Here is a 288,358-nt window from a genome sequence, read left to right as displayed (position 1 = left end):
TGTCACTCATAATGAAGAATATTTTACGTGATAAAAAATAAATGTACTGCATCACAGGGAACTAGTGGTGAATTAAAAACTACACATCTCTGGCACTCTGGCCACACACACACACACATACATCCCAGTGGACCGTCTGCTGAAGTCCTGCAGGATTGTGTGTAGGATGTGTAAACTGGGGGATGTCTTGCCAAACCAGCTCTCATTTTCAAGGTAAAATCTTCAAGGTTCTGCCTCATTTTCAGCTTGTCAGTGAGGTTTAAATCAGATATGAAGCTGATCAGATGCAACAAATCACTCACACACACAAACTCACAAGTGCAGAATTTAGACACAATATTCCCCTAAGTATGCTTGTTGATTGGTAACAAAAATAATTGGCCACTTTATGTCACACAATCAAGCAAGCCTTCGATAAAAAAAATGTTTTTTTGTGTGAGTGCACGTGTGCAGTGAGAACAACTTGTTGAATTACCAAACTGTCCTAAACAGGTAGTATAATTTTGATCTATTTTTTTATTCTTGGATGCTCAATACATCTCAATCAGCTCTTTGTTTCTGTTTAAATACTCAGCCAAGAACATTCATGTTGTACAACATTAGTTTTATTGTTATTGGAAGTCTCTGTATAATTGTTGACGTCCATATTCTTGGTTTCTTATCTTATATTGAACAGCCCACAGGGGCTTAGTTTCAACATAAGAAATTATTATATTGATTTAAGCTATGTTTAGTTAAGTTTACAATATTCCAAACACAAAACCATGTGAAACCCCCAACAGGGACTAATATCATAAAGATAATGATCGTTTTATTGAAACAAAAAAAAGGTTATTTGGGTTCAGAGATATTCTTTATTTTAGAAACGTTGTACTTCCCTACTCCAGCAGAGGGAGAAGGTTTTTTGTTTGGAAAAATCTGCGAGATGTTTTTTTTTCAAAGAAAGAGTTAAAACCAAAGTGATCTTTAGAAAAGACAAAAGATTTAGTTTCAGACTAAAATGACGTTCATTGTAGGGTTGCACTAATTGATTGATCCACAAATAAAGTAAGCTGTGGAAGTAAAATACCAAAACATGAAAATCATTCAATGTGAAACTTAGCCTTATGTAAGTCACCTGAAGGTGTGAAAAAAACATACTGTTAATAAACACGTTTCAAGTTAGAATTCTGACTTAACACTTATAGTTTAACAAAGATTAGGAATCAGATCTGGTTTAAAGTCAGTTGTACTTGCAAGTGAGAAAGAAGATCACAGAGTTTACTATATGTCTGTCCGAATTCTTTCTGAAGCGTAGACCTGTTAGGGTTGCAGTTAAATTTTTGTCGCAGTTTCACCGGCTGTTAATGATATTATTCCAAGGGTTTTCACCAATCACAAACTTGAATGAGTTATTAGCGCTCAAGGTCAGCGTTGAATCCTTCGAAGGTCGTATCTGGCACGAACTAATCCGGCTCCCAACGTTCCTCTCCCTCACAAGAAGAGATGGAAACATCAGCAGTGATAGAATTATAATAATAAAAGTGGTTGGAAAACATGATAACATCATATTAGTACAAATAATAGTATATATTACTCAGCCACTAATTGTTTTACTTTTCGAATTGTTATTTTTTTATTTCAAAGCTTTTGTATAATTTTCTTTTATTCTACTAGGATTGTTCAATTTGACTTTTATATTTAATGTTTTTGTGATAAATATCTTTAAAAATGATGACTTTTGTGTGTGGAACACAGTACGATTGACGTCACCAGGACTGCAATCTCATCTTGGGTTCAGCTCTTTTTAAAAACTGAATTACAACAAGCATTGTTCAAGAACAATCCAATATATGATGAGATGATTGGCTTACAAACATGTTCAAGCACAATAGTTACAACATGGAATTAAACCATGTTTTTTTTCTGTTTAACAGTGACTATAAACACAAAGACATCATAAAACGGCGACAATATTCTACAAGTCAAAACAGAGCAAGGACAACAGCAGAGTCAGAGAGGAAGAGAGAAGCAAAGTGAAGGCTGTAGGCTGAGAGGAAGAGGTGGAGGATGGAAGGATGGCAAGCTAATTAGAAGGAAGGATGCTAAAGAAGTCTTTCATGGTTCCACTGGGTCTCATTAATTCATCTGATAAGATATTGCGGAAGAATCGCTTGTATGGTATCACGCACACATCTACGTGAGGGTGAACTTCCCATGAGCCTCTCAGAAAACCCCAGTAAAAGGACGGTGGCTTGTTTACTTTCATTCAGGTGGAAGATGAAGTTGTGAGTTCACTTATTATCAGGAGCTTTTGCTGCTGTGAGACCAAACAAGTTGCTCTGTTCGTGTGTGGCCTGTGGAGAGAACAAACTGAATGACCCGCTAAAGAACATAGACCTTTCTGAGGAGTGATACCCTCAAGGGGGGGTTTCTGGTCCCAGTTTGTGCCCCCTTACAATTTGCGAAGGGGGTAAAAATTCTGGAAATCTTCTTTACTTAGTATTAGTGATGGTCTGATGAGGCTTCATGAAGCAGTCATTCATTTTAGAGCCCACTAGATGGCGGTCTCTGCACTATTATCATTTGTTTTTGTACTACTGCTCTAATGAAGTATCACGTAATTTCCAAGAAGATAGCGCCACCTACTGACCTCTGAACAACATGACACTGTTTCATGAAGCTTCAGCACATCACTACAAACATGCACTCTCACACAAACACACCAACAGACACACACGCACACTCCAACATACAGACTCACACAAACACACTCACACAGACTATCTCACACAGACACACACAAACACACACACACAAAGACACACCTAGACACAGACACTTACACACAAACACACGCACACATTCACACACATACAGACTCACACACAAAGAGACACAAATTCACAGAAAGACAGTCACAGACAAAAAACACAAACACACTCAGACAAACAAACATATAGTGACACAAAAATACACACATAAGTATATATAGGGGAATTTATTTATTCATTTTGCAGGGAAAAATGTATACGATTTAAGTTTACATTTCATTTAGACTTGAAAGAATCAATACCAAGAGTAAAATACAACTTCAGAGGGTTGATAATGATGGTACAAGTCGAACAATGGTTTTGTTGAACACACTTCCTGGGCTGCTGTCAAACAACCCCACTGAGATGAAGGCAAGAACGTAGATAAATGTGTGCAAACCCTCCGATCAAAAGTTGCTGACACACACACACACACACACACACACACACACACACACACACACACACACACACACACACACACACACACACACACACACAGATACACTTTGTTCTTCCCAGGCTTCACCCTTTCATGTCAGGATAGTTGGCCTTATTTGCGGGAGTCGCCCCCCCGCTGAGTCTGACTTGGACTGAGCGAGTCAAGTCCAGTTAAAGGGGGACGGAGGAAAGCATTTATGATGACAGAGCAAAGACACATGCTGCTCATAGTGTGTGCAGCGAGGGGTTGCTGGTTGATGGCGAGACCAGGGGTTAATGAGCAGGAGCAAGCGAGATTGTAGGGAGGCCTGGGGAGGGGGTGCAGATTCAGCTTGTAGTTATCCTGCGCCAGACTGGTTCAATGAACCCTCCAGGGATCTAGCCTTTAATGCTAAGCCAACATTTAGCCCGGTGCACACAGAGCCAGGAGACACACATGTGAGAGGCATGATTGTGATTCTGCACGTGTCTGCAAAAGGGTTCTTAGGACGCGGAGAAGGAGATGCAACATGTAATTGCTAAAATAAATCAAAAGCAGATTTAGTTCAACTTAATTTTATGCCTCAAATCACATTCCAACACATTTCCTTGAAGGCTTTATTGATACAAGCGCAGATATGCAAAAATCAAACAAGTGCTGCAGATTCATGTAAAAAATAGAATTAATCAATTTATATCTTTTTTCTAACATGATTGCATTTGCATTGAAATAAGGATTAGCTGTGTTCAGCTTCTCCGACAATGAGAAAAAAGCTTTCAGTTGGGCGAAAGTTGAAATATCAAGTCCAGGAGTCCAGTGGAGATGTTAGAATAGAGCGATAGAAAAAGGTTATCATCAGGTAAAGCCAGAATTCTGAGGTGGCGTGTGTTCCTCCTGGTGAGCCATTTTGGGTCCAAAAAGAAAAAAAAATCGAAAAATTGGATCAGACTAAGGCGGCTTTATTGCAAAAAAAGAATTTCCCACAAGTGAGATCCTGTAGAGATAGTCTGGGCCTCACCACCTAAAAATATTTTGTCCTTGGGATAACTGGAATGAATGGACCAGATGAATAGATTAAGTCTGTCATTTTCAGTTCGGACAAAAAAACTTTACACGAGGGGCAACATCTTGCTTTAGAAATTTGCCAAAAAACTGCAGATCATCGCCTGTCCACTTGAGGCTGGGTGGAGAATGACAAGGAGTCACGTACACAGCCAGCCAAAAAAGACCATTACGGCTTTAAAACATTTTAACAGCCTGGCACATAAACTACCAGGGTCTTAAACATTGATTTCCCTATCGGCACATATAATACATGATTAAATTATATTAATCAGTTTTGGGAATTTGCATAATACTGGTTTTGGCAGCCTCCATGAAATGGGCAAACTTTCATCGGCCAATCATAACACAACCCGCCCAAACTCCTAATCTTGATCTGGTATCTTGCTGGCCGCGACCTCAGATTGGCTTTAAAACCTTGGTTCAGTAACACATGATTGACATCACAGAAATGACGTACACATTTCATACAGTCTATGGACATTAATAAGAGCCTGATCCAGATTGTGCAGTAGAGATCAGCGTCATCTTCAGTTAGCCACGATATATCCCACCTGAACAAAGCTACTACAAGTCACCCATTTGTCGACCAATCCCACTTACTAGTTCAAACCTCTTCACACCTCATAGTGACTTGTATGATATAAGGTAAGTTAGTACTGGTGGCCAAGAGAAGTCCTTCTGTTTCTCCTGGATAGTGTATAAAACAAGCTTGACAATAGTAACATTAACATTAAAAGTGCGAAGAGATTTTGAACAGCGTGAATTATGTTGGATTATGAGAATACCACAATTAAAGATGCTCACATCACCCTTAAATTTAGGTGACAGACAAGAAATGGACAATATGTCAGCAGAATTAGAAAATGATGACAGTCCAACTGGGCACTATGTTCATTATGCCAAGACACATAACATTTAACTAATATTCACTTAAAGGGGGCGGCATATCCCAGACAGTACAATCTCACTTTATGATTTTGTTGTTGTTTCTCTGACACCAAATTGCTCCTCATGGCTCCTCGGGTCTCAGCCTACTCCCATCAGTGTGCATCAAAAGTGCAATTTGAGGAACAACCATTTACCATTAAAGGTTGGACACCAATCACACTTAAACATAAGGGACTTTAGAGTTTTAAATGAGCAATAACAGGCAATTTTCTGTGATAGAGAATCATGGCAATATATTTAATAGATCTATAAATATATTGGGGTTTGTTTTTTGGCTATTTAAAATAAAACTCAATCAGTTTGTACAATACTATATTTTGCCAAGAAAATACATTTATTTGATTCTTGTGAACCCAATTACGTATGTTTTCTATTAAGCAAGGTCACACCGCTAACAGCTAATTGGTTAAAAAAAAATGGATGTCAAGGTGGGTAGTAGCTGCACGTTTGCTAACAGCAACCACATGTTCAAAGGGAATTTTTTTTTTCCAACATAGACGAGAATATTCGTGGACATCGTCAAGCTTTGATTGATTTATCGGAGCAATACGTCAGCATGTATGTCAACAGATTTCAACTTCATGGTCCACAAACCCACATTCACCGTGACCATGTTTCCAGGGAATTAAATGGTTGAAAGATGACCCAATTAATAATGACACACACACACACACACACACACACACACACACACACACACACACACACACACACAGACTCATGCATACACCCGCACATGCAAGCAATTTCAGCAGGCATGTAAGAGCAGAAGACCTTATTAATTCAGCTCATTTCGCCTCAGTCCAGCCATTAAATATAAGCCTGCCCCACAGCTCAAAACGTGGCACCCTGGATCAACCCACACATCTTTGTCTCCCCCACTCTCGTGTTAAAGCACTTCCTGCACCTTCAGTTGTTGATGGTTTAGATTAAATCTCTGGATCAGAGGAGATGGCTGCGATTTTAGGATCTACACGCACAGAAATCTATCAAAACAAACCCTCTGGCTATAAAACAAAGAAACTCTCCCTTGAAAAAAAACCTTCACCCACAGCAGCAGGACACACGAACATTAGTCTCTTACCAGAAAATATGAGTCAGAAAAAGACCATTAATATTCCCCAAATCCCTGGTCTATTTTTTTTAAGTAAACATTAGCATTTCCACATAAATATGACTCAAAGCTGACCAACCGGCAGGAAATGAAGTGAGGAGTGGGGTGCAGTGGTGACGGACACAAATTAGGATTAGAGGAGTTATCAAGCCTCTTCTTTCATTAACGCACCTCTGAGGTGTTTTTTTTTAAAAGGCTGCTGGAAATAAGCCGATTTCTCCGGAAAAAGGAAATCTGCACACATTAGCAGGAACTCTCAGTGCCGCACACATAAATACACAAATGACTTCCTCTGTCAATCATGAAGCAATAAGAAGTGTCGGAGTAACATATGATTAAAAAAGAAACGTTACTACACAAATGTCACATCGTGCTCCGGCTGATTCTGATGATGCGGAGCAACTGATGTCAATTCAATTAGCGAGCGGTGGGGGGGGGGGCACGAGCGTGTCATTGTTATCTACGGCCTTTAGACTATCTGTGAGCTGGAGTCAGGGGGGTGTGGGGGGTTGAACAGGGACAGATTAATATGTGGGGGTGAGATAGAGGGATTCAGCCCAGAAATGAGGCCCAGATAGTCACGGAGATAAACTAATAACTTAGATAAGAATGGCACATGTGACGGGGCAGAATGTGACGAGATAGATCTTCAACTGCCACGATTACCTTCCAAAAATGTTAAAAAACGACGTTTTCATCAGCGAATATAGGGCTTAAAAATGATACAATAGATCAAAGGGTTTGTAAGGCACCGTGGAACATCAATTATAGACAAGTAGAGTCAATTACAAACCATTAAAGCTTTTTAAAAAGGAGCCTTAACTGTAGTTGGGGGTCACACAAGAGGAGCTACTTTTGACAGAAGAATTAGATAGAATGTCACTGAAATTCTGTCTCTACTGTATATGTCTTACTCCTTCTGCACACTGCAGGACCTCCAACCTATAACATTGAAGGCAATTTGTTGTTTTGAATTCAAACTCACAGAAAAATGTAATTCACAAATGTACTCTTTCAGGCTTCCACACAAAATTCTCCATAAACTTCAGCAGGACTAGAAGTCAGACTCGTCCAACCACCATCTCCCAATAATTCACACAAACAGTTGATGTTAATGCAAGATTGATACTGTCTGAAGTTCACAACCCCGGCTCTGCTCCCAGATTTGGGATCCAAAAAACAATAATTTTAGGTAAACGTGTTGTCAGAAAAAGAGTAGGGAGTTGATCAACAAAGATGAGAGTCGTCAGATAAACAGGATGTTGGCATGAAATAGGTTAAAGAATATTTTTACAGATACTTTATAGAGTTACATCTTGAGGTTCTATTTTCATGTGACGAACTAAAGTTTCTCTTGTATGGAGGGATATGTCTGTATCAGATGAATGTACATTAGCAGGAGGCACTGACGGTTTAAACTCCAGATTGTCTACAATTTTCTCTGAATTCTTAAGGTTTTGGTGGAGTTCTATAATTATATATAAACAGGTGGTTATACAATAGGTTTAAAAATCCTTTTGTTTGAGTCAAAGTTTCTTGCTCTTATTCTTTACGAAGGTTTGCTGCTACTGTACATATTTACTTAATTTCAATTGGTCATCTCATTTTCGTGAAAATTCTTTAATCACTCAGATTGTGTTACAGTACTAGAGGTATGTTCTAGGATATTATTGAAGAGAATATATTCCAGCTCCATTCATGACGCTTTTTTTTTATAATATCTATTGAACTATTCTGAAAATCATTCACCTTGAAATCATTCACTTGATAACTTCTTCATGCACCAACACTGACACATAAACACAGACAGTACAAGTGTTAAAAAAGTGTTTTACAGTTTACGCCTGGTTGTCTTTCAGTAGAATCAGATGGAGACATTTACCATTAAATGATGATTCATTTAAGCATCTAGGGTTGCACTAGTTTATTAATACTTAAATATTCTTCCTCAGCATGACCCAACCTCTAATTATAATCAACACTTTATGGTCACAACATCAACATGCATAAGAAACATTTTATGGTTGTTTAGCGTTAAATGAATGAACGTAAAACTCAAAAGGGCAACTCATGTGTTGATATTAAAGTATCTAAAATAGATATTGGACCTCTATTGTACTCATAAGTGTGTGTCTGTTTGTACAAAACAGTTTTCATTGAAATAGAAAATGTATTGACGTTCTGATGAAACTTGCCAAACTGATGAACGAGTCATTATTTTCAGTCCACTAGATGGCAGTCTCTGCTCTATTTTCCTTAGTTTTGAACAACTGTTCTAATCGTTTTTGAGCTAATGGAGCCACGTACTGTCCTTCACACAAAAGGGCACTGCTTCATGAAGCTTCATCAGACCATCACTACGGAAAACATTTTGTTCTTCTGGAAATTAAATTTTGTTTACCATATCCACACCCACTCTACTGTGATTGGTCAGGCAATAATGTGTGTCACCGGGCGTCATCAATCTCCTCCTCCAATTGGGGCGTATTTACAGCTGGCTGGATGAGGAATAAAGACCATTATTACATCATTATAGACTCCGCTGTCTTAACCTCGTAACAGGGGACAACTTTATAAAGTAATAACTTCAAAACATCGTCATGATGAGGGACCAACCAATCTTGGCGAAGAAGATATTTGAAAGCTGTTAGTGAGTCAAGAAAGTTGGGTTTTCACATGAGTTGCTCTTTAAAAAACTAAAACCATGAAATTACTTGTTGGACCCTATTTGGCCCTCGGGCCTTTACACTCTATGATGTGTGCCAAAAAAACGTCTTAACACATCACACTTAACACATATTAAAGTAAATATTTGATGCTATTCATGCTTCTGTTCTGGTATTTTATGACCATTGGTTTACTTTTAATTTCATCCAAACTTGATTAACGCTTGCAAGAAATATGTAGTCCACCTTTGCTTTAGTAAAAAGTGGTTGAATAGATGAAAAGATTAAAATAATGAAGACACTTCAGAAGCGACGCAGGATGTGCAGACCTCAGACAGCGTCAGGACAGCATCATGATGAAGTGGCCCCGCAGGATTAAACTGCTGCGCATCGTAAAAAAAATCCAAAGATGTCCCAATCTGAACCGAACAGCTGGACTGACCTGAGATCTGCCGGTGAGAGGACGCGGCAGGAGGAAGCGGTTCAAAGTCATATATTCTCAACGGGGAGACAGAAGTGAGGAACTTCAGAAAGGCGGAGATAAAAACACAAACATGAGGTGGAGGCTCAGACCACATTGAAGTGTTCATTCATCAAGCCCAAATAAGCTGCAGTATTAGTCTCCTGCGCTCCATGCAGCTGCACCAAGTATGATAAAAAGCCTGGAAGATTCAGCACCACGGAGAGCTCAGAGCCTGTGGCGCCATCACAGCACACTATTCATGGAGTAACTGACGCAGGTTTACAAGACTCTGGCTTATTAGCAGCAGAGCAAATCAATGAAATAACAAAGAAGAACAATTGTTTAGAGCTTACGAAAGTAAACAACAGAACCACAGAATAGTTCCATAGACATTATTTTTAAGAGTTATAAATAGAGCTGGAAAAAATACTTTTCAATCATATCAAGCGAGAGATATGCTATTCTTCACAGATAAGTTATTCATTAAAATAATGTATTTTAATATGGCTAATACCAAAATATATAAAAAAAAGTGTCATTACAATATATTTATTTTTTTAATCACATAAAAAATGACAATACCAAGTTGAGACTCGAACCAGGGGATTGTGGGTTAGTTTTCTCTCGTCACTGTCGCTTATTGTGATTGGCCGGGCAACTGTCATTTAGTGTTATTAAGACTGTATTTTTGAGACTTTTGAGGCCATCGAGTTCACGATTTGGATCAGCAGGAAGTCTGAAACTCACCAATGCATTAAAATTAAAAACTAATTTTTGCTTCTCTGCTGATGAAAATATCATATTGCATTTTCATCGTGCTTTGATTTTGTTAATTGTCTTATTCACAACCTTGACTGATAGATGAAGAGGCACGAATGAATCAATACACTAAACACACTTTATCAACCACAGAGACAAACCCAGAAGAAAGATAAATAGAATACATTTGTGTTATCGTCCTGGAGTTTCTATAAATGTCAACACACGCTAAGATCATGTCATTAATGTCATAACGGACAGAGACCAACCCAAAAGCACAATAAGGGCTTGAATCAACACACTGAGCTAACAACAGATCAACGGCCAGAGACAATTGATAGTTGAAGCTTGTCTGTCTGAACTGCTCAGCAAGCACTGGGCGTCTCCTGGTAGATTTGGACCACATGGTTCTGGCTCCGCTTCTGATGCTGTTGCACATTAAACAGCAATCAAAGTATAAACCTGCAGACATGCTGCCAAAAATGGAGCCACATGTTAGACAAATGTAATCATTTACTGGGCTGGGAATGATTTTGAAAAACATATATTTGTTTCCAAAACCTTTTGATTAGCATCAGAATCATAATCTCAATCAGCTCTTTTTGCCAGTGATGTAAGAACAAAAGAGGAATTTGGAAAAGCGAGACAATCAGGTTTGATTTTATATGCAGCGCCAAACTTGTCTTGCAATAAATCCCATGAGGTGGAGAAAAACAGGCATCCCTGCTCTGCTCCTGAAGGGGGCGCAGTGCTGGGATACCAAAAAAAACACACCTCTGAACACAGAAGCACAGACTCAGACAGGTACGACATGTGAGACAAATAGGAGGGGTGGGAGTACCACGGACCTCGGACGCAGCTATGGTCAGCGCGCTCAACAAGCCCTACTAGCCGGGGGGGCAAGAGGAGGAGAAGCGAAACGACGTAGGCGTGAGTCGTAGGAGCACGAGCCATGAACTTTCTCCAAATAAATGTCCCAGTCTCTGCCTCCAGCTTGTATGCAGCCTTGGTCGAGAGAGGAATTCAGAGTCCGTAGGGGGAAGGAGAGTGGGGACGGTAGCCGTGCATCAGTCGACATGAGGTCCCAGGAGAATTTTAGATCGCTGGCCTACCAAGGCCAGACTGGGGGAGTTGAGATAAAAAAAACTTCGTTTGGAGACAGGCTGGAATTTTTTTTTTCCACCTTTAGTTTCTCAGCAGCCTTTTACAATTCCAAATGGACAAATTATGCTTCAAGCCAAACAGACTTTTTTTCATAAAACACATTATCAGTTCACTCGAACGCATTGTTCTTATAAAATAAAGCATTTCTGTCCATTGCCCCTTGACTTTGGTATCTTCATTCATTCATTTTCACATTGTCACACTGTATCCCATTTTTCTGGGCGAGAGGCTGGGGACATCCTGAACAGGAGGCCAGTCTGTCGCAGGACACACAAAGACGACAACCCTTCACACACACACTCATACCTACGGAAAATTTCCCCAAGTTCCCAATAAACCTCTGGACTGTGGGAGGAAACCGGGGGAAAATATAAAAATAACACGAGATTTCCCATCAGATCCCATTAGAAGTACGTTTGGAATGGCCCAAAAAACTTAATGAGTACTGTTACAGAGACTCTTTTGACCTTTCCTACATTCTTTACTCCAAAGGAAACTTATGAAACCATCTATAAATATAAGTGGCTGCACTAGCATACGACAGTAGAACTGAGGGATGGGACACCTCAAGAGTCTGTTTGTGATTCATTGCCTTCCAGAGAAAAAGAACTAGCTGAGAAGTTTTGAAGTCTGAATTCTCTCTTCACCATGTTCCAGGATCACAGATATGTTCACTCCAGATAACAGCAGGATGACTTGAAGAGTGAAGGACTTCTTGTGGCTCCTCACAGGTTTATATCTATCTGAAAAGAAGTCAGTCCAGCACCAGTATAATCGTGACAGCAGAACTGTCCGATCAGCCATCATTAGAGCAAGACATGACAGCGAGAAGAGGCGGAAGAGATTGTGAGATTGTGTGTAAGAGTTCATCCTTATGATGTGATTCCACTGAGAAAACTATAATGACTTAACTTGACTTTACTTGACAGTTCTGAAATCAACGTAACTCCTCACTCCTACATAATTTATCTTATGTAGAATGTGTGTTGGGGTTAACGATTAAGTGTCTTCATTTAGAAAGACCACTAGATGTCACACTCTTGAAAATGATGTCAGTTTTTTAAAACAAAGACACTGTATCATGATACCTCATCAACTGTTTCATGAAGCCTCATCAACACATCACTACTAGAAACACCAGCTGTAACCAAAACAGCTTAAAAATGTTTTGCAGAGAGAAAAAAAAAAGGGTTTTCCAACGATAATGGTCAGATCTGAGATCAGAGTGTCATGTTGTTTAGAGGTCAGTAGGTGGTGCTTTCAGCTTCAAAATGATGTTTCATCACAACAGTTGTTCAATACAGAGAAGATAGGGCAGAGACCGCCATCTAGTGGACTCTGGAAATACTCATAATTCAAAAACTCATACTTAATGACACTGCTTCATGAAGCTTCATCAGACCATCACTACTTTAAAGCTGATGTTTGGACATCATTTAAAGTACTTTGACAACACTATGAATATATTCTTGTTCCTACAGTATCACAATATATCTTATCGTCGCCATTGTCATTATTTGTGTGACATAGTGGATAGTAAAGTTAAATACAGGATAATTCTGTTGATTTTCCCTTATAAAAAAGTAAATTAAGAAAGTGTTGATAATAAACAAACCTTTTACTATCAATTTTGTGAGAATATACAAGAAGCGCAAGCTCACTGTCCCTCGTTCAGGACTCGCTGAGTGGGACGAGTCAGTCGATGGAAGCAAAAAAATAATCTTTATCAAATGTCATCAGCGTCAATTCGGAATCTCAATCATCTCTAACAGGATAGGATCTTGTTCCGGGCGGGGTGTTGGGTTGAAGCTCCGAGAGGAAGCTGACAGCACACTTCATTGAAGAGGGAGGTTGGGGTGAATTAGATTTCATTTTCTCCATGTCATTTCATTTTGCGCCCCCTCCACTCCTCCTCCTCCTCCCACAATGCAATCGCAGATATTAACTAAAAAGAGCCTGGGTGTCTCGCCTGAAGCGCGGCCCCAGTTCAGGTGACATTTTGACAGAGTGGGCCTCAGGCTTGTTGTGCTATGGTTCCACGTTGCTCTGTGAATACACTGATGGGATCTATAATTGTGGTGAGCTAGCCAGTTAGCTCCCGCTTAAACTGTCAGCCGGCACGGAAGACACTCCTGAAGACGAGTGTCTGCTCAAAGAGTCATTGTCTGGTATTATAGCTGGAGGTGACAGGGCTATTAAAATGCACAGTCTGAGCTCTGTGTGTGTGTGTGTGTGTGTGTGTGTGTGTGTGTGTGTGTGTGTGTGTGTGTGTGTGTGTGTGTGTGTGTGTGTTTGATGGGCGGAGAGAAGTGTCTTTGCTATAATCCACTCTCTGACACAAAGCTAAGTGCTCTCCCCTCCTGTATCCCACTCCCCCCCCCTACCTCCCATCTTCCCTTTTACGTTCTCTCAGCCTCAGTGTCTCCAAAATAAATCTTTAATGGAGGTTTTATTGCCCCTGATCAGCATTCCGAGGCATGCGTGTTTATGCAGGCTCATCACACATGCGTCTCACTTGTCCCCATTCCTGACTCCATTGTCCCAATTTTACATTCCTGCTTCCCGTATATTTCTCATTTACACCTTTTTTTTTGGTCACAAATCAACTTTATCTCATCACGTAATTCCCATATTTCTTCCTGCTAAACAAAAATGTAGATGCAGAAGGATGTTGAATCACATGTTATACCCAGAGCATCAAAGACAAGTTTTTCGTATAGTACTTAACTACATTAGCAGCTGTCTTTTTTTTTTTTTTTTACTTATTTTCACGCATAATTTGGAAGTAAATCTTGGATAGTCTCATACAACACACTCAAGTTTTGCCTTCGAATGATCATCATACAATATATTTTAAATATGGATTGCTTCAAACAAAATGAAAGACAATTGTTGTTGATAACATCTGTTTTGAGGCTCATTGCAGTGAAGTTTATGGTCTTATATAGGCTTGTTTTTTTATCTGTGATTGCATTTTCTAGAAGAAAAATAAAGACTTCAACGTTAACCAATAGTATTGATTCTCCCGTGCACTATTGTGCTCACTATAAAGCAGCCTCTCGCCTTTACAAAGTCTATATGGAGAGTTGAGATTGGTAAGCCTCATACAAGTATTGTCAAGAATCTGGACAAACGATACCTAACACAATAAATGGGCAGCGACACAAAATATTTATTTATTGGAATACTGAAAGAACAATATTCATAGTATTGTCGTTTCAGAATATTGAAACTAAAACTGCTTTTATTTGCATTGAAACCACAATATGTCCATATATCAGCTTTAAAAGCTGCTGGAGTCGACTGTATCCTGTCGTCCTCAGTCATCGCCAGGATCTCGTGGGATTTTATTCATTCTTTAACTTCGGAGGATGTGAAAACTGCCGCCATCTAGAGGCTGGAATTTTAATGCCACACAAAAATGATCAAACGCTGTGAATAGTTACATGTTATTTGAAAATAAAAACATTGAAATATTTTATATAACAGCCACAATATTACGATATAAATAAAATTAATTAGAATTTAAATAAATATGATTTAATAGCCAAAATGACACAAATTTGACACAGTATCATGAAAATAAATCGAGAAGCAAAATATTGAGTTTCAATATTTTCTCACACCCCAAAAGCCGAGCCTATTTTGGATGCACTTTGTTTGATTACATCTTTAGTACAGTTTTTATTACATTTCGAAATTGAAATTTCAATAAAAAATTAGTCAAACAGTCCCTAATATTAGTTATTGTATATAGCTTGGCTTATTCACTACTTTACTACACACACAATTGAGAATTTCAATCACTAACACCAATATTGTGTTAGTTGTTTTATTTTTTTCTTGTATTATATTATGTATGTAATGTGTATTCAATGTGTTTTGGAACCTGGCAACAGAATAGAAACAATAGGAACAAAGAAGAAGTCAAAAAATATCATTATGTTTTTGAGTTATTTTGCTAACAGACATAAACACGGACTATCACTAAACGTCCTTAAGGAGGTGATGAGCCTTCAAATATTTACAAACCCACTTTTGCTTCACTGTTTAAATAAATAATTTCAACACGACAAAAAACTTAAGTATCTTCAGATTAACTCTTATTATCTTGTAATGTAATATTTATTCACATTTAAGCAATGCTTCAGAAATGGCTTCAAAATTGTTGAGAACAGCATTAAATAGGAAATTGATGTTTCAAGTATTGTGGATTATTGATGACCAAATCAGAGTTCATAAATAGTAATGATAGTGCAGGTGGGGGTCTAAATACATGCTGTATATCACACAACAATAATGATTTCCCGTCACCCCTAATATACTTCCACAGAAACGAAAAGCTGTTTTCCTTCGGGAAAGAGAGAGTGTAAAAATGTGTAGGAAAGCAAAAAGGTGCTGCGCTGCACATGTAAACCCTGATTGGGGTCATTCCTCGCTGGGCCTGGAAGAGGATGTTTGTGTGAGTGACATCCAAGAAAATGACAGGTGAAGCTGGAGCCCGTGATTGATGTGGATGCGACTGAGAAAGGTGCTGCGTGGAAGTCTGACAGTTTCTTTTGTGACTATAAGTGTGCATACACATTTAGGTCTGAAAGGTAAAAGTGAGGGAAATGTAGATACTTTGCTCACTGTGGGGAGGGGGAGACTTTTGGTATCACTGTTTTGCAGCAGGTATGAATGCATCGAAGTAAAGTAAGAATAACATTCCCCATTAAAGGTTTGATGATAACGTTATAAATGTTCCTCATATGGAATTCTCAAAAAAGCATGACATAATGTGAATTAATTTGCTGTGAAAGTGACTAAAAATTGGTGTATTCACTTAATAACTGATTTATGTGTTGTGTCTTCCCTTTTATTTTGGTTTCATTTTGTTATCTCACTTCCTGTCTTCTTTCCAAGTCAGATAAGGGCAAACAGCTGGACCTGAGTAATCAAGACGCCTACTTCAACCCCCTGAGTCCAGACCCGTGTGAGGGAGCGAAGATTTTCCTGCACTGGTTTGTAGTTGGGTTTCGCATTCTCATTGTAATCACTTTATTTTTGTAAAATATAGCTTCTTTCCCATTTTGCTTTAAATTTGGTATTTTATTGTGTTAATTTTAGTATTTTTTCAAACTGTATTCATGTGGTCATAGAAAATGTGTATGAAGGACCAGGTGATTCGACTATGATTTAAAGAAATACAATGAAAAGTAAACTTGCATGAATAATTTCAAATGTCACTATTTCTGTTTCATCATTTTCACCTACAATCCAGTGATTTCAGAATAATGCACTCAGATTGACTGCAGAGTGATCTGCCCATGATAACATGGACAAAAACAAATGCTGCACAAGGACAACTGGCACAGAGGACAGAAATTAAGAATGCAGAGAGGAGGAAGGCACAACCTTGCTGCAGGGTAGACTTTTACACAAAGGCTCTCAGAGGTCTGTGTTCGCTACCCTCGAAATATGAACTCACAAATGCAACAAAAACACCCACACTCAACTTATTTGTCCGATTGTTGGGAGCAAGAAAATCCTCATAACCTTTGTGTTAAAACAGGGCCAAGGTGACCCAAATGCCTGAAAACAAATGTGTTTGTGGTATCCCTTGTGTTCTCTCTGGGTCAAGGTGAACAACCTCCACCACTGCAAATGTATTTATGGGAACCAGGGAGGTCATTCACCTTGACCCAGAGATAACACAAGGGATACCACTCCTGTGTTGTTCTCAGTATTATCTTGACCTTTAAAGTAAATATTTTATTGAGTATTGTTTTAATTGTTTAAGCGCTTTGTGACCCTGGTCTGGAAAAGCACTATATAAATACAAATTACTTACTTACTTACAAACACATTGTGTACAGAGAAAGTCACCTTGTGCAGAGAGAAAATAATGCATTCTATGGGTTTCCCTTCATACTCATGGACGCTTCAGCTCTTCAGTTATTAAGGAAATAAAGGTTATCACCGTCTCTAATCTACGGCTCTAAAGGACACTTGCTGAGGCTAAATGGCAGAGAAGAGTTCAACAAACAGCGACTCAACCGAAACTTGATCAATATTTACTGTTTATTGCTGCTTTAATGCTAACAGCAGTTAGCTCCGAAGCCTCTCAACAAACTGTTTTTTGAACAAAAATCATGATTGTGATTGAACCTGGCTCAATTTTGGTAACTTTGATTTTACTAATTGTTGCCCAAATATTCTTCGCCCCCCACCCTGTGACATGCTGGGAATCATGAATAGATGAATGTTTGCTAACAGCAGATCACAAATAAAAGTACAAATAATTGTTTGTCTGAAACTTTTCATTTCTGCCTCAGAGGAACTGGCATTCACAGACCATCCCAGTGACTTGTTGGCCTAAAATACTGGGAGGGAGCCACAAGTCCGTTTCCAGGCTCAGTCGATAGTTTCTGGGCAGTCTCTGAGTCTCAGTGAGGATATTTCTAGCAATGACATTCTTTTCATTTCCTTTGCTTCTGTTGTTCTTTCTAGCAATCTGGCTTCTAAGTGAGTGGAGTTCAAGAGAAGAGAGACGGCCTCTGAGGAGAGACGGAGAGAGAGTGTGTACACACAGGAGGAGGCGAAGGTCACGTGTAAATAAACAACAGGTTTGTGGGTAAATCCTTCAACTATCTATGATGTATGAAGTCACTCTTTCAAAATTAACATTAATCTACTTTGATTTTGAGACGACTGTTCAAAAAAGGTTCCTGGGGATTTGCTTAAAAACTTTACTTATACAGGACCATGGGTACTTTTTGGGCTTATTAGACCAGCGTCAGTGTCTCATTGATGTGTAAATATAGACCCCAGTCTAAATTTAAAACCACTAATGAGGATCGGTCATGGTTTCTCTTTGTTACCGTTTATTACCATCGAACTCTTCTCTCTATGCCGGGTAATGTTAATATCAAGACAAGAAGAAGATGACGACATCCTAGTGGAGTTCCATTTAGATTGAGGAAGATTTTGAAGGTTTGGCCATCGACACACCCTCCTCCGTTTAGAGCAAACCCAAATCTGGCCAGCCAGGTCATTTTATGTTGCGTTGTGCGAAATCAATGTTGATTATTTTACATGTTGATATGGTGACACATAGATATTCAAGAGTTTTACGAGCAAAACTAATTCACGTAAGGGAGTTTTATGGAGGATAAACACTGCGATAACAAAGAGTCCAAGAAACGAAAATATAATTTAGCGTCATACTCATATTTCCTGTTGAGGACAGTTTGCTAAATAAACATTTTAACCGCCTCGTGGCCTCAGGTGCTAAAAGATTTAAGACCCCTGCGTGTAATTTAGTTAGACACGCCTGGTTTAGAACTATTAAACAGGAATTAATAAAAGACAAATAAATCACTTGAATAAATCCACTCGAAATAACTATAGTGAACAAATGTGCTCTTATGTTTACTCCAGAGAAATAGAGAAATTCTAGAACAGAAGAACTAACATTACTGGTAGAATGACGACCCAGCTTTTTTTATATATACATTGGAAAGGATGCTGTGCTTTGTTTAGAATGTGACATGAGCTTCTTGTCTAAATGCTTTTCTTGATGCCCCTTCAAAGATCAGTTCTGATTAGACCAGCTAGTGAAGTGTGGATGTCCTGAGCAGGTAGGAGATGGGTAACCCAGTACATTGTGATCTTGTTCTGGAGTGAAGGTTGATCTGCGATATATTTTTGAAGACAGAGGTACGACAGACTCGCGGCCTCAGTATTCTCTCAGGCTCCTCCTGAGTGAGGTGTTACAGACATGTCTATATTGGGAGGAGGCCAAGAGGCAAATCCAGGACATGCTGGAGAGATTATGTCTGTCAGTTGACCTGCCACCACCTTGGTATTCTTTCAGACCAGCTGAAGGAGATTCTTGGAGGAATAAATCTTCTCTGCTCTTACTTTGATGGAAACTTGAATATGCAGGACAAAATGTTTGGGTGTTTATTCAAAACAAAAGTCTCTACAGTTTGCCTTTGTTGTTTTTTATTCCAAACAACCCAGAAAGCAGGCAAACGAATCAAAACATGTGGATCTAAACAACACAATTCTCGAGATGTTGCCACTAATGTAGGCCAGTGTGCAGACGTTTAAACTGGATTGCAGGCGTGCAGAGATACGTGCACCTTGGCACATGCTGTCTTCCCTCCAGTACAACACACATTCTTACACAAACTGGGTCACTTCACCGTCTACTCTGCGGTGGGAGGAGACACGGGTTGCGCTGGAATGAAGGATGGAAGCACTAGAATGGGAAGCCTCACTGGGAATGACCCTCCCACTGGTGAATCTAGGGCATCTGAGGGGAAAAACGCAGAGCAAAAAATATGACTCTGGAACAAGTGTAAAGAAGTACGAGGGCGGTAAAGTAAAAGCATAAGTACAAGGAAAGTAAATGATGAGAGGCTAAAGGGCATGCAAGGAGAAGAGAGGGAAGAATGGGGCTGTGAAGAGGACATTGGTTTCATTAGTGAGATTGATTAGATGAATGGTGAAGCTAACAGCCTCTCTGCTCTTTAGCTAAATGCCATCTCTGGTCCTATCAGCACCAGGTCCAATAACAACACATAAATTACAGCAAAGGACTGGAAGGTTGTAGGAGACTGTAAGAAATCAAGGGAAACAAACAGGAGAAAGGCAAACGCCCCAAAAACCAAATATCCGATGACCTCATTTGCTAACAGAAATGGAAGTAAACGGTCCCTGGCGGGATATTCCTGTGCGTTTCCTATGATCTGACATCACCCTCTGATTTTTATTCCTGCCTTTCTAACCGCACACTGTACTGACAGTCAACTGTCCTGCCGACTCCATTTACATGGAGATTTAACAAGTGTGAAATTAGAGCGTGTAGCAAGGAACGGAGCTCATACTGGGGGGAGGTGGCCTAATTGAAAATAACAGCCTTCCAGGATTCTGCTGCCGAGGAATTTATTTTAGCATGTGCCGTCCCCTTTAGGATGAAAGCGGGTACCATTCCTTTGAATGACTTGGTGATATTGCTCTTCTTTCTAAACTTTGATGATTTTCCTAGTGTAGTTTGTGAAGAGAAGCTTATTCATTTGGCTTCTTTGTTGACAAAAAAATTATTCACAAAAAGAAAGACCTAATTTAGTTGAAAAAAATAATATGAGTTACTTGTATTATTATTAATGTTATCCAGGTGTCCATTTTCATAGAGTTGTTCGACCTTTACCACCTCATAACGGACAAGATAAACTCCATTTAGGACAAAATAAAAACATTTATATCAATCATTAAATCTTTTTCAGTTAAATCAATATCCAAATTGGTAAATTGAGTTATTTCAAATTAAATTTACACCCTAAACAAGAAGAGGTAAAAACATATCCTAGCGAATCACAATGAGCAGCAGTAGCATGGTAAAACTTTAACAGGCAGAAACCTTGTGCAGAACCAGACTCATTGTGTATAACTGGGAGGGAAAAGAGAGAAAAGGGGATGGACAAAGCAACTATTTAATTCATATTAATTTCACGTCAAACTCATTTTCACAAACAATTCAAGTGATGCTGGAAAATCTTGCAACATTTTAAAGTTAACGTCAAATCAATAGAAATGTTGAAAATACACTCCAACTCTCAGTAAGAACATCAAATAATTGATATTCATTTTTTTGGTCCTGCATATTAAACATTAAAAATAAGAATGAAAAATGGTAATACGAAAGAATAATAAAAATGATGATCTGTCTTTAGAGTGTATCTCTTAGGTAATGGCTATCAAGAGGCTTGTTTCAAACCTGAAGAAGCAAAGAGTTATTCAGCTGAGATGTAGTGAAACTACTCTTGCAGACTGAGAGAAAAGGCAATTGTTGCTTCTCTGAAGCGGCGAGGTAAAAAGTAGATAACTTGGATTCATGACAATAAATGTATCTAACTTGTCACATTGTTAAAGTCAGCAACTGTATCCAAATTGTTTAAGGTAAATTCAATATTGAAAGTGTCAGAGCGGTTGTGTGAAGTATTCCCCTGAGGCAGATGGTTCAGACCTATAGAGTAAGTGTCTCTGGGCAAACTAAACATCCATATAAGCTATATTGTGATGCGCATGACTAACAGTTTGCCTCCCCCTCTAGACAAATATGTGCAAATCTGAACCCAGGAGGCCAAACGCTCGGCTGTAATTCAAATATATATGATTAATTGCGAGTACACAAGTGATGTCGTGAGAGGAAGCAGATGTTCGGAGGAAGACCCCGGTCACTGGTGGACACACGATCCCAAGATTCACCTTTCACATCCCACTCTGTCCATTTCACTCTGAATGCAACCAAGTTTGCTCCCCTAAATCTGTTAAGACGTGTAAATGAAATGCAAATCCATCCCAGAGGAGTGGACTGCTAGAAGGAGGAGGGTGAGGGGGGGCAGGGGGGGTATCTGATGTCAGCCTTCAAGAGAGAAGCATTGCCCAGGGAGGAAAGTGTAGCCATACTGTCTGAGTTCCTGCACATCTGCCCGTGTTTAAGAGGAAGAAAAAGCCGAGAGATATTGAAAAAAGGGCTCCGGCATTGATTGTGGCTGTAGAAAAATGTTTCTGATTTATCTTGGAGCGCGGAGCAGAATAGGACGTTCAGTATCACCGCGTGGCAGAAAAACTCAGTCGAAGAAAAAATAATAGCCTCAATCTGTCCTGTGTTCGGCTCCAGATAGAAGGCAAGGAGAGGGGAATGGAAGCACAGATAGAAAAGTGTTGGAGAAATGTACGGGGGGGAGCAGAGGGAGAAAGGGGGGGTGAGTGGAGGTTCAAGGAGAGGCTGATGCAGCCATGCTTTATGACAAGAGAAAAATACACCTTTCACTGAGAAATAAAGCCTCGCCTCCCTCACCGCTGCATTCCCACTGACATGGAAACTCATCTCAGACTGCTCACGTCGCAGAGCAGGACACACAAATAGGAAAAACACAATAATCCACCTTTCTTATGTGACCTCTGGATCCACTGAAAATAGGGTTTTGCAACTTTTTTAAAAAAAAGGGCCCACTTCAGCGCCCTTCACCCTAATATAGAAGTATTCATGTATTTCATTATTCTACAGCAGCAACGCTTCCATTTCATGTCAGGGTAGTGATTGAAGAAGAGAAGACTGAAAATACAAAAATAATGACTTTTCTATTGGTCCATTTAATAATATTCTTTCATCTCCCAGACAGATGGACAAAATGTGATTATATTTCAAAAGTCTGTTGTGATCTATATGCAAATAGTACTACCTGAAATACCTGCTGGGAATAAAATAAAATAAAAACTAAATCCAAAATATATGATGAGTATATTTTGGAGTATATGTAACTGAACCCTCTGATGTGCAGGGAAAATAATGTAATTGCTCTCATTTGCAGGAATTTGTTGTCTTATCTCCCACTTCTCACATTATAGAATATTTAAGTTGGTGGTCTGATCAATCAAAAGTAACATACATTTAAACTCCTCCTGGAATATCCACTGGATTGGTTGTGGTTTGTTTTTTACTAATTCTAATATATAATCATATTCTCGGATCATGCTTTTTTTCTCAGTTGATCCCATTCACAGCAATTTTTTAATTGAAGCAATTTGGATACTACTGTATACAATATTACTTTAAGTTATGTATTTGTCTACATTGTGTTTTAAATCATATGCTGCTGTCACTAAGCATGGGATGAGACATTGGCAATCTTGCTGTTCATGGAAGTTGAATGGTCTGCTAACCAAACTACATCGTATGTCTTCCTTTAGATTGAGATTTTGAATCCTTGAAACGCTGAGGAATGTGTTTATTTAGAATGGAATTCTGCCCCTTCTGAACTGCTGAAATGAAAAGTAACCAGGTGCAATCCTGCATTTTTCTCAAGTAAATTGGTTTTAGCCTCAAACTTAACCAGGGGCTGAATCAAGCTCTGCATGTTTCATGTGGTCCTGGAGATCTTTGTTTACTCTGCCAAGAAGGTTATGAAAGGTGGATGGATTTATGGCTTTATGGATGGATGTATGAAGGAGTGTATTAATGGTTGGATGGATGAATGGTCAATTGTATGGATGGTTGAATTGATGGATGAAAGGTTGGATGGGTGGATGTAGACGGATGGAATTTATGGACTGAAGGATGTACGGTTGGGTGGATGGAAGGATGGATGGAAGGATGGATGAATGTACGGAACGATAGCTAGGTAGAAAAAGATAAAATAGAAAGAAAGGTTGATGTAGCGACAGATGGATGGACCGACAGATAGATAGATAAATAGATGGGAGGGTGTAAAGACCTGGAGTTGATAGAAGGAGCAAAATTTCAACTGACAATTCACCCCCCCATGCAAACCAAATAAGAATTTAAAAGACCTTAAAAAGACTAGTTTTACTATAGAAAATGTTGCTAAGAGAGAAATAGAGAATCAAATATATATTTTAATAAGATGCAGCCATGTCCAGGTGTCCAATTTAAACCTTCTTTGTTCCATCTAAAAGTCACCCGTGGCTCGGAGATAAAAGTTGGCAGCGGACGTATGATGCAGTGCCTGTTCCTCTCTTTGTCGACAGGCCAACACCCCGGGGAGCCTCTGACGGTAATAAATCCACACTATTTTTAGCCTTTTAAGGTAAAAGAGTCCAAGCTGTGAAATTCCACTGTAACTGTTAACAACGTCGGCTTCTGCGACCCCGCAGTACATAACTGTACCTGTTTGTCTCTGAGATCCATTATCAGCTCTGATCATTTGTTTGCACTTGACAACACACTCTCTCCAGTCCATCAATCACACGTGCAAAGAGCAAAGTTGCTTCAGTTGCTTAGCTCGTATTCATTCCTCAGTAAAAATACACATTTCATTTACCACCCCTTTCTTTCCCCTCCTCTCTGCAGCGTACGTCTCATGTAGTGCTACACAGAGCGAGCCCTGGCGAGGCCGGTGTGTACCGCAGCCCTCCGCTGCTCACTGGAGCGTGGCGGAGGTTAAATGACTTTCTCAAGGGTACATCATTGGGTTTTGAGGGTGAGGAAACTGATAACTTGTTCCATAACCTATTCACCTTTTCTCTTGGCGCACAAACACGGACAAGGAGAAAAGCTAATACGCCGAAAATTAGTTTCATGGCGAGATAAGGCGATTAAGAAAAACGGGTTGACCCAACACTCGTCTGGACGAGGCAGGAGAGAAACATATTTGAGTGCAAACATTTGACTGAGAAATTTTTCAGACTGATGCTCTTTATTTGAACATGTGTAACTAGTTCAACTCTAAATACAAGATGATTTACTTTGTTCTAGGGCTTTTCTTTAGAAAAAAAAAGATCTTTGTCTCTATCATATAAATATTTACATGTGTTTTACTAAAATGTGTAAAAATAAATAAACATGCAATTATAAAAATAGTCCCTTTTTTCCGTCCCTTTTTCGTTTTTCACACATCTCAATAGCAGAGTTATAAAAATTCCCATAAGGAATGAATGGGACTAGGTCAAAAAAGTCACAAATCTGCGCGTTTTTCAAACATCTGGCATACGGCAGACGTTAACGTAGAAACACCATTCAAACTTTAAAATGTAGATAAAAGTCAATTTTATCAACTTCAGATTTTTCTCTTTTGCAGCTTTTAAAGTTTTTTTGTCACAGGGCAAAGCGCACTCTCACGATCTCCCGGCAGATAATTGTCTAGTCGGTTGTTTGTTCTCCAGAGGATTTATATGACCTGCCACGGCTAATTTTTATTACTTTTGTCATTTGTGTTTTTGAAAGAAATTATCTTTGGTTAGCAGGACGATGGTAGTTTTTAAGTGTGAGTCTTATTCATACCCATGCATGAAGCAATATTAGTTTCAGTTAACAACACAATCTTAAAAACACCAATAAAGTGTCAAACTGTTTTTTTAACCTGAATTTGGTTGACATTTTTTCCTATCGTGACTAAGGCAAACACTAACAATAATGTTTTATAACATCCCGGTATAGAAAATGCAATATATCTTGGAAAAAGCACTAAAAAGCCAATAAGCTTTAATAATAAGCTAATAAGCCAAGGAGAAACATTACTACACTACTAAAAGAAATGTGCATCTGGACGTTTGTTGGACTTGATTGTATCATGGATGCACTGAGTAGAACAGAGAATGATTCGTTATACGTACTTAATCTCCCGCTTCATTTCATCTCCTTTCTGTCATTTGGATTTTTTAAACTTTTGCACTTTGTCTTTTTAACTCAGTTGGGCCAAACTTACTCTTCAGCTTTTGCCTCTTCATAGGTTTCCACATCCCATTAACTTCCCCACCATCCCTTTTTCATCCTCCCTCTGCCTGAACCATTAAAGAGAAGAAAAAAAGGGTTGAGAAGAAGCCTGCTGTCTTTGATTAGACTTCTGTGTTTCTATATACTTAGTCTTGAACCGATATATCTGTCTCTACAGAGCTGCTTATTCTTTTTGGGGACCGTCAAGGAGCACATTTCTCTTAAGAAGTAAGTTTTCTAAAACATTAGAAAAGTCACTGGACCATCCTTCTTGTTCTTTTCTTTATATCCAGTTTACTATAGAAATGAACTTGTGGTTAATGTAGCTGGAGACTGGAAACAGATTTTGATAGATTTTATTTTGGCAACAATTATTCTTTCTAATTATGTATTAGCTCGTAATAATGTCATTTTAGTTTTTCTTAGAAAACCATTTCAGGCAATAATCTGCCCTCACCCTTCCAACTAAAATTCTGGCTCTTCGAAACCAACCAATTAAAAAAAAAAGTGGAGGAGTGAAGACCATTATTACATCATAATGGACGCTATCGTAACCTCTGGTTCGCTGAGATTTCAGAGGGGGAAGAACTTTATAAAGTAATAAGTTCAAAACATTGTCAAGATGAGGGACTTATTGCATCTTAGTGAGCAAGACTTCAACATGTGAGTTAAGTAAGGGTAAGTTAAGACATTAGTTCCTTTAAGACGTCTTAAAAAGTAAGTGGGAAATGTGCCCAGGCTGTCGATTATCTTGTTTGTTTTTCACATTAATTCCAGGACAAAAATAATTCATAGCAAGGTGATATTATAGAACAGCCTTGTAAATACCGTTAACGTCATATGTTGTTATTTACACCTTGACTTACTTCATTAGTCAGCAACTATTTTCCAAATATTTTCCAGCCTCGGTTTTTAACACCTTATAATAACCGATGCAATGATCCATGAGCCCCTTCAGTTGTGCAGACCTTTCATGAGCAAAAGCATTGAGTCGTTCCAGCAGACTGGACTGCAGTTGGGTCCGCAGGAGTGAGGGGGTCACTGGGGCCCGGCATGGATGACTGAGCGGCACTCAGACACCTGCTGCTCATTAACCACATCAGGAAAGGGTGACCATTTCAATCAGGACATTAGGAAGGAAAATGAAATGGACAGCGAGCGTCGCTAGAGGTTGAACGCAGGGAAGCCATTCAAGGTTAGAGGAGGAGTGTCGGAGGAAAAGGAAGGGAGGAGATTGAAGGTGATAATTTGGCTTTACGCCCAGATGTGATGTTATGTCCGTCACTTTGGCTCAGCAGCACTCGAGCGTGTGAACACCTGACATCTTTTAACACTGATAATGAATTCACTCCCATTAATATGTTATGGATCAAAGATTATATCGTTAATCCACTGCCACATACTTACACTGCCACATCTCAGCTTAGCGTCTCAGATCAATACCTGGCTCGCTCTGTCCTCACTGCAGCAGTAAATGAGAATTTCTAGCCATTAGCTTACCGTATTTTTCGGACTATAGGTTCTCTTTTCTGTTTTAAATCGATCGTGTGCCTTAATGATTTAATTCTGGTTGTACTTACTGACCTCGATGTGGTATACAGCGCCCAATTCTGTCAAAAATGTTGGTTAACTACTAAGTAAAGGTTCTGAAGTTGGGTACCTCGCAGAGTAATACTATGAAGCAGAACCATGCTAAATGCTCATTATAATCCAGTGCACCTTATTGTCCAGAAATACATGGTAAATAGTATTATTTAAGATGTTTTAAATGTAATTTAAACAGGAATAACCTTACTGTTGCTGAGACATATATGCTGTCATCGCAGAAACAAGCTAGAATTCTATTTAGCTCACCGTGCTAAAGAAGAAGCAGCTCTCCTCCTGGTGTCTGACGGATGACTGACCCTCTCACCCTATGAGAGAGGGGAGTCAGTTATCAAGTTCCTAGATTTGTTTTATTGATACAAGTCATACGTTTAGTTGTGATGTGTTGATGAGGCTTCATGAAATAGTTGATGAGGTATCATGATACAAACTAGATGTCACTCTCTGTTTAAAAATAACACCAGGCTTTATTGAATCTGTAGATCATTTCAATATGAAGACACTGTATCATGATATTTCATCAGCTGTTTCATGAAGCCTCACCAACACATTACTACAGGTCAGGTAGATATATTTTTATAGTAAGGGCGAGGGATGATGACGGAAATGTCAGCTATCAGCTTTTTCTAATTAAGGTTCAACAGTGACATGACCTTGAGCAGGACAACAGTATTGGAGCTGCTAACTTTTGTGATGGTTTCATAAACTGCTGAATATATTCAGAAACAAACACTATACTGTGAAAACAGACGTTGATCTTGGCTACTCTGAAATAAAGGTATTATAGTTGAAATCACAGTAAAAAATGAAATAAATCAGTGAACCATGAAGAGAAAAAAAATTGCAAAGTACATTGTTTGTTAAAGGGAAACTCTTTGTTTCATATGCGACAAGAACGTTTAAGGTAAGAATTAATCAAAAGAATTGAATCCTTAAAACATAAACAACATTAATGAAGTGTACGTTTTTTAATAATCAGGGTCATTCTATGAAAAAGGGAAATTTATGTCTAGTCCATTTAATTTGCTCTTTAAAAGTTAAAATAAAACAAAGAGTGAAATTAAAGGATAGAAAATTAAGTGAATCGATTTATTTAACGTAATGCAACGTAATTGGGGTTAGGGATGGAGTTAGGCTTATCACTTACAAGTTATGGCTATTACATTGCCTTTAGTCATGGACAGCAGGAAGCACAACTCAAACCCTTGCATGATCTCTATATTAAAAAACTTAATATGATTTATTATATTGTTGAGCTCAACCATACCACCCGAAATGAATAGCAATTAAGGTTGAAACTAAACATACAATAAAACAATAAACTTGCTAGCCAAGCTGGTCAACAAAAGTACTAGCTTCAATTATCTTTCTATATTTTTAAGATAAGATTTCAAATGATGTAAATCTCTGAGTAAAATACAATTTTAATTTAATTTTTAGTTTTGTAATAACTTAATCAGGACAGCTCTGGTAATCTGGATTTGATAAAAAAAAAACGGTAAAAAAAAAAAAAAAGTTTAATTACTTGATCATGGTTGGGAAAAATAGTGGATTTCCAAATCAGGATCATTTTGATTCAGTTATATTTTGTAAACTGGTGCTGTATGTTTTGCCTCAAGGTTTTTAATAAAATGAACAACATGTGTCTTTTTTGTCCGACTGTTCGCCAACTAAAGAAGGCAATGTAAGTCGATGAAGTTGACGATGATATGAGTGTAATAACTGGACTGTGTTTGCCTCCAGAGACTCCAGAGTAATCACATTGACTCAATCAGTCGCTGCATTTCTTTTCATTTCCTTATGAGACAGTCCGGACACCTGTGATGAGCAGAGCTGTGTTTGTGTACAAGTCTGTCTGGCATTGTTCTTATCAGTGCAGGTGGCTGCTGTTTGTTCTTCTTGTTCATTGTTGTTGGACAAACATTTGATATTAGTCACTAAAACCCAAGATATACTGCAGGATTCAATCATCTTATGAAGCTGAAGGTGCCACACTTACTTCTTCTTTTTATCTTGTTTCGGCTGCTTTACACACATATATCGTTAATATTAGTTACATATACTGTATGTCATACTTCAAAACCGATACCCTTCGCACTTTGTGGTTGGGAAAGGTAAAAATTGAATAAATACAATTGAAATGTCCATGATTTTTAATCTGGTTAGGGAAGTTTTTATTTGATTACTTTGTTAGTTGATTATTTTGTTGTTGTTCTTTTAATAATATACAATGATCAAGGAAAGAAATATTGAATATACCATTTTTATTTGTTAGTCTGGGGACAAGATTATTTGTATATTATTTGTACTTGACTATATTTAAAGGCTTATTTGGAAGACAATGTGTACTTCATCAATGCAACAGTTAAACAAATCAATTGTAAATCATAAAAGTAAAAAGAAAATCCTGCCCTATGTTGGAATCATGATTATCTTGTTTTCTATCAAAGTTTTTCTGATCCTACTGAAAAGTTACGAACAACACAAATTGAAGATTTAATCCAAATAGGATTAGATTACATGATCAAATCCGATTTCAGAACTTTTATTTCCCTTCTGAACAACCCATTTTCAAGATCTAATCCAATCAGAATAACCAAAATACGATCAGATTACTTTAGAATAGCATAGAGATGGACTCATATTTGTCTTTTCGTTGGTGAACCGGTAGCAAGTGAGTCTGAACAGACGGTTCACTCACAGAGGAATCTAAGATATTAGAAGAGTGCACACAAACACTTCCTCCGAGGGTACCAGGGTGAGAAGAATCACCCTCTTCATCTGAAGTGAAGAGGAAGCCCATTGGCCAAATTAGATTTCGCAGGGTCCTGACGGATTTAAGCATCAATCTGCGGCGCTGTGTCGTGATTTGCCGTGACCTTGGCCTATCACAGTGCATCGCCGGGGAGTGCTCTGAGAGGCTCTTAATCAGACTGAAGGACAAGAGCCCTATGATGACATTACTCAGCTTTTATCTGTCCACACACCTCTCTTTGTTTCACTCTCTTCTTGCCCTTTTCTTCGCTTCCCCTGGTTCCCTCGCACTGAAACGCTTGTTGACTTAACCCGACCTCCGATGGTAATCCATGTTCATTGATTCAATCCTGTGTGCTGATACCGTGTTTGTTTAGGTTTATGTGTTTGACTCTTATCCACGGTCGTGCTGCACGTGAAGCTAGAGACGCTCCTGTCTTCACCGACACATGGAACCATCGTCTTTGTGCACATGTTTGCTCACAGTGTGACGTCTGACCCGCTAACCTTGACAGAACCTGGCTCAGGTCTGGTGCCGTTCATTAACCAGTCAGAAAGATTGAGTAAAGCTTCATTTAAGCCCTTCAGGCGACCCCCTGATGATAAGAGGGTGTGTCATTTTGGAAAACCTAATTTCATGGCCTCTCAAAAAAAAAAGAAAAATATGGGTAAAAATAAACTTAAATACAAATCACACAAGGATACAACCAATTTCCTCTCATATATTCACTGCTTGTAAATAAATTAAAACATTATTAAAAGTATAACCTATTCAAAAAATTAAGTATATACATAAATAACACAACGGCTCAAAACTAAAGTAGATAAATGTACATAACCCGACCTATAAAGATGCCAGTTAAGATAAGATAAGAAAGAGAGATTATCGATGTCTACAATTATACAGAGAATGAAATTAAACCTGTGTTTTTATGCCAGTGAAAGAAATGTTGGTAATTATAAAATCTGATCGGCACATTACCAAGAGAGCTGAAATACTTCGGTCCATTGTGTGATTGACTTTGAAAAAAACATTCTTTACATTTTTACAACCTTTCTGAAGTTCTGCATATCAGAGATGAATTTGCTCAAACCCTTCCTTTGTTGTCATTTTTTTGGTCTTTTCTTCTTTTGTATAAAGGGGCAATTAAGCTTGAACAAGACATGAGTCTAAACTCTCTCTTATTAGTGGTTATAATCTATATAATTTAACCACAAAAAGTTAAATACATATTTAATTGTAAAAATAAAACGTTTTAAACGTCACATAACCTTTTTACAACAAGATCCCAACAATCAAATGGAAACAACACAAGGTGAAGCTGCTTAGTGTTGTTGCTAAATCTGAATTACTAACGTTTTTCCTGGTTACCGTAAAAAAACAGTTTGTGCTGAACTAGTTGACGATATAATATTTTTTTATTTTGCCTCTTCAAAGAAAGTTTGGACACGTCTGGCTTGGACCTAACACCACGTAATGCCACACAGAGAATTAAACTCTCAAAGTTTAGATGTTCAACTAAAAAAGTGAAGGAAATGTAATGGTATTATCATCTTAACTGGTCAGTGACAGTGAAAATGACACTTGAGTCAAAAGCCAGACTTAAATGAAATACTAAAGCCAATCATTCTGAGAGCGACAGGAGTGCAGGGGTTAAACTTGAACTTGCACAAAAATAAGTTATCAATGGTGAGGGCGGACTAACAATCCGGTGAAAAGGGGCCGGAGGTGATCCGTTCATGCTGGTTTTAATCATCATCTCCAACAGATGCGTCCACAGGTGTATGATTAGAGCCCGTGATTGTGTTCAAATATCCATTCTAATCCCGGACACACAATCCCGTCCGTGCTCTCCGGCGCGCACTCTCCCTCATTCCGGGCCCATTGCGAATGATGAGATTGGTTTTGGATGGAGATAAATGAGCCTTCATTACTGCCATGATGGCACCAAACAGCACCAGAGAGAGGGATGAGAGAGGAGAAGAGAAGCTCTCCTCATTCACTTCATCACTCATTTAACTGTTTCCGCAGGTGCTTTAAGCTAAAAGGACGCACAAGGACGTACAGCAAAAATAAATATGTGCATTTATATGAGTGGCGTTTATACATACGTGTAACATACGTGTGCACAAAGATATATGTGCATTTATATTGCTCATTCTCACAAACACATACAGAGCAAACACCTATTCAGATAATGGAATTCTCCCGGGATTTCACTTCCACGTTGATAACACATTGGTCTACACCTGGAAACACACACATTTATCCACGGGCTACTTGTGTGAATCTCATTGCTTCAGCGGGAAAACCAAATGAACAAAGTAAACCCGGACATTTTAGGTGCGTTTGCTCACTTTTGATGATTGAAAGAGATTTGTTAAATCAAAGCCATAAAGAGGCTCGTTGAGACTCGTGCTACACGCACGTAATTGGATTCTTCCCTCTCTTGATTTAACATGTTTTGCTCTGTGAGCGATGGAGAGCCACAAATGTTGCACCTGGATACATGAGGAAAAAGTCTCCCACAAATTGACAGATGACTCGGAAATAAAGTAGCTTTACTGCTAGCACACACCCGGAAGACGACAATATTCACAGGTGATATTCCGCACTGTAGCTACCGCTGAAGCATGACCTGAATTATAATCACCCACCTATAGCCAGCAAGATATATAAGAGTGTGTTAGTGTGTGTGTGTGTGTGTGTGTGTGTGTGTGTGTGTGTGTGTGTGTGTGTGTGTGTGTGTGTGTGTGTGTGTGTGTGTGTGTGTGTGTGTGTGTGTGTGTGTGTGTGTGTGTGTGTGTGTGTGTGTGTGTGTGTGTGTGTGTGTGTGTGTGTGTGTGTGTGTGTGTGTGTGTGTGTTTCTCTGTTGCTGAGTCACGCAGCATTTGGAATGAATGAGCTTCACTCTCAAAGGGTCTACGTCTGATTTACCTTGGAAAGATGGGACAGAGAAACAAGGAGTCTCACAAAGACACTATAATGTCGTTCGGATCTTGAAAAAGGCTGTAATTAATCGACACCGGGATAAATATATTTAAATAAATTAATGTTTGAATATACAAAAAAAGACTTGGGTGGCCAATATCTTTGAGACAATATTTAGAACAGATAATATATATATATATATATATATATATATATATATATATATATATATATATATATATATATATATGTATATATGCTGTTAAGGCAGTGGTGGGCATTTTAACTTCCTTGGGTGGGAAAATTTTATACAGTAGCTGTTTAAAATAAAGGAGCAAAAAGTATCAATTCCAGTAATAAAATGTAAAATATATTTCTTTCTCCAAATATTTGTTAAAATGTACTTTATTCTTGATGAGGGGCAATACATACTCGCAAAAATTAGAAACCGAAAAACCTATAGTTATGTCTATAGAGACAAGTAATGAGAAATAGAAATTAACACAATTAGTCAATCAAATGTTTAGTTCCTACATGATCTTGGAACTTATTAGAGCCACAAAAATACAGTCAAGGTTTAAAACCTGTTAAGCGTTTTCATCTGGCACATACGACTTCAACCATTCAGTTGATTTGAAATGTTGCATCACTAACTGAAAAAACAAATGTATATCTAACCTATCTAAATATATCTAAACCTTATGGCCTGGAAAAGCCAGTGAGATGCAGAATAAGCTTCAAATAAAGCAACAAGAAAACAATAATATGACAGGAATTTAATGGAGTTTGTTGTTCTAAAATTATATTATAATAGGTTGTTAATAAAATGTTGTGATGATAAGAGTCGTAATTTCGAACCGTAAATTTGAGTATACAGATGTATTTTATTAAAGCAAGAAAACGTCAAAACCTTTTAATCGTCCATATTCCACAGAATTTTATATCGAATATTTTTTTAACTGATCACAAATGTGTTTATAGCATTAAGAGTTCTACCGTCTAGCCCAGCGGTCCACAAACCTTTTTTGCAAGGTTTCACACCGGATTCATATCAGCATTTTACTCACAAACTGACCTTCAAATGAAAATAGTAAAATCAAATCATAAAAAGGTTGTATTTCACGCATATTCGATAGTTTACAGAGCTTCTTGACGTGTCAAAAGTCACAGGAAAATAACATTTCAATTTCAAAAGAAAACGTCTTTAATCGTAATCAGCAGAACAGAAATCATCTGAATTATTTTCTGTGCAGTAACCAATTGCTCCTGTACCAGAACCAGTCTCTGGGCTCAATATAATAATAATTATTTTATTTATACCACTCATGGTCCCCATAGAATCAGATTAAAAAGTAACAGTGAAATGATAAAAGTGAGACAGAAATTTTAAAATGAGCAGAAGTATAATAAGTTTGAAAAAAAAGTTTATAACGTTGTTTTTTTAGGTGAGTTTGGTCAGTTTTGTTTGGTTCCACTCGTGTAGCGGTTGAACTTTTAAGTCTCAAATGGACGTTACTATCCTTCATGATACTATTTCACTGTGACCTGGATTAATTACATTTAGCTTCTGTACCTGCAGGTACATTGAAACATTACACCGACTTCAGTGAAAACAAGATGGCAGTAATATCAGAGAAAGACTTTACGGCAAATAATAAAATATAGGTAAGTAAGTAAGAAAGTAATATTTATATAGCGCTTTTCCAGACCAGGGTCACAAAGCGCTTAAACAATCAAAAAAATATTCAATAAATTATATACTTTAAAGATCAAGATAAAACTGATAACACAACAGGAGTTCCAGAAAATCAAGAAAAAGCCTGAAAATATAAATCAATATTTCGGAATATTTACGACGACATTAGTTATTCTATGTACAATTAAGTTTTGTATGGTATCAATATTTCATTAAAAAAGAGGAAAATAACTATGAAAACTAAAGAGGTCTGTCAAAAATGAAGCTGCTTAACTCAATAAATATTCACATTCTCCAGATATGAGAACTCCTAGAATCTGTTGGTTTGTCTGATGTCCAATGAGGAGAGATAAATCGTGGGTTTGAAAAGCAGAAGACGAATGAAGAGGAAGACAGTCCTTTCACTTCCCTCTCATCCCACTTGAAAGTCACACATTAATTTCTAAGCAGGCGTTTGTAAGAAAGTGCTTCTGGGAAAAGTGCAAAAGCTGAAAAGCGGATACATTTTTAATTATCCCAGAAACAATACAGTCAGGTGGGAATGTTTAAGCTTGAAAAATTAATTCTAGTGTGATGGAGTAAGTTGTTTTATGAGACTAAAATAATGTCTTTAAACTGAATTACTTTTATACAATTAAGAGCTGTAGATCACTTTGTTTAGATCCTCATTTGCACAGTCTACAGAGATCGCACAGTTTAGACTTTTTATGCAGGAATAAGTGAAGGAAACAAGACAAGGAACAAGGAAATGGAAAAAATAACTTTTAAATAACACAGAAACTAGGAAACAAGGAAATTATGCCTTAAATGAGGCAGTAAAAACATATTTTAAACTATGATTAAAAGTAGAAAGAAACTAAGAAAGAAGGAAACACAATGTGAAATTGGGAAATTGGGCAGGAAATTAAAAAATGTGATAGGAAACAAGATAGAAAACTCAGACATAAGCAGAGAAACTAGGAATTGACCAGGAAATGCACAAGTTTTTTACTAGTGTTTAAATCGAAACTATATTGTAGACACACCTATTATTCATCAGTGCTTGAGTGTTGGAAAAAAATGTTACTTTCCCAAAAAGAAAACTTAATTAAATTAGGGATTCAAAATAAATAAAAATCATAGCATAAGCTCCTCATTTGTGCTCATATGTGGTCAGATTTGTTTATTTTTTTTAAATCAAACGTATTAACAAATGTTTATTGTATTTAGATATTGAGACAGCAGGTGGAAGTCGCTCAACACCCACAGGAGGAGTAGGCAAGACATTCTTTCAAAGAGCAAGTGAAGTAACTTTAGTGTCAACAAAAAACACGTAGTATGGGTTAAATATATTGTGTATTGGACTCATAAAGATATTGATAAGACTTTTGTAATATGGATGAGAGGTTTTTGCAACAGTACTTGTTAAGAAAGAAAACAAAAAGGAAAAGTAATCTCCATGAGAAAACACAACTTGTATTTTTAATTAATAACGATAGGATAAATCCTTTATAAACTCATCATCAACATCTGCGCTGGAACAAAAAGTTGCCTGTAGCTCAAAATGCTGGCATTCATATTCAATGAGACTTAAACTTGTGTTTTTTATGAATGTGTATTAGTTCGACAAATGAAGAATAACCTCACACATTGACACATGAACAGTGGGAGGCTGAGAAAGTGTCAGCTCTGAGGCAGCGCCCAGCTCACAGTGATTGATACTGGAGTTTCGTGCCAGCCTATGACAAGGAAGGGGAATAAAACCCCACAAACACGGCTGTCATCCTCTCTGGGCTGTGGCTGGTGCAACATATATCTCCTTTTCTCGCCTGCGTCATCCATCTCCGGTGTTCGCCTCTGTTCATATCAGCATCTCTTTTCCTGGCCTGTGTGCAAAACGATCCATTCCAAAGATGTCACAGAAGAACATCTTTCTAACACTTGTCTCTCCCGACACTTCTCTCAACTTCTTCAACAACTTCCCAGGATCACTTAGTCAGAACCCGCAGCAATGCAGTGGAAGTTCTCCACTTCAATGAAAAGATCATTTACCACTAATAAAAAGTGCTGACACACACCTGAAGGATCCTCCTCTTCTTCAGCAAGGTCACTCTCGGCCCACTGATGATCGTCTTCCGCCTCTTTCTTTTGCAATTACTCTCTGTTTTCCTCTGACCAGGAAGAGAGAGAATCCTAACAGAAGCAGGAAATCCTCAGCAGCAGACCGAGATGGTTGCACTGAAAGGGAAGAGCTGCCACTTTGAAAAGAAAAGAGACGCCGGGCTGTGGAGTGGAGGTGGGAGAATGAGGCTAATGTGGCTACGGTCTGCACCGCAGACAGACACACAGCCAGGGGAGCTCAGAGAGTTGCTAGCTTCAAGCTCACCGCTGCAGATCTCGGAGTCAGCATCCACACTCCCCTCCCTGCCTCGCTCTTCTCCTGCTCACGTCGCCTCCACCTCCTCCCGTCGCACTTCCTCTCACCAGTTACAGCAGAATCTCCTCTTCCTGCGCTCACCTATGTTTCACTCCTATCCCACAGATGAAGAAGTGATACACACCTGAGTCAGGCACAAAGTCTACCAAAATGAAAACCTTTTCCTGTCTAAGAAGTCGCAGGAGTTTTACGATTGAGAACTTCTGTCCTGCATTCATGTGTCATTTTAAAATCATGCTGGGACAGTCTGAAACTTCCTAGAAATGTGATTCTTCTCATGTTATGTTACTTTTAAATATTAAAGGAACTGATATTTTAGAAGTCATTGTTTTATTGTGGACTACTTGTCAATTGCAAATTGTACTGTAGGTTTGTATGCACCTGATCTATATAAATCATCTTCAATTCTCTACACATTGGATTTTGTTTTTCACACCATCACAGAATGATCTCACTTAAATAACCCAGAGTGTTTCCTGTCTGTGTACCGTGTTAAATGTTAGTCTTGTCACTTCTGCTACAACTAGCTGGGGATGGGCCGAGGGGGGGGTTAAGTGCTTCTTTTTGGACCAAGAAAAGTGAGCCCCATTCGTGACTGTCAAATAGACGTAGGTTTTTGCCTATAAAGCCAAAAAGAGTTGAAAAAGATTACTCTTAAAATAATCCAAACATTTAGTCGACATTAGGTGTGAGTAGACAAACTTGTAAAGTTAGATTTTTGGACAAACTATCACTAAGCATTTAAGCAACAATATGTAACTTCTTTTTTTTAATATTCCATTTATGAACAATAATGAATAGTAGAACTATGGAGACATTAATTTAAAGTTGTTCTCCACTAACTTTATCTCTGTGACCTGCCTGGAGAGTCTGCCAGTGTCACATGACCACGAAAATGCTCTACAGCAGTGGGTTGGGAGACAAAATACTTTATCTTGTTTTGTATAAAATATTGCGCTGTCAAATTGCAACAGCTAAAACAATTATTTATCACAATATAGTCGCACTATTTTGACACTAGAGGATTTTAAAACAACAACACAGAGGGCCTTGAACTTACAAGAAGCTTTTGCTTTAATATTCAATTGTATGAGATTGTTGCTTGTATACGGTTACATTGCTTTACAATTCCAATGCAATTTCTTATTCCTAATTCCTATCAGTCTTGGTTACATTTGACTTGAATCCAGTATTTTCTGATCACATAATCACAAGGTGAATATAAACGGCAAAGATGTACTGTCCTTATAAAGACAAGCTGATGAAGGACTAGCATTCATTTTGTTGTCTGTTTTTTTCAATTAATTATTTTTTGATTCGTAATGTAGGTATTAAGCCACAAAAGTGTACAACAATTGTTATTTCATTATGTTTAATTAAAGAAGAAATTGGTATAGAGGCCCATGACTAATATAAACATAGCTCTATACAAACATTTTCTTGTCCTTTATACATATAAACCTGAAGGGTTTATTCTCGAAGAAATGCAATAGTTTTAAAAACTAGAAGTGATGCATTTGAATCCTTGATAGTTGCTTAATAGACAAAAAATAAAATAATTTTACAATCTCGTTGTGCATAAACGAAACATAAACCCAAAGCAAATACAAATAAATAGAGTAAAAAATAAATAAATATATAGTTAAATAAATAACAGCCAACTAATATAACATAAACATTATCAGTTAGTCAGCTTTACATTTTAATCGTGATGAAATTTTATGAAAATATCTATTTTTCTAATTCTTCAAACTGTGTTATATTTCCACCAGAACTAAACTAAATTGATGCATTAGTTGCAGCTGAGAGAAATCGAAGCATTGACTTAACCACTAAGCAAGTCTGTTGATTCACTGAGATCACCTTAGATGCGAATATTAACTTCATCATCAGTGAAAATACTATCAGTATAAAGAACAGACTTTATCTAGTCACAGGCAGTAAATAGAGTGTTACGTCAGAAGTTATGATGTTAAGCCAAGCGTAGGATGGGGAGCATGAATTTTACCTTCTCAAATTTGCCTTTGAAATGAAATTAAATGAGCGAAAAACCTATATATGGGATGTTTCGTTTTACTTTAAAGAGCTAGTACAGTAGCGTTGTTGATATTCCTACGTTTCTCCTCCTATTTAATTAATTTTTAAAGGAACTTTCAAACTTTTAACCTTATTGCTCCGCTTTAACTTCACTCCGGCACTGAATATGGACACATTTTTAATCTCGTTATCAACTTGTTAAACAATGACAATAAAGTGTTCTGGTTCTGAAGATAATATTTTTTTCAATCATTCAAAAAATATATATTTTTAAATGATTCCATTACAAACGTTTTCTGTTTTACACATATTCTTCAACAAAACTTGAAGACAGAGTAAAAGAAATGCAAGTCAATCATTACAAGAGTACAGTTAAGATTATTTAAAGATCATAGAGCAGGTTCTTTTGAGATACTTTTAAAATAAAGGTTTTGTAACGTAAATCGTGTTGAACTTTGTTTTATTAAACTACTTTCTGCAATTCTGCACTCATCTTTAACAGTCCGGAAACAATGCAAAGAAAGCAATAAACATCCAATTAGGTTGCCAAATATATATATATATATTTTCACACTACAAAGAAATGAATGCAGTCTATCTAATGTGTTGTCCACCAATCCCTGGAAGATTCTAGGAGGAGAAACACTTTGCCATAAAACATTTAGACATTGATGTAAATAGCAACATATTTAATTACAGGAGGAAATGTCTTGCTCGCAGTATACCTGTAGTATTATCTAGACGAACGAGCCGAGAGTTATGTCTCAAGTTGTTTGTGCATTCCATGATTAGGAATCACACAATTGAACCTAGAAGACGAGAACAAAACTATTAAAAAGGAATGACAAATCAGTAAGTAAAACCACAATATAACTATTCTTCTCAACACAGTGGGAACATCATAAATGGCAGGAGGGAGTGTGGAATTGGGTGAATCCCAAATTCACATAACACCACCCTCACCATTTATCATTTAATGGATTCCTCCACTTCAGACCTAATACTGTGACAAAGACGGGCTTATTCAGCACTCGCTAACACACGGATTAGCCACATACAGGCGACACACGGACACCTGCACACTGGAGAGCAGAGCTGATAGTATGTAAACAGTGGGAGGGGAAGTTAAAGCACTTGGAAAGAAAACCAGTACACAGGATAGAAAAGAGAGATGTGATTTATGACTGCTCATGCCTATTTATTGGATTATTTTGATGCTTAGAAGAAGAGATGAAGAAAATAACCGGTGTTCTTAACTGGTCGTTGAAAATGACGTTGATCTGATACCGAAACAATTCCCGTCTGCGTTTGCTTCACGCCTTGAATTGCCGAAAATAGTTTTCTGTCTGGAAGTGATGAGGCAATTTATCAAATTCTTTTGTCAATTATAGCATTTTTGTCTGATCCGCTTTTAATTTTGCATTCAATATGAAAACATTTACAAATTTATTGACACTACATGGTCCCGGAAACTCTTTCTTTTACATACAGTCCAGTCACTGAGTCTTCGTTTTATTGCCAGCTGTCAATTAAAACTGCTGAATATTGTAATGAGAACAGCTGGAGTAAGTAAATACAATTTTCAAACAAAATCAACAACAGCCAATTGCACGGTAATTACTAATTTACTAACTTATTCCAGATTAACCAGACAAGTCCTGGTGACGGACATAATAGGCAACTCCTAAAGTAAAAAATGAAGTAGTTAGTTTGAGTTAACAAATTTTCACTGGAATTGCTTTGTTTTCTTCCGCTTTGAAGAAGGGAGACAGGGATACAGACTTTCCTCTAGCCAGCTCTAGCTTGAGGTGTAGCCAGGCCAGCTGAGAGAAGTAGTATATCCAGCTAATGCTGGATTTTCCTTGTGGTCTCTTTCCAGTGGGACATGCCCTGACCTGCTCACCAGCGAGGCATTCACATGCACTCGATCTAGATGCCCAAGCCACCTCAACGGACTCCTTCAATAATGGATGAGCAGCAACTCTACTCCAAAACTCTCCCGCATGACCAAGCTTCTCACCTTAAGTCTTCCCTTAGAACCGACCCACCCTAAGGAGAAAAGTCATTTTAATCACTTGAACCCACAATCTTGTACTTCCGGTCACCAGCCACCGTCCATGATCATAGGTGACGAGAGGTTACCCCCTTGGCTTAGCTCTTTTTTTTTTTACCACCAGTTATGCAGCAGATGCCGCCCCAATCCACCAGTCGACCTCACGCTCCATTCTTTTCTCTCTCAAACCTTTTACAATGACAACAGGATGAGTTAAACAGTCATGGATGTCTCACTCACTGGGAGAGAACAAGCAGCTTGCGTCCAATGAGTAAAGGCAGTGACTAACAGATCTAGAGTGCTGGCAGCCTACCGATAAAACAAAAAGGAATGATTTGATGGAAACTCATCAATGCATCTTCTGCTGCCACCTACCTGTCTCGAGCTCAGCACTCGCCAGCATCACTCTTGTACGAACAAGTCTGTGAATCACTACTTTAAAATGTCATTTCACTATCCCCGCATGCTTGTTGCTATGGTCACAGGAGTAAACCAGAGAGTGCTGCTTCACTAAATGATTCACAATATATGAGGACACACTCACCAGCTAAGTCAACCGTTACATCAGCCACGTTGGAGCCTCCAAAGGATCTATCATGTGGCGCTTCAACATCATTAGAATCCCTGAAATATGTTTTTTTATGAATGCTTCCCTGTGATGAAGCTGTTTGAGGAAGCCTCTCGAGAAGTCTATTGACAGATGTCGAGTGTACCCACAGGGCCGGATTGATAAGTGAGTGTGTTAACTGTCATTTGCTGGAGAGGAGATTATGTATTAGTGAAGAGAGGCCCAGTAGTATTTAGATGTGGGATTGTGCCGCATATTTCTACGGTTGTCACACACTCATTAGAAGCATCGGAGCATGTCATTAACATACACACGTACACTCGCTAAAGCGAAACATTAAATAGATTTAATTATCCAAGTTTTTCAGTCCCTGAATAATGACAACAACCGAAACAGTTCATTCAACTTCAAAACAAATGACGCTCGACTGTTTATTTCCAATTAGTGCAGAGAGGAGGAAAAAGATTGGTATTAACCTGGGCTTATTCTGTTTGTGTGTATGTGTGTGTGTTTGCTTGAGTGTGTATTTCATCTCGGGTAATTGTATTTCCAGGCAGTGATGAGCAGAGAAGGGCGGGTTCGTGTGCATGTTTCATTCGGCTTATCAGATCGGCCCAATCCTCCAATAGATCTGATGGAAATGTAAAGGACCACTAATTAGAAAGTGTTGCTATGGAACAAAAGAGTGAGCTAGAGGTGAGATGTAGGGACTGGTGAATGAACAGGATTGAGGGGGGGGGGCGTTTAATCATTTGCAGTGCACTATAGGTATAAAAGCACTGAGATGGCACGTCCCTCTGCCAAAGATGATTTTGTAAGATGGGTGTCCGTTGAACCTCTTCAGCTCAGGTCCTATAACAGAGGCTTTGGGGTACTGATCGGTATCTTGCCTGGTCCTAGGACTGCACTCTTCTGGGGAGAGATCTGTTGAAGCCACTTCTCCAGTGTCAGAGTTACTACTCCAATCAGGGCCGGGTCTAGACAGGCATGTATGAGGGGGCAGCCACAAATCTTGAGGGGGCATTGTGCTGTTACTTACTTACTTACATGTAAGTTTGAGGGGGCACAACATTTATTTGAGGGGGCCAGGCCCCCTCTTGCCCCTGCCTAGACCCGGCCCTGACTCCAATGAACACAAGCACTAATGTTGCCTTTACCTATAGCTCTTTTTTTCAGTTTTCTGTTTCATCTTTATTATTTTACTATCGCTCTGGATGGTAATGGCCAACCAAACCGTTTCATTGGTTTGTATCTGGAAGTCCCACATATTCTTGGCTTGGTCATTCTCCAGCATCTTGTGATGACCTCTCCAATTCAAACTCTGTCAGAACAGATGTTCCAGTAGACTTTACCAGCTACTTGGTTATAGCGGTACATGTATCCTTTAACTGCCTGCAACTTACAAGCTGCCAATGATGGAGAGCATATCAAATATGTCCAATTACATTGAGATTAACACCATAAGACTATGGTTATAAAATATACAGTACAGGCCAAAAGTTTGGACACACCCAATTTTGCGGACTGGCTGACCTTTGTTTTTCAAAGTAATAGTCACTTTTTTTCTGTTCATTTATCTGAATGGTTCTTGTCATAATATTAATTCAGTTGTACAATAAAGCTGTCGACATTGTTTCAACCTGACTTCTGCACAACACATAATAGCCTGAAATACATTAAAAAGTCTACAAAAAATCCACAAATAACCCAGACAAGACACGCCTGTGAAGTGAAAACCATGTCAGGGGATTATTCTTGAAAAAGATAAAAGTCTGCGAAGCAGTAATTAGAACATTTGAACTTTGAAGAAACTATACTAGACTATAAGATATGCTTTAGATTATTTCAAATGTGTTTGTTGAGTACATACTTCCACATATATTCATTCATAGTTTTGATGCAGTGATCATCTACAAAATATAAGGGTGTGTCCAAACTTTTGTCCTGTACTGTATAAATATATGTTTTCATTTTATTTCCTTTTAGCAATTTTATTGCCCTTGATCCACCTGAATGTATTGTCTTCTCTCCTCCCCTCTCTGTCTCCAGAGTTTATGTGGTAGGGGTATTGAATGTATGTAGATCATCTTGTGTCATTTCTATTTAGCCAATTTAAATGTTTTATCTTTTCTTCAGAGCCTTACCGACGCAAACCTGCGCAGACTTGCCCTGGCAATCTATACAAACGCAAGTTTTCTAATGAGGTCTAATGGTGAGAAATATCAACACAATGCAAGTGTACAGTGGTGCCTTGTTGTGAGGATTACGCTCTTGTAACCCACTCAATACACATAATAATTAGCCTTTTTACTATACATGTTAAAATCTTATAATCCCTCCTTGCACTCTATAAATCAAACGCTACAATATATTGCAATCCGCTGTACTCTATGCAAAAAATAAGAAATCCAAAAATCTGAGAAAGACAAGTGAATATACTTAATATATATTTAATTTCAGAATTATTATTCAGTTATTTATAAATAATTACTTAAGCATGCATAAAATGCATGCATAACAATTAAGCAACATAAAATACTTTAGTTTTATTCTTTAAAACAGTGGTTTTAGGAAGAAAAAAAACATTTTTCTAACAACAAACTTTATCCATTTACAACCTAAACAGCTGCCGTTCGTCTTCTGAGCGCCATTTGTTTGCCAATACCCGATGAGGCAGCAGTGGTACACAGCAGTGTCCGCCTTGCAGCTGTTTTGATCAACCAGATGTTAGCACCAACATCCAGAATTTGCTTTTACTAGGCAAAGTAGGTGATGTTTTGTTTATTAAATGCACAACACAAAGTAACCATTTTAAATGTATAATAACTCAAAACAAAAGAGCAACTATAATTTTGAATTTTGCTGACTTATAAATGATGAGACAGGTGGCAAAGAGTTATCTAGTCTTGTTTATCACACAAATCCAATATCTTGTTTACTATCCTATTAAGCTCTCATTTGAGAATATAAATAATAGTGATAATGTCAAAATGTTACATATTGATGCTTGAAACGCAAACGTACCGTAGACCAGGGAGGAGTCTTTGACTAAGGGTTTGAATATTCCTTCATCTGTTCTAATAGATATTAAGGTCTAAATCCCTCATGAGGTGTTCAGGGCATGTCCAACTTAAGGTTCGCCCTGAGGCGGACACAAGGTGTGTGACATTGAATATGGCTGTTCCCCATTAAATAACATCACACAAGGCCTTCCTCTACATACATTCTACAAAGTAGAATCCTTTATTAAAAATTCTTCCATAACGGAATAACACATTTGTCAATGAGATATTGATGTTTCGAGAAATGCTTTGTGCTGCACATTTAGCTCCGTCTACAAAAAGACTGTTTCCGGCTATTAAATCTTCCCCTTCCTCTTCTTCATCCGCAGTCTGCCGGTGCCTTCAACAAAGTCTCAGTGTCATTAATCTGATGGCGGTGGAGTGGTACCCATTACACTCGCACACCCTAAATCAATGACGGATCCGAGAGGGTGTGTGAGTGTGTGAGTGTGTGTGTGTGTCTGCTCGGCCATATATCGCTGGGAAAAGGGATATTGTAATTTTCCTTCTCCTCTTTACACTGTATTCGTCTTCTCACACTGATGATCTCACTCTACAGGAGGCCCTAATGAGCCAGCGTTCCTTCATGAATAAAGAGAGAGGAGTGAAACACACATGTGCGCACACACAAGTTGACATGCACACAGATGACTTACACAGTTTGTTGAACAGAATGATAAATCACAAATGCTGGTTAGAAGTAAATATTTGCACGTGCTAATTGGAGTCATTAATGGAAGAAGATATGACTAAGGGTTGGAAGGAGGATAAGAAGGCGACACAACTCACACAGTCGCCACGGATCAGCTGTCTAATTGGAGCTTTATAGCCCACCACACACATGTGTCCACCAGCCATTGTGTGTTGGTGTTTTCGTCTTTGGCAAAGAAATGATCAATACCTTCGTCCGCTTGCACCCTAGCTTACGCGCAACACAAACACACACACACACGTCCGTATGTACAATCAGGCAAAGGCTCTACATCGAGCTCCCATCTGCAAAGAGGCTTTCAAGTAAATTGAGTTTGGGTTTAGGGTCCTGTTTATATTAATGAGTCCACTGGCAGCTGAGTTAGGCCCACTGCTCCGTCTTATTATGTGCGTGATAATGAATGCCAGCTTGACTAGCAGCAGTCAATGGATGATGCCACACACAGTTGATGATGCGGCAACCTTCCACTGATGGGATGGAGAAGGAGAGTTGCATAATTCATTCACTGAAAAACAATATGAAATAGAAGAAGGCGGGTGAAGTGTGATCTTAAAGGTGAGAGGTTTAGATGACATTTTGACGTGGCCTCCATGAATCATCCATAAACTTTAAAGCTGCAGGAGATTTTAAGTTTATTTTTGTCAATACACCATCATCTCTAAAAACATGGAGCTTTAGGTCAACTGAGAGATAAAACAGATCACAAGCTTTGAAAAAATAGAAACCAGCTCTGATGTTTGTCACCAATCAAACTTTGGAGATGTTGTTATGATCCCTGCCTGTTAGACTTTATTTTTAACATGGACTTTTATTTTTATTTTTTAATTACGCTGCAATGCAACAGACCAGCGTCAGCTCGTTTCATAGTTCTGCCTAATAAGATATTGACTCTCCCTAGTTCGTGAATAAAATATTTGGAATTGGGACTTTGTTGTTGGTGAGTTTTAATTTTGATACCGACTCTTCTTTTAATGGTTGTGCGTCTTGACCCCACCCTGCTCTTGATGATTGCTCTTTTGTTTTCGGCCGTCTTGTGGACCTTTTTAGCATAGTGTTTTGTTTGGATTCTTTTACCTGTTTCTTTGAATGCCTGTTAAGTTTTTCAGATAACTTGAAAATTGTCTCACGACTATATGTGTCAACACTGTCTAAGCTGTCTACCCACTTCTTTATAACAGTTTGGTTTATGGACACTTACAAAATATATGGACAGGTTCTCCAAGCAAAGTCGTGTAATGTATCCCAACATTGAAATAATAATTAGAGTTGTAGTTGAGTCGTGCCTGTTCAAAGTTTAAAAAGAATTACGGAATTGAAGAAATAAACAAGAAATATAAAAAACAAATAAAAATGTATTGCTGCTGTCAATAATAGCTGTAGGTCAATATTATTTGGCCATGCATTGGGTCTCCTTCACTATTCAACTTTTGAAGAAAAAACTAAATAATATTTTTCGTAATCACTAGTGATGTGTTGATGATGCTTCATGAAACAGTTGATGAGGTATCATGAAACAGTGTCTTCATTTTGGAAGACCACTAGATGTCACTCTCTGTTTGAAAATGATGCCAGGTTTCATTGAATTAGAAGATCAGAGACAAAGATTATAAAGTATCAACACATCACTAATAAACACTCCAATACATTTTGAATGAAAGTGTTTTAAACCTACAGTGCACTTTAGATTGATTCTAAAAAAGGGGTTTTATCATTGGAATAGGTCTGTAGTTGTAACTTAATCATCAGTTCATCTACTCGGATAAATAGCTTCATGCTACTGCTTGGTCCTGAGCCACGAGTTCCATTTGAGCAGTTTAATTAAACCACTGGCACAGTAAAAGACAGCTTAATTCTCCTCACACTTTCTCACAACAGATAAACTGCACTGAAAAACTGCTATAATTACTCCGTCCCGCGAGCAGCACAGGAAACCAATTATATTTTATTTACAATCATTTTAGGCAAAACGTGAAAGATTTCCTTATGTAAACCAAACAATCTTATCCTTAGATGAAATATGTAGCTGCGGATAATTTGGAGTCCCAGACCTACTTTAAGGGTTAACAAACACACACACGTAAATACATAAAAAATATATTGTTGCTTTGGAAATGAGGACGTTGGCAGAAGAGGCACAACTTGCTTCTTCCCAAAAGCGTGGGTAGGCTCAGGGAACAGGTTGGTAAAAAGTATCAATAGCAAAAGCCTCTTGAGATTTCTTTGGTGACTTGAAAAATACCAGTATTGGGAAAATCGTAAGAAACTAAGAAAATAATTAATTATTTAATATGTGTTTTTTGTGACACAAAATCTTAAAGAATCTTCACAGTTGATGGAGTAAGAGTCCGCTGTATGAGCAGCTGGAATTAAGCCCTGCTTTGTTTACACAACAAGTCCCTTGGAGATGGAATTCCGGGATTGAAGACATGCGGTGACAAACCTTGAGGCTTGATGGGTAAACAAATTTAATCTTTTGAGATTTCATCATGTTTTTCAGTGGGTGGGGCTTAAGCACATTTTCTAATGTAAATATTCAATTAAAGGACAGTTTTGTACAAACAGAAACATACTGAAGATACAAAAGAGGTCACTTATAACCACACATGAGTTGCCTTTAAACATTTTTAAAAAAAGACGTTCAAAATTAGACTAATAAGATTTTTAATGCAAAGTCTATAATGCACTTTACGGACAATATTTAAAAAAATTCTAACGATAAGGAAATATACCCTGAAGCGGTTAAACAGTCTAAGTGGGTCATTCTACGAAACCCTTGCTTTACTGGTCCAACAGTGTTAACTGTTCGACAGTGAATCTGTATCTCTGACTTCCTGCTGAGCTTTACTCTGGTTTTATTTGTGTGTTCTCAACCATTGTTCTTCTTCATTGTTCACTGCGCTGGTTGCTATGTTACATTCATGTCTTTTATTATTCAATTTGCTTTTCATTGCATCAGATTGACGCAGAAACCAAATCAATCTTTAAAGGAGTTCAAGCATGAGGCGGCAGCAACTCTTCATAAATCTCGACTTCAGAGTTGCAAACAGCAAATATTGTGTTGAGGTGAGATGATGTATCTCCTGCTGTTGCGAGCCTCAGTAATAGTTGCCGGTAGCTCCATGTTGAAAAGCAGCAGTTCTTCATTTTCTGCTGCGAATAACGGAAGAAAAACCTCTCAGACAAGCAATACTCCTAAGCAATAGACAGTTAGGTAACATGTCGGTAATACACCGGGCCGGAAACTCCAGCTGTGGTAATTTATCCACGTCTATAACATTTTCATATAACTTTGCAGTTTGATAATCTGTAACTTTCATGTGTCTTTCAGAAGTCAAACCAGGTGAGGTGCAAAATGTTCTCATAAGAGGAGCTTTACTATGAATTATAAATAAGTAAATACATTTATAAATATCTTACTAAATGTATAAACAGATGTTCTGATTATTATCAAATAATTTTGAAAATATACGCAAATAAATAACTTCATATTTTATTTTTGTCTAAGAATGATACTATTTTTTAGATGTTTACATTTATTTATTTGCACGTTGATATTTTATGTATTTCGTTATTTCAACATTTATTAATTGATCCATTTTGTTGGCAGTATTCAAATGTAGTCGGCATATGTCATATATCGTCCTTCATACTTTACCACGGCTTTATTTTCGAAATAACTCAAAAATAGTAAGTGCTTGCAAACTGATGAACAATAGTTGTGATGAGGTTTCATGAAACAGCTGATTTAAGGTTTGAGTGTCTTCTTTTTGATCTTTGATTTGATCTATAAATTCAACAAAACCTGGCATCTTTTTTTGAACAAATACTGACATCTAGTGGTCTTTTAAAATGAAGACACTGTATCATGATACCTCATCAACTGTTTCATGAAGCCTCATCACTCATCACTAGACAATACTATAAAAATGAGCACTGATTATTTTATTTATTTATATGATGTATTTGCTTATTTAATCAATGTTAAAAATACAGAAATTGTATGTGATTAATAGTAACTTATTTTTGGAAAGGATGGAACCTTTTTTGGTGCCCGTGATAAGTCTACACAAAAAGGTTCCAAGTTTAATACACAAACAGCTACAAAGAGTCATTAAATCCTATAAAAACATATAATCGAAGTGACTCTCCAATGCCGGTTCAGATGAAGTATTAGCTAATCTGCTTTCAGTCATCATAGCACCGTGGTTATAACTGCATATGCGACTCTGGTTCAATCGGCTCGGTTCGTTTAGAGGGCACAGACACACTTTAATTGGATTATTTATCACAGCAGTTGGATGTGTGAGGCCTTGTAGTCCATGTACACTCTTTTTATTTTTTGAGTCGGCCGCTGATGTTCGGTGGAAGTAGAAAGCTGTCAGATCAGACACAACACTGCCATGTTGTGCATTTAGATTTAGTTTGGAGATGCTTGTGTATGGACAGCAGGGGAGACGGAAGGCAATAATACAAACTTTGACAGAATATGAATTTCTAACAGTGAGTTTTTACAGCATCAAAATCAGACTTTGAATTTCAAAAAACATCAAATGTCAAGCACTGTTGTGTTTTGCATCTATTTGTTCTTCAATCCATAAATACATTCATTGTATTCAACTTTAATGTATTCATTCAAAAAATCAAAATTGAATGTAAAATATTTCAATGTAAATAAATTCACTTTAAGAAATTTGGTGAAAAACATCCAGACAACCAAGGAGAGGTAATCAATCACAGTTACAGTGAAGTTCTGACACTGAATTTATTTACATTTACATTTTTCATATTGCATTTTTACATTGAATATTTCTTTCCATTTTATTTTTTAACACATTGAAGTTTACACTTGATTTTTCCATGCATTGGAAAAAAACATTCTAATTCATATTCAAAGTCTCATGGCACAGATGTACTTCTATTAAAGTCAAAGGAGTTAGACATTCTAAAACACAAGAAATAGTTTCTATTAGACAATTGGTTTGAAAGTGAGTCAACTGGATTGTGTAGAGTTCTAGGAGTTACTTAGTTACTAGTTGCTTATTCAAGTAAATGTTTACCCTCTTTTAATCCACTTTTTGAGAATGTCTAACCTCAACATCTCTTCCCCACAAGCATCACAGGCTCCTAGAAACCTCTTGTCAGTACGATCTGACCGAACAATTCAAAGACACGCCAGTGTGCTGATGTTATCTCCTAATCCAGCTCCTGGTCCTCCTTGTTGTTTCTGTCTGCAGTGATGAACACTGATGTGGGTTTTGTTTGACTCACCTCTGCCTGTTTGGAGGCTGAAATACTTGGATCTTAGTTGATACAAAGTTGTTCATTTACTACAAATTACTTTGTGACTTCGAAAATAAAGACATGATACACAGAATAAATATTCTCAGTATATGGTTTAATTTCCAGTTTTTAAACCCCCTCCCCCTAAAAAAAACGTTTGATCACCAGTGGGTTTCTTTTCTAAGTGAGTATTTGTTGTAATCTTACATTTTATTTTGTATTTTAAACTTATCAACCAATCTTACCAACACTTTAATTTTTACCAATTTATTTTTAAACTTCAAGTGATTCAGTTTTATTTTCATTTTTTAAGGTCAGAAATAAAGACATATATGAAATTGTTAACCTGATAAATGTAATTCTCAAGTTAATCAAAAGTAATATAAGGTAGAAGGGGAACAACAACTAATTCATGGACTTAAACAAAGAACTTTAAAACAGATTTTAAAAACTTGAAAACTTTAATTACATTTTTGTGTAATGAATAAATCTAACGTCAAATTCACAACAGCTTTTAGTGGGTCAAACCAACTATACTTCTATTGTTCCTTCCCTTTGGATCTGGAAGATTCTGCCGGCACATGTGAATCCCTATAGACTCTGAGGAGTCTTTATTTATTTCATTCTCATGCTGTCCTTTATTTAAGTTTACAGTACATCTTGACATTTTATGCAACCATGCACTTTAGACAATGCACCGATTTTGTTTTGTAAACATCTTACATGTATAATCAAACACATTTTCAGCTGTAACTGAAGTACTTTATTTTTTGCATTATTCTTTTGTCAACCCTAAAGATTTTAGACTTTTACTTTACCCACTGTCTTCTGGCCCCGTGAGGTCAGAACCTGAAACTACAATAGTATTTCTGATTCTGAAAATTGATCAAGTTGTTTTTTTTATTGAAGAGGAGAAGAGAAAGAAAAGTTATTATTTCTGTATTTAATTACTACCTAATGTAGGTTTTGTTTTAATGTTTTGACCATTGAGTGTGCCATGTGGTCAAATCCTTTTAAATTATACATATTTATGTCACGTAATATTTGATAGTGTCCTCATTATTTGATGAGTATTATTTGAAACCGTCCATGTTGTGCATTATGGTGTGATGTTATCTAGTTATTTTATACCTTTTTTTTATAGTATTATTTACATTACTTATGATTATGTTATTAATAATACAACATTTGAGGTGAATGAAGCCTCCATTTGGAAAAATAGTAATACAACGTTAAGGTTAATGGAAATGGTAAATTAGTATGGAGTGCCAGGAGTGCCAAAATTAGGAATTTAAAAAAGCGATTGTGAATAGAGACATGAAAAAAAGTATAAATATTGGTTAAAATATATGACCATGAATAGTTGTAATAATAGAATGTAAGAACCAGAATTTAAAGTTGATCCTGAAAGAAATTGGCAGCCAGTGAAGAGATTTAAGGATCGGAGAAATGTGAGTTCTTCTACCAGAGCAGGTCAGAAATCTCGCTGCAGAGTTCTGTATCAACGGCAGGCGGGACAGTGGCTAAGGGAAGATAAATATTCACTGGAACATCAATATAAATTAGGAAATACATACATTATATATATATATATCTATATATATTAATTATTAGGAGAATGAAAATGGCGAGGGGGAAACACATGAGCAGGTAAAAAGAGAACCCTTAGTATAAGTACGGAGAATAAATTGGATACACATGTTTCTTTATTCATTTACCAATTTCTGTGTGTATTGATTTCCCTTTAGTGATATCATGAGCGTATTTATATCCATTGTAATGTACAGTATTTATGATAAATATTTTGACTTTTTCTTGTCGATTTCTCTAGTTTTATTCACTTATTTTTTACCCAATTGTGGCACTCCATGCATTTAATATCCACAAACAACTGTGTATGAACTTTGAGAATTAAATGTATAAGTCCGCGACGCAGACTTGTATGACAGTGATCAGAACTGAAAAGGCTACAATGCAAACCCGTGTCTAATTTCACAGAAGCTGAACAAATTGTCCTCAAATCTAAGGAAGAGTGTGTTTGTGTCGAGTGGTGTAATTTTCGCCACCGCTGTGCGCGTTTGCTTGGGTGTGTGTTCATCCAGGATTCAGACAATGAGTGAAAGTCAGGGAGGCGTGACGAGAGCACAACATGCAGAGAGAATATATATGCGATTGTGTCCGTGCTGAGTTCTCGAGTCTGCCGAGAGATATGGGGGTCGTTGCCGGCCTGACGAAAATCTGAAAGACATACAATACTTCAGTGTAGAGATAAAAGCGTCAACTGTATATAGATTGGACTCAATAACAGTTACTAATGTGGAAATAAAACTACTTTGAATTCCATTGTATCTCTATTATAAATGCAAGTCTCTGAATTTTTTTATTGTCATCGATTGACAATCACATCAAATAACTAAGTCCATTAATCTCCCACTATATCCCTGGTACACTTTTCAAAACAACAGAGACGTCCACTGATTTCCCAGTTAATATTCATGGGAATTTAAATATCGACCGAACAGACTGCAGGGTAGCATGATGGGTTTTCCAGAGGCCATTTGGGCAGCATCTCCGCTGCCATCAAAGTTTAATGCCTCAGTCCAAGCGCTGGGTTTTATCCGGATAAATCCATAACATCTATTTAGCTGAGACAAGACAGTATGACAGCTCAGAGGCTTTCCTCAGTGACCAGAGAGTAACCTTATTACAAACAACAGCTCCCTGATGGATATCTACCTGGATGTGAGATGGAATGCCGTGTTTTTCCATCCAACCTGTTGTAATGTGTTTCTTAGGAAACACAACTGCACATCACAGTCATCAATCTCCTCCCTAACGAAATGTCAGGGGATAAAAAAATGTGGACGGGAGGCTCGATCGAACGGGAGCCACGGTCGTGGAAAAGAGAGTTTAAAAAATAAATACAAAAAGATGAAAGTTTGTGTAGTCAAAGAAAACACAATTCAATTCACTTCTCCGTGACGAATTTCAAGGCCACGGAGTTCCCACATATTCCTTTAGATCATACACGACCATGAAATGCGTTCGATTCAAAGAAATTATGGCTCTTACACAATCAGTGTGTTACGGCTCACAGCGAGAAGAAGCATCACAAGAACAGACGGAATAAAAATAGTGTAGGAATGAAAAGGCAAAAGGGGAAGTAAAAATTGATCAGTAAAATACCTTTTTTAGATTACTGTAGATCAGAGGTGTCAATCAGACAAGGGGATAAATCTGTTCAGTTCAAAATGCAATTCAAATCAGGGGCCAAACAAAATGTTGATTCGCCTAACAGGAAGTAGGAGTCTGATTTTGATTTTGTCTCTTCATTCTTTGAGAATCCATTTGTTTCAATGATCTATGTATTTGTTCTCCTCCACATAAATACCAGTTTAACTGCTAGTGTTGCTTTGCAACCTATCTTATCTTAAACTCTGACATCTTTATGGGTCATCTATGGGTCATTAATTCAACATGGACATGATAGTGTTGCTCTTTTGCCTTCACGTGTCAGACCTGCCAGTACAAGACACAGGAATGAATGTTGATAGTTTATATTGGTAAGTTTTAGTTTGTGTTTGTGTTATTGTTGTTGTGATTATTTCCATTATCATCTTTGCTTCAGGATTTTTTAAATGTTGTGTTGTATACTAATTTCATTTCATCTTTAGGTCTTTACTCACATTTTTTATTTTGAGAATAAAATAAATCAGTTCCTGTTTTGAGAAAAGGATTAATTTTCAACTTGTGATGAGAAGATAACAACCCTGTTTAAATGTATCTTTCTGTAACATCATTGATAAGAAATGAAGTTAGATTCGATTTCTCAAATTACATATTCACATTTCATCACTATAAAAATGAAGATTATTAATCTGGTCGAATCAGGAGATTAATGTTATGAACGCTTGTTTAAACGTTACTGCTTTCACTTGAAATGCTAATGAATTGTCACCATGAAATAAAGTTCAACAAGGGTTTACATGGGTTACGCCACTAATTAATTCTGTCAAGAGGGTATTGGCAAATGTTGAATTGGAATTGAGAGCGGTGTCTGTTTTTCATCAGGACAAAGACCTTACAAGGGCCCTTACGTGATAAGTTCTCTGCTCTCTACGTCTCAGAGATGACAATACATCCTGACAGGCTGATCTTTCGTGGCCCGTCGCCATCTCGCCCCCTCCATCCGCCTGGAAAGAGCACAGAGGCGGACCCCAAACATTACATTCAAATGGCATTTGTGGCATGACGGGACGTGACACTCCAACGTATGCACGTGGGCATGATGGTGTGTATTTGCATTCTAATGTGTGCGTCCGTGGGTGTGCGTAGGTGTGTGGGCCCCTGATGTGAAGTTGTTTGTCGAACGTGACATTTCCGTGTTGAGGGCTCGTGAGGCCACGGTCTGATTAAAGGTTAACTGTTAATTACAAGGACATCTTGGTTAACATGGACATTATAACGATTATTCTCTCGTCGTCTATCACTGCAGACACCATCACAAGTGTGTGTAGAAGGATCATTTATACTTGGTAGAAATAATAACTGTTTTATTTTAACTTTTAAAGTAGGATTCACTGTAGAACAATGGAATTCCCTTAGCAAAGGTTGAAAAGGTAAAATGAATGGTGGAAAATAAATGGTGTATTTCTATCTTGGGTGCTTCAGTGTGTATGTAAAATATCAATAGAACTCATTCATCCAATTTTAAGTTTGTTGAGGATTCCTAAAAGCTCCTTGCCGAAAAGTTTCCAGGTTAGTCGTTCTGATTTTATCGGCGTCTTGCATCATTTGCCAAACTATTTGAATGTCCCCGCCTAACTACCTTCAACCCTCAATTCCACTTGAGTAGTGAGAATCTTTTGGAATTGTATTTGGCAAAAAAATATTATAATTATTACTCTTTAATTGAATTTTGAAGCATTCCATCATTGCAGCCAATTTATTTTGATTTATTTTCGTAATTTCTGTCCATTCCAGGTGTGTTATGATATGCTGTGTTATTCAAGGTTTTATTTTTACATATCAAAAGTTAAAGAAATATATTTTATTCTAATGAGTGTGTTTCATTCATCCAACTTTGAAAATTTGCAGGCTATTATATAAAATGTTGTTTTAGTTGTACTATAAATTTTGTTAAATAGTTTTATCTTAAAGAAATTTCATACTGAATCGCAGTATTGCTATATCATATGTATATGTATATATATTATACAGTACTGTATAATTCCATTTGCAAATCATTCAGTCCAACTTTGAGGATGCATTCATTTCTAATACACATTATTCACATTTCATGAACATTTTTAATAAAAAATAAACAGACTAGAGCTCCATTAAACAAGCATTAGGTTCTTGAATATGATTTTATTACTTTGAGCAATTTGCTTGTCAATAATTCCACCCTTTTCAAAAGAATGTGGTAGGTTTACTAAACTTGCATTGCAAATTCAAATTCAATTTAAATTTAATTTGAACTTGTCTAATCCAAAATTGTAATATCACTCATTTTCTACTCAGTCGCTACCTAAAAATGAACATACATTTTAACTCGGATTACTTTGAAAATCATCCCAACTCTCAGTCTCATGAGGGTGAATAGAAAATGAGTGACATTCGAATTCTGGGAACAGTAACACTTAAAGGAGAAAAGACCCGTTGGTCATCCATGAATACGCTACATTCTGTCCAATTTAGCCAGAATGAGTATATTTTTGTTCAAGGATTACTAAAAGGTATAAACAACCTGAAAACAAATAATAAAATAAGCAAGACCAACAAAAGAACAGGGTTAAAAAAAAGCATGTACGCACTAAGAAAAAGCGGGCAAACGCAATATAAAGGGTTCGGTGGAGGTTTTTCACTGTAACTGTAATCGTATTACCCTTCAAGGAGCTATTGTCATGTATTTCTACAGAAGAGAAGAGATAAGGCTCGCAGGCTTTTTATATAAATAAGTTAGAGAGTAAAAGGTCCAAAAGCAAGACCTAATTTCACGCAATCAACAAAGCTACTTTGTGTCAATCCTTTGCCATTTTTTAAATCCTCCTTTAAAGAAGCTGTGGGCTTCTAAATCAAGACTTGGACAAGCCTCACAGAAGCTCAACATTTCATTTCACACTGAATGGAATTAGCCAGCGGACCGACCGCACAAAGTGAGTGTGAAAGATTTTTGTTCCGCATGAAACCCCCCCAAGCCTGTCGCCACTCTAAGCATGTATGGTCGTCTTTGACTGCGTGTGTCACAGAAGAACGTACATTCATTAAAAGGTCACGACTAAAATGTCCTTATACCTTCGGAAATTGCCCTGAAACGCTCCACTGAGGATCTGCCTCAACTTGAATGTACATTTAATTTAAAGTGTATTACCGTCAGCCGAGGAGGAGATTTCCCCCTCGCCCCATCCCCCACCCCCACCCCCGGATGGTCAGCTTGTACATCATATACAAATTACTAAGATCCACTCATGTGTTTAATAACTGGTTACCAGTCATGACTAAATATTGGTCTAACCTTCGCTCCTGCAATCTGTAGATTGTTGAATTATCCTTCAGTGATGCATTAAAAAAAAAAATCGAACCTATGGGTTAATAATAGAAAATCTTGTGGTTTTTAATTAGATGGATAACGCTCGTAAATCCATCTGCTCTAGTAGATACTTGTTCATCAGGCTGATGAATCATCCATATCATAGGATATTTGCAATGTCGGGGTATTTTCCTGGTCAGATCTTTACCCTCTTGTGCAAGAGTGAGGGAAGAATGGTTCACAAGATTAATCCACCATTTTTTGGTTTTAAAAGGGATTTTAGCCTAAAGAAAAAAAATCTTGTTATACCGGCCAAACTATATTCCTACCCTTACCTACGGTCACAAGCTGTATGTAGTGACCAAAAGAACAAGATTGCAGGTAAAGGTACTTGAAATGAGTTTTCTCAGGAGGGACATTGGGCTCTACCTGAGGCCCGACTCCCTGGGTGGACTTTGTGAAAGCAGTCAATGTGTTCTTGCTGTCACTCGTAGACTGAGGTCCAATCCATTGGATCTTCAACTATCACCGGGGGGAGCGTCAGAGCATCCAGAAGCAGAAACCGTCAAAAAAAAAGAGGGAATATCCAAAAGTCTCCGTCTCTGATAAATACTATCCACAAATGTAAATCCAAAAAGGGCTTCAACTTGGCCAAAAACATCATCTTAAAAACCAGAACACAAGAGACAGGGGAAAAAATACTATAACATAAAACGCCGACAACATATGCAGCGATGAGAGTAGAGCAACAACCGGTCAGGAGACGCGATCTACTGGCAATGTCTTCCTGCTTTGGAGCTCCTTTGGAAAGAGGGGAGATAGAAAAAAAACAACAGAATGGATAAGGAAATAAGACATTGTTTTCTCGAACCATTTAGTTCTGATAAAGTTTTAAATGTACTCACTGTATAGGAACTGAATAAAACACCAAAGTTAAAACTGTCTGCAAACTGCGTCTGTTTTAGGTGTGAGTCCATGGTATGTGTTTCGAGGTCCTAGAGGAAGAGCGGGACGGGTTATCCAGGGAGAGGAGAGTCTGGTATGTCTTGGTGTTGCTTGCCTGATTTTACACTTAGAAACATAAACATGGGTTGATTATGGTCAGTAGGATCAACTGTGGTACAAAGCCTTGGGTGTGACAGACAAAGGTAAAAGACTATATTTAGAATAAGTTCAGGAAGAGAGTAAATCACTGTGGTTTGCCTTATGAATGAACCTTGGACTATCACAAACACATGAGCTCTATCTAGACAGGGTTAAAGGACGGTTTTGTACCATGGTCCTTGATGCTGGTTCTTCTCTAGGTTACCCAAAGTACCTGCATATATATGTTGCACCTTTGACCTTGGCCCACCCTTTGTATTTGTTCTCGACAACAACCACTAGACCTAATATGGCTTAAATAAGGATGCGGTCAAAGTAGTAATAACAGCTTATTTTCACAAGTTAAAACTACTTTGCAAATTGGTCACCAGGACGGATGTGTTTAGGCAAAGGTCACAGGGAATGGGGAGAGGCACAGGGGGGCAAGATAGAGGGCGTGGATCCTAAGTATTTAATGCTGTGTGGCTCTGGCTCTGATCCAGGAGAGCCTAAGGACTGAAAGGTGCAGAACTGATGGAAAAAGCAGTGCAACTCTGCCTCTTTTCAACCATACTTTCACCGTTGCCTGGTCTTAGTTGGCCTCCCTTATCATTCCCCCGATAGATGTCTTGTTTTCCCTGCGCCGGCTCGCGCTCCGTCCTTGCCGGGTACCCTGCCAATGTGATCCATGTGTTGTGCTCCGGCTGGAACTTGCTGAGGCAGCAGAAAGGGGTGAATATTTACAGATCAGTCAGATGAGGTTGAGCCGGGCTCCTGCTGCACACTCACACTTCCTCGTCAATCACTGAAACAACTGCAACGGAGCCGCTCCGGCTATGAGGAATTGCTGCGCACATACGAGCAAGCATCCAGCCACTCTAAATAACAGCAGAGGACCATTCTGAACCCCGTCTGACACACGGGCAAACGAAAATAAATAAGGGAAAACATTGTGTTTCTATAAACAAGAGTGCAAAATAATACTTAAAGCGTTACATTATTAAAATGTGTAAACACCTCTACCAAAAATATATAAAACATATTTTTCTATTTTCCACACTGAAAGAAATGATATATCGCTCCCTCGAAAATACAGGAGAAAACCCAAACATCCTCTAAATAAAGAGGCAGATTATGGGCCTCAAAATTGAAGAAAGTAGCTGAAATTATTATTATGATTCTTATCCAATATGTATTAAATATGGTATGAATTTCCTGTTTTTTTACCTTTGTGTGGTCTCTGGGTCAAAGTGACCCGTAGGCTTGAAAACTAATGCATTTGTTGTATCCTCTGTGTTGTCTCTGGGTTAGTAACAGTCAGTCTTGTCTTAATGATATTTAATTCAAATGTTTTTGCTTTATTAATAGTAAATCTTTACTCTGAAAAAGGGTTAATTTTATTTTGTTCTGGAATGTTTGTGTTCACTTAAAGAGCGTGACAGTTGGAGGGTTGTTTGCACAATTTTTTTATCACAAGATTAACACTTTGTTTATGGTATGTTGTTATACTAACAGGTTATATTAGAAACACATTTTATAATTTCGCTTTGTATTCTGGTACAGCTGGTAAACATTTCAAAATATAATTCACATGATTTAAATAAATGCCTTCTTTGTAGACATTTTTCCTTTAATTCAAAGTGTTAGCTAACAGTAGGGCAAGCATGTTTGTAGCTTAACTCTGGTATCAGATCAGTACTGGTCGATAGTCAAAGCACATGTATCAGTATCGGCACCTTAAATATAGTATTACTCCATCCCTAAGTAAGATCAGTAAGACACACACAAACACACACGCTCACACACACACACACACACACACACACTTTGATATAAAGCCTCATGATTGGTTAACTGAGGTATAGCACCTCCTGATGGTGACCTCAGTCAAGCTCAAAATAAATGGCTATAACCACAAATTTCAATAAAACAACCTTTGTCATATAATGAAACAGGTGTTCAATAATGATGTGTCCATGATAAAAAAAAAAACTTGTGTCTTCAGATGATGATCATGCACACACAACACACACAACACACACACACATCTTTGTATATTTAGTATTTAACCATATTATTATTGCACACATTTTCTTCTCCCTCTGTTATCACGCAAATGTTTGTTGTGCTTCTGGTGCTGCATCACACACAGTTGCCATGACACTGCAGCGCTCCGAACAAACAAGGGATGTTGCCAAAGTGAGGTGTCACTTCTGCTAACTCCGTCAGCACAACAAGGTTAACGGTCGGACCACAGGCAGGAGGTGGGAGTTTGTTGATGTACAATAATTATAAAGGAATATGTCAACATGTCGGTATCTGATGAATCACAGCTGCTCATTCACATTCGTGTGTCTGACCTTAGACCAAACTTTAGAGTCACAATAAGTATTATAATACGATATTCTTTGATGATATCATTTATATCAAGCCTTCATATGATGTGTGAAAAATCATATAAATTCCATCTAAAGGAAACATAACCAAAATGTGAAGTTAATAAGGGTAGTTACTGCCGCAACTTGGAGGACAAAAATGTAATTTCAACATATAAATGAACAATCATTGTGAATATTTGCATGTAAAGACTCCTGAACGCACTTGTAAAAACACATTACATCTCTTAATCTGCGCTGTGTAAATAGTTTAACAATAAAATAGTTTGACAGTAAAAATAAATGATAAAAGAACTATGATAAAAATGTGAAATGATATGAAAGAAAAAAAAAATTAAAATGAAAAAATCTACCTAGTGCTGTAAAAAATAGATATAGTATTGTGAAAAAAGAATATATATCGCTGTATCTATTTTTTTTCATACCCCTACAAGTGACAGGAAACATCAAGATCTATGTTTGTAGTTCCTGAGGTATCATGACACAAGGTCTTCATTTTGAAAGACCACTAGATGGCACTTTCTGCTTTATAATCTTTGGCTCTGATCTACTAATTCGATTAAACCTGACATCACTTTCAAACTGAGAGTAACATCTGGTACCATTAAAAATGAAGACTGTATCATGATACCTCTCTAGCTGTTTCATGAAACACTAGTATTCCATATTTACTGGTGTTCGCCCTGTTAGCTTGTCCTCGAGCCCTCCAGTTGTTTTGCTTGTTCATCATCGTATGTTTCACTTGTGTTTAAGGGTTAGTGGAGAGGAAGGTCTCGAATCAAAGTTGAGCCAACACTGAGCCTGACGTAAATATTTAAAGAGGTCAGGAAAGAGAGAATGGCTGCTGCAATATTCATATGTCATTCTGCCTTGACTGCCAGCCACTCGCTCGTGCATATTGTACTATGAACTCTCACAGATGAATGAAGATCTCACTGCCGTATCCTCCTACAATCCAGCCTTTCCTCTTTTACACTTGTCTTCCATCCGTATGCCACCTCCTCTTATCCTCCACTCACTCCTCTCTTCCCTTCGCCATCCATCCCCCTGTTCTCATCACGCTTCCCTCGGCTACTTCTCTTCATATCCCTCTCATCTTTTGCCCTCTCTCGGGAGGGAATGCCATGCCCATGGGCTAAATTCAATTATAGACTATATTAGAAAGATGCTTCTCCACTCCCTCAGCAGGCAAAAAAAAGCACACGACTGTGAGTGCATTCGGGCGGCTCACATGACAGAAACATGACGAATCATAATTTGAAAAAGACTCCTTGTGTTGTGTTCAGCTCACATCACTTCCATCGTTTTCCCATTAGTAAGTGCTGGAAACTTCCTGGCGCCTCATCTCTCCAGGCCCCAGGTGTAATTAGCCGTGGTAATTGTAATAGAACTGTGTGTCCAAATAACTGAGCGGCCCAAATCTGGAAGAAAAATTGGATCAATTAAACAGGAGAAAAGAAAGATCCATAGAAGCAACCATCTCGATTTTAACCACCAGAGCAATAATTGTATTTGTTTAGAGGCTTTAAATGATAGGGTCTGTTACTTGATACTATAATGTAGTGATGGGCTGATGAAGCTTAATGAAGCAGTGTCATGTTGTTGAGAGGTCAGTAGGTGGCGCTATTAACTTGAAAATGATGTGATGTTTCATTAGAACGGTTGGTCAAAACAGGGCAGAGACTTTCATTTAGTGGACTCTAAAAATAATGACACTGCTTCATGAAGCTTCATCAGACCATCACTACTATAATGGCATCGGTACTTTCTGAAATAAAATAATTCAAATGACCGAAAACTGTGCATATTTTGGTGATGAAATTTGGTTTCGGTGTCATTGTTTTTTGTTTTTTCTAAAATACAAACATTTGACATTGAATCATAATCAGTGTGTTATAGGTGTGATTCGCAGAACTCCAACCTCGCCTCGCAAAGCACCTCATGCATGCGGATCCTGTGCAAACAAAATACAACCCAGAAATTATACTAGCGTACCGCAAAACTTTGCAATAAAAAATTACTTCAGAAAAAACAATGACAGATCAAAACTTGGACGGATAAAATTGTTTAAATTTAACATCAAAATGATACCTGCGAAACATAATTCAAAATGTATTAATTTTCATTTATGGCACTGTTTAAGCAACAGCACTGTTTCAGTGGTACAAAGTACTGGTTTGGCACCAGTGTCAGATTCAACAATACCCTACTTTTAACATGCATAGTATAGTCATTTGTCTGCAGCACTCAGTATAGAAAAAAAGTTAGATCAAATAAAATGTATAACTCACTCTCTGTATATTTGGTCATCTATGATCTCTGTTCCTTATGTTATCTTATCTTGAGCAGATCTTTGTCTAAGTCACCATTTCATCATGATCATTAAATCAACTTTGATTTATAGATTTTGAACTATCCGGCGGATAGAACCCTGTTTATAAGGGCTGGTCCTACATATACAAAGAATTTGGGGGGGGGGGGGTCGCATCTGAAAGTAAATGCTGACATAAGCTCTTTATGTATGCGAGTGAGAGGTGCAAGGCTGTCTTAAATCAATCCAAACTGAAGCTCAGAATTTACTGCCGGTAATCCAGCCGAGAGCACACAACATAAAACACCAGCTGCCCAAACTGTCCCTCACTGAACCGGGCTTGTAACGTTCCTCTTCGCAAACACAAAGTTAATCACACAAACACGCACAATATCAATTTGTGGAGCACAGCATGGCAATAAATATGTAAATAGCACTGCATTTTGTGCTTATTTGTGTGTGCTGGTGTGCGCCGGAAGAATGAAAGAGTACCCACAAGCAGGGGGGGTTACGCTTTTATATCATATTGTGTTGCGATGACACGCCCAGCAGTGCCTCACACCAAGGACATAAACACACACAAATGGCCAAACTATAAACAGTTAGTGTGTACAGATGGATCCACAAACACAAATGTGTCCATCTGAAAGCACTATTACCCTTTTGAACAAGAGGTGACACACACGTGTTCACACAATCTTTACATTGTCCTAGAAGTGTGTGTGTGTGTGTGTGTGTGTGTGTGTGTGTGTGTGTGTGTGTGTGTGTGTGTGTGTGTGTGTGTGTGTGTGTGTGTGTGTGTGTGTGTGTGTGTACTGTATAAAGTATGTGTTTCAGCTGCAAAAGTGTTTCCAAACAGGCCTGGTGCCGTCGATAAGAGCTGAGGGCTTAGTCTTCAGTCGCAGAGACCCACTCGGGGCATTAATGAGCCCAGTGGAAACTCTCTGCCAAAAAGGTTGTTATCAGTGTCTTTGTGTGTTTGTGTGTCTGCATGTGTACGTCTTTGTCGAGAGATTTCAACCACCAACCCTTATAACTACAATCACAACTTAAAAGACATCGCGAGGACGGTTGGTTTTTAGATGTGAAAGTGCACTTTATCATATTATTTCTTGTTGAATCAGATTGTTCGTCGCATTTTTGACCTTGTTATTTTATTTTAAGAACATAAGTACGTTTACAACTTTAATGATACTACATGCGTCACGAGCTAGAACGGCGGGAAGCAAAGTGCAGTTAATTTCAGAAAAACTACAAAATGAAATAAAACACATTTAATAAATGACACAACATCATCTAAAGGACAACGCAAATCTCCAAACAAACAAAACGGGTCCAATATCTCTATGATTCAAGAAACCAAAATGCCCAGAATCCAGGAACTTCACATGAAGTGGAAGGAAAACCTTGGGTCTGAAAATAAAACAGGGAGGTCAAAACACTTGAATAAACCAGAACAAACTAAGACGCTCAGATACAGAGGCAAAAGTACAAATGGTCCAACATGAATATCAAACAGGGTAAATGGGAATGGAGAGAACAGGTGAAAAGATATAACCGATATAAAAATATAACCAATATAAAGATATAACCAAAATAAAAGTGGAACATGACGATACGCTCCAGGAAGCGATGTTTGTAAAGGTCCAGCTAATTGGACTAATGAACCTAAAGATTGTATTGGCTCAACCAGCTGTCAAACTTGTTATAGCTTGAATCCGTAACAGCAATTATGAGTCTGATTACGATGTTATTTATTTATTCTTGGACTTTTTATTCTTAATTTATCTTAATTATCTGCATTTTTCCTCCTCTATGTAACACTCACGAAGCGATTTCCTTTCATTTAACACTGATTTTAGTCTCTGTATAATTTATAACATCGATAAGCCATGTTACTTATGTTATTGGAAACACTGACATCTTTATAGATCGCACAATATCAACACAAACATTAGTACTTTGATCCAAGCCACCTATCCGACGGGCCACAAAAAAGGACTTGGCGGGCCTGTATTTGCCCACAGGCCATCAGTTGGACTGGTTTGTTCTCATTTTTACAGGGAAAGGGTAAAATACTAGTTAAAAAGAGGTCCCTAACAACATCGACATTATTGTTGTGACTTGGAAATCTTTTGTTTCATGTCCATCAGAGTCTTGCTAAGATGGCAGAGAAAGAGAGTGGCTCTCAGAAAGAGAGAGTCTCTGCAAAAGAGGTTTCATCTGTGGCCGCTGCATTGTGATGCTCCGCGTACGTGTCCTGTGTGTGTAAAGAGTTCGGCGGCGATAAACAAGACAAGACACAAGACAAGGTGACTCAGTTTGCGGAGAGGAAATGCTCTGTTGCCACCAGACTGCAGAATGTAACACAGGGGAGACGGCGCGTCTCATGGACACTCCTCACACACACTCGTACAAGCGCGACTCAAAAGCACCGGGGGAGAGCAGAACACACTCGTGCGACATTGCAGGAAACACCGTTGTCACCTCCAACTTTTTGATGAATGGCCCGACTTCCTCTTTTCGACTTGTTATGTTTCACCGGACCGGCCTCAAGACTTTTTATCTGCGAGAAGCACGAAGCAGAGCCAATGCTAGTGTCGTGGAAATCATGATGACATTGACAAGAAGTCCTCAATCATTCACTTTGAAACGTCCAAACAGACCCACTGGAGTCTGTGACCGGTGGTGGGGAGAAGCTGAGGAGAGCGTTCAGGAGCCGGCATTAAGAATTGACAAGATCTAAGTGATGCAGGTTTGAGATTGCAGCAGGGGAGAGGTTGACGCAGCAGTGGACCACCGGTGGTATTTGGTTCGGAGGCAAGTGCACAGTTGTGTGTTTGTGTTTGACGGTGGGGGGGACTCTCAGATATGAATCACGGGAGAACGGAGAGCAAAAATAAACTCGGTAGCGGTGAGTGATCTTTGTGGATTGCAGCAGCAGAGAGGTCACATCAGGTCAGACCGTTTTGAAAGTAAAAATGTTCTATATCGAACCACTTGAATCAGTGTGTGTGCATTCTCGCTTGAATAGAAGTTGATACACAATAAAGTGAATGTTACTTCTTTACTTTACTTTAAAACAGCTTTGAACATACTTTAAATTTGATTTAAACCTAGACCAGATGAAGAGCATATTATATATACATATATACATATAACATATTTTAAAACTACTATATTCTCTAAAATAAAATAAACCGTTTATTCTTGTTCAATACAAAATCATTTGAATGTTTTTTCTGATTATAAATATATGTATAAAGTACTAGTATGGAGGTACATGAGAATATGGAAATATTGAATTTAAAATGTTGAACTTTGTTATCATAATGTTTCATTGAATGACATAAATGAAATGTTGCATTTTTAAAGTTAATACTTTAATTAAATATGTTTCATATTTAAAGGTTGATTTAATTTTTTTGGGAATAATTACATTTTAGAAAATCGAATATTTTCAAATTGAACAGTTATTTTAAAAATGGATTCTTATTCCAAATTTTTTTTTTTTTTTTATTGGTAGCCCTTTGGTAATGTTTTATTGTTGGTATAATAGTGCCAACAGACAGAACTAAAAGAGTTCCGAGCTACTTAATTGAGCTTTCAGCCAATCATGCAGGCACTAATTAACCAACATTTTTTATTGAATTCAAAGGACTACGATTTAAAAAATATTGTACTTGTTTTTTTTATTATTGGAATTAGGATGTCAAACTCTATGCGTAAAAAAATAATTATTCATTTTTCAAATCGTTTTTTTATTATTATTAAGATAAAATAATACTTCAACCTTTCAATATACAAATTATTTAATTCAATTATTAAATACAAGCAAACCTTTTAATAGAGTAAGTATTTATTTCAATTATTTAAAAGAAAATCTATGCCTTTCACTGATATCCATCCATATCTATTAAGACATTTAATTCCGTGTAAACTGATTGCTTCAACTACATAGTCGACTCTCCTGTTGTTATTAGGATGCTAGCACATGTAGCATCTTCTTAAAATGGTTTTCCATGCATGGCATTCTTAATCTGGACTCTAACGTTGGTGTTTTAAATCTAAATTAAGCCAATTTCATTCAAATTAGGATCGCTAAAGGCTAAAGCTGAAACATGGTTTACATTTGGTGATGATGATGATGATGTGATGATGATGATGATGATGATGATGATGATGATGATGATGATGATGATGATAATGCTGATGATGATGATGATGATGATGATGATGATGATGATGATGATGATGCAACAATTTAAGAGTCAGATTAAAAATGATTTTTTGTTCACAAACTCCAGTCATGACGCGTAACTGAAACCATCACATGATACCTGTTTTCCTTAAGCATCATGTGCCACTTCACCCTGGTCTGGAGTAAAAGCAGCCATTACGCTGGCCAGGACACACACACACACACACACACACACACACACACACACACACGTCTGTCCGGTGCTTTATTAAAGCAGCAGTGCAGCTTATTACAGCCTCGGCACCGCTCAATTATTCAGCCGGGGTCCACGGGGGAAAGGAGCAGCCGCTCAGCGTGCTACTTACAACATGCCTAAGTAGGCCAAAGAGACCCAAAGTAACGCATGACACAGATGCACCGCATCATCGGCGTGAAGTTGTCAGAACTTTGAAGTTCGGAGCAGAGACGACACTCAACAGACGGCGAGTTAGTTTCGTAACGGCAAGAAATCGATGTTGAATAAAGCGGTTGATGAACCTCAGAGGGCAACAACAAGTATGTCATCTAGCTATTTTTGCTCTTTAATCATTCTCATAGCCAATAACTGTACAAAGTGTATTGGGTTTGTTGTTGATCCGGGAGCCGGTACCGGTCTCAGAGGTATAGATAGAGAAAAGAAGTGACTCAATTTCTCTAACGTTGTCTGAAAGGTGTTTTTATGTTAAACAAGGATGTGAATATTGACAATTTATTTTAACCATATTTAGCTGAAGGTCGGTCCATGAAAATAATGGACACATAAAAGCAACTCTGGGTAGTTTGGGTAACTTAATATTTTTGAAAAGCCGTCATATCAAATTTCATTATCCACAATCTGATTCATTACCTCATCAGTATCATTCCTCATTCAGACAATGGAAGTCTGGAAACAGAAAATTCGTCAAACTGCTGCAAACCGGGTCATGGCAACTTGCCACGTTTAGCGAGTGCTCATGGGAAATGTGGTCTCCCGTGGGGTTAAACACTACCATTTTAGTCCACTGGTGTCGCTCGACTTCAAATCACATAGAATCGCTTTAAAGCGGTCACGGTTCAAAAAAAGAATCCTGATGTAGTGGACTAGGATTCATCTGAAAGTTCAGTTGTTCATACAGAAAAAAGGAATATTTTATATATTTATTTATATATATAAATGATTAAACTGTTAATCGAAGTGATTTAAATTAGTGTGTAAAATCCGTCAATATAAATCGACATTTATTTATTTATTATAAAGAGGGAAAGCACAATATCTTTTAATTATTTTAAACCAATTTCGTCTTTTAATGCCCTGCGAATAGGCTCCAGCCTCCCCCCCCACACACACACAGCGCCCAAGAGAGAACAAGCAGTAGATAATAATGAATGAAAAATCGAATTAAAATAAAGGTAGTGTAAATATTAAATGTGTTGGAAAAAATATCTCCAATATGTCACAAATGGAATCTATACGGTCTGTTACTGGTTGGTTTACAATACTTGTGAAGTGAAACACGTATATAGGGCTTGAGCCTGGACAGTAAACATACAATATATGTGACGTCTTTCTTGTTAAACATGTCATACAAACTGTGCATAAATGTTCCTAGATCATAGGTGGTCAATTACGTTTCCTCAGGGCCCACATATTATACGGTGACTGTTTCAAGCTCAAAGAAAGAAGTGACAAAAACTAAAACAGAATTTAAAAAAACGACATTCTTAAATAACAATAACAATCAAATGTTATATCATTTCATGTTTTAATGTATTTTATTTAAAGATTCTAAAGGGAAAAAAGCATATTTAATATATTTTGAAAAGTTAAAATAAAGTACATCAAATTAAAAAAAACAACTTTAGAATTTAAATAAAATATATTTAAGTTGAAGGAACAAAAATACACAAAAAAAAAGCTGTAAACAAAAATCTGTAACCAGTTACATGTAGTCGAACCTGTAATCAAATTGTTAGATACCCATCAAAAAAATTCTAGATAGTCAATTTTAAAGTATTACTAGCTGCTTTAAATGAAAATAGTTTATTGTCCCTTTAACATGTTTGCGTGGTCTTAACAGGATCCTGGCGTCATCTATCGCAAATCGCAACACATCCCGAAAAAACATGGATGACTTGAGGCTGTAACTTGTTTAATATTTGAGCTTCAGAGTTCAGCTATGGTTATATTACCGGGGTAGTAAGTGCACCTTTGTGTACAGATCGAGCCAAAAACAAAACATCTGTCTTAATCCAAACACAAAGCAGTTCTTAGGGGTCATTTTGAGTACAAGAAGATCTCTGGGAGGGTAACCAAGCTGACTCAGGTGTCCTTTATAGATATAGATCTTGACCTCATGTATAGATGGTTTCAGAGGGCCACATGTGGCCCCCGGGCTGCACTTTGCAAAGGTCTGTCCGCGATGATTTGAATAAATTCAAAATGAAAATGAATCCAGTTTCCAACAGAGACTGAACTTGTGGATATGTTTCTCACATTATGAGGATTTAAGCGTAGGCATAGAAAAAAATAAAGAAAGTGATGCTTTCAGAGTTTTTCTAAAGTGTATGAATAAATCTTCTGCATCCAAGGTCTTATACATCTATGATGGAGCAACAACCAATAGAGGATGCTCTAACCTGGCCTGATCCTCCAGTAGTTTATTAAGTACTTTTACAATCCGCTGGAGTAATACAGAGCGGAGGAGGGAGGGGGCGCAAACCTATTTTAGACCGAGATTAAGCAGAGCTCAGTTGAAATAGAAACTCCGGCCAACCAAGTTAAGATCTGGGGGATTATGAAATACTTTTATTAAGCTGAGGGAGAATCCTCACAACCTCACAATGAGAGCGAGTGAACGGTCGACGCCGCAGAGAAAAGCTTTAACACAGACTCATCCTTCTCGGCCAATCAGGTCAGCTAAATAAAGTCCATGGTTTCAGCACCATATCTGGGAGGATAGACACAACACGTTGCTCTGATTCCTGAAGCCTCCACAGCACAGTTGCTGGGTCGAAACCAGGCTAGTTAGGTTCCTGCACAGCAGCCTGCTGGGAGCAGGCGGAGCGATCAACTACCTGCTTATTGATCAGTTAAAAGATAAGGCTTGCTGCAGATAAGCATCTGTTGCTAGGTTAGTGTGTGTGTCTGTGTGTTTCTTCTTAGTCCCAGAGGATTGCACATCAAAGACCACAGTGGTGTGTGTTTGAGATGCGAGGTGACATTACAGTTAATGATCAGGGACAAAAAGAAAGAATATATCATCGTCGCTTTCTACTCCTGGCTCGGTTTCTCTCTCGACGCCACACATCAGTAATTTGTCCTTCAAAACTGCTGGAGGTGGAAAGCATGTTTGAAACCGTGCCTGCTGGTGTTCTCACCCACCAACACATATCCACAATGAATATTCCACAGAACCATCTTTTTTGCATTCAGAGTCAGGCTTTAGCTGACCAGCATTTCCAACTTCAAATCGACAGTAGAACATGAGGGAGGCCAATAATTATCCAACCTGACGTATTAATGGTGCACACAGAACTGCAACTTCCCATGATGCATCCCTGCACAATTTTTTTTAACTAAAAATCATGTCATCATGTGATGGTGGATTGATATCATTTGTGTTATTCGAGGAGATAGCTGAGATCACGTGATCACTTGAGGTAAACCTCGCTCGCTGCAGCTTCAGGTTGACTGATGTTGTTTCACAAGAACGTCTGTTCTCTTGTAAACTACATTTCAAGCTATCAAACATTTGTTCCTTGTATTATATAAACAGATTTGAGTCCTTATATACGTGTGTTAATATTTGATTAATATTGTAGTGAGCAATCAGCTTTCGCTATTGGGCAGAGATGCATCATGGGAGGTTGCAGTTCCAAGACCTGTTGACATTAACAAGCTGTTAGTAATGACATATTAAGCCCCCTGTCTTATACAATCTGACAAAGGACCACAAGCCTTTCGGGTTTACCTGGACCAGTACCAATCTGCAACCTGGGGATGAGGGACCCCTGTTATACTTTGTTTACACATAGTATTTAGGCCTTTAAATCCTTTTTTGCTTGAAGACCCCTCACAGCATCCTCTGTTTAGAATGTGGCCACTAAAGCAAATGTAATGTTTACCCCTGATCCAGACAGTCTTTGTTGGGACTTTCGTGTTAAAAAAACCCTTTTGGTTGTAGTGCTCCCTGTAAAAGAAAAACAGTCCCATAAAATCTATTATCCATTAAAAAGTAAGTAAAGTAAAAAAATATATATCTAAACACCACATTGAAAAAATAACATATATTAGCAATTAAAAATGTATATCAACCTAAAATATATTATAAGTCTGTTCTCTGGAGGTTTTACTTAACTCTTTAACTCTCCAAAAAGAAAATTATATATTTTTTAATCAGGTACATTTAAATGTCAGCGTCGGAAATAAATATACTCATAATCAATCAACTACTCATTCAAAAAGTCAAATAGATAAACTGTAAACGAAATGTCTATAATTTGTCCTCTTCATACATTTTATTTCTACAAATTCGTTCACTCTAAACTTCCACATCACAGTTGTGTGTCTATGGCACAAACATTTGTACGACTCCTTGTATTGACCAAAAACCAAAAAAACACCTCAACTGAATGAAACTGAAGTAAGCAAAAATAATTAACGATAGAAAAACGTTTTTAGACATTACATTAAAATTAAGAAATTGTTCTCAACACTGGTCTTGGTTGTATCTTGGACTCGGCCGAGTTGGTCTTTGTGTAAAGTGTAGGAGTCTCTGTCTACAGTACAAGGATTGTGTGGTAATACAAGGACTGTCCTAAAAGTACCTCATGTTCCAGCTGCATTCAAATATGGTCAGTTATAAAGTTATAAGGTTTAAGAGTGAAGTCATGGACGATGTAGAACTTGGCTAAGAGCGTGTTAGTCGCTGGCATTAGTGTCTCCTCTGATGTGATGCTCTTTTCTAGCCAGCAGTAAGCCGGAATTATACTGTCAAATTTAAAACAAACCTCACAAAACCAACAAGGATAAATGTGATTCCTGTTCTAATTTAATCCAGACTTACGGTGGTGAGAAGACAGGCTCCAAGACGCAGTAATACACACTCACAGATGTTCACAGGAACATGGATTTCTTACTGTGAGACATGTCTTTGCTGATAAAGTCCTTTAACAAATGACTTTAAAACAGTTTAAAACGTTGAGCCTGAATCGCAAACAAGCTTTTTATAGTTGTTGAAAGTATATAATGTAATAAGCATAACATATTTGACAAAAGTTGATTATAAAGCGCAAGATAATGTGTATTTAACCCTTGTGTTGTATCAGAGGTGGAGGTCCTTCACCTTTACCCAGAAGAACACAAGGGATACCACAAACACATTAGCTTTCAGGCCTTCGGGTCACCTTGACCCTGAGATAACTCAAGGGATTAATCAAATACAAAAATTAAATTATGGGTTGGCGTATAAATGCAAAGGTGACATAAACTAGCTAGCTGTTAGAAACTAATATTCTTTTGCTATATATAATTAAAGAAAGCCAACATTTCTTAAATTAATTTCATTTTTCTTTATTACCACAGATGTACCTCAAACGTCTTTCATCCACTAGACAACAAATTCAGTTACATCTACTTCTCCAGGTCAACCAAACATGATTATTTAGTTATTCAATTCATTCACGTTCTCCTGAACTCATAATAAAGTTGTTTCATCCCTAATTGTCTTATGTTAACACGTGTGAGATGATAACACATCAGTGTGAAATTTGCCACAAACTATTTCTAGTAGTAAGAAAAGTTGGATTGCGCTACGTTTGTATACAGAAGTTTATTTAATTGAATTGTTTATGTATGTTATTAAGGTTGTTTTTATATATATTATTTGAATCATGTATTAGTGACTGACTCCATGTCTATCTCCCTGTTGATTTTATTCTCCCACTCTTTCATGCAATTGTAACCTTTATCCATCGCTGCTGTTACTTAACTATTTAATTTGTTTTAAATGTGTCTGTACGGTGGCCTTGAGTGTCCAGAAAGGTGTCTTTAAATAAAATTGTTATCAACATTTAAACAGTATATGCTGACATTTCTGGGGAAAAAAACTCACCTACTTTTTTCTCCGTCTGTTGTGAAACAATGTCCTTATTTCTGGTCAAGGCGCTCGCAAAATTACCTTATTTGCGTGCTGGCAGGACGCCAAGGGGCTTGAGCGAGGAGGCAGCCGTCTGCAGCATAGGTGCCTGAGAGAGGAGGTGGAGAAGACAGAACTGGAGCCAGAAACCTTTCTATAAACCACCATCATATTCATCTCTCTGGCTGTTTTTGTCGCAGGTGAAGCGAGGTTATGTCGGAGAAAATATGCCACTTTTAAGAAACACTGGATTATTATCTTCTTAATTAGCTTGAGAAAGTCACACCGTTTACATTCCTCTCTTATTATATGATACTATGATTAATATTTCTCTATTTTAAGATCATATTCAACATTTTCTTTTTATTTCCCCTGATACCAAACCGACCGATTTAAACAATTTCACCTCATTTCCCATCTTCTCGCCTCCCTCTCCTCGTGCAATCTCCCTTGTTCCCTTCATCAGAGCGTGGGCTTGTCGAGAGAAGGCCTGGTGAGGAATCTGGTTACTCAAATTCAAATCAACACTGACAGAGAAGCAGATGTAAAGAGGGGAAGAGAGCTACAAAGCTTGTACCTGACGTTGGTATTAATGTGATTCCACAGCGAGGGACGGCGATCGATGCAGTCAGATGAGGAACTGTGTTAACATCCTAATCTCTAATAGCATCAGAGCAGACAGACTATAAAAACCTCTGGTAGTTCAACCATGAACACACGCTCGCGCTCAGCCAGCGATGGAGATGATAAGAGCGACGGACAGGGAGCCATTAGAGGAAGACTTGTGTTGAAGGAGAATACTGTGATAGCCTCGGTGACCCCATTGCTTCTCCTACATTGACGCCGGGAAACAAACACGCTCACCTGGGAAAAACATTCATTTTCCGTGTATAAATAACAGCCTTTGGTTTATTCAAACACGGTTCGTGTCACCGTTTCCCTAATGAACACGTTATTCTGAACGTTAGGTTCAACTTCAGCGTCGCCAGGGTTGTTTATGTAAAGCATGTTCATCTCGACTTGGTGTTGTCAAGCAAGGAATATTTTACCCTTCAGGTGCACAGATTTTTTATTCCCAACATATGCAAAACAAAAGTTGTTTTAGATAGCGGCGCAAAAATTGCTACATCAAGAGAAAGCTGCGTGCTCAACATCTCGTCTCCCTCAGGCGGAGCATTGTGTTCCGTAACTGAGCCCTTATTTACATACAACTCAGACCGGCGAGCTTGACGGCAGAAAAAACAAGCGTCGAGTAGAAGAAAAGACTAACAACTTGACAATGTCTTCCCATTTGACAGCATCGTTTTTAAACTGGCAGTTGTTTTCAATTACGGATCCATCATCATAATGAGGTTCACATGTGAATGGTCTAATGAGAGCAGAGATAGATGCCTTTGTGTTTCAAGCAGGCCTAGATTCAACAGCAACAACGAGTATTTGTAGCTTAAACACCTTTTTATCATGTAGTTTTCAAATATGCCAGGATCTGTTGGTTCAATGACATAAAGTCTCCCAGGGACTCTACTGAAGGGGTCCCACCCTCAATGACACATGGGGCCCAAACGGTTGGGGGCCAAACAAAATGTTTATTTACCGACAGGAAGTATGATTGTGATATTGTCTTTTCATTTTTGGTTCTCGATCTATTCTATTTTCTTTCTGTTTGTCCCGCATTAAACACACGTTTTTCAACATCAGCTCTAATCGAAAGTCAATGTTCCGTATCTTATCTTAACCACTCGCACCTTCATATGTCACCATATCGACTTAAACATTAGTAAGTGAGTAAGTACTTTGGGTTTTTAGCCAACCATCCGACAGGCCACAGAAAATGACTTGGCACGCCAGGTTTGGCCCCCGAGCCTTGAGTCTGACTAGTATGATTGTACAGTAGTGAGTGATCATGTTGGAGGCTCCATTTGTACTTTGGTTTTCCTCCAGCTGACAGAGTCACACTGACCTATTGTCAGGCTCAATGTGTATAGTGAGGGTGGGAATATTTTGCTTCCTCACTGTTTGATTCAATACAGATTTTTGGGGCTAAGATTCAGTTTAAAACTTTTCATTGTGAAGGACTTGATATGTGACTGTGAGTAAATGTCTGTGATTTACAACCCAGTCCTCTGCTTCTGTAGCTGGGATAAGACTCAAGACTGTCAACACAAACATGCAAAGGGTTGAAATTCATTGCTGGAACAAAATACACTGTCTTGAAAAAATGTTGACAATTTGTTGAAATAAACTAAATTTATCAAAGAATGTAGCAGATCAATATTTTATATTGTAACTAACGGCTGCAGCTTAGTCTGATTTTAAAAGCGTATGATAAGCAAAGAACGTTAAGGATTCTGTGTTGAAATGCTATAGAAGATTTGTTTGTTCTAAATTTTCAACTTTTCATCTTGCTAGATGCAAAATGATTTTGGGAGTAAACAGCATACAACATTAAAAATAAAATCTGTTTCTATGCATTCTGTGAAGAAATGATTGGCCTGCAAATTCATGTTTATAGTGTTGAAGATTAGAGATTAGAGAATCTATACTTTATCATTGGATGAATGCACTGTCCAAAACTCGAAACACAAAAGTAAGTTATAAAATGTATCTTTTCACCACAAGATACCTTCTTCAAGTACAAACATCCCTTTACTTTAGACTCATTTCCAATTTCCAATCTGTATTTTTAAAATTCATTGTTTTTCAAGTCCATAACCTACACAACCTACATCACATGTACCTGTTGAAAAGCACATTATCATAATATTGAACACTAAGTACAGAAGAGGTGGTTTGAAATTCTTGCGGGCCACATAAAGTAACCTTGTCATGTCGGATTTGGACCCAGGACCTGAGTTTGACACATATGCTCTAGTCCCTTACAACCTTAGGGAGTGTTGATATACTATTTTCTTCCAAATTCATTCATTCAATCATTAGGTCTGGCAACCTGTCACAGTGCACACAGAGACAAACAAACATACACACAATTACAATTCAATTTTCAATTCAATTTTATTTAAAGTGTCTTATCATAACAAAGTTATCTCAAGACACTATACAGTTGAAATAAGACTACAGTTGATTAAGGAAAAATAGATCCCAGCAATTCAACAAAGAGCAAGAAACAAAACACTGTACAGTGAGCTGTACAGTGAGCAATGGCGAGGAAAAACTTCCTTTTAGAAGGCAGAAACCTAGAGCGGAACCAGACTCATTGTTGACGGCCTGCCGCTTTGACCGGCTGGGAGGAAGGATGGGGGGGTAGACAGATGGATAAGGAGAGGAGTGAGGGAGGATATAGTGAGAGAAAAGAGGAGAGTGTAGGAGGGTCCATGGGGGTGCTGGAGAGAACTCAGGATCTGATGACGTGGTGAAGATCCTGGATCAGCAGCAGCTCTGGAGGTGGATCCCTGGATCAGCAACAGCTCTGGAGGTGGATCCCTGGATCAGCAGCAGCTCTGGAGGTGGATCCCTGGGGCTCCGGGAGAGAAATAAAAAGGTGTGGGTTTGGGACAAATGTAGACAATACACAAGTATACAGACTCCGGTGACGGGTGAAGATATATAGAGGGGGGGGGGGGGGGGGGTTGAAATAGCCAGGCCAGAGGGCACATACCTAGCACAGCAGATCCAGACACAGGGGCCCAAGCCGCGGCAGGAACCTGCGGGAGACCAGGACCCGGCAGGCGAGATAACCACCAGAGCCGACCCCAAACACCAGCGAGAAGGCGGACCACCACCGGGGGCGCGAGAGGGCGAGCACAGGCGAGGACGACTGAGGAAGCAGAGAGGGGGAGGCACCAGGCGCAGGCACCGAGGCAGAGGGGCAGCCAGAAGAACCAGTCAGGGGATAGGGCCCCGGGGCCAGGCCGGGCGACGGAGGACCCCCAGACCGTCAGGCCGCCAACAAGTCCATAGCAGGGGACCGAGTCAAGGAGATGGGGACCCACCACAGCAGCGGCCGGAAGGTCATCCAGAACACCCGGCCAGCCCCAGTCCCACCCCCGACGCAACCCCCCATCCACCACCCCAGCCACCCCCGCCAGCACCCGCCCCCACGCACCATCAAAAACCCCCCGGGAGCGGGCCACCCCCCCGCCGGTGCACGGGGCCATCGCGGCACCAGCGGTGACCACCACCAGGCCCAAGGCACCCACAGGCCCCACCCGCCGGACCCCCACACCCGAACCGGCCAAGCCAGAACGGCCCCGGCGAGAAAAGAAGGATATACAGAGCTCGGTGTCTAAAACTAAAACTAAAACTCCTCCAGCATTCTCAGCCTATAGCAGCTAAGATAAACAGTTTTGTTAGTTATGACAGCTAGAGATAAACAGTCAAGTTAATTATAGGCTTTATCGAAAAGTAAGGTTTTAAGATTATTTTTAAACATAGAGAGGGTGTCTGCCCTCCGGACTGAAGCCGGTAGTTTGTTCCACAGCAGAGGGGCTTGAAAACTGAAGGCCCTGGCTCCGAATCTACATTTAGAGATTTGTGGTATAACTAGTAGATCAGAGTTTAGGGATCGTAAGGTCCTTGAGGGTTGGTAAGTTTGTATTAAATCTTTAATGTATGTTGGTGCTAGACCATGTAAGGCTTTAGGTTAAGAGAAGGATTTTAAATTGTATTCTAAATTCTACAGGAAGCCAATGTAGGGAAGACAGTACAGGGGAAATGTGTTCGCGCCTCTTAGTCTTCTTTAAGTAGCCATGTGGGAATAGGATCGAGAAGACATGTTGTGGACTTTGAGTGGATGTGTAGATGTGATTACACATCTACAGACAATTTAAGCCATCGTTTACTTTGTGTGCTAAGGTCCACTGGATTACCAGGCTTCATACTACTACTCTACAAGGCTTCCGACTATGGTAATATACTGTGAAACCTTGCAGTCTGGCTTCGCAGCTTGCGTGACTTTTTTTTTTTCAACACAGTGTACCACATAGGTTCGAGGTCAGCAATACAACCATAATTTAAAACTAAGGTGCACCACATTATAAGGCAAACTGTCAATTTTTTTAGAAAATGAATGAGGATATGAAGTGCACTTTATTAAAAGTAAAAGTATGGTACTCAAGCAACCTCTCTATGGGTTTGTACTTTTGGGGAAAACTGGAATACCCGGAGGAAACCCATGCATGGTAAAACAAACAAAGTCCACAAGAAAAGGACATAGGGTTGTTGTGAGGCGCTGCACTACTGTGTGTAATTTATGCTAAGAAAAGGTCAAATCATTTCACTCTTTGTTTCCTTCTTGTTTCTGTACAAAAGCTGTTTTGAAATACAATTTCTGTTCAATTATTTGTGTCGTTAAGTAATGTTTGGTTCTCTTGCACCATTAGGAAATTGATACTCACGTCCGGTGCAAGTTTCCTATATTTTTCAAGCCAAATCAAAACCCACAAGAAGAGATGAGGGGGGGGCGTGTCAATCACTTCTTCTGATCATCTGACATGAGACTGTGGAGTCGGTCCATGCTCCAGATTGAAGTGAGAGTGTTCAGAAGACACACACATATTGAGGGGATATTTCTGAACTAAATAAAGCTTCAATTTCCTGCATCTCATCCAGCCGCTCAATTTGACGAATCATGTTCCATAGCAGACTTCCTGTTGACTCGTTGAAAAGTGATCACAGTCGAAACACGGTGAATGAAAGAAGAGGTTCCTTTAAAAGATTCCAGCTCCAAATTGATCTCATTAGTAAACCTTCGGGACAACTTCCGTCTCTTTCTGCAGACACACCCTGAGAGACTGGTGTGCGAGAGTGAGACAGCATCTTTAATTACCCAGGTAACCGCAGCCAGATGCTCCATCACTCCAGCTATGGCAGTGATTAAAAGCACTGAAATATTCATTTCAATCAGACACCCACATGCCACATGTATAATTAATGCACAGGAGAAGGACACGGCAACATTTCCATCAGCGTATTCCCTCCATGCTGCATGTGTTGAAGTTTGTCTCGGAGAAAAGAGATAAACAGAGTGGTGCAACAACCCGAAGGGAGGTCAGGGGGCCACCAGACTGCATTATGGGACCTCATTCAGCCACCTACGCAGCAGATGTGTTGGGCTGCTCTCTCGCCGCCCCGGATCTCTGTGGGAGTGTATTTGCCGGGGAAACAACGACTTGCTTCTGCCATCGATCAAGTATACTGCGTTGTCTGTGGTGGGTGTTTCTTCCTCTTCACGGCGTCTTCTCCTCCATACCTGTGAGCGCTTGTTGGAGTTCTTGGAAGCAGCCGGAGACACCGGTGGGAGGCAGGAAACACAAACACAGAAGAAGCCGAGACTTTGGGTGAAGTTATAGACACAAAGTAGACTCGCTTGATGAGCTGGTACGCCTCAGGCCATGTAGAGAGACGCAGAGGAAGGCTCACAAGTTAGAGGATAACATAATACAGCCGGAATGTTTGATTTCATTGAGTCCTCTTTTCCATCGACTACATGTTTCTCTCCACCTCGCACCATTTGACTAGTTAGCATCTTGGTTGGTAGGTAAAAGTCATCTGTGCAAATGTTCTATACACAGGTGGAAACTGAATCGTGTTAATGAAAAACCTTTTCCATTTATTTCAAATATACTAGGACCTCGGGAGGGTCAAAGACAAACAATTCTTAAAAACTAGAAACACTGAAAGAGTACAGACCTCGTGCACACCGATATTTCATTCATTCATTTTCTATTCTGCTTCTGCAGGGGGCTTGAGCTTATCCCAGTTTCTTTGGACGAGAGGCCCGGGACACCCTGGACAGTTTGTTGCAAGGCCACACAAAGACACACCTACGAGCAATTTCTCCAAGTTTCCAATAAACCTCTGTATGTTTTTGGACTGTGGGAAGAAACCCGAGTGCCCGTAGTAAACCCATGCAACACGGGGAAAACATACAAACTCCACACAGAAAGGTCACCATTTGGCTCCCTCCCGACCTGGATGTAAACCTGTTAAGTTATTTTTCTAAAATAACAAACTTGTAAGACAGGAAGTGACACATTAATCCTTAAGCAGTTAATCAATGTTTACTATGTTCTGACTCAAATTCCATAATGGGTAAAAGAAGACAAGGTCAAAGACCTTCAGAGTATGTGACGTTTCTAACATATCAGTTCATAATAATGTCAGTAAAAGAGTTTCATTTCAAGCCAATAAAAGCTCCCGCTTCATTTTTCACTTTATTTAAAACAGCTCAAGCATCAGTGGCCTTGATAAAAAATGTTGTTAAGAAGTAGTTACACATCAGAGCGTCTGTTTTCAATGCTTTTGTGAGCACACATGAGATTGTTGGGATTCGTGGAAACAGTCTTCCCCCGTGTCACTGAGTCAGGGATTAAACCATAAATATACTTCAACGGTAAAATAACATTCGTCAGTACTTTTGTTTTGGACATTAAATCCTCCTGGTTCAGAGGGAAAGTTTAAAAGTGCAACCATACCTTGGAGTGTACGTGGACCGGGATTGGAACAAGAGATATTATCATTTCATGGGTGGATATGCGAACAACGCACATATAAAGTGCTTACTGTTGGCATGTGCTGATGAATAATGCACATATTAATCACATGCTCGATGCTTTGTAATTTATTCCGTGCCACCCATTCAAGGTTACTGAATCATTATCAAAGCAGAGAAGTAGTCGCTCTGGAAATCATGTAACGCCGCGAGTGTTAAAAACTTTCTGCTCATCTACGATACATTTAAGGATCGAAGTTGGCTAGCATTGCAATTTCAATTCTATGGATAAACGTGGCTCTACTTGATGGGTGCTCTGCCCTCTACCGGCTGTCGCAGTAGTACAGAGCTATTCAACTACAATTTCCAAATGATTTTACGAAAGGAAGTCCAGCCTGTGGGCCAGTCAACACGGAAAAGTGTCAGCGAAAGACAAAAGTGAGTTTTGATACAAATACAATTGTTGTATTTGTTTTTATTCATGTATATACTTGTTGAATTTGTTGATTATGCTATGATTTAAACATTAAAACCTTTTAAAACCTGCCATTTTCAATTATTTAAAACCTATTTATTGGGTGACAATCTTAATTAGTTTTAAACAATCAATAGATAGGGCAAAATGAATGAACTAATCATTTAAAAACATTACAGAGAGACTTCTATCTTGACAGCAGCATGATGTCATTAAGTTACAATGAGTCGACCACTGGCAGTTGTTTCCATCTGTGTGAGTAGAGATGCTGAACCGCCTCATGTTGCTTCTGATTGGTTACTATTTCGTGGTCGCAGGCACAGTGTGACACGTGGCAGCCCTGTGTACTTAGAGAGCAATGTTGCATTATCTAAACTAGAGCTCCTCAGCTTACCTTGAAAGCTTATTCTAGGATTGGCGAAACTACTACATCTTTTTGATCACGTATCCAGTATTTATTGATGAATGGGCTGCAGGCAAGTCCGAATTGCTTGAAGAGTCAGATAGGTTGAATTGCATTCACAAGCTTTCATAGAACCATGGTTATCTCTGGTTTAATTCCCAAGGTTTAATTCAGGAAGCTACAGAACACCATGTTGCCATTACATAAACAAATTGTTTCTGGGTGTCTCGTCCCAGACCAAAGACAGTGATCTCAATTTTGCACTTCAGGTTTGCCAGCAGTGCCAAAAGGCTGCCCCACTTACCAAAACGATCCTTGTCTGCAGAGATTTGGCTTCAACTCCAGTGAAATTTCAGGGAAATGTAGAGTGTAACCTCGGCCAGCTTGAAATCCCAAAACACTCTCCAGAAAGCAATTTGGAGCAAAGCGAGATTGAGGAGGTGAGGAACACGGCTAGAGATACTCCTTATCCGTTTGCAATCACCTCCGTCCTGACTCTACCCAACTATCAATGTATATGCCATTGAATAGTAGTTTTCACTGTAAGCTGAAGACTATTGTAATATTCCAGAAATCATCAATGATTCTCACTAGTTGCTATCCAACTACAACTTTTTTCATTTAAGAAGCGTCTACTTTCAATGACTGTTCATTATCAGCTACAAGCATATTTGGGTTATTAAGACCTGAAGACAGTCCAGCTGGTTTCTTTTGAAGGGACACAAGTGTCCCCTTTTGTCCCAACTCCTCCTTAGAGGTCTTGGCGGTCTCTAGCAGCACACGGACACTCTTTGAGAAGACAGCACGAGGATCTTTGTCGGGAAGTGCGGGACAGATGCAGCTTTCCCTCAACTCCAGAGCCTGGAGAGAAGCGAGACAATGAGTGGAATTTAGACCTGAGCAAAAACATGTGAAAAGGTGGTTTGAATTTCAAAACTGTGAGCTCAAGGATCAGTATTTAGGAGCCTGAAGAGGGAAGGAAAATCAAATAAGATGTTAAAAGGTCTCAGGAAGATTAGAAAAACAGTTGGTGAGCGGTAACTCAGACGTACGTTATGAACTTCAGCTTGTATTCTGTGACCCCTGAGGGTGAGCTCAGCTGCACTCAAGTGTTCCACTCAGGGTTTTTATAGCTTCAATGGTGCAATTTCTTTGCCCTGTACACCACTTCATGTCGTTTTCATTCATTAATTACCACATAAGAATCATGAAAGAGAGACGTAAAAAGGGCGAAGAAAAAACCCACGCAATTCTTATAAACCAGTATCATTTCAAATCCAATGTTGATGTCATGAGACTCAAATTCTCCTGATGTGGTTCAGATTCACTCAGCAGGAGGACACCGTGAGCCGGTGGAGGACCTGCAGAGTGCAACTTGATATTGTGGACCATTTCACTGACTCACTTTAACACAGTCCCTCTGTCCACATATCGTACAAGTGCATGTTTGACAGCCCTGGAGACACTCATGTCAGATATCGAATAACACTTCTGTCCTCTTCCTGAGCGCTAGCATGTACAAAGATGGCCAAGAAGGAATTCAACATGTCAACCTTCTGTTGTGTTCGTCACAAAAATGTAACACTTTCCTTGCGGTTCATTCACAAGACCTTATAATGCCAGAATGTCACCAAAAGTCCAAAAAGATGTACCGTTTAGTCAAAACCTGTTCCTCCTTTAAACAAGAAATCAAACTTAAAAAAAAAGAAAGTTTCAGGTTAAAATGATCAAAATTCCATTGATAATTTTAGCATCTACAGTATAAGGTTCACACCGCTACTTTATTTAAATCATATTTTCAGTTTATGGAAGTTTCCTGGTTTATATATTGTATACACAATGCTAGCAAACAGCACATTTGTCTCGTCTAAATATATTTATTTTCACACTCACGCAGGTTACATGGGATGAGTTGGCGGTCCATATTTTGCCCCTGTGCCTTGAGTTTTACACATAATAATTTTGTCTAATTAAACGCCAAAGTGACAACATTTCTTTAGAAAAATTAAAACCCTCAAAACTGCTCTAATTAGAACTTAACCTATTGTATAAGCATAAGACATGTGATGATTTTTTTTTCTTAATGATAATTCAATTGAACAACAACAATTTAATTATTACTTTAAATAAACTTGATGTAATTCAAATCTTAGAAATTGAGGTTGAAACTTACACTTAGAACTTGTTTCATATACTGTACATTCTGAAGTTGAAGCAGAGATGTTCCATTAAAGTTTTTGCGAGACGACTCAAGATTGTGCCAAATGTATAATGATCCCGTTAATATCCCTTATGTCAAATTGAAATACGCTACTTTGACTATTTCAGTCGGTAAAACATCTCTGTTTGCTTCAATGCACTTCTGTGAGAGTTCCTTTCAAATATCAACACTTTCAGACGTGAAAAAATCGTGAATAAATACTGTCCTTGTGACCACACTCGTGTTTTTCAAACTAGAGGTCATTTATAAGATACTGTTGCAATGGCTATTGTGAAAGACAATGGAAGAATATCAAAGGCAGTAAAACCTTGAAGCTATTCTAAAGAAGTTACACATGAAGCTAGTAGTGACCTCTGTTTTTTCATCAATGAATGGTTAATTAACACAGTTATTTGAAGATATACTTCAATATTTAAAGGCTAAACTCAAGTTTACTTTTTTGGTTCAACCATTAAAGCTTAAAGCCTCAATTCAAAATTGACTCCCCATTATTAGAAAGTTACACTTTAACTGTGTTACTGCACATATTATTATTCACTTATCTAAAAGCACATTTATTTTTTAATAGCTTAAACATGAATAACAGTTGCAGGATTGCCACACATCCTTTTATAGCAGTAGGTCCCCAGACCTGACCCACTGTTTATTTGAAGGTCGGTCCATTACTATAATGCCGACATTCAACTGGTCAAAAAGGTTGAGAAAGCCTGCTTTATAAGGTGCTGTAAAGCATCAACAGCACATGGAAGGTAGAAAACAAATAGTTACCTTGTATCTTTCCCTTTCCAATCTTACCTTAAAACTTTTTTTTTAATACTATACATGTCTGAATAGTTACTAAATCACCCACCATGTTTGTGATTAACTTCAACGTCAAAGTCAAGTACTTCTCAAACTAACATAAAAGCCTTTTAAACTAAAATTGCCTCTTATTACAAAACCATTAGACTCTACATATTATAAAACCCACTTGACTTCACTGCGAAATGCCTTTTTCTATTGTCAGCTCCTATCAAGGTGACACATGGCAATGCTCTACTTAGGCATTAAACTTTCCCTCAGAGAAACTCCACCACTCCATTCAACAGGCTTCTCGTCTGCTGTTAGCAGCCGACTTTAATGTGCTTGAGGATGATGAGTGCACTACTGGAGGAGAAGAGCCCTCAGAGGATGTGGGTTAAGGAGAGGGATTCTGCAACCTTTTTACAGCATTTAAAATGTCAGATCCAGCAGAGGGTTGACCAGAGCGAGAGCACCTTTGTACGAGAGCCAAAAGATCTATGACGGCATTTAAATCCATGTCACTAACGCACAGACGTGTGTGTTGGCAAGAATATGGTGATATTGCTCAAGATGCAGTGGCAAGGTTACGATGTATTGCTTTATACATTACTTTCTACAGTATCGCAATACAAGTAGTATTCCAAGTCAGAATCTACAGACCGCATGACCTCATCTTGCCGGAGTCAAGAGCATCCTCTCGTCCTCAGTCATCATCGGGATATCACAAGATGTTATTGTTACTTCATAGCTGGACTTCATGTTGCATCAAGCTTCATAGGACGTAATTAGGCCAGAAGTTTAATTGCAACACAAAAACAAATGTTAATTGTAAATTGAAAATTTGAATCATTTTATTTCATACTCACTTAATTAAAATATAAATGATAATGAATATATATATATATTTTTAATTTAATGACAACAATACCAGTAAAACTGGAATGTAAAGGAGTAAAAACAGGTAAAAATTAAGATAAACTGAGCCTCAAAGAACGAAAAGACCACATAAAAACCTGCTACGTCCTGTTAGGTAAATATACATTTCGTTTGACCCATGAATTGGATTACTAAAAGATGTCGGCTGTGTGATTGAGTGTGACACCCCTACACTAATGGCTACTTTGATTATGAAAGGATGTGTTATTCAGGATTTCATAAGGTTTTAAATCAACCATTTTTAGACTAAGTACAAACATTTAAGCTACACAACTGTAAACACACATGCACCAAAACAGCAGGCCTTTTATCACTTCCCGGCCTTTTGATTTAGTTGCCACAACAACTCGTCAAGTGTTTCTAGAGGTTTCTAAAGGTCAATCTACCACCTGGGGGTTCATGCCACACACTCGCAGGAATGAAGGCAGCACACATGCGCGCGCGGGTGCAATGGACAATTAGTTTCCTTGCCATCTGCTCGTCTTTAGGGCTGGAAGCGTGTGACAACGCACCTGAAATCCAGCTCAAGGTTAGAGTCGCTGATAATGACACAGGGAGACGCGAGCGCACGCAGCAGATGTAACAACTGTGATGCAGCCACAAGAGTTTGAGCTCAAACTGCTTCTTGATTTTCGTCTAGCCCGAAGACAACATTGATCGCTGCGGTGCAGCAACACCGAGAGAGCCGCTGGGATCGAGCTGCTTCCTTTCAGGTCCTCGGCTCGACGCCTCCCAAAGTTACTCAGCAGATATCGGAGCTTCTGCATGACAATTACTGTGGCTCTCACTTCTGTTTTCGCTCATCCCTCTGCTACTCCGCGCTGGGAAAGCTTTCTCTCCAGACGATTCATTAGACATCTCTTCAGAATCTCTCTGAGCAAGAAACACAACATTTTAGCGTCGGTTCACGCCAGGATCAAAGTTTGCACTCTACAGTAGCCGTGGGCTCGCGAGGCTTTGACGTCATGTCCACAACTGCATAACAGTTCTCTTGAATTCTAAGCACAGTTTGTTCCCAGGTGCACTTCATCTTCAAAGCATCGTGCAGTTTTTTAAGTCAACTTCATTGGGTCCAAATCCTTTAACTGTCACACCTAACACTCCCATCAAATTCCTTTCAGTTCAGTTCAGTTTTACTTTTAGTCAACGTGTGACCGTTAACATCCAAATAATCTCTGTCCCCTTTCTTAAACACTGCCATCTATATAGCTCACCATAGCAACATGAACATTAATCTACTTTGATACTGAGCCAACAATTCGACTGGCCACATAAAATGACTTGGCAGACCGGATTTGGCCCCTGGGTCTTGAATTTGACCTATGTTTATTATGAAAGAACCCATTTTGACCTTACATGTGCCATCCTGCTTAATCCCCCCAAAAACGCCATCTTAAAATATTTAAAAGGCTGGTAAAAAAAAAGTGAATTGTAAGTGTTTTTTTTCAATTGAAACTTTTGAATAAAACTTAATCAGACAAAGAAATATATATGTTTCAGTTGCAACTATAATAGAATATATATTACCATGCATTAAAGAACAACTGAGATTTGAACCCCATTTTATATTTTCAAGGCCACTCTTTTTCCAGACTTATTTTCCATTTTCCTGGCATCCCTATGTTCATTTTATCTATACATTTAGATACATTTGTTTCAGCATTTGTGCATCACAATTGGTTCAAAGGGACAGGAGGTGGCAGTAGATGTTACAAAGCTCTTAAAACACATTCCTCTCTGCGGTCCTCTCTGAACCCTGCTGCCCCCCCATCCTTCTTCTTCCATCCCAGCCAGCCAGGCTGTTGACAGAGAGTCTGGTTCTGCTCAAGGTTTCTGCCTGTTTTTAAGTCACTATCACTTTATTGCGAATGGCTGGGACCTGTTTTTCTCTTCTATTATAGAGTAATATTTACTTTGTCTCGTGATAACTCTGATATGATTTGACACATTTACATAAAATGTATCAATAATAAGAGTGAAAAAGAGTTCTATAAAGGTAGGCAGCAAATCACTAACTCAAAATGATTGGGTACTACGGGACAAAAAGCAGACAGAGCAGATGTCTCGGGGGAATATGAAAACTGAAATAATAACCTAGGCATGGTTATCAATGTTAAGAATAGTGCACAAGCCAAGTTAGGACGCTTGTGTTTGTCGTGGGGGGGTTACAGATGCCAACTTGTTACACCTTTGAGCGTAGTATACTATTGTATAAGAGTGACAATATAGTCCACGTCACTGAGGAGAACAAAACAATCAATCTTAGTTTGATGAGCAACTCTGCTCTTGGACTCTCTTGGATACATCAAATTCAATGAGAGAACAAATAAAAAGAACAGAGAGGTGAAAATGAAAAGACGATTGAAGAGTAACTCTCGGAATGATGAATACAAACATTCCTAAAATGAGTGAAGCCCAAGTTAACTTTGTCTGATCACATGCATATGTTGTGTGGTCTCATTCAAATTATCTGTCTACAGATGCTGAGGGAACCAACATCCTTGTGCAAACGTATCTATGTTGTGGGTTTTCACCTGCGGTATGAGGCGTTCCAGCTGATCGACTCTGTTTCTGTGCGATGGATGAGTGGACAGCCACTCTGGGAAGGTGGGATCTCCTCTCAGCTGGTCTCGGAGTTCCATTTGCTGCCAGAACACGGGGCCCGAACGAACATCTGCACAGGCCTGGCAGAGGAACACACAACCAGCAGAATTAACAACACACGTGTGCAATGTGGCATCGCTCCGTCTTCAGGACTAACGAACTCTGGGATGGGAGTAGTTTACTTTGACAATGTTGCCCCCTGGTGGCGCACTGAGGACTAGCGACGATTAAGTTGGATTTGGGGTTTTTATACAGAGCAAAAAAAACAATTTGAATATAAAACAGTATTATTAAACATCGAATTAAAAAAGTTAAACAGTGAAAAAGCCTAATATACTTTAAACACAAACAATATAGCTACCACAAAAACACTAATACCATCGTCATTGAACTACATTTTCATGTATTTAAAAAATAACATTAAATCCTATATATAAAACAATGTCCATGCTCTAAGAATAGCATTTCTCACACAAAGAAAAGGTCAACGGCCTCAACAGGTGTCTTAAAGCAATGTTGAATAGTCAAAAACTAGTTTGGTCTACATACTATGAGAGCATTAAGCTACACAAGTTGAAAACAGTTCAAAACATTCAGAAATCCAAATAAAACACTGTGTGTTACCATCTACTTAATATACATTCGTATTCACTTGAGCTATTTTGCTAACAAAAATACAGAATTGTTCTTGGCAGAGGTTATAACAACTATATAGTAAGTGGCTTAAAGTAAGAAATGTGTTTTAAAAAAAAAGTTTTTAAATTTGCTACAACTCGGCTAACCATACCTTGGCAGCCAATTGCAGTCCTACTTTATCCGCTTCTGCCTCCAGTTTCCTGCTGAAGGGCCGGTTGAATATCAACTGAATAGAGAAAAGAGCGATCAACACCTGGGTCTCATTGACCGGTTTCACGTAGACAGATCAACAATAAACACAAAGCAACCATCAGAAGACAGAATTAAAACGTCAACGTGAAGAAGCCAACACAAAGTGGCTTCATTTAAACTCTAGGATGTTTTTTTTATTCAGTGAATACCAGCATATTCCAGTCTGTGTCTAATTGCTCACCATTGTTCCACCATTTTCAGTCAGTGAAAGGTTTTGTTTCAGTTTTTACTTGAATACATTTGTCACTCATCACAATCTCAACAATCTAAAATTGTACTAGTTGAACAAATTAAAGGGACATATGAATAAAAAATGTGTAGTCTTGGTCAGCCTGCAGTTGTCTCTCTCTCTCTCCGTTTCCTGATACATGTTCTCGTCTTGTCTTTTTGCCCCTACAAGTTTTCCTCTTATCAGGCATTATCTTTCCTATTCATCAGTCTCTGCTTCTGTCGCTGTGCTTGACTGTTAGTCTTCTGTATCTTCTGGCCTTTGATTTTCTGTCTTTTTCTGTGTGTTCATCATTGTCTTTACTACAATGAGAAAATCTCTGACTGTCATTCAAAAGAGTATTTCAGTTCATGACGCCCATATAGTGATAACAGCAGTTGGTTTGGTTCGTCTGTATCCATCCAGCAACTCCTTTTTCTATATAATGGCAAATGGTGATACTGATACTTTAACATAATGGCGCAAACTATGACATGACAGGTTTTGGTGCTGCAAAACATTAATGGAAATCGTTTTTTAACATTTGCCAAAGTACAGATTAGTATAAAAAAGTGAGCCAAAATTAAAATCAGTGATTCGCTGAACTCACTCCCTCACTACATCTCAACTCGCCTGTCAACACCCTTTTACACGTACACAAGTTAGCCGAAAATAATATTGACTCACCATTACATTACAAAAATAATCTCCATATTAATACTGTCCCAAGGGTTCAGCAACACAAATAATAATAAAAAGGGAATGGTTTGGCCCCAAAATAAAACCAACAGAACATAACACTGTGACAAACCCTTCAAATAGCAATTGCACTTAAGATATTGCTTTTTTTTGGTGGGAGGAATTGTAGGGGATTGTGGTCAAAGTTTCTTCATTCTTTAAGCACTGGCACCAATTTTAAAGGGCATGTTTGATCCTGCACCACCCTGGACCTTTGAGGACTGGTTTGGCCACCCCTGGTTTATTAAATAAAACCACACCCAGAACTGAACGGTTGTTTATTTTTCTGGTGCTATTGGGCTTAGTTTGACCTCATAGATATTGAGTATATTTTATCTTTTCCTCTTTCACAGCTTTGCAGAAAAACAACATAAAGCAGCAACACTGACATGTTCGAGAAGATGGTATCAAAAGAGCCTCACCTGTGTGAGTTTGTCCTGAGCCCACTGACCCAGCAGAGCCAGGCTGTCCCGAGGACACATGGCCCAGATGGCGGTCAGCATAAGAACAGACAGCAGGTCCAGGATGTGAGACAGGCTGGCTTGTTCTGCCTGCAATGAGACAGGTACGAGATGAAGAAGGTGACCGTGGTAAAGAAGAAGCAGAGAGGGAGGGAAACGATGCTCTTATAGAAGAAAAGGAGGCATAAGGAGACAAATGGAGGAAGAAAGTTATCGGGAGGTTAAACTAGCAGCGGGAACATATCGATCGTTCCCATCCATTTGAGAGAAAGTCCACGCTGTAACAGATTTGGAGGTTTTAACAGGCGATTCGATAGAGCACACCCACCGAGTAATACACTCCATCCACGCTCATTCCCTTCGTCTAATTAAAACCTCCTTCAAGCATCTCCACGGAGGACGTTTAAAGTCTTAAAATATCCACCCCTTTATTAGGCACTTTTAGCAAAAGGAACAGGCTCTTAGCTCTGAAGTAAGCAGAGGGGGGGGAAAGGAGGGGGGGTTCTCCTGGACACTCGGGTCAACAGGATGACTGAGTAAGTGCTGAGGTGATCAGTGAGTCTTCATCACCAGCTGACGCAAACACACAGCAACCTCCGTCACTCCAGTCATTACTCCACTTCCGAGACAGAGGAGGCCGATGATGAATGGCGTCTGCGTAATTCCGTTGCGGGAGAATAATGGCGCGCCCTGCAGGAGGTACGCGTTCTGGATTCTGGAAGTGTGCGAGTCTTAGCGTTCTACTTCTTCATCGTGTGACAAGGGCTTCTGAAGGACCTCGCTACATGCTAATTCCATGATGTTATGAAGTGGGCCTGTCAGATTTTAGCATAACAGGCTCTTCTAAGCAGACTGGGCCGATTTACAAACAAGAACCATGTTGTTCCGCCCACAGTGAGTCCAATTTAACGACACTTTTATTAAGTCGACAAGCTGCCCATAGACGCTGCATCAGCGCTAATCAAGGTGTGAGTGAAAAGTGTCAGAGAGAGAAGTTATTTCCTCAAAGAATAAACCGATTCAGTGATTCTGATGAGGTATCATGATGCAGTGTCTTCATCTTGAAAGACCACTAGATGTCACTCTCTGCTTTATAATATTTGGCTCTGATCTACTAATGCAATGGCATCATTTTCATTTTCAAAGTGACATCTAGTGGTCTTTCAAAATACAAACACCAATTAAGTGTATTTATTTTAAAAGACCACTCTCTATTGAATGAAACCTGGCATCATTTTTAAACTGAGAGGGCCATTTGGACTTTCAATAGTTTCTACATGTGTACTTGAGATTTCGTTTAGATTAGATATACCTGTATTGATCATTTTGGGAAATACCTTTGGAAAAATGTAAGTTCTTGTTCTATTGCATTTACGATATATAATCACTACAGGGTTATGTCTCCATTCAAACACCTTCTAACCAATGAAGAAAAATAACACACAACAGTAAAGGCTAAAGTAAAACACAAAAGATTTTCATTTCTAGCAGCATGACTCGAGCGGCAACTTATCTTCCTATTCACTGGAACTGAGTTGTTGTTTTTTTGCCAGGCGGTGCTAAGCTTATTGATCCTCACCATCGCATCCCTGAGTCAGTTGAAATGATGCAACACTGGCTGTGGCTGCAGTATTTTTTAAATATATAATGTTATTATCTAAAGATTGCAGGCAACATTATCACCCAGAAAAACACGAATAAGTGAAAAATATTTTTTCACAACAATTATGATTTGTTATCAATGTAACTCTTTACACATGTAGACGTTGACCCCCCTAAGTGCCATCTAGTGGTGTTTCAAAATGATGACACTGTGTCATGATACCTCATCAGCTGTTTCATGAAGCCTCGTCAACACACTAGAACTATTGCTGCTCAAATTTACTTTCCATCTTCTTCCGAGAGTTATTTTCAGGGATTTGATTTAGAAATCATGCAACTTAATCATTCATTGATCAAGAAAGCATTCAGATTTATGGAGTTCTTGTCAATGTTTGCTTGAAAATAACATGTTTACAAAACAACAACACAATCTGTGAATGGATCTAAAAAGGTACTCATACTCACACACATTGTTTAATTATAATCAGTGAAATGTACGTTTATAGGATGATGAATCATTCTTCTGTCAAGTATATGACTGGAATCTGAACGTGACCACTTCATGTATGCTTTTATTTTGTCTTTGTACTTCTTGTTTTAATCCCATTCCGAGCCTGATCTGAGGTTTTTATCTGAAGATACGTTCCAGTGACCCATGGATCAATCCTATAGTCCTCACTTGTTCTGAATTTTCTGTTGGATACAGTTTTTTTTATAGTCTTCCCATTTGTCCTGCACCTATTAACTTGTTTTTTTACTTCCTTATGCTGTCTGGTGTCTACTTTTGGGTCTAGTGACGGTTCTAACTGTCACACCTGTGTTCATGGTGAAAGAGGTCAAAAGCTCATGCTAACTCAAACTAAACTACATCAAAACATAAATCCATAAAATAAAATAAAAAGTAATTTAAAAGCAGGAACAACATTTTAGTCAAAGATCGTTCACTTGATCCATAGTGACACCTACAGGGTAAGAAATGTATAGCAGGAGAAGCCATTTATCTTGATAATCATCAATAAAAGTGGGATTAACACATACTAAATATGTGTTTAATTACTATACAAAGGACTTACTTATTTTCTGCAAAGAATAAGTCATAGAGGTTCAGTATAAACTCTTACTTACCATCCTCAAGGGGAAAATAATTACTTATTATATTTACTAATTACTATAATCATTTCAAACAGCCATAAAATGCAGCCAATACACATTTAAATAAGTTGTTTATGTATAGCTCATGTGTCCCCATAATACCTATATTTACACAATATTAATTTTAAAAGGTTTTTAATAACATAATTACCAACTGTTTAGTTTTAAAGTATTCATTGAATATAAATGTTAAATATTGAAATTATACCTCAAGAGTGAATATGAACTAAATACTTATAATTTAATAATTAATTATTACTATTTTTAATGTCCTTTTTTTTTCTTTTTTTTTTTTTAACATTTACAAAGATGAATTGAGTTTTTCTTGTGACAGTTCCCATGAATCGAAAGAAGACCAAAATAAGTCAAACACACAATAAGTAGATCAATGACAGGAACATGGTGGATATTGTATGAAACATGATGCTTCTATAGATAATAATAACTAGTAATTACTGGCTTTCCAAATCATAGCTTCAAAAATGACTGATTAAGGTTCAGTTTTGATACATTTTGAAGATTTGTGATTCCATTTCAAACTCACTTACACAGATCACATGTCAGTATTATCTAGGTTGCACTTCATTAGTCATACAAGAAAATCTGTGGTCATGATTGTCTTCTGTCTAGCACTCCTTCTCTTGAGACAAGCCTGTAAATCCCTGACTAATAACTAGTTAGAGTAGTTTTCTTGTTGCATGAGGTGTAGATTGTGCTTCTGTACACAAGTCAACCAAAGCGGCACAGATTTCAACCATCAACTCAGCTGTCAATTAAAGGTTCGTAAAGATGTTTTAAATATTTATGAGGGTAATTTACTTACAGAGTGGCCCAATAAGGCATGAGCCATCTCGTGGCCGAGGACTATCGTGAGCTGGTGAACATCTGTGATGGCTTCCAACATCCCGGTGAACATGAACACTTTTCCATTCTGTGAAAACAAAACACTCCCTAAACAGTGGCACGAGTTATGAAAGTGCTCAACATTTTCTAAGAAAATGTGAATTTATTAAAAAGATGAACTAATTCCAACTGTGTCTTTACACTTACAGGGAGAACAAAGGCATTGATGTCTGGACTTTGGACCACATGCACAGTCCAAGAGACGGCAGACATTTCTGGGATGTCCTTGTTCCTCTGTGCAAGATGCTCTACTACTCGCTCCACCACCTGGTGACGAGGGTCTTTCTCTGATATCAGCAGCTGTTCAAACTCCTGCATGTACTAAAAATGCACAAGATACACACCATTATAAATCTGGGAGGCTAATAAAAGTCATTTAATCACCTGCTGCTCAGTCATAACACATGTTTGCCTCACTAAAATGGCAAAAGAAACACACATTTGTCGCGATTCTCTCACCGCCTCGGATGTCACTTCTGCTAGCGCCGTGTAGTTCTCTCTGGTGAACACCAGCAGTCGTGTTCGACCGGTCACGGGTGTGTCGTCCAGGTGGGTCAGGAGAAGGAGGACCGCGAACAACAGGGTAACACCTGTTGCAGCCGCCAGTTTCCAGCGGCGATGCCAGGCCCACTGTTTCAGAAGCTGCTTACGATTGGCGGGGAGAGCGACCCACCACTTCCTTATACTCCTGTGTGAAAAGATTAATGCTGGATTAGTGTCGTCAGAAATCCCAATTCAAACCAAACAAGATCCATTTCAGCGCCACAAGGGGATAAAATATTAACCACAATCTGGGTCAAGGGTCAGACAAAAAATGTTCATATGTTTTCAGTTAAATTTTTAATTATTTATGGTTAATCTTATCAAATTGATCATATTTTTAGCATTGTAACGTTTTATGGACATTTTCAGATGAATGTGTTATCTTTGCTTAATAAAAAAAATAAGTTGAACTTTTACTTAGAATGTATCTGGTAGTGAATCAATTTAGTTGTGTGCCTTATTATTTTAAGGCTCTTTAGTTGGTATCTGAAAAGAATCTGGCAATACTACGCATATCACAATACAACGCATATCACAATACAGAAGAAACAATAGAATATGTACATATATTGGGAAATTGTCGGAACAAGGATATTTGTAGTATTGTCTGAGTAGCTGACTCTTGTGTTGCAGCATTTACAGACCACATGACTCATGAAGCTGTAAGAGTGTTTGTTTTGAAACCAAAATATGTCCACACCCCAGATTGGAAATCTGCTAGAGTCGACTGTATCCTCTCATCCTCAGTCATTGATGGTATATGCAGGATTTCATTGTTCCTTTAGCTGCGGAGGATGTAATGACTGCTGCCATTTAATAGCTGCAAGTTTTTATTTGGGACTTTTGTCATAAGTATTTGTCATTTTCTTGAGTATTAATGTCCTTTAAAAAAGATTCAAGCGAAAATAAAATAATATTTTGGGGAAGGGTTAATAGATCAGATTATTTTCAATAAAGGTTGTAAAAAATACAATGAAAATAATAATTTAAGCAGATTTTTTAAAGATTTCTTAGTGTTTTCTAATTCATGCAAATGTAAGCCTTATTATTTTAAGGCTTTTTAGTTGGTATCTGACAAGAATCTGGCAATACTATGCGTATCACAATACAGAAGAAACAATACAATATGTTGTCATATATTGGGATATTGTCAGAACAAGGACATTTGTAGTATTGTCTGAGTAGTTGACTCTGGTGTTGCAGCATTTACAGACCACATGACTCATGAAGCTGTAAGTGTGTTCATTTGTTTTGAAACCAAAATATGTCCACACCCCAGATTGGAAATCTGCTAGAGTCGACTGTATCCTCTCGTCCTCAGTCATTGATGGCATATGCAGGATTTCATTGTTCCTTTAGCTGCGGAGGATGCAATGACTGCTGCCATTTAATAGCTGGACGTTTTTATTTGGGACTTTGTCATACGTTTTTGTAATTTTATTGAGTATATGAGTAACTTCTGTTGGTTGTAGAGCACTTACCTCCCCAGAATCATCGCCATGATTTTCTGCAGAGGTTTCAGCACCATCCAGATGAGAGGAGCCGGAAAGGCCCTTAGTCGTGATGATGTGTGGAATTGAAGTCCAAACGGACCCAGAACCGACCCTCGAGGTACACCATGACTTATTGTGGAACACACTTTATGTTCACGCAACACAAATGGAGATCTTGTGCAAAGATAGTTTCTCTTGAAGTTGGTTTGGAAACCCTTCAGACGATGGACGGGTTCTCTTTGCGTCTCGAGTGTTCGGGTCAAGTGTGCAGAAATGGACCCAAGCACACGACCCCTACATAGACTTACGAATAGAAAATACATATTTTTAAATATAAAGTTACATTCAACGAAAATTAATTAGCTCGATAAAAAATATTGAATTTTAAGTAATATTCCATATTCTCGAATATATTTTTCAGGCGCTGTGATATTTAGGTTATCGACAGTCTAACCTCAATGTCATCGTTCCTGCCTGACTTCAGCTCGGTGTCACCGCGGTTTAAAAATATCCTCTGACGTTTAAATACACGAAAGAGTCGTCAGCAGTTGAAAATGTAACAATAGTCCAGTGAAAAATTAAACAGTAGTCCACACAAGCTTGAACTTTTCGGCGTTCTAATGCCTGCGCTTTAAAAACACGTCCCCCGCTAAACAATCTAGCGCGTAATGGTTCCGCCTTGTATTTAAAAAACAAATTCGATTCCAAAGCTAAATCTTTAAAACATTTTCAAATTTATTTTTACTCACTCAATGCAGTCGAACGCATACAAAATAACCAATTTAAAAATTGTGCAAATTGAGAGGGTATTCTATTTGCATGGTTTAACCAATCACTGATTTTACTGACGTTTGCATTTCTTAGTTGTTGGTTCAGAATCAGAAACATTTATTACCAGTGTTGTAAACACAACATTGGATTTTGTAATGGCTGCCTCGGTGCTCGTTTTGTTTTTCTATTGCATATTTTGTGTTTTATCATTATTTTAATCTGTACTGTAAAAGATACATAAATTACTTGTTTTCCATTAGTTTGTCGTGCTAACTTATACCTGCCCCTTGAATACAATCTTTGGACGATCAGCTTAATTGTTGAAAAAAAACATGGGTTCTAAGCAGCTATGAAATAAAAACAATTGGTAGCAATTTAAAAGGACAAATACAAATATTATCAATAACATTTATTCACATTTATAAGAACATTCAAAACAGTTAAACATTTTACATTTGTTGTTTTAAAATTGCTTAGAAAATATATATATATATTTGATAAATGGAAAAAATTATGAGAATGTTAATTTTGTACAGTCATAGTCAGATCCTAGAGTAAATAATCATGTTCACATGTCAGCACGGAGCCCATATGAAGCACTGTGCTGCTCTCTTTTGTGCTCAAATCTGAAGTGCTGCCAGAGTCCTCCACTGAGCCGTCACCGGTACACGAGTCTGAAGATCTGGGTGAGGCACCGACAGTCTCTACCTCACCCTGCTCTGATGGACGCTCTTTGGCAACAAAGTCTGAGAGGAGGAGAGAGTGGAGTTGGGTGAGGAAAGTCTCCCCCTCTTCATCTGGCAGGGGCTCCAGGTACCGGGCTAGAGAGGAGAGCATCTGGAAGATTCACACAAGATAAAGACAAATACACAGATGCATATAAAACATATCGTATGTTTAAAAAAAATGACCTTTTCCAAACAGGTAAGATGGCTATCCCGCCTGAATATCCGGTCCATTGGCACACTTCTGATGAGAGAGCAAACGGAAATATTTAGAATACACATTTTTAACAGAACCTAACCAAAGCTGACGAGAAGACATGTCAATTTACCCAGATGTTCGAGAGTATTTGTGGATAATCCACGTGGCTCTCCGCAATGTCTGATCCCAGTTTGGAATGTCTTGTGACGGAAGGAAATCAAATTTGTACGGTCGTTCTGCAACAAACAAAGTAAATATTTCGATAAGAAATCCTTGGGTCACTTTACTTTGTCTCTCATATACGTACTCTGTGGACTGGAAGAGGTCTGGCTGTCCTTGACCAACAGGCACGTAGTTTGGGAATGAGGAGAAGGATTCGACGGGTCATACGGACTCACAATCATTCCGATGAATGGAGCTCCACCTCGAGAAAAATAACTCTAAAACACAAAATGACATATGAAAACTTCAGAAACATCAACGAAAATATCTTCAAATAATAGTTTATTTTCTAAAAACAATTGAATATGACCGTGTTTTAATACTGTGGGTTTGAAGTATTAAGACCTCATTTTACAGTCTCCATCATATTGCACCCATTTTGTAAGTTAAAATAAACTATTTGTTTCCCTCTTTATGACACCACAGCATCTACTATTGTCAGAAAAAAATCAGACATGTAGAATCTTTTGCAGATTTATTAAAAAATAAACATTGATATACTGTATCTCATTGCCGTACTTATTGAGACCCTGTGTTCAGTATCGCATCTGTTTTCCTGAGCCATGTGTGAAATAACAAGGAAATTTAATGATTTTAATACAGCATATGGCATATGACCATAAAGAAACAAATACACAGAAGAAATAAGAAATAAGAGTAAATAATAATTTTAGATATAAGCTTGTTTGAAACAAGGCACATTATTGGAATATTAATATACATAAAATATATATTAAGATTCTGTACAATCCTCAGTATTTTTAATTGAAATTAATTGAGGTATAATACCTAAAAATACATTTGTGATAAGAAAAGTTTCTGTTAAGATAACAGCAACATAGAGAAAAATAAGCTATAGCTAGTCGTCTGTCCATTTTACCTGAAACTGGTCTTGTGTGTGAATGTCTCGAACAGAAGGGTTGGGGGTGAAGGAGGGGTGTGAGTGGTACCAGCCCACCACACTTAAGCCCAGGGAAGTCAACTCTTCACAGGCCTGCGTCTGAGACACCGGGTCCATTTCACACTGCAAACCTGTGCTAACACTGTTGCAAGGCTCGGCCACACATATCTGCCGATAACATCAAAAGAATTAGAATTCAATTCAAACTATGTATCACTGTCTAAACTTCTACCTTTAGTATCCTCTTGTTCTCTTGAAATGTTCCTCCCAGCAGACCGATGACTTCGCACCTCGACACATGTGCATGCTGATGGTCACAATTGTCATAGAAATAATTAGTTATTTATTGATGTTGCACAACATATTCTATCCCTTTTGACCACATAAAACTGCCTCCGTAAAAACCCTTGAGCAATAAACAAAAACACAATCAAGAGATTATTCACCAGGTCCATGATGAGAAGAGTTTCAGCGCAGACGACGACCTGGAATGGCTCCTGGAAAAAGAGAGAACATAAAAAAAAGTAATTCACAATTATGTGCTGTGAATGATTTACTCACTTGAACATCGTCTCCAAAAGACCTGCAGGCTATCAGCTGGAAGGGATCCACGGATCTTAGAGAGAGAAAGAATTTAGATAAACCTTTATTCGTTCCACAGTGGGGGATTTTGTTTGTTGTCACAGCAGCAAATCTCGCAGAGAGAAAACTGTGAATACGTACTGTGAACATAATTTTTAAAAATATCAAAATTTATTTAATAAATATAAAGATCCACACATGAAACACAAGTACGCTCAGGATATTGTACCAACCCGATTTGCTTAGATAGCTTGCAGAGTCTAGCTTTCTTCCTCTTCTCTCTCTGGAGAGCCAGTTCCTCAGCGCTCAGATGCTGCTCAACAAAAGCATTTAATCAGAACAAGAATCCTTCATGGAAGTAAGCTTACCAAATCAAGTCACTCAAGGGATAAGAGCAATGTTCATGCTGAAGCATCATTTACCGATACCTTATTATCTTGCTGAATTGAATAGGAGTGTGAATCTCTTGCTTAAATGCCAATCCGATAAAATGTAGATACATTGATTTTGGTCGATTATCCCAAAAATACATTTTGATACGATCCAATAGGGTGCAGTTAATCCATGTGTGTGGTAAAAAAAAAGAAATGGATCAGGTGATGTGATGAATCTGTATAAATGTGTGTTCATTTTTAAAAAGACTTAATTGTGAAAAAGAGTCACTTTTGTTACTTAAGTAGATTCAAATCCATCAACTTTGCTAAATTATAACAAGTCTTAAACAATTCAATGTTTACTAATGAGAAATAAAAGGGGAGGAAAACAAACTTGTGGATAGGTAACTGATATTGTAGAGCATGTTGTGCATCAAGAGGAGGGGTTTCAACGCCACAGTAACATGCACAAGATATAGTAAAGTGACAGATAGAGTTTAGTCGTGCTAGGACAGTACTTCATTGATGCTTTACACATGTCAAACTCTTAGTCAAGGGGGCAAAATCTGACCTGCAAGTTCTTAAAATAATGTAATTCAAACAGATTATTGATGTTTATGATTATACAGAGACCTACAATAATAGTAAAACTAACATTGAAAGAAATAATTTTGTGAGGGAAGATATTTAAGATAAATTGAGCTGCATAAAAATGAAAAGACATCATCATAAAAATCATACTTCCTGTTACAGACAGTTTGGTAAATATACATTTTGTTTGTACCGCAACTGAGATTGTAAAATTATTTCGGAACTTTCTGTGATTTACAACCTTTGATTTAAGGTTATCAAAAGTTTAAAAAAAGAAAAGTAAATAGAACTAAAATTTACTTCATTAGTCAAATACACGGCGTGTACCAAATTCATTTGACATAATTTCATCACCTAATCATTTGTTTACATTTATATACATTTTTTTTCCAATTTCCTTTGCTTTCAGGAATAGTCTCAGAAAAGTTGTTATTTGAATCAAAGTATGACCATTTTTTTAATTTGGAAAAAAAACATTTATGTCCAAATTAAATCCTACATGGGTTTCTCCTGACATTGAAGTCACTCCAATATTCCTTAATAATCATGATCAGAAAATTCAATAATCGTTTTACTGTAATTACTCTGTTGTTGATCGTCTCGCTCTCCTCCAAGTGAAAACATTGACTTACCTCATAGGTCTGTCCTTCCAAGTCTTTGGCATCACACCAGTTTCCTAGTGTATCTCGCACACGGCGCTTTCTTGTACGCTACAGGGAAAAACAGAAACAGGTTGGTGGTCGGATCACTGGCGATATCAACACACATCACTGACCATGCTCTGCAATCTCTGGGCCAGCTGGTAGGCTTCAAGCACATCCTTGCTCACCTTGTGCTTGTATCGATCAACCACCTTCGGACGATTGTAAACTGCTTGTTCTTAAAGAATCCGAATTCATAGAGACACTCAGATGCAACCATTTCAAATGGTAAAACCCTTCAGTACTACTGGAAGAAAGCAAATCCTTACCGCAGTTGAAGTTAATGGCTCCAATGAGTTCTAAGTACGTGTGAATTCTGCCAATGCAGTTGACATCACCACAATTCTTCAATCCTGGCCGGACTGAGGTCTTGTTCAGGTACTTTGGTTTGCTCCTAAGCCTGCAATTCAAATGTTTGCTGTAGTGTTTGAATCACTTGTGGACATAAAAAGATGTTTTACCACTGATCGATGATGTAGTTTCTTATCTTCAGGTATCTTTCTGGGGTTTTGGACGGTCGTCCCTCAAAGAATTCTGGGATGGCTTGTTTTTCATCTTCTGTGACAGTCTCCAAATCCAGTTCCATTTCCTGATCAGGGACCTTCAGCTCTTCTTCATCCTCACCCTCCTCCTCTTCTGTGTCTCTGTCTTCATCACGCGTGTCTTCAGCCTCAGGCAAAAGATCTTTAACATGAAGGAGAAATACAGTTAGGATATAAGGTTGGTTCATTTAAAAACCTCAAAAATATTTTTCTCTTACCGTCATCTTGACATGGTGAAAATGAAGAAATTTGGTCTTTGCTGCTACTCTCAGGTTTCTCAGAGACTTCAAGAGCATCTTTCTGGCAAGCATGAGTCACATCACATATGTTCAAGAGTGGAAGTGTTGATTCAGGTTTGACAGATGAAGCGCCGGTTTCATTAACATCCACTGTATCGCCAGTAAGTGCCTCTGTATTGTCGCCAGGTAGATCTGATTGAAATTGCTCAGTTTTAACTTCAACCACTTGTTTAGTCTCCTCATCATCACCACTGATGTCATCCGTAATATCCACTTCTTCATCTTCATCTTCAGAGAGTCTTTCTATGCGTACAGTGTTGGTTAAGACAGACAAATGGCTCAATGTAGAAGACGCATTTGGGTTCGGTTCAGGGTCACCACATACAGTTTCTGGTTCCACCTTTGTCTGAAAAAAAGAAAAGATTGTAATATACTATAAACAAATATAAACCTGCATTTGCCCTCCTAAATCTGTACTGTACTTTATTGACAAATTCCCAGGTTTTAGGTTGCTTACCTTATTCTTAAAGTACTGCCTTGCATAGTTCTTGACTTGGAAAACAGAGCGACTCCCAACCAACTTTGCAATCTTTGTCCATCTTCTACCAAACTTTGTCTGAAAAATTAACAACAAAGTTTATACTTTATTGAATATTCACTTTGAAAACAGCAGGAATTCAGGCTTACCAGTCCCTCTTCAAACAGCTCCTTCTCGTGTTTTGACCACCGAGAAGACGAGTTTGAGGCCGAGGGCTTCGTCTGTGATCTGAAGATTAAGACGATGTGTAGTCAATGAATGAGCGCATCTATTCAGAGTGATATCTTGACTTACTCACCTCTTTACTTTTGTCTTGTTTCCAACATTGTTCCAAATATGCTTGGGAACTTCCTTGCCAGTTAGATAATATCTGGATTCGTAAGTTAAGTTTCTAGTAAAAATTATGTCAGGGTTCCTACAATTCAAGGCAAGTTAAATTCAAGACATTATTAATTCCAATCGAAATTAAAGACTAACATGCAAATCAACCAAAATCTACGATAAAACATAGTCACATTGGTTTAGAGATTATTTAACAAGGTTTATTTTCACATAAAATAAACATGAGTTTTAGTACACTTGACTTATTGACTGATTTTGAAAATAGGACAAACAGCATAGTGCCTCATACTTGTTTCCTGGCACTACTTTGAGCCATAAAAAAAAGTTGGTTGGACAGACAATTCTATATTACCAAGCTTAAGTAGAACCGCAACGTTCATCTGCTGTAAGAGTCCTGACTGCAATAGCTTCACAGTTACGTTAGTTTACTACTGTGATTGTGCATAAATGTGTTAATTTTATTTCTTAAAAAATATATCCCCAAACATTTTGAGATTTGAAACTAAACTTTATAATCTTTTTTAAATATAAATTACTTATTTACTTACTTATTGGAATTGTAACTGGAATTGTTTTCAAAGCAATATATAACCTTTTGAATAAGTTGCTTTGTTTTTATAAAAATAACAATTTGCTTTAAGCAGTTTCCCAGTCAGGAGACGTTTTTATTAAATTAACAAAAATGAGGCATTTGTAATCAGTAAAGGATACTGTTCTTCTAGCAACATCTTCTCGATCACTTCTCGGTTCTCCTCACTGATGGAGCCATCCAACTCCCAGGGCTGCACACAAACATAGAGTTTAGACAAATACAAAAGTAATTGCGTGCTATTATGTGTGCACACACCAATATTCCCGGACTGTTCTTCCATGTGGACTGCAGGAACTGATCCTGAATCAAACCTTCTGCACCAGGTTCTCTAACAGAAAGATAATAGTTTAGGCAAAAAAGAAACGTCCCAACTGAGGACTGTTTCCGACACATAGCAGACAGAAAAGTTGACTATACAACAGATAAACGAATGTCGTAGTATTTAAAAACAAAATGCATGACACTAGTAATGGAATTTACCCAATATTGTTGTCAAACTCTCCTCCTTCGATGTCAACATCAAGCTCATCCTCCATGTTGACGGTCAGACGTAAACACCGGAAGTTACGTCACGGAGGCACGCATCCCACAGCGTCATCTGGTGGCTAAACCCACAAACTTCACTTCACGTTTTATTTAAACTTAAAGAAAAATATAAAATAGCACATAAACCATTCACAACAGGTCAACACAGCAAACACGTTAGAAAGAAAAATGTATGAAAAAAACTTCCTATGTGTGCCGTGAATAAAAAGGTGACACAAAAATAAAGTTTTAGTTTTTAAACGTAGTTAACTTTTTAATGTGAGTGACTATTACGGTTTACAAAAGATACAACTGTATTCGTGTTTTTAATACACCCTTTATTTTAGAAAAAAAAAAAAATCTACGAAGGTAAATTAAAGCTCACCGCAAACGGAAGTATAAGGTTTGACATCCCAAATGAAAGCGTTCGAAGACTTGCTGGTGGTTCTGCTCTCTATTTCTAAATATTTGTATTAAAACTGTTGTACTTCACCTATATAATATGTGTTAAGACTTATTGTGTTATTCATCTGTTGTCTAAAAGCGACTGATGTGTGTGTGTTTTAAGTGTTTTATGGACTAAAATATAGTGGGAAGTGATGAGACAACCAGTCTAAACCCTTGGTAAATAATCTACGCAGCTCTTGTGGATCCACTACAGACAGGTTTGTCACTTATTTCTCTGCAAGTTAATTGTTTACACGTTGTGTCTTATCTTCATTTTTTTTTCAATTCTTGGCTCTGAAATAATAATTGGAAATGTTTATTTTTATTGGTCTTTAGTAGTAGCTTGAAGGCCCAAAAAGTTGTGTGTGACGACAAAATACAATAACGTGTGAGAGAAAAGAAACGAGGATCAGTCCATGATTATCTTATTATGTTCATACATTAGATTCTATGTTTATGGCCACTAAGCATTTTAATTTCTAACCATAACAACATAAGTTTGAGCATTCAAAATCATGAAAAGCAAACAATGTAGTTTGTGCTTTTACTGTAGATTCTCTGTTTACTCTGAATGTTTTACTCTATGTATTTATTTCCTACATGTCTCAGCTCCGTCCATCACTTGTTAAAGCCCCACTGAAGTGTTGACGCCCCCAAAAATCATCAACTAGGATTCCTGTCCTCTCAGGAACATGACTGAACAGGACTTAGGCGTCTAACGGCAGGTAAGACGTAGGGACGTCGTTGAGAAGATTAGGTTGCGGAAGGGAGAGAGTGAAGGTAAGACCATTTATGTCTCAAATACAAATAATCCTTTGACTTGGTGAGGTGAGAGGAAGCCAGAGCCTGTGGCAGCTCTTCCATAGAAGAGCACAGATCAACCTGCACAAGGATTTAGAATCATACATCAAGGTCACCGCGTAAATCCAGAAAACAAACACAGCTTTGCTGCACAAACCACTGAAACCACCACCAGAAAATTGGCTGTTTACTACGTTCTTTTTTAATATATATATTTCAATGTCATCTTGTCAGTTGCATTAGTTCATAGAATCCTTCACCAAACAACTTTAAACTGTAAATAAACACTTTTAAATTAAATCTAAGCATTTTTTTACGTAATCCAACGATTTTCAATTTTAATCAAACAATTTTTTATCTGAAATCAAACATTTTTCAACTATAATCAAACAATTTTCAACTTTAATAAAACAATTTTCAACTTCAATCAAACAATTTTCAACTGTAAACAAACAACTTTTAACTGTAATCAAACAATTTTCAACTATAATCAAACAATTTTCAACTGTAATCAAACTATTTTTAACTTTAATCAAACTATTTTTAACTGTAATAAAACTATTTTCAACTATTATCAAACTATTTTCAACTGTAATCAAACTATTTTTAGCTGTAATAAAACTATTTTCAACTATAGTTAAACAATTTCAAATATAATGAAACAACTTTCAACTGTAATAAAACAATTTTCCACTTCAATCAAACAATTTTCAACTATAAACAAACAATTTTTAACTGTAATCAAACAATTTTCAACTATAATCCAACAATTTTCAACTGTAATCAAACTATTTTTAGCTGTAATAAAACTATTTTCAACTATAGTTAAACAATTTCAAATATAATGAAACAATTTTCAACTGTAATAAAACAATTTTCAACTTCAATCAAACAATTTTTAACTGTAAACAAACAATTTTTAACTATAATCAAACAGTTTTCAACTGTAATCAAGCTATATTCAACTGCAATAAAACAATTTAAACTGTATTCAATCAATTTTCAACAAAAACATTTTGAACTGATCAAAATAAAGGTGAGACACAAATTTTATATTTGACTGTTTTCACTTAAAGGTTTATCTTGTCACTCATTTCAATTATTCAACCCTCAATCAACATGTTGATCCAATTGAATGATTGATTGTCTTAACAAGTGGAACAACTGCCGGACTTTGACCCCTCTGCTGTATTTTCTTGAACTATTTTGCTTTGTTTTGACCAAAACAGAGTGTCAATGAAGTCAGTCCATCACAGCAGTTCTATCTTACCCATGTGTATTAGGAATATAGAGGTTGTTAATTATTTACAGTCATTTCTATGTCAAGTTATGTAGTTACTTGAGTTGATCATATTCTGCTAACAGACCTTTGTAAATGCAAATGTCTTAGACCAATCCCATTTAAATATAAGACACTTCCTCTTCACATTCAACTCATGTCCTGCTAGGATTAGTTGTGGACCCTGCATCGCTCAGATCCAACACAACCATGGTCCTGAAGGTGGCAGTGATCGGAGCAGGACCCTCAGGCTTGACCAGCATCAAAGCCTGTTTGGATGAAGGTCTGGTGCCAACCTGCTTTGAAAGCAGTCACGACATCGGCGGCTTGTGGAGATTCAAGGTGACGAGATCAAGATTTTAGACTTTAGGTAGAAGTTACCTACTAACTTGTCATGTAAATAATAATGTTGATACACTTTCAATGTTGACTTTAAAAGCTTTTCTTTAATACCCCTGACTATGCTCCAGGAGAGTCCAGAGCCTGGTCGTGCCAACATCTATCACTCTGTGATCATCAACAGTTCTAAAGAGATGTCTTCATTCAGTGACTTCCCTCCTCCTGCTGAGCTTCCCAACCACATGCTGCACTCAGGCGTTCTCCTGTATCTGCGGCTTTACGCTCAGACCTTCAAACTGCTGCCGCACATCAACTTCAAGGTGACCAAGCCAACAAAGGTTAGTATTGTTGTACTAAACCTGCCTGTGTTTGTCTTCAGAACACTGTGGTCAGTGTGAGGCACGTCCAAGGTCCTGCAGAGGGAGGACAGTGGGAGGTGGAGGTGGAAAATGGTGAAGGTCAGAGGACTGTTAAAGTGTTTGATGCAGTGATGGTTTGCACCGGCCACTTCACCAAACCTCACATGCCACTCCAGGACTTCCCAGGTGACCAACATGACAAACTAGTTGTATACAGTGGTCCCTTACTGCGGGGGTTATTTTCTGAAGATAAAAACTGTATTAACAAGTCCACAGAATACTTTAACAGCTACCATAATGCGTTGCCGCCCAGCCAACCAATCACAGCTCTCAATCACTTATGACATAGAAACATGGAAGTTGAATTAACATACAGTATTGTAGTGACCAGCCATCACTAAATAGAGCAGAGTGTAAAAAGGCATCATGGGAGTTCACTGTTTTGTTTGCACCATAAGTAAAGTGGGTGCGGAGATTAGTGCTTCCCACTCAGTACTGCAGATGTGTTTCAGTTTATATGTTAATTAAATTACATGTTTATGACGAGTGAACAAATTGATAATAAATTAATTGATGAAATTAATGATTTTGGCTTTTATTGTTGTTTTTGTTGTAATTATTATCATACATTTATTTATTTAGGTATTCAAGACTTTTCCGGGAGATTTTTCCACAGCTGGGAATATCGCAATGCTGAAGGTATGAATGGGAAAACAGTCGTGGTGATCGGGATCGGAAACTCAGGAGGGGATATTGCAGTGGACATCAGTCGAGTGGCTGAAAAGGTGAATAAACTCAGTTTGAATTTAAGGCCTATAAGAATTGTAGATCCAAATATAACAATCTTATTCCTCCAGGTGTTCCTCAGTACCCGAAGTGGAGCATGGGTGGTCAGCAGAGTTGGACCGGGCGGACTACCCGGCGACGTAATTGGGACTTCTCGAATGGACATGATGATAAAGAGTCTTTTTCTGTCGCGAGTGGAGAAGACGGTGGAGAAGCAGCTCAATCAGACCTTAGACCACAGCCTCTATGGACTAAAGCCTAAACACGGGTACAGGATTTGGTGATCTTGAACTAAAGTATATATACAGTATTTATATTGATCCTCAGAGTAAGGGTTCTGTAACTGAGTTATATTTATTCGCTCTGGTTTCTTTCAGCTTCTTCGACCAGATTCCTGTTGTGAACGATGATCTTCCAGGGAGAATCATCGCAGGCCTGGTTCAGGTGAAGCCGAATGTCAAGTGCTTCTCTGGATCCTCTGTTGTCTTTGACGACGGGAGCATCATAGAAAAGGTAAGTTCGGTTTGAGTCGTCTTTTTTTTTTATTTGTACACAGGAAAATGGAAAAAAAGATAATCCTCTATAGTGAGTGATTCATCCTTTAATCACTTTCTTGTCATACATTTTTTTCTTGCTGCCAACAATAACAACAATGTTTTTGTCTCCGTTGTTCCACTTTTTTATAGGCATGTAATCCGGGTCCATGTTTACACCTTTAAAGTAAAGATTTACACAAAATTCTATTTAAATGGGTGTGGATCTGTGCCCAAAAGGCTTTGATACCACTGCAGCTCCAAAAGCTATACCAGTAGTTTCCCCCACTATATCCGCAAAGTCTCCAAAATGCCTCACCCATGCAGAGGTTTATTTTATGGGTGTGACAAATAATCTCACAACATTCTTTCCACGGAACTCCCACCATGTATTTAGATAACCAATGTAGATCTAGCCCTCATTTTTGATCAATATCTTTTTCCCACCGCGGTTAATATATTCAGTGCTCTCATGTTTGGGTTTTTGTTAACCTTTTTACAATTCAAATATTATTTTGTTGCTACTTTTTTTTGTATCCGATAACAAAATGAGAATCGCCAAAAATCCTGTTTCACATTGTTTTTAACTTTTTCAATTTTGGGTTGAAATCATTTCTGATTTTTAAGTATCTATAGGAATCATATTTTCATCATATTTCTACTGAGGGTTGAGGAGGTTGTTTTTTTATTTGGATGCTGTTGGTCATCAGAAGAAAGAGCCAGAAGAGCAACACAAACACTGACAGTGTATTTGTGAGACAGAGGGACATTCAGAAATGATCAATGTTTCTGCTATTGCTGTAAATCACTTGAGTCAAACTCATAGCTCCAGCCCACATACTCTATTATGTAGCCCCCTGCGATTGTTGTCTCAACATCAAAGTGGATAAATGTTCATATGGTTATGTGTAACACTGTCGGTCGTTTAAGATAATACTTCCTATTGAGTAATATAGTTTGGCCCACAACTTAAACTGCTAAAATAATGTGTGATTGAGTTAGACACACTTTACCTGATGGTCATAGTGAACCAGTTCAAACATGGACTAACTTTAAAATGTGTTTTTCTGTCCAGGTGGATGTTGTGGTGTTCGCCACGGGATACAACTACAGCTTCCCCTTCCTGCCGGAAGCTCTCCAGGCCAAATGTGGTTACCGTCTGCAACTCTACAAACACGTTTTCCACCCCATGCTGACCGAACCCACGTTAGCTGTGGTGGGATTCATCCACGGCCTCGGAGCCATTAACCCTCTGGCGGAGATGCAGGCTCGCTGGGCTTCAAGAGTTTTTAAAGGTGGATGAGGGCGTTCGTAGTCACTAATAATTATTATTGTAGCCATTTCTCTGATCAGTTATTCGACATTCTTTACTTACAAAAGCCCTGTGCTGAATGAAAATGTTCTATATTCTTAAAGTGTGCAATTCAATTGTATAAAGCTGTTTAAAAAATGGAAACAAAATAGTTAAAATATTTAATATATTTTTTGTTCTGTAACATTGTTACACATCAAAAACACACAAACAAATGTGTTTGAACAATTTAATAAAATGTTGTGTCGTGTCCTCCTCTTCAGGCTTAACAACGCTTCCATCAAAGGACGCCATGATGGCAGAGATTGAGAAAGATACAGCCGTCATGCATCGAAAGTAAGAGTTTTTATTTGTTATATGGTTATTTAATACATCATTTGATGATTCTGAACCCATTATCAGGGATGTTGCCTGGAGTACAACAGTAAAACACCCTCTTCCAGGCGTCCCCACCATGGTTGATCAGACCGTGGTAGCATTTACTTGTCCCCATGGACCTTCCCTCTGAATCCAGAGCCATCTTGAAGCCTTCTCAACACTTTGGTGTTGCTCTTAATTTCACGGGTCCTTGCTCTGTAGTAGGCTGAGGGCTCTGCTGAGGGCAGCTGATGTTCATATTTGGTCCTCTCTCTTTGATTAACGTCACTCAAGCAGTCCTCCCATGGTGCCATTAGCTCCATGATGATAATGTTCCTGGTAGCCTCGGAAAACAGAATCTGGCCTCAAGGTGGTGCTAACGATGTGTTGTGGGAACCTGAGTTGTTTCTCCTGGTCCACTGAGAGATGTCAAAGTGGGATGATGACAGGTCTCTTGTGTCCTGGCCTTGACTGCACTCCTGTCTTAAAACAAAGTTTTTACGCTGGTGGTATTTTGCACTCGGCTGCTGAGACCTTTGCTGATGGCTTCTGCAAAAAGTTTTACCTGGTTGTGGCGCCAGGTGTAATGGTCTCCAAGAGATTTAGAGCAGTAGCTTAGGATGTGCTCAAACGTATCCCTGGCTGAGCACAGATCGCATTTCAGGGACTCCACTTTTCCACAGATAAAGAGATTGGCGGGGCTTGGTAAGACAATTGTACACTGCCTGAATCAGAAAGGTTATGCAATGTGGTTCTGTCTGCCAGAGGTCTGTCCAATAGAGTTTTTCCCATAGAGTGAGTGAGCAACACTAACCATCTCCTGAGGCAGCTGCTGACCTTCCTCTCCAAGGTCTGTCCAGTTCATGGCAGGTGGACTGCATTGATAAGGAGTCCTTGAGGCTGCTGTTGTTACCGTAATGTGTAGAAACAATGCAGAATCAAAATAGGGCAACAGTCAGAAATTTAAACAGTAGAAATATGTTGAAAACCTAGACGCAATCTTTATAAAATATTTTTAAGTAGAAAAGAAGCTTGAAAAAAATGACTTATATGGATGATATATTTTTGTTTAACTATATAAGTAAATATGAATATGTAGTACATTTGCCTTGTAAACAAGAACCCCCCCCCCCCCCCCCCTCTCCAAAAGTTCAAATATTTAGCATTTGTTCTTTGTCCCTCTGTGCACAGCTTTGCCTGCTCCGAGCGAAACCCCCTCCAGGTGGACTACATCCCATATCTGGACTCCCTGGCTGAGCTTGTGGGAGCAAAGCCAAGTGTACTGAAGCTCCTCCTGAGAGACCCAAAACTCGCCATGGAGGTTTTTACGGGCCCGTGCACGCCATATCAGTACCGTCTCACTGGACCAGGCAAGTGGCCCGGAGCGCGAGAAGCCATCCTCACCCAGTGGGAGCGAGTGCTACGACCCTTCCGCACCAGAGTGCTACCAGAACCCGAGCGCTGCTCAACCAGACCAAGCGTGTTGATGATGTTTTCAGCTGCAACGTTTGTCTGCTGCTGCATCTGGAAGAAACAGAAGATATTCTCCTTTCTCTCAGGCTATCTACCAGTGTTCAAGTCAATGTTCTGAACTATTGCTGCTATATTTTTACAATATTTTATGCTTTAATAAAGACCTTAGTAAATGGTAGCATGTTGACTCTTGTTTCCCTGGTTTTCAGAAGCAAAAAATAAAGATGGATACTTTATCTTAGAGAAATTAACATTACTGGCATCATTGCAAAGAAACAAAGCAAGGAAAAATGATAACAAAATTCAATATTGTGCAAATATGGAAATGGAAAAAATGGTAAAGATTACATAAAACATGATATAATAAAACATGTGTGTTGAAGTGATAAAACATTGAGGGGGTAAATGTATCTAAATATCTGGTTAATGCTATTATGTACCCTTTAATATTTAATATTGGGGTCCCCCACCTTTTTTTGCAGCACATACTGGTTTAATGTCGGCATTATATTCACGGACCAACCTTCAGTTATAAACAGTTAAAATAAAATGGCTTGACCTGCAGAAGAAAAAGAAAGTTAATTGCATGAAAAATACATGCTCTAGGCTGGTTACTCTGCTGCAAGATGGTCCCTTAAAGTGCTTTAGGATTTTTTTTTAATAGGCTTGACTGAAACAAAAATCTAACATTTTTTTCAAATAAAAAACATTTCAGACAGTAATAATCAAGAGAACAGGAATTGTATTCGTTATTTTGTTATTTTTTGTCCTCCCCAGATCTTGTACTGGGGACCACTAATTTAATATAGTTGCCTCCTTTCCAGTGTATTTTTCAGCCTTCTGCCTAAAAGTTACTTTCTTCTGGATGAGTGAGCTAGAAGCCAGAAAGCAAATCATCTGTAAAAAGCCATAAATGGAGGCGTTGCTTAGGTGTTTGCCCCTAGGTCAGCTGTTTGTTTGCCAAAGAATGGTGAGAAAAATGGCTTTTTGAGGGCCTGTTTGCACCTGTGCTACAACCACTACAACATAATCCTGGATGTTCTGACCTGATCAACTTAACATTCATTTATTAATCATTATAATAATAATATAATAATAATGATATCATATCATCAAAGTTATGGACCCGCGAGATTAAAACAAAATGCATTTTTTTAAAAACAAGAAAATTATAAACGGATCAGTTGTTCTATTATAATTATTGATAAGTTACTAAAAGTCGGGTTTATTCTGAACTAACGGTTTAGAAACGTTAGTTCAACTTGTGTGTCTGCGCATGCGCAGTGCGGGGGCGTCCCTCTTCGAGAGGCGTTGTTATGTTTTCTTTTCCTCTGGTCTGCCTCACTGAACTTCAGCACAACCTCACGATCGTTCCATTTTATCTTTGTCGTCAGGGTTAAGGTGAGTGATTATAATGCGTTTATTTTTTACGGATTTAAAGTGAAACTGTTTATAAGGACTTGTTTTATTTATTTTTAGATCCCTTACGTTGAAATGCACATTAAAAATGACTTTTAACAAAGCAGTCGTGTTATTGCAAAACTTTATTTATTTTATCTTTTCTTTTTGTTGCACTTAAAAGTGACCGAGGGTGAAGTATGCCTCGTCGTGTAGCAGTGGTTGGAGGAGGAAGTTCAGGTCTGGCCTGCATCAAGTGTTGTTTGGATGAAGGTCTGGAGCCAGTCTGCTTTGAGAGCAGTGATGATATCGGAGGTTTGTGGAGGTTCAAGGTAGGAAATCTTTCCCTCTACACAAGGGGTCTGCAACCCATGTCTCTAGGGCCACACTCACACCTTCTCTTCAGATGCCGCTGCTGCAGTTTAAAGAGGAATCAACAATTAAAATTTTCAATTTAAATTTCTATTTTTTTATATATATATATTTTTTTATTATTTGTAGTTTATGATTTATGGTTATAATTTGGATAATTATTATTAATATCATTTGATCAATGTTTCTGGAGATTACAGATTTAAAGTTTTATAAGAAATTGAAACAAACCTTTACTATATTGAGTTTCCTTTTTATTTTTAACACACAAGAGGTTCTCTGTGATTCATATCTAATCTCGTTGTTCCTTCTCGCCCTCAATAAAAACTGAGCATCTTCGACTCTCAATCTTTGACTCTGCTTCTTGTCTTTTTGTCACTTTCTTCGTCACTTTTGACCCTGGTCTAGAAAGCTTTACAAATAACCTTTACTTACTTACTTACTTACTTACTTTTCCTAATCTTCATCCCTTATTTTGTTTAACTGATCCGAAAGACTTTACTGCTAAAAGTTATTATATATTGATTTATTGGGGAAAATAGCCCACAATGATAATAGACAAACAATAAAATGTATTTGAATGTATAATGTATTGTTTATGTTTGTAACTCCAAAAACATTTTAACAAAACTTGATTTATATTTTTGGTCCAAAAATGTTGTGTTTAGTATGAAGTAGTATAGTAAAAATCATAACTATACTATATACTGTATATTTTAGCTTAAAATAAAAAAAGTTTTTTTTCTCTTCAATGTTTTATTTTCTCTATATATTTAAAATAGCTTATGGGACTACTGTATTAAGTGTATTGGCGTCAGTGTATCTGTCAAACAGATTTTGCGGCTCTAAGAAAGTTTTAATTTGGTCCTAAATGGCTCTTTACATACTGGTTGCGACCCCTGCCCTAAACAATACATTGATTGTATCAAGTCTTATCTTTTTTTTAAATCTTTTTTTCTTTTATCTTTTTGTAGGAGAACCCGGAGCCCGACAGAGCCAGCATCTACCACTCTGTCATCATCAACACCTCCAAAGAGATGATGTGTTTCAGCGACTTTCCCATCCCTGCTCACTTCCCAAACTACATGCACAACTCTCTCATCATGGACTACTTCCGGATGTACGCCGACCACTTCCAGCTGCTCAAATACATCCGCTTCAATGTAATGATCTTCACAAGTGTTCTCCATATTCATCTCCTTGTTATCAACTTTTCTTGTCGTTTAGACCAAAGTCCTACAAGTGAAGAAAAGATCAGACTACATTCGCTCTGGTCAGTGGGACGTGGAGACCGAAAACCAACTTGGGAAAAAAGAGAAACACATATTCGATGCTGTGATGATCTGCATTGGTCATCACTGCCAGCCCAACCTGCCCCTGCATGACTTCCCAGGTAATAATTTAACATTGTGCAGCATGACCTTTACCACACATATTGCATAATGTTCTGTGAGAGGTCTCCAACTTTACTCTAGTTTTCTTTATCAGACTATCTCTTAATTCCCCCTTTTGTCTTCTAGGCATTGACAGCTTCACTGGGAAGTATCTCCACAGTCGTGACTACAAGACTCCAGAAGAGTGGAGGAACAAAAAAGTAGTTGTGGTTGGAATTGGGAACTCTGGAGGAGACCTTGCAGTGGAACTGAGCAGAGTCACTAAGCAGGTTGGGAGCATCTCAACATTAAAAAAAATGACACTTTTACCTTCACCTTAGTGCTTTACAAACACTATTTTACATGTTTTTATAGTCAAATCTCTGGAACTACTTTGTAAACAGGTTTGTGTTTGTTTGAGATTCTCTTCGATGAAAAGATTGACTGGTTGTACCAGCATAAACAAACATGAAACATCACTTATAACAGTTAGCTAATAAAAGAAACACTCCAGTTGTTCGTTTAGATCTAAATTGTAAGGTTTCTTATGATATCACATGTGTCAAACTCTACTTTAAGTAGATTAGATGTTGATATGATGACTTATAAATATGCCAGTGCTGATAGATGCAGGAAAAAGTGTCATAAATTGTTTTTTGAATATCCCTTTTTTCTGCCTGAAACCTCGACTGAAGGATTTTGGTCCCTCTGTGATTGAGTGTGACACATCTACATTTATCTGATCTAAATAATTAAATTAATTCTCGAAGCATTTCAAATATCCATGATAGCATGAGCTTAGTGCAACTGCGGGTGGCCTTTGCATTTCTGACCTTACTTGCCCAGCAAAGAGAGCAAGAACTATTTGTTTAGTGCCACAGAAAGTTACCAAATCTTCAAATTAATTATTAATCTAGTTAGTCATTCTGAAAAGCACCAAAATGGTCATCTGGTCCTCCTTACATTATAAATATGTGCAGAATTTTTGCAGTTTCTTCATACATTATTTAGTAACTTTGCATTTTTGCAAAATACATTTTTTTATAGCCAGAAACGATTAAAGCAAAATATCATATTAAAATGCAAGTATGAAGTTATGATAGAACAAATTGGGTACGGTGGCTGGGAAGTGCAAAATATTATACAATTGTGGATCAATTCTTCAAACAAATTCAACAAATCTTAATTTCTGCCTTTTTTGCACAAGTTTGTTCAAGATCTTGTTTATATTTTTATATGTTTGTTTATAGAGTTTGTTTTGTGATTCATGTACACATATTTGCATTTCGTTCACATAATGTTTACTGTTTCCCAGCTTTACCTGAGCACACGGAGAGGAGCGTGGATTATAAACAGGGTCGGAGATCATGGGACTCCCCTTGACTTAGAATTAAATCGGGTGGTGGAATTTTTCCGGTCTTGGCTACCTTATAGAGTTTTTTGTAACCTGGCAGAGAAAAGACTCAACCAACGCTTTGATCACGCTCTTTACAACCTGAAGCCAAATCACAGGTAATTTGGATTTACGATGAGCAGAACATTTTCAGAAGAGATATTTATGCAAATATATTCTTGATTCAATGTTGAATATTAATTTATACATAACAGGTGTTTCAGCCAGCACCCCACGTTGAACGATGACCTGCCGAACCGCATCCTCTCTGGAACAGTCCAGGTCAAACCCAACATCCGCAGATTCCAGGGATCCAGTGTGGAGTTTGATGATGGGACAGTGGTTGAAGATGTTGACCTGGTGGTAGGTCTGACTTTCTACTTTTTTCAGGAATAATTTAAACCACCTAAACGCAAATAAAAAGCAATCCCTTACCAGAATCACATCCACAATTGAAGTAATTCAGATCACACATTATTGGACCAAGAACAGAACCTTGTGGGACACATATTTTTAGTAGGGCTATCACAGTATCAGCTTTTAACCTTGTTTTCATATCGTAAGCAAAATAAATGTCACAATAATAATATATACAATATCAACCATAATTTAAATAATAATTGTACAACAGATTTCACATTATTTAAGTTTGTTCTTTTCTCATTATTTAACGTCACAAATTCCCAAAAAATGAAATACACATATAAAACTCAACCTAATAAAATCTAAAATCCAAAAAATAATAAAGAATCAGAATCAGAACACATTCATCACCAGTAATATAAAACAACTTTATTTAGTTTTTTACAGTATCAATAATTTAGTGTTAAAATGAATTGGGCTAAAGTGAATAGTCATGGTGCTAGTTTAACAATATATAACATTGAAAATAAAGTGAAATGCAATACAATGAAATGAGATGAATAGTTCCTCTTAAAAGAAAGTGAAACGTTAAAGTCGTTAAACAAAGTTTTGTATGGAACACTAAATTAAGAAACTGTTATGGAGAAAATATGTCAATAAAATGTTAATTAAAAAAAGATCGACAATGTAGCTGTATTTGATGAATACACAATGTAAATTTACAAATACTTTCATAATCAAGTATTATTTGTAGCCATCATGGTTTCCTGTTGCCCTGCTGTGGCGTTTTTGCTTTATGTGATAGGCCAGGGGTCGGCAACCGGCGGCTCTTTCAGCCCTCTGATGTGGCTCACTGAGTTTTTTGAAAATAATTATTGGTATAAATGGGGGAATTTCATTTAAATGTTTCATAGTGTGTTTCCAATGATGCATGAAAAACGAGCAAACCACTACTTCACTTTACCTTTTTTTTTAACCAAAACTGTTACTGTAAGATGTAACTTCACTGATATAAGAACAACATTCTTCACCGTCATCAGAACTCTGACTCCTCGCTCCCCCCTCCCTCACATGTCTCAGTCTTAAAAGAACAATAGCAAAATAATGAGCGTTATAGTATTTTACTTCTGTTTTTTTAAATTTGTGCAGACCTAAAAAAAAAAAAGTAAGATCTGGTAAACTATAATTTCTCTCAGCCTACATAGAAAATATTTTATATTTTTCAGCAAATCAGTTACAAACATGGACATTGTTGTAAATTAGGTTTAAGTTTGATATCAAATCATTTAGTTTTTAATTTCCTATTATTTTGTATTCTGCCTTGCTGAAATGATGGTAATAATAATAATAGTATAATAATGATGATGACTATGATGATACAATTATGATGTATATATTAAAAAACCCTTCAGGGTCACATTGTGCTTTACATAAGAAAATGGAAAAACAAAACATGACTCAGTTAAACAACTTCAGTAAATATACAGTACAAAACATTGTTATGATAATTATCAATGCTTAAAGTGATAGTTCACCCAATATTCAAATTTCACATATTTTCGTTTTTTTTTTTTTTTGTTTGAGCCTTTTTATTGAGATTTAAAGCATCGCTAATACAATCCCGTGCAACATTACATTAGCTCTCAAAAACAAAAAGATCCACAGCAAAGTAGTCAGATATCACTCATGTGTAGTAGGTCAGGAACAGAATCAACCAGAACACCCTGGAAATCATCTCTACACTCAACATGCATTTAGTTTCCACGTGAACCCCAAACAAAAAAAAAAGCTATCAAAGGTTTCTCCAGAACCGTTTTCTTTTAGTTCCCATCTTTCACCTTGTTCTGTGTGATATTGATGTATAAACTCAAAACACTATTGTAAAGAAGAAAAAAAAAAAAACACTGATCCCCTTTTGGACTTTTGGTCAAACGGCTCCGACGCTCTCTTGCGTCAAAGCACTCGAGTGGGAAAGTAGTGTTCGATTGATCAAGAAAACAAGTGGAATATCGTTAGATTCGCCTTCTTTACATGTCGTAGTTTTTTTGCATAGATGTGTTACGTGTGTTTGCTGTGTACAAAATATTACCACTATAAAGAATACAAAAATCATCAAATATCTCTGGGAATTATTAGTCGATAAAACATCTATAAAAATATTCACGGTATAAAAACTGGCTACGCCCGTTTGATATTTTGCTTCTGCCGACTCACCCTCATGTCGACTAAGGGCTGGGATTATTTTCAGAGTATCGGTTCTTTTTAGTTATAGTCAAACATTTTTGTTCATTTTAAATTAGCGTCTGATGCTCATTTGTTTTCGTTTTCATCTTAGTCCATAAAGACATTTAAAAACATCCAATTGCTACTGCAACGTCCCTTTTGTTTGAGATTTATGCTCACGGCCCGGTATCATCCACTCAAAACAAGCCTAAAATATGGATTTGTTTATTTTTTTTCTGACAAATTCTTCTCATGTCAATGCTTTAATACAAGAGGGACGTTATAGACGAGCATCAAAGAGGAATTTAGATATTTTAAAGTGTCTTTTTGGACGAAGATGAAGACGAAGACAACTGAGGTACAGTCACTACATTAAAATGAACAAACATTTTTGTCCATAACTCTTAAAAAGAACAATTACCCTTAGTTTACATGAGAGTAGAAAATGAGTTTAGTTTGAATTTTGAGTGAACGATCACTAAGTAACTTTTTATTTATAGTGAACATTTTTGGAATGATATTTATTTTTAAAGTCAAAGGGGTTTTGCGGCTCCCATGGTTTACTTTCATGGCTCTTTGACTTGTTATGGTTGCCGACCCCTGTGATAGACAAAGCCGGTAGAATGAAAAATGCATTGGTTGTTTTGGTTAATCGATGAAAATGTATCACAACATTTGTACTATAAGTCAAACATGAATCTTTGCAATGTATGTCTTCCAGGTTTTTGCTACAGGCTACAGTTTCTTCTTTCCATTCCTGTCCTCAAACATGGTCTCAGTGTCCGACAACAAAGCATCACTCTACAAATATGTGTTTCCTCCTGAACTGGAAAAATCAACTCTGGCCATCATTGGTCTCGTTCAGCCACTGGGGGCTATCATGCCCATCTCGGAGATGCAGGCCAGATGGGCCACTCGGGTCTTCAAAGGTCAGTGTTCAGTGCTGAACTTCTTGTTTCAAAGCTTGTCCCAGAAGACTCATGGTGGGTTTGTTTGTTTACCCAGGCTGCAAGAAGCTTCCATCTATGGAAGACATGTTGCAGGACATTGAGAGCAAGAAGGAAGCCATGGCCAGAAGGTTGTTACTCAATTTTAATAATGATATCATCACACCTTACATACCTCCACCAATCATCAAATAAATATGAGGGATAAGACCCAGTGAATACTGTTAAATATTTCTACTGTATAACCTTACAACATTAAACAGGGAGGGAAGGAAAGCAAATCCATGATAAAACTACTAAACACTATATACATTTAAATGGACTACTATATGAAGACACTGTATCATGATACCTCATCAACTGTTTCATGAAGCCTCTTCAACACATCACCAGTTTGTTTTTTCATCTTGATTATGTTTTCGTAATATAAAAATAATTTATATGATCTCCGCACCATTACATGTAAGACCTACATGAGAGTGATATAATTCTTTTTTTTTAAGGTATGTTGTGAGTCAGAGGCACACGATCCAAGTGGACTACGTCCATTACATGGATGAGCTCGCCAAACAGGTCGGAGTTGGGCCCAACACCTTCAAGCTCCTCCTCACCGATCCCAAACTGGGATTTAACATCATGTTTGGTCCCGTCACACCGTACCAGTATCGCCTGACCGGGCCAGGCAAGTGGGCCGGCGCCCGTCGGGCCATTCTCACACAGTGGCAGAGGGTCGCCCAACCCATGCAGACCAGGCCCTGCGACGACCAGAAAGAAAAGAGGTCGTCAAGGTGGCCTCTGGTTCTGATGGCCTCTGCGTTGGGCGCGGCTGTGTACGTCAACCGACAGTGCCTGTCGACTTTAATTCAAGATCCGTCTCCACTGCTGGAGAGAATCAAGGTTTATCTGCCCACGCTGGGAAAACCAGTCAATGTTTAAACATCTAATCTTGCAACACTATCATTTATTAATGCAGCTACTATTTACTTCTGAAGACTTATTTAGATAACAAGTGTTCATCTGGCACAGACAGATGTGGAGGCACCGCCCTGTTAAGTCATTGGCTGGACTTTTGTCATCATATCATTGTGAGGCACATGGACATTGACGCTGATGTCAACATGTTGAGTTAACGATTGTATTTTCCTTTTGATTTAAGGACCACGATTTATTCCACTAACTAGAACATTTGAATGTATGGTGTTTATATCAAAAGAAATGTGTTAATGTGAAATATTTCCCAAATTTGTGAAAAATAAGATAAACCATAACTTTATCAGGCTGTGAAATCCCAGCTATAAATTATATTTATGTAAGCAGCTTTAAGCACTACTACTGTTTTTGTAATTTCATTAAATTAAATCAAGAAAATGTGTGTTTGTGTGTGTTATTTAGTGTCTTACGGTTCCTTCCCAGGTTCATTTGGTAGATATTTTAATATTACAATGGAATAAGATTTAACTTCCAAAATGTGTTTTGTAACTGAAACAAATTAAATAAACCTTCTATCTTGTGAGTTTCACTATAGACCACACCATAATTTCGATTTCTAAATAGGATATGAGCCATCACAACTGTAGTATTTCCACAAAACACATTTTTATATTGTTCAATAATTACTTCTACATTCATAAAATGACATTTTCATGATATTGTTCAATATAAATATTTTTGTTCTAGTAAAGTTCTCATATCGCATTTCAACTTGACCTCTACTTAATAATCTGAGACTCAAGTTCACCATTTATTTTCCTGGCCTGTAATATAGGTGGCTCTCACACACGCACACACACCCACACACACACACCAGCACACATATAAACATGGTTTCAAGTCCTCATAGACTGACCTCTGATATTGTTTTTCATAGTATTTGATTACATGTGTTTGATTCTGTTTAAACAATCATTGATCATTCAGATCACTCAGTAAGTAAGTCAGTTGAAGTAGCTCACTCCTCTTTGTGTTTCCACTCAAAGGGGTCCCTGGTTTTGACCTATATGCTGCCTTAGACTGAAGTAACACTTGAATTAAATGTTACTCAATGTATCACACTTCTGTCAATGGAATCCCAGTGTGTTAAACAATGTGTATTTTTTAGTAGTAGCAGTAACAGATATACTCTCATTTGCATTTGATCTCATTTCATTCTGTTATTCTGTAACACCACCACAAAAAAAAAACATTTGTTGTGTTTACAAAGGTAAAGGTAGCAATAAAAGATTCTGATTCTGATTATAGATTAGTCTGGGTTCTATAGGTCTTTGTAGCCAGTAAACAAATGACTTTTTATGGTAGAGCAGATCAGCTAAATCAGGAGTGAACTTTGATCCTATTTGCTCTTCACTGGAACGGGTTGTGTGCCCTTAATTGAACTGAGTGTGTGTACATGAGTGTGTGTTTCCGTTCACGTGGGCAAAGTGTCTGCCGTTGCTATAATTAATGGGCTTTTAGTTCAATGTTCCATCAATTTATTAATTTAAAATTGAAAACGTTCTTCTTTCAGAGTTTACAGAATCAAGGTTTTTATGTGTTTAACCGTCCTCAAGCAATGAAGTGACAGCACAGAATATATTGGTGACAACACATGAGCACCAGAAAGAAAAGGAAGTTTACCTAGCCACACAAAAAACTCATTATAGTTCCACTTAAGGTGCATATGGATGAAACTGGCTTGCAAAGGAGATGTATCCGAATGTCCTGCTTGACACATTAACCTGTTCTGCTTCTGATTATGTTACTCTGCAAAAACTGTGAATGCAAATAGGATGCTGAGACCCAATTCTGATGGTGCAGGAGTCAAGAGTTTGAATGCTTGGATCAGAAGTCCGCAACCTTTATCATACGGGTCAAATTAAAACTCACTCAGAATCTCAAAATCTGTTTGACTGACACAGTTAATAGTAAGTAAGTAGGTAAGTAATAAATATTTGTATAGCTCCATATAATCTAATACTGTATACAAAAAAACAAAACAATAAATCAAAAATATTGGCAAGTTAATAATTACAGTATTATTCAATTCACTTTGTGGTGAATAAACATTTTTAATACGACCATGTGGATGAGATTAAAATGACCTCTTACTAGCATCGACTTTTCTAAAAACTAGAGCAAAGGTCACCGGGAACCCTGGAGTGATTACTCAATCGCAATATGCAAGTGTGACAAGTGATCCCCAGCAGTCTGTGAACCCAAAGTCTGGAGTTGTTGTGTCTTTGTCGTCGAACACGAACCGATAAGTAAAAAAAAAATTCTTTGATTGATAGCGTTAGACTTTTTTCGTTTAAGCTCTCTCGGCACATATGCTTCAGTCAATACTACAAATATATCATTGTTACTACAGTACTACGTATATCGCAATATATCGTATAATTTCCCCTGTATCATGATACGCGTCGTATTGCCAGATTATTCACAATACACACAACTATCTTCACCTACTAAACAAGTATTAACTATTTCATACCAAACTTTGCTATAGTAGCGTATGTTCATGATGTTAAACAGGATACAAGGAGCTTCCATCAATGTCAACCATGTTGAAAACTGACCGGTACGAACAAGAATCAATGGCTAAAAGGTTTGTGTTGCATTTATCTTGTACAAAACATAGCATGTTCAGTGAGCGTTCTACCTCCTTCAGGTTAGACCGTCCAGGTAGACTGTGGTTCTAGGTAGATGGATGTTATCACTGATGAAATTGGGGCTCATCCATTGTTCCTCAAGCTGCTCCTGAACGACCCCCATCTGGCATACCACGTGATGTACGGTCTGACTTTGTACCAGTATCTAAATGCAGGGCAGCGAAGGTTTGCTAGCTAAATGTTGTCCAGGTGTCCATTGGTTCTGACTGGACTATCATTGGCTTTAGCTTAAGAAGGACATACTAGTGGCTTTGTTGCAAGATCCATCTCCACTGTTTGAAAGGTTGATTTGGTAAAAACATGTCCTTAACATTGTTCCAAAATGTGATTCCTTACTTTCTTCTTCAGAGATTAACAATATATTTGTCGTAAACATTTAATGATTGTCTTAATGGTTTTTTTTGCATTCATAATTTTAAATAAATCCTCTTTTAATGGTACAATAACTAATCTGCATTTAAGTTTCCGCCCAATATTTTTTATTTTAGATTGTCCATCCTTTCCCGGTTTAAAAAGACATATTATCGCTGAATTATTAAGTAAATTATACAGCTTTTTTACAACACTTATACTAACACAAATACTCCTTCTAGTCAACCAGCTACCAAAATGATTGCATTGATCTTTTATTCACTATCTGCAAGCATTTGTTGTCTTCTTGTGTCGTAACATTTGAATGCAAGCCATGTGATGCCTGTTATCTGTGTCCTCAGTGTTACAAGTGAACTGTATTTGCTTTCTTGGTGTGAGTTCACACTTTGCAGCCTCTGCACGTATGAATGAACAGTAAAAGCAAATATGTTTTTTACTTCCTTTCTGTGTAATGGACTATAATGTTTGCTGGAGATTTTGACATGCTGGAGAGGTGGAGGTGCAGGCGGAAGCAAAGAGGGATAAAAGTTAGATAAAAAGGACATAATACATGTATTTAGGGTGTAGTTAACAGGAGTGGGACCACCTAGCAACAGGGGTGATCGTCGACAGACGAATATTTGCCGGACCTGGGGGGGTAAGTGTGTCATGGGGGCTACACTCAGTCCTTTGAAGGTATTATTGCTGCTTTCAAAGAAATAATGATTTTAAAATACATTTTTGGGAATATTAATTCTATATGAATATTTCATACATGTTCTTACCATGCTTATTATTTTTTTAATTATGCAAAACAACTACTATAGCTTTATTTAATAAAGTCAGCCAGGGTTTCAGGTTAGCCTGAGTGGTTATGATTTATTTAGGGGTCACATCATCAAAACATTTGGTGATACCAGTGAGGTCATCAGAGAGTCTGATGTGGGGGGGGGGGGGGCAGTTAAGTTAGAGTAACAGTCAAATTTGGGTTACCAGAGGAAATCATCTACAGTCGAGACTGACAATCCTGGCCACAGCAGAAGGTGTTTCCAAAAGCGAGCAAAGGTCTGAGACAATTTTGGGTTAATATTTGATTGGAGTTGTGAGGACGATACGGAAGACTTCTGAGGTGCATCGCTTTGGGACACAAAACGTAGGTTTTTAACATGTTTTAAGAACCTTCTTTTCTTATAAACTCGTCGTTTATATTGGCTATTGCTTTGTTGCACTTAAAAGTGACCGAGGGTGAAGTATGCCTCGTCGTGTAGCAGTGGTTGGAGGAGGAAGTTCAGGTCTGGCCTGCATCAAATGTTGTTTGGATGAGGGTCTGGAGCCAGTCTGCTTTGAGAGCAGTGATGATATCGGAGGTTTGTGGAGGTTCAAGGTAGGACTTTTCCCCGATACATGGAAGATCGAGTGTTGTCTTTTTTTTCCTTGCAGGAGAACCCGGAGCCCGACAGAGCCAGCATCTACCACTCTGTCATCATCAACACCTCCAAAGAGATGATGTGTTACAGCGACTTTCCCATCCCTGCTCACTTCCCAAACTACATGCACAACTCTCTCGTCTTGGACTATTTCTGGATGTACGCCGACCACTTCCAGCTGCTCAAATACATCCGCTTCAAAGTATGAGTCAAAGAAATACACAATTATCCGTCACTTTGTTAATCTTAAAAACTCTTTTTTGGTCCTTTTAAGACCAAAGTCTTACAGGTGAAACAAAGATCTGATTTCTCCTGCTCTGGTCAGTGGGATGTTGAGACGGAATCAATAGATGGAAGAAAAGAAAAACATGTATTTGATGCTGTGATGATCTGTATTGGTCATCACTGTCACCCAAACCTTCCTCTGCATGACTTCCCAGGTAACATAGTCAGTGTGTAACTATCTAAACTTCTGTATTAAGATACTGAAATTAAAACATAATTTGAACCAGTAATACATCTATCTGTTATCCAACTCTTCACAATTGTGATTATGAATGTATAATAATCTTCTGTTGCTCAGGTATCAACAGTTTCAAGGGCAAATACTTTCACAGTCGGGACTACAAGACTCCAGAAGAGTGGAGGAATAAAGAGGTTGTCGTAGTTGGAATAGGCAACTCTGGAGGAGACATTGCAGTGGAACTGAGCACCTTCACCAAACAGGTTGGTCAACCACTGTTGTCTCTGAATGTATTTTCTTCCTGAAACATCTCCAATAAGTATTCAGTAATACTGTTTTTTAATATCTCAAGGTGTATCTGAGCACAAGAAGAGGAGCATGGATTGTAAATCGCGTTTCTTACAACGGACTGCCAATTGATATGCTCAAAAATAAGGTGACACAATTCCAGAAGAAGATTCTTCCCTTTGGATTACTCTGCAGCATTGGAGAGAGAAGACTCAATAGAAGATTCGATCATGGTCTTTACAACCTGAAACCAACACACAGGTGCATTCACTTTATACACTTTCAACTATAGTTAACTGGAAAATAATTATATTTCCCAAAAATAATCCAAAGATATCAGAAACAGAATTCTGAAATACAAAACAAACTGTAATCATCATGGCTCCTACTGTTTAACGAAGAATTGCACAAGAATTAACATCATATATGAAACATATTACCTGATTGAGAACAAATTTTGCCATATTCATTTTAGTGTTGCAATTTGTTAAGACACTAAGATAAAGTCTCTGGTTGTAGTTTATTGTTCTGACCAGCCATAACACTGTCTCTGGCATTTACAAATGTAAATGTTACAAATTGTTGCTTTAATAAGTATTTTATCAAAAAGTAGATGAACTATACAAGCCCATAACCGACAAGATCCACTTCATTTGATACATAATTACATTTATTTCTAAACATTCATCAATGTTTTCTGCTATATCAATGTCCTTGAATTGATATAATAAATTATAGGTTGTTATTGAACTATAGATTTACCAAATTTAGATTCTAGTCTTCAAAATAGAGACAGTCACTGTGAAAAATGTGACAAAGTGGTTAATTTCATCTTGAAGTCATTACTGATAGCAAGTATATCAATCATTTAGAAATGTCTTTCAAGTAACAGTTGGAAAAACATTCTACTTAATTTCCAACAGTTCCTCTATCTATTATGTGTTGCTACATTTTTGTAGAATCGAGACCCTGACTCCAGTAAAGATTCAGTGATGTTCAAGAAACTGTGTCTTGATTATAAAAATACAAGCAGTACATGTCAGTATCTGTGAGAAGAAGAATCATGAGATTTTTTGAAATAAGAAAATGGATCTTTTATTTAAAACAAAAATGCATGGTATAGTAACAAGGTCATTTAAAAAAATTTGAATTAATTGAATTAATAACACCATTTTCAAACAATATGTATGTGGTCATATTTCCGAAAATATTATGATCATTCACAAAGCTTCAATTTCCAGTATTGATTATTTCAAATAAAGGTTATTACATTTGCGAGAGTACAAGTTTCATAGAATGACCCCAAATGGTATTTTTAAAACTGTTTTCTGAGACAAGCAATGTTTTTACATCAGGCTTTTCAGCCAACATCCTACTGTGAATGATGTGCTTCCCAACCGCATCCTGTCAGGAACAGTTCAGGTGAAACCCAACATCCGCAGTTTTCATGGATCCACAGGAGTTTGAAGACGGCAGTAGAGTGGAAGATATCGACCTTGTGGTATTTTATTTAATTTGACTTCTCTCAAAAATACATCTTTTATTATTTGACCTTTTTCAATATTTTCCAGGTTTTTGCTACAGGTTACAAGTTGTCCTTCCCATTCCTGGCCTCAGACATTCTCTCTGTGACTGACAACAAAGCATCTTTGTACAAATATGTGTTTCCGACTGATCTGGATCGACACACGCTGGCCATCATTGGTCTCATTCAGCCTCTGGGGGCTATCATGCCCATCTCTGAGATGCAGGCTAGATGGGCCACGCAAGTATTCAAAGGTAAGGTTTTCCATAGAATTGTATTTTCTAAAAATCATGGCTTATTTGTTTCGTTCATTACAGGATCCAAAAAGCTACCGACTCCTGCCGTGATGTTAAAGGATATCACAAGCAAACAGGATGCAATGACTAACAGGTTCTGAGTGGTTTATTTTCAAATGTATAAGAAACATTAACGTTTCTGATTTCTGTCTCCAGGTATGTCTCTAGTCAAAGACACACTATCCAGGTGGACTATGACAACTACATGGATGAACTTGCGGTTGAGGTCGGAGTTTGCCCCAGTGTCATCAAGTTGCTTCTCACCGATCCTCGCTTGGGGTGGAATGTTCTGTTTGGGCCACCCACACCATACCGGTATCGCCTCGTAGGGCCAGGAAAATGGGATGGAGCCCGCCAAGCCATTCTTACACAGTGGCAGAGAGTTGCTAAACCCATGCAGACAAGGCCGTGCGATGAGCCACGAGCCAAAAGCTTGCCCAGATGGCCACTGGTTCTAACAGCTTTCCTTATGGGACTGGGTTTCTACTTAAACAGAGATAAACTTAAAATTTAAGTTTTAAGTCTGCTTTTGGCAGGGACTAGAATTGAAATGTCAAGGCCGGTTTTTAAAACCTGAGATAGAGTCTTTGAAAGAAAAGAAAAATAGTAATTCATCTCTTCAGTCCCAAAAACAGTTGACATAAATAAAAACTAGATTAACCTCATAAGATCCTTCTATTCCTTATGAGTTTCTTGACCTAATCCTGTACTTTGAGTTATGGTGAGACAGTTATTACGGTGGGCAAAAATGTTAAAATCAAAACAACAAATGAAGATTTGGGGTTAAGGGGAAGCGTTTGCTCTTGCATGCATCTCAATTGTTGTTTAACTATGCCCTTTGATGGACGTGTTGGCTTTTGCAAAAACGTTGTGTTTGGTTTCTGATTCGTACGCGTGTAAATCGCAGTAGATTCATCGCTTTTTCCTCGGTACATGAATTGTTTTATTGGTTTATTGTAGATGGGAATTTTACGAATAGTATGCTTTATGTATTGTCTATTTACTCATTTAATGCACGAGAATAAGTATGCACGAGTTCAATTGTTATTTTTCACTGTAGGTGAACATAAAATAAAAGATTGCAAAGGAACGTTAAGATGTGTATTTTGATTTTGAGCCGCAGGATCCATAAATGATGATAAAAACGCTTTCTTTTACTACCATATTTTAATTCATAATTCATATTTGTTCGTTTGGAATCAAAGTCATTGCTTTAGTATCGAATTTAGGGAACACATTTGTAGTTATTCGTATTTAGTACTTGGCTATGTATTCATGTTTAATTGAAGGTGCGCATTTTGTAAACTATATTTTATCGTGGCAATGAATGATGTAACACGTTACAAGCGGAAGCAAAGAGGGATAAAAGTTAGATAAAAGGACATAATACATGTATTTAGGGTGTAGTTAACAGGAGTGAGAACACCCTACAAACAGGGGTGATCGTCGACATTCGAATATTTGCCGGACCTTGGGGTAAGTGTGTCATGGGGGCTACACTCAGTCCTTTGAAGGTATTATTGCTGCTTTCAAAGAAATAATGATTTAAAAATACATTTAGAGAATATTAATTCTATATGAATATTTCACACATGTTCTTTCCATGCTTTTTTTTTTTTTTATAAATGATGCAAAACAACTACCATAGTTTTATTTAATAAAGTCAGCCAGGGTTTCAGGTGAGCCTGAGTGGTTATACTTTATTTGTGGGTCACATCATCAAAACATTTGGTGATACCAGTGAGGTCATCAGAGTCTGATGTGGGGGCGCAGTTGAGTAACAGTCAAATTTGGGTTACCAGAGGACAATCATCGACAGGCGAGACTGACAATCCTGGCCACAGCAGAAGGTGTTTCCAAAAGCGAGCAAAGGTCTGAGATCATTTTAGGTTAATATTTGATCGGAGTTGTGAGGACGATACGGAAGACTTCTGAGGTGCATCGATTTGCGAAGCAACACGTAAGTTTTTAACATGCATTAAGAACCTTCTTTTCTGATGACCTCATCATTTATATTGGCGATCAGAGGCTACTTTCATCAGTTCAGTATGTGTGTGCAGATGGTTTACCCTGATGTCTTTACTGAACGATCTGAAATCAAATCCTCACAGTCCAGCATGGCGATCCGTGTAGCAGTGGTAGGAGGAGGAAGTTCAGGTCTGGCCTGCATCAAGTGTTGTTTGGATGAAGGTCTGGAGCCAGTCTGCTTTGAGAGCAGTGATGATATCGGAGGTTTGTGGAGGTTCAAGGTAGGAAATCTTTCCCTCTACACAAGGGGTCTGCAACCCATGTCTCTAGGGCCACACTCACACCTTCTCTTCAGATGCCGCTGCTGCAGTTTAAAGAGGAATCAACAATTAAAATTTTCAATTTAAATTTCTATTTTTTTATATATATATATTTTTTTTATTATTTGTAGTTTATGATTTATGGTTATAATTTGAATAATTATTATTAATATCATTTGATCAATGTTTCTGGAGATTACAGATTTAAAGTTTTATAAGAAATTGAAACAAACCTTTACTATATTGAGTTTCCTTTTTATTTTTAACACACAAGAGGTTCTCTGTGATTCATATCTAATCTCGTTGTTCCTTCTCGCCCTCAATAAAAACTGAGCATCTTCGACTCTCAATCTTTGACTCTGCTTCTTGTCTTTTTGTCACTTTCTTCGTCACTTTTGACCCTGGTCTAGAAAGCTTTACAAATAACCTTTACTTACTTACTTACTTACTTACTTTTCCTAATCTTCATCCCTTATTTTGTTTAACTGATCCGAAAGACTTTACTGCTAAAAGTTATTATATATTGATTTATTGGGGAAAATAGCCCACAATGATAATAGACAAACAATAAAATGTATTTGAATGTATAATGTATTGTTTATGTTTGTAACTCCAAAAACATTTTAACAAAACTTGATTTATATTTTTGGTCCAAAAATGTTGTGTTTAGTATGAAGTAGTATAGTAAAAATCATAACTATACTATATACTGTATATTTTAGCTTAAAATAAAAAAAGTTTTTTTTCTCTTCAATGTTTTATTTTCTCTATATATTTAAAATAGCTTATGGGACTACTGTATTAAGTGTATTGGCGTCAGTGTATCTGTCAAACAGATTTTGCGGCTCTAAGAAAGTTTTAATTTGGTCCTAAATGGCTCTTTACATACTGGTTGCGACCCCTGCCCTAAACAATACATTGATTGTATCAAGTCTTATCTTTTTTTTAAATCTTTTTTTCTTTTATCTTTTTGTAGGAGAACCCGGAGCCCGACAGAGCCAGCATCTACCACTCTGTCATCATCAACACCTCCAAAGAGATGATGTGTTTCAGCGACTTTCCCATCCCTGCTCACTTCCCAAACTACATGCACAACTCTCTCATCATGGACTACTTCCGGATGTACGCCGACCACTTCCAGCTGCTCAAATACATCCGCTTCAATGTAATGATCTTCACAAGTGTTCTCCATATTCATCTCCTTGTTATCAACTTTTCTTGTCGTTTAGACCAAAGTCCTACAAGTGAAGAAAAGATCAGACTACATTCGCTCTGGTCAGTGGGACGTGGAGACCGAAAACCAACTTGGGAAAAAAGAGAAACACATATTCGATGCTGTGATGATCTGCATTGGTCATCACTGCCAGCCCAACCTGCCCCTGCATGACTTCCCAGGTAATAATTTAACATTGTGCAGCATGACCTTTACCACACATATTGCATAATGTTCTGTGAGAGGTCTCCAACTTTACTCTAGTTTTCTTTATCAGACTATCTCTTAATTCCCCCTTTTGTCTTCTAGGCATTGACAGCTTCACTGGGAAGTATCTCCACAGTCGTGACTACAAGACTCCAGAAGAGTGGAGGAACAAAAAAGTAGTTGTGGTTGGAATTGGGAACTCTGGAGGAGACCTTGCAGTGGAACTGAGCAGAGTCACTAAGCAGGTTGGGAGCATCTCAACATTAAAAAAAATGACACTTTTACCTTCACCTTAGTGCTTTACAAACACTATTTTACATGTTTTTATAGTCAAATCTCTGGAACTACTTTGTAAACAGGTTTGTGTTTGTTTGAGATTCTCTTCGATGAAAAGATTGACTGGTTGTACCAGCATAAACAAACATGAAACATCACTTATAACAGTTAGCTAATAAAAGAAACACTCCAGTTGTTCGTTTAGATCTAAATTGTAAGGTTTCTTATGATATCACATGTGTCAAACTCTACTTTAAGTAGATTAGATGTTGATATGATGACTTATAAATATGCCAGTGCTGATAGATGCAGGAAAAAGTGTCATAAATTGTTTTTTGAATATCCCTTTTTTCTGCCTGAAACCTCGACTGAAGGATTTTGGTCCCTCTGTGATTGAGTGTGACACATCTACATTTATCTGATCTAAATAATTAAATTAATTCTCGAAGCATTTCAAATATCCATGATAGCATGAGCTTAGTGCAACTGCGGGTGGCCTTTGCATTTCTGACCTTACTTGCCCAGCAAAGAGAGCAAGAACTATTTGTTTAGTGCCACAGAAAGTTACCAAATCTTCAAATTAATTATTAATCTAGTTAGTCATTCTGAAAAGCACCAAAATGGTCATCTGGTCCTCCTTACATTATAAATATGTGCAGAATTTTTGCAGTTTCTTCATACATTATTTAGTAACTTTGCATTTTTGCAAAATACATTTTTTTATAGCCAGAAACGATTAAAGCAAAATATCATATTAAAATGCAAGTATGAAGTTATGATAGAACAAATTGGGTACGGTGGCTGGGAAGTGCAAAATATTATACAATTGTGGATCAATTCTTCAAACAAATTCAACAAATCTTAATTTCTGCCTTTTTTGCACAAGTTTGTTCAAGATCTTGTTTATATTTTTATATGTTTGTTTATAGAGTTTGTTTTGTGATTCATGTACACATATTTGCATTTCGTTCACATAATGTTTACTGTTTCCCAGCTTTACCTGAGCACACGGAGAGGAGCGTGGATTATAAACAGGGTCGGAGATCATGGGACTCCCCTTGACTTAGAATTAAATCGGGTGGTGGAATTTTTCCGGTCTTGGCTACCTTATAGAGTTTTTTGTAACCTGGCAGAGAAAAGACTCAACCAACGCTTTGATCACGCTCTTTACAACCTGAAGCCAAATCACAGGTAATTTGGATTTACGATGAGCAGAACATTTTCAGAAGAGATATTTATGCAAATATATTCTTGATTCAATGTTGAATATTAATTTATACATAACAGGTGTTTCAGCCAGCACCCCACGTTGAACGATGACCTGCCGAACCGCATCCTCTCTGGAACAGTCCAGGTCAAACCCAACATCCGCAGATTCCAGGGATCCAGTGTGGAGTTTGATGATGGGACAGTGGTTGAAGATGTTGACCTGGTGGTAGGTCTGACTTTCTACTTTTTCCAGGAATAATTTAAACCACCTAAACGCAAATAAAAAGCAATCCCTTACCAGAATCACATCCACAATTGAAGTAATTCAGATCACACATTATTGGACCAAGAACAGAACCTTGTGGGACACATATTTTTAGTAGGGCTATCACAGTATCAGCTTTTAACCTTGTTTTCATATCGTAAGCAAAATAAATGTCACAATAATAATATATACAATATCAACCATAATTTAAATAATAATTGTACAACAGATTTCACATTATTTAAGTTTGTTCTTTTCTCATTATTTAACGTCACAAATTCCCAAAAAATGAAATACACATATAAAACTCAACCTAATAAAATCTAAAATCCAAAAAATAATAAAGAATCAGAATCAGAACACATTCATCACCAGTAATATAAAACAACTTTATTTAGTTTTTTACAGTATCAATAATTTAGTGTTAAAATGAATTGGGCTAAAGTGAATAGTCATGGTGCTAGTTTAACAATATATAACATTGAAAATAAAGTGAAATGCAATACAATGAAATGAGATGAATAGTTCCTCTTAAAAGAAAGTGAAACGTTAAAGTCGTTAAACAAAGTTTTGTATGGAACACTAAATTAAGAAACTGTTATGGAGAAAATATGTCAATAAAATGTTAATTAAAAAAAGATCGACAATGTAGCTGTATTTGATGAATACACAATGTAAATTTACAAATACTTTCATAATCAAGTATTATTTGTAGCCATCATGGTTTCCTGTTGCCCTGCTGTGGCGTTTTTGCTTTATGTGATAGGCCAGGGGTCGGCAACCGGCGGCTCTTTCAGCCCTCTGATGTGGCTCACTGAGTTTTTTGAAAATAATTATTGGTATAAATGGGGGAATTTCATTTAAATGTTTCATAGTGTGTTTCCAATGATGCATGAAAAACGAGCAAACCACTACTTCACTTTACCTTTTTTTTTAACCAAAACTGTTACTGTAAGATGTAACTTCACTGATATAAGAACAACATTCTTCACCGTCATCAGAACTCTGACTCCTCGCTCCCCCCTCCCTCACATGTCTCAGTCTTAAAAGAACAATAGCAAAATAATGAGCGTTATAGTATTTTACTTCTGTTTTTTTAAATTTGTGCAGACCTAAAAAAAAAAAAGTAAGATCTGGTAAACTATAATTTCTCTCAGCCTACATAGAAAATATTTTATATTTTTCAGCAAATCAGTTACAAACATGGACATTGTTGTAAATTAGGTTTAAGTTTGATATCAAATCATTTAGTTTTTAATTTCCTATTATTTTGTATTCTGCCTTGCTGAAATGATGGTAATAATAATAATAGTATAATAATGATGATGACTATGATGATACAATTATGATGTATATTAATGTATATATTAAAAAACCCTTCAGGGTCACATTGTGCTTTACATAAGAAAATGGAAAAACAAAACATGACTCAGTTAAACAACTTCAGTAAATATACAGTACAAAACATTGTTATGATAATTATCAATGCTTAAAGTGATAGTTCACCCAATATTCAAATTTCACATATTTTCGTTTTTTTTTTTTTTTGTTTGAGCCTTTTTATTGAGATTTAAAGCATCGCTAATACAATCCCGTGCAACATTACATTAGCTCTCAAAAACAAAAAGATCCACAGCAAAGTAGTCAGATATCACTCATGTGTAGTAGGTCAGGAACAGAATCAACCAGAACACCCTGGAAATCATCTCTACACTCAACATGCATTTAGTTTCCACGTGAACCCCAAACAAAAAAAAAAGCTATCAAAGGTTTCTCCAGAACCGTTTTCTTTTAGTTCCCATCTTTCACCTTGTTCTGTGTGATATTGATGTATAAACTCAAAACACTATTGTAAAGAAGAAAAAAAAAAAAACACTGATCCCCTTTTGGACTTTTGGTCAAACGGCTCCGACGCTCTCTTGCGTCAAAGCACTCGAGTGGGAAAGTAGTGTTCGATTGATCAAGAAAACAAGTGGAATATCGTTAGATTCGCCTTCTTTACATGTCGTAGTTTTTTTGCATAGATGTGTTACGTGTGTTTGCTGTGTACAAAATATTACCACTATAAAGAATACAAAAATCATCAAATATCTCTGGGAATTATTAGTCGATACAACATCTATAAAAATATTCACGGTATAAAAACTGGCTACGCCCGTTTGATATTTTGCTTCTGCCGACTCACCCTCATGTCGACTAAGGGCTGGGATTATTTTCAGAGTATCGGTTCTTTTTAGTTATAGTCAAACATTTTTGTTCATTTTAAATTAGCGTCTGATGCTCATTTGTTTTCGTTTTCATCTTAGTCCAAAAAGACATTTAAAAACATCCAATTGCTACTGCAACGTTTGAGATGTTTGAGATTTATGCTCACGGCCCAGTATCATCCACTCAAAACAAGCCTAAAATATGGATTTGTTTATTTTTTTTCTGACAAATTCTTCTCATGTCAATGCTTTAATACAAGAGGGACGTTATAGACGAGCATCAAAGAGGAATTTAGATATTTTAAAGTGTCTTTTTGGACGAAGATGAAGACGAAGACAACTGAGGTACAGTCACTACATTAAAATGAACAAACATTTTTGTCCATAACTCTTAAAAAGAACAATTACCCTTAGTTTACATGAGAGTAGAAAATGAGTTTAGTTTGAATTTTGAGTGAACGATCACTAAGTAACTTTTTATTTATAGTGAACATTTTTGGAATGATATTTATTTTTAAAGTCAAAGGGGTTTTGCGGCTCCCATGGTTTACTTTCATGGCTCTTTGACTTGTTATGGTTGCCGACCCCTGTGATAGACAAAGCCGGTAGAATGAAAAATGCATTGGTTGTTTTGGTTAATCGATGAAAATGTATCACAACATTTGTACTATAAGTCAAACATGAATCTTTGCAATGTATGTCTTCCAGGTTTTTGCTACAGGCTACAGTTTCTTCTTTCCATTCCTGTCCTCAAACATGGTCTCAGTGTCCGACAACAAAGCATCACTCTACAAATATGTGTTTCCTCCTGAACTGGAAAAATCAACTCTGGCCATCATTGGTCTCGTTCAGCCACTGGGGGCTATCATGCCCATCTCGGAGATGCAGGCCAGATGGGCCACTCGGGTCTTCAAAGGTCAGTGTTCAGTGCTGAACTTCTTGTTTCAAAGCTTGTCCCAGAAGACTCATGGTGGGTTTGTTTGTTTACCCAGGCTGCAAGAAGCTTCCATCTATGGAAGACATGTTGCAGGACATTGAGAGCAAGAAGGAAGCCATGGCCAGAAGGTTGTTACTCAATTTTAATAATGATATCATCACACCTTACATACCTCCACCAATCATCAAATAAATATGAGGGATAAGACCCAGTGAATACTGTTAAATATTTCTACTGTATAACCTTACAACATTAAACAGGGAGGGAAGGAAAGCAAATCCATGATAAAACTACTAAACACTATATACATTTAAATGGACTACTATATGAAGACACTGTATCATGATACCTCATCAACTGTTTCATGAAGCCTCTTCAACACATCACCAGTTTGTTTTTTCATCTTGATTATGTTTTCGTAATATAAAAATAATTTATATGATCTCCGCACCATTACATGTAAGACCTACATGAGAGTGATATAATTCTTTTTTTTTAAGGTATGTTGTGAGTCAGAGGCACACGATCCAAGTGGACTACGTCCATTACATGGATGAGCTCGCCAAACAGGTCGGAGTTGGGCCCAACACCTTCAAGCTCCTCCTCACCGATCCCAAACTGGGATTTAACATCATGTTTGGTCCCGTCACACCGTACCAGTATCGCCTGACCGGGCCAGGCAAGTGGGCCGGCGCCCGTCGGGCCATTCTCACACAGTGGCAGAGGGTCGCCCAACCCATGCAGACCAGGCCCTGCGACGACCAGAAAGAAAAGAGGTCGTCAAGGTGGCCTCTGGTTCTGATGGCCTCTGCGTTGGGCGCGGCTGTGTACGTCAACCGACAGTGCCTGTCGACTTTAATTCAAGATCCGTCTCCACTGCTGGAGAGAATCAAGGTTTATCTGCCCACGCTGGGAAAACCAGTCAATGTTTAAACATCTAATCTTGCAACACTATCATTTATTAATGCAGCTACTATTTACTTCTGAAGACTTATTTAGATAACAAGTGTTCATCTGGCACAGACAGATGTGGAGGCACCGCCCTGTTAAGTCATTGGCTGGACTTTTGTCATCATATCATTGTGAGGCACATGGACATTGACGCTGATGTCAACATGTTGAGTTAACGATTGTATTTTCCTTTTGATTTAAGGACCACGATTTATTCCACTAACTAGAACATTTGAATGTATGGTGTTTATATCAAAAGAAATGTGTTAATGTGAAATATTTCCCAAATTTGTGAAAAATAAGATAAACCATAACTTTATCAGGCTGTGAAATCCCAGCTATAAATTATATTTATGTAAGCAGCTTTAAGCACTACTACTGTTTTTGTAATTTCATTAAATTAAATCAAGAAAATGTGTGTTTGTGTGTGTTATTTAGTGTCTTACGGTTCCTTCCCAGGTTCATTTGGTAGATATTTTAATATTACAATGGAATAAGATTTAACTTCCAAAATGTGTTTTGTAACTGAAACAAATTAAATAAACCTTCTATCTTGTGAGTTTCACTATAGACCACACCATAATTTCGATTTCTAAATAGGATATGAGCCATCACAACTGTAGTATTTCCACAAAACACATTTTTATATTGTTCAATAATTACTTCTACATTCATAAAATGACATTTTCATGATATTGTTCAATATAAATATTTTTGTTCTAGTAAAGTTCTCATATCGCATTTCAACTTGACCTCTACTTAATAATCTGAGACTCAAGTTCACCATTTATTTTCCTGGCCTGTAATATAGGTGGCTCTCACACACGCACACACACCCACACACACACACCAGCACACATATAAACATGGTTTCAAGTCCTCATAGACTGACCTCTGATATTGTTTTTCATAGTATTTGATTACATGTGTTTGATTCTGTTTAAACAATCATTGATCATTCAGATCACTCAGTAAGTAAGTCAGTTGAAGTAGCTCACTCCTCTTTGTGTTTCCACTCAAAGGGGTCCCTGGTTTTGACCTATATGCTGCCTTAGACTGAAGTAACACTTGAATTAAATGTTACTCAATGTATCACACTTCTGTCAATGGAATCCCAGTGTGTTAAACAATGTGTATTTTTTAGTAGTAGCAGTAACAGATATACTCTCATTTGCATTTGATCTCATTTCATTCTGTTATTCTGTAACACCACCACAAAAAAAAAACATTTGTTGTGTTTACAAAGGTAAAGGTAGCAATAAAAGATTCTGATTCTGATTATAGATTAGTCTGGGTTCTATAGGTCTTTGTAGCCAGTAAACAAATGACTTTTTATGGTAGAGCAGATCAGCTAAATCAGGAGTGAACTTTGATCCTATTTGCTCTTCACTGGAACGGGTTGTGTGCCCTTAATTGAACTGAGTGTGTGTACATGAGTGTGTGTTTCCGTTCACGTGGGCAAAGTGTCTGCCGTTGCTATAATTAATGGGCTTTTAGTTCAATGTTCCATCAATTTATTAATTTAAAATTGAAAACGTTCTTCTTTCAGAGTTTACAGAATCAAGGTTTTTATGTGTTTAACCGTCCTCAAGCAATGAAGTGACAGCACAGAATATATTGGTGACAACACATGAGCACCAGAAAGAAAAGGAAGTTTACCTAGCCACACAAAAAACTCATTATAGTTCCACTTAAGGTGCATATGGATGAAACTGGCTTGCAAAGGAGATGTATCCGAATGTCCTGCTTGACACATTAACCTGTTCTGCTTCTGATTATGTTACTCTGCAAAAACTGTGAATGCAAATAGGATGCTGAGACCCAATTCTGATGGTGCAGGAGTCAAGAGTTTGAATGCTTGGATCAGAAGTCCGCAACCTTTATCATACGGGTCAAATTAAAACTCACTCAGAATCTCAAAATCTGTTTGACTGACACAGTTAATAGTAAGTAAGTAGGTAAGTAATAAATATTTGTATAGCTCCATATAATCTAATACTGTATACAAAAAAACAAAACAATAAATCAAAAATATTGGCAAGTTAATAATTACAGTATTATTCAATTCACTTTGTGGTGAATAAACATTTTTAATACGACCATGTGGATGAGATTAAAATGACCTCTTACTAGCATCGACTTTTCTAAAAACTAGAGCAAAGGTCACCGGGAACCCTGGAGTGATTACTCAATCGCAATATGCAAGTGTGACAAGTGATCCCCAGCAGTCTGTGAACCCAAAGTCTGGAGTTGTTGTGTCTTTGTCGTCGAACACGAACCGATAAGTAAAAAAAAAATTCTTTGATTGATAGCGTTAGACTTTTTTCGTTTAAGCTCTCTCGGCACATATGCTTCAGTCAATACTACAAATATATCATTGTTACTACAGTACTACGTATATCGCAATATATCGTATAATTTCCCCTGTATCATGATACGCGTCGTATTGCCAGATTATTCACAATACACACAACTATCTTCACCTACTAAACAAGTATTAACTATTTCATACCAAACTTTGCTATAGTAGCGTATGTTCATGATGTTAAACAGGATACAAGGAGCTTCCATCAATGTCAACCATGTTGAAAACTGACCGGTACGAACAAGAATCAATGGCTAAAAGGTTTGTGTTGCATTTATCTTGTACAAAACATAGCATGTTCAGTGAGCGTTCTACCTCCTTCAGGTTAGACCGTCCAGGTAGACTGTGGTTCTAGGTAGATGGATGTTATCACTGATGAAATTGGGGCTCATCCATTGTTCCTCAAGCTGCTCCTGAACGACCCCCATCTGGCATACCACGTGATGTACGGTCTGACTTTGTACCAGTATCTAAATGCAGGGCAGCGAAGGTTTGCTAGCTAAATGTTGTCCAGGTGTCCATTGGTTCTGACTGGACTATCATTGGCTTTAGCTTAAGAAGGACATACTAGTGGCTTTGTTGCAAGATCCATCTCCACTGTTTGAAAGGTTGATTTGGTAAAAACATGTCCTTAACATTGTTCCAAAATGTGATTCCTTACTTTCTTCTTCAGAGATTAACAATATATTTGTCGTAAACATTTAATGATTGTCTTAATGGTTTTTTTTGCATTCATAATTTTAAATAAATCCTCTTTTAATGGTACAATAACTAATCTGCATTTAAGTTTCCGCCCAATATTTTTTATTTTAGATTGTCCATCCTTTCCCGGTTTAAAAAGACATATTATCGCTGAATTATTAAGTAAATTATACAGCTTTTTTACAACACTTATACTAACACAAATACTCCTTCTAGTCAACCAGCTACCAAAATGATTGCATTGATCTTTTATTCACTATCTGCAAGCATTTGTTGTCTTCTTGTGTCGTAACATTTGAATGCAAGCCATGTGATGCCTGTTATCTGTGTCCTCAGTGTTACAAGTGAACTGTATTTGCTTTCTTGGTGTGAGTTCACACTTTGCAGCCTCTGCACGTATGAATGAACAGTAAAAGCAAATATGTTTTTTACTTCCTTTCTGTGTAATGGACTATAATGTTTGCTGGAGATTTTGACATGCTGGAGAGGTGGAGGTGCAGGCGGAAGCAAAGAGGGATAAAAGTTAGATAAAAAGGACATAATACATGTATTTAGGGTGTAGTTAACAGGAGTGGGACCACCTAGCAACAGGGGTGATCGTCGACAGACGAATATTTGCCGGACCTGGGGGGGTAAGTGTGTCATGGGGGCTACACTCAGTCCTTTGAAGGTATTATTGCTGCTTTCAAAGAAATAATGATTTTAAAATACATTTTTGGGAATATTAATTCTATATGAATATTTCATACATGTTCTTACCATGCTTATTATTTTTTTAATTATGCAAAACAACTACTATAGCTTTATTTAATAAAGTCAGCCAGGGTTTCAGGTTAGCCTGAGTGGTTATGATTTATTTAGGGGTCACATCATCAAAACATTTGGTGATACCAGTGAGGTCATCAGAGAGTCTGATGTGGGGGGGGGGGGGGCAGTTAAGTTAGAGTAACAGTCAAATTTGGGTTACCAGAGGAAATCATCTACAGTCGAGACTGACAATCCTGGCCACAGCAGAAGGTGTTTCCAAAAGCGAGCAAAGGTCTGAGACAATTTTGGGTTAATATTTGATTGGAGTTGTGAGGACGATACGGAAGACTTCTGAGGTGCATCGCTTTGGGACACAAAACGTAGGTTTTTAACATGTTTTAAGAACCTTCTTTTCTTATAAACTCGTCGTTTATATTGGCTATTGCTTTGTTGCACTTAAAAGTGACCGAGGGTGAAGTATGCCTCGTCGTGTAGCAGTGGTTGGAGGAGGAAGTTCAGGTCTGGCCTGCATCAAATGTTGTTTGGATGAGGGTCTGGAGCCAGTCTGCTTTGAGAGCAGTGATGATATCGGAGGTTTGTGGAGGTTCAAGGTAGGACTTTTCCCCGATACATGGAAGATCGAGTGTTGTCTTTTTTTTCCTTGCAGGAGAACCCGGAGCCCGACAGAGCCAGCATCTACCACTCTGTCATCATCAACACCTCCAAAGAGATGATGTGTTACAGCGACTTTCCCATCCCTGCTCACTTCCCAAACTACATGCACAACTCTCTCGTCTTGGACTATTTCTGGATGTACGCCGACCACTTCCAGCTGCTCAAATACATCCGCTTCAAAGTATGAGTCAAAGAAATACACAATTATCCGTCACTTTGTTAATCTTAAAAACTCTTTTTTGGTCCTTTTAAGACCAAAGTCTTACAGGTGAAACAAAGATCTGATTTCTCCTGCTCTGGTCAGTGGGATGTTGAGACGGAATCAATAGATGGAAGAAAAGAAAAACATGTATTTGATGCTGTGATGATCTGTATTGGTCATCACTGTCACCCAAACCTTCCTCTGCATGACTTCCCAGGTAACATAGTCAGTGTGTAACTATCTAAACTTCTGTATTAAGATACTGAAATTAAAACATAATTTGAACCAGTAATACATCTATCTGTTATCCAACTCTTCACAATTGTGATTATGAATGTATAATAATCTTCTGTTGCTCAGGTATCAACAGTTTCAAGGGCAAATACTTTCACAGTCGGGACTACAAGACTCCAGAAGAGTGGAGGAATAAAGAGGTTGTCGTAGTTGGAATAGGCAACTCTGGAGGAGACATTGCAGTGGAACTGAGCACCTTCACCAAACAGGTTGGTCAACCACTGTTGTCTCTGAATGTATTTTCTTCCTGAAACATCTCCAATAAGTATTCAGTAATACTGTTTTTTAATATCTCAAGGTGTATCTGAGCACAAGAAGAGGAGCATGGATTGTAAATCGCGTTTCTTACAACGGACTGCCAATTGATATGCTCAAAAATAAGGTGACACAATTCCAGAAGAAGATTCTTCCCTTTGGATTACTCTGCAGCATTGGAGAGAGAAGACTCAATAGAAGATTCGATCATGGTCTTTACAACCTGAAACCAACACACAGGTGCATTCACTTTATACACTTTCAACTATAGTTAACTGGAAAATAATTATATTTCCCAAAAATAATCCAAAGATATCAGAAACAGAATTCTGAAATACAAAACAAACTGTAATCATCATGGCTCCTACTGTTTAACGAAGAATTGCACAAGAATTAACATCATATATGAAACATATTACCTGATTGAGAACAAATTTTGCCATATTCATTTTAGTGTTGCAATTTGTTAAGACACTAAGATAAAGTCTCTGGTTGTAGTTTATTGTTCTGACCAGCCATAACACTGTCTCTGGCATTTACAAATGTAAATGTTACAAATTGTTGCTTTAATAAGTATTTTATCAAAAAGTAGATGAACTATACAAGCCCATAACCGACAAGATCCACTTCATTTGATACATAATTACATTTATTTCTAAACATTCATCAATGTTTTCTGCTATATCAATGTCCTTGAATTGATATAATAAATTATAGGTTGTTATTGAACTATAGATTTACCAAATTTAGATTCTAGTCTTCAAAATAGAGACAGTCACTGTGAAAAATGTGACAAAGTGGTTAATTTCATCTTGAAGTCATTACTGATAGCAAGTATATCAATCATTTAGAAATGTCTTTCAAGTAACAGTTGGAAAAACATTCTACTTAATTTCCAACAGTTCCTCTATCTATTATGTGTTGCTACATTTTTGTAGAATCGAGACCCTGACTCCAGTAAAGATTCAGTGATGTTCAAGAAACTGTGTCTTGATTATAAAAATACAAGCAGTACATGTCAGTATCTGTGAGAAGAAGAATCATGAGATTTTTTGAAATAAGAAAATGGATCTTTTATTTAAAACAAAAATGCATGGTATAGTAACAAGGTCATTTAAAAAAAATTGAATTAATTGAATTAATAACACCATTTTCAAACAATATGTATGTGGAGTCATATTTCCGAAAATATTATGATCATTCACAAAGCTTCAATTTCCAGTTTTGATCATTTCAAATAAAGGTTATTACATTTGCGAGAGTACAAGTTTCATAGAATGACCCCAAATGGTATTTTTAAAACTGTTTTCTGAGACAAGCAATGTTTTTACATCAGGATTTTCAGCCAACATACTACTGTGAATGATGTGCTTCCCAACCGCATCCTGTCAGGAACAGTTCAGGTGAAACCCAACATCCGCAGTTTTCATGGATCCACAGTGGAGTTTGAAGACGGCAGTAGAGTGGAAGATATCGACCTTGTGGTATTTTATTTAATTTGACTTCTCTCAAAAATACATCTTTTATTATTTGACCTTTTTCAATATTTTCCAGGTTTTTGCTACAGGTTACAAGTTCTCCTTCCCATTCCTGGCCTCAGACATTCTCTCTGTGACTGACAACAAAGCATCTTTGTACAAATATGTGTTTCCGACTGATCTGGATCGACACATGCTGGCCATCATTGGTCTCATTCAGCCTCTGGGGGCTATCATGCCCATCTCTGAGATGCAGGCTAGATGGGCCACGCAAGTATTCAAAGGTAGGGTTTTCCATAGAATTGTATTTTTCAAAAATCATGGCTTATTTGTTTCGTTCATTACAGGATCCAAAAAGCTACGACTCCTGCCGTGATGTTAAAGGATATCACAAGCAAACAGGATGCAATGACTAACAGGTTCTGAGTGGTTTATTTTCAAATGTATAAGAAACATTAACGTTTCTGATTTCTGTCTCCAGGTATGTCTCTAGTCAAAGACACACTATCCAGGTGGACTATGACAACTACATGGATGAACTTGCGGTTGAGGTCGGAGTTTGCCCCAGTGTCATCAAGTTGCTTCTCACCGATCCTCGCTTGGGGTGGAATGTTCTGTTTGGGCCACCCACACCATACCAGTATCGCCTCGTAGGGCCAGGAAAATGGGATGGAGCCCGCCAAGCCATTCTTACACAGTGGCAGAGAGTTGCTAAACCCATGCAGACAAGGCCGTGCGATGAGCCACGAGCCAAAAGCTTGCCCAGATGGCCACTGGTTCTAACAGCTTTCCTTATGGGACTGGGTTTCTACTTAAACAGAGATAAACTTAAAATTTAAGTTTTAAGTCTGCTTTTGGCAGGGACTAGAATTGAAATGTCAAGGCCGGTTTTTAAAACCTGAGATAGAGTCTTTGAAAGAAAAGAAAAATAGTAATTCAGCTCTTCAGTCCCAAAAACAGTTGACATAAATAAAAACTAGATTAACCTCATAAGATCCTTCTATTCCTTATGAGTTTCTTGACCTAATCCTGTACTTTGAGTTATGGTGAGACAGTTATTACGGTGGGCAAAAATGTTAAAATCAAAACAACAAATGAAGATTTGGGGTTAAGGGGAAGCGTTTGCTCTTGCATGCATCTCAATTGTTGTTTAACTATGCCCTTTGATGGACGTGTTGGCTTTTGCAAAAACGTTGTGTTTGGTTTCTGATTCGTACGCGTGTAAATCGCAGTAGATTCATCGTTTTTTCCTCGGTACATGAATTGTTTTATTGGTTTATTGTAGATGGGAATTTTACGAATAGTATGCTTTATGTATTGTCTATTTACTCATTTAATGCACGAGAATAAGTATGCACGAGTTCAATTGTTATTTTTCACTGTAGGTGAACATAAAATAAAAGATTGCAAAGGAACGTTAAGATGTGTATTTTGATTTTGAGCCGCAGGATCCATAAATGATGATAAAAACGCTTTCTTTTACTACCATATTTTAATTCATAATTCATATTTGTTCGTTTGGAATCAAAGTCATTGCTTTAGTATCGAATTTAGGGAACACATTTGTAGTTATTCGTATTTAGTACTTGGCTATGTATTCATGTTTAATTGAAGGTGTGCATTTTGTAAACTATATTTTATCGTGGCAATGAATGATGTAACGCGTTACAAGCGGAAGCAAAGAGGGATAAAAGTTAGATAAAAGGACATAATACATGTATTTAGGGTGTAGTTAACAGGAGTGAGAACACCCTACAAACAGGGGTGATCGTCGACATTCGAATATTTGCCGGACCTTGGGGTAAGTGTGTCATGGGGGCTACACTCAGTCCTTTGAAGGTATTATTGCTGCTTTCAAAGAAATAATGATTTAAAAATACATTTAGAGAATATTAATTCTATATGAATATTTCACACATGTTCTTTCCATGCTTATTTTTTTTTTTATAAATGATGCAAAACAACTACCATAGTTTTATTTAATAAAGTCAGCCAGGGTTTCAGGTGAGCCTGAGTGGTTATACTTTATTTGTGGGTCACATCATCAAAACATTTGGTGATACCAGTGAGGTCATCAGAGTCTGATGTGGGGGCGCAGTTGAGTAACAGTCAAATTTGGGTTACCAGAGGACAATCATCGACAGGCGAGACTGACAATCCTGGCCACAGCAGAAGGTGTTTCCAAAAGCGAGCAAAGGTCTGAGATCATTTTAGGTTAATATTTGATCGGAGTTGTGAGGACGATACGGAAGACTTCTGAGGTGCATCGATTTGCGAAGCAACACGTAAGTTTTTAACATGCATTAAGAACCTTCTTTTCTGATGACCTCATCATTTATATTGGCGATCAGAGGCTACTTTCATCAGTTCAGTATGTGTGTGCAGATGGTTTACCCTGATGTCTTTACTGAACGATCTGAAATCAAATCCTCACAGTCCAGCATGGCGATCCGTGTAGCAGTGGTAGGAGGAGGAAGTTCAGGTCTGGCCTGCATCAAGTGTTGTTTGGATGAAGGTCTGGAGCCAGTCTGCTTTGAGAGCAGTGATGATATCGGAGGTTTGTGGAGGTTCAAGGTAGGACTTTTCCCCGATACATGGAAGATCGAGTGTTATCTATTTGTTCCTGCAGGAGAACCCGGAGCCCGACAGAGCCAGCATCTACCACTCTGTCATCATCAACACCTCCAAAGAGGTGATGTGTTACAGCGACTTTCCCATCCCTGCTCACTTCCCAAACTACATGCACAACTCTCTCGTCTTGGACTATTTCCGGATGTACGCCGACCACTTCCAGCTGCTCAAATACATCCGCTTCAAAGTATGAGTCAAAGAAATACACAATTATCCGTCACTTTGTTAATCTTAAAAACTCTTTTTTGGTCCTTTAAGACCAAAGTCTTACAGGTGAAACAAAGATCTGATTTCTCCTGCTCTGGTCAGTGGGATGTTGAGACGGAATCAATAGATGGAAGAAAAGAAAAACATGTATTCGATGCTGTGATGATCTGTATTGGTCATCACTGTCACCCAAACCTTCCTCTGCATGACTTCCCAGGTAACATAGTCAGTGTGTAACTATCTAAACTTCTGTATTAAGATACTGAAATTAAAACAAAATTTGAACCAGTAATACATGTGTTAGATAGCCATCAAAAAACGTTTCTACATGGTCAATTCTATAATTTCATTTTGATCTTATGTGAGACACATTGATGGAGTCAGAGGGCCCGGGTCTAGTATAGAAGGATCTAAAATTATTTAAAGAAACTAAATGAATCTGTTATCTATCTGTTATCCAACCCTTCACAATTGTGATAATGAATGTATAATAATCTTCTGTTGCTCAGGTATCAACAGTTTCAAGGGGAAATACTTTCACAGTCGGGACTACAAGACTCCAGAAGAGTGGAGGAATAAAAAGGCTGTCGTAGTTGGAATAGGTAACTCTGGAGGAGACATTGCAGTGGAACTGAGCACCTTCACCAAACAGGTTGGTCTCATTTAATTGTCAAATCCCGAACCACTTTTGTCTGTGAATGTATTTTCTTCCTGAAATATCTCCAATAAGTATTCATTAATACTGCTTTTTTATATCTCAAGGTGTATCTGAGCACAAGAAGAGGAGCATGGATTGTCAATCGCGTTTCTCACAACGGACTGCCAATTGATATGCTCAGAAATAAGGTGACACAATTCCAGAAGAAGATTCTTCCCTTTGGATTACTCTGCAGCATTGGAGAGAGAAGACTCAATAGAAGATTCGATCATGGTCTTTACAACCTGAAACCAACACACAGGTGCATTCACTTTATACACTTTCAACTATAGTTAACTGGAAAATAATTATATTTCCCAAAGATAATCCAAAGAAACAGAATTCTGAAATATAAAACAAACTGTAATCATCATGGCTCCTACATTTTAACAAAGCATTTCACAAGAATTAACATCATATATGAAACATATTACCTGATTGAGAACACATTTTGCCATCATCATTTTACTATATATATATATATATATATATATATATATATATATATATATATATAATAAATTATAGGTTGTTATTTGACTGTGGATTCACCAAACTTAGATTATAGTCTTCAAAATACAAAATAGAACTTCAAAAAGTTCAAGAAACTGTGTCTTGGTAATAAAAATACATGCAGTACATGTCAGTATCTGTGAGAAGAAGAATCATGAGATTTTTTGAAATAAGAAAATGGATCTTTTATTTAAAACAAAAATGTATGGTATAGTAACAAGGTCATTTAAAAAAAATTGAATTAATTGAATTAATAACACCATTTTCAAACAATATGTATGTGGATTTATATTTCCGAAAAATATTATGATAATTCACAAAGCTTCAATTTCCAGTTTTGATCATTTCAAATAAAGGTTATTACATTTGCGAGAGTACAAGTTTCATAGAATGACCCCAAATGGTATTTTTAAAACTGTTTTCTGAGACAAGCAATGTTTTTACATCAGGCTTTTCAGCCAACATCCTACTGTGAATGATGTGCTTCCCAACCGCATCCTGTCAGGAACAGTTCAGGTGAAACCCAACATCCGCAGTTTTCATGGATCCACAGGAGTTTGAAGACGGCAGTAGAGTGGAAGATATCGACCTTGTGGTATTTTATTTAATTTGACTTCTCTCAAAAATACATCTTTTATTATTTGACCTTTTTTAATATTTTCCAGGTTTTTGCTACAGGTTACAAGTTCTCCTTCCCATTCCTGGCCTCAGACATTCTCTCTGTGACTGACAACAAAGCATCTTTGTACAAATATGTGTTTCCGACTGATCTGGATCGACACACGCTGGCCATCATTGGTCTCATTCAGCCTCTGGGGGCTATCATGCCCATCTCTGAGATGCAGGCTAGATGGGCCACGCAAGTATTCAAAGGTAGGGTTTTCCATAGAATTGTATTTTTCAAAAATCATGGCTTATTTGTTTCGTTCATTACAGGATCCAAAAAGCTACCGACTCCTGCCGTGATGTTAAAGGATATCACAAGCAAACAGGATGCAATGACAAACAGGTTCTGAGTGGTTTATTTTCAAATGTATAAGAAACATTAACGTTTCTGATTTCTGTCTCCAGGTATGTCTCTAGTCAAAGACACACTATCCAGGTGGACTATGACAACTACATGGATGAACTTGCGGTTGAGGTCGGAGTTTGCCCCAGTGTCATCAAGTTGCTTCTCACCGATCCTCGCTTGGGGTGGAATGTTCTGTTTGGGCCACCCACACCATACCGGTATCGCCTCGTAGGGCCAGGAAAATGGGATGGAGCCCGCCAAGCCATTCTTACACAGTGGCAGAGAGTTGCTAAACCCATGCAGACAAGGCCGTGCGATGAGCCACGAGCCAAAAGCTTGCCCAGATGGCCACTGGTTCTAACAGCTTTCCTTATGGGACTGGGTTTCTACTTAAACAGAGATAAACTTAAAATTTAAGTTTTAAGTCTGCTTTTGGCAGGGACTAGAATTGAAATGTCAAGGCCGGTTTTTAAAACCTGAGATAGAGTCTTTGAAAGAAAAGAAAAATAGTAATTCAGCTCTTCAGTCCCGAAAACAGTTGACATAAATAAAAACTAGATTAACCTCATAAGATCCTTCTATTCCTTATGAGTTTCTTGACCTAATCCTGTACTTTGAGTTATGGTGAGACAGTTATTACGGTGGGCAAAAATGTTAAAAACAAAACAACAAATCAAGATTTGGGGTTAAGGCTAAGCGTTTGCTCTTGCATGCATCTCAATTGTTGTTTAACTATGCCCTCTGATGGACGTGTTGGCTGTTGCAAAAACGTTGTGTTTGGTTTCTGATTCGTACGCGTGTAAATCGCAGAACATTAGATTCATCGCTTTTTCCTCGGTACATGAATTGTTTTATTGGTTTATTGTAGATGGGAATTTTACGAATAGTATGCTTTATGTATTGTCTTTTTACTAATTTAATGCACGAGAATAAGTATGCACGAGTTCAATTGTTATTTTTCACTGTAGGTGAACATAAAATAAAAGATTGCAAAAGAAACGTTAAGATGTGTATTGTGATCTTGAACCGCCGGATCCCGGAAAAAGGTTTGTCCACGCGTGACTCTCTTTCGCTTTCTCGGTTGCCAGGTTGGAACATTTATGCATCCCGACCATTGTACGTGACAATAAAAGCGCTTTCTTTTACTACCATATTTTAAATGTATAATTCACATTTTTTAGTTTGGAATCAAAGTCATTGCTTTAGTGTCGAATTTAGGGAACACATTTGTAGTTATTAGTATTTAGTACGTGGCTATGTATTCATGTTTAATTGAAGGTGCGCATTTTGTAAACTATACTTTATCGTGGCAATGAATGATGTAACACGTTACTAAATTACAATTAAAACGGTAAAAAACAGAACATAATTATGCCTTTTCGATCGCCAAGCGGAACCGGATTGCGTGTTGCAAAGGGGGGATGAGATCACTAATCTGGCAACCACCGGCTTCCATCTTTGATTGTGCGACAGGCCGCGGTACCAGTGGGGCCTCACAGAACCAGAAGCTCGGTCTTGTCTCACGCGTTGGGCGTACAGAGACGCAGAAGAGCCGCTCGTCCGCAGCCCGCAACAGAGCACCACGGCCCGAACGAACGTGAAAGGGTTGGTGGCTTCCCACGACCCAGAAGAATCGTTACCGAGTCGGTGCATGTGGACGCAGAGGAGCTAGCTAAGCATCGTTAGCAGGCTAGCTAGCTATTGTAATCCGCCGGCCAGACACACGCTCGTCTCAAGCGAACCGGGCCGGAAACGAAATCAACGTCTGCGGTGATACGACAAGGAAGGAAAAAGGAGAAACCGGCGGTGGCGGGTGGGTTTGCATGTTTTGTGAGTCTCGTATCTGCACTTGTGCATGGGCTTGATTGTGCTAGCTGGTTAGCTTTTGGTCTGTGAAGGGCTGGAAGTGGATGTGATGGCGACTGGTGAGAAAACATACAAAAATGACCTGATAAATTATATTTTTCACGATACTCTGTCCATATTCAAGAACACATTATCGTTTACTTTGGCTTCCACATCATATTGAATTTTATCATAGCTTTCATGGTTACGTATGCAATAATGTGCGTGTAAAATTATATAAATCAGTAGTTTTTATGTACACTTAACTTGTATGTACAATTGTCTGCGTTTGTATTTCTGTTTTTTTTCTTTCTTTTCTTATGTTGCAATCAAACTTCTTGCCACTAGATGGCAGCCATTACTTCCCCTGCAGCTAAAGAAAAATTGAAATGCTGAGGACAAGAGGATGCAGTCAAATCCAGCCACTTTTAAAGCTGATGTTTGAACATGCATGTTGGTTTAAAAAACAATTGATTGCTGTTATGACCCAGCCAAGAGTCATTCGTTCTGTAAATTCTAGAGTCTACTCCAGAGTCAAGTACTCTAGCAATACTAGAGGTTCTGGAGGTAAGGGCAGAGAGGCCAGAATGAGATGGTTTGCTCATGTACAGAGGAGGGATAGTGAGCATATTTGGTAGCAGGATTCTGGGGTGGGAACTGCCAGGCTGAAGAACTAGAGGAAGACCAAAGGGAAGGTTTATGGATGTGGTTAAAAAGGACATGAAGTTGGTGGGTGTGAGAGATGGGGATACAGAGAACGGGGTAAGATGGAGGTTGATTCGCTGTGGTGACCCCTGAAGGGAGAGTTGTTGAGCCAGTATGGTGATGCATATCATGTTGCCAGATTTTTGCCAATACGCACCTGAACTGGTAAGGAGAATCTCGACGATGGCCTGGGTGTCACCTATTATGGTATCTCATTTTTGCTCCAACTCAGTCGGTACCCACGACGCAGCAGAACTAAATAAGGCCTCTGATCCCTGCCAGTACGAGCCACTGATTCCACCAGGAGTTTGGTCCTGCAGGTCTCTTCTCAACAGTCCTTTAGTGCAAGAGAAGGGGACCGCAGATGTGACTCAACATTTTTCATCTGATTCGAATGTCCCTCCGCAACATGCTGCCACATCAAAAGATGTAGCTGGAAATCCATTGCATCGTTTGTGAGAGATCTCATTTGAAAGTTTTACTCATGAGTTGTGGTCTGACTGTTTGGTTAATGCATGTTCATATAGAGACATATTTGGTTTTGGTACCCCTGGACTTCTGTAAGTGCATTTTTTATATATATAATTAAGTCCCTGCAGTCTTACAGTAACTGTACTGTGGCACTTTCTTATGATGCATATACAACATTTAATTCTTTACCCTTTCACATGTTAAGATCTGTAATGCTGTAGGTTAGAATCAATTGGACTCAGGATTGAATGGTGCACCCCCACAAATTTGGTGTGAGTGGTTCAATTGACTACAATTCTCATGGGACGTTCTCTTTGTGGTATTGATGACTTCACTATTCTCTAGTGGCAAACATGCCTCATCTTTTGCTCTTAACCAATAGTTGGATATGTGATATGTGTTATGGTTAAATTCATGGTTTCAGTGGAATGTTTTGTCATATTTGGTTTAGAGTCCCTTAGTTGTGATAAGAAATGATTAATACAAACCAAGCAGCTTTTTACTTTTGTATTTTATATTTTGTTTTTCTGTATTCGTAAATGTTTATGTGGACACAACAAACGTTCCTTACATTTCTATGAGAGTATTAAGCAAATTACCCAGTCTTTTGATTTAAAATTTTAATTCAGTGAAGAATGTTGTCAAAAATGGGGTGAACATTTGTCTATGAGGTAGACCAATTTGGTCCCTATAAATGGTGCATGGAAAAAGTGAGTCGATACACTCCAAGTCCCCCTATTCCTCTTGTGTATCTGGATGGACAACCTAAACCAATATTGAAGATGGCAGATTTTGGCCACCAGAGTCTTCAGTATAGATTCTTTGTGCTGCACACATAGGTCATCATACCCCCGGAAAAACATGTACCCAAGCTGTCTGGCCAAGCTACTCAATAATCAGTTGCTTAAAGTTTGAAGCCTCTTGTCAAAACATCACACTTTTACACAAATCGTCTTTTTTCTCATATCTAGTACATTTTTTAAACTGTCCTTTTTTCTTTTCTTTTTTACATTGGATGAACTATAATTTATAGCTATGACAGTGACCTATCCATCACCAGTGTTACTGGTCTTGTGTGCTTATCTCAGTTTGACACTCAGTTTATATAACATTTCATATTGTTTCGTTTATTCTTTTGCCAATTGCCCTTAAGAAAATATGGATAAGATTAAGGTGTCTTTATTCTTTAACACTTTCTAGTTTATTTTGTTACTTGGCAGAAGGCCGAGACATCTGTTAATAATTATTTTTAACTGGTTAAATTATAGGCTTAATTTGTAAGAACACATATCTACCGTTATAAAGTATCTGACTGTGGTTCACTCTCTGAAACTTCAAAGGCTTAAATAAATTGTTTGTATATGTTTGGAAATTTGAGCGATATCTGGAACAATTTTCATTGAACAACTGATTGGCGTCCTAATCTTCTATTTTCTTGTTGTGTTAAGGAGGCTGGTTCTGGGGGCGAGGCCAGAGGACCAGACTCGATGAGTTTCAAGCGAAATGTCAGAGAAGTCAGGGCAGACCACCAAGGCAAAGGATGGCAAAACAAAGTATGCAACCCTTAGCCTCTTCAACACCTACAAGGGAAAATCTCTGGAAACCCAGAAAACTGCTGGTAAGCTACTGTATCTTTTAAAAATTACATAAAAGCAGAAAAATATACAATTTTTTTTAAATCTATTGCCGCAGTTGCTATGTTTTGCTATACTCGTGACAATATATTGAGACTCCTGTGTTGTCTTGATCTTTTAAGTATGTATTTTATTGGGTATTGTTTTGCTTATTTAAGCGCCTTGTGACCCTGGTCTGGAAAAGCGCTCTACAAATATAAATGAATTACTTACGTACTTGCATATAACATAACATAGTTGGTGCTTGTGTTGGTCATTCCCAAAATCTTAATCTCTTCTACATTGAATGCATGTTTTAGTGGCTGCCAGACATGGGCTCCAGAGTTTGGGCAAAGTCGCTGCCAGTCGGCGCATGCCCCCACCAGCCAGCCTTCCCAGCCTGAAAGCGGAGAACAAAGGAAACGACCCCAACGTCAACATCGTTCCAAAAGACGGAAGCGGCTGGGCATCTCGAACCGAAACTGGGGAGGAGAGGTGAAAGAATAAACACATGCATGCTGGTTTAAAAGTACACATGTAGTTGAGGCTTGGAAACGCGTCTTAACCGGTTACAAGCAGTAGCGCTATATAACCACTAGAGGGTTCTGTCTCCATTGAAACACCTCCTAATAACATTGCAGCATGGCTCTTCCAGTAGTTATGAGTTAATCTTTTAGGTACTAAATTATAGCCGACATAAAAGATAAATTGCCTAACTTAATTTACCATATTTTTCAGACTATAAGGCACACTTAAAATCCTTCATTAGTTACTTACCTCAAACTGGTTTTATGTGGCAAACAGCTCTAAAAAATCTTGTCAATTTTGGTAAATCACAAGGCCGCAATGCGAGTCACCATAGTATTGCGTGTTACATTTTAAACCCTTGAGTCCGATAAACTTGTATGTATGAATATAGAAATGTTGGAGTCGTTTTATCTTTTAACAATCAAATTATTATAACGATCAATAAAGCTTGAGAGGTCTCTTTCAAATATCACAACTTCTTTGTAAACACATCGCATGACAAAAACATACATTGGTCAACGACAGCTCACGTAACTTGCAGGCATGTTGTTAAAACTCTGAGCTTCAATAATTTCATGTTGTATGTTTGTTGTGTTATAGGCAACAAGAAACCCCTCCACCCCCGGTCAAACCACCAGTGGTTCAGCCACAAGAGGTGTCGGTTGTAGGGAGCCGATCCTGGGCAAACAACAAGCAAATACAGCCTGACGGTATTTATTGTTATGTGACATTATCTGTTTCTTGAATACGTGAAAAAATCCAGAAAGTTTTTGATTGATTGAAGTTGCAATTATTCCAAATTAAAATGTCTGAAAATATTTTGGCATTGCAATGAAACAAATGAAAGTTGATTGTTGTTACATTAAAGTTGCTGCTCATTACAACTAAGGATTAAGGATTCTTTAAATTCATTTTGATCTAAAAATGCATTTCTTGTGTACAGGAGCGCCTCGAGTGAGCAGCCATTTTCACCAGGAGTTTCCCAGCTTACAGGCAGCTGGTGAAGGGGAAAAAGAGGGTCAAGAGGAGGAGCCTTATGGACCTGGACCCAGCCTCCGACCGCAAAGTATGACCACTCAAATCTCTGTATTAACTTGATGTTTAAATTGTTTTCAAAGTTAATTCAAACAATTACTTAATCTTCCTTTAACAGATGTTGGCAGTTGGCGTGAAGGTGGCGGAAGAAATTTGAACACTACACTCAACCCCTCAGACATGGAGAACAGGGCTCCAGAGGAGGTTGCAACAGGCCCTGGTACCTCCTCTCCCCCCGAGGAAGCTGATGAGATTGGTCGAAATACAACCACTGATGGCCAGAAGGAGAAAAAAGATGGGAGGGAGAGGTTACCCCCCTCTGGCCCTCCACACCCCAAACTCAATGGTGGGCAGCAGCCTCCTGCTGGTGTCCCCACCCACTTTGACCCTGCTTTCAGGAGCATGATGCCATCCTACGTGAGTTTAATTAATTTGAAAAAAGCAGTTTTCTCTGTTTTGCTTTTACTTTCATCGCATCTAGATAACAATGTTTTTTTTTTGTCTCATGCTTATCCTCAGATGTCATTCAGTCAGGGACAAGGAAATGTACGATACCCTGGTCAACAGGACCCTGCAAAGTGAGTGCACTTTTTTTAATTGACATATATAAGCAGTTTGAGTGTTAATATGAATTTCTTTTCTAAGACTTAAATTGGTAAATATTCAAAATTATCTTTATTTTTATAGTCCAAGCAGGGGCCCGCGAGCTCCTAGACCTCAGCAGCCGCCGTCTCAGGCATGGCATCAGGATCCTGACAGGCCATCGATAATAAGTGCCACAGAGCTAAAAGAGCTGGACAACCTGGACACTGATGCTGATGAAGGCTGGGCTGGTGAGTAGATGCACTGTAGCCAAAAAATGAATGTCTAATATCCATCTGAACCAACACAATTCTTACCATTCTTTATCTTAGGAGCTCAAATGGAGGTGGACTACACAGAGAAGCTTAACTTCAGTGATGATGAAGAGAATCATGGTGCTAAAGACAAAGGAGAAAATTGGTAATTATTCTATCTGTTCCAGAAGTTGAGATTTTTTTAATTCCTGCTTAAAATCAACATACTGACCGTAACCTGACTTTCAATACAAATACCCTAATTCCGGAAAGGGGCAATGGATCAATAATATTCTGTATCTAATTGAAGTCCTCTAGAGGATATCGAGCAGCTGTAAACACATATTATCAATTAATGTCAAGACTCTGTTTAATATCTGCTGGGATTTTCTGCGGCATTATTTTAAGGGATTGGATGGGCAAAGTGGAGCGATCAAAATCTCGCCCCTCAGAGGGCCAGGACACCTGGAAGGAGGGGTCAGAGGAACGTGGCGGCAATAAAACGACTTGGGCTGAAAATGCAGATTCTTCTGCTCCTGGTAAACCATCTGCTGCTCAAGACTACCAGGTGACCATTTATTGTTGCCACACTTTTTGCAAAAAAAAGTTAACTTCACTGTACCTGACCACCCTTTTCCCATTCTTTAGAGTGGAGGTCGATCAGCCAGTGGTGGGGTGTCTCGTGTCAAACCAGCAACTACACCAACACCTAGTGGTGAAGAGGATTCTGACGCATGGAGGCAAAAGCGTAAGAAACCAGAAGTTTCCGAAGCTGTAGAAAGGGCTAGGCGGAGGAGAGAGGAAGAGGAGAAACGGATGGAGGAACAACGACTTGCTGCATGTGCTGAGAAACTCAAACGTCTCAATGAAAAACACCGCCAAACTACTGAGGGCAAATCAGGCCCATTGCAGCCCAATGTCGACGAAGCAGCACCAGCCAAAGAAGAGGCGCCCACATTGGCCCCGCCTCCTGCATCGAGTCCTGTACCATCAATCCCAGTTTCCCAATCGCAGCCACCTCTCGTCATGTCCTCTGTGCCCGAGGGGACAGATCTGGAGATGGAGAGGGTTGAACAAGACCAAGAATTAGTTGAACCAGGAGACACTACTGATGATGATCCTCATCATCAGCCAAGCCCTCCTGTGCAGCGAACACAGACCCCAACACCAGAGCCTCACACTAAAGAAGAGACTATTTTGGAGGAAGTTTGTCCACTGGTAGAGGAGAGCCAGAATGAAAGGACAACCCTGCCTGTCCGTGACTATTTCAACATTGATGACAACAGAGGTACAATTTTTTTGACAACATAACATACGTAATTTACACATACGATCTGGAGAACAGAAAATGTATGCCATTTTGTCTTTTTTTTTTTAATCTGTTATTTGTATCCCTAGTGTTCTCTTGAGTCAAACCTTGTCTTATCTCAGTTTCAAGGTGAACAACCTCCCTGGCATCAACAACATGTGCAGTGGTGGAGGTTGTTCACCTTGACCCAGAGACAACACAAGGGTTAATGTGCAGTGTTGTTATGAATTAGGTTAGATCTTCCCATTATTTTATTTAAAACGGCGAAGTTGAATACATATTTATACAAAATATTTTACAATTTTTTTGTTATTAGCAAAAACACCCTGAATGAAAACATGTTCCTGTGTTTATGCATTTGGCTTCTCTTTTTCTACAGGGGATGAACCTCACTTGACATTGCCTCGCTTGGACTCACCCATCAGCGAAGAGGTTCAGGTTGCACCACCACAACTGGAGGGAGAAGCGGCAATGGCCATGCGGCCATCTCTTACCTCGGGTTATTCCAAACAGTTTCAGAAGTCTCTGCCTCCTCGTTTCCTCAGACAACAGGTACAAGGGTATAGCTTAGTTTTTTGACCTAATCTAGTAATTTACCTAATATCAGTATTGGTGTGAACTATTATAATTTCTTTGTGGATTGGTTCCTCATTTATGTTCCTGGTAATTTTTCTTACAGGAGCAGATGAAGCAGCAACAATGGCAGCAACAGCAGCAACATAGTGGGGGCAATGTGTCTCCATCTGGTGGAGGGGGAGTCCCACCAACCCAACAGCAGCAACATCGCTCAATGTATCAGCCTATGGCGCCTCATCATCAACACCTGGCTTCTATGGGATTTGATCCTCGCTGGCTAATGATGCAATCTTACATGGACCCTCGCATGATGTCTGGACGTCCTCCAATGGATATGCCGGCTAATATTCACCCTGGTATGACGATAGATGATGCAGATGTATGATAGACAAGCTGTTTAAACCGTTTAACAATGTAACTATGTGTACTTATTAGGGAGAATGCCCCCAAAACAAATTGCGCGGAGAGATCAAGGTGACCACTCCAGCTCAAGCTCAGATTCCTTTGACCATTTAACCAGACCAATTCGTGACCATGGGCTGCCAGATTCAAGGATGGTGTGGGGTTCCGACCCATACCAACAGACAGAATCGCTACCATCTGTTACTCCTCCAAAAGTACGAGATGATATTAAAGAACCAAGGTATGACAATTGGATCGTAATAAAATGTTTTATGTATGGTTTTTGGCATTTTTTAAAACATGTTTTCTTGTAATCTCTAGGATTGACTCTGGGTTGGATCTTGACAGAGGTCTTTCTGGAATTTATCCTCAAGACCACAGTGCATTAGATTCTCGGAAAAGTAACTTCTTTCGAGACAACACAGACTCCTTGTCGGCTTTCTCCCAGGGACCTGATGATGTGCCTGCAACCTTAGACCGTGTCCAGGCCAGTTCAGGATTTGATCCAGAGGAGTCAGGACTACCAAGTGGGGAAGAAGTGGAAGCTTTAGGCCAAGCTATGCTTAAAAGGAGTGTCTCCCAGGGTTCAAGTAACTCCCTGAAACTTGATGAGCCCAGGTTTGACGGATTGACAATGGTAACAAAATCAATGGAGCTGCAGGACACAGGGGACAGACTAGAGGATAAGCCTCAAAATGAAATGTATTCACAGGGTCCAATAACAAACAACAGAGCTACGCCTCCGTCAGATGGACTCCACAAACAAGATAAACTCCCTCTGCCAGTATCAAGCAAGCAGAAATCAGAGCTGCGTTGGGGTGGGAGAAGTGGAACTGGTCGTAGAGAAGGTCCAGGTGGGGAAAGACCACTCCGCAGGTCAGGACCTATTAAGAAGCCTGTTTTACGAGACATGAAAGAAGAGCGGGAGCAAAGAGAAGAAAGGGAGAAGCGTCACGAGAGGGGTGATCGGGGAGAAAGGCCTAAAAAGGAAGCGTCATCCAAACCTCCCACTGTTGCTGCTGCCTTGTCTGAAGGCTCCAAAACTCAAAGTGAAGGGAAGAATGACCCAGCTGAAGTTTTGGAATCACAGACTGTCCATCCAAAAGCAAGAGACCCACTGCCTTCTCCTGGGCCCCCCACCTCCTCTTCACAGGAGAATAAACTTGACAAACCACCTAGTAATGACAAAGTTCCAGAACCCAAACTACCCTCTAGAAAGGATTCTAATCTTCCTCCCAGAAGCTACAGAAGAGATGATAGAGACAGAGACAGAGACAGAGTCAGAGACGGGGACCGAGTCAGAGACGGGGACCGAGTCAGAGACGGGGACCGAGTCAGAGAAGGGGAAAGGGACAGGGACAGGGAGCGAGAATTGGACAGGGAAAGAGAGTGGCCCATTGACTCAAACTTTAAAGGCCGTGGCCGGGGAGAGTATTACTCTAGAGGTCGGAGCTACAGGGGGACATACAGTGGACGTAGCAGGGGCAACCGTGGACGAATCAGAGTGGAGTATCCGTACCGAGAACCTCGCTCACGATCTGATTTACCAGCAGGGGCAGCCGCTTTTCGCAACAGGGAAGAAAGCGAAACTCGGAGTGAGAGTTCGGACTTTGAGGTCATTCCAAAACGGAGAAGGCGAAGGGGTTCTGACACAGACTCTGAAAGCGAAGGTGGGAGGGAATCTGCAAGTGACACTGGACCTTCTGATCGTGAGCCAAGCACAAAACCTAACCGCCCACTAAGACGTGAGTTTCCAGGGGAGGCTAGGCCAGGCCCACACAAGCCAGGATTTGGACCACCTCACATGGGGGAAAAAGTTGGACCTCGTGGTGATGACGACATTAGGCCCAAGCCAGGGTTTTTGCCCAAAGGAGAGCCGTCTCGAAGAGGACGGGGTGGATTATATAGTAGACGAGGAGGACCAAGGGAACGCGGAGGGCCTCGCACAGCCCCACTTAGACGGCCCCCACTCAGAGACTCTTCATCTCAATGGCCTTCTAAGCCCATGGAGACATTCAGACCTGAAGACATGGAGCCTACTTCAAGATATGACAATCTTCATAATGACCGACGGCCACTGAAGTCTGATGGCAAGAGATTTGGAGAAGGTGTTTTACAGAGTAGCAGAGAAAGGCCTCGTCGAGCCAGACCTGCACGACCTCCCAGACAGGACAAGCCTCCCCGTTTCCGACGACTAAAAGAGCGAGAAGCGGCAGTATTTGCTGGTGGAGATACTGCTCCTCCTAACCAACTACCATCAGTGCCTGCTCCACCAGCGTCGAGCTCTGCTCAAATGTCTCCAAATCCAAATTTGTCAAGGGCTCCCGGAACACCCATTACAGTCTCTGCTGAAGCAACCGCTTCTGCACCTAATCTGTCCTCTAATGTGGAGACGGCCCTATCCGAGACAAGCAGTCCCACTGTCACTGCAGCTGGTACCAAGTCCCCTGACCTGTCAAACCAAAACTCGTCTGATCAAGCCAACGAAGAATGGGAAACGGCATCGGAGAGCAGTGACTTTAATGAAAGAAGAGAGCGAGAGGAAAGGAAAGGGGCTCTTGAGACTTCGAAAGAGTTGCCTTCTGCGTCAGCACCTGCTCCTCCTCAACGCTCTTTGACACCCAACAAAAGCCCATCAGATGGAGTCATCAGTCCCAAACGTGATGGAGCTCTTTCCTCAAAGAGAAGTTTCTCAAACCAGAGGCCTTTAGAAAGACCAAATCGTCGAGGCAACACCGGAGCCAAACCTGGCCGCAGTTACCCAGGAGCAAAAGGGGGGGATAGAAGGGCTGGAGCCAAAACTGGTCGTAAAGGGTGAGTGTTGAGATTCAACTTCAAAACCAAATTTGCATTGTTTGTGCATTCAAGTGTTGTTTAAAAGATCAGATGGACTTTTAAGTCTGGTTTGACTAATTATATCATATGTTCACCAAATTACAGGCCTGCTAATCAACAAAATCAAGACCCAAGTGCTACAACGGGAGGAACAGCTCAAAGACAAATAAAGGATCAGTCAGCCCGACGCAAAGACGAGGCCAAACAGGCTGCCAAGAAGCCCAAGGAGAACGCTCTGTCCCAGTTTGACCTCAACAATTATGCCAGTAAGAACACTTGACTGTTACACGTTGGTAAATCCTATGCTGCATTGTGGGAATAAAAAGCTCTCATGTTGAGCCCCTTTTTTATTATTTTTTTATTTAAACATTTAAAACTCGTGGATAAAAATATACATTTTTAACTTGAAGTTATGGCTTGTTAGAATGTTTGCAATTGTTTATAATTAACATTTTGTCTAGTTATCTATTTCACAATTGAAAGTAAGGATAATTATTTCAGACACAATCACTTATTTGAATTTGTCATGGACACCATTTATATTGCAATTAAATTGCAAATTGTTTTTTTTCCCAGGTGTGGTGATTATTGATGACCATCCAGAGGTGACCACAACAGATGACCCACAGTCTTGCACCAATGATGATGGATTTACTGAAGTGGTCTCAAGGAAGCAACAAAAACGCTTACAGGATGAGGAGAAAAGGAAAAAGGAGGAACAGACTCCTCAGGTAAGACTGTTTTATTTTTGTTACATCAGCAAGTATGTATTTTTTATGTACGGTATTCTCAACAGAACTGGGGCAAGAAGGGCTCTGGTGACAAGAGTAGGGGAAGCGGAGGAAAGCTGCCCCCAAGATTTGCTAAAAAGCAATCATCACAACAGCAGCCGCAATCACAACCACCATCACAACAACAGCAACATCAGCAACAACAACATGTCTTGCCACAGTCTCAGCCCTCTGTCTCCTCGACTCCACTGGCTCCACAGCAAGCTCCCGTCTGTGCCCCACAGCATCCTCATCACCCCACTAGCCAAGCTGCTGCAACTCCCCAGCCGCTTGAAGCGGCACCGGTGCCCCCTCTGTCCTCAGTTGCTCCTACAACAGTAGACTTTCCCTCCAAGAACCTTCCCCCAGCAACTGCTCAGGCCCACAGTACTCTTGGTACAGAACTTTGGGAGAACAAGGTAGCAGGCTCTACCATTCTTCCTGACGTCAAGAAGCGTAAGTGTTTTAGTTTTTTTTTGTTTGAATTGTATTTTTCGTTTTACATTGACAACTAAGCCTGTTTTATTTGTTTAATCCAGTTGGTCCCATCAGCCCTCCACAGCCACCTTCTGTCAGTGCCTGGAACAAACCTCTAAACGCCTTCACTGGAACTGTCCCTTCTGAGGTATTGACCTTGTGTCCTCTTTCTTCAGGGTTTCCACGATCCTTAAAAAGCTTTTAAAAAGGCATATCATCAACAAAATCTAAAAATAAGGCCTTTAAAAATGTTATGATAACTAGGATTTTTTAATTTTATATTTGGTAAGAATTATTTATTAAAAATCGGTTGTTGTAGCAACTTGGGAAATGTAGGGAAGTGTCAATGCAGTGATAATTTGCTTTCCAATTTATATATTTTTCTAAATATTACATATGTTATTTAAAGTCTTGGGCTACATAAACATGTTGTTATAAGATAACTTCTACAAGAACCATAAATCTGCATGCTATCCAAGTAGTAATTGTTGTATATAAATACTTGAAATGTTGTTTTTGTATATTACTCTAGGGTGGGAAACCAGCATCAGATTCAAGTGCGGATTTGGCAATCGACAGTATTCAGTTTGGAGCACCGTCGTCTGCTGGCAGCACTGACAGTGACGGTATTCCTGCTTTGTTAGAAACTGACAACAAGCTTCCTGCTCCCAAAGAACAGAGACAGAAGCAAGTTCGTGCCGGCCCAATCAAATCACAGAAGGTATTTAGTCGAATAGAGTCTCACAAAGTTTCTATATATTTACTATTCTAAAATGATAAATATTTGTAGCTCTCCGACATTGAACCCGTCGAGACCAAGGAGTACAAACCCGGACCCATTGGCAAGGAACGTTCACTTAAAAATCGCAAGGCCAAAGATGCACGTGGAGGTGAAGTGGAGGTCATGGAGGGAGTAGTACCCGGTGGAGGCGTCGGCAGAGCCACAGACTCCAGTCCTACCACAAGTGATCCAACAGTACCAGAGCTGGGAGGCGATATCGAGGGCATGATCACGGTCCCCTCTGCAGAGTACACCAGCAACTCTAAGGTGTGTGTGCACACTGCTTGTGCTTTGATTAATTTTTCTGTATTGACAAATTGTTTCTGTTGTGTTAAAGGAGTCCGTTACTGACTACACCACCCCGTCTGCCTCGCTGGCTGATAGTGTTCCCACAGGAGGAAGTAAAATGGAAGATAGTTTGGTGGCCAATGTAAGTTGTTGTTTTTTTACTCCCAATATCTATTAGACAAATGCTCAATAGACATTTAAGGAATACAATTTGACAAAATAGATGGTGATAAGACGTTTCATAAAATAAACGCACATGTATAAAATATAATTAGAACAAAAAGCAACCTTCTTTACGTACAAGATGTTATCCTTTCAACTCCACACCTAAATTTATAAATCTTTGCAAGTGTATTGAACCTTGTATGATTGGGTTTCAAGGTGGCGCTCCCTCATTCGTTGCCGCTTCCTCGAAGAGAGACCCTGCAGCAGACAAACAGTCTCAGCACAGTGTCTCCTGCTACTGTGGATCTGACCCTGAAGGTAAGCTTGAGTGGCAGTGTCTGACTTTACGATCCTAATCCTCACTTGCATGTTTCGTCCCAAGATGGAATCTGCAAGAAAGGCATGGGAGAACTCACCAAGCCTGGAAAAGAGCTCACCGGTGACGACGTCCTCTTCTCCCATCACCTCCGGTGCATCCTCTTATTCCTTTTCTTCGGCCTCCATGCCTCAGATTCCTGTGGCTTCTGTCACACCCAGCACCTCTCTGTCAGGTAAACATCAGTTAAAATTCTCTCCCGTTACAAAATGGACATAAATAAATAAATCTAAAATATGCGCAGCTTCTGGTACCTACACCACGTCGTCTCTGGGCACAAAGACCACCACTGCCTCCGATCCTCCGAACATCTGTAAAGTGAAGCCCCAGCAACTGCAGAGTGGAGGTCTGTCCTCCTCCAACAGTAGCAGCAGCAGCAGCTTCTCTCAGCTGGGCTGCATCCCACCTTTGCACCCCCAGCAGCAGCAGACCCCCCAAGTTTATGTGTCACAGTCTGCAGCAGGTGAGAAAGGTTCAGCTTTGGTCAGATTTGGGATGTTTGCAACTTCTGAATGTCGTTGTTCTGGAGTTGGAATTAATAAATTCCATCTGCCTTGTACTTTGATGTAGTGTCCTTAAAACAAGTCAAAATGAGGCTCAGTACTGGTGTGGCATCCACGTGCCTGTGTGAACTCCTTACAACGTCTGGGGGTGCTCTTGCTGAGGCGAATGGTTTCCTGAGGTATCTCCTCCCAGACCTGAGATGTGTCTCAAATTGCGTACTTGTGTACTAAAACTTAGTATTATAAGTGCGTCTTAATTCTTAGTATGCAAAATTTAGTGCGCCATGCACCCTAAATTGGCGTACTAAAATGCCCACAAAACTGAGTATGGATCAATGGACACTTTCTACCTTAAACGTCCGCCATCTTAGTTGCATAGACATTGTAAACGGAAGTTAATATCTCGCAAATATTTAGTTTCTCATGTTTCTTGATCCAAACTTTCAAAACGTGCTCCCATCAGGTGTCGGCAATAGTCTTCCTACAGCTGGTTGCAAGCATCGTTGAGTAGTAGAATAAGAAGCTGTCGCGTCATTTCCGGTTAGTGCGTAGCAGCAGTGTTTGATTTGAGAAATACTATCTGCTGAGAATTTGTGTATCAGCTAGTACGTACACTATTCTGATGCGTATCCTGATCAATCGCCAGTATACTAAGAGAAGCATGCGATTTGAGACAGCACTGGACTAAAGTAACCAGTAACCACAGTCTGTGGTGCAACATGGCTTTGGTGGATGGAGCGAGACCAAGATGTGCTCAATTAGACTCTTTGAGGAATGGTCGGGCCAGTCCATAGGATCAATGTCCTCATCTTGCACAAACCACCATCACATTCCAGCCACATGTGGTCTAGCGTTGTCTTGCATTAAGAGGAACCGAGGGCCAATAGCATATATTCTCACAAGGGACAAGCTCACATCTTGGTACCTAATGCCAGTCAGGGTACCTCTGGCGAGCACATGGATGGCAGCGTGGCGGCTCTCCAAGGAAATGCCAGCTCATCATTACTGACCCACTGCCAACCAATCATGCTGGAGGATGTTGCAGCAGGATGTTCTCTGGATATAACCAAACGCCTTGCACAGTGTTGGGCATTTAGCACAACTCCCACCTGTGTTACAATTGTCTTGCTAATTGCCCATCATTTCCACCTGCTCTCTATTCCATTTGAGCAACAGCATGTGAAATCTGTTGTCAGTCAGTGTTGCTTCCGAAGTGGAGAGTTTGATTTCAAGTGTGATTGGCTTGGACTTGCATTGTTGTGTAAGTGTTCCCTTAATCCCTTTTTGAGCAGTGAAATTGTATAAGGGGCATTTTTCGTTTTTAGGAAAATTAAAAGATGCGTTTAATAGATAATCTGAAGATAAAGGCAAATAAAGTTGTGTGCGTTATCTGTTATGTTAGCTATAATTTATTACCCATTTGAAGAGGTTCTAAATTATTTTTGTCTAACTACTGGAAGGAGTTGGCTGTAATGGGATGTTTTAATGGCAATGGTACCCTCTAGTGGTTATATAATTCAACATGCATGTCACCTGTTACACCACAGTTAGAAGCCTTGTATACATCTGTAGAAAAAAATGTATACATTGACACCTGTAGTCTCTGGTATAACACATTTTTTCCCGCATAAGGCAATTAGTTAGTTGCCATTAGTCACCAGCAAATAACGTGATTAATCTCTAGGTCCCAAAAGACAAAGCGGGTCTCTGAACTACCAAAGCATTTCTGTCCATGCCACAAAAAGACGGTTCCGAACCCAGCCCTGCTTGTGTTTTCCAAAGTATCAGTCTTGATGTTAACATTTAATGGTTCTGCAGCTCAGATTCCGGCCTTTTACATGGACACCAGCCATCTCTTCAGCACCCCGCACCCACGCCTGGCTCCGCCTTCTCTGGCCCAGCAGCAAGGGTACCAGCCTGGTCTGTCCCAGGTATGCGAGTTTGCCTGTTTGCATCTTAAAAAGAAGAAACAATGACCTTTTTTGTCCTCTACAGCCCACAGCAGTGCAGCAGATTCCCATTCCCATCTACGCTCCGCTGCAGGGCCAGCCGCAACACCAACACCAACACCAACATCAACACACCCACCAGGCCCACCAGGCCCATCAGGCCCACCAGGCCCATCAGGCCCAGCTGGGACTTGGTACTGGTCCTCCAGTGTCCCAGACTCAAGACCTGTTCACCTCCTCGCTGCAGCCTTACAGGTAAGAAAATGTGGTTTATAAAGTGTTACATGTGTGAGACTGATCCGTGTTTTCTCAGGTCACAGCAGGCATTCATGCAGAGCAGCCTGTCTCAGGCTTCTATGATGCTGTCAGGACCTTCACTTCACAGCTACGCTGGCGTGCAGGGTCCCGATATGGGCAAGCCTCAGTCTAATCTAGCCTACCAGCAGCAGTCTTCCACACAGCACATTCCCATCCTGTTTGAGCCCCAACTCAACCAGCCGTCTGGAATGGGAGGCTCCCAGCTGATTGACACTCACCTGCTGCAGGTACTGAGTTGCTCCTGCGGATAGTTTGCTGATGGGTTGTAAAAAATCATCATTTACAATTTTTTTTTATTATTTGGTCAGGCTCGACAGGGGATGAATCAGCATTCCAACATCTACTCTGGGCAGGTACAGCAACATGGTCAGAGTAGTTACTACAGCAACACCCAGACGCCCAGCTCGATGCAACAGGTGAGAACATAATGGAGATCAAAGTCATTTTCCAGTTCAATGTGGAAATTCAGTGGCATTTATTTCCAAACGATTTCACAATGACGTTAACTCTGGCACTACTCGGCTCCCAGCTCTCCCTGGCGAACTTTGGCTCAGGTGGCGGTCAGCCACTCCTGGCTCTCCCTCCGACTCCCCCCCAAGCACAGCCCCCCAACATGAGCCGACAGCCTCCGGTCACGCAGCCCTACAGAGGCATGATGGGCCCGAACCACAACATGATGCAGCCTCCGACCAACAAGGTGTGTGTGAAGAATGTGAAGTGTTTCCTCAAACATGTTTGTATCGCAGTGTTTGTATTTGCTGATGAGGCAGATTCAAGGTTGCTCCAAATACAGACTGCAACTCTCTCATTATTAAAAAAATTATAATTTAGTGCTTAATGAAAACCAACATATGAAAAATTAACTTCAACTATTCAATATACTGAGATACTTCTGTTCTAGTTCCATCAATACGTGTTTATTGTATACTGTATGTATATTTAGTCGTATTCAATGTGTTTTCTCTTAGATTTAAGTGTGTTACACCTGTATTTGTTACAGATGGACATGGAACTGAAACTATTCGGCAGTGGAATGGATGTGAAGCCTGGTACGCCCCCTGTCAGTGCCCGGAGCACGACGCCCACTTCCACCCACTACAGGTACTTGCATTTACTTTACGGTGAAGTAGTAAGTAGTAGTATACGGAGAGAAATGGAAGCATTCTGTTGTGATCTAAATGTCTTCTGTTCCGCTGCACAGGGCCAGCTCCACATCCCCAAGTAGCCAGTCCAGTAAGATGAACAGCATGTTGTACCAGAAGCAGTTTCAGCAGAGCTCCAACAACATGAGACTGACGCAACACTTTCCTGGGCAGTTCAACCCACAGGTTAGATCCCAGACATGAGGATATATTTGTAGTATTATCGAGGAGTTGACTGTGGTGTTGAGGATTTTGCAGACCACATGACTTGATGAAGTCATAACTGCTTTAATTTGTTTTGAAACTAAAATATGTCCAAACATCAGCTTTAAAAGCTGCTGGAGTCGACTGTATCCTCTCGTCCATAGTCATCGCCAGTGATCTCGCAATATTTTATTTTTCATTAGCTATCGAGACAAATGTATGATGCCAAATGGATGGATGGATTATGTTAACTAGAGTCCAGAAGTTTAATTGCAACACAAATAATTGATGTGAATATTTACATGTTAATTGTCATTTTAAAAATCGAATTATATTTTACAATATTGAAATATAAACTAAATAAAAAACTGGAATGCAAATGAAATGTGTCAATATAGTCATAAATCTATCCATGTCAATATTTTCATCTTGTTCGTCGATGAATTAACTTGTTTTCTCGCTGACACCCAGATTATGTCGCAGCCCAACCTGGTCTCACCTTTGGTCCGACCCCCACATGCAAACTCCTTTGCCGGGGGGATGCAGCGCTCCGCCATGGGCCCACCAATGACAGCCAACATGGGGGGAGGTCTGATGCCGCACCCAAGACCCCAACACCCACAGCACAGCCAGCATCCCCCCAGAGGACCTTCCGGCCCCCCACTTGTGCCCAGAGGAACACAGGCGTCTCTGAAGGCTGAGCAGGATCTAAAGGTAGGATCTTGTGTCGATGAGGTCTGCTAGAGTTCAGTGTGTTGACCCTTAAATGTCCCCCCTCAGGCGAAGCAGCGGGCTGAAGTCCTGCAGTCCACTCACAAGTTCTTTGAGCAACAGCAGCAACAGCAGCTCAAGGCTCAAGTCAGCAAACCTCCTCGCCTCGATCAGGGAGTGAAACCCTCCATCGACGCTGTGGCGCCAAACCACCAAACAGGAAGTGACCGCCCCGATTCCGACAAACCCCCAATCTCTGCGCCCAAACCCATACGAACCGGTCCCATCAAGCCACAGGCCATCAAAACGGAAGAGAGCAAGTAGAAGCACCAACAAAGTCCAGCTACTCAGTCGCTAAACCTCATCAGCTGTGGGGGAAGAAAACGGACACAAGATCCACATTGTGTCTGACCCAACACTAGTCCCACCAGTGGTCGGGACTGAGATGCTGACCAATCATCTACATGTTCTGTAGAAATCTACTGTGACTGAAGAGAAGAACTGGAGAGAGAAACTAGAGATTTGCTGCTGAGTTTGCCATTTTTATATTTCTCATTTCTGCTCCTTTTAAACCCCCCACCCTTAAATAGGAAGCTGCACACGATAGGAAGGTTCAGGAGAGGGTTTGTGTTGAAACATGCTTGCTGACAGAAGACATTACGAAAGAAACTTTCTCTTGCCCCATCAGAACAAACGCAGCGACTCATTCAAGTTACACACACACACACACACGCATAAATATCTATATTTAGAATTAGTTTTTTCCTTTGAAAGAAGAGTTTGACTGTCGACATCACAGCAGTTGATAGAATGTTGGGTTGTTTCATCGATAAGTCTGCCTGTGAGCGTTTGCTCCTGCCTTTTGCTCTCATCTTCTCGCCTGTGAGTGTTGGAGTGTGTTTGTGCGAGTGTGTGTGAGGGTGAGTCCGTTTTTTTCTTTTGCAATGGGAGGAGAACGTTTTGTAGTTTGACACTCTTGTGTTTTTAGCCAAAAGTGAAATCAGCGCAGCTGCAGACGTTTGGATGAGTGTTTTTCTCCGACTCTGAAGAACACGTGTAAATGATCACTTCACACACTCTCACCACTTTCACGCCCATTCTTTCGCCACACACACACACACGCTTCACTGTATAGCACCTGCTGCTGCTCACTGACCCAGTGCCCTTAGCTAGAGTCCAGCATCACAGGGTAATGAGAACAAAATGAAGAGTCAAATCTGTAGAAGGTTCCTACTTTAGAAACGGGCAGGAGAACCAAGAGAGTTGATCATCGATGCATTTCTTTGCTGAAGGTATTGTTTCTGTTCTTGCTGATTGAGGCGATCTGTCTTTCTCCGCCTTCACTGGCTGTCCCACCGACACTGCGCTCATCTCCACGCTGGGCTGTCAGTGTCCTTAAGAGATGTACAGAAGTCTGCCCAGCCAGAGAAGAGTCCTTGCATTGGAGGAAGGATGATTTCTTTGTTTTGTTTTTGTTGTACTTGTACAGGGGTTTCATCGCTGTATTAAAATATGTAAGGTCTTATTTACATTCTCTTGGTTTGGTTACAGAAACTAATAAAATAATATACTGTAATATGTGACTTTTCTATTTCTTTTACTCGTTATCACATGAAAGTCCAATAACTTCACCTTCAGTTACTTGTCCGATGGTTTCCAGTATTGATGTATTTTATCAAAAGGCAGATGCTAAAAGATGAAGATAATTTTCCAAAGGGAGCTCAGTGAGTCAGTGCGCATTCCAATAAAAGACATCTACGTTGAATTATCCCCACAGAGCTTTGGTTATCAAATCTTTATAATGTGAATCCGGCTTTACAATATAACCGCTAGATGGCAGCAAATTGACGTACAGTACGTGTCTTGAAACTATTTTTAAATGCGTGTCTATGAATGACTTTCTCGGTAAACGTAAAACGTAAATCATCTACATTTTAAGGCACGATTAATAGCTAATTTAATTGTTATTAAAATCATAGTTTAAATGTAATATTTTTCCTATAAAGAGACATTTCATTTGCGACAATTAGAGATTTGTCACGTAAACATTGTGCTGTTATTTATCAATTGAATTCTACTAATTTAATATGTTGTTTAGCTGCAGGATTTTACTGGCTTACTTCTTTTCCTGCACTTTAATTGTGGGCTGTACTGAAATATAAATAAATTATTATTTTCTGTTGTAATGATTGTTATTTTCTGAAAGATATATATATTCCAAAACAAAAGTCTACACATTAGCAAGTGACTCTTCTATTTCAGTCAAGTTTAAAATATGTAATGAAATAAGTAAAAGACAAACTATTTGGAATCATTTTGTTCCAGTGAAACAGTCTTATGATAAGATGTATTTTTAAAGTTTTAAAATAGATTTTTGCAGGATATGCCATTTTATTAATTAAATAATTTTTACATTATTTGTCTACAGTGCGGAAAAGGGCTGGGAAGCCCTGCTCTACGAACTTGATAGTTTACTCTGAGGCTCCTCTAAAATCTTTGTTGCAAAGTATCATTTTTTGGTGCAGTCAGATGTGTGAAATAATTCATTTAGATGACAGTGATGTCTTTTCAGAAACTTTATTCCAAATGACTTGAACACCAGGTTATAAGAGCATGCAGTTCTTCAATCCACACCAGGTGAGAAATCAGCTTTTTTTTTTATTGATAAATCATCTGTAAATAAGCCATTTAAAATCATTTTGGCATGTGATTATACAACTTTAGACTGAGCTTTACAACAAAATAATCATACATCGGACTTCAGGGCGGTACAAAAATAATTCCTCTAAGAACACGATTGTGGACAGAAAAGCAGGGTTAAGGAGAAAGAGTCTGTGCAGATGGTGCAGGAGGGAAATGTCTACTGAGAGTCTTGGTTAGACGGCTGGAATCGCAGATTGTAGGACACAATGTGGAAGTTGTCCCAAGAAAGGAGCTTCTTCTGGGATGGACTGTAGTCCACCATGCTGTTGTAGCGGTACCTATTCCTGAAGGGGATGGAGATAGACTTCCCCTGACTGCTGGCGGTGTCGTACACGTAGTTGATGGTGGTGTTTGGGGCCGTGTAGCTCGCCAACACGTACATCCTACCGCAGACCATGAAGGTGTTGGCCACCGAGTTCTTCCTGATGTTTGTCTCCCAGCTCCTCTTCACCTCCAGACTATGTGGGTCGAGCTGGGAGATGACGATGAGGCCTTTAGCCTTGCTGGTGGAGTAGACGGCCCAGAGCCCCTGCTCGTCTGCGGCCAGGTCGATGTCGGTGTAGCCGCCCCATGAGTAGGGAAACTGTCCGTGGAATCCGGCGTGTGGGAGGTCGCGACGGGCTGCCACGCTCTCGGACGCCAAGTCGTAGCGGATCAGGGTGCGACTGCGACGTCTCTGGTAGTAGAGGGACCCTCTGTAGAGTGTAGACCCCGTGCTCTCCACAGGCTCTGGAAGCAGAAGAACCTGCAGGTCCACAACAATGATTAGAATCCTTGATAACCACCAGAAGCTTATTACTAAAAACATGTATGTTAAACTGGAAATAATAAACTAGGTATTATTAGGAAAAAACATGCAAACTCAACAGTGAATACAAGGTGCCATCCATCTAGACAACCCTCCCATAATGCTTTGCCGCCCAGCCAACCTATCACAACTGTTGATTACTTTTAGCAACTTTATAGCAACGTATAATTTAAATACAGAATCGTTGTGACCAATCAGCTGTTAATAAATATAGCAGTGAGTAGAACGGCATCATGGGAGTTCACTGTATTGCTGGCACCATTATTGATGGATACAGTAATTAGTGCCTCCCACTGAGTTCTATGGTAGGGTTAAACTTTATCTGCAGTTTATATAAATCACCTGTTTGTAACAGAGTCAACAAAGAGAAGGGGCTTTGTCATTCCTAACTGCTGTTTGCTAGAATATATTAAATATGTAGTACTGTGTCTGAAAAAAACTGCAAAAAAAGGAAGACTGTAGAAGGTAAACTAGTGCGAGTGACCACTGTGTTGAAGAAAAATAAGAGTTTGTTCCTAAGTATCGTAGTATCAGAGCCCTGTATATTGCGCTCACCTTGGTCGGGAATCCTTTGGTGAGCTGCTCCATGTCTTCATATCCAAACATCTGCCGGACGTCGGAGCCTACTGTGTCGATGCGCCAAACCATGTTAGGGCCGTAAGGGGACACGGCCTCGGGGTCCTGCATCCAGACGCCATACTTCCCTGCAATGTTGTCGGCCTTCCTGTGAGACACCGGCTCCGACACTGACACCAGAACTCCACAACCTGGGACACATTGAGCATATTGATCAGATTTGAGCAATTCAATACAGGGGAGTGAAACTTGATCACAGCAATACAGATTATCGGAGCGATTAAGACGGGTAAAGAGGAGAGTGCAGGCAGGATGGAGATGGCCGGCAGGGGAGATCGGTGACATAGGAGTTGCAGTAATAGTTAGAAGATATAAAGTTGAAAATGCTCATAAGGGTAATATATAAAATAACCTGAACTTCCAAAACTTCCAAACATTTATTCTGTAGGACAGCACACCTTGTGTTTTATTTTACAAAAGGTATTTTCAGGTCTTTTATCTTCACACTGGACGATGCTTCCTGACATCTCCGAAGATTTCTGTTAGTCATCGGAACTGGGTCTGGAAAAGTGATAAGGGAGGATGTATATATTTACCCCTCCCCGAAATACACTCTTCGGGGGGGACGGATGGGACGGATGGGAATCTGCCAAATGACTTGTGTGGCTTCCTGAGCAGAGCTTGGATAAAGTTCACCGGTCAACTGCACGTGTGACTTTTTATGGTCCATAAACATCCAGGGAACAGTAAACGGACCAGAATAAAGGGGAACAAGACATCCAGCTAACATCCCGTCACCTGAAATAAGAACCAAGTCTGTCCCAGCCAGCAAGGGTGGATGGAGGCTAATGTTCCTGTCACAAATGCAGCAGTATTAATAGCAGTATTTTCTTTGAGCGGATGGTGGTTTGGGGGTTGGGGGGCAGGTCAGTGTCATATTTGGCAGGTCAGAGATAGAAGAGTGTAATTGTGAGCTGCCCAGAGACACTTTGATGATTTTAGGAGGATGTTACCAGCAGCCAAAGCTCTCGCCCATGATGAATCAGCACTTTTTAGATGGATAAACAAGATAATTATAAGATGAAAGAAGTACTACAGTAGTAGTTTGACATTTTACAAATGTAAAAATGTTTCTTTCATATGGTTTAAGAAGTAAACTTTTAATTGTTTCCTAAAAATCTCGTCTTCTGTGTATGTGTTTTATGTATGTGTTTGGAAGTGTATCAGTGGCTACAGAATATGGATATATATATAGATTTAGAATATGATTGAATTTAACATTTTAAATGTTGAAACTTTGGTTTTTGTTTTATGTTTTGTGTTTAAAAGCGTTTAATTGTTATTTCTTCTATAATTATTTTACTCTGGTTGATCCGTTTGCCAGCACATTTTGAATAATGCAAGAAGGTTAGTTTGTGAGTCGCACAAGGAAAGTTTGAAAAGGTTTTCTAGGGTCTCGATTTGAAGTATTAACAGAAAGACAAGTGAGCAGGTGATGACAGTGGAGCCTGAAATTCAAGTTATACTTTTATTGTTTGTTAGTCTTATTGAATTATACAACCTGAGTTATCGTCAGTACTGTCCGGCGCAGGAACCTCCGTCACTTCAGCCTTAAGCTCTTGGAAGCCCGGAGATCCAAACCATGCTGAGTCAGCTGGATGAACAATGATAAGAAATGTTATGAAGAATCACTTTTATGCTGAGAAAAACGACAAGCTTACCTCTCAAATCGCTGCTGTCTCCCTGCCTGTTGGGTCGGGGGAGGTGGTGAGGCATGGGATTGGAACCTAAACATGTAGACAAAAATGTTTTATGACAGGCACTTTGGACATCGGGACAGTTTGTTTTGGGCAACCAAACGTGGCAATGGCACTACTGACAGCAGGGAATGTGGCAGCAGGAAACAAACACCTCTGAACGGATTCCCAGCTGCTCTGGAGTCAGACAGTCGCTGGTTTGTCCGAACGGAGGACACTCGAGACTGTCCGAGTGCCCGACTCGCTCTTGGAGACAATCGCAACCCGAAGATAGAAATCCTGTTTTGTGGGCAAGAGAGGAATTATTCCAGTCTTCCCAGAAGCAGGGATGTAGTCTATGCCAGCTTCTGAGGTCAAGAGGCGGGGGAAACCCTGGACAAGTCACCAGTCCATCACAGGTCACACACAGACAGATATCCAATCACAATCTTTAAAAATCAGTGACATATGAAGTGAGGACTTTCACTTCTGTTTCAAGGATTGTTAGAAGCTTGTGGGTTAAGTTGGGGTTAATGGCTTTGAGTTAAGAGCTCCCCCAAGACAGAGCCATTCATCATCATCATCTGCACACACAAACATCCTTCTAATTCTACACGTCTGTTATGCAGTGTGGATGCCATGTGTCCCGCCATCCTGCCTTTTTGGTCCGGGATGTCAGAGAGAAGTACATCCGGAGCCTGGTTCACACGTGGACTACATTGTGATTCTGATGTTTAAAAGCAAGTCAACTTACAATTACTTCTCTAGTCTACCATCCAATAGCATTTCTTTTCTTGATTCTGTCCTCTCATCGACACACACTAAGGTCAGCTATGGTGTCCCACAAGGTTCTGTTCTTGGTCCAATCTATTCACAATCTATATGCTCCCAATAGGGGACTTGATCAGAAGACACTCTATAAACCTTCACTGTTATGTTGATGACACTCAACTCTACTTGTCAATGAGGCCAGATGAAAGGAATCAGCTAACACAACTACAGTCCTGTATTACAGATATCAAGTCCTGGATGACCAAAAACTTCCTTTTACTGAACTCGGACAAATCTGAGGTTCTACTAGTTGGTCCACAACATCTCAGACAATCGTTAACTAATGATCTAGCTTTTCTGCCCCTTCTGCCAGTACCGCTGTAATCTGTAAACTGAATCTGGGTGTCTGCTTTGACGAGGATTTATCATTTAACTCACACATAAAAAATGTCCTTCCTGTGGAAGTCCTGGCTGGACTACTGTAACTCCTGACTTAGACTAAGAGGCACGATCACATTCCTCATGAGCTGTCCTCTTTACATGTGCATCCAGTAGAATTTAGAATACAATTTCAAATCCTTCTCTTAACCTACAAAGCTTTATACTAATTCAAACTTATCAACCTTCTAGGACGTTACGATCCTTAAACTAAGATCTATAAGTTATACCACAAATCTCTAAATGTAGATTTGGAGCCAGGGCCTTCAGTTATCAAGCCCCTCTGCTGTGGAACCAACTACCGGCTTCAGTCCAGAGGGCAGTCACCTTATCTGTGTTTAAAAACAATCTTAAAACCTTACTTTTAGATAAAGCCTATGGTTAGGACTGACTCAGGCTCTGAATCAGCCCTTTTTTTTTAATTTTTATACTGTTCTTTTCCTGCATTACATTCATCACCTGTGCAGTTTAAACCCACACTTTTAATTTCACTCCCAGAGCCCCAGGGCTCCACCTCCAGAGCTGCTGCTGGATCCAGGATCTCCACCATGTTTAAGGATCCAGAGTTCTCTCCAGCACCTTCATGGATTCTCCCATACTCTCCTCTTTTCTCTCACTGTATCCCCCCTCAAACTTACCTAACCTTACTGTATTCCCTTACTTTTATTCACTTTCCAATGTTATTATTTATTAAGCACGTTTCTGTATGTCTGTAAAGCCATAATTGATGTTTGGTGTCTCATATTTTCGAATACTAGATGACCATGAGATCTTAGCTTAGGTTGACGCAGAATTTGACGTCTTTAAACACGGTTTGATTAGGTAGAATCAAATATTTTAGAAACCGAAGATCAAGGTGGTGGCATGTTGCATGTTTAGGGCAAATGGTTAAAACATATTTTATTTTATATATTATCATTTTTAGACAAATTACATTATTCCCTTCCCTTAGTGGCCCCCAATTTTGACAACCACTGTTTTACACGAACTAAACGTTCAATATTTTCTTTATTCAACCATCTAAGAACTTTTTGGTAACTTTATATTCCAAACTTGATCATTAAAAACCCAACAAATGTTAAGTCCCGATGATCAAAGCCTCTGGAATCCTGAGAGGGATTCCCGCCACACAACTTGTCTCAAGTTGTGCTGAATTTGTGATGCTCTGGTTTATAAAAAGGCGATCTAGCTTCTGTGTCTGTGGTCAACGCTTACCCTTTTCCAAAGAGCATATCTGCTTTTAGCGCGCGGCTTCCCTGGCTCGTGTTTTCAAGTGTCTATTTTAAAAGTTACTAAATAACAATTTACCGGATGTCTATTTGATGTCGAAATGCTTGTGGCAAACCTTCTTCTTCTGCATGAAATTCAACTCTCAGCTCATGATCTCTTCTTCATATGCCCCCCCTCAGACCAGAGGGAGCCTCTCTGCGTATTTCTTTCTACAGGTGCCAACGAGAGGAGCACAGCAGGAGGAAATCCACGCTAGCGTCCCTGAAGCTGAGGGGGTACGGATGTGCAGTGGATGTGTGGAGGGATTTACTGCTGTTGATCTTTGCACGCCTCACACGCAGAGCTCACAACAGAGGAGGGGGTCAACAGTTTGGGTCAATAGAAGTGAGCGGAAGCTCATCAAATGATTGTTTGGCCCCTGCAAACAGAATACCAGAGCTTAACCATCCTCTTCAGATAACCTTGCAGTTTTGTGGGGCCCTACTGCCTGACGTCAAAATACTGTCTAAGGTCTGCTTGCGTTTCTGTGTCGCACGTCATCACAATCCCTGTGAAAAGGCCAAGGCATGGAACCCTCCTTAAGCACGCCTCATATTTCAAGCCCCCTCCTCTGTACTCTCCTCAACCTGCCTCACGCAAGTGTGGAGGGAAACACCGGTCATAAAGACGGCAAGTGGGACTCATAAATACCCGTCTATGGCCTGCCAGCTTCATGACCGCTGGCTGGAGGTGGGCAGTGGAAACCTGAGACCCTCCAGCTATTGGGGCAACCAAAACACTGCACACACAGGATGTAGCACACACCGTATTTACAGCTTTGATGGCCTTTAAGCATAAAACTACCTTTGACCTCCTTTTCCTTCCTTCAAAATTGGGCTTAATCAAGGTCATGTGGCAACAAAAGAAACTTACTTTAAAAAGTTCAAGTTAACTTGTTATTGATTAAGAATACATTTCCCAAATATATTTTACTTCGCAGCAAAATATGTTCTTTAAGAATTTGGACCTACCTCCAGGTTGTCTTATCAGTCCACTGTCCTGCTGGGAGTTACTCTGGGTTTGTGGGGGACAGGGTCTACTCCGCAGTCTCTCCATCTCCCTGTTCGTCTCCTCCATCCTCAACTGCAGACCCTGCAGCTCCCTCTCAAGACGACCCCTCTGGCCCTGCAGCTGGTTCTTCTCAGCCACGGCTCGGTTCAACGACTCCTGGAGCTCCGTCTGAGCTTTCCCTGCAGCATCTCTGGGACCAGCAGCATCTCCACCGGCGAGACGGGACACGAGCGCCTCTAAGATACTGAGTCTCGCCTTCAAGGACTCCAACTCTGGACCTCCGGTCTGAGGGCAGCTGGACTCCGCAGGGCTCGGGACAGAGAAGGTGTAGGTGCATCGGCCACTTCTGTCATTGGCTCTCCAAAGGGAGGCTCGGTCCTGAGCTCCAGCTGGCAGCAGGAGCCCACACAGACTCAGTGAGAGGAGAAGGACGAACATACTGGAGACAATCTTCTCCCCCCAAAAAAAATATTAGCGCTAACACTCAAACAGGCTCTACTTTCCTTTTACTGGTGAATGTGTGATGAGTCTTCTGTGGACCGTTCTGAGCTCTCCTCAAAACCCTCTTAGATATTTATACAACGTGACGGGAGGAGTTGGAGTGACGAGAGTCGAGAGGGGGATATGGGTGAGGGAGAGGGAGAGACATGGTGGAGGTGGGATCAAGAGCAAGCAGGGAGGGGATGCTTCAAGGACCACAGTTGACTTTAGAAAAACCTCAAAGTTATTCATCTTTATTACCTACAAATAGTTTTTCTCCTTAAAGTCCCTTCAAGGTTAAATTCTCCCCCTTATACATCACTTTTGGATAAAATTGTGTCACCTGTTATCAGCCATTAAACATAAACTAGCAACAGTATAATTTAGTGAATTTAGTGGTGTTTTTGGCTGAAAAATAATTCAGGTTGAGTCAGGGGTCTTGGCGTTTGACACACATGATAGAAATATAGAAAAGTCACTTCTTTTATTTGGTAATATTCATTTTTATTACATGTATTCACACATTTATACAATTAAGAAAACCCAATCCTACATAATTAATGTGAGCTTAAATGAATTAGGTTAACCAATTAAAAGCACTGCACAGAAAAAATAATTTGGTTAAAGGACTAAATTCTTTTTAGGTGTTTCTGTCTACCATGTCCGTATATAAAATGACAAAATTAAATGTTTGTTTAATACAAAAAATATATTTTCAATGCTGATACGTAGTTCTATAATTTGCAGACTTTGCCGTGTGCTTGGACTTAGATGCAGATGTCAGATCTCGTTCTTGAGCAAGGCAGGACCTGTCTGGATACAATTACCTCCTGAGGAGCTGGTGTCCACTTTCAAAACTGGTGGGGGTCCAGAAAGTGACGCAAGCGGCCAACACAGACCTGCGTAACCAGAGGTAGAGGTTGCAAGTCCAATTGATGGGTAATCACCCATACATAAGATTAGAATTTATTCAACCTGAGTCACAACCATAATTACATGCAGCTTAATTGTGATGTTATATAGTGTATTAATTGGAAGTTTACCATGTCTGAAGAAGATTTAAACTCTGTCTAAACATTTCAACAGATTGAAATTTTTTTAATTAATAGCAGAAAACACAAGGATTTTATCTTAATACCATTTGTTACTTTGAGCATTTTAACATGACATAAAGATCTTCCAAAAAAAGGTGGGAAATGATCAAGAACCAAATCCTTATTGAAGTATGTAAGTATTTGTAACCCTCACCATATGTGTCAGACCCGAGGGCCAAATGTGGCCAGTCAGATGCCTGAGTCAAAAGAAAGTAGATAAATGTTCATGTTAGGATCTATAAAGTTTACATTTATGCAAGGAACACAGATTATTCTGAAAACCTGATGTTGGAAAAAAGAATTAGATGTAAATGTTTGATGAAGGAGAATAAACAGAGAGTAAATACACATTGTGTTCGGCCGGTGATCTTGAAAGCTAGAAGACATTGGTCTCTTGTGTGATTAAGTCTGACACGAACATATTAACCATTAATATTGCAAAAGATTCAGCATCATCACCAGTGTTCAGGATTTCATTGAAAATGATTGAACACGCATCTGTTTGTACTTCTCTCTCAGCTATCACTCATCTACAAACAACCTTTGATTCTGCTTTTCAAACACAATCTTGAGTGATTCCTCCTCATCTACAAAACAACGTATAATCAAAATGTTGAAAACAAGAGACGGAAATAAACTTTTGCTGAAAAAAAGTTTTTTCTGGAGTTAAAGAACATCAAACTGTCTTTAATTATAGAAATATTTGAGATTGTCATGCTTCACATACTGGGATGTGCTACAGTTTCCCTTCGCTGGGTCGACTACTGTCACCAAGTTCTGGGATTTCTACCAGTCAATCATAGAGCAAGCGCCTCCAAATGCTTGTGTCAGGTCACTAGCATCACACAGTCGACCAAGTGGTCTTGGGTCTGGTAATGGTCCGCGAGGTATTTGTTATAGGGCTGCACAGAAAGAAGAATGTATATAATGTAAGTAAGTAAGTAAAGGTTATTTGTAAAGCGCATTTCTGGACCAGGGTCATAAAGCGCTTAAACAATCAAAACAACACACAGTTAAAATACATGCTTTAAAAGATCCTGAGACATAAGACAAACACAGGAGTCCCAGAAGATTAAGGAAAAGTCTGAACAAATAAAAATGTCTTCAGATGTTTCTTGAGGGAGTCAGTAGATCATCAAACACAGAGGGAGAGGAAGATCGTTCCAAAGCTTAGGAGCAACAGTCTGGAAGGATTTCTCTCCTCTGGTCCTGAGCTATGTGCGAGGAACCATCAGGAGATTCTGATCCACAGACCTCAGAGCCCGAGCTGGGGTGTAAGTCTGGATCAGATCAATGATGTAAGGAGGAGCCTGACCATGAATAGCTCTGAAAGTAAGAACCAGGATTTTAAAGTTGATCGTGAAAGAAACTGGCAGCCAGTGAAGAGTTTTAAGGATCGGAGAAATGTGAGTTCTTCTACTAGAGCGGGTCAGGCAAGACAGCTCCTTCTTGTTTAGACAAGAAAACAAACTGTTGCAATAGTCCAGACGAGAAGACACAAACTCATGGATTACAAGCTTCAGATCATGTTGTGACAACATTTTCCTAAGTTTAGAGATTTTTCTCAATTGAAGGAAGTCAGTTTTCTGCAGTGTTTAACTGGAGACATGTCACACCCAGGCTTTTCAGGCTCAGTTTGACAGACTGACCTAAGTCGCCCAAGTACTGACTCAACCCTGGAACCTTATCATCAGGTGCAATAACCAGAGTTTCAGTTTTGTCCACATTTAGCAGCAAAGTGTTTTCACTCAGCCATTGTTCAGTTCAGTTCAGTTTATTTAAAAGGACAATTTGCAGTTACATTTAAAAAAGATGGCTGAACCAGATTTACCACAATGCTACTTTCTGTAGTCCTCATCAAAGATGCAGACCGTTTACATAATAAATCACATACAAATAAAGCAAAAACACAATAATATACAAAAACACAGTACAATCTCATACAAAAAAAACGTACAATCTAATAATTGTTTGATTTCTAGCAAACAATTGACTAAGCTGTTCAGCCTCTGGGGCTCAGTTGGATCAAAAGAGCAGTAGAGCTGGATGTCATCAGCAAAAATGTGGTTAGAAACATCAGGAAATCTCTGAATGATTTTACCCAGGGGAATCAAGTACAGCAAAAGTTGGAGCCGACTGTCCGTGCCGCCATTCATTCATTGGAATCATTATTATCATTACCTCACTTTAAATTAAGCTCTGAAACAAATATTCTGTTTTATTTGAACATCCAGAGAAGTTTCAACTTAAGGCTGACGTGCATCCAGTTCTGTTTTTAATTCCTATTGGCAGAACTTGCATTAAACACATGATGTGGTCCTTTCTTCTGTTGTGATCAACAAACGAGACCTCAAATATAAACTATCAAGCGAACTTTGTATTGTCCTGGTGAAGAAAGAGCTGAGCCAAACGGCAAACCTCCCGATTGACCTGTTCCTCCCCTACCTATGTTCACAAGACCTAGGTAGAAGAAAAAAAAGGATCGCAATACAATCAGTCAAAGTAAAAGTTCTGGGAAAAAACATGCGGATCAAGGGCCTAATGTGGTCTAGCAAGTCATTTTATGTGGCCCGCTGGATGGTTGGAGTGATAAAGATGTTGGTGTTTAAGACAAGATAAAGCACACATATTATGGATTTCTTCTTTTATACTGAGACCTCCAATGATCAAACATACGGACAAGGCCAGGAATTATCTGGGATTTAACCTTTATCTTGTTCCTTAATTATCACAATAACTTTAAATGTTTTCATTTGATAATTAAGACTGAGATTATTAAATAATATTTATCTCAATTATACTTCTTGTTGAAGGCAGTTTGGTAAAAAGTAAATTTAGTTTGACCCACGACTGCTAAAAGATTTTGCCCCCCCAGTCTGTTCTCAGGAATAGCAAAGAAAACAGATCGTTGGATGGACGAAGGGTTTTAGGAAAGAGAAAACCCAGATGAAACTGCTCTTCATCCTCTGGTCTTCCTCACCTCACACCTGCAGGTCCCATCTGAGGTCATGTGACACGAGATCGTTTGTCAGGAGCGACAAGAGATTGAAATGTCAGTGACGTTCATGCAGGTGTGGAAGCACACGTTTGTTTGTCTGAGTGTCTCATATCTCTCACCCTTGACCCCGCCCGACCTAACCCAAATCCTCAGCTCAGAGGTCAAAGGTCGCCGAGGGGAAATTGAGCCGTGAGGATCTGGAGCGCACGTATTCTTGAAAACTCTTAATCTATACTTGGCTCCGACAGCGTTTGTACCTGCTGGAGCTGGACTCCGATGACCCAGACTGATGAGTGGGATAACCAATCAGTCCCTCTGATCTCCCACCCGGTCTCAGCATCAGGAATGAAGGTGGACGGACATGAAAGACGGGCTGGAGCGAGGCTTCAAAAGACATCTGTGAGTAAAACCACAGGCAGACCTGCAGGGAAAGTCAAAGAACTTGGAGGGTGAGTCGTGATATTAGATTTCCATTAATGTCGGTCGGCTATTTTCAAAGTGCAGAAGGACTTTTGCAGGTTTGTTTTCATCAGTCACACACCCAGCAGAGTGAGACAGATCCTGGCCCCTCTTTTTTTATCCCCCCTCACTTCTACTCAACTAATGTTAGCGCCGCTATGCCTGGAATCTAAACTTGTCCAGTATGAGACGCTTAGCCTCCACCAAAACATCCGGAGCTGCCAAAGTGGGCACGTCAGGAGGAACTGCTGTGTCGCATGTACACACACATGTGCACACACACACAAGCACAATTCATAGCAGCTCACAATTTTATAATTATCATTTTAACTCATGACCTTAATGGTTTATTTTGTTGTTTTTACTTAATTATTTGTTAGTTATCTGTTATTAATATATTATGATTTGTCTTACTATAAGATTGAACAGAAATAAATGTTAATACTGTAATCCAATATCACTTGAATTTATTTACTGCATGTTAGCAGTTTATGTATTGGTTTTGAATATTTTCTCTATGACTAACTGATTTATTTTAAATATTTATGTTTATTTTTTTGACATTTTCCTCTGAATTATATTATTATTTCTTTATGATTTCTGATTCATGTCAATATGGTCAATAAGTGACTTTAGGTTATGACGGCTAAACAGTTATCCACACTTTCATGCTTATTACGTCAATCAAACCCTCAAACATAGTGGTGAATTTTATCATGAATCATTTTAATAGAATTAAATTAAATTATTAATTATCTATTTTAATATGTCCACTTTAAAGTGATGTGGTTTATTTGTATTTATTTCATTTAATTACATTTAATTCATATTTATTATATACTGTCATCAGCACAACAGCCGAGTGTAATATTTGAGGGTTTGATTGACTTATAAATCCCTTTTTACTTGATCACTACTAACACTTTTGGCTGAATACAAACTGTTTCTAGCGTTTGTAAATATTCTGGCAATCAGTTTTTTTTTTTTAAACAGGTGATCGCAATGACTTGAGAATCATATTGTTGTCTCCATTTTTAATTTATCTTAACGCCTGAAGAGGTAGTTTTGTGAAACCTTATTAGCAGTTGTAACCGTTAATGACCCGAGCAGCTGCAAACGTTTACACTCAATTGACCTCGCCGACCTTTTCCTGCCCGTAATTCTTAACGAGAAGAGTCCGACTCAAGAGATTAAACTGAGGCTTCAGATCGTGTTAGGTTGGACCATTTTACTACAGTCATCTTCCCTCTAAGTGAATTGAAGAAAACCGCAGACGCCTGTCGGCCGGTACCATTCCGTGTCTGCCGGTGTGTCGTGGACGATATTCCGCTCTGGCTCGGAGCCTCCGGGTGAGAACAGAAGGTCTGTCAGAACAATAACACTTCCCTCTTTAACTTTAGTGCCATCTAGGGATTTCTCTGCCACCAGACCTATAAAAATATCTGGTAATGAGACGAGATGAAAGACACTTTCTTTTGGCATCATTTCACTGTGAACCACTCAAAGTGGCATTTATTCTCCCGTCTTAATGTATTTCCATCAACTCTTCACCAGTTCGGACCAGAACAAACCAGACCAGAGCCCTTTAATATCTCCTTTATTTCAGAGCAAAAAGTATTTCACAGGCTCCTGCTTCACTGCGGGATTATTTTACACCATGACAGGATCAATATATACAGCTGAAATAAATTAAAAAGACGACAGTTTCACATTTCTGCTCTTCAAGTAAACCATACATCAAACGAAACTACTAAAAAAGAACCATCTGCAGGTTGAGGGCAGTAAAGAAAAGAGGTGAGACGTTCAAGGGCAGCTGGAGATTAGACATTCATTAGCGATACATTTCTCCTGTCCCATTGGCCAGCTACCAAGACTTTGATGGAGTTGAATAAAAGTCCATTTTATTGGCTCACAGATTGACTTCAGATGCTCCGCCCCCTGAAAGTATGTGCTCCATATGACCTTCTCAAAGTCGATTTAAGGTCAAGCTAACGCTTTAACATTCGGATCCATAAGAGAACATTTTCGTTGCTGAGATTTGGTCAAAGTGACAGTAAAATTAGGAATATATTGGTGGGTCGTGATTGTTGCCGCATCTCAAGACAGTGAAGGACCTGATTATTCAAAGCATTCCTTCGAAGCACCGAGGCTGTTAAGAACACAGTGAGCTGAAAGTAAATATTTATGAAAAACATGTATAAATTAGACTAAATAAATAAATCTTAAGGGATTCAGCTAAATAAATTAATGTTGCATGATTCTCCGGCTGTGTGGTCACATGGAGGAAGTGGTTATTATTAAGATTTCCCTTAGATTAAGTGACAAATTGATGTCATGAAGCAGCTTTTGTTATGATTTCAAATCAACCATTTCCAAAGCCGTTATAGAAACACCTAAATATCCGAGTGATTTTCTTTCCTGGGCTGGACCGGTGCGGCGGTGACCTCTCCCCTCAGACACTAGCGATACCTCATAATCACTGGAACTGAAGGAGAAGACCGGATGAGAGGAAAGAAGAGGAAGACGTGAGCAGATTTGATGAGATCAAGCTGTCGTAGTGAGGCGGGCCAAGAACTTACTGATAATAATGAGCAATAGAGCGACGACGACCAGAGCAATAATCATCTTCATCTGTGGACACAGTCAGAAACGTCAGCTCACAACACAGACACTGATTCAGAGCAGAATATTATTCAACATGGAACAAAAATAATGAGTTTTTATATGAAGTATATGAAACGTAATTATTTGGAATCCACTACTTTTATGTTTTCACAGTATTCTAGAATTAATGAATTACATGACAACCGTTTTACTCCAGTATATCCAGTTATTTTATTATGATTTTCCTCTAATCATATTTTGTAACTGGCATAATTTAGACAAGACAAATTGCTCTTTTGTGTGTAAAAACAAAACTTAAACTAAAGACCTGCAAGATGTAATTTACTATTAAAATAGAGTAAATGCGGGGGATGGAGGGAGTGAGGTTCCATTTAAATGATATTATGATTATTTATTAGATCTTATTCTTTGGTAATTTGACTGGACCTGATATTCTTTGTGGTGTTGACAAATACAAAGTTCAGAGTAAATCAATAGATACTCGTCACAGTAGGATGTAACAAATGTATACATGTTCGATGTATAAAGAAGTTGTGAACATGTTTGTATTTGATTAATTATTTATTTTTATGTAAATATTAAACTATATACATTGTTTTTAAATATAGTTTCTAATATATTTCAGTAAGGATTTTTCTTATCTTTCAATATTATGTTAATTCTTACCCTTTATCCCTCTAAATTATTTTAAATACATTTTAAGAAAATGCACAAGTTAATTCATGTTTTACAGATACAAAATTACGAAATAATATTTAAAAAACTGAGGTGGTTTCGAAAAAATCCTTTTGAATAAAAAACATATATATAACTATTCTTTCCATTTTATTTTTTTTTGTATTTTTGCTAATGTTTAAGATAAGTAACTAAGATACGGTAGATTCCAGAATGAAAATACATTATTGCAAAAACACTTCCTGTTTAATATAAATGTTTTTTGACCAGCGACCATGACTGCTCAAAGATTTTGGGTAATATTTAATGTGTACTTTATAGCTTCGGAGGTGAAGAGCTGGAAATATGCGGCACTCACCTTCATGTCTCTCCACCACATCCTCCTGTGCAGCTGCTTGGCTCGGCTGCTGAAGGCCGACGCGTTGTCAGAGAGACTCTCTGGAACATCACACAGCAGGAGATTACACAACGGAACAACAACGGTGATGGAAGGTGTTTTTTTCTTCTTGTGACTCAGACGTGTGGCGTGTCTCGGCCTCATACTTCAGTGCATATTTATTTACCACATCACTCTGAATGGCGCCTGATGTTAGACAGCGAGTCGGAAAACAAGCAAAAACATTTTCTCGGAGGTCCTGATGCCTCGGACGAAAAAAGACGCTCGCCCACACCGGTGCTGTCGCCTGGATACTGTCATTAACTACGTGCATGTTGACAGTTACGGCTGCCGAGCGTGCAGCGTTTGGCTTGTGCTCCACATGTCTGTTAACGATCCGTCGCCACTACAAAGACACATTCAGAGGCTGCTGAGAAGATGCTCGTTAATGGTCAGGAATTTAAACGCAGGTAGCTCCGACATCGGGTCAAAGAACAAAAGTCCCGTAAAGTCTCGGATAATAAAGAACGATGTGTGCAGACGAATCCGACCGCAAGTGGCATCAACACGTGACGACACGTGAATGTCTTGCACACATGCAGCCTGGTTTGAGTAGACAGACAAACATCTGTGTTGAAGTTGTGATGAGAACATTTCAACTCTCCATCAACCGAGAAGAAAACAAGCGTTGTTTGTGTCAAGTGTGTAAATCACTCGTGTCACAGACATCAAACAGCAACAAAAAATAAACTTAATCCGGGTTAGAATAAGTTGTTTTCGCAAGAATCCATCATGCTACACGTATTTATTGTTTTGTCAAACACAGGAGTATTTGTAGACCAAGAAACAAACATGTACTAATGAACCAACAGACACTGCCCCCCCAGACAGTAGACTGAGATCAATCCAAAACAGAACAGTTCAAGAACTTGCTCGACCCATCAGCTGTCTTTGATTTGATTGTATTTAATTTATATTATTTTCATATATTCATTCAACTGACGGGATCTAAACTGAGGTCAGGATGTCATCTACCGCAGGACGTCTCTCACCTGACTTGTCCTGCAGGTCCTCCAGTCGCTCTCCCCTCTCTATGACCTTGGAAATGTTCTCCTGCATCACGTCGATGACCTCGTCCACCTGCGACTGCACCCTGGAACAACATCAGGGACTTGATCAAAAAGGTCAGCTCTTCACTTTGGATTTTAACCTACGACATACCAACAATTGTGCCAAAATTTAAAAAAAATACACGTACAGTATGTCAAACTATTTACAATTTACTGTAATTACTTGTTTAAAAAAAAAGAAGTTCATTGTATTCTGTTGTGATTTAGCTTGTTTATAAATAAGTTAAAAAGATAAGATAAGAAACCTGGATTATCTTTATCAACAATTGGTGTCAAATAAGAGTGAAACCGATGTTGGAGCAACAATATTTTCTGGGAATTTTGGTGAAGGAGGACAAACACAGAGACAAGTCAGACAACGTTGCAAGACAATTTGGTAAAAAATAAATTTTCACAATCCTGTACTAAAGTTCCTGGTGGCATCGTTACAAGATTATACTTTCCCTAAGTTACGCCGTTACGGGCGTAACTATGGTGGACGACCATCCACTTTTTGTCTACACATAACCAAGTGTAGCGAAATGTCATGTAAATCCCGCTTGCAGAAGCAAACTAAAGCTAAGAAATCTTGCTTGAATTGGAAAGTAAGAGGTGCACCAGCGATGGTCTCATATTCTGTGGTAAACAATGTCAGTCAAAGAATGACGGTAAAAGCAAGAATGTAGTGTGAAGAACCAACTTGTGGTTTCCAGTGTCAAAAATCATCTTCGCTTGAGTTGATGTAGAAACAAGAGTCCAGAAGCGTACGGGAAGAGGTTACACAAGAAGTCGCACGTTACAGCCCCTCTTACACAACCTGTTAAAATCCTGCAGCCTCTAGTAAACACCACTTACATAACTCTCAATTGGCAGCACAATGGCCGACACAATGTTTTTATGACTTACGCTTTGAGTTTGTCACTCTGTGGTCCAAACCGGGGTCCTGTTGGCCCTCTCCTGGAAAACCAACACAGATGTGGTCATTGTTTGGACATCAAAACGTGACACCCCAACTTCAAGTTGGTGACGTTTGCTGTTCTTTCACTGAGATTGAAGTGGTAAAACTTACAAGAAGAAGTCTTCTTCTTCATCCGAGTCCTCCTCCAGGAGGTTTCTCTGGAAGAGACAAAAGGGTAAAAGGTCACATCTTCCAAATAAATGTGGGTGGCCATGAGAACAACTTTTGGAATGAAAGGTGAGGAACACATTATCCTTCCCATCGTTTTCTGACAAGATTGCATCAATGACTGAGCTGATGGAAAATCCGAGCGGTTCTGTCTGGATCAGTGCTGGCAATAACAACGGTCAACACCTGAGACAGAAGACAGGGGCTTGGATTTCCCTGCATAAATGAGGAAACAGGGGAGACAGACAGTTTTGGTCGTTTTGGTCTGGACAGCAGGAGGTGGAACAATAAGCTGCGTGAAAGAAAACATCTATTAAAAAAATATCACCGTCTCTGATGAGACCTTTTTTTTTATACTGATCCAATACCTTTTGTATATATGCTTTAGTTAAATCACAATCTATGGGATATTCTTCTACATTATTTAAAACATGATTCTAAACAAGTATAACTAAACATTTTGTATTGTGCTTTAGAACGTATAACAATGATATGTATAGAGGTTCAGCTTCTTCATCTGTATCTTTTTTATCATTACTAGATTGTCAAAATGCACAGATGAGTTGCAGTTAAGAAAACACTCTTAATTGACAAAGTCTTCTACTGCAGGTGGAAATATGCAACACAATGTAGAATATTTGTGTGTTGGAAGTCTAAGATACAGTGGTAGGATAAGAACATGGTTGTGTAGCAAGTAGACAATACAAAATAAAAATGTATTTATCAATTGTTTAATCATCTTGTACAGACTGTACAAGAATGTAACTTCAGACTTTATTTTTCTTCCACTCACTTTCAGTAAATATTGCTATCAACCATCTTCTCACAAGTGGTCTGTTAGCTATTATGAGAGGTTGTGAGGTGGAGCACTCAGGCAAGACAAGATGAAGAACGGCTTGTTTGAATCTCCCTGTAGCGCCACTTTGATCCCAGTTCAAGACAAAAACAAATTGGAAAACAGAAAGGCAACCAGATTTGAGGAAGTAAATAAAATGTGATGTGGTGAACAGGAGGTGTAGATGTCACAAGATCATCTAATGAGGACCAGACTTTTGGAGGCCTCAGCATCCTTTAAGTCCTCACAGCTAGTTGTTTAATCAACGGTCGTGCTTTCAAGCTTAAATCTTGTCAATTATTAACACGTGTTTTTACCCAAATGTTGGATTAATGACAGGATCCTTTTAAGATGACACAACACAATCCTCATTTCCACATGTTATTTGAATATAATTTTTCCGTGTTCTTCTGGCAGACTTTATGAACGTAATAATGCAGCTCATTAAAAAAACACACTTGGATGTAAATTATGTTTTTCTTTAGAAAGACCTCTGCAGAACAACATCCACAAACTTCTGTTGTTGTTTTGTCCTCATGTGTTTTAAAAACAAACATGTTGTTTTGGTACCAGATCTTTCTGCCTTACCACTTCCTATGTGATGACATCATATCCTGCAAATACCAACTACTTTTAAGAGGAAACAGAGCTTGAATTAAATTATTTGAGTGCACTTTGTACCACACATAAAACATTTATATGTACAATCTTTGTCAATTGGATGATTTCCTAAGCATCTGTTTGAGTAAAAATAATTCACGGTTAACTACAAACCTTTAATTAATTAATTTAATTTAATTAATTTAATTGGAAAAAACTATTTCCCGAAGGAGACGTCCTGAGGGATCAATAAAGTTCTACCTAACCTAACCTAACCTAACCTAATTGACAAACAGAAACTACCAAATAAATAGCAGTTGAAATTTTAAGACATTTTTTAACAAAGATAACTCATAAGTTTTAAAAACCTGGTAAGGTTTGAGCCAATCAGCATTGTGACAACCAGTCACATGTTTTGTCATACACATAATTCAAATTCTTCAGTTGAAGTTTCAATCACTCAAAAAGCTTTTAAAAGGTCCTTTGCAGGACGTGAGGTCATGACACAGGAAGTGTTGAAAAGGTACCTACACCATTACTGTGATGAAGTACTACGCTAGAGTTATGAAGTCATAAAGACAAGTGGCATATTTCTTTTTTATGTTCAGAGAAAGAAGATTCCAATTTAAGTTATTTCCAAGCCGGCTAGCTGCCTCGACTTAACAAACAACAGTTGGATTTTCAAATAATTCTAGAAATCGGATTATTTGTTGTTAAAACCCAACTCTCCGGATTCACTCACATATTTCAAATGTTAAAGTCTTCCTGTCCAAGATGCAGTAAGTCCCTCATCATGACGTTGTTTTGAATCATCATTTATAAATTTCTCCCCTGTCTGAAATCTCGGCAAACGAGAGGTTACGAGAGCGGAGTTCATCATGCCTTAATAATGGTCTTCACTAATCAAGCCTTACTTTGTTTATACAATGAGTACCTTGGAGGTGGAGACTTCTGGGATTGATGATGCTTGACCAATCACAGCACAATAATTATGGTAAACAAGATTTCAAGTGTTTTCAGTGGGCAATTTCCCCAAGGAGACCTCCTGAGGGATCAATAAAGTTCTACCTAACCTAACCTAATGTAAATATTTCAATGAAAAGATAGTTTTGTACAGACAGACACATACGGATGAGTAGAAGAGAGATCCAATATCTGTTCAAGCGACCCTCAAATCAACACATCAGTTGGTGACATAGTAGCTTATATCTCACCCTCTCACTCCGGATGGATCCTGTGACCTCGTCATCGTTGAGGTGTCGTTTAAACTTGGGGGGCATGTTGTCTTCAGGCTGCTCCTCCTGTTCTGGCTCCCTCTATTAAGATATGGAGAGAGATGTTTGAGAGACCATTTCCATAAGATGAAGCACTACAAAGCACATACGCCATAAACAAAAAGCTTTAGTAGCAGTATCCGATGTCAGCCTTGTCAGCAACAAACGGCTAAACTGGAATATTTCCTTCCATCAGTGATCAGGTGAATCACTTTTACGTTCTAGATATTCTGTATAATAGTTTAATTATTAAGCAGTCATTAAAAAAACACTCATCTCTTATTAGGAAGAATACATCCCAAAAGCACAACTTTGGGAGCAACAACCTTAAAACCATGTAGACTTCTGTCTCAGTTATCATAACTAATAACTGCCAGAGACATTCTTTTATGGAGCCTCTTAATACCAGTAATACCAGCCTACCGGATTCAACAATACCATCACATGTATACAGAATATACTGTAGGTATACCATTGAATCCAGTTCAGTCCGACACTGGAGCGAGCTCAGCGTCCTGCTCTGGCAAGGCGATTGAAGAAAGGCCTTTCAGTGGCCAGGAGAGGAGGGAAACTTCCCCAGAGAGAGAAGAAGCAGAAGGCAGGACGTGGAGGAGCGAGAGCATGCAGACACAGGAAAGAAATAGAAGATAAAACACAGCATTAGTGTTGGATCTACTCAACCTTTGACCACGCCTGTTAGGCAATCACATCCTTTTGCCTGTTCAATGTAGGAACCTGGTCGAAGATCAAGATTATTGAGTCGAGGCATAGAACTTCAGCTAAAGTACGTGACAAAATAGCTCATTAATCTTACTACAAGTACTAACTACTATAAATACTACTTATAATCACAATCAATCTTCTTTAAGAAGACCATATATGAAGAAACATAGTATTTAGAGGCAAAAACTCAAGTAAAAACATAAAGTTCAGTTGATCGCCTGATCAATCAACAGAATTATATTCCAACCATGACACACACAAACCTCAAACACTAGTCTTCCATCCTTAAACAGCTGTAGCTACAATCCTGCCAGTGAATTGAAGTGCAGGTGAAGTGGTAACATCTATTAGCAAATCATTCTGTAAAATATTTCCACCAATGTGGTGTATTTCTTTGAATTGCGATCGTCCTTAATCTTAATTTACAATTCATAAAACACAGATCTTTACTTGTTGTAAATCCAGCCTCTCAGCTTTCAGCGGACCTTTACAACATGAACAGACCAGAAACATCATGTTTAGATGTTTAAATAATGAAGATAAGTGAAACGTCGATTCTCGCTTATTTCTGGCTCTTATAGCTCTTACTTATATACCGCTTTTCTGTGCATATTCAGCAACCAAAGTGCTTTACACCAAGTTACACATTCACCCATTCACACACACAATCACACACTGATGGGAGTAGGCTGCGACGCAGGACACCAGCACAACCATCAGGTGCTATCAGGGTAAAACGCCACAATCTCGTCCAGAGCTTGGATTGAACCGGCAACCTCTAAAACCACGAGCCAACCACTCTACCATCTGAGCTATGACGCCCCAATTTCTCTGTAATGTCAGTTATTTTTACTCTGAAAGTCATTGAGATGTCAGTGTCAACTTCAAAATTTGAACCACGCCCATTTTTCTGTCAGAGCATATGGGGTTGCTTAAAATCATCTTTTTTAATTACTTAAAATGTATTATTATATGCATGTCCACAAAAACAACTATCTGTGAAGGTTGAAAATGATTTTTATCAATAAATGATCCAAAAAGTAGGTCCAAATAAATCACTTCACCCGCACTTAAATACATAATTAACTAGCGGTGATCTAAAACCCCAAGTCAAACTTACTAATGAATTGACAACTTTTAATGTTCAATATTTCACTTCCCTTTTATGGAAATGAGTCAATCTATCACTCCATTTCTCCCTTAACCATCAATACGAGATAATACAATACAACAATATTCCTACATTATATTAGAAATATATATTAAACGAAGAAAAAAAGCTGCAATAAAATATAAACATATGTTGTTCGTATTCTCTGGGCCAACATAGAACCTTTAACAAAGCTTAAACGGCATATTAGCTGAACAATAATAACAATAACATTTATGACAACAATATAAGTAACATGTGAAAATGGCGAAAGAAATGTGCATGTTCAATTGCTGTTTCCTTGCTTCTAACGCTGTGTTTCAGACAATTTACATACAAATAAAAAGGGCTAACAAAACAGTTAGCATCTGTTAGCTCCTCAAAGGCCGCTGCGACCATTGATTTAAATGTCTATTTCTGAATATAGCTAAAGATGCTAACATGCTAGCGACCTGCTGCTCACCTGACAACCTGCTCCTCAATGTCGACGAGCTTCAACAGACAGACACTCGTGTGTGACTCTAGGTTGCAGGACAGTGACGAGGGTCGGGTTTTCCTTTCACTTCATTTTAAATCCACTTCTAACGGTGAGAACAGATGATCATCCTGGACGTGTTAGCTTCTCTCCTCCGTCTGGGTCAGCTGACCGGAAGTGAAGGTAAACAGCTGGAAGAAGGATGATGATGCAGATGTTCAAGAAACAATTTCCTTTGTTTATTATTAAAGCACACCTTGTTTTTCTGGTCTTGTTTATGTTATACAAAGTCTATACTGTATTATATAGAATATAAATTGATTGAAAAAAGTTAACATCACTAGGTTAGGTAATGTATATTTATTTATATAAATATTATATTACACTATAGATATTTAAAGACGTATTTACAACTAATATTATTTTATTTTTCTCCGACAAAGGATGGATTAATCAAGGCAAAAAGAGGTAAATAGATAACACATTAACAGATTTTTTAAAATCTATAAATGAATGTATTTTATTTTCGAAACAAATGTTAATATGTGTACATACAAAAGAAAGAAATACAAATGAAAAAAACAACATAACAAAACACACAGGAATAAGTAAAAACATGTTATTTAAATGTCCCAACCTTTCTTCAGAATTTATATATATATATAAATATATATATATAAAATATATATACAGTATATATATAAAATATATATACAGTATATATATTATGTCACACAGTGTAATATAGAGACGAGAACAGATATGTGATGATAATTATGTTATATATTTTTTTTAACTGGATCTGTATAGAAATTCTGTAGAAGGCTTAAGACATTTAAATAACATGTTTTTACTTTTTCCTGTGTGTTTTGGTATGTTTTCTTTTTATTTGTATTTCTTTCTTTTTGTATGTATGTACTCATTAACATTCATTTCACACACACAGATATACACGTATATTAAGCATCTATATAAATACATAATATATTTATACACATACATTATTATTAGTATCTTCGTACATTAAAAAAATGTTCTAATTGATTCCAATACAACCATGAATTCAATTAATAAATACTTTTATTTCTGTTATACAATAAAAATAGGTAAATTGTATACATCTAAGTAAAACAACTTATTTTTATTGAATTAATCATATTAAATTTACTGCATTTTTTTTCTATGCTACATTTGACTCCCGCCTGTTGGTGGCAGCAGCGTGCCCGTATAGAAGTTTACGATTAGAAAGTTAGTAGAATAAGAGTGGCAGTCATGCGGTGAGTCTGTTCAAACTGAGATGAAAACAAAAGTTTTTTTAAATGAATGTTTGTATTAATTGTTGTGTATCTTGTCTCAGGTGACTGAGTTCATGACTGGGACTCAAACATGCAAAGCTCCGAGTCGGTTCGTGCTCTCTTTGGAGGCGCAATGTCCGCCTTCATCCCTCGCTGCGCCAAAGACATCAGCGAACTGAGGGAGATCCCGGACAACCAGGAGGTGTTCGCTCACAGCGACACGGACCAGAGCCTGATCGTGGAGCTGGTCGAGTACCAGGCTCAGGTGGCGGACCCGGACGCCGCCAGCTACCACTTCCAGGACATCGCGGGCAGCAACAAAGCGTCCGAGCCTGGTTCTGTTACCATCAACAGCCTGGTCCACTTGTCCGACGTGTCTCTGTCTCAGTGCAGCTCAGCCTGGATGATCTCTGGCTCTCAGTGCGTGTCTAAGTTCAACGAGGAGGCGAAGAACAATGTGACCATTCACCTGGGTTTGTTCCGGCTGCCCCAGTTCTCCACAGATGTGCTGGTCACCTTCAATGACCCGCAGACCATCAGCTCTGAGAGCAGCAGTGCACCTGCAGCAGGGACTCATGCAGGAGCCTGGACTCTGATGGACTTCCAGAACCTACTGAGGTCCTTCACTCTGCACGATCCAGGAGTGTTTGGTTAGAAGACCACGGCGACATCAACAGAATCTTGTGTTTCCTGATGGATCAAAATACACAAAACACAAGTTTGTGTTTTTAACCTTCAGATATTTCACAACTTAAGCACTTAAAACATGTGTTATGTGGAATTAAGTGTCATTGTTTCTCAATATTGTAACGATAAATCATTGTAAACATTTGTAGAAGTTATTGTCAAAATCTTTTCAGGGAAATTCAGAATTTAAAAAAAGTTTACTACATTAATTCACGGAGTGCTTTATTTTCCTAGACATTGAACACTCAAATAAGTTAATCATATCCATTATTAAGAATACATTTTTGACAATTCAAATTGATTATTTACTAGCTGTTTTTAAGACATTAAGGAAGACCTGTGTGGCCCCATTGACTATTTATGTGGCTCTCATGAGGTCAAAGTTTACATAGAAATTTAAAGTTTGTCTATTTTTAACTACTCTCTAAATATATGGTTTTTGATACTTATGTGATTATTTATTGCCCCTCAAAGGGATTAAAATGAATATTTGGGTAAACAAATGCTTTTTTTGATATTTAAAAAAATAAAATGTTATATGAGAAACATTTATGGCCAGTTTTGTAAACACAACATGGTATTTGTTTTTTTTCGTGGTGGCAGTACAGAGTAAAAGCATGAAATAATACAACACACAAAATATATTACATTGACGACATGTGGTTGTCTCAAATCAAAGTAGATTAATGCTGTTGTTGATAATATTGACCTTTAAATATGACCAGTGTTATACAATAAAGAACAACTTACAACAGGTTACGTCAACAATTTTACAAAGTCTTCCAATAAGAGTAAAATTGATGTTGAAGGAGATGAGGGATTTGATGGGAGAAAAAACACATAATTATGATAGATTAAGATTAAAAATCATACTTCCTGTCGCAGATAGTTTAATTTTGGCCCTAGACTGATCAGAGATTAAGTTTTAAACCGCTGCTCTATTCCATTCCTCACATTTTTTCATTACAATAGCAGAGTTTGACATCGTTCATCTTTTTAATGACCTTTTCAGCGACAGCAACAATTCCCTTCAATAATGGTTTACTTCCTTGGTTAAGGATTTACTACAGTAGAAGTCAAGGGTCACATTAGGACAAGGATCAAAGAACTAATGCCTACATAATTGTCTAAAATGCAACGTTTGATTCATGAGTCGTCGACAGGAGGAGCCCGGTCACAGCAGGGATGTGTATTAGTTGACTGCTCTCTGCTGCTGGTCCTAATAAGAGAGAGCGTGCAGACCGCAGCCTGAAAACATCCCGAAATACCTGAATTGAGCGTATTTTTGGGGTGAAATGCTTCATTTATTAAGGATTTGTGATCATTATTATTTTGCCTCAAAGCAGCCTTTTGGATCTGGAAAATCCTGACTCGTAAGACATTTCTCATATGTTCCTTTATCTGTTATTTCAGAAAAACAGCCCAAGTGGGACCCGCTGAAACAAATTTTAAGGGTCTTAAGTTGAGCTCAGCCTTAAGTCCGACCAGTCACAACATAGGAATTTCAGCAGGTCTTGCATAACAAACAGACGAAGCTCACGCCGTCCAGCCACATCACAAGAGCAATAATGGAAGATTAAGGTCTCATAAAGTCTGGCTTCCTTTCCCCCGTCTCTGGGCACATTCTTTCATCCATGTCAACACTGGCGGACTCACAACAACAGCTCGGACGACACTAGATAAACACTCTGATTAAGCACAGGTGAGAGTCTGGTGACAATTTCATTACACAATGTTGGTGTCAACAAACAAAGGAAGTGGGTGAAAACACTTTTTAAAACTGCTTGATTAGTTCTCAACTCTGCCACTGACCTAAAATGATGTATAGGTCGTCAAGTATAATAATAATAATAATAATGTCTATTTATATAGCGCCTTTCTAGACCAGGGTCACAAAGCGCTTTGACAGCCATTCACACATACTGTGTATATTATATCCGATTACTTTGTGTCACCAACATGGTAAATGGTTCCTTTTATGAAACTAAGGATTTTCTTTGTTGATTTTTAAGCTTTATAAATGTGTCAAATGTGTAAAAAAAAATTAAAAACCTTGAATCATACATCACAAAGGTTCTAATGTCATTGTTAATATAAATCTACACCTTTTATGTTGGTTTTTACCAAATGAATAGTCAATTTACTTCAGAAAGTCCTGAATTAATTTCTTAAAGTTTTGCACTATGTATTAAGGATCCTGATTATGTCTATCCTTGCTTAAAATAGTACAATTTGTGGCTAAGATGTCAAAAAAAATATCTTCATGAGTCAAACCTCAATCCAAAAAGAAGCTCGTGGTCCGTTAGTGGATGGAATACTACAGCAGTGACAGGAGGATTGTGGGTCAAGTATAAAGGCGCTCGCTTTGACATCAGCAATTGCTTACGGCCATACCACCCTGAACACGCCCGATCTCGTCCGATCTCGGAAGCTAAGCAGGGTCGGGCCTGGTTAGTACTTGGATGGGAGACCGCCTGGGAATACCAGGTGCTGTAAGCTTTTGCACTCCCTCCAGCCCAAGTCCAGGACCGTGAGGCCAAAAATCACATGACATTCACATTTTGACTTACTTCCACGGGCCAGTCCACCACACTTAAGCCTCAAAGGACCACTAACGTTCTCCACTAGCTATGGTAAGCACTTTTTTTTTAGTCACTTTGTTTTCAACCAAAATCAAGTCTTTTTTTCATATCCCATAGTAAATATTCATACTTGTAGTTTCCAATAAACATTGTTGTCACCAACTTATTTAATCATTTCGTGAATTTGTTTTGTTTGGCCGGTGACCTCGACCACTTGTAAGAGGATTTTTTAAGAGTGACACTCCCTAGAATGACTTAACCGTTGTGTGTAATCGCGACAGCGGGTGAAAACGTTTCCGGAAAAAGTCCCATATCTTCCGTTTAAACTATCATTTGAAACTGTTGGAAGAAACTAGAGTTAGAATTGATAACGAATGCAAACATTGGGGTAACATATGACTGACTGAAGTTGGAATAATACCTTTTTAATACTCACAACATAATACTACAATTGGATGGTGAGCAAAAGTCAACAATGAAAATGTTTATTACTGATTATTTACAGTGAATAAAGAAGTTATTAAGTAATAATTGTTGATTTGTTTGCCACGTTTAAAAAAAATCTATTTAATTGCACATGCAGTACAATGCTTAAACATTTTAAAGGAGCCACACGTGTTACATTGTAAAGTAGGAAATTCATTTTTAAAATATTTTTTACAGTATGACTTTCCAAGTTCAATTCTCTTAAAGTCCAAGAGAACAAGATGCAAGAGTTCATGTGTCCGTGAAAGTTCCTATTCATCCTGGTCATGGTTGTCCAAGTGGCTCAAAGTTTCATGTGTTCTTCTGTTTCTTCCTCTGATGAAGAGAAGGTCCTCGCTGCTCTCTAGTGACTGAGTGAGGTGAAAGAATCATCTCACACCAATACATCAGAACCATTTGTATTAATATTCTAGTGAGTGTCCTGTCAGAGTAACTTATTTTCCAGGTTTGAATCTTATCTTTCATGGTGTTTGCTTGCGTGACATTCAGAGTCCATCCGGGAGGCCTTCGGGTGTTTTCTCGGTTCCTGTTTAGAGACTTCCTGCCCCGAGCCCATTTATTATTCCATCGCTCTGTTATTGCTCGCAGAGAAAATCCCTCCCTGTCCTCCAACCTACCATCCCCTCGCTTCCATGGACTCCTCATCCCTCTGAGAGGCACAAACAAGTCTGCTGCTCTCATCAGGACCTGGAAGTCCCGCACAAATGAATGTTGTTCTTTTATAAATCCAACATGTTCTGGTCAAGGAGCCACAGAGGAGCAATAAAAAATAAAAACTTTTCTTTCCACACAGTTTATTGATCTTGAGCGGCAAACATTAAATTTAGTAAAAGAAGTTAATGTTGGTCTTAATGTTGAGTTGTTCAGAATAGAATAGAATAGAATAGAATACGTTTATTCATCCCCAGAGGGGAAACACACTTTTACAACAGCACAATGAGAATAAAGAAATAATAAAAGAGATAATAAAATAAAACAATCTTAAAAATATACAAATTATTTACAATATTAAAAAATTAACACTATTAACAGAATAAAATAAAATAAAATAAAAATAAGATAAAATAAAAACACACGAGAAGAAAAACACACTACGGATTAACATCAGGATATTTAAAGTAGAGAGTTAAATATCCTGACACCAGTTGGGATGAAGGACCTTCTATAACGCTCCGTCCTACACTGGGGGTGCCTGAGCCTGCCACTGAAGGAGCTGGCCAGCTCCTCCACGGTCAGGTGCAGTGGGTGAAGAGCGTTGTCCCTGATGGAGGATAGTCTGGAGAGTGTCCTCCTCTCTCCCACCTCCTCCACCGAGTCCAGCGAGCGGCCCAGGACAGAGCCGGCCCTCGTGACCAGCCTGTTCAGTCTCTTCCTGTCCCGGTCCGTGCTGCCTGCTCCCCAGCAGACCACAGCGTAGTGGATAGCAGAGGCTACCACGGAGTCATAAAAGGTCCTTAAAAGTGGTCTGCACACTCCGAAGGACCTCAGTCTCCCCAGGAGGTGGAGGCGACTTCGGCCCTTCTTATACACGGCGTTGATGTGTGTGGACCAGTTCAGTTTATTGTTGAGGTGAACACCCATGTATTTGAAGCTGTCCACCAGCTCAATGTCCGAGCCCTGGATGCTCACCGGTTGATGTGGTGGAGACTTTTTCCTGAAGTCAATCACCATCTCCCTTGTCTTACCGGTGTTTAAGCAAAGGTAGTTGCTCACACCAGTCAACAAAGTCCTTGATGACTGACCTGTACTCCAGCTCGCCCCCCCCAGACACGCAGCCCACAATGGCCGAGTCGTCAGAAAACTTCTGGAGGTGACAGCTGCTGGAGTCATAAGTAAGAAAGGCATTTTAAGTACAAATGGGGGCCAAATCCTACCTGCCAAGTCATTTTATGTGGCCCTCCTGATGGATGGTTCAAAATCAATGTAGATTCAAGTTCATGTTGATATGATGATCTATAAAGATGTGTTGTGTGTTTAAGATAAGGAACAGAGATTATCAACAATTATACAGAAACTGTCTACTTTAAAATTGATGCTGAAAAAAAGAGGTTTTTGATCTATAGGTGATAAGATCTTGGCCTCATAAATGAGTTTTACACCCCTGCATTTGAACCAGGGAGTAGTTTAGCTTTCCAAAAGTGCTCTGTCCAGCACCGAAGATACCGGAATATTGGATTTCTAATTTTTTTTATTATTATTTCCTTCTTTAAATTTCCATTTCCATTTGTATTTTGTATTCCCCAAAAGTCTAATTATATATATTTAAATATATTGGGATTATTTTGACTATTTACCCTCTAGATCTCTATTTCCGATCACTTTTATAACCTTTTGAACACTAGATTTTATTTTAAGATTATTTGCTAAGTAAATTCATCCTAAAGCATGTTCAGATGATTACAATGTATACAAGTATCTTTATCTTTTAGTGCATCTTTTAATCTGTTGATCTATCATAGTTCTCTCAAAAGCCTTCGCTCCTCAAATACAGCAAGGATCTCGGTCCACACACGACCCTGATACTGACTCACAAGGACCTTGTTGATCAAGCATCGACCCATTATTCCAAGCTTGGAATACATTTTTATAGAACTTAAATATCTCGTAACTTGTTGATGCTGCAGAAGTGCTTAAACAGTAATATCTCAAGCTGGGACATATGCATAAACCTGGAGGTCAACACACCAGAATAAATCTTTCCCTGTTACAGTTTTATTAATATGATCTGAGATTTATTGTTAATGCAAATTCCCTATTCGTGTTGTTTTCATGACGACATATGGTAAAGGTATTTTGCTTCAGTCTTTCAGGCATAATAGTTTTTTTCCTTTATTTAATCCAGCAGTGTATTATCCATCGACCCAAAATAGAACTCCTCGTGTTGAAGTCATTACTGCTTATTCGCAGGGAATGGGGAAAAGCAGGATTCTTTTTTTTTTTTTTTAACTCAAAAACACATTTTCATATAAAAACTTTATTAAAATGAAGCACAGAAGGACACCTGTCATTTGGGGCATGTTTTACTCATCAGTCTTCTGTCTTTTCTCGGGTGAGAAGTGCTTCGACATAGCAGCCAGTGCCCGGTAGCGGTGAGAGATTGTGTTCTTCACCTCTTTGGGAAGCTCGGCATATCTAATCAGGACGGCGGACAAAACAAGAAGTGTAAGACGCACAAGCACATCTAGAACTTACTGAAAAAGACATTCCGCTTTTTTCTTAGACATCACTTGCATGAGTTTTGCTGTAAAACCTTGTATATTTTGTGATAAAGAATTTTAAAAATGTGACTTTTCACACCACTTGAGGGCCATTTAAGGACACTTAAATTATAATTAAATCAAACTCTGGACCATCGATCCATCATAACTGTTATAGGGGTTTTCTTGAGGATATTAATCCAAACGCTTTTAACGCTTTAACTGGTTTCGATTTAACCGTCTCTGGTGCACTCTGGCGGAGGAAGAGTAGTACTACGGCCACGGCTTACGTTTTATCATATCCTTCCGGCTGGAAGCATGGATCCCATCCGAAGTCCCGTGGTCCTCTTGGTTCCACTATTTCCCCCTATGATTAAAATAAAAGAATCTCACAGTGTAGTGACAGAACAAAGTTGAACTGTTGAGGCAACATACATGAGTGATTCCTCTGAAGAGCTCTACAGGTTCACCCTTCCCACTCGTGTACGCAAATGTACAGAGAGCCCACGCAGACTTATCCTCAAAACCGGCAAGCAGTTTGTAAAGACCTGAAGTAAGACACCAACAATTATGAAGAGAAATGACAGTTATTTAATCTAAGAAAATAAATGGTGTTAAAAAAAATACTCTCTGTATCTCCTGTAGATATCTTGACTTCTACACACCTTCTGGTTTAAGCTTGTCCAGGAACCATTTTCTGCAAAAAATGATGAATAAAATTATTGTAGTAGATTTCATGCTTTTTATTGTAAACATCCTTGTAGACATTACTAACATGTAAGGACCAGGCAAGCCTCCCAGGGCCTTGAAACACAGACAGGTGTCTTCAACTATAACAGGACCATCAATCTGGAATTATAAAAAAAAAAAAAAAAAATCAGTTAAGTTAGAATTTCACTCTTAAGTTTACACAATTAATTCACCTGTTGTGCTGCTTCTTTACATTTCTGTTCAGAAATTTCATCGGGCTCTCCTTGGTATTCAGGCACTGAAAAAAGAAAGCATTAGAATCCAATGCAGCAGTTTACTCGAAATGTTTATTAATTTCAATTGACCAGGAATTTCACTTACAGTCTATCTTTTGAGAGACCAGCTTGTAGGGGAACTTGTCACCCAGAATTTGTGTTACCTGAAAAACAAAAGTTCAAACATTTATTTTTAAACATCAGAACGACTTCAGTTCACTCTCCTACAAAACAATGCAGTAGTTTCTACCAGTGCCCAGGACCGACTCAGATTTGCTAGATTTTGTCTAAACTTTGAACAGCAAAAATAAATATGTTATAAAACTTTAACAGGGTTAGGTGACTTTGCATGGCATTGCATGTTGGGTTGAATGGGTTATTGATTTTTAGAAATGGCTATCAACATACCTGTGACGGCTGTTATCTAGCGCATTGCGATATTATTGAATATGATTTATTTTAACTCTTTTTTCTATGTAAAATATACGTTTGCACATACCTCTTCAAGTTTTTTTGCATTTCCAGTCACGAAGACCACGGAACGTCTCGCCGGTGCTGCCATGTTGAAAAGGACCCGGAAGACAACATCAACTCATTGATTAGTTCCTATTCGGTATCAACCAATAGCTAGCAGGCATGAGGCACTTCAACGAATCAGAAGTTACATTGGCGACCCACCTACTTCCAAGTCCACCAATCGGGCGGCAGTGCTACATGCAACATTGTCCGAATGTCCGGGTGGAAACAACATATTTTGTCACGTGTAAGGTGCCTGTAAATAGAAATTAGCAAACAACAGCGCTTGTTTAGATATTAGAAAAATCGACAACCATGAGTCTCTTGCCGAGGACTACCGAGGACTTCAGCTCGGCTGAGTACTGGGAGAAATTCTTTAAAAAGCGTGGGGAAAAGGCCTTTGAGTGGTATGGAGACTTCAACAAGCTCTGCGGCGTCCTGCACAAATACATCAAGCTGCTGGACAAGGTAATACACAGTGTTTAATAATACATCACCCGAATCAAATCACCCTTATATTTATATGTCAATAACTAATATTCGGAGGGAATATGTTTAAAAGTGAATTAATATACATAAGAAAAAGTACTTAAATGAGCTAATATCTACAGTTGGTTTCATAACCTGCTACCTTTTCTATGTGGAAATATTTAAAATAATGTGTCTATGTGTTGCAGGTTCTGGTGGTAGGCTGTGGCAACTCTGAGCTGAGTGAGCAGATGTTTGACGTGGGCTACAAACATCTGACCAACATTGACATCAGTGAGACTGTGATCACAAACATGAAGCAGAGAAACTCTGAGCGGAGGCCAGATCTGATCTTCCAGCAGGCGGATGCTACTCAGATGATGTATGAAGACGGCAGCTACCAGGCCACTCTGGACAAGGGAACCCTGGATGCCATGGCCTCTGAAAAAGAAGGAGCACTTGCAAGAAAAATGCTGACTGAGGTGGGATTGAAAGCATAGAACAACAAATGGTAACACATTACTTACATATTTAAACATTTACTCTACATTCATTTAAACAGGATTTTTTACTGATTTAAATTGATAACAACATAGTACAAGAAAATTATAGTTCAGGACCAGAGGAGAGAAATCCTTCCAGGCTGTTGCTCCTAAGCTTTGGTACAATCTTCCTCTCCCTCTGTGTTTGATGGAGTCTACTGACTCCTTTAAGAAACATCTTAAGACATTTTTATTTGTGCAGGCTTTTCCTTGAATTTCTGGAATTCCTGTGTTGCTCTCGGAGTTGTCTTGACCTTTAAAGTATATACTTTATTGAGTATTGTTTTGATTGTTTAAGCGCTTTGTGACCCTTATCTGGAAAAGCGCTCTATAAATATAAATGTCTTACTTACTTACTTATTAAAGTAAAATAAACAAGTTCCCTAGTTATTGGCAAAAAAACATTTTCTAGTAGTGTTTAGTGTCGATTGAGCAACATTTTTCTTTTACAATTTATTTCAGTTATTCACCCACCACTTTGTGATTTTTCAAAACTTAAAAAGACAGGGGCCCCCAAGATTTATTCTTTCAATAATTTATTAAATGTTGGCATGTTTTTCATAGACTAGTATTTATTGTGTGGTTAGATAAAAACGGTAAAAATAAATAGCATAGTGGGCTTGGTATATTGGCATTAGGTGCATGAAAAATACATCTCACCATTATTGTAAATATTGACTATGTGTTCTACTGATTTTCTCTTATGATATGATACACCTTTAATCTTCACAGGAAATTTAAGTTTTCACTGCTAATTAAAAAAAAAATTAAACATGTCTTGAGACATAGAGTACACATTAAACACAATAATACATAAAATAATAATAAGAAACCATAAAACGATAATTATAATAAACTAAATAATAATAATAATAATAATGTAAGATGAACACAATAATAAATAAAAAAAACGAAAAAGAGAAACATTAGTTAAAGAGTTTTTTGAGTGAACCGTCTATAGTCACAGCTCACAATGTTACTCTTTTTTTTCAAAATAAACATATTTTTCATAATAAGTTTAAATTAATGTAAGTAAGTAAGTAAGTAATGGTTATTTATAAAGAGCATTTCTAGACCAGGGTCACAAAGCGCTTTAACAATCACAGTTAAAACTGTATACTATAAAAGGCCAACACATATAAATTCATCATTTAGCAAGAGGTTTGCTAATTAAATATTTTTTTTAAATAAAATGACACATCCTAACTGCACATTGTCCTTTTAAATAAACTGAACTGAACTAATTGTAAGATAATTGTAAGAAATTAAACTGATAAAAGAAATTTGTGCCTCACGTGATCCTAATTGTGTCCATCTTTATACAGGTTGGCCGGGTGCTCAGTGTCGGAGGTCGTTACGTCTGTGTGACGTTGGCTCAGGAAAGTGTCATAACTCTGGCAGTGGAACACTTTGTAGAGCTGGGTTGGGCTGTAAGAGTGCACTGCCTGCAGGAGGAATGTGAGAAAGTGGAGGACTCTTTCGCTCTGCCTGTCTTCGTGTTGGTCTGCACAAAGTTTCGCCAGCCGATGCCCAAACCTATCTTGGAGGTGTGCCTGGGAGACGACGGCGCTCCAACCCGCCTCACGCAAGTCGATGAACTGTTGTCGGCCATCAAGCAGCATCGTGCTTACTCCGTTTTGAGAAAGAGGCTTCGCACGGGCACTGACCCTGACTCGGACGTCTCCCTGACCCTCTGTCACGCCAACACTGGCCTGCCCAGATACTCTCTCACGGTTCAGGATTCACCTCCAGATGTCAAAGTGCCAAGAGCAAACCAGTTTGCCATCTTCATTGGTGAGATCTTTTACCTCCTTTAAAACATTTAACAATAATCCTGATGCACAACAGACTTTATGATAATCTGGCTATACAAGTGTACTTGAACAGAACTGAAACTTTTTTTTGTTCGGCTTGATTAATATGAAGTTTGTTTCAAAATAGTTTGGTTTTAACCTTAAGAACCTGAAATAATTTGTGTCAATCGTACACACAACTGGATATGTGTCATCTGGGGTCTGACTAGTCCACAATTGAACATTAAACAGTGTTGTGTTATTCAACTGAACGATTTGGGGAAGAAAAATTCAGTGTGACATTTTATTTGGTAATACTATATAAAACAACAGATTATGAGCATGTACCTGTAGACCAGGCCTCTCTATTATGATGATATGAGATTCATTGATTGATACATAAATTGATTTCAATAAAATATCTTTATTTAAGTTTTGATCGATAAAAAAAAAAAAAAATCACACTACTGAAAAACACACCTTAAAATGAACGTAGAATTGACGAAGAATTACACATATTTTATTGTTAAATTTGTTTTGACAGTTACAATGCATATTAATGAACATCTTCAACAATTGAGGATTAACATATGCCTGTATGACTATGTAGTATGTAGTCCCAAGGCAGGTGACAGGGGACATTCGACAGAAGACGGATCAAAAACAACAAACAGAAACAAAAACAACACTATGTGGACAGAAGCAAAGAACAAAACACAAATTAGTGAATGATTAAAAAAAACAAGAACAAAGTTTTGGCGACCGTATGGAATAATGGTAAAATATTGATTGTTGTTGCTTATATAAAACTTGTTGTACCCATGCCTATTTTATGCTTTGTACTGGAAATTCCCTTTTCAGAGGTATTAGTGAAGTCTATCTAATCTAACTCATATAATTTCACTTAACATCACAAGCAAAACAAACCCTTTTGTTGTCTGCCTCCCCCTACTGCACAGTCAGCGTAAGGGTTTCTTTCTTCCTTTTTTTTTATAATAGCAGTCATTTTGAAATTTCCAAATTGTCTAATAAATCGCAAATGCTGATTTTGAATCGAAAAAAAATGGTCGAAACCTAATAAAAAACTGTAATATTTTGTTGATGGTGAGATGAGAGAGGGATGAGTCCTAATCGTCCATTATTTACTGTAAAACAGACCAGTAAATACCTCTACTGGTCGAATGTCTGCTCTGGTTTCTAAATGTGTTGCATCTCACCCCTGCTATCCAAAAGCTTCATTGTATTGTAATTCCCATCTCCCTCCTCAGTTCCTCAAGGCAGCGAGACCTCCTGGCTCTATAGCTCCAGCGAGGGGCGAAAGCAACTTGCAGCAAGTGCCAAGTTTCGCCGTCTGGTCGTAGCAGCCATGCACAGAAATCAAGAATACACCGACATGCAAGCAGTGCAGTCAGAACTGTCACCAGTGGTGATGGAACTTGCACCTCCGGGAATGCCGGAAAAACATCAGGTAGTTATTACTTTAGTCTACATTTACTGTCCTACTAATGGTCACCCAAATCATATCATAAGTGTTTCAATTGATTCCTTCGATGATGGCAAGTCAGTGATTATAATTGATACGTTAATAAAGTCGCTATCACTTAAAAAATAATGTCAGGTTTCATTGAATTAGTTGATCAGAGCCAAAGATTATAAAGCAGAGAGTGACATCTAGTGGTGAAAATGAGAGCTCTATCATGATACCTCATCAACTGTTTCATGAAGCCTCGTCAACTCTTAATTAGTTCATAGTTAAAAAACCTTTAGTAAACTCTTTCAAGTGACCTTGGATCCTTTGTTTGTAGGTGCCATTCCTGTCCGTCGGGGGGGACTTGGGATGGCGGGAAGAGGTCAGCAGGGGAGTGAGTGACCTGAGCGGGCAATACTGCGTTGAGAACGTCCGAGGGGAAGATGGTAACCTCTATCGCAGACTCGTGTTCTTGTCTAACGCTGCCCTTGTCCAGTCGGAGTGTCGCCTCGTCTCCTCAAACCCTGGTGAGTTGTGGTTCTATGTTCCTCTTCGTTCTTCATGTCCAATGTTGGGGTCTTATCGTAAAGCGTTAGCTCGTTATCAGTTTGATGACAGGATTTATTGAATTAGTAGATCAAAGACAAATATTATAAAGCAAAGAGTACAGTGCGTGCAGAATTATTAGGGACCCCCGTGTTTTTGCGTTTTGTATTGTTGTGATCACTTATTTAAGCCTGTTGGGTAGACTAACATGCTTGTGGATATGATTTAACACTTTTAGCTGCAGCACCTCATTGATAGTCAACTAGCAGATGTAGTAACTCCAAGTTGTCGCCATTGTAACACACAACTATTTCAACAAAATTGTATTCAAAACCAAATCAAAACAAGATAATGACATAGATATTGAAAAGAAAAATGTAATAACAAGAACACAAAAACAAACATCTTAAAGTTCAGTCTTATCCACTTCACTTTTTAACATATCCTCCCATCTTTTCAACCACCGACATTATTCTTCTGTCTTCTGAATCAGTTAAACTTTTTACCTGCTGAGGATCAACAGACCTTGCCTCTGATAAGACTGCATCCCAGATCGTATCCAACCGGGTGTACTGTTTTCTTAAAGCTGCAGGTTTCTTCTTGTACAACTGGTGCTCTTAAGGAACTTGCAGTAATTCTACGAGTTGATTTCCACACCCTGTTCTACTGTGCAGGGGTGAACGACCTCACAGTTGATGATTTCTGCCCATACCAGGTTTCCTTAACCACCTTCTGAACCCACCCTCATCTCCGACATCCACAATACTCTGCTAAAATCCATCTTCATGTACGTTTGTGCCCATTGCAGACGTTTTTCTTTATCTTCCTTTCTTAGAGGGGGTCGGGTTTGAGCTTTTTCCACTCTAGAAACTTCGCAAAGTATACTGCATCTGGAACTATGAGGTACACTTGTGAACTGTTAACAAAAACGCTGTACAGTCTTCCAGTTTCTTTTGAAATCTGCAGCAGTTTCTGTAGTTTATCCTTTTCTGCAGGAGTTAAGTTTTTTTCCTAAAGCCATCTTTAGTGTTCAGTCTTCGGTACCTAATAATTCTGCACAGGTACATGTTAGCAACTATCATTTATGTCACCTGCTAGTACAGTAGTCTAACAAAGAGGTCTTGCAGCCAAACTGCATAAATTGCATTCAAGTTACCAACAGGTTTAACCAACAGGTTTAAATAAGTGATCACAACCATGGGGGTCCCTTTTAATTCTGCACGCACTGTAGTGGTCTTTTAAAATAAAGACACTGTATCATGATACCTTATCAACTGTTTCAGTAAGTAAGTAAGTAATTAGTATTTATATAGCGCTTTTCCAGACCAGGGTCACAAAGTGCTTAAACAATCCAAACAATACTCAATAAAATATATACTTTAAAGGTCAAGATTATACTAAGAACAACACAGGAGTTCCAGAAAATCAAGGAAAAGCCTGAACAAATAAAAATGTCTTAAGATGTCATTAACACATCACTAGTTTGTAACAGTCTTTCCTTAATGTTTGTTAGCTTCAAGTCACAAGAAAAATAAAAAGAAGACCAAGACAGCAACAAAACCATCTTCCACCAATATGTCAGTAGACAGTGGTTTCCTCTGCTGTGCCCACCATGAGGTTATGGTGTCGGGTCTGACGATGCTGGGCCTGGGCTCGCCCAAGAACAAAGGTGCGTTGACCTGATTGATGGTGTCTTTCCCACATGCTTGCTTTAGCCGGTAAGGTGACTTCTGTCTTCGTAGATGTGAAAGTGTCGGTGCTTCTGGTGGGACTCGGTGGAGGCTGTCTGCCTCAGTTCTTGAGGGATTTCGTGCCTGGCGTCTCTGTTGAGGTGGTGGAATTGGATCCCACTGTTCTGGAAGTAGCGAAGGAATGGTTCGGGTTCCGACAAGATGGTCATTTGCACGTCACTATTGGAGATGGACTGGATCGCATCTGCGCTTTGGAAGAGAAAGGTTAGTCAGTTTTTCGGCCCAGGAACATGAATGGTGATGAAAGAGGTGAAAGATTTTAGCCCCTTGTGTGATCGAGTTCGACACCTCTTTTCAACGAGAGCGGCACTATAATGAGCACAGGTTTAAATGCACTTCCTTCATTGTTCTACAGCTGGGACTTTATGTGAAACCCTTGCTCTTACAAAGCTTCCCCACACTCTCCTTTCCCTTAACCTGGGCTACAATAGTTAGCCTCTTTACAAACTTCACTGCCATCAAACATTAATGCACTGTCGACCTATCGCGCCACAAGCACTCAGAGTGCCAGGATTCTGCCCAGGTTTGCAACATTGCAACAGTATAAACCACATATGTGCGAAAAGCATGTACTTCTTTGTTCAATCACTCTTCGTCCATGGTATGAGGTATAACTGGAGATGTGTGTCTCCCAATAGCTACACCGTTTTGAGCAAATTTTGGCTTCTAAGATTAAACAACTAATCGTCTGCAATTATTTCATTTAAATGTGGATTTGCTCGAATTAAATGAAGCATTTATGGAAGTAAATGTTTGCCATTGTATTTGGAATATGCACATATAACACTTGAATTTGAAAAACCATTCAATTTCTAGCACGGGTATATTTTGCTGTCTACATTTTTCCAGTGTATCAATAAATTCAGTGTGAAATTCAACATGTAAAAAAGTGTAAACAATTAAATGTAATTTTTAATGTAGTATTTAAGTGTAAGAAATATAGTGTAGATAAATCAGTTTTACACTGAATTTCTTACTTCTTACTAATAATTTGCATTGGAATCTTTACAGTAAATTCATTTTGGTAACACAGAATATGTTTTTTGCATTAAATTGTTTGTCTCATTGATTTTTGAGTGAATTCATGCATTGAAATAAAAAAGCTTTTTCAAATTTAAAGTTATGTTAAAAAATGTTTAAAATCTATAAATGCAAAGTAAAGCTTGTGTTTAAAAGAATTGGAAATAGTTTTCAGCTGCTTCTGCAGCAACATTTTGACATTCATCTATTAATACTAGAACAACAAGAATTTCGGAAACAGAAGACATCTGTTTTGAGTTTTCCTGCAGTAACTGCTGCTGTTGTAAGCTGCTCCTGGTCTGTAACAGTGACTGTAACAAGTTGCCTGAGGGAGCAGAACTCAAGTGGTTGTGTGGTTCATTTACAGAGGCAGCAAGAAATATCAAAGAGGCACGAGAACGCTTCGTCTGATGAGTCACATTCTCGTCTATGTATCACAATCACATGCTTGACAGTGCTCAGACATCTTAACACTTTGAACTGGGAAATGTGTGATTTGTCTTCGACATTATCTCGATTTTAGAAATGACTATCAAAACATAAAAATGAGAAAGAAAAATGTAAAAAAAAAGACATCAAAAGTTTACAATATAGTTTATTCGGAGTAACCTAAAAACAGTTAAATAAAAAAATATTAAAAAAAACTCTTCCAAATGACTTCCCAACAGTTTTGAAGTATTCAATTATTGCATAAATGTGTTTTAAAAAAGTTTTGGAAGTAAATTCATTGTAGTAAGTTCATAGGCAATTGATGAGTGTGATGTCCATGCTTTTGTTAAGTTGCTCTTTGATCAGCTTACAAGAGCCTAAACTAAATTGAAGTCACTTTCTGACTCACAAACTGTCCAATTTGCGCCTCAACACCGCTTCATCTCAGCAGTTTGTCACCATGGATGCACATTCTTAAACATGATATCAATAAATAATCTTTGTTTACTTTAAAGGCTCAATCCGTAGGAATTTAAATAGTACTCTGGCTCCCCATTGTGCTAGAAAAGTGTTACAGCCATGAGATTTGAGCTGCAGCAAGAGCTACAAATCAAACTTATCAATGTAATTGTGTAATTACACAGTGTCACCGCGGTTGGATTTTGATGAATCAGAGAGGCCTAATTTTGTCACCTTTTTGATTCCCACATGCATCTTCAGATCACTGCTAGTTCAACTGTATCAGGATTCCCCACATCTGCAGTATATCTTTAACAAGCTGAACCTCTCCTACCTGTGAACACATAAATGATTTCTCTCTCAAGGTGGCGCTCTCTTTGATGCTGTCATGTTCGACGTGGACAGTAAAGACAGCACTTTGGGTCTGAGCTGTCCACCAGCTGCATTTCTAGAAGCTTCCATTCTGCAGAAAGTTCGCAATCTCCTCACACCCAAAGGTATTTCTTCTTCTTCTCTGTATTATTGAAATCCATGTGGCATATGACTACACCCTCCTCCTTTTGTAGGCGTCTTCCTTCTGAACCTGGTGTGCAGAAACTCTGCCCTGAGGAACAACATGCTGGAGCGTGTTCGCAGCGTCTTCCCCACTGTCCTCTCTCGAAGGATAGAAGGGGAAGTGAACGAAGTCCTCCTGTGCTCTCTTGGAGAGAGTAATGTGTCCGACAAGATCCTCACAAACCTCAAACTGGCAGCCAAAGACCTGCAGAGGTCACTGAGCTCCAGCAGGACCGGATCAAACAATCAGCCACACATTGACATTGCCGAGCTGTTGAAAGACCTGAAGGTGGCTTGAGTTTGACTTAAACATCTCTTGTAACAATAAGATGTTTAATTGAATTAAATGTTTATTTTATTGTGTGATCACCAGTAAAACATATGTTTTATATTGACTGCAAGTTTGCTGCTTCTTTAAGGCAGAGTCTTGATTTTATACTTTATCGCTTAAAAGTACTTAGTTTCAGGACTTCCCCTAGAATGCTCCCCAACTTATTCCGACTGAGAACCTAAAGACATCGATTTGGAGTTGCTGGTTTACATCGCTGCCTCTTCAGACTCTGTCTCCAGCGAGAGCCTATCATGGTACAGGAACAACGATACAATATATTGTGATGAAAAGTATGTTATTTTCCTACACCACTAGTCACAGATGAAGCCAACATGAACACAACATCTGTTAAAAGCAGTATTAACCCTATAACCCCCAAATGACCCCTATGTCGGGAAGGTGTAACAACAATGTCGTAAATTCTCAGTTTTGCCAATTTGCCAATTTTCCTTTCCCCGACTCAGTGCTTTCAGGTGAATTTTGCGCATAGTTTAACCCTTCAAAAAGGTTTAGTAAGGCTTGTCAAGTCCTGTGGAAGAAAAAGGTCAATCAACGATTGAGCCATAATGAGAATACAAATGATTGCTGCCTTTCCAGAAGAGAGGACTGTCTGGTCTCTTCATTTTTGCCGCTGCCTCCACAACCCAACTTTGGATAAGATTAAGTACAAATAATACTTATAAAATATAGTGTTTTTTATGAAAAAAACAACAACTTATTATTTATTATTTGGAAACTATTTTATTTTGTATTTATTTATTTCCTTCAGTAATAGTCTTTCAATATGACTATAGGATGTTTCCTTTAAGACTTTTGTACTCTGTTTTTTCCCTTTTTTGTATTCATTGCACCTCAAAAGGATTTAAGGGAACAAAAATGTATTTGGGAGAAGGGTGCTTTAATGACAGATAAGAAAAATAAATGTTTTATAAATCATATAATCATACAAAGCAATCATTTTAGGTTAGGTAGGTAGAACTTTATTGAAATTGTTTTTTTTTGCCAATTAGCCACAGCAATTTTTCAAAAAAAATAATAAAATAAGAACACAGAGAAATAAAGAGAAAGAACAAGATGATACAATCTAAGTCTAAAGATAAAGAACATAGAACAAAGAAAAATAACAAAGACAAAGGATACAAATACTTACATAGAACAGAACATCCAGATAATTTTACTCCATTCCTTCCCCAAACTCAGAATTGTACAATTTAATAGCCCGAGGAATGAATGAGTCCCTGATTCTATTAGTGTTGCACCTGGGAAGAAGCATTCTTGCACTCAATCTGCTTCTCTGCTCACTGATGACAGTGCTGAGAGGATAACTGTCATCATCCATGATGGACAGTAGTTTGTTCAATGATCTCCTCTCAGCAACTGTCACCAGTGAGTCCAGCTTCATTCCAACCACAGAGCCAGCCTTTCTGATCAACCTGTCCAACCTGTTGACACTCCTCTTGGACACATTCCCACCCCAACACACCACAGCATAGAACAGGACACCAACTATCTCCACCTCGTCGCCTCTGATGGACACTGGACGTGGCTTTGTCCTGGACCTCCCGAAGTCCAAGACCAGCTCCTTGGTCTTTGAGGTGTTCAGCTGCAAGTGGTTCCTCTCACTCCAGTCCACAAAGTCACGTATCAGACTCCTATACTCGTCTTCGCTGTTGTCCCTGGTGCTGGACTTGTGGCCTGAAATGTTTGAGGACCAGCCGCTCCAGTGTCTTCATCAGCTGTGAAGTCAGTGCCACCGGTCTGTAATCGTTCAGCACGCTCGGTCTGATCTTTTTCGGGACCGGAACGATACAGGAAGTCTTCCACAGAGTTGGTACCCTCCCCAGCCGTAGACTGAGGTTGAAGACCTGCTGGAGAGGCTCAGCTAGTTCAGGAGCGCAGGTCTTTAACAGTCAAGGAGACACCTTATCAGGACCAGCAGCCTTCTCTGGACGAATCCTCCGAAGTACATTGTGTACCTGGAGTGAGGTGAAGCTGGGAAGTGGTTGTGTGGAGCTGAGGGGGGCACAAGAAGGTGGGGCAGGTCCCGAAGAGGGCAGCAGTGAGGGTGAGGTGACCTGCTCAAACCTGTTGAAAAAGTAGTTTATACCGTTTGCCTCCTCCACCGTGTCCACTGCAGTCAGAAAGGCCTTGGTCTTGTGTCCAGTGATGGTTTTAACACCATCCCAGATCTCTCTTATTTGTTCCCCCCTCAGATTCTCCCCTAACCTCCTCCTGTAGGTGTCCTTTGCCTCCCTCAAGCATCGCTTCACCTCCTGCTGTGCTGACCTCATGGTGTCCCTGTCCCTGCTCCTGAAAGCCACCATCTTCCTGTTAAGGACATCCTTGACCTCCTTTGTTACCCACGGTTTATTATTAGGGTAACAGCAGACAGTCTTAGCAGTGGTTTCCACTTTCTGATTGTCTTAGTGGTCACAGTCTGTCTCTGCACCAGAGGAATGTACTGTAAGTAAGTAAGTCATTTTTATTTATATAGCGCTTTTCCAGACCAGGGTCAAAAAGCGCTTAAACAATCAAAACAATATTCAATAAAGTATATACTTTAAAGGTCAAGATAAAACTGATAACACAACAGGAGTTCCAGAAAATCAAGGAAAAGCCTGAACAAATAAAAATGTGTTAAGATGTTTCTTAAAGGAGTCAGTAGACTCCATCAAACACAGAGAGAGGAAGATCGTTCCAAAGCTTAGGAGCAACAGCCTGAAAAGATTTCTCTCCTCTGGTCCTGAACCGTGTGTGAGGAACCATAAGTAGATTCTGATCCACAGACTTCAGAGCCTGAGCTTGGGTGTAAGGCTGGATCAGATCAGTGATGTAAGGAGGAGCCTGACCATGAATAGATCTGAAAGTAAGAACCAGAATTTTAAAGTTGATACTGTGACTGTATTAAGTATTTAGTATTTATGAATTTAGTGTATTAAGCTTGGTTTTATTTCTTGAATTTATACTTTCCGTTCCCTTATTTTTGCTTGATGGCCCCTCACTGTATTAAATGTGGCCCCTGAGGAAATGTTATTGCTCACCACTGTCCTAAAAAGTCAAGTATGTGTTTTTGTCTGAGTCACGTGTCTCTTCCGGTGCTGTCAATGCCCAGGAATGTAGATGTTTCCATGAGATCAATGGTTCGAGGAGCGAGCAGTGGTGTTCTACTATCAAAACTGGGTGTGGGAGATTTTAAAATAGCAGTGTTTGGAGGGAGGGACGCCTCCCCCCACCGCTGAATCTTCACTTCTAATTGGCTGCCAAGTCTGTCAATCTCAGAGGGAGAGCGCAGTGATTGCTGCGCATGCGCAGGGAACTTCTCCCGTTAGCTGTCAAACCAGGGTGTTTCTGTTTTCTTGTCACGGACAGTAGTTTGGCGCCTCAGGTAAGGTCGCGGGTTCGAAACCACCAGGTAGAAAGAGAAAGAAGTCATTTGCGAGGCCTTAAGGGACTTTATTTTGTTTTTAAGGGGGGTCAAGAAAGCGACTGTGCGCCTTGAAAACAGGACGACGACTGCACAAGGAGCGAAAGTTTTATAAAGAAAAAATAAGAAAAGTCTTGATTCGATGTTTTTAAACATCCATTGATGCGAAGAAAGAGATCTTCCGAGGCGAGGACCATGTTCTGGGTCTGGTCAGGCGGGTGTGGAGCTCAGCGGGCGTCCTAAAAAGATTCGTACAGTGGAGTTCTTGCCTTTTCGGCTCCTCCGTTGCGATGGGCAACCGCGGGATGGAGGAGCTGATCCCGCTGGTCAACCGGCTCCAGGACGCCCTGAGCGGCGTGGGGGAGAGCCGCGTCAGCCTGCCGCAGATAGCCGTGGTGGGCGGCCAGAGTGCCGGGAAGAGCTCGGTCCTGGAGAACTTCGTGGGCAGGTAAGATCTTGAAGGCAAAAGGGAAAGTATTTTTTTTTACATTTTTGTGTTGTGAACGCACGTTTTCGTCATGGAGCACTTCGAGATATACTACCAACCCTAGTAGTAATAATAATAATAATAATAATGTAATTAAATGAAATGTCTATTTCCAATCCCAATAAAAATGTAATTCGATTAAATGTATATGTTGACATCTTATCTTTATATTTTATTTTGCGGTCATCATCGACTTCTACATTTCTTTGGCCTCTTCTATTGGCTTTAAACAGAACCAGCTTCTCTGAAATAAAACATTGGAATAAAAAAAGTTGAAATTGATTTATTATTCCATTACCGTGTGGTTTTTCTACTTTAGTATGACTTTGATGTTACATCCAAACTCAACCAATATTTTCATTTTCAATGCCAATATTATTTTTTAATCCATATATATTTTTATTTTCGATGCCTACATATTTTTTATTTTATTTTATTTTTAATTTTTTACTTATTTTTTCAATGCCAATTTTAGATGGCGTTTTTCTAAGCCCATACACTTCAGCCTCGGACTGAGGCACACTGAAATGTTCTCCAGCCAGAGTCAATTTAACCTTCACCTAGGTGTGTCTACACTTACCTGGCTACTTATCAAATGAACATTCAATAGTTATCATCTTTTTCAACTATAGTTTAAGATACAATACTAATTAAAATAAATATACAGTATATATATTTTAAATATTCACAACAAAAAAAACGTAGTGAAAAAGTACCAAAGTACCAAGGTAATTAAAACTATGTTACAAATTATAACAATGATCTTCTCTGATGAATATTAGTATTGTAACCCATAAAGTAACCTTAAGTTGAGTTAATGCTTCAATGTTAAAGAGATAAGCGGATATAAAAAAATGTAACCCCCAAATCTCAAAGCAATAAGAAAAATTTGCAAGAATCTTTAAAGAAATGGACAGATTTACGTACTTGGGTTTTAAGGAGGCACCTTCACACCAAACAGGCATTGACAGACAATACATAGGCAAACTGAAACATGGTGTACAGTAAATGCTAGTGATATTTGGCTAGGAACTTTATTCTGGACCCTTGTGAGAGAAGGTTTTAATTTGGCCACAAGAAGCTGATTTTTTTCATTTCTAATCCAGAGCACATGACACCAGATGAGACATTTTTTTTTAAGTGTGACTTAATCCTTCTGGCTTGTTATTTATTTTTATCTCAAATATCAGCTGATTCTTAACTTCGTACTTTACCTTTTATTGATCGGTTCATTCCGCACATAATTGTGACACAGAAGGACAATGTAAAGTGTTTGTTTTCAGATAAAGCCACACAAACAAAACATATTGACAAACAAAAAGAAGATGGAACACATCACAAAATAAACAAGATATAAATGGAAGTAAAGCATTCTACAGATTATTAATATACAACCTAAATCTTTGAATGCTGTTTGCGTTGTTTCCATATTTTGATTTAAATACATAAACACTTGTTTACTTTTCCTTTCAGGTTAAAAACAAACATTAGATTTGGTCTTTAAAATAATTAGGAGGTGAAATATCTCAATAGCTAAGGTTTAAACTCCTATTAAAGTTATGCAAACAACAGGAACATCGAGGTCTGTTTCTTCTCAAGAATTCTTGATCTGACATTGTTTCTGAGTGAGGCTAACATCTCTTTCGCCGTCATCCTTTGTTATTGTTAAGACTCACCCTTTTTCCTATTTAGAAATGTGTCCACTCTGACCACCATTACTCGCCTGCACGTGTTGTTGTAGTTGCAAACAAACTGCTAAATGGAGGCTAATACTACGAAGCAGTTGTAGGTGAAAATATTTTAACTCTTGTTAACTGCACACATGTAGTGTCAGTTTTGTCTTTAAATACAAACTTATAAGCCACCTTTAAGGGACACTGAGCACAACATCTCGTAGTAAAATGACAGCCTTACAACCATTGTTTGTAAAAAACAACAACTTCTACAGCAGCTTATGAATAAAGCACAAGATAAAAGAAACAATAGCAAATCTTTCACAATAAAGTGTAAAAACATTATGAATGATCTTTTGCTTAGTAGCAATAACGTTGATGATAGGAGCCATAATAACTAGCTGATTATCCACAAAAAATGAGGAAGTTTTTAAACAAATAGTAGAATATAATATTCTAACACTTTTATCTTGTATTCAAATATATAGCGAGAAGAAAAACTTTTGGGGGGAAATAGTACAGTGAAGTTGAGTTCCAATAGACAAAGGACATACAATTTAAATAAACAAAACTATGTTATGTTAAATTATTGTGACCAGTAAAGCTTCCGTGCAAAGTTCCCAGATCATGTTCTCCACCAGCTCCAGTGATAAGGCTATATATATTTACTCTTCGTGAGCAGAGGATTCCAGGAGAGTCAGGATGTGTGGGTCTTGACCCACGTTAGCAATACATCTCAGGGACATGTGAAACGAAAAGAACACAATCAAATATCAGAATGCAGCCCAGGCCAAAACATCTGTCTGTTTTGTCTCAATACAGAAGAGTTTTTGTTGTGATTCTAAATCCTAACCTAGAGAAAAGTTTCTTGACTTAGTAGCTTGTAATCTTGTGTTCGTTGAAACTCTAAAGTTTTCATGGACTTGCAGATCATCTTTATTCATCAAGCCATGGCATCAGTACATTGTTGATAAAACCCGTTGAAGACTGACCCTTGTGAGAAGCTTAACAAGTCGGAAAATTCCCTGCTTCATGTTATGTTGTCACTTTTTGAGTGTGCTGCCAAAAGTGCGGCACTTGTGAGAGGAAGACATGTAGGGAGGGTGATCTCTAAAACCTCTACTTCCTCAGCCAGTGAGTGGTCTTATTTGTATCTTTGTTTTCTTCAAAGGCCTTATTGTTTCTAAGATAAAGGGTGCAGCATTCTCAGCAAGGAATCATTGGCTCTGGTTTCCATGGCGTTCTAGAGATCTCAAGATAACAAATGCTTCTGAGTTGAGTTCAGATGTGATATTTTCATGTCTGTGTGCAGCGTTATGAAAAAAAGTTCTAACCACATCACCAGTATGCCTTTCCTTTGTACACAGATTAGCAGCAACTGTATGACAAATCTTCCTGAGGGGGGATTTTATACAAAGTCACAGTTTACACATTGGGTGATACTTTTTTATGTCTTATAATTTGATTGTAATGGATAGGTTTCCCACGGACCGGATCATCGCAGAGTAATCCTACAGGCCCCACCGAGTTAAAACTGCAGGGCTTCGCTGGGTAATACTACAGAACTTTGCGGAGTAATCCTATAGGGCAGTCATCCCCAACCCTTTTTATACTGCGGACCGGTGTCATGTCAGAATTATACTCCTAGACCAACCATGAGTACAACAGTAAAAAATAAATCATAGAGAAGTGTTAACAGGGTTTTTTGGTTGAGTAAACTTTCCTGAAACAAATGTCTTGACGTGTCAAGAGAGACAGGCTAATGTCAGAAAACGAAACACATTTCAGACAGTATTAATCATTAATTCATTCATTGTCTACCGCTTTATCCTGGGGTCGGGGTAGGGTGACTGGAGCCTATCCCTGTATCATTGGGCGAGAGGCAGGGGACACCCTGGACAGTACGCCAGTCTGTCGCAGGGCACACAAAGACAGACAACCATTCACACACACACTCATACCTACGGACAATTTTCGAAAAGTTCTCAATCAACCTCTGTATGTTGATGGACTGTGGGAGGAAATCAGAGTGCCTGGAGTAAACCCATGCAACACGGGGAGAACATACAAACTCCAAACAGAAAGGTTGTCTCAGCCTGGAATCGAACAGAAATTATATTTAAAAAAATCGGTTTGGGGACCACTGCTATAGAGCCTTGTTGAGTAATACCTCGGAGCTTTGTGTTGTAATATTACAGAGCATCTCAGAGTAACTGCAATTCCATATAATTTAAAGTGTCATATCCTAACAAAGTTATCTCAAGACACTTTACAGTTAAATAAGACTATGCTGGAGAAAAGAAAGACAGATCCAACAATGAGTGAAGCCCAGCGTGGCAGTGGCGAGGACAAACTTCCTTAAAGAAGGCAGAAACCTCAAGCAGAACCAGACTCAGTGTTGATGGCCTCCTGCTTCGACTTGCGGGAGACAGATGGATGCAGAAAAGAGTGAGGGAGGACACAGTAAGAGAAAAGGACACAGTAAGAGAAAAGAGGAGAGTATAGAGGGCAGCAGAGTCCAGGGAGAGTCATGGAGATGAATCGGGATTATCATTTAGGGGTGTCCCCTAGGGCAGACCACGATTTGGCCCTGAGGAGCTTGACACACATACAGTATATTACATAAATTAAATTTACTCAGGGGCCACATTATATACTGCGACTGTTGAAAGGGACTGACGAGCTAATGAAAAAAGGAAGAAAACCTTAAAATTAAAAAAAAAATATTTGGAAAAGTGAAAAAATGTGAAAAAGACGTGTGTTTAAAAATGTTTGGTGTTGTTAAATGTTGAAATTAATAATAAAGATATATATAAAATAAATATGTATTCGGCTATCAGAGGAATTTATACAGGACAATATGATGGCTGCATAAATAGGGTGTACCTTGGAAAAGTAAACAAGATCTGTTTACCGTTGTGTGTAATAACTTCAAATTTTGAGGTGCTGATCCTCATCCTTCTCGAACAAACACAGCAAACAGTCACACATGTCTGTCGTCACAGTATATCATGACATACCGCAAAAGACAACTCATCTCTTTAGCATTTGAGACGTCTGTTTTCTGGAATTCTGAACCAGATTGTTTCTAAGCAAGCTCTACTGGGTGGGTGGGTTTATTGCTTCCATCCTGTCTAAAAATAAAGCAGTAGCCTTCTTGTTTCCTCTCAGAGCTGTCCCCAATGATGTAATGTATGTGTGTATTGTCCAGAGAGGTAGAAACACCCTGAAAGCTCTTCTAGTGTGAAGGATATATCCCAGTCTTCCTGTCTTCCTGAGAGTGCAGTGATATTTCATCTGAGCAAGTCTTTTGTTTTGTTTTGACACCTCTGTGTCGCTGCCTCTAGATTCTAGGCAGGATGCGGCAGAGAAAACATCCTTGATGTGGTTTTAAAATGGATTCAAAACGCTTCCTTGATGTGTGATGTAAACTTTAGTCTCTATTTTACTTGTGCAAGTGATTTATGTTGAACTAAGTTCACAGACATGTGTATGTAAAGGTTGTTGCGTGCTTCTTCTTTTACAGAGACTTCCTTCCACGTGGATCAGGAGTTGTCACACGCAGACCTTTAATTCTGCAGCTTCTTAATGCTGACACTGGTGAGTCCAGTGTTTTTTACATATGTGTTCTCGCCATAAAACAACAGACACACTAGATAATCTTTCGATTGATTGACAGAAATCAGAATCAGTGTTTATGCCAGTATTGGAAAAAGAACACAGGAATCTTTGTTGTGTTTTAATTCATGAAAATTGACCAATTAAATAAATTAAATTATTTAGTTATTTAGTTAGAAATCCTTCTATATAAAGGTTCTAATCGCAACCTAAACGAGTGAGCTACATACACCTAAGGAATCCGTCTTAATATCGTCATTTATATTAAATACAGCAGGCACGGCACATCCAACGTCAGTCCAGATGGCATTTTCCTAAATGCCAACATCGGCGGTTGAAAATACCACAGTGTCGTGATTTGCATGCTGATGAAACCTGTTTTTTCAATTGTTATAACTCTTAATGTTATGTTTTTGTGTTTAAAACTTACCTTTACCTTTAAAACATGGCAAACTGTGTCATGTCTGTGTGGTGTGTGTACTGTATCTTCTCCCCATGCCTGCATGGATTTAACTAGGGTGCTCCGGTTTCCTCCCACAGTCCAAAAGCATGCAGAGGTTTTTTTGAGAACTCATCAGTGGTTGTTTCTTTTCTATTGAAGTTAGTGGAAAACAGTTGAGAATTTTTCCTGCCTGTCACTTATAGCAGCTGGGATTGCTTTAGCTCCCCCCGACCCTAATAAGGGAATAAACCCTTTTTTTCTTTTGATTGAATGTGTATTGTTATAGAAGTTGCATTTTCAACCTATTACATATTTGAGTAATATTTGACACCCCTGGTATGAGTTTTTATCAATGAACGTAATTGCTGCATTTAATCAAAGCAACCACCAGAGGGCACTTTTATATTCCATAAGATCCCCGTGTAATGATAGTTGAAAAAAAGTCTATGATACAAGATTTTGTTGTATTAATAAGTTATTAAAACAAAAAATTCTTATATCATGCACTTTTTTAAATTAATAATAACTAACTACTATAAAATATGTTCAAGCTCCAAATAGGTTTCATTTTCAAATATATTACATTAAACGCATTATTTACCCATGTTGTTCATTTATCTTTCTTTTTAAATTGTTTTCCTTTTTGTTTTTTTGCTGTCAGAGTACGGTGAATTTCTCCACTCTAGAGGACGGAAGCTCACAGACTTTGATGAGATTCGCCAAGAAATAGAGGCAGAGACCTGCAGGCTGTTAGGATCCAACAAAGGCATCTCGCCTGTTCCAATCAACCTCCGCATTTATTCACCAAATGGTACAAAATTCACTTAAATTATGTTTATTTGATCAAGAATTGTTTTATTTATGTGCTGTTTGTTATGTTATGGCTTAGTGTTAAACCTGACTTTGGTTGACTTGCCTGGCATCACCAAAGTTCCTGTGGGAGACCAGCCTGCAGACATTGAGTACCAGATAAGAGACATGATCATGCAGTACATCTGTAAGGAAAACTGTCTTATCCTGGCTGTGACGCCGGCGAACACTGACCTGGCAAACTCTGACGCACTCAAACTAGCCAAAGATGTTGATCCACAGGGTATGTTCTGTTAAAATTTGTTACCATTTCATTGTTAAATATATTTTTTGAACTTGTCTTCAGGTCAGCGTACAATAGGTGTTATCACTAAACTTGACCTGATGGACGAAGGAACAGACGCTCGTCAAATACTGGAGAACCGGCTTCTTCCACTCCGCAGAGGCATGTCCTCTCTACTTTTGTCCAACCACCTCACTTAGAAAGTTAATTCCTCCTGCAACTGAACTCATCTTGCATCTGCTATTGTGCTAATGCATTAGCCACGGAAGCTCACGGAAATATCTACAAGAGTAGCTGCATGAATTAGACACGGAGTCTTGATTAGTTTCATCCATGTCTGAATGTGAAATTCAACACTCAAGATTCCAGATGCTTTCCACAGAAGACTAGAGCTTACGTATGTTTCATTCAGTTTAATGGTGTGAGATTTCCATGATTTCCACTTCTTTTTATAGTCTTCTTTTTTTCCTTACAAAAACATTTCCCTTCTATATCCGCTTCCTGTTATCCAGGCTACATCGGGGTGGTGAACCGCAGTCAGAAAGACATTGATGGAAAGAAGGATATTATGTCAGCACTGCTCGCCGAGGAGAAGTACTTCCTGTCTCATCCCGCCTACAAACACATGTCTTCACGCATGGGCACTCCTTACCTGCAAAGAACCCTCAACCAGGTTCATAAACGCAGGCGACGATTGGATGAATGAACATTTATGTTGATTGTCGTCATTTGTACTCGCAGCAACTTACAAACCACATTCGGGAGACACTTCCAGACTTTCGCAGCAGACTGCAGACTGAACTGATGACCTTAAACAAAGACGCTGAAGACTACAAACAGTTCAGTCCTGATGACCATGTACGGAGAACCAAGACACTTCTCCAGTCAGTAGATCATCTCTAAAAACACTTTAAACTAGTGATGTGTTGATGAGGCTTCATGAAACATTTGATGAGGTATCATGATACAGTGTATTCATTTTTATTGAACTAGATGTCACTCTCAGTTTGAAAATGAGGTCATGTTTCAATGAATTAGTAGATCAGAGCTGAAGATTATGAAGCAGAGAGTAACATCTAGTGGTCTTTTAAATTGAAGAAACTGTATCATGATACCTCATCAACTGTTTCATGAAGCCTCATCAACACATTTCTATTTTTTTTAATGTAATGTTCAGGAATAACAACCTGATTTTCATCTCTGAAGGCTCGTGCAACGGTTAGCTGTTGACTATGAAGAGCTTATCGAAGGATCTGGAGACAGAGTTGACACTGTAAATCTATCAGGAGGAGCCAGAATCAATCGGATCTTCCATGAATACTTCCCCTACCAGCTGGTCAAAGTAAGACTACATGCACTTTAGAATAATACCCATGTACATCCCTTCATCCATTTATGTCAATAATGCTGACAAAATCACCATCATAAAAATGTCAATCAAATGGGTTCAAATGCATAAACATGATCAAAGAATTGTTCTTAAATACAATAGGAGTGATGGATCAATCAAAAAAAGTGTAGGTGGGTTTAACCCAACGACTGATGACAATTTCAATCAACAGAATTTTGAGGCGCAGTGGTCCTTTAACCTGATATATTAGATCTAATGATTGGTTTTCATCAGCATGTAAAGCAACAGCTACAATAAGTGGAGTCATGGTTCTCTAAAAGAAAAAATATATATATATTTTCCATGTGTGAAACTGGTCTTTAAAGCCGAGGGAGAAATGCAGGCTCAATTGCAGCAGGAAACTCTTTGAATTCTTAGAAGAGGTAAAAAAAACATAATTCCCTAGATCACAGTTACACGAAGGTGAAAGGGTTCCCTGAATAGAACTGAATTAAGGTTCTGTTTTACTTTCAATAACCTTTGATGTTACTCAATGATCACGTAGTAATTATATTTTTCCTAAATCCAGATAATTCCTAACAGGAATATAATTCACACATTATTATTTTCAGATTGAGTCGGATGAAAGTAAATTGCGTCAAGAGATCAACTACGCTATACGAAACATTCACGGTGTCAGGTAAACTCTGATTTAATGCTATATCTAAACTATTCGCTAAAGTTTGTCATCACGCTGTTCAGGACGGGGTTGTTCACCCCTGACATGGCCTTTGAAGCTATCGTCAAGAAACAGATAACAAGACTGAAAGACCCCTGCCTGAGCTTCGTGGACATGGTCAGTTCAGAACTGGTCACCACCGTGGATCAGTGTATCAACAAGGTATTAATGCTTGTGTAAGTGAACGACTGTTGTTCTGAACGTTTGTTATTCATAACATCTTTTTACTGATGTCTGTTGTTTTATTTGAAGCTGAGTTCTTTCCCCAAACTGCAAGATGAAACAGAACGAATGGTTTCTGCTGAAATTCGAGAACAAGAAAGAGTTTGTAAAAACCAGGTTAGTGTCCAGATTTCTTGAAAATAAAAAAGGCTTTTTTAACCCGCATGTCTTCCCTCATCAGATCCTTCTGTTAATCGACATCCAGCTTTCTTACATCAACACCAAACATGAGGATTTCATCGGCTTCACCAAGTATGTTCGCTCATACATAATCATCGTATAGCAATAATATTTATTTCACATGCTTTGGTAGTTTTTACCCTTTTGGGTGTTTTGTAGATCATTCATTTGTGCCAGGAACTCCTTTATGATGATCTAGTTGAAGACATTTTGGGGTTCAAAGCTCAGTGTTAGTTCATTAGTGCAATAAATATTTTTCATTGTGCATAAAAATGTAGATGGCTGGTAAGTAGCCAGTAAATAAGTATTTTTTTTGTTACTACTACTACTAGCATAGTCCAGAATTAATTGCCCCATTAATTGTATCTTTAATGTATTTCTTTCTCAGTGCTCAGCATATAAATAACCAAAGAAATAAGAAGATTGTTGCAGGGATGGTGGGAAACCAGGTGAGAAAAATGACTAAATTACCTACATTACCAATGGTTTTCAGGTAGTTGGAGCAAGATGGATGGATCGGTGTGTGGGTGCATGGGTTGATGGATGTTGTGTAGTTCCATGGATGAGTGTGTGAGTAGATGGATTGGTGTTTAGGTTGAATGATGGGTATATGAGTGTAGGGGTGGATGGATGAATGGGTGTGTGGGCTGATACATCAATGGATGTGTGGATGGATGGATGGATGGATGTGTGGAATGACCAATAAGGATGCATATGGAAATGCGTACATACTGATGAACTAACATTCTGACATATTTGAAAATGTTTCTACAGCACAGATCAAGTACATAAATGTTATGAAGGAAAGTTGGAATGTTACTTTTGTAAGAACGCCTGACATATGACACAATATCAACAAAAAACAAATCTTAGCTTGATGCTGGTTATTCATGTGTTTTTTCTCCAGGGTGTGGCACCTCCCTCAAGTCTAATAGTAGGATATGAAACTCTATAAACTACTAACACAACTTTCTCTCACAGTCTCCAACATTATGTGTTAAAGCAGGTTCAGTGTTGTTTGTTGCGCACTTTTCTTTCAATGGGAATTACTCATCTGCACGTCTAGACCTCCAGTTGAACCTGGGTCACTCGCTGGAAATCAATCTTTTGTTTGTCAATCTGAACCGATTTGACTTTTTCTCTCTCTTGATTATTAATGAAACCTATCTGACTGCTTTTTGCTTAATGGGGATGTCAACTTCTTACTATTTCTACTCTCTGTCTGTTCTTAACCCTTCTGAACTGATCATCTGAGTCAATTCTGGGTCTTTTCTTTGTTCCCTACAAAGGTCATACGCAAGGGCTGGCTGACCATCGGCAACATGAGCATCATGAAAGGAGGATCCAAGTGTTGGTTCGTTCTCACCGCTGAGAGTCTTTCCTGGTTCAAAGATGATGAGGTGTGATCTTAATCTTATCTTTATCCTTAATTAATAGAGATGAATAACGAGACAAATTGAAGTAAAAAACCAACAAAGTGAAGTAAAAACAGATCCAAATAAGGTTTATTGACACATCTTCATGTACATTATTAGACAGAATACGAGCAGGAAGTGTTGAGAGTCCAAATGTCTGTGGTCAGTGGGGCTGCCATGTGTCTGCCTGTCTGTGCCTGCTGTACAGGAGCAGAAGGTCTGCACAGCAAGTGTAGACAGGCAGACACACCACAACAGTCTCGTCCTTTCACACCTGAGGTTGAAGGAAGATGCAAAGTCACGTGAAAACACAAGCACTGATTCCAGAAAATATTAAAATGAAAGTGATTCATGCTTTGATCAAATGGCAGATTTTTTTTCTTTTGGAGCTCACACTTGAACATTTTCCTGAGTCCTCCCACTTCCATCTTCCATTCAACACCCACCTCCAGTGTTGTCTCCATTCACTCTTCCTCTCACTACCTTCCCCTTTTTCCTCTCCTGGGAGTTGAGGCGTTTGGAGCGGATCACTGTGACACAGCTGGAGCTGCCCCAACCCAAACTAAAACACACACACTCACACACACACAGTGGATGCACTTGTATACACAGTACACTCTACATATACCAAGCTTGATGTAAACAAACTGGCATTCAAATACTGAAGGAAAATATACACTCGATGAGTCGGGACACACAAGTCACTTATCACGCAAACACCGGATATCTAAAAAGTTACTCAACGCCCTCAGGCATGCAGACTCCAAACACAAACACACACAGAACCTCAATCAATTGAGAAAATGTTTCGTCTTCCCAATATTTCAAATTGAACTTCATTATTCTCTCAAGCCAGACGTCTGATACTTACTCTCTGGCAGCTTCAGCATTCCACATTCCCGCCCACACACACACACAAACCCCACAGATTTAATTTTTCGTTACCATCTCTCCTTCCTCCCCATCATCCGTCTCCCTCCTTTTTTCTCCCCCCCCCCCCTCTTTTCTGTGGTTGGCAGTCTTGCTGGGACTCTGTGCATTCCTGGCTGGAAAATATGAAACTTTGTCCAAACACCAGCTTCCAAGATCTGCCCAGAGAAATCCCACATGGCTCTTTCTACATCACAGACCTCCCCCTTTTCTGTCTTGAAATCCCCCACTCACCCACTTCATCTTTTACCCCCCCCCACACTCTCTCCTTTCAATTCTCCCCCGCTCCATCACTCCAGTCAATTAGGATAAACACTTCTTGAACTGGCCCGACATCATCTAGAAGCACATCTTAGCAGTAGTTTTTCTTCTGCAGCACACTACCAGACGCACATACCTTTGCCCTCCACAAGTCCAGCAGTCAGTTTGAAGAGAAACAGACCCCGGGTGCCCACTAATCTCTGAGCGTACATGTGTGAGGCCTGCTACAGATCTCTCATCCATTAGCCAGACGAGAAACAGCCCTGCTGATGAATGACAACTCACTGTGAACCCTAAACTTTTTTTTTATCTCCTAAGAAAACTCTCTACCCAGCACAAAAATGCATGACATATCCTGGCTAACAACAAGTTAAGATTCTCTCAAGTTACACCCAATTCAATGCATTGACTTATTTCATTAAAAAAAGGAAGTTGGTATTTTTTTTTTGAAGAGTTTCCTCGCACAGTCTAACCAATGTGCAGACTACTGTACACCAGTATGACCCTGAACAGGTAGTCTGAACACTGGGATGACGGAGCAGGACCGCTGTCATTCCTGCACCGGTTGCGTGCAAAAAGTCCTGAGTATTAGCTGAAAAAAATCCCTCCTGTTGTCCTTCTCTGGCTGTCCTGGTGTCACTGGCAACAGATTTCCGCTCCAAGGGACGTCCCTTTGGATCTTCAGTGTCCGGAGGGCCCCTGTCACAGCAAAGTATCCAGTCTTGACGTGGCACATTCACTCATTCAGGCTGGGATCTGCCCGCTAACTCGGGAAGGCATAAGGAAATAAGAAGAGTGAGGGAAAGAGAGAGAGTAAAGGGAGGAACCCGGCAGCCATATATGGGTTGATGGGACCCACAAGGGAAATCAACTTCATAGTGGTCCGCTGGTTCTTCCCTCCCTCCTTCAGCACACTTTCCCTCTCAACCCGTTAAAAGTTCCTCATCTCTTCCTGGTCTGGTCTCGCAAGAAATTCAACTCTTCTCATCCCTCCATCCACCTACAATACATCCTCCTCTTCCTCATCTCTACTTTCTATTTCTACCCCATCACAGCCCGCTTTACTCCATCCAGTCTCCGCCCACTCTGTCTAAAGCGATCCCAGATGTTGCTGTATGAGTGCCAATCCCATTCTGTCATTTTTTCGGCTCTGTAACAGGAAGTGGGCCCCATTGGAAAAAAAGGAGAGAGGAACGGAGGACAGAGAGTCGTAGGGTTCAGGAGAGCACTGATTAAGACGGGAATATTCATCCAGCATGTAAAAAAAAATGTCTGTGTCATCAAAAGAGCTGGGTGTTTGTCCCAGTCATGCTTTCAATAAAAACCAAGTTTCCTTTAAAAAAACTTTATTGTTACCTGATCCACAGGTGTACAGTGAATCAGAGCATCTTTTTGGAAACCCCCCGTTTTTACATTGGGACTAAGAAAAAAGAGGGGAGGAGGCTGAAATGTTTGAGCATGAGTTTGAGTAATTACTTTCACATGTGGCAATGGCCTCCCTCACCCTTTCTTTTTTGTACCCCATTTTTGATTCCCTCCCGCCTCACGATAGTGCTCTGTACCCCGCCATCCATAATGTCTGGTTCTCCTCACCTCTTCCCCTGCCACTCCTCCTGCTCACTGTCGTTTACAAGTCCTTTCAGAGATGAAAGTCTCTTCTTTTTTTTTTGCCATCGCTTATGAGACTTTATCTGACCAGAACACACAATTTCAAACAGTTATGTGCCTGTCAATCAACCTGTGATCTCTTTCAAGTCCAATTTCAACATCCACTTTTTTAATCTGATTTCTTTTTGGTTTGTTTTTTAGGAGAAGGAGAAGAAGTTCATGATTCCTCTGGACAACCTCATGCTCAAAGATGTGGAGAGGGGTTTCATGTCCAGAAAATTCATCTTCGCTATCTTCAACACAGAGTCAAGGTTTGTGCGTGTTGCAATTTCTTTTAATGATTTACTGTGTTAGTCTTAAAAGGGAGTTGTGTTCTCCCGCCTGCACAACTCTACCAGAATGGAAATATAGTGGTGGCACTTGGAAGACAAGTTTTTGCCCTTCCTCTGACCCACTCCAGTCACCAGGCTACATCCAGTGGGTTCACTTTTATAGCCTCTAAGTGGATGCTGTGATCCTACATTTTGAGGTGTTGTCTTTATTGGGTTAAACGTGGATAAAAGAGAGAAGGAGAAGAGGTTTTGAAGTGAAAATCAAGGCCTGGTTGATTGTTCTACACCATGTGTGATTTGTTTATAATCGTGTTCTGTCCTCCAATCAAACACAGAAACTGGAATCGTGCCTGCGGACATGTGCGTTTTGTGCAATTTGCCCGTGTGTACGTGTGCGTGTGTACGTGTGCGTGAAGAAGTGTGCGTAGACCGCAGCATACCGATGGCAGGCTCATTAAGCACCTAATCAAAGCCAGAGAGCTTGGATCAGAGATGAGGCTGCTCTTGTTTGGAAAGTATTGCTCGACTCACCACAAGAAGGAGGGAGGACAAGAATTGGAAGGGTAAAGGGGGAGAAAGAAAGTGAGAGAGAATCAGAACCATCAGCCAGGAATGTGTCGAAATCTGCCCCCCACCCTCTTCTTTCCCCTCCATTTTTTTTCTATATGTATTTTTGTGTGGTTTGGTCCAAGTCTCACAACAATCAAAAGGAAACTTGAATCTGAGAAGAAATGTGACAGGAGGCGAGAGAAAACTCTCATGATCTGGAGTGCAAAAGGGGGATTAGACAAAAATGTGGGTGATAAATCACTGGAGATCAGTTTGTGTGTGTGAATGTGCTTGTGTGTGTAAGTCCCTGTCCTTAGTGTAATACCGCACAAGTATTGTCATCATTGGCCTGGATCCCTGACTGTTAGCCACCACGCCCAAACTTATTAGCCTCGCCCAAAAGTAGCCATAAGCTCCGAGGCCGACAGACTTGTCCTGATGCAAAGTTTTCGACCGACTTTTTTACTTTCATACAAATCCTCAAAGGATCCAGGTTTGACATATCTGAAGGTAATTGTCGTGCCCTTGGTGAGAGAAGAGGGAAAACAAAAGGAGGGGAAAAACAACTGAGCTGTTAAAGAGAATGCGTTACAGATGGGCTGCAGCTCTAGATCCCTCACTTGTTGCTCTCTTTGTTGCGCATCTTCACGGCCAAAACACAAACAGTATGTGAGGCACCGTGACCTGAAGTGAGCTTAAACAGGAGGGGAGAAAGTGTAAACACAAAGATAGTAAAGAAAGGTTTTTTCAAGCCAAGAAAGATTCTGTGTTTCGTCTTGTTAATTAACAACTCCAGTTGAAGTCAATATGTCAGAAACCTAATATTAAATATATACTGAAATTGCTAGTAAAGTATACATCAATATTTTTGTGCCTTTTTTGGTTTACACAGATTATTCAGAACTGCCTGTGTTCTTTCAACGATCCGCATGAAAAGTTTTTCTATGGAAATTCCGATTTAACATCAAAGTTATTATATATTATTTCAGCTGAAAATGTAAGTAAAATTGCGATTTATAGTGATACTTTATCATAACAGAATAATCTTAGCAGAAATGAAAACAGGCCTCGTCAACTCTCAAGCTTTATAGCACACCTGGCTCGCCAAGTCATTCCAGGCAGTGTTTAAGATAAGATAAGAGACGGAGATTATGGATGTCAACCGGTATAATACGGTGTATCAGACTCATATATATTTACATCAATTTTGTTCAGACCACTAAAAAAAGTCTTCCCCTTGTGTGATATAGAAGGTTTTTAACTGCAACCAGGAGTTTTTAATCAACTGCACCTGTAAGGGGTTTATGACCAACACAAGTGTTGTGTTGTTTTCACTAGAACTGGGTTTAGAATATCTTTTTAATAATGTTAAATGAGTCAGATTCTGGGCTGTGAAACAAAGATCCAATCATGTGACGGGGGAAAGAAGCACACCCTTATATCATAAAATGGTTTAACCTATGAAACTCATTTGAATCAACACACAGTTTTATTTTCCTTCTGACCCATGAAAGAAATATTTTGGGTTGGGTTGCTTTTGAACAGTTTAGGGTTTTATAAGAATGTCAATGGGCACCTTCCTCAGATATCCAAGAGGTATGGAGTTCAGCATATGATGAAAGTTGAAAGATCTTCTGGTGTCTCATCAGTACGATGACTTCTTTTAGGATCTTCCACAGGACCACCTCAATGTCTTTTTTTCAAATTCCCAAAATCTTTGAAGCTCTTCATCTAGCCTAGTGGTTCCAAACTCAATCACATCAGGTGCAAAATTCCTTAAGCAGTCGGGACTACTGGCCAAACAAAATTTACATTTACCAAACTATCTTCACCAGGAAGTCTGATCGCTCTGAGGTCTGTGGGTCAGAATCTACTGATGGTACCTCGCACATGCTTCCGGACCAGAGGAGAGAAATCCTTTCAGGCTGTTGCTTTGAACGATCTTCCTCTCCCTCTGTGTTTGTTGGAGTCTACTGACTCCTTCAAGAAAAAAACTTAAGACGTTTTTATTTGTGCAGGCTTTTCCCTGATTTTCTGGGACTCCTGTGTTTGTCTTATGTTTCTTGATCTTTTAAGTGTATATTTTAACTGTGTATTGTTTTTGATTGTTAAAGTGCTTTGTGACCCTGGTCTAGAAAGACATTTACAAATAACCATTACTTACTTACTTACTTAGTTATATTGTCTTAACTATCTCTGTGTTTGTTGTTTCACATAAAATTACCGGGAAATTCCTTCAACATCAGTTTTGTTCTTATTAGACATCTCTTATAATTGTTGATACAACAATATATGTTCTTTATCTTATCTTAAAGACTGGCATATTTATAGGTAACTACAGTATATAAACATTCACTTTGATCAGAGTCAACCACAGACATTTCACATGGTTGTTTTTACCACACAGTTCTATTATTTTAGTCCGTGTGACAGCGAAACGCAAACAACTAGCATTGTTCAGACCTTTGTATCAACTAGTACTTCATCTGTGGATGTTGATCGATTGCAGGAATGTGTATAAGGACTACAAACACCTGGAGTTGGCTTGTAACTCTCAGGAGGAGTTGGACGGCTGGAAGGCGTCTCTGTTACGGGCGGGAGTGTATCCTGAGAAAGTCGCAGTTAGTACTCTGACCTCGGCTAATTTCATTAAGCTCTTCCCGGTGCTTGGCTTTGAGACGCTACACCTGTCTGCACCTTAACTCTCTGATGGAAACTTTTCTTTTATCGTAACACTTTCACCTGAATCTCTTTGTGTTTGCCGCCCCCCAACCCCCATTTTTCTTGCTTTGCCAAATTGAAAAAGCTGGTCCCCCCACCCCTTCCATCCCGCTCTGTCGTTGGCTCTTCAGCGCAGCATTCTTGGCCTATGATGTCACTGCAGCGTGTGTGTTATAGTCTGTTTCTAATCAGCAGTTCCTCGACTTGCAACTTGCTCCCTTTTCTTTTTTTCTGGCATCTCTTCTTCTATTGTGTCTCCGCTTTGGTTTCTGCGATATACATTTCACAAATGTATTATTCTAACAACACAAATAGAATCATAAAACGGGCATAATTAAGCGATTCTTTCTGTCAGGATGCAGAGAACGATAGACCTCCAGAGAACTTCACAGACCCACTTCTGGAGCGTCAAGTGGAAACCATTCGCAACCTGGTGGACTCCTACATGAGCATCATCTACAAGACTATCAGGGACTTGATGCCGAAGGCTATAATGCACCTTTTAATCAACAGTGTGAGTGTGGACCTTCCAAAAGAAGAATCAAAGTTTATATCCCCGAAGGAACGACCTGCTGTGAAAACACAGCTCTTAATACAGCTCCAGGGAAATTGTAATTACAGTCCCCAAATGTGTTCAAAGTCTCACAGCTGTTTACGCTTTGTCTTGGTAGGTGAAAGAGTTCATCAGTGTGAAGCTCCTGGCTCAGCTCTATGCTCTGGGAGAATGCTCGATGCTGATGGATGAGTCACCAGAGCAGCAGACGCGAAGAGAGGAAGTGCTGCATAAACATGCTGCCCTGAAAGAAGCCCTGGCTGTCATCGGGGAGATCTCCACCTCCACATGCTCCTCACCTCTGCCTCCACCCGTCGACTCCTCCTGGATCAAGTCGACCAGGTGGAGACATTTGTTGGTTATTTTACCACAGAAGTCGTCAGAAAACAAAATTAGCACCAAGAAGTGACTGAGCAAGAAACCGTCAAACAGCCAGTCTAGTGAAAGAAAACCCACCCTTTTTAATTTTTGTTTTCAATTTTACAGAAAGGTTTACTTAAAAAATAACACACAGTTGATCATTTACCTGTTCATTTAACCCCTCACAATCTGGCGACCCCCTAACCCAGGGATCACGCAATCACATAAAGTTCCAAATCTAAGTCGTGGGTTAAACAAAATGTAAAATGAGTATGAGTCTGATTGTGATATGGTCTTTTTAAACTTCAGTTTTAAACATATTTTAAGACTGTGTCATTGTTGACATGAATAATCGCAGTATTTTATCTTAATCATTACTATCTTTACAGGTCATGGTATCAACATGAACATTAATCTACTTTGATTTTGAGAAAACCACCCAGCGGGCCACATAAAATGATTTTGCTGATAGAGTGGATTCATTTGGAAAAACCACTAGATGGATGGATGGATGGTATAAGAGGTTTTCCCAAATGAAGACACTGTTTGATGATACATCAACGGTTTCATGAGGCCTCATCACAATCAAAATGTCTTCTGGAATCAGAGTCTAGCTAGTAGAAGATTAGGTATTGGTTGAGCCTAGACCTATACGTGGATCCTTCCATCAGAGGCAGGATCATAACTTTTAAGTAAACTGTTTTATACGAGTGTTTGACTATTCTTCTTTCGTTTCATGTCTCCACACTTTAAAGTCATTGTATTATGTCCTCTGTTCCAGTTCTGAAAAGATGGTGGCGACATTAACCCGTAAACACTCTCCTCAAGTCCGCCCTCCGAACTCTCACCCTGCCTACCAAAGTACTGATGCTTGCCAAAAGGTCACCCGCCGACCTCACAGACCACCACCAGGCGTGCCAAGGTAACCCAGAAAGACAAGAAGTCGCAATGTCGTTCACTGGCTTGAGTTCTCCCTACGAAACATGCCTCTGTCGGAGCTCTGGGGTGCACGCAGTTGTTATTTGAGCTGGGTGGGGGTCTTGCTGGAAAATGTGTTTCTCATGTTCTCTTTCCCATCAGCCTCAATAGACAGAAGCAGCCAAATCCAGAGACAAAGAACTAAACTTTTGGTCACGTCGTCATCCATCTCGTCTCCCCCTTCACCCCCTTCTGTACGCTCGCAGGATTATGTTTTATCGCCTTCCACATTTTCGCTCATGCAGTAATCTTTATTTTCCTTTACTTTCCTTACATTTCTTCACTTCATCTCGACTGGTTCCTCCCCTGCTTTTGGCTCGTATCGCCATTCTCTCCCTGCCTCATTTCCTCTGCACTCTCCAATGGATTTTTTTTTTTAGGTTCTTTCCTGCATACAGTCTTTTCCGACTGTCCATCTAAAACCATCCTGTATCGTCACCCTATCTGTCTTGTAGACACCGGTCCAGAACACAAATATACATTTTCTCTCATTCCAGGAGGCATCCGCCGCCGATTCCAAACGTGAAATAGCAGCGAACAATTCCATCTCCCACGTGTTCCCTCGATCCGTCCAGCTGCAACGGACCGCTACCTGGAGACGGCCATGACCTGTGTGATGTGAACTCCAGCTGCGGGTCTAACTCGGCTAGTATGTGTGTGTCCTCTGGGAGCTGCTGTCTGCAAAACTCACTCAGTCCTCAGGCTGTTTTGTACATATTATCATTGGCTGTAAATACTGGAATGTACTCAGCCGTCCACAGACTTCTCTCTTCTGACCTGAGCTTTTTGTAAAAGTATTGGTTATTATACATGAAGACGCTATACATGCAATGAATTTGTACTTTTTCAATAAACCATTTTATAAAAAAGTTCTCATTTTTCTCTTCAGAGTAAAACTGAGAAGCAAAGCAGTATTTTTTGCTCTTTTTGTATCCAAATTGTTTTTGATGTTCAGAAGAGCAGTTTGAGTTGTAAATAATTTGTTGTTTCTCTCGGTAACGACGTTCGGCCAAAGGTTAAAGGTTTTGTCTGCATCGACCGAACTTCACTGAGAGGGTAAAGTAGTGACCCCTGGTGTCGACTCACGTTCTTGCACGTTTGTTTTCATTCATTTTAGCTGCTGTCGGTCGGAGGAAATTTGGACCAGATTAAGGATTCTCTTTCGAGCAGTTAGCTAATGTGAATGTAGGCTTTAAATACAATGTCTCACCCAGTCAATGAAAGACTGTTTAAGACAACAACCTATGGAAACCTGTTGCATTCACTAGGGGTAGTTTGTGTTATTGTGCTAATTATTTCTTTCTCTGAGTAATTTTTTTTTCAATTTTGGTTTTCCCTCTGATAATTATCTTTTGTGCCATTTTCCCTCATCTACATTTCTGTCCAAAAACTTCCTATGGGATGACGTCACATCCCGCAAATTCAAATCTATTTTTTAAATGAGAAAGCAAAACTTATATTAAACAATTTGAGGGTACTTTGTACCACGAATAACACATTTATACTAACAAAAAGACAACATAAATCGTATGATTCTCCAGGCTTCTGTCCTTGTCTGACAACAATCGTAATTAAAGAAAAACACCTTTTGAAAAAATGTATTAAAAATGTAAACAATCAAAAACAATGTTAAAAGGTCAGATAGGTTTAAACATATTTCACACATTTATACAAGTCAGAAAGTCCCATGAATCATTCACTTATTTAACCACATCCATCTCAAAACATGATTGATTCTCAAAGTGCATAAAAAAGCCCCAACTTTGTGTAGAATACTTCATAAAAAAGTGTTAAAAATGGCATTAAATGGTTGTGTTGCCAGCAACAATTAAGGATCGACATTCAAGCTCTGACAACATCAGGTCACGCTCAAGACATTCACGTAAACTTTGGTCAAAGCAGGTGGTGAGACAGGTCCTCGTGGATCTCAGCCTCGTCCCAGGGTCCCTGGATATTGTCCTTCTGCTGTTGCAGTTGAACCAGCAGCAGTGGACAGAGAAAGGTCACGCTTCCAAGAGCCAAAGCCAAGATTACCGCTCCACCCGGCGACTGGGAGCCTAAACCAGCCACACCTCCCAAACACACGGCCAAGCAGACCAGCGTAAACTGGCGAGGGGCTTTCTCTCTCATCCTCTGCAGAAGGCAGGGCCAAAGGGCGAACACCAGCAGGGCACAGCTCAGCATTGCAAATGTGTGCACGGCTCCGGGCAACCGCGAGGCGAGACACACAGACGCAAACAAGGCGGCGTTAATGGAGAGGCTGCACGTGGGCGAGGGCTGGGCGTATCTGAACGACACCAGGTGGGCCAGCAGCATCATGGCGGACATGGCGTAAACCGTGTCGGTGCTCACAGACTCTGTTAATGTCTTTAGGATGGGGGAGAAGCCAAAGGTGAAGGAGAGGAAAATAGTGGTACTCTGCAGGTCCTTCAGTCGAGTCCGAGGTTCAGAACCCACTTCTGCCTGAGATGTTAACACCTGATATAGTCCGTAACCCAGCATGGAGCTGATGACACACGTCCACAACAGAGTCTCTGGAGAGAGAAGACCCTGAGAGGGTGAAGAGACATGTCATTAGAGGTGCGAGAAAAACAATCTATACAGCACTATCGATTTTTGTTGTTGTTTACTTTCGTGTTGCAATTTAACTTCCGACTGCTGGATGGCAGCAGTCCTTATGTCCTGTACAGCTAAAGTATCAATAAAATCCTACAAGATGACTGAGGACGAGAGGATACAGTCGACTCCAGCAGCTTTTAAAGCTGAGGTTTGTAGATATTTTGGTTTCAAATGAAAGCGGTTACGACTTCTCTGTAAATTCTACAACAAGAACTCGAAAAACACTTCAAATATATCCTTGTTTCTACAGTATTACAAGTATTGTTGCAAATGCATCTTAATACACATCGCATCACCAGATTCTTGCCAATACACACCCCTACAGGACATCAGTATCATTCTCTAAGCAAATATGTGACACAGTGCACTCATAAAAAGAGTAAACGTCCTTCTCATCATGTATTCACCTGATGTAGGAACTCACCTGCTCCATGTAGAGCCAGACGGTGATGAAAATGGCCACGCAGGACAGCTGCTGGCCCACAAAGCCAGCTTCCTTCACCACGGCCCAGTACCGGTACTCTCTGATGCCCTCGTTCCTCTTCAGCTCCTCGAGAAACCTCTGGTCCACGTAGTTGTCAGGGTACGGCTGGCGTTCCCACAGAACCTTCCTCCAGGGTACGTTTGGACCTGGGACACCATCTGGCCCCATGACCCCTTGAGACATTCAAGCATAAAAGCAGTGAAATAGAGCAGTCTAACACAATACACTTTATAATGCCTTAATCTTTTTAAAAATCAAAGTCCTATATTCCTAACTTCGTTGAGATCTGTTATCCAAATTAAGGATTAGTGTTGGCCTGGAAGCGAATATACAAGTCCGCCAAGTCCACATTCATTGAATCCATTTCCAGCACGTTTACTAAACAATGTTCTATATTTGTGTTTTCAATATCACAGAATGAGCTTCACTGTCGGACGAGCTAACGCATTAAAGCACTTCCGCTCTTCACAGCACTCCCGTCAATGAATGACTTCATTTCACTCTATTGCTTATAATCATAATGGTTTAAACATAATGAAAGTAAAACATATTCCACACTAACCTGAGAAGATATTTTGGATCGGCGATGTCAGAATGTGTTCAGGTGAGTATACCGGAACTGGCTTGATCGTCACAGCGCCCCTCGGTGGAGAGTGTAGGAACTGATAATCAACTAAACACACAAGGAACGTAAGTAACTAGTCAATTTGTAAAGTGATTTCTAGACCAGGGTCGCAAAGCGCTTTCACAAAAAAAAAACACAGTTAAAGTATATACTTTCTCAAATTCTGGAGTTTCATTTTAATACAAATGGAAAAAAAAACACAATACTGTATTGTAATCCAATCTTCCATGATATCCTTTAAAAATCACTGGAAGGTAAGAAAGTATGCATTCATTTAGGTTAAAATAACAGTTTCCATTTTTATTTTCAGAAGGTCATTATGGTCCTAATTATTTCCATGACCAGTTGGATGGTAATATGTTTAATAAATAATTTAAAATCTAACAATATCCGTTTTCGCCAAATATTTGTGTCATCTTACATTGGGTTGTTGTGAGTTGCGGTTGGTTAATGCAACCAGATGTGTCATCACGATCACTTCATTGCTGTGTTAAATTAAGCCAAAAAAAGAAAGAAAAAAGAATGTCGATATCAGAGCGGCTTAAAGCAAGTTAGTTCCTTAATAAGCTCCTGAGAGTGAGATTTCAAGTTACATGCAACATTTAAGACAAATCCAGGTTTTATTATTGAAAGAACATGGTGATCAAAAATCAAAGCAGACATCAGAATAATCATTTATTTACAGTAATAGAACATTGCATCAATAAATATTGAACGCCACAGATACTGCAGACAGCAGGGTCTGTGTTTGTAACATAGAAATATTAAAACTTCATATTTTGCTTTTCTTTTTTAAAACCGAACAATGGAACAGTGCAACCCGGAAATACAAATGAAATTTGTGTCACACATTTCTACTTAAACATGTCTCTACAGTATTGTGTATCTGGCACAGTGAATGCATCTTTCATATCAGATCCGTATCCCCACATATAAAATAGATAAGTTTGGTTTAGACGTCAGCTGTAACAGAAATTTACTCTCGTCGGTTGGATGTTAAAGCATTTTGTTCAACTTGCAAGTTATGACAAAAAAAAGAGACTCACTGCAGTGATGACCTTTGCTGTGTTAGCAAAGTAGAAATAGACTTTGTGTCACCGGCAGACTGCACACACCAAGGAGCTATAAATGGACACGAGGCAGCAGCCGGGGAGCTTCACAAAAAGACACCAGTAGAGATGCAACGAGAATTTAGCCGCCCCTGATAATGCAGTGAGTGGAAAATGCTTCAACAGATTCTTCAGAGTTATTGGGGTTGATAGAAAATAGTGGTTAAATTATAAGAATACTTTTTTAGTTTTTATGACACATAGTATATCTTCTAGCGCCTCACAGTTCCAGGAAACAAGTTTTTTCTACCTAAATAGTAAAACTGATATTGTCAGTTCCTGTGCTATGTTAGCTCTGTTGTCCTTCCCAGAATGAATCCAGTGACTTGAAAAGCGGCACCTGTTGTGTTTGTCGTTAACCCAGTCATTAGACTTTAAATAATATTCCAAAAGGTGTCATTGTTTTTTCCGAAAGGCACATGTAATGAGTAGTTATGTGCGGATTTTCCTTTTATCCTCGAAAAGCGACCGGACCAAGTAGACCTGAACGGCTGACACCAACATCATGACCATCAGGTTGACCACCGACCAGAAGTTGACGGTGTCGTAGTTGCTCTCCTGCAGGTTCCTGTCACGAGCCTCGAATGCTCGGAGCACCGACTGGATCTGTAGACTTTTCCCGAGCCGAGCTTTGACACTGTTGATGGTGTCCTGAGGAGGAGGGGAAAAGATGATAACATTTAAAGAACACATAACGGTAGTGATGTGTTGATGAAGCTTCATGAAACAGCTGATGAGGCAACATGATACAGGTATCACGATGTCCGCTATATTCAATATTTTGCAAAGAATTTTAATAAACGAAATATCAGAATATGTGACAGAAAATTACCCACAAAAGGGAAAAGGTCCCTTTAATTTGTCGTCTTAACCGGCCACTGCTTACGCCTACTTTACCTGCATTTTCTGGATTAACTTCTTCAAGAAACAGAGCAGATTAAGTACTAGGTATCGAGTTTCGAGAAAAAGTGTTTACCATTCACATTTTGACCCGCATTACCATTTCGCTCACGCCTTTTGAAAAGCTTCTTTTTTTTTTTTACGACGAAACTTCACCTCAACGTTTGAACTGCCACAGAATGGAGAATCGCTATTTCCTGAATCCAAAGACGAAATCAGAATTGATGAAATCAAACAAAAACCCGACCCAATGTTGACAACAGGGTAAATCCATAATCTGTTTTGTGATAAAATGTTCCATTTATTTTTCTTCCCACCTCTACATGATACGGTGTCTTCATTTGAAAGACCACTAGATGTTGCTCTCTGTTTTATAATATTTGGCTCTGATCTACAGGTTCAATGAAACCTGGCATCATTTTTAAACTGAAAGCGACATCTAGTGGTCTTTCAAAATGAAGACACTGCATCATAATACCTCTTCAACCCGTCACTAATAATCAACTACAATGGGCTTCTTTAATGCACATTAGTTGATTTGTATAGATCTTATTACAGTTTAAAAAAACGAAATTCCAACGAAGGTCCATCAGCTGAGCCTTTGTTTTAATTCCACAATGAATAAACCATGTGGAATATACATTTCCTGTCGCTGCCACATGAAAAGGAAGAGGTGGCGCCTCCTTTTCTTCTTCAAATTCCCTGTTGGCTAGTGCTTATAGGTAAAAGTTCATGACATTTTCTGTTCTTCTGACAGTTACGAGAACATGTTTGTGGATTCACTGGTCACCTCTAAGGTCAGTTTGAACTGACCGTGCGTTCTCCCAGCAATGGTGGGAGATTCAGGCTAAATATTTGTTTAACAAACAACAATCCCTACCATGATGTCCTCCAGCTTCATATCCAGTACATCTGTTCCATGGACGTACTCTTTCCAGTCGTCCGGATCTTCATCTGCATCCATATTGTCCAGGATCATCTCGAAGAAGACGAGCTTCTCCGACACTTTACTGAAGCTGTTGTCGAAGCAGAACATGTAGTCGCCGTTCTCCGTTTCTACACTGCATGAAGAAAAAAACCCAGATTTAATTATGGATTTCTACTGACTCAAACAAAAATCTGCCACTTACGTGTGAACTCCATCTGACTTGCGATAGTCACTGAAAAGAATCTGACCAGAGGGAGAGTAGATGAGGAAATCCACATCCAGACCAGCTCCATCTAATACCTACAAGAAGGGACAATAATTACATTAAACTGCATCAGAACTTCTCTCAATTCATGAACGCTAATAGGATAATTAAAAAAAACACATTACATTAAAGACTGTTACAGAACAATCAATTCCCATTGATTTATACCCAAAGTAAACGTCTCTCTTCGAAGTTACGACGTAAACCGCATTAAAGTAAAACGTTAAATTAAATACATAAATGTTACCAGATATTTTGAAACCTTCATATCATTTTAGAGTTTGTTGATCTACATGTTTATTACTGCAGAAACTCTTTAATAGCCCTAGGTACTTCATGTATGCTCAACATCTGCATGTTATTATGGTTAACTTTTAAAATATCAGTCAAATATCAGTCAGTATTAATATATTTTTTCCATTAAGGTTAAAAATAATCAACTAGTGCTAAAGTGAATCTCGGATACATAATGTAAATAGATTGTTTATTTTTCTTTCCCTTATTACGGTCATTATTATTAGACTGAAAATCAATAAAATTGTCATTAACAAAATGATGAACAAAATGACATCTTTAATAATTGCACAATTATTGTAGTAAATGACATAAAACACAATATGAACCGATGTAGGACACCGTGCAGCCACATGTTATTATTTTGGTTAAGAATATATTGAAGCTAACTCAGATTCCTGCTCAACACGAAGGTTTAAAAGGTCGATATGAAGCCAATAACCTGGTATTCGATCTCCAGAGATGCATCCTGCTTCATTGTTTGGTAGAAACACTCTCTTCGTCCAGCGGGGAGAGTGAACGTGAAGTCGCTGTCCAGTGACTGGGAGAAGGCTGCGAGCACGGAATGCTTCGCCGGGATGAAAGCTACGATCACGGCTAGGACACGCCAAAGTATCCGGGCTGTCTCCATGCTGGATGTGACCCTAGAGAGAAGAGTCACAATCCGAAACCATGTGCCGCAAACTACTGTGATTGTAGGTGGTGTCAAGAATCTGAGCTGTTTCTCACAAACTTTACTAGTGGACAACTCACCCAGAAACACGAGGACCCCGCCTGATTAAAAACATTACATTTATTATTGCTACACATATATTGGGATATACATATATTTTAAAATATAATCCAAAATCAAATAAAATATTTTCTTTATAGTTTCCGTACAATAGATTTATCGCCACTTGCTATCGAGCAACCGCCGTCATATACCAAGGTGCATCCTGGGAAATGCAGTTTATGATGGATTCAAGCGTTTAAAGGACTGCCCGAAATAAAAGTGTCAAGAGTCGAAATTGACAGTTCCGTTGACAAACTGGAAACATCAAAGGTAATATATTACATTTTGAGTAGTAAAACAACTAAACAAAACAAGTGAAATCCATTCAATGATTTAATTTATATTCCAAATATAAAATTTAAACGTTTTAAGTTCAAGACCACCTCTTTGTGATCTAGTACATGACCCATGTGAGTCAGAAAGGATCAGTATTTAGATCAGTAACTTTTTAATAAGTTAAGTTTAATACCGTGAAGGCTGGATTGACTTTCGCCATCAAGAGAACACGTAATTTAAATGTTTATTTATTAGAACCTAACAAGCAAAAAAATGAATTATTTTTACTTTTTTGCATGTTTAAACTACTCTGACAATGCTCAATAAGGTAGGGTTTATAATATTAGAAATATTAACTTTTGAATGACGTCAAAATGATGAGTAATAACTAATATTGCTTAAACCGGTGACGCAGCATCCAACTGCTCTTTAATTCACAAATGTGTCCAGCTGGGGGCAGTGTTTTCACAACACTCCTTCGTCTTCTTCGATTGGTCAGTAGATGACTGCTTCTCATCTGATTGGCGTGACACCCACAGTGGGCGGGGTCAATATCAGGCAGCAACCGTCAGCAGCAGTTGCTCGCGAGAGGAAACTGACACACAAGACAAGAAGATCCCTGATGTTAGCTCACCTGTAACCTGTGTGTGATCCGTTCTAAAGATCCAGGCACGACATCTTCTCTAAGCCATCTGTATGGAACTGTGAAGACGTGGAAGATCAGACTAAACGTCAAAGAGCGAGGATGTTGGTCCCCGCGGGAAGATGATGAAGAGGCAGCGCGTCCTGTTGGTGTTCCTCATCGTAGCTCTCCTGTGCTGGTAGGATTCACAAAAACATTTGTGTTACACGTGAACGTTGTCATCACTCACCAGGAAAAAGAGAAACACAACTTTGAATGTATGAGCCTTTAATCCAACAGACATGTGTTGACATGTTTATTGACTATTGGCCTAAATAAGTATGTCTTCTTAAAATAACAAGACACAATGTGTCAAGGGGTCATCTCGGTATTGGTTACTTAAGTTAATTGTTAACCAGTAAATATTATTAACTTGACTGAAAAGTATTCAGTAGGTTAGTAGGTTAGCCAACATGGCTAGCAAAATAGCTAGCTAGCAGCGACTTACTGAAGCTGCCATATTTAACGCCACATTCATGCTATTTTATTTAAAGTAAAGCGAAACCTCAATTTCCTGTCGCATAATGTATGTGATGACAATGTTTAAATAAAATAAAACGCTCCTGTATAATGTTGTTTTTACTGAAGCTAACTAGTGCTCCACGCCACAATGAAAACAATAGTATAGTACACCTTAGATATATATATCTTATATATATATATATATATATATATATAGAGAGAGGGAGAGAGAGCCTAATTTTGTCGATGAGCAAATGAAACGATGAACAGTAATTAAATGACAATATTATTTATCATCATGGTTCACATAACAATGCAATTATCTCTTTTCACTTCTCTCTGTTCTTTTTATTTGCAGTTTGTTCTTGCTTTTATGAAACTTGCTGTACCTTCTGCTCTATGCTGTGTACTGGAAACCTTATTTCCCTGGAGATCTCCAGAGGGATTAATAAAGTCGACCAATAATCTAATCAATCTAACAAAAGGAATGTTTTTACTGTCATTTACCACCATCACTTTTCACTTCAGCCCATGTCACTTGTTTTATTGTATTTTAGTCATAACATTTAATTGCATCTCATTGTATTTATTTTTATAACTTCTATTTTATAGTTTAAAATATATTTCCACAGGAGCACCACAAACATAATCATGTATTGTTTTTCCCATATTGGCAATGAACATTTTCTAAATACTGATGTTAAATACCGAATAATTCGTTTTTCACTTTAAATAGTTTAAAATCTGTTGTCTCACTGTAGTGCAACATCATTTGTTTAAAGTGTGGCAGATGAACTCCTTTTGCATGACCACAGAGGTTCATGTCATCTGGTGCCACTAAGTAGGTAACAAGATGCAGGGCAGTTAAAATGGGATTACCAATCCAGTTTACGTGTCACCTATATCCAGATCTGTGCACCAGGAACATCCAGAACCATGTGGTCTTTGTACGTGACTTTGCAAAAAGTACCTTTTAAAAGGGAAGTGTGATAGTTACTAATGAAATTGAAACTGGTCGGGGATTATTTTGTCAAGCCGGATTAAGGCATTGGTTTTTACAAACGGCGTGGACATTGTTTAGTTTAATGGGTTGTCCTCCACTTTGTTACAAAGTAATGATCGTGCGACACATCACAAGGATACTTCATTACGACACAGAGCTTTTCTACTGGGTTGGTGTCAAACGCTCGCCACTCTGTGCCAACTCTCACACATACCAGAGCAAACATAGCACTGGTTGCTACAATCTTCACACTATCTTACATTTTCCAAAACACAGTTTTAATGAGTTTGCACAAGAGAACTAATAAGATGACCACGTATCTTTCATTACAACATGTATGTGAATGCAGGTCACTCTTTTATTGCAAGGTTTCTAACACCTCCAAATAACTTTTTCAGAACTTGTGAAAAGGTTTTCAGTTGGCTCGACCGTCCATGAAGAATTGTAGAAAGAAAAGCAGTTTTCCTTTTTTTTTAAGAACATGCCTTTGTGACACAAATTTCTTATTAATAAGATTACTTGCATAATTTTCTGATAGACCAATAACGAATGGCAATTATTTTTCCATTCTAGGCTTGTTTGCATCTTTTTTTCAGTTTAATTGTAAATCGATTTGTTCAGCAGGTTTGGCTTAAATGGTCTTTTAGATATAACCTACAATATTATAATAATTTACTAAAACAAGTTGGCCCTCTAATTTAAACAACAATTAATGTAGGGACACATTTGGAGCAATTATTCCATAAAACCAGCTAGATTTGCCGATTTAAAGCATCACTTTTTACTTTTTTTGCTTTCCATGTGTATAATAACACAACTGTAAAGTCTTGTGTCGTTTTCCCATTTCTTATTAGAGATTTTCTTTTATATATGGTCATCTTTATCAAGTCTGAAACGGTTGCATTTTTTTTTTATTAATGTGTGCATCTGTAATTATTACTATTTACCTTTTTGTACATGATGGTTTTACAGATTCTATTTTAGTATCTTTGCACAGGCACATCCATCCACTTCTTTGGAATATAGTTGGATGTCTTTGTGAGACTTCTTATCTTCTTAATTAAATTAAATCACAGCACCGCATGATTAATATTATGTAAAGAGATTAACACTATCACTGCAGTCTCCCAACCAGTTTATTATTATAGTCTGTTCACTGTGGACCAATGTTGCCGGTTTTTCTGGTAAAATACTAAGATGCACATTAGGTATGTGTATATGATTTAAAAATGTAAGAAGTGCTGACTGATGCACATGTGCAGGGCAATAAAAGCTTTAGAATAGCTAGAGGGCTCTCTCGTTAAAAGAACTATGTGTTCTGCCCATACAGTAAACTTCCCTTTTTGTGCTGTTATTATGTAACATGTTTTTTTTTTAACTTGTCAAAACTGTTGTTTATATATCATTAACAGAACTAGAAGCTCAAACGCATAGTAATGCTTACCCCTTCTCAAATAAGGGTGGAGTAGAAACATGAAGGTAAAATGGAAGGTAACAAAGGCCTTCTGGAAATAAGAGCACATTGCTTAGTTAAGTCTTCTCCGAAAGCATTGCCACCTCAGAGCTATTCAGTCCATCCAGCAATGTTGTTGTAACTTTTATGGTGCTGTAATACCATACGTCTGCTTCCGTATGTATGTGTGTCAACACATGTTTTCTGGTTCTCCAAGCTCAAATCATAGTTGGATGGTGCTGTTGGAATAAAATCTACTATTATCTCAAACCTTAGACGAAAAGGTTTAATGGGTCTCTGTCTTGCATTATTGATAACTTAACAACCACTCTCAAAATGTCCAAGCATGTCTTTTGGCCTACAGCTTAGCCGCTAATGTTGCTACTTATTGTTTTGCTGCTCACTTACTGTGTAATTATTACATTATTTAGAACGCTAATAAGATACATATCAAACATGAGAACATTGACCACGCATTAGCAAGTGTGATGCATTTTTTAAATTAATCATATATAATATGGTTATTTAAAGTAAAAAATCTACAAGTACGCACTGTTGTCTTGGACTGTTATTTGCCGGATTTGCCCAAGATATTCATATTTCCCAGACGCATTCTTGACTACCTTCTTAGGTGAAACTTAAAGTTGAGCTGAATAAGCTTTGCAAGAAGCACTTTGTAGGTCTGGCAACACCTTTATAAGGTGGACCCTCTTTTAGTTCAATTACACCGTATCCCATGATATCTATGAAATGTTGCAGTGTTGTTCATGTTTTTTTGTAGTTGTTATAAGGCCCATATGTTAAATATGTTTTCTTGGTTAATTGGAGTGGAATTTGTTAAGCTTAAGGTTGAGAGTTTAATGTTGTTTTATAGTGGAATTGGACTCATTAATGTTGAATGGTTTATTAATGGTACCATAAACTTGTATATTTAGATTTGTGTGGGAAAACTTAAACATTTACCTAAAAAAAACAACTTTTTATTTACACATCTACACATTCAAAGAATTGGATTAAAAGTTGCTAACTCATTTTTTTTCTATAACTGTCATTCAAACTGGCCTTAGAATGGTTTTCTACCCAAGAGGTTTATCTGATTAAAAAAACAAAAAAAAAACATTTTAATTGCCAGCTTCCTAACACTCAGTCAAAAAAAATAAATGATATTGTAATTATACTGTGGGTGGAGGCTGTTGACTTAAAGGTGGAGATATCTTCTGTCAGAACACTTAGTTTACTAAATGGGTTTGACAAAGATAATGCTGTTGATTGATTTGTTTGTGACTGTGTAGGATTTTTCTTTTTGGTTTTGTTGTCCACAAAATTAGACTGACTAGACTCGTCGGTTGTCTTCAGGCTTCGGTTTCCCCTCCTCCAACAAACCCTGTGCTCTCTTCACTTCCCAACCCCCTCTCTCTGGTCTCGTTGCTGTTTATCTTTTGCAGCTAAAGACGGGCTGGTCAAGCCGAGATCAAGCATTTGTTTGGTAGTTTGCCTCTAACAGTGACATTCAAGTGTATTTCTACTACAAAATCATTATCATGATCAGAGTAAAACACTCAACCAGACATGGTATGGAGGGAATCTATTTTCTGCTTACACTAGACTGGACATATTTTAAATTTTTCAGCATCACACAGAGTGTATCATATCATTACAAGGTTTATGCTTAAAGCATTGATGTGTTTTTGAGTCTGAGGAACTGTTGTCTATGAGCATTTTCAATATCAGCCTTATCGAATGAACCGATTTAAGTGTGCAGTGTATCGTGGACACTTTGTACTGATCTCAGGATCAGAGTTTTTGTTCCCCTGCTATGCCTATTGTTGCATTAAGGGTAAGCATGAATACATACATTGTTGAGTCCACACCCACTGATGCTAACCCATCCTGGCTTCTGCCATCAAATGACATTATATCACATGACTGCTTCTGCAGATCTCTGTTTCCACACTATTGTAATACACTGATCATCTCTCATGTCACATTCCCAGGCCTCTTTGATCCCTTTCACAATCGCATTAGTGATGTACTTCCACTGTCACTTGTACTTACTGTACAAATAGCTTTTGGTGGCGGAGAAGTTTGATGTAAATGAAACTATTAGATGGATTATTCATTATTTGTTTGCGCCAAGTGATGCATTAATCTGTGAGATAATGACTTCAGAACAAAAACAAAATGGGTTTTGGGTTTACATTATAGGCAATGAAAATGATCTTGGTAACCTGACTCTACAGTGTTATACATGGTTAAAATGCTCTATAAGAGCTAATGTGTTATATCTATATAGCTCGTACTTGTATAGCGTCTAATTTTGTTCGAAATTAATCTTTATATTTTTACGCGGCACATCATTATGATGAGATATTCAAACCGACTCCAAATTAATCAAGATCCACTGGCATTCTGATGTGCTTTCCAGCAGGTACAAACTTGTAAAGGGTCTTCGAACAAACATGAGTTGTGCGCTTCAAGCTACAGCCGCAGAAGCAAGTATTTTAAGTAATCATGTTGTAGGAACTGCTTGAAATTACATTCTTTAGACTTTGGGATGAAACGGGTGACTTAATTGTGTCTGAAAAGAGGGTGCTTTAATTTCAGATATAAATGTGTCCTTCACACTTAAATCAATATTGCTCAAATCATTTTCTCCATCTTGACTTGAGTGTCACAAACTATTTTCAGAGGAAAATGTATGTTTTTCAGTGGGCTGACGCAAAGGTTAAAAAATAACCTTGAATGAACAGGACTATTCCTTCCACTTTGTGACTTGGCCCGTGCACAGAGGCGCCTCTGTCAAGTTAAACTAAATCCTTCAATAAAGCTGCAGCATTTTGAAGTTTGTGTGCGTCAGATGAGAATCCTTGTCGCTCCAGGTAGACAAACAGGTTTCAAAGTTGTAATATGTTGTTGATTAATACGCAAGCCATCTGGCTTATTCACATAAAAGAGTTTGAAATGTTTATTCAAGTTACGTGTTTGACAGGCCGGTTGAAAGATTGTTTTGTTTTTTTCACCTACGCCAACTCATTAAAAGAGCTTCTCTTCATTTCAGGGGAACCATAGACAAACAAAATAGAATTGTTCATTATGATCATTACCCTTTTTAATTAAACAAATACAATTTAAATAAACAATAGTCTTTACTGTTAAGAGATTCTTTTGACAAATTTATGTTGGGGCTGAATTGTGTTTAATGCATTTCTTAATCCGAACAAACTGAATAAATAAAATCATACGTAAAAGAGGATATGAAGTCGGTTGGTGTGAGAGGGGGATACAGAGAACGGGGTTAGATGGAGGAGGTTGATTCGCTGTGGACTTGGAGCAAATATTTTTCAAGTTTTGCATAAATATTTGACTATATTAATACTCTGTAACCCACACTGAACTGTGAACTATTATTTTACCGTAATACAGCATCTCTAGTATAACTTGTAACAGCTGACCTCAACTCGTGCAATTCCCTGGGCTTTAAGGATCTTCCTCCACTTCCCCCCACAATGTGACGTCGTGCTTTGTCTGCCTGGCAGATGCGCTGGCCTACTTAGGCAGACAAGCCCTGGCACATTTTCTCTTCCCACAATGCACCTCTGCCCACGTGGACCTTAAATACTATCTTCTCAGCTGTTTTTCTCCTCATCACGCCTGACTAATTTTCTTTTATAAGCGTTACTGAGTTAAGCGAGTTAGAGGCGACTTGAATTTGAATCCGATCTGCAGATTTATTTATTTGACGACCACTGGCTTTCTTCTCTGTAGCTTGATATACAACTCTGCTAGTGTTTTAAATAAGGCACAATAAGATAAATGATGACGATCCAATATGAGGTTTTCAAAGAATGGATTATAATGTTGCATTTGAATGTCATTAAATGCATTTATGTTTGTATATTTTCTCTTAATGCTTATACTGCGAATACTTGAGTGAAATATATGGAACTCTGCTACTGCTAGCACACTGAACAATTGAGAGATCGTAAACCTCAGATGCATGATCTATGTGTGTGGAATGAAAAACCCTTCATTGTTGTAGTGCTATAAATATTCAGGGATCTTTAATAATTGCCATTTGGGGTGTGCAGGAACTTGTATCCTGGTATTGATAAGCAAAACCATATTTAGAAAGTGATTGAACTATACCTCTCTAAATGCACCGTTAGTTGGTTACATATTTCCCATCAACTAACAGTGTCATGTTAGTTATTAAGTGCTGGAAAGTCACCACACAAATATATTTGTTGTTGGTGTACACATAGTAAACCTATTTTTCTGTCTGTCTTCTGTCTTCTCAACAAAATGTACACAAACTTTTCAACTAGTTTTTCAGCTTAAAGTGAGTAAAAAAAAATCTACAGATCGTTATTTTTTTTAAAGGAATTTTAGTAAGTAAATATTTTGTTAACTATTTTTTTTTTACATATGCTCCTATATCATGTAAAACGTATTTGCCTTATCTTTTGATCATTGAGCCTTGTCCTGCCTTTGCTTTTGAAAAAACAATGGCCCTCTGACTCAAGATCAAATATGTTAGGAATGGCATTCAAATACATCTGTCAAAAGGAGGACCATCACTCAAGGCCCCAACATGTGTTGTCATCTTGTCAGCAAACATGCTACATACCATAGGAGTGACAAAGACTTGAATCATGTGATACACTTTTTGACAAGTCTATTCTCAGCCTGTCGTTTCCGAGTCCTCTGCTGTGCCACTTTGCCCGAGAACAAAAAGGTACAGTTGTTGGTACAGGACTCTGCCTCCTGATTTGTCCAATCGTAATGCCAACAGGAAACACAGGATTATTGGGCTCGACTTTGGCAGACTTTGGCAGAGTCGATACCAATCACGTAGACACCATGTCTGGTCACTGCCTTGTTGTTTTTCTTTCTCACACTTCGATTACAGGCACTTTTTAAATTACGTTTTGTGGATGGATGGCAATACCGCTGACAAGTCTGTGTTATGACACCAGCCATTTTAGTGTGTCCAAACAATGCAAACCTTTTTGGCTCTAGCAAAGTTTGTAGATGCATTTAAACTTTGCATATGACCTCTCTCAAAGAATCAAAACTGGATATGCCATGGTAACCCCCATGCTGTGAATATATTGGAATTAGGTGTCCCTAATAGGTAACCCCCATTCTGATAATCATCACCGGTATCTAATTCTGCCATTTTTGGAAGATCAGATTGGATTAAGTCACGTGATCAGACCCATACTGTTTTCACCTGCGTTATCTGTGTCGTCAAACTTAATGGCTGCCATGATTCAAAACTAAATATTTTTTCATCCATGTAAATCCTTAACTGGAAGACAAGTTTTGCGGCTCTCATACGACTGAAAACATTTATTGCTGCTACAGCCGAGAAGGTTGTCTTTATCAAATAAGAACGTTCATTTATTTTTTTGAAGGTTAAGACTTGCTCTTACTTTGCCCTGGCAGCTACACAAGAATTTCTGAGAGCTACATTTGTTCAAATATTGTTCTAGAAAAGGTCATTTAGTAAGTGCCAGAATATTTAAAGAGGAACAAGACAACTTTTGTTTTTAATAATAATTATAAGATTTTATGTTATACAACTATATTCCATAGAGTCACTTTGTTAACAAAAGCTTATGTCGAAAATGTATTGGATCAGTGTTGGTGGAACTAATCACTCAAAAAGTTGGATTGGATCAGTTCGGAAGAATAGGAATCCAGATGCAGACATCCCGCTTAATTCTAATCTATATTTAATGTAATGTATCAAGAACTACTGTATGTTACAGCTTCTATAGATGTTAATACAAAGGCTTCCATACTCCTAAACTAAATTTGTTTCCAAGAAATGTTTTATTTAAATGCAGAGGTCCACGAAGAATCTTTTAAAATGCAAAGGATCAGAAGTGTAGCAGGAAAGAGGGGATGAAGAATATGAGGAAGAGAATGGAGGAACATTTAAGGGTGCTGACGCATGTTTATTACCTTCAGGCTCTTCCTGGAGTAGCTTGGCAATGACCACTTGTATGTGACTTTAATGTTGTTCTCAAACCCTTGTTTAATATGTTCAAGCCATGACATTTTGTTTTCAACATATCTCACCATGTCAGTATTTTGGTCTTGGTCATTATCATTTAATTCATGTTTACTTTTCCTGAATGAATGAGCAGGAGGGCTGACTTGAATGTTGACTCAGAACTCTGCGTGTGTGTGAGTTGGAACAAACTGAGTCACGTTGCAGGAGTTTCGTCAGCAATGTCGTCGTCATCACGGAAGTTTGTGCAGGATTGTTTAATCTTATCATGTGTGGCTCACTTAAGTGTGTACTCAGGTCGGGTTTGTCCTTTTAATTGTGAATAGCACCTTCCTAAAAGTACAATCCATTTTTTGTAATTGATTTAAAAATTTAGATAAACTAAAAACATTTGGGAAAACAAGTACAGATTTTCCAATTTACCAGAATGTCAAAGCCACAAGTATAATTGTATGTAATTATAGAAAAGTTCACTGAAAAATGTATTCAATAATTCAATGTATTCTTAGGTTGCTTTGCAAAATACTTTTCATTTGCATTGAGAAGCATAATATGGCTGCAAACAGTGGAAATCAAAATCTTGATCTCGTGTTTATTAACAAACCACTACTTATCTTGTTTTCAAAAAAAATAATCTGGCATGGCATCTAGAAGAGCAATCCATTTGTTGCATATGATATAATATCATGGGGGGCCTGAGGAACTTACTGCATCTTGGAGAGGAAGACTTCAACATTTGAGACATGAAAGTAAATCAGGAGAGTTGTGTTTTTACATCAGGCTTTTCCTTGAGTTTCTCGAACTCCTGTGTTGTTCTCGGTGTTGTCTTGATCTTTGAAGTGTGTACTGTTTTGAGTATTGTTTTGATTGTTGGAGCGCTTTGTGACCCTGGTCTCGAAAAGCGCTATATAAATGGATATTACTTACTTACTTACTTACTTTAAACATCAAAATGTTAATCAAATTTGGATCAAAGATGTACAAGAAATGAAACGGCTGAAATACCCTGCCAAGAATTTACTTCTGGTCCAGACCAGGGATCACCAACCTTTTTAAACCGTTGCCAAGTTTCATGTCAGAATTATTTTCATTCAGATAAAAATGGGCAAAAATAAAGCTTTTGGCACTAGATTGGAACATTGCTCATTTCTGGTACTCTTTGCATACATTTGGACAAACCATTGTGATGCCTATCAAGTATCAACCAATTATTTCTGTGATATCCTGTTTCTGCTGTATAAATGAAGGTGTGGTTGGTAATTTATCTTAATTAACCCAACATTACACATAAACCTGTATTTCGTGTCTTACTTAATATATTGATATTAATTTCCCAGAACAAATTACAAGCTTTCATGTTATACCCGCACTGATGACATTAACAAAAATTCTACTCTTGAAGAACAAAATGAATCCCCAGTGATACATTTGAGTAAGCATTGAGTTCTCTTAACTGTTATCTATAGGGTCAGCACATTCTCTTGGTGTTACTATAATTCAAGCAGATTATGGTACTTCAATAATCTCGCTAATATTATTCATTAAAAGTTTCATGATTGACGAGGCCATGACTTCAACAGATGGTTCACTGTGTGTCATTGCTCTTCCTCGTCTGGAGAGCTCTCTCGACAGGCTGCTAACAGGACTGTCCATGCGTACGAGTTCCTCTGACGTTGACATCCGAGCCCTCAAGGTTTTCACATCCAGTCCATCAATCGGCAGGATCGATGATGAAGCATAGCTCATAATATAATCTAGTGTTAAGAAACTGTGCTTTTATATGTGCGGTTCATAACACAATGTGCAGGTCAATGCGTGGCATTTAAAATTAGAGTTCTTATGTAAGCATATAATCAAATGAGCCACTTGATAATTGATTTAACACGTATTGCAGATTTAGCCTCTCTCTTGTCTTCGCTTCACATGAGATTTAAATCTATGCACGGAGCCTTATGTCTCTCCAAGTTCTCATTGTATAAACAAAATCAAAGAAGTATTATATTTGTTTTATAATGGCAGTGTCACAATGTTTGCTTGATATTCAACAGGTACCCCAGTAATCATGTGTGTGGTTCAGAGCCAACCACGTCCAACTCAGGGCCACCTGTGCCGGACAAAAACACTGAGGACTACAAGCAGGAGCAGGACGCAACTCCACTCACGGTATGTGGATTTTGTAATATCTTTAGTACATATTTCTCAGCAACAGGATTTTCGCATATAGAGTCCCATATAGTTCACTACTTAATAGAGTAAACTTTACTTTACTTACGTCTCTACATGTAAAGAGTCGCATGCTAATATGACTTATTTTTCTCAATAAAACACCTTTAAATATCAACACAATATACATTTAATTAAATTTCTTCCTCTTTCTGTGCGGCCATGTGTCTAATTACTCACACAATGGTACAATTCCCCAGCCAGGGCGGTTGGAGACCACTGAACATGTATGTCATTGACCACTCTCAAACACTGCTTAATACCAGCTAGAGTCAGGCAGCTCCTTTTACTTAACAACTTCCTTGCATCTAAATTTGGGAGAGTTCATTCATGAAGGGCATGATGTTCGGAACCTGTACATGACAATGTTCCAAATGGTGGCTCATGCATTTCAGGCCATTAACACCTCTAGAAAATGCTCGGTGTAATATTGCAAGTGTGGCTCCTCTGCAAGCTGCGAGCGGTATTTTTAGACGTATGTCTTGTGGAAACATGCATGTATAAGCAGAATGTCAAGATGTTGGGTCATGCACTTTGATGACTCGGTAACACTCTGAGCGAGGGAGAGAGAACATCCAATCAATCACATGAGTCCAGGGGTCACTCAGACTGTGAGTGAGGTGGCAAGATGGGTGATTATAGGAGGATGTAAGCGGGATATTTGCCCATGTAAAGATTGGGGTTAGGATGATGTAATTCGTCTGCACACCTTATCTTATCTGGTTACACGCCGTCTGTTTGAGTCGTAGCAGCGATGATGGACAAACAGAGCCTTTCAATCACATATTTGCTTCTTTTATGACTCCCCAAGAGACTTGGAAGAAACTGTTCTTTCTGGGCCATCTAGTCTTAACTTTTCCCTTCAATGTGTGGCTGTAAGTTGACCTGAAGGTTAATGTTTGACTCCCTTGCGTCAAGAATGGACAATTAGTGTTGTGTTCGTGGAAACATGTTTTCCGTGCACAAGCATGCGTCAAAGCAGAACAAAGGACACCATAGTAAAGGTTTAGCAAAACATGTCTTGCTCCTGAAAGTGTCTGTTTTCTATTAACATAAAATACTATTCACTTTTTATTGTCATCGCTGTAATACTTTGAATTTATAAATTAGTTAAACTTTATTTGTAATGTATGTTTAGGTGGAGGAGACGACACACACGGCTCACGACAACGGACAAGGAACGGAGAGAATAACACTTGAAACGCTTGAGGAAGACAATTTAGTCCAACAACAGGTAAAAAAAACTTTTTTTAATTGGCATAGTATGTTTTTAATGTTAAAACGTTAAAACACAAAACTCGGTCCCAACGTTACTTTTAAACTCCGGTGCCAAATCTGGCCAGCCAAGTCATTTTATGTGGCCCACCGGGTTAGATTAACGTTTGTTTAAAGGGCAAACTGTTGATTTAAGTGCCTCTTAGGATGATCTTGGACCTCTATTGTACTTCTCATATTTGTTTTTTGTAAAAAAAACAGCTTTTCATTGAAATATTCACATTAGAAAATGTGCTTAAGTTATGTTTACCGTAACCACTCGCATAAATTGCCCTTTAAGACAAGATAAGGGACAGAGATTACTCACGTCGTTAGTTACATAAAGACTTCCAACAGTGAAGCTAGTTGATGAAAATTAATTTCTTTTGATACTCCCTGTTAGAGACAGTTGTACTACCTGTGACCAAGAGGCCTAAAATAATTTGAGTCATTTAAGCCAACTGTTCCCCAAAGACGATGAAAGATCCTTTTAAGGGAAAGGATGTGTTCATTTTAGGAATTTAATCTATGTCAGAATGAGCTTTTTGATTTAGTTGAGTTCTCATGTCACTGTTTTACTAAAGGAAGTCTTTTGTCTATTTCAGACTGTGAATCAACTGGAAGATGAACGAAAAGACACAAAACCAAACACAAATCCCGACGTCTCGGAGTCAAAACTTGATACACAAGCCCATAATGATTTGGACCCATCGGCAGACGCTCAGGACCACAGCAAAGAAGCCCCCATTCCTCTCACTTCAGACTCAATTCCAGTACAAGAGCCCCCGGCAGACGCCTCCAGTGAAGCGGGCATCGTACATCAGACTTTGGACTTGAACCCAAACTCCCCAGATGAAGCTGAAATCACACCTACCTCAGAGAGTGCAGGTTCACCTCCAACAGGGTAAATCCAATATATTGACCTGGTTTGAAGGAATGTGTTGTGGTGTCTATATTAAAGTAGAAGCTGTTTTTCATTTTGACAAGAACAAATCTGAAAATAATAAGGATTTCTCTAAGAAAATGTGTTTTTGTATAGGAGCTTTTCTCCTCTTTCTAAAGTACAAACCAGTGAGCAGTGTGCCTTTTGCATTCCACACTTCAGTGTAGATTTTGTCCCCATAAAACCAGTTGAAGTGAATAGTATTCCAGGCATCTCTCTCACTTTCCTCTTCACACCTAGATAGCTTTAGAACCCTTTCATTCAGAATATGTATTTCAACTGTCTCCTCTGCAGCAGTGTGGATCAAGCTGAAGTTGTGGACCAGCAGTCGGGCCCAAACCTGGATTCTGCTCCACAAGATGAGATGCTGTCCACTCCAGAGATTGAACAACAACAACAACAACAACAACAACAACAACAACAACAACAGCAGACACAGGATCAGACGACCAAGGAGGGGATTTCTAGTTTAGTTGAAGAGGGCAACGCTTCACAGAATTCGCCACAGCTTCAGGTATTAAAAAAGGTTATGTCTTGTATAACTCGAGGCAAATGGTTGAATTGCTTTCAAGATTACAAATTTACCTTTACTTCATACTTCATAAGAATACACTTTAAAAAGGCTTTAGCTTCATATTAAGGCCTTTGCGGACAAATGGTTCATGTTTAATGTTGTCCACTGCTGTCATCTTATTTCCGAGTTTAATGAATATTCGCTCTATGATTTTGTGCAATTAAATCCAGTCATGAATCTTTCATTAGGAAACTGCTGAGTCAACATGAATCTTTCAAGAGTGAATGGGATTGATGGAGAAGACGGTTCAATACCTTTGAATTGGCTAAACGATGATGCAGTTTATGACACGATATGGAAAAATCTAAAGGTTAAACTCTGACTCTGTGTTGTGAATGAAGGTTGCTGGTCTTTTAAAGTGTGAATCTGTCACATATTCAGGAGTTACAGTTTTCACTCTGGAGTCCTGTGTTCCCATCACGCGAGTTCCAAAATGATGCTTACATAATTCATTACGGAATTACTCACAGCTCAGTGCATCTCAATGATGTGGTGTCTAGTTCTCACTGACTGCTGTGACACGACTCGGGTCCTTAGTTTATTTAGCTTTATCAGTGCGTCAGATAAACATAACTGTGTATTCACCCAAATGTAAATGCCTCTCTTTCGAGTGCATTTGTTTTTTTGGTCAGTTTCAAGCAAATGGTTTGTGTTTTCAGACTGGGGATGCTGTTGTTCCAAGAGAGACTGATCCATCAGTGCCCAGCAAAGAAGACATCCCAACATTTGACGAGTGGAAGAAACAGGTCATGGAAGTGGAGAAAGAAAAAAGTAAGTAAGGGACCTTAGCAGTAAAACAGTCATAATAAATAATGCTTCATACACCATACATGTCCAGAATAGTAATGTAATTAGCATTATTTTACTTTTTTTTTCTCCAGATAATGAATACATTGGTTTAGCGATGAGTGCCAAAATGGAAAAAATATAACATTAATAATAAATATGCTCTTCTAAGTCTATTTATTTAGTTTATTATCATTTCAGGATCTGAAATGATCATCATATCTTGCCTACAGGAGTAGAAGTAAATGTTTAAGCATTTGTTACATTTCCTGCACTTGTATGTCAAATCATATAATGCTCCATAGTTGCATACTGGTCTGCCATTTATACAATTTATTCCTGTTTTTTACAATCATTCAGGAAATACTTCAATAAGATTTGCTGCTAGAAAAAGATGAACCGTAAATGAGTAGTTGAACATTCAAATAAAAATGTATTTGGGGTGTAGATGATACATTTCAATGTTGTTTTTCTGGTTATTACATATATGTGTACTGTGGACGTTTTTAGTGCCATTATTATATTTAATTGTTGAATTTCAAATGATGAAGAAACCTTGGTTTGTTTTTGGGAAATGTTTTTAAGCGTTTAACTGTATTTTGAATAATTGGAATCAATAATTTGTATATTGAATGGTTGAATGATTGGAAAATAATAATTATAATAATTATAATATTTTGAATTTTTCTTATTAAAAAACTTGGTTTGATATTTGAATTTATTTTTTCTATAGTTTTTTTTCATTTTTTATACTTAGCTTTCTAATTCAATATAAAAATGTCTGTATAATAATTCCAAAAGAGTATGGAAATAATTGATCGAACTCTCAATCAATCAAAGTTTCAACATCTGAAATGTTAAATTTAAGCATTGAATATTCTGATGGCACTGATATACTTCCATAGTGTACTGGTGCTTTAAGTGCAAGGACATTAATATAGAAGTCACGCATGACACAAACCAAAGTGTTACATAATCTCTTACAGGCCTATTCATGTCACGTTAAACCTATTCCCTTTATGTGGTTTACAACTCTTTTGTTTCATCATCTACCTTCCTCTTCCAGACTGGCCTTCCGTCTGCACTACTTCCCTCCACTCTCTTACTCCTTTTTTCCTTGCTTTGTGTGCGTCGTGTCCAGTGACACATTCATCCATGTTGCATAACAGAATAACTCTTTCTCCTCAGTCAGCCATGAGTATAAACGGGATGCTCTTCTCTATTCAGGTCAGTTTCAAGTCAGATCAGCGTCGGTCCACAGCAGCCCCCATCCTACGAAAAAGGTCCAAAAGAACTTCAAGAATAACTACGCTTCTGTGGAGTGCGGCGCCAAGATCCTCTCGGCCAACAATGAGGCTAAGGTTAGGCATGCATCGCTGCTGCTCGTGTACTGCGCACACTTATCATGGCTGAATGCACTTGACCTCGATCTCACATGTAAAATTGTGACACAACAGCCACATGTTTTATGTTCTTTGGCTTTAAATTGGTTAAAATAAATGTATACAATCTGTATCACTTCTGTAAGTTACGTTACTCCTTTTCTTTTTCAGAGCACATCAGCAATTCTGATGGAGAACATGGATCTTTACATGCTCAATCCATGCAGCAACAAAATCTGGTGAGTGTTGGTTAGTGTGATGGAGGTAATGAGTGTTCCCTTTCAAGGGTTCATGCATTAGGTTTACTTTTATCAAATCATCTCAAGGCCTACTCTGTCAAGGCTTTGAAGGTCTCTTCGACTTGTTTTTTTATTTTCTTCCTTCTGTCTTTTAAACAACCACAAATACATGTTCATCACCTTGTTTTATTTTTTAAATCGGGGAACTCAATCCAAAAGTTAGAAAATGTATAACTATGCAAAGTCTTTCATTTATGATTAGGTTTATTTATTTCATAGTTAAATTGGCTTGTAAATAGTAGTAAATAACATGTGTCAAACTCGAGGCCCACGGCTCAAACCCAGCCCACCAAGTCATTTTTATGTGGCCTGCTTTGTGGTTGGCTCAACATCAAAGTAGATGAATGATCATGTTAATATGATGACCTGTAAGATGACAGTGTTAAAATTAAAACTAAGATAAAAATGGAGATAAAGGATGTCAAAATTGGTATTGAAACTCATGTTGAAGGAAAGACTGAAGGAGGAAAAACACAGTGCTAATAAATGATGATATCAAGATCATTCTTCCTTTTCTTTTTCACATTGACTTTCTCTTCTCACCGTCTACAGGTTTGTCATTGAGCTCTGTGAGCTGATTCAAGTGAAGCAGCTGGATATTGCCAACTTTGAACTGTTCTCATCAACACCCAAAGATTTCCTGGTTTCCATTAGTGACCGGTGAGTTCGACAAGTTATTTTTCTGCTGTTTGGAATTGTGGCTTTGACCGGTGACGCTAACGTTATTTCTCTGTGTTGCCTAAATGGTGTCATAATGATAACTGTTCAGCATCTCTTCATCAAAATACTTGACACCAAGACCACAATTTTAACCAGAAGAGTTCAACAGTACAACATTACTCGTCCAATAGACTTGCTAAGACGTTAAACACTAGTCTCACTAAATTGAAAAGCCTGTCTTAGAAACGAGTTTCATCCTTTCTTTGTTTTTAATGTTGTGGTTACAGCTACCCGACTAACAAGTGGGTAAAGCTGGGCACGTTTCATGCCCGAGATGAGCGGATCGTACAAAGCTTCCCCCTGGATGAGCAGCTTTATGCGAAATATTTGAAGGTAAATGGCCTTAAAATGAGTGACTCTGAATAATGTCATCTATGATGGCGACGCTAAATTGATCCCTAATGTATCATTAAGAAGCTGAAATGTTAGAAATAATTCAAATGTTTAAAAACGTACTAAGAAAAACACATTTATCTATTTAAGATTTAAAAAAAAAGATTCTAATTCTGTTTTGCTTTTTTTCTTGATTGCCTGACTCGGTTGTTTTTTCCGTCCTTCTATTAGAGCGCATCTCCAGCTTGCCTGTTTGTTTCAAGCTGTTACAGAATATTCAAGAACACAAAGCTCAAGTTTTTGCCTAATGACTTGTGAAAATGCTTGACTTGCTTGTAGTTGGACTGTCTTACCTGATGTTTCTTTTTTTCCTTTCCATCTTTTACTCTCTCCTCTCTTCCCGTTTTCTTCTCGTAAACCAGATGTTCATCAAGTACATAAAGGTTAGCAAACCTTTTTCATTTTGTCAACATAACTGGGGAATCTTCGGCAGAAATCATAATGAATCATTTGTTTACTCGGTGAAAGGTTTCACATGTCTTCAGTTTGGTGAATTAAGGGATTATGCTGTGGTGTTGTATAAATACACTGGCTTGATTATGGATAATGGATTGATCATATTTTAAATGTTTATATAAACATTGTTGTCTTCTCTTTAGGTTGAATTACTCTCTCATTTTGGATCTGAACATTTCTGCCCCCTCAGCCTTATCAGGTAACATGAAAGTGACTCTGCTCTCTTCATTTTCATGCTCCAATTCAGGGAATCTTAAAATATATTTTTGTAATTATAAGTGGTATAAACCAGTAAATGTTCAGAGAAGCTGTTAACTCTGTCAATTAAAAGGTTGACCACAGCCACTATACTTCCTTTTTCAAAGGAGGCCCTTATCTTTAAACTGTTGTGTCATTAGCTTTAGCTGAAACTAGAAACGTTGCTCCATTTTCTGAGCAGGAAAAGTCGTTCTGCTATGTTGCGATGACGCCCGAATCCTTCTCAGTGTGGAGGTGTAAATATGTGTTTGTTTGCGTAGGGTGTTTGGTACCAGCATGGTGGAGGAATATGAGGAGATTGCTGACTCCCAGTATCCATCCGAGAGACTGGAGTATTTAGACGAAGAGTATGGTAAGTTTCAACATTTGGTTCCCAATTATTAGTATTTATTAGAAAGTTATAGAAGTTATCACTAAAACAGATTAACAACTTTGCGTGTCTTTACGGTGCCAAGTTAATAACCACAAAAAAGCTCTAGTTTGTGTAGCAAAGTACTTGTTCTGAAAAAAAATAAACAGGAAGACAATTTTGAAATTAAAACGGGATTACTTTATATACGGGATATTATATTCTATAAAAAATCATGGTTTGTAAGGACTTTTCTCGATGTGTCAAAATCTTTATAAATATGTCAGTGTTTAAAATAAGACACAGGGATTATGGATGTCAAAAAACGTACCAAGACTTCGAATAAGACTGAAACTGAAAGGTATTTGACATGTTTGAAGGACAAACGGGGAAAATTAGCCTCCAAAAACACTCAATCAGACTTTATGTTGGGTAAACTTTAATTTTTCTATTGGCCTGCGTCGTGGTTTAACACCCCTTACCTGTAGCATACACTCATTTATGTCATGGTGCAAATGCAAATATTGATCTTTACTAATAGTTACATTACAGTTGTGAGTGCAGTTGCAAGGAGTGCAGTCTGTCGCAAACTCTATAATAATGTTTGTACACAAGCATCAGTCAAACAGTTTCTCCTCATGCTGGGGGTTGTAAAGTAAATGCTTCTTTAAAGGCAGGCTTATATAAGTGTATTTTAAAACATGTGAATCATTGTTTACATAATACATATGGGTTTATGTTGACAATGAGGTTTTCACCAGAGGCTGTTTACATGTGCATTTTTATTTACAGACTATCCTCCTGGATACCAACCGCCAGAGGACAAGGACTCCAAAAATATTATTGGAACTGCAACAGGTAAATCTCTCCAGAGAAACTATTTTTCAGTTTCATAGTCACAAAAGTCTGCAAGAAATTGTTTTGGATCACAGGAGCCTTGTGTTCAAGTCTATTCAAAAGATTGAGGAAAAAGATTCCATTCAGGGAATTTTCCAGCTTCCACTCAGCCCACTTGGCTTCAGACTAATATTGCAGCTACAGAAATGCACTCTGTAGCTAGATTGTCCAGAAGCTTTAGACATGTTACTGAAACTGTGTCAAGGTACGTAAATATTTGTTTCATCGTATGACGAATGGTTTGAATTTCAGATGCAATCCTCAACATGGTGAACAACATTGCTGCTAACGTGCTGGGAGGCTCTCCAGAGTCGGAGGGTGGTGCAGACACGAGAGGTGAGAATTGTTTATACACGTTCCGTCCCATTTTGATACTGACAATTCTGACCGTCAGAAGACACTTTCATTTAAACATTTACAACTTTCTACAGCTTATTTATGTCCAATATTTACAAGTGTCTTGGCAAAATGAAACCTGCAAATTGAGATATTTTCTATTCTGATCATAAAATGTATATACATTTTATTGAATATTTGGTAAAACAAGTCGCATTTCTTTCTATTTTAACTATATGATACAAGCTATATATATGATACAATTTGATGTGATGATCTTTATTTCTTAACTGTCTAATGATGAACAACAATGGAGCCCCTTACTCTTCCTCCAAAAAAAAATTGGAACATAAATAAATGGCCACAGAATATCATGTCACAACTGCAAATGGCCCACTGGCCACAAGTTTAAGATCCCCGATTCAACTGGTTTCATACTCTACCAACTGAATTCTGCAGAAATCTTCAAGTGTTCTATTGTCTTTGCACATTTATTTCTGGGTTCTTGGATGCATCATAAGGATTTCTTTGTAAGCAAAGCAGCAGCTCTGCCTAAAGGCATTTTAGTGAGTAAATGTCCACAACCAGTTTTGTCCTTCCACACACTGTTCATATTAAATCACCCAAACTGGGTCACTTTTCAAACTGGTTTGATTACTATTCTAGGTTTCAGCAGTTTCAGCATGTGTGTGCATTTCAGTCTTGGCTGGGGGTCTCTGGTCAGGAACAAGTTTTTTTTTCTCTTTTTCATGGCAGCGAAGCTTGTAGAAACATGTGGCCCAATGTGGAGTCGGCTCCTCCTTCTAACCACATACAGAGCTGCGTTTAATATTCAGTGTATGTTCCTGTGGAAACGTATAGATGTTTTGTTTTTCACTGTAAAAACTTTTAGAGCTCATGTGTCCTTCCTGAGCCAACATCATTCCAATTCATTGTCAAACCGGACTATGAGCAAACTGTGCGTCGCCGGGGACTCTCCAGGGTTTGAAGGATCAGTTCTAACTGGATTGAACCGGTTCAGTTTTCTGACTCCTCCAACCATAGGCTCGTCTCAGTTTTCAAAGAAAAGTTTCTTTGTTGCTTTCTGAACCACCTTAAAGCACCAAATGTATGTTCACAACCTATATACTTTTGATTTAAGGCCTGATGAATGAAATAACATATAGAATACGATTTTTATATTTGTTTTTTTTGTTAACAGGTAACACAACATCAGAACACCTGGATGAAAAGGAAATAGAAACTGCACCAGAAACGGCAGAAGTTACTCAAGCAGAGACAAAGTAAGATAAAGGATTAAAAAATATATATATATATATATTTAAGGTGAACATTAAAAAAAAAGGTGAATAATGAAAAATTATATAAATAAAAAAACATTTTTTTTAAAGAACCAAGAGGAAAAACATCCATGCAAAAAACAACATAACATTATTTATAAATAATCTTGAATGCAAATAATTAATCTGATGGGAATGAAGTGCATATGGAATATAGATGTGATGATATGACACAATAACATAAATACAAAAATAACGTATAGTGTTACTAATTAATTAAATGATGTAATCTCATATTCTTACAGCGAAGTCGTTACTGCTTTTGTTTGTTTTGGAAATAAAATATGTCCAAACATCAGCTCTAAAATCAGCTGGAGTCGTCTTTATCCTCTCATCACAAACAAGTTAAAGGGCAATTAACAGAAAATTAAGAAAATTATATTAAAAACATGAACAATACGATGCCAAATTGTATCTCTACAGAGCTAACGGCACTCAAATGTGTCAACATAAATGAATGATGGAGGACCTTTTTTCAACTTTTTAATACTAATTTTAAAAATTACACATCAATCAGTTAATGTGATGTTTTTTATCAAGAAGCCTAATCTTTTAATTGTACATTTCTCTTTAGACAAGAGCCAATTGTGCCAGAAGACTCTGTGATGAAGAAAGACTCCAATATTTCCAGTGACTCCTCTTCACTTCCACCTTCTGAGCCTCAAGTGGACCAACAGATCGTCACCCTGGTGGAGGAGGAGGAAGAAGAGGAGCTCAGACAGTCCACCATCACCCTGATGGAAGAAGAGGTGGAAGAAGAGGAGCTGAAAACGGAGGAGGAGACGAGAAAAGAAGCCAACAAGAATGAATGGGAGAGCCGGACGTATTGTCCTTACTCGTCTCTCTCCTCCTTGTCGCTCTCCTGCATGGCTACTCTTCCCGAGCTTCTCCATCGGTGGTGCTGCGCCAGGCTGGCCAAAGAGCGACTTCGCAGCCTGAGACGGAGACACTTGAGCACACCAATCCATGCGGCTCTTAACACGCTCCCCCTCTCTCACACACCTCCACATATCCTTCCCACTCCATCAGAGGAACCTCTACAAAACACAGAGAAAACCGCAGACCTGGAGATGTCTGGCGTGGACAAGGACGTCGCTCTGAGTGAAGGACAAACATCTTACACTAATCTAAACTCCCACACGTTTGGAACACACTCCCCAGAGCGCACCATCGTACTGGAGCCCAGCATCACCTCCACCATCCCACCACACAGCTTATCCGACGGCCACAGTTCTTTGACACGGCCCACCCCGACCCCGGAGGAGGAGCTGCTGCCAAACATCAAGGATGAGACCGTGAGCCCCGCACCGAGTCTTCCTTTCCACGTGGTCTCCATTCCGGAGACGCAGCAGGCCAGCAGCGCCACCCCAACTCTGACCCTTAGCTCTGCACCACAGATCCTGGTGTCAGAAACAGCTTCTCCGAGTGCTCCACCTTCGCTTGTCCAGGAGCCCCCAGCGCCTCCTTTAACTGCTGCAGCACGACTTGAAGTCCTTGCTCCCACTCCCACTGAGGTTCTACTACAACCCCCAGTGACTGACAGTATAGCTGACTCCGCTAAAGCCTCAGCTGAGAGTGGGGACTCGCATAAAAATGCTGTTCCCCGGACTAACGTAGAGCAGGAGTACGCTCTTGCCACGGAATTCAAGGTGGAAGAGACGATGGAGGAGGAACTGTTGAGCTCCAGTGGAAATGGTAACATCCAGCGGACAGCCACAGACTTTTACGCCGAGCTCCAAAACGGGGATTATAACAACGGGGCGAATCACGGGAATGTCGTGTTGCTCAATGGAGGAACAGTGCACAGCTCCAGCCAGAGGGAGAGCGTCTTCATGAGGCTCAACAATCGGATCAAAGCCCTGGAGATGAACTTGAGTCTGTCCAGTCGATACCTGGAGGAGCTCAGCCAGAGGTAGACGCTTCATGTATTCACAACCTGTATGATGTCATGAACTGTTGTGTGTTTTTGCAAGAATCTGGCAATACAAGTATCACGATACAGGGGCAACAATATGATATGTTGCGATATATTATGACACTGTAGGAACAAGGATATTTTCGTAGTATTGCCCAACTACTCTACTCTGACGTTGCAAAATTTACAGACCACATGATTCTTGTCAAAGTCGTTCCTTCTTCCATTTGTTTTGAAACCAAAATATGTCCAAACATCAACTTTAAAAGCTGTTGGAGTTGACTGTATTCTTTTGTCCTCCGTCATTGCAAGTATCTTCCAGGATTTCATTGTTCCTTTAGCTGTGCAGGACGTAATGGCTGCTGCCATCTAGTGTCCAGAAGTTTTGTTGCAACACAAAAATGAACAAACCCTGTTAATTTTTTCATGTTAATTATAAATACAATAATCCATACAGTGCTGTTGAATATCGATACAGTATTGTGAAAAAGAATATTGCATTATTTATGTGTATCAATATTTTCTTACATCCTCATCATGAACCGTAACCTTTTCTGTCGTATAGGTATCGCAAACAGATGGAGGAGATGCAAAGAGCCTTCAATAAGACCATCATCAAGCTGCAGAACACCTCCCGCATTGCTGAAGAGCAGGTCGGCCAACCATTCTAAAGACTCCTCTTTGACCGAGTAGATGTTTACTTCTGCTCATTTCTTCCACCTCTGACCACGAAGTATGTAACTTTGACGGACTTCTAACTGTTGGTTTGTTTTATCTGTGAAACCTTTAGGACCATAAGCAAACAGACTCTATCCAAGTGCTGCAGAGTCAGCTGGAGAGTGTCACGAAACTGATGCTCAATCTCACCCACACTGTAAATCAGCTACAGAAAGAGGTAGTTTACCTTTACCTTTCCTACTTGCTTGATCTCCAATGATCGCAACGTTCTCAAGAATTAAATCGTTTTTTTTCTGTTGTAGGTCTCTGACCGTCAGAGCTACCTGGTGGTCTCTCTGGTTCTGTGTCTTCTTCTGGGCCTCCTGCTGTGTCTTCAGTGCTGTCGCGGCTCTCCTCCCCCCCTAGTCCTCAAGCCTGCTGCCCTACCCATGAGCAACCACTTCCCCAGCCCCAAGAGGTTTGTCCTAGTGACGCTCGCACGTACCCAGAACCCATAAATAGATCTCGTATTTTATTTAAAACAACAACCTTAAACCCAGATACCCTTCCAGTACACTCTCCAGCCTCTCACACGTCACATGATGGTATAATTGTGTACAAGTAATTAAATATGGAGTAGAAGCCCAAATTTTACGAATCCCATTTGAAAATGTTCATTCTTTAATACAAATCTGACTCTCGACCATTTTCCCTTTGTAGATGCTTCTCTTCCTATGATGACATGAGCCTGAAGCGCAGAGTGACCTGTCCGCTCGTCCGCTCCAAGTCATGTCATCTTTCATCCACTGAAGGTAAGCCGAGGTTCTGTTGAGTGTTATAATGGTGTTTTTTCTACCTCTGTGAATGACGGGCATTAAAGCCATTTCCAAATTCAAGTTTTCAAGTTGGTGTAAAAGAGTGATGAACTAAAATAGATTATCTTAATACATGTGAGATTCCATTTTCTCTAGTCCAGTGGTCGGCAACCTTTATGGTGTAAACGGCCATTAAGGAGCGTTTCTAGCCTAATTAAAACTCACTTAGGGCTATAACATCTGTTTAACTAACATAGTTAATAGACCCATAAAATCTATTATGCAAAAAGGTATCTAATTAAGACATCAAAAAAAAAATGCCACTTTAAGATTGTGATTGAGCTAAAATATAGTGTAGGTCTGTCAATAAGTCTATATCCAATAACTCTTCTAGGTAAAACTCTTGACTCTTTTACTTTCATTTAAATGCAAGTGGAGAAACTAACCATAGTTGTGAGCATTGAACTTCTCATTAAATGAATTATTAATTAAATGGATAATATATTTTATATTATTTTACATGTTAACTTTTATTTTTTCAAACGTTTCCTCTCTTAACTGCAGGAGCCACATGTGGCTCTGGGTTGCAAAGCCCTGATCTAGTCAGACTAAAGATATCTAAGACATGTTGGGATTCTTCTGCAACAGTTTCAGTGTTTAACTTTCATATGACAAGAATTATCTGAGCTCCTCTGGCCTCCAAAAATATCCTTTCCATGTAACCGATCTCTCCATTCTTGTTGCTTTTAGCTCTCACTGCTGCTTTTTGTTTGAGGTGGACCAAAACTAAAAAAAAACCCATTGTGTTTTAAAACTCATATTGAAGACAAAACGTATCTAGAGTAGAACCTCTTGAGTAAAGGTGAACCCAGAAAACCAAGCTCTTTTCTCAGGAGGATGTAGCTGGACACACTTTTCCTCTTTTGTTCTCCTGTATTACCTACCATATACAACATTTGTGTCAAATTCGGGGCCAAATACTTTTCCCTATGAACTGATGTGGAAGGAAATTAATTTGATGTGTTTAAATGTTTGTCTTCCTTTGAGGAGGACAAACGAGGAGATCATTTGGATGTGTCAAGCCTTCAAGAAGGACAAGGCATAATCACAATCAGACTGTGTCCAGGGTTGATCGATTAAGTAGGGAAGGCCTTCATGTTATGGTAAAATGAGGTGATTTATTGATATATAAATGGATTTAATTGATTTTCGCAGCACTATATAAAACACCCTGAATAGTTATTAGAACAAATTGTTCTAAACGAGTGAAAAAAAAATGCTATGTGCTTCATCGCTTTTGTTTTGTTTCTGCCGCCACCTGCTGTAGAATCAACGTAAGCATTTATTTATTTATTTTAATTGCAGCTTCTGCATTATATTAAATCGCATTTTTACAGAAAAAGAATCGTTTAACCTTTCTTCTGTTAAAGAGTGTTTGGTAAATATACATTTTGTTTGGCCTGCAAACAATATTATGGCCCCTTGTGTCATTGAGTTCGACACCGCTGATCTACGAGCTCATCTTTCACATTGTAAACATAATCACAGGCCGGAGAGTCTGAAGCGGCCCGAGGCAACACACGCCCTCAAAGAAATGCCCATAAAGTAAAAGTTCCCTCTTTGAATTACTCCCCCAGTTGTTAATTATCCACAAGTGTGCGCTTGTGTGTGTGGACATACAGTATGTACGTCCTCTGGGCGTTGAAGGATTTCACCCGACCATTGTGACCCTTGTGACTGTGAATGTTCCTCTGTTTGCCATCCCATCATTAACCTCCCCCTCTCTCCCTTCCCCAGTAGGTCCAGATGACTTGTACATTGTAGAACCTCTAAAGTTTTCTCCAGAGAAAAAGGTACAGTGTTTGTTCTCTTGGCTGTTTTTCACTTTGATTTTCACTGAGAGTAGGTTTCCCAGTTCAGCTGCAGGGTCAAGGCTCACGGATACCACATATTCCGTTGATTATTCAGCCTCGATTAAAGAAATTCAGATTTAAAGTTATTTATGTTTCACAGACGTTAACGCTCAAAACCTGTTCATTGATGGATGCGGCGCCCTCTAGCGGCAAACGTTATTTTCATGTCAATTTGTTAAAATAATTATTCATTATCATCTATTTAAAGTCATCTTGAAAGGATTTAGCTGTTTATTAAATGTGCACTGTACATACATATATAAATTAAAAAACGGCAGTGATTTGACTTGATTTTAAAACTCAATCAAAGTGTTTAATATATTTAAAAATATCCATGTTTCCCCCTCGTCTTTCCTAAATTGGTCCCCATTGACGAATGCAAGTGTACGACTGAATGAATGACCTTGTACATCATGATTTAATCTTTTTCTCTAGATTTTATAACAAGAAATTAATCAAATTATTCAAGTTACTCGGTTGATAATATCAGTCTTAACCACTCTTGAGAAAGGGGCTCCATCTTTGTACAACCAATCAGATTGTTAAGTAATAAGATCATTACAACAAATGTTATTTTTAATATAGTTTGGGATTGTCATTAGCAAGAGAGAAAAGTGTCAAAATGAAAGAAATCTGTTAATATTTGTTTCTTTAATGAGCTCAGTTGGATGTAGAAAAAAAAGTCAAGACAATAATATATTTTTTGGGCTCACTTGACGTGATGACATCACAGTTCCAGGCCAGGGTGAAGCTGTTACCACCTGGTCCTGATGCTAGTAACTCACTGAGACACTCGTATAAGCTGCATTTCTCGTATTACTTAGTTAAAACTCTGGTGCTAAACTCTCAAGACAAACTGTTCATGTCTAACTTCTCCTCCGTCTCTGTCGTCAGAAGAAACGCTGCAAGTCGAAGTCACTGGACAAAGTTGAGACTCTAAGGGCGCTCCAACCGGCGGCTCCTCTCGTGAACGGTGACATCAAGTGCAACGGTTTCCACCCCAGCCCGCCGTCCCCTCCTCCCCGGCTGTCTCCCCCCATCCCTCTCCCTCCGCCTCCCCCGAAGGAGGAGCCGAACCCACCGGCGGAGACCAGCAGCTGCAGCTCCTCCACCATCTCCGAGGAGTCTTACACGGGTCGCCCTCCTCCGTCGCCCTTTCTGTGCAACGGCCATGTACCGCCGTTCCCTCTCCAGCCTCCCCCGGCCAAGAACCGCCAAGAGAAGAAGTCGGTGAAGCGGAGGAAGTCTCGGCAGACGGAGCTGCAGCTGCCCGCCATACCTGGAGGCCGGGTCGGCTCTTTGCCCTGCCTGGAGCAGCTGATGAAGAGAAATGAGGAGATCGGCGCCGGGCCGATCAGGGTGACGCCCATGACCGGACACGTCTGAACTGTGAGAGAAGTGCGAAGGGACCCAAGGTGCAACGTGGACCTTCTCTTCTCCTGCTTTTTAACTGCTATGTGCCTTTTTAACTCTTCTTGAAAACGTGAATCCAAAAGGAGAATTGACATCGATATTACACGTCCACTCAATCCCGTTCCGAGCACCACGGACGGTGTAGTTTGGAAGGTCTGTGACAAACTTACTCCTCGCGTCGTTTACGTCTGTCCATCATAGTATTCCTACCGTCGTTGGATTTCGGAGGGGGACCAGATGCGCTTCAGAGTTTCTGTCTGGACCAAACCAACCACAAGAGCTAGATGAAGGAAGCCCCGTGAGAGTCGGAGGCATCACTTTACACGTCACTCCTTCTAAATGTTGGAGATTTGAGCCCAGGACGGTGTTCACAACCGAGTCATTCCTCCACTTGAAGCCTCCTCCACCATGTAGGAGAACACTAGGTACCACACACACACCCTCGGAGAGAGAGAGTTACTGACACACCTGCATAGATTTGTATTTATTTATTTATTTAAATGTCTATAGATGTCGTCTGAGTCGGTCACAAACATGAAGGCGTTACAAATGGTTCTGGTACTTGTGCTCAAATCTCTATTATTTTATATATCCTTCCACGGTTCAATATTACGTAACATGTCCGGCTGCTGTCCACTCCAAAGCTGCTTCACTCCCCGGCCGCCTGACAAGAGATTCTTTTTAGGGTTATTCTAGAGAGGTTTTCTGATTGGCTCTGTGTGGTTGGACTTGGTGAGACTCTTTTAATCATTCTCCTGTTATCGTCACTGACGGACCCTTCACCCCCCATTGCACATTTAACTGTGAAGATTTTATCATGCCTGCTTTTTAATCTCTCACTATTCCTCACTTTCATCTCGTGCATCGTCTTGCCCGCCTGTCTTTTATCCACGTGTGATGATCTGTTGACTAAAGGGAAAGAAACGAGGACAATGAAACACTATAAGGTGAAGTGGAGCAATGTATGAGGGTTTTAATTTTTGTCTTCTTTTGAATGTGTCTGATAGAATATTTGTTGTGTTGAAGTCACACACGTGTGGATCAACTGGCGTAAGGAGGTGAGATTCTCCAGCTTGTGTGCACTTTCAAAGACTCGTAAATGCCTTTATTTCCATCTTGGTTTTTCTACTTTCAATGTCAACCTTTCCTTTCCTCTTTTCTGAAAGAGCTGCACAGTGTTTTGAGCGAGAGTGGGCTACTGCAATCTTGTGGTGCCATTAGAAACTGTGAATTTCTAAATAAAATCTTTTTTTTTGTTGTCTTTAAGTTGATGTCGTCAATTTGGTTCACTTTGAATTGCTTCAAGATAACTTGCCGATTCTTCTAGCCTTCTGCTGACGGTCCCAGCTACCCGGGATGTGAGGCGGGGGCACTGGACAAACCTACTGGCGGTGTAAGAAAATAACGATATACTTAAAAATGCTCAAATATATTCAGTATAAATGGTCATCAGCAACGTTTTATTTATTTTTATAAATTGTTTGTTTGTTTTAAAATAGAGTTAAATAAATCGATTTTGATTCACATTTAATATGCAAATATTCGTGACGTTTTCCATGGTTTCTTTACAATTAAACTTCAAGTTTAAATGTTTGAACCTGAATGCGAAATCGCCCGGAAGTTGTTGAAACCATTAACACGTGAAATAATATTTATTTTCCTACTTAATTAAACTCGCATTATGACAAGATATACATTATTTATGTGCCTTCAACTTTTGATGCAATGACATTAATACTCATATTCTACTCGGTATTCATTTTGTGTAAATACTTTTATTTATATTTTGTACCTGATTTGTTCAACAGTCATGAAGTAGATAAAGTGGACATGGACAAATGAGTCCGAATATTACATACCATTTTATACAATACATAATACATTTATAATACAATTTTCTTTTTGTAAAAATGAGAATCTCCCCATGAAATAAACCCCCAGAGTTGAGTTACATATTAATATATGTATATATTAATATTATAATATTGTATATTAATCAAACCCTGACCATTATTTAATTTGTTTCTTCTGGCACTTACCTTTTTTCTTCTGCAAAAATAGAAAGACAAATGACCTTATTCTGGTTAGCAAGAATGGGGATTTCTAATTCTGGATAATTTTAATCCAGATTACATTTTTGAACAACCGTCCCATGATCAAACTAGTACAACATGGCATCGAGCACCATGCAAATGACAAATTCAAAAACACTCGATCATCTCAACTGAATCCTTCCACTGTCCAGACACTGAGTTAGTTGGACCCGCAGGGTGTCATTGTGTTTGATCAAGATCTGGGTCATAATCAACAACCCTCCGAGCCCGAACAGCCAGCGGGAAACACAAGATACCCATGTTGGTTCTTTTTTTTGTCGCACTCTGCCTCTTAAGGGCTCCTGGATTCTGCTCCACTGCGTCAGGATAGCGTGACGGGCCTCGGCCCACCGACCGGGGCCAAAGAGGCGATACTGGAAGGGAGTACAGGGACCGAAGAAGACCATTGACCACAGCCGAGGATCCGTCAGCACGAGCCTAAGAAGGTTCGGTCGAACTCCAATCTGAAGGTCAATGGCGGAGTCATTAGTGTGTCCCCTGGTAGTCAGAGGCGTCTCACCCACCTCGCCGGCCAAGAAGTCCAGGTACTGGATGTAATTCACACGGATCGAAGCCTCATGACTAGGATAGCTGCAGGGCAATGATGGACTGAGGTGAGACGGTGAATCTAAAGATGATGAAGCTTCATGTAGCCTTGTTTTTAAAGCCCACTTAATGACAATCTCTGCTCTATAAACTATTGTTTGAACAGGTATTATTGAAACCACATAATCTTGAAAGTGAGGCCACCACCTCAATATGACACTGCTTCATGAAGCTTTATCAGTCCATAACTGCTGAACAAAACAACCATTGTAAAGTACGATCACCTTTTGTTTCTCTTCTTATCTTGCTCAATCACGGCCAACATTTTGTCTGCAGGTGGGAGGCGTACGGAACCTGCGGTCAGAGGTCAATATAAATACCAAAAATACATTTAAATCCGAACCATTCATTCTTTTCTTGGAAGCCAAAGACTCACACCTGACCAAACCTTTTGTCACTTAAACTCACCTGTGAAGATTTTAACAGCCCAGCGCGCCTGAATCTCCATTATCGGCATGTTGGGTCCGTTAACATTGAAGAGACCAATGATTGCTAAAGTCGGTGGTTGTAAAGAAGGAAAAAACACTCTCCTGTAGAAAGATTGAAATAGTTTAAAAAAAATCTAATTTTAAAGACTCTCCAATTTAGACTCACTTGTACAATTTAAGCTCCTCATCAGGACCTCCAGTCAGGGTCTGAGGCAGAAACGGGTAAGTGGCCCGGTAGCCGGTACAGAAGACCACTGAGTCCACGTCTTCCTCCTCACTGCCATCCTCAAAAACCACCGTAGAGCCGCGGAACTCCTTCACGTTGGGCTTTATAAAAAGAGCTCCTTGAAGAATTCTTCCAGGGAGGTCACTGTTGAGTAACGGTTTTCTGTCCAAGAACCTGCAGGAGGATTCATCAACTGAAGATCATCTTGACACATATCCCAGTCATCCCTATAATGGCCCTTTTCCACGACACAGTTCCAATCCACCGGCCGGGCTACCTACTTATGGTTGGTGGGGCCATAACATCCAACTAATAAACTCAAATCCTGGAGTAAAATACCATACTCCCTCTTCCAGCTTTTTTTAAAACTGGCAATTTATTATCAGGGGCTAGCAGTTGGTTGACGTCACCTTTTTAGAACTGGCTCACTTGGAACCAGAGCGGAGCTGGTACTTATAATAGTATCATAGGTACCGTGCTGGTTGAAGCGCAACACAGACCGGGTTGAGTCGTATCGAGAAGAGTATGGCTATGACGAGCCGGTGGAAAAGGGGCATAACTTCACTACCTGTACGATGGCTTCAGGCCGTAGAGATCGTGGTCAAAAATGCGGTTCATCTGTGCCTCCATCCAGCTGTTCATCAAAATCTTGATAGGCAGACTCATGAGGACATTGTTGAGTCTGTTGAGGGATGACAAGTCCGTGGGGAGTCCTCTGTCCATCGTCCGACCCAGGACCCACACACCCTTACGAGTGCTGAGGAACGTCTAACAAAGTTCATCACATGACTGTCAAGCCACATTGCTGGATGTTGTTCTCACTTTTGCCGCAACCCTGCTCACTTCCACAGCAATGTCTCCTCCTGAGTTTCCAATGCCCACTATCACCACTCTCTTACCCCTCAAGGCTTCTGCGTCTCTGTACTCCCAGCTATGGAGACATTGTCCAGTAAACGTGTCGTGACCTATGATCAGCAGACCCACACAGAGACTTCAGGAGAATACAATGAAGAGCTGAAAAGATAATGTAATCTGACCTGGGAACGTTGTCAGAGGTACAGAGGGTTTGTTGTACTGTCCCGAACACACCAGGACTCCATCGAAAACGTGGCTTGTCTCCTCTCCGCTTTTGCTAGAAGTTACCACTTCCCACTGTCCAGACTCGGAGAAGTTCGGTCTCTGCACCACACACCTGACTCTTGTCTACGAACGTAGTTCATGGTTAGTTTGCTATAAATATATATTGATTACATTAGCATGCTAATGCTAACCACAAGAATGAGTAGTTTTGCATTTATTCATTAGTAAAATCCTCCTTCACTCTAGTCATAACCACCACTTAACTCATCAAAGCTCTTCCACTGTATTTCATTAAAAAAAATTTTTTTTTTTAAACTTCTCCCCCATTTGAAATCTCAGCGAGGTTACAAGAGCACCATCTATAATGGTCTTTACTCATTGACCTTTTGTTTAAAAACTTTACACAAGATCCATGTTGAATACATTGTTTTAGATGTACCTGTAAAAGTAAGAGTAAATATTTGAGCAACTGCTTGAAAAAGACTTATAATATTTAAACTATTGTTTATAGTTTTCATTTCAATCGATTCATTTATTCAATTGATTATCATTAACTATATATTATATAATTTACTTTATTTCCTCTTTTGTGTGATTTTTACACAACGTTTTTACCACGACCAACGTTATTCTAAATATGTGTTATAAAAATCAAAATCAATGTATTTTAAAGCTTTGCTTGTTTGTATTTTTTAAATGTTCCTCGTTTATTCATTGATTTTTATTTCTTTAAAAAAAAAACTCTTTATTGAACATTCTGTCACACACAGGACTGTTTTTATTTATTTGTGTTATTTATAAAGTTTTAACCTTGTGGAAGAGTTAAAAGAGAAATACTTATCACATTTCCACTGCCATTTCACAAGATTCATGTTGAACAAGCAGATATTGAACCTACCTGGAAGTGTAAATGCTTGAGCAGGTCGAAGTGCTCGACGTAGAGCCGCAGGTACTGCAGGACCTGAGAGTTGTGCATGTAGTTTGGGAAGTGGGCTGGCATGGGGAAGTCGCTGAAACACATCATCTCTTTGGAGGTGTTGGTGACCAGAGAGCGGTAGATGTTGGACTGATCCTTCTCACAGGACTCCTGATGGAAGAAGACAACATCAACGTGTGGCACAACTCAAGCACTGCTAATATACATTTACCTTGAACCTCCAGAGTCCTCCGAGATCATCGCTGCTCTCGAAGCAGACCACCTCCAGACCTTCATCCACGCAGTGTTTGACACACGCGAGCCCGGAACAACCGGCTCCGATCACGGCCACCCGACGAACCATCTCACCTGTCAATTTAAGCCGATCTACACTTGCATTCCTTTAACAGAGACCAGTACTGCTCCAGCGACACGTCTGCTGCTCGGACTTTGAGCCTGCAGTGACGAGCAGGGACGGACCCCGTCACGTGACCGGTTCGAGAACCACTCCCTGAACCGGACCGTCACTTGACCGGTTAGGTAATCGCTCGGGAATGTGGAAAAGTGACACCGAAACGCAACGTTTTTTTTTTCTAAAGCTGGTGAAATTATTATTATTACTTAAAAAAAAAATGATGGAAACTGTTGAAAAACGGTTTCGCTGCATTATATGTGCTGGGTGGATCGCAGGTGATCCGAACAGAGATCCCACGTTCTGCCACAGGCAAGATGGAAAAAAACTCACTACAGATTATCTATTGAACCTGCTGAGCAGCATCTCTGGTTGAGTTCTCTTGTTATAATGGAACGCTCAGAGTTTGCGTGGATCCTCGAGATCTTAATTGAGCCATAAAGAGAGAACATTTCAAACTGCCTACAAGAGAGGAAATAATGTAAGGCACAAAAGCTGAACATTACATGAGGTAAGTAAGTAAGTAAGTAATTCATTTTTATTTGTATACCGCTTTTCAAGACCAGGGTCACAAAGCGCTTAAACAATCAAAACAATATTCAATAAAGTATATACTTTAAAGGTCAAGATAAAACTGATAACACAACAGGAGTTCCAGAAAATCAAGGAAAAGCCTGAACAAATAGAAACGTCTTAAGATGTTTCTTAAAGGAGTCAGTAGACTCCATCAAACACAGAGGGAGAGGAAGATCGTTCCAAAGCTTAGGAGCAACAGCCTGGAAGGATTTCTCTCCTCTGCTCCTGAACCGTGTGCGTGGAACCATAAGTAGATTCTGATCCACAGACCTCAGAGCCCAAGCTGGGGAGTAAGGCTGGATCAGATCACTGATGTAAGGAGGAGCCTGACCATGAATAGCTCTGAAAGTAAGAACCAGAATTTTAAAGTTGATCCTGAAAGAAAGTGGAAGCCAGTGAAGAGTTTTATAGGATACTACTACTACTTGAGCGGGTTAGAATTCTCGCTGCAGAGTTCTGAATCAACTGCAGACGAGACAGCTCCTTCTTGTTAAGACATGAAAACAAACTGTTACAATAGTCCAGACGAGAAGAAACAAACACATGGATTACAAGCTCCAGATCATGTTCCGACAACATTTTCCTAAGTTTAGAGATTTTTCTCAGTTGAAGGCAGATGAGGCTGAAAAATGTTCTTCAAGCGACCAGAAACGCACATCTGAAGCTGAATAATGAGAAATACCAGCTTTGAGTGAAGGAACTGACATTTGTGGGAGACATCCTGAGCAGTGAAGGAATCAAACCGGATCCAAGAGAATGTGCGAGAATATGCCTAGGCCAAAATGTGAGTGGTTTCAGGTTATGATCAACTACATGGGAAAGTTCTTACCCAATCTTTCAGAAAATATGGTGCCACTGAGACATGGTGTGTTTTGAAGAAACTGCTTACAAAAGAGAGAGTTCTGAAGTTTTATGACCTGGTGAGACCTATTAAGATTTCATCTGATGCATCACAGAGTGGACTTGGAGCTGTTCTTATGCAAAATTATGATGACTGGCAACCTGTTGCATATGCTCCATGACGGACGCAGAAACAAGGTATGCACAAATCGAAAAGGAACTGCTCAGCATAACGTATGCCTGTGAGAGATTTCACCAGTTTGTGTCAGGACAAGCATTCAGTGTTGAAACTGACCATAAACCACTAATTAACTGCCCACTAAGAATACAAAGGATGATGATCAGACTGCAGAGTTACACACTCAATGTGATGTACACCCCTGGGAAACTGATGTATACAGTAGACACTTTGTCAAGAGCAGTTGACCCGAAAGAGCCTGCAAACACCAAAAGCGACAGAGATGCAACAGCATATGTCAACATGGTTTCAAGTGCACTGCCTGTTGCAGATGGAAAGAATGGAGCTCATAAGAACTGAGACAATCAAACATGACACGTTGGTAACACTGTGCAAAACTGTCATAAATTGATGGCCCGACTACAAGCAAGACTGCCCGACTCTGTCCAAGAGTACTGGAACTGCAGAGCAGAATTGTCGGTGATAGAAGTCATCATCTATAAAGGAAGCAAAATAGTAATTCCAAAGAGTCTTCGTGGAGATATGCTCAAATAGATACATGCGGGACATGTTGGTATTGAAAAATGCTAAAAGAGAGCATGTGAGGTGATGTACTGGCCCCGGATCAATCAGGATGTGACAAATGAGGTTTCGAACTGCTCAATATGTTTGAAATATGAAGCCAGCAATCCGGCAGAGCCACTAAAGCCACACCCAGTGCCAGACAGACCTTATCAGAAGGTGGGTGCTGACCACTTTGTTACTGGAGGAAAGGATTACATTATGGTCACAGACTATTATTCACTGTTTCCAGAGGTTTGTAAATTGAACACTGCAACTGCAGAGACTGAGATTACAGCCATAAAAGCCATATTCTTGAGACTGTACTATGCTGTAATTTGAAGTACAGTTTGAAGTACAATTATGTTATTGTGTAGTACAGACATGAAGTTGGTACAAGTTAACTTTAAATTGACATAGTTTAGATTAATAACTCAAGAAAGATTAATCATTACTATTGAAGTATATTTGTAAGGGGACTATTTTGATGTTTAAATAATAATAACAATGTTCCAGATATAAATACGGTAAGTAAGTATAAGCTACTTATTAGGATTTAATACTGTTTATGTTTATAAAAGTTTATCAAAATTTATTTGAAAAAAGGAAAATGTAATGATAACAGCATATATACGTTTGCCTGTCTTAAGTAACTGATGTTTATGTTGTTTATAACTCCGGACACAAGGGGGCGTTGAGGGTCCGTGACCAGAGCAAGTTGAGCTGTACAGTACACGCGGGACTGCTTGTTAACATGCTGCGGAATACTCCTGATAAAGTACCTTCCTTCTAGCAAGAGTGTTATTATTAAGAATCCACAATTGAGAACAACACATAAATAGCCTTGTCCTCCTGAGGAGGGCAGAAAACTTATCTCCTCCACTTCTTCTGCAGTCCCGCTGAGAAGTGAGCTGGTCCAGTGCACTGCAGGAGGGCCATGTTGTTTTCCGAAACAGATACTCATCTGAATCGCCCCTCCAACTTTTATTTAATAACTAGAACAAATGTCATTATGTTTTGCATAAAAGTTGTATTGACATTTTTGGATGCTAAGATCATTTTTAGTCTTTTTAATTCACTTTTTAGTCAGATAATAGGCCTCAGTCAACTTTTCCTGTTCATTTTCTTTATCAGGGCTGCCCACGAGGATCAGAGTAACTATGAGAAAGATGAAGAATGCCTCCACTAGCATTGTCTTATTTATTCTGTTTTACATCATTTTTTCTCTTGCTATCTCACCTGGCAGTTCCTCCAAGTTCTCCATCTCTAATTCTGCTTTTTGAGCTGATGAATGTGATGGCAGAACCTCAGAATGTAATAGTTAAAAAAAGATTGGTGTCTTTGTTAACTTCAATGACCGAATATTAATGACTCCAACAATTTCTCCTTGACGTTTTTCCTTGACTGGTGCCATCACAGAATAAATCAGACTCCGCATCTGTAATTTCTTTTACAATTTTTCTGTATTGATTTAGCGATAGCAGCCAGTGCTCTGATGCATTGTTGTCCTGTGCTTGTAATCATTCTCCCAAGAAATGTTAAAGAGGAGCGGACACACTGTAACTTCGATTTGGACACTTTAAATCCATGCTGGGAAAGTGTGGAGAATAGTTGCGCAGTGGCCTTGTCCAGGAATGAGCAAATCATCCACATACTGTAGGAGTACACAATCTTTGTGTAACTCCATCTGTAAGACAGCAGCTGTGAGGTAGTGATTAATGATGGCTGGCGAGCCAATAAATCCTTGTGGTAATCTGGTGTAGGTGTATTGCTGTCCCTGGTATGTGAATGCAAATATCTGCTGTGAATCTTCATCAAGTGGGACGCAGAAAAATGCTTTACTCAAGACAGAAAAAAACTGGTGTTTAGGTGCAATCCCTGCCATGAGTGTGTCATGATTAGATGTGTCCCATGTGGTAGTGACAACTGCACTGTTCACCTTTCTCAGGTCTTGGGCCATTCTAAATGAGCCATTAGGTTTCCTGACAGGTAAAATGGGTAACACTCCTGAATTAAACAACCCCTCAATGGTCGGCTTTATGCGTTCCTCTTGCTCTACTGGCAGGATGGGGTCATGCACAACTGGAGGAATGCTGTGTAATGGTTGAGTTTCTGGTGATGGTTGCATGTATAATCTATATTTATATATATATATATATATATATATATACACTAAAAAGATCAAGATAACACCGAGAAAATACAGGTGTCCCAGAAAATCAGGGAAAAGCCTGCACGAATAAGAAAGTCTTAAGATGTTTCTTGAAAAAGTCAGTCGACTCCACCAAGCGCAAAGAGAGAGGAAGATCGTTCCAAAGCTTAGGAGCAACAGCCTGGAAGGATTTCTCTCCTCTGCTCCTGAACTGTGTGTGAGGAACCATTAGTAGATTCTGATTAATATATGATATATTAATTTTGGGTGATAATTAGAATGTGTTTACTGTGCTGTAGGATCATTCAGAAACTGTATAATGGATTGATGATAATCCAGGTGTTTTCCGCAGGTAGGTGAGGATTCCTTGGTGCCGTGGCGTAATGAGAGCAGGAAGATGCTGTGACAGGTCTGTTGAACAAGGAAGTTGAAGACGACAACTTGGTGGCCAGGGATCCCTTCATGTTTTTCTTTGACAACAAGGAGGATATGCAAATGTTTATGAGAGTGTCTTGATCGGATAGTTTCGAGAGATTGTGCTGAATGTATTTTAGATGCTTGTGAGTCGGTGAGTTGTCTTTGTGTTCAACTGTTGGGGCATTTGTAAATAAAGTGGGTTTGTACCGTAAATTCCGGACTACAAGCCGCTACTTTTTTCCTACACTTTAAACACTGCGGTTTATACTACGGTGCGGCTTATTAATTTTTTTTTCGTGGCGGGAAAAACCTTTTGCTCAGCAACAGTAGACCAATAGAATGAATGAGTAACTTTGTGTCAGCAGCTCCCTCCCGACTACGAGAAGAAACTTACTTCATTCCGCACATTCACTCAAACAAAGATAACGGACCTTCTCACATAACTCCTCGAGAGATCGTCACACACACATTCTTCATGGGGCGGAGCTCTGGTGCGGACTTGGTGACGCTCCAGAGTGACAGCATTAATTATAACAACACTGACCACACACGAAGCCGTTATAGAAGTTAATCAAAATATATTTACTTAATAACATTTAACAAAAAGCGCTCCTTAAAGGAGGATCAATCAAACATGAACAAAACAACGAACACCCACGACACCCCACAGTCATATCCCCGCGATCAGTGTCCAATGTTCAAGTCCATTATTGTCCAGAAAAAAGGCTGCGTTAAGTGAATCCTAGGTGAGGCGCAGAGACGCAGGACAGCCTGCCGTGAAGTCGCGTTTATCCGCGTAATCACTGCATTACGATCAGGTGGAAAAAAGCAAACTACTCATCCGTGTTGCCGGCGTGATGAAGAAATAATTCCCCGGTTGAAGGACACAGACAGTTTGTCCACCTGCCTCGTGCTTTTGTCGCTGGTTCCTCGGACTGTAAATATCTGAACAATGCTTAAGAAGAATAACACAGTGCTTTATTTATTTAAGTGTAAGAAATGGACGTGAATTACCGGTAGTTCATTTTTTTGGCTGTTTAAACCTGCGGCTTAAAATCCGGTGCGGCTTGTATAATTACAAAATTGATTTTCTTTCTAAAATTTGAGCATGCGGCTTTTAATCGGGTGCGCTCTGTAGTCCGGAATTTACGGTACTTGTTTTGTTATGAAATTGAATTGTTTCCTCATGGAAGTTGTTCTGTCATAAACCAAGTTAACCACTGACACCTTGTATGCAATATATATTAACAGGTCTCTCTTGAAAATGAGACCGTGGGTCTCTATGAGAAATGTCACATTTTTAAATAAAGGTTAATGAGGCAAAATAGAAAATAAAACTGCACAAACAAACAATTTACACATCTTGATTTTAGAGCATCTATGACTTTTTATGGCAATCAAAATTATATTAAAGATTTTGAGTAACAAAAAAGTTTGATACCTGAATAAAAACATTTAAATTCCAAACTAGAAAGAATGACAGTAAAGATATAAAGGCTTAATAACCGGCAACCCGGATGTGGAAGGTAATCGGCACGGAGAAGGTTTTAGGGCAGTGACAGTTGTCTATTCTATATGTCAGATGCTGTGTCTCAAATTGCATACTAATCTTAGTATACTAGAAGTTAGTATGCATCAGTTTAGTGTACGTACTAACTAGTACAGATAGTATGTCTCAAATCAAACACTGCTGCTACAAACTAACCGGAAATCACATGACAGCTTCTTCTTCTACTTCTATTTAACGATGTTTCAACCAGTTGTTTGAACGCTATCGCTGACACCTGCTGGCAGCACCTTTTGCAACTTTGGAAAAAGAAATAAAGAAAAAATATGAGAATCTAAATATTCGCGAGATATTTAAGCTGGTATCAGCACCGAAGACGTGTTTATCCTTCTACTGCTGCTGAAAATGCACCTGTAAGTATATGCATTTATATATGACGTAACTTCCGTTTAAAACGTCATTAAGATGGCGGCTGTTTAGTGTGGTTAGTGTCCATCGAACTATGCTCAGTTTTGTGGGCGTGTTAGTACGCCAATTTACTGTGCATGGCGCACTAAATTTCGCATACTAAGAATTGAGACACACTAACGCACTAAAAATACTAACTTTGAGTACGCTAGTATGCGATTTGAGACACAGCACAAGAGTTTCGAGGATGTCAACCGGAAGTGTTTTGAGACTATTTCCGGTTCACGCGATTCTATTTTCTCTTCTTCTAAACACCCCTAATGAGAAAAATAACACATTGAGACATTGGGACTTTAAAAAACTTATTTTGTAATTTTAAACTAACTGATTTTTTAGATCTTTATTCATCCCTCTTCAGTGGTATTTTGAACCATGAACATGAAATAATTAGCTTCACTAGTATTCAAAGTAGCATTTGATGATGTACAAAATAGTTTTTATCAACGCTTGTAGTTCATGTTCATTTTTTTTATACACATTATTACCATATAGTGACCATTTAGTATAACTACATATATTATTCTAAATAAATTAGTTGGAATATTCAGTATTTTTAAATCTACAACAATTTGGAGTACAATTACTCTATGCTGACTTATAAAAGTGACTGTGTTCTTGTACACACTGAATGTTTGTTTTTATTAACACACCATAATAAATAAAACCACTTCTGTAAAAAAAAAAACTGTCTAATGTTTTGCAACATTGGATCCTTAATTTTAATGAAGAAGAGGAGGGGGGAGATGCTTTGATGCCCAGTGTCAATGTTTAACAGAAGAGTGGCTAATATGCATTTAATTAGTGAAGTCATCATTGGTTTTATAAGTATCCCGGCTTCGGTGACGTCGCAAACTTGATGACGTCACTAATTAAATGCATATTAGCCACTCTTCTGTTAAGCATCGACACTGGGCATCAAAGCCTCTCACCCCTCATCTTCAATGTTTTAGATTGGATCCTCCAATTTTTATTGGACTTTAAAAAATTTTTTTTTAGTTGTTTTATTTATTATTATGGAGTGCTAATATAAATACATGTGATTGTGCTCTTGTACACCCTGAATGTTTGTTTTTATGTGTGCATACAGTAATTGTACTCCAAATTGTTGTAGATTTAAAAATGCAGAATTTTCCAACTAATTTATTTATAATTATTGTTGTAGTTTTACTAAATGGCCAATAGATGGTAGTAATGTGTATAGAAAAATGAACTTTACGAATTAACTACGAGCCTTGATAAAACTATTTTGTACATCATCAAATGCTACTTTGAATACTAATGAAGCTAATTATTGGATCAGTTATTTCTAAACAAATTCTTTTTTTGTATATCACAGTTAGTCAAAGTTTATATTTAGATTCAATTATTCTCTGCTCAAACATTTATCTATGATCAATTATTTACAGTGATGTGAATTGTATAGTAATGAAGTAAACAAAGGTTGGATCTTCGTCGCGTGTTTACTTTATTACAGCATGTAAATATCTTTGAAATCATTGTTCGACTACTTTGACTCTCCACGTCAAAAAGTTGAAAAATGCTTTCTAGCAAATCCCAGGCATGCACAGCCGCGATACTTAAGGCTGAACGATATTTGTCTCTGTGAGAAAACCGTAGTGATATCAAGTTTGCGACGACCGCACATGCGACGACTGTCTGTTGCCCTGATCCTATACGGACGGTCTAAGCTTGGTTTCATAATTTTTGCTTTAGAAAATGCGCTATTTCGAAAGTGAAATGGGAGCAAACTAGCCGGTGGTTGCGACTGTCATAAAAAAGGTTTGGCAATAATGGAAAATGTGTAAAGTTGTTCTTGCTATGATTCTCTTTGCCAGGTCAATCGGTGCATGCTATGGTACTGCTGACCATATTTCTCAAGCGAAATAGAAATGGTGACTGAAAAATTAAGGGATTCTGATGTTCACTAATCGAGGGACTATTTTGATACTGAGGCTGGAGAAAGATGGCGAACGAGTAGTACTAGGCGTACAAAAAATGAGATGCGGTCAGGGTTAGCCATGGCTGACCCTTCAGGCACGCATGTTGGAACCTGAGGCTGGAGAAAGTGATTGGCCGTCTCTTGACTCACTTTTTTTCTTTTCCAGGACTACAGAGCTGCTCCAGGATCTTAACCATGTCAATGGATCCACATTTCTCTCCAGCACCCTCTAGGACTATTCTGCCCTGCTCTCCTCTTTCCTCTCACTGTATCCTCCCTAACTTTTTCGCCATCCATCTTTCTACAGGTCTAATGCAGCCCTAAGAGGTCACAAGACAGTGTCTTCTTAAGACGGTCCCAAGCCCGGATAAATGCAGAGGGTTGTGACGGGAAAGGCATCCAACGTAAAACCTGTACCAAAACCTACTATGCCAATCGAAATCTGATAAGACGTTTTGTTACCGTTATGTGTCTATTGTACATTGTATTCCATATACATAGTTATTTATTTTATATGTTCTTATGTTCATCTAATAAAACATTAGAACTCGCATTTTATCACGTTGTGTGATGTTTATAGTGTGCCTTTATTTCTAGTGGGAATTTATTGTTTCTCTTGCATTAATTTTGATCTATACCGGTTATTCCCACAGGTTTAAAAAGAGGAAATAATAACTTCTGCTCCACAAATTTGGGGAAGAATTGATAAATGATAAAATACTGGAAGTTTATGCCAAATTTTTTTCATGAGGTTCCTGGTTTTCAAATCCGTATCATGCACATGTACAATG

The 288,358-nt window shown here is 38.9% G+C and overlaps 16 protein-coding genes, 1 non-coding gene and 3 pseudogenes across 27 annotated transcripts; 12 read left to right on the top strand and 8 right to left on the bottom strand.

Annotated features, from left to right (window-relative positions):
- Positions 1-80,614: 80,614 nt before the first annotated feature.
- On the bottom strand, positions 80,615-96,891 carry oma1 (OMA1 zinc metallopeptidase). The gene is made up of 8 exons (XM_087785184.1): positions 96,261-96,891; positions 94,696-94,924; positions 94,384-94,557; positions 94,157-94,264; positions 90,541-90,669; positions 89,072-89,146; positions 88,215-88,364; positions 80,615-82,601 (listed from the first exon to the last, which is right to left on the bottom strand). The coding sequence occupies exons 1-8, from the start codon at positions 96,593-96,595 to the stop codon at positions 82,362-82,364; spliced, it is 1,440 nt and encodes a 479-aa protein (XP_087641310.1). The 5' UTR covers positions 96,596-96,891; the 3' UTR covers positions 80,615-82,361.
- Positions 96,892-97,495: 604 nt separating this feature from the next.
- Positions 97,496-104,135, bottom strand: mysm1 (Myb-like, SWIRM and MPN domains 1). The gene is made up of 20 exons (XM_087785183.1): positions 104,072-104,135; positions 103,847-103,919; positions 103,711-103,781; positions 102,956-103,027; positions 102,807-102,885; positions 102,637-102,735; positions 102,099-102,525; positions 101,800-102,022; positions 101,608-101,738; positions 101,413-101,516; positions 101,270-101,347; positions 99,906-99,985; positions 99,652-99,706; positions 99,537-99,587; positions 99,323-99,397; positions 99,070-99,258; positions 98,275-98,407; positions 98,098-98,203; positions 97,955-98,012; positions 97,496-97,880 (listed from the first exon to the last, which is right to left on the bottom strand). Exons 1-20 carry the CDS (start codon positions 104,125-104,127, stop codon positions 97,593-97,595), a joined length of 2,448 nt encoding a protein of 815 aa, XP_087641309.1. The 5' UTR covers positions 104,128-104,135; the 3' UTR covers positions 97,496-97,592.
- Positions 104,136-106,764: 2,629 nt separating this feature from the next.
- Positions 106,765-111,977, top strand: LOC148086993 (flavin-containing monooxygenase 5-like). Its single transcript, XM_087783074.1, has 9 exons — positions 106,765-106,985; positions 107,114-107,302; positions 107,362-107,527; positions 107,984-108,126; positions 108,199-108,395; positions 108,505-108,640; positions 109,736-109,955; positions 110,236-110,308; positions 111,521-111,977. Exons 1-9 carry the CDS (start codon positions 106,854-106,856, stop codon positions 111,918-111,920), a joined length of 1,656 nt encoding a protein of 551 aa, XP_087639200.1. The 5' UTR covers positions 106,765-106,853; the 3' UTR covers positions 111,921-111,977.
- A 1,110-nt stretch (positions 111,978-113,087) lies between these two features.
- On the top strand, positions 113,088-121,239 carry LOC148086992 (flavin-containing monooxygenase 5-like). The gene is made up of 10 exons (XM_087785182.1): positions 113,088-113,203; positions 113,385-113,532; positions 114,547-114,735; positions 114,800-114,965; positions 115,093-115,235; positions 116,261-116,457; positions 116,554-116,701; positions 119,646-119,853; positions 119,930-120,002; positions 120,375-121,239. The coding sequence occupies exons 2-10, from the start codon at positions 113,401-113,403 to the stop codon at positions 120,805-120,807; spliced, it is 1,689 nt and encodes a 562-aa protein (XP_087641308.1). The 5' UTR covers positions 113,088-113,203; positions 113,385-113,400; the 3' UTR covers positions 120,808-121,239.
- Positions 121,240-124,941: 3,702 nt separating this feature from the next.
- Positions 124,942-128,464, top strand: LOC148086991 (flavin-containing monooxygenase 5-like; annotated as a pseudogene). The gene is made up of 10 exons (XR_015710550.1): positions 124,942-125,019; positions 125,103-125,250; positions 125,307-125,495; positions 125,568-125,733; positions 125,877-126,019; positions 126,109-126,305; positions 127,400-127,545; positions 127,616-127,823; positions 127,887-127,959; positions 128,022-128,464. The product of XR_015710550.1 is annotated as a flavin-containing monooxygenase 5-like (transcript).
- Positions 128,465-129,719: 1,255 nt separating this feature from the next.
- On the top strand, positions 129,720-137,832 carry LOC148086990 (flavin-containing monooxygenase 5-like). Its single transcript, XM_087785180.1, has 10 exons — positions 129,720-129,825; positions 129,977-130,114; positions 131,130-131,318; positions 131,383-131,548; positions 131,676-131,818; positions 132,844-133,040; positions 133,137-133,284; positions 136,239-136,446; positions 136,523-136,595; positions 136,968-137,832. The coding sequence occupies exons 2-10, from the start codon at positions 129,983-129,985 to the stop codon at positions 137,398-137,400; spliced, it is 1,689 nt and encodes a 562-aa protein (XP_087641306.1). The 5' UTR covers positions 129,720-129,825; positions 129,977-129,982; the 3' UTR covers positions 137,401-137,832.
- Positions 137,833-141,534: 3,702 nt separating this feature from the next.
- On the top strand, positions 141,535-145,528 carry LOC148086989 (flavin-containing monooxygenase 5-like; annotated as a pseudogene). The gene is made up of 10 exons (XR_015710549.1): positions 141,535-141,612; positions 141,696-141,843; positions 141,900-142,088; positions 142,161-142,326; positions 142,470-142,612; positions 142,702-142,898; positions 143,995-144,142; positions 144,213-144,420; positions 144,484-144,555; positions 144,618-145,528. The product of XR_015710549.1 is annotated as a flavin-containing monooxygenase 5-like (transcript).
- Positions 145,529-146,293: 765 nt separating this feature from the next.
- LOC148086988 (flavin-containing monooxygenase 5-like) lies at positions 146,294-150,118 on the top strand (annotated as a pseudogene). The gene is made up of 10 exons (XR_015710548.1): positions 146,294-146,421; positions 146,573-146,710; positions 146,766-146,954; positions 147,026-147,191; positions 147,484-147,626; positions 147,737-147,933; positions 148,634-148,779; positions 148,850-149,057; positions 149,121-149,193; positions 149,256-150,118. The product of XR_015710548.1 is annotated as a flavin-containing monooxygenase 5-like (transcript).
- A 536-nt stretch (positions 150,119-150,654) lies between these two features.
- prrc2c (proline-rich coiled-coil 2C) lies at positions 150,655-170,611 on the top strand. Its single transcript, XM_087785179.1, has 34 exons — positions 150,655-151,009; positions 153,666-153,835; positions 154,151-154,325; positions 154,959-155,068; positions 155,302-155,424; positions 155,512-155,810; positions 155,913-155,971; positions 156,081-156,226; positions 156,308-156,395; positions 156,638-156,797; positions 156,878-157,517; positions 157,918-158,090; positions 158,218-158,470; positions 158,550-158,757; positions 158,838-161,330; positions 161,457-161,617; positions 161,928-162,082; positions 162,148-162,577; positions 162,661-162,746; positions 163,131-163,319; positions 163,389-163,646; positions 163,717-163,809; positions 164,049-164,150; positions 164,215-164,383; positions 164,453-164,671; positions 166,530-166,642; positions 166,707-166,915; positions 166,974-167,205; positions 167,287-167,394; positions 167,508-167,675; positions 167,979-168,079; positions 168,180-168,306; positions 168,796-169,038; positions 169,105-170,611. Exons 2-34 carry the CDS (start codon positions 153,721-153,723, stop codon positions 169,357-169,359), a joined length of 8,460 nt encoding a protein of 2,819 aa, XP_087641305.1. The 5' UTR covers positions 150,655-151,009; positions 153,666-153,720; the 3' UTR covers positions 169,360-170,611.
- A 985-nt stretch (positions 170,612-171,596) lies between these two features.
- On the bottom strand, positions 171,597-178,905 carry myoc (myocilin). Its single transcript, XM_087785178.1, has 5 exons — positions 178,308-178,905; positions 174,844-174,909; positions 174,684-174,776; positions 173,102-173,313; positions 171,597-172,483 (listed from the first exon to the last, which is right to left on the bottom strand). The coding sequence occupies exons 1-5, from the start codon at positions 178,783-178,785 to the stop codon at positions 171,896-171,898; spliced, it is 1,437 nt and encodes a 478-aa protein (XP_087641304.1). The 5' UTR covers positions 178,786-178,905; the 3' UTR covers positions 171,597-171,895.
- Positions 178,906-184,959: 6,054 nt separating this feature from the next.
- vamp4 (vesicle-associated membrane protein 4) lies at positions 184,960-194,507 on the bottom strand. 2 transcript variants are annotated; one of them, XM_087785176.1, is made up of 9 exons: positions 194,335-194,507; positions 192,471-192,569; positions 191,939-192,040; positions 189,233-189,279; positions 189,070-189,120; positions 188,107-188,207; positions 187,037-187,116; positions 185,958-186,009; positions 184,960-185,863 (listed from the first exon to the last, which is right to left on the bottom strand). In XM_087785176.1, exons 2-9 carry the CDS (start codon positions 192,471-192,473, stop codon positions 185,838-185,840), a joined length of 462 nt encoding a protein of 153 aa, XP_087641302.1. In that variant the 5' UTR covers positions 192,474-192,569; positions 194,335-194,507; the 3' UTR covers positions 184,960-185,837. The 2 variants fall into 2 exon arrangements, with proteins under 2 accessions (XP_087641302.1, XP_087641303.1); XM_087785177.1 differs by lacking the exon at positions 192,471-192,569.
- A 235-nt stretch (positions 194,508-194,742) lies between these two features.
- rangrf (RAN guanine nucleotide release factor) lies at positions 194,743-196,876 on the top strand. Of its 2 annotated transcripts, none has more exons than XM_087785174.1 (2): positions 194,743-194,814; positions 195,704-196,876. In XM_087785174.1, the coding sequence occupies exon 2, from the start codon at positions 195,733-195,735 to the stop codon at positions 196,294-196,296; it is 564 nt and encodes a 187-aa protein (XP_087641300.1). In that variant the 5' UTR covers positions 194,743-194,814; positions 195,704-195,732; the 3' UTR covers positions 196,297-196,876. The 2 variants fall into 2 exon arrangements, with proteins under 2 accessions (XP_087641300.1, XP_087641301.1); XM_087785175.1 differs by lacking the exon at positions 194,743-194,814 and adding an exon at positions 195,566-195,623.
- A 1,832-nt stretch (positions 196,877-198,708) lies between these two features.
- Positions 198,709-198,827, top strand: LOC148086983 (5S ribosomal RNA). The gene has a single exon (XR_015710605.1). It is a non-coding gene; the product is annotated as a 5S ribosomal RNA (ribosomal RNA).
- Positions 198,828-202,251: 3,424 nt separating this feature from the next.
- Positions 202,252-204,126, bottom strand: itpa (inosine triphosphatase (nucleoside triphosphate pyrophosphatase)). The gene is made up of 8 exons (XM_087785173.1): positions 204,058-204,126; positions 203,665-203,722; positions 203,517-203,581; positions 203,369-203,442; positions 203,259-203,290; positions 203,029-203,141; positions 202,884-202,960; positions 202,252-202,528 (listed from the first exon to the last, which is right to left on the bottom strand). Exons 1-8 carry the CDS (start codon positions 204,118-204,120, stop codon positions 202,417-202,419), a joined length of 594 nt encoding a protein of 197 aa, XP_087641299.1. The 5' UTR covers positions 204,121-204,126; the 3' UTR covers positions 202,252-202,416.
- Positions 204,127-204,312: 186 nt separating this feature from the next.
- mettl13 (methyltransferase 13, eEF1A lysine and N-terminal methyltransferase) lies at positions 204,313-213,500 on the top strand. Its single transcript, XM_087785172.1, has 9 exons — positions 204,313-204,542; positions 204,752-205,024; positions 206,410-206,878; positions 208,146-208,345; positions 208,683-208,872; positions 210,405-210,560; positions 210,634-210,846; positions 212,916-213,047; positions 213,117-213,500. The coding sequence occupies exons 1-9, from the start codon at positions 204,390-204,392 to the stop codon at positions 213,401-213,403; spliced, it is 2,073 nt and encodes a 690-aa protein (XP_087641298.1). The 5' UTR covers positions 204,313-204,389; the 3' UTR covers positions 213,404-213,500.
- A 3,272-nt stretch (positions 213,501-216,772) lies between these two features.
- Positions 216,773-237,211, top strand: dnm3a (dynamin 3a). 2 transcript variants are annotated; one of them, XM_087785169.1, is made up of 21 exons: positions 216,773-217,308; positions 222,547-222,620; positions 223,742-223,891; positions 223,970-224,173; positions 224,237-224,335; positions 224,686-224,846; positions 224,915-225,057; positions 225,380-225,515; positions 226,136-226,203; positions 226,266-226,404; positions 226,495-226,581; positions 226,646-226,716; positions 227,033-227,093; positions 227,552-227,578; positions 227,934-228,044; positions 231,060-231,169; positions 234,249-234,360; positions 234,816-234,974; positions 235,132-235,355; positions 236,155-236,295; positions 236,849-237,211. In XM_087785169.1, the coding sequence occupies exons 1-21, from the start codon at positions 217,151-217,153 to the stop codon at positions 236,880-236,882; spliced, it is 2,469 nt and encodes an 822-aa protein (XP_087641295.1). In that variant the 5' UTR covers positions 216,773-217,150; the 3' UTR covers positions 236,883-237,211. The 2 variants fall into 2 exon arrangements, with proteins under 2 accessions (XP_087641295.1, XP_087641297.1); XM_087785171.1 differs by lacking the exon at positions 227,552-227,578.
- Positions 237,212-237,945: 734 nt separating this feature from the next.
- pigc (phosphatidylinositol glycan anchor biosynthesis, class C) lies at positions 237,946-240,063 on the bottom strand. The gene is made up of 3 exons (XM_087783072.1): positions 240,017-240,063; positions 239,395-239,627; positions 237,946-238,901 (listed from the first exon to the last, which is right to left on the bottom strand). Exons 2-3 carry the CDS (start codon positions 239,620-239,622, stop codon positions 238,245-238,247), a joined length of 885 nt encoding a protein of 294 aa, XP_087639198.1. The 5' UTR covers positions 239,623-239,627; positions 240,017-240,063; the 3' UTR covers positions 237,946-238,244.
- Positions 240,064-240,741: 678 nt separating this feature from the next.
- Positions 240,742-244,306, bottom strand: tmed5 (transmembrane p24 trafficking protein 5). Its single transcript, XM_087783071.1, has 4 exons — positions 244,018-244,306; positions 243,219-243,316; positions 242,969-243,149; positions 240,742-241,839 (listed from the first exon to the last, which is right to left on the bottom strand). Exons 1-4 carry the CDS (start codon positions 244,204-244,206, stop codon positions 241,621-241,623), a joined length of 687 nt encoding a protein of 228 aa, XP_087639197.1. The 5' UTR covers positions 244,207-244,306; the 3' UTR covers positions 240,742-241,620.
- A 916-nt stretch (positions 244,307-245,222) lies between these two features.
- On the top strand, positions 245,223-274,434 carry suco (SUN domain containing ossification factor). Of its 5 annotated transcripts, none has more exons than XM_087785165.1 (23): positions 245,223-245,447; positions 256,294-256,408; positions 257,607-257,702; positions 258,328-258,626; positions 258,963-259,179; positions 259,899-260,010; positions 261,253-261,386; positions 261,579-261,646; positions 262,259-262,366; positions 262,654-262,759; positions 263,182-263,202; positions 263,419-263,474; positions 263,794-263,885; positions 264,675-264,740; positions 265,032-265,115; positions 266,317-266,398; positions 267,030-268,367; positions 268,936-269,023; positions 269,161-269,265; positions 269,351-269,505; positions 269,748-269,839; positions 271,640-271,695; positions 272,650-274,434. In XM_087785165.1, exons 1-23 carry the CDS (start codon positions 245,392-245,394, stop codon positions 273,139-273,141), a joined length of 4,038 nt encoding a protein of 1,345 aa, XP_087641291.1. In that variant the 5' UTR covers positions 245,223-245,391; the 3' UTR covers positions 273,142-274,434. The 5 variants fall into 5 exon arrangements, with proteins under 5 accessions (XP_087641291.1, XP_087641292.1, XP_087641290.1 ...); XM_087785166.1 differs by having other exon boundaries at positions 258,960-259,179; positions 271,643-271,695; XM_087785164.1 differs by having other exon boundaries at positions 258,960-259,179.
- Positions 274,435-274,999: 565 nt separating this feature from the next.
- LOC148086976 (flavin-containing monooxygenase 5-like) lies at positions 275,000-278,904 on the bottom strand. The gene is made up of 10 exons (XM_087785163.1): positions 278,750-278,904; positions 278,500-278,688; positions 277,559-277,724; positions 277,344-277,486; positions 277,090-277,289; positions 276,462-276,695; positions 276,276-276,397; positions 276,092-276,161; positions 275,786-275,852; positions 275,000-275,725 (listed from the first exon to the last, which is right to left on the bottom strand). The coding sequence occupies exons 1-10, from the start codon at positions 278,879-278,881 to the stop codon at positions 275,384-275,386; spliced, it is 1,665 nt and encodes a 554-aa protein (XP_087641289.1). The 5' UTR covers positions 278,882-278,904; the 3' UTR covers positions 275,000-275,383.
- Positions 278,905-288,358: the final 9,454 nt, after the last annotated feature.

This window comes from Callionymus lyra, chromosome 2 (genome assembly GCF_982586985.1).
Source record: "Callionymus lyra chromosome 2, fCalLyr1.hap1.1, whole genome shotgun sequence".
In the NCBI taxonomy this organism is placed as follows: Eukaryota; Metazoa; Chordata; class Actinopteri; order Syngnathiformes; family Callionymidae; genus Callionymus; species Callionymus lyra.
This window is presented reverse-complemented; position numbering and strand designations above follow the sequence as displayed.

Coding starts and splice junctions, on each gene's coding strand:
- LOC148086976 (XM_087785163.1), bottom strand. CDS start 278,881: ATGGTTCGTCGGGTGGCCGTGATCGGAGCCGGTTGTTCCGGGCTCGCG. Junction 278,689..278,749: donor GAGGACTCTGGAGGTTCAAG/GTAAATGTATAT, acceptor TTCTTCCATCAG/GAGTCCTGTGAGAAGGATCA. Junction 276,696..277,089: donor GGCCTGAAGCCATCGTACAG/GTAGTGAAGTTA, acceptor ATCCTCCTGCAG/GTTCTTGGACAGAAAACCGT.
- mysm1 (XM_087785183.1), bottom strand. CDS start 104,127: ATGGAGGATGAGCTTGATGTTGACATCGAAGGAGGAGAGTTTGACAAC. Junction 103,028..103,710: donor AAGATGTTGCTAGAAGAACA/GTATCCTTTACT, acceptor TTACGAATCCAG/ATATTATCTAACTGGCAAGG. Junction 98,204..98,274: donor GACCTCTTCCAGTCCACAGA/GTACGTATATGA, acceptor TGTTTGTTGCAG/AACGACCGTACAAATTTGAT.
- vamp4 (XM_087785176.1), bottom strand. Junction 189,280..191,938: donor GATCCATCCGGAGTGAGAGG/GTGAGATATAAG, acceptor TGTCTCTTCCAG/AGAAACCTCCTGGAGGAGGA. Junction 185,864..185,957: donor TCTATTGCTCATTATTATCA/GTAAGTTCTTGG, acceptor CTTCTCCTTCAG/TTCCAGTGATTATGAGGTAT.
- myoc (XM_087785178.1), bottom strand. CDS start 178,785: ATGTTCGTCCTTCTCCTCTCACTGAGTCTGTGTGGGCTCCTGCTGCCA. Junction 174,777..174,843: donor AGACAGCAGCGATTTGAGAG/GTAAGCTTGTCG, acceptor TTGTTCATCCAG/CTGACTCAGCATGGTTTGGA. Junction 172,484..173,101: donor CCAAAGGATTCCCGACCAAG/GTGAGCGCAATA, acceptor GTGGACCTGCAG/GTTCTTCTGCTTCCAGAGCC.
- LOC148086990 (XM_087785180.1), top strand. CDS start 129,983: ATGGCGATCCGTGTAGCAGTGGTAGGAGGAGGAAGTTCAGGTCTGGCC. Junction 133,041..133,136: donor AACCTGAAGCCAAATCACAG/GTAATTTGGATT, acceptor TATACATAACAG/GTGTTTCAGCCAGCACCCCA. Junction 136,447..136,522: donor GGCCACTCGGGTCTTCAAAG/GTCAGTGTTCAG, acceptor TTGTTTACCCAG/GCTGCAAGAAGCTTCCATCT.
- dnm3a (XM_087785169.1), top strand. CDS start 217,151: ATGGGCAACCGCGGGATGGAGGAGCTGATCCCGCTGGTCAACCGGCTC. Junction 226,204..226,265: donor CGAAACATTCACGGTGTCAG/GTAAACTCTGAT, acceptor CACGCTGTTCAG/GACGGGGTTGTTCACCCCTG. Junction 236,296..236,848: donor CCACCACCAGGCGTGCCAAG/GTAACCCAGAAA, acceptor CTCTCATTCCAG/GAGGCATCCGCCGCCGATTC.
- prrc2c (XM_087785179.1), top strand. CDS start 153,721: ATGTCAGAGAAGTCAGGGCAGACCACCAAGGCAAAGGATGGCAAAACA. Junction 162,578..162,660: donor TCTTCCTGACGTCAAGAAGC/GTAAGTGTTTTA, acceptor TGTTTAATCCAG/TTGGTCCCATCAGCCCTCCA. Junction 169,039..169,104: donor AGGCTGAGCAGGATCTAAAG/GTAGGATCTTGT, acceptor GTCCCCCCTCAG/GCGAAGCAGCGGGCTGAAGT.
- rangrf (XM_087785174.1), top strand. CDS start 195,733: ATGCAAAGCTCCGAGTCGGTTCGTGCTCTCTTTGGAGGCGCAATGTCC.
- tmed5 (XM_087783071.1), bottom strand. CDS start 244,206: ATGGAGACAGCCCGGATACTTTGGCGTGTCCTAGCCGTGATCGTAGCT. Junction 243,150..243,218: donor AAGTCAGATGGAGTTCACAC/GTAAGTGGCAGA, acceptor TTCTTCATGCAG/TGTAGAAACGGAGAACGGCG. Junction 241,840..242,968: donor TGAAGCTGGAGGACATCATG/GTAGGGATTGTT, acceptor CCTCCTCCTCAG/GACACCATCAACAGTGTCAA.
- itpa (XM_087785173.1), bottom strand. CDS start 204,120: ATGGCAGCACCGGCGAGACGTTCCGTGGTCTTCGTGACTGGAAATGCA. Junction 203,723..204,057: donor ATGCAAAAAAACTTGAAGAG/GTATGTGCAAAC, acceptor TTTGTTTTTCAG/GTAACACAAATTCTGGGTGA. Junction 203,291..203,368: donor GGCTTGCCTGGTCCTTACAT/GTTAGTAATGTC, acceptor CATTTTTTGCAG/AAAATGGTTCCTGGACAAGC.
- pigc (XM_087783072.1), bottom strand. CDS start 239,622: ATGGGGCCAGATGGTGTCCCAGGTCCAAACGTACCCTGGAGGAAGGTT. Junction 238,902..239,394: donor TCTGGCTCTACATGGAGCAG/GTGAGTTCCTAC, acceptor TCACCCTCTCAG/GGTCTTCTCTCTCCAGAGAC.
- LOC148086992 (XM_087785182.1), top strand. CDS start 113,401: ATGCCTCGTCGTGTAGCAGTGGTTGGAGGAGGAAGTTCAGGTCTGGCC. Junction 113,533..114,546: donor GAGGTTTGTGGAGGTTCAAG/GTAGGAAATCTT, acceptor ATCTTTTTGTAG/GAGAACCCGGAGCCCGACAG. Junction 114,736..114,799: donor TCAAATACATCCGCTTCAAT/GTAATGATCTTC, acceptor CTTGTCGTTTAG/ACCAAAGTCCTACAAGTGAA.
- mettl13 (XM_087785172.1), top strand. CDS start 204,390: ATGAGTCTCTTGCCGAGGACTACCGAGGACTTCAGCTCGGCTGAGTAC. Junction 208,873..210,404: donor CCTCGTCTCCTCAAACCCTG/GTGAGTTGTGGT, acceptor AATGTTTGTTAG/CTTCAAGTCACAAGAAAAAT. Junction 213,048..213,116: donor CAATCTCCTCACACCCAAAG/GTATTTCTTCTT, acceptor CTCCTTTTGTAG/GCGTCTTCCTTCTGAACCTG.
- oma1 (XM_087785184.1), bottom strand. CDS start 96,595: ATGTATTTTCTATTCGTAAGTCTATGTAGGGGTCGTGTGCTTGGGTCC. Junction 94,558..94,695: donor CAGAAGTGACATCCGAGGCG/GTGAGAGAATCG, acceptor GTGCATTTTTAG/TACATGCAGGAGTTTGAACA. Junction 88,365..89,071: donor GACTGCAATTGGCTGCCAAG/GTATGGTTAGCC, acceptor TTCCTCTGCCAG/GCCTGTGCAGATGTTCGTTC.
- LOC148086993 (XM_087783074.1), top strand. CDS start 106,854: ATGGTCCTGAAGGTGGCAGTGATCGGAGCAGGACCCTCAGGCTTGACC. Junction 107,528..107,983: donor GCCACTCCAGGACTTCCCAG/GTGACCAACATG, acceptor TTATTTATTTAG/GTATTCAAGACTTTTCCGGG. Junction 108,127..108,198: donor TCAGTCGAGTGGCTGAAAAG/GTGAATAAACTC, acceptor TTATTCCTCCAG/GTGTTCCTCAGTACCCGAAG.
- suco (XM_087785164.1), top strand. CDS start 245,392: ATGATGAAGAGGCAGCGCGTCCTGTTGGTGTTCCTCATCGTAGCTCTC. Junction 261,647..262,258: donor CCATGCAGCAACAAAATCTG/GTGAGTGTTGGT, acceptor CACCGTCTACAG/GTTTGTCATTGAGCTCTGTG. Junction 271,696..272,649: donor AGTTTTCTCCAGAGAAAAAG/GTACAGTGTTTG, acceptor CTCTGTCGTCAG/AAGAAACGCTGCAAGTCGAA.